Genomic DNA, 288,358 nt, shown 5'->3' on the forward strand with positions numbered 1-288,358 from the left:
ACTCACTCCATCATTGACACTGAAGGGCGTTATGAGATACTCGCAGGCACCCTGTACAACCATGTCGTCTGGCAAAACTGTCAATACGGACTATAAAAGTCATGAGGTGCCTAAGTCACCAAAGGATAGCCCATGAGGAAAAAAGAGCAACACCCAATAATCCAACAACCCCAGACACCTATACATACACCAAAGGCCATTCACAAAATGGTTGACAAAATCCAAACCATCAAATAATGGGTTACCATCAAAATTACTTAGTGATCAGTCATATCATCTGGCTCTCCCCGGTGTGAGTTGGCTAGTCCCCTGATCATTGGGACCGAAATGCCACACCGTTAGTTGCTGGTCTTGGATGTGGTCCACCAACAATTCCGAACCGCCAACTGATAGCTGATCATTGATGGTTGTACAGAAAGTGCAGTGCAACAAAACAACAAAAGTGGTGAATTAAAATAGGATGATGTGTCCTCCATACATGAACCTTTATTCCTTAGCCGAACAACATCCCCTATTTAAAACCAGAACAGTGCAAAGATGACAGTAACTAATTCCTGTCTAATAAAGGGCCCTTTATTTGGGGGGGGCGATTTTAATGTTGCGCCCTCACCATCATTAGACCGCTCTGGGGATTGCACACACCACCTGCAGGCCACCACCACCCTTCAGTCCCTCCTAGAGGAAAACTCCCTGTTAGATGCCTGGCAACACACACACCCGGTTGCGCGTCAACCTATGGCTTACCACTTGAGAAGTTGCCTTCTGGACCACTTGGCCCATACACTGTCCGATCACGCCACAGTGAGACTGCCTGCGCTTCCCACTCACCTTGTGCTGTATGTTCGCATGGCGCTTGCCTCCCTCAACTCACTTTGCGATGCTGCGTTCAGGGAGGATATCCGGACCGCCACAATAGATTACTTTGAATGGAACGCCGGGTCTGTTGAGTCCCCTTCCACGCTCTGGGAGGCCTTTAAGGTCATCATCAGGGGGGGATGCATTGCAAAGCAATCCGGGGTGCTAAAATCCATTAGGGGCTCCCTTAAACTGCTGGAAAAAGACATCAAACCCCTGGACATTCAACAATCCCAAGACCCCAATCCAGCCACTCTTGCATCCATCAGAACCAAGCTTACAGAGTATCATGAAGAAGTGGACAGGGAGGTGTCATTCCTCGGCAAAGAGGTCTGCGCCCACCGCTACAGAGAGGGCGACCAGCCAGGCAAGACCTTGGCGAATCTTCATAGGCAGCTGCATGCGTCCTTTTACATCACAGCACTCGGTGATGAGACCGCTGGTCGAACAACCTCTCCCTCGGAGATCATCACACACATCTCAATCTTTTATTCACTTCTGTACTCCGCAGGAGAAGCCCCATCCAGGGATTCTCTGGATCAATATTTCGATTCCATAGAGCTGCTATGGCTCAGTAACATTCATCGGGAATACTTAGACTAACCTTTTACGCAAGAAGAGATCTCCAGGGTCATCGCGGGTCTTCTGGGCGATAAGGCCCCTGGCTCAGATGGGCTCACCCCCGCATTCTACAAGGAGTACACACCCCTTCTTGTCCCACACATGGCAGAAATGTACAATGAATCTCTAGTACAGGGCAGCTTCCCCCCTTCCCTTCGAGAAGCCATGATCACCCTTTTATTTAAAGCCAGACAAGTCCCCTGAGAGCTGCGACTCTTATCGCTCATTATCATTAATTAACATATAAATATATGCTAAACTTTTGGCGAATCGCCATCTCCCGCTGATGCCATTGATTGCCCGCCCAGATCAATCAGGGTTTATCCAGGGGCGCCCCACCTCTCACAAATGGCGCACCATATTCTCCGTCCTACAGCAAATCACCCCCTTCTGGATGCCACCAAGGTATTCAACACTCTTGAGTGGCCCTTTCTCTTCTATCTCCTTCCTCGCCTGGGCTTCAGTGTGGGCTTTGTGCAGAAAATACAGCTTTTATATACGCACCTGACGGCACGCATCAGAGTAATCAAGCAGGTCACTGACCCCATAAGCATTGCGAGGGGCACCCGTCAGGGCTGCCCACTGTTGCCTATGTTATTTGCCATTGCTATGGAGCCTCTGTCGGCGCACCTGCAACAGCACCACACTCAGCGGGGCATCGTTTTTTCGTTCCACGCCCTGGTCACGTCCAAGTATGCTGATGATGTCACGCTTTACATATGTGACCCACAAGAGAATTTGGCCCCCATGACCAGGGAAGTTGTCTTTTTGGCTGCTTATCCAGTGTTCGGGTTAACTAGGGCAAGTCGGTTCTTTTCCCCCTTACAGACACCACAAAAACATTCCCACTGACTACCTTTTTGTTTGGGCGACCGGCCCTACGAGGTACCTGGGCATCTGGTTATCCAGAGATTTGGATGAGTTATGAAGAGGAAATTTTAGTAAAGCAATAGACTGGCTGGAGGGTAAAATACAAGCGTGGCAAAAACTCCCACTCTCACTGGTGGGGGCATAGCCATCACAAAAATTATTGCCCTTCCAAAATGTCTGTACTTATTCACAAACATCTCAATCACACTTACCTTACAATTTTAAAAAAAACTGAAATCTAATGTTATTGCCTTGATCTAGGCGGGGCACCAACCACGCATCGCCTATGATATCTTAACATTACCCTAACGAGTGGCGGAATGGGAGCCCTGATACCCGGCTCTATGCACTGTGTGCCCAAGCCAGCTTTCTCCATTTCTGTATTCACCCTACGCTTTTCCAGCCACACGTCGTGGTCGAAACTGATCTGGATTACCCCAGGCCCCTACAAACGGCACTATTTATACCGCACAAAATTACCAGGGGAGAGGTAGACACTGTGGAATGTGTGCGCTGGTCTTGGGATGGGCAACACAGGTACATTTGCTCGATCACACTTTTCGCACCCTTCGCCGCTTGCACGCAACCCTTCATTCCCCCCGCTGCAAACAGCTTGCACGCTCTGCCGAGTCACAGCTTTAGATAGTCGCACCAATGCCGACATATATCCCAATAACACTTTTTTTACATTGCCGGAAGACGCTGCATCACTAGATAAACTGCTTTAGAGCCACCTGCAAAGACGCCAACCCGACCTTTCCATTGGCCCCCCACACCAGCGCAGGACTAGAATATATACACTCCTCCACCTCTCCGTGCAAATTAGTCACCAGATTATACGCACTCACCCTGGCTGCATCATCAATTAACAACGATCATGCTCTGGCCACAGATCTGGCCGGCGCCCTCATTCCCGCACAATGGCAGTATTGCTGTAACCAAACCAACCGCCTCTCTCCCAACTACCTTCTACGGCTTATCCATTTGAAATATTTGCATCGTTTGTACTGAACCCCTGCCTCACTCCACAAGATGGGACTGATAGATAATAATAGATGCATGAGATGTTCTGCTTCTGACGCAGATTTTGCTCACCTCGCTTGGACATTCCCTAAGGTCTCCAACTTTTGGCTTGAGGTGTGCTCCACGATCAGCGACATCACTCAGGAGCTCATCGCACCAGATCCCCTGCTATGCCTCTTGGGTCATGTAAAAGACATTTCCGACGTCAATCGTAAGCTTGTAGCAATGCTGCTAGTGCTCGCCAAGAGGCAGGTGGCGATTCACTGGGGGCGTAAACTTGCACCTCAGGGTAAACATTAGCTTGAGGACTCAACGCACTGCCAGACACTCCTGGGGGAATTCTGGTACCTGATGCCAGCCGCAAATAGAAACCCAGACATATGGGGCCCCCCTCATATCCTACCTTCATCACCTTGCTAACCCAGACACACCTCCTGTAGGTTCCCCCCTGGCTATCGATCACAACAATTCCGCTGATCCCGACACTTGCAGCCCCGGACACATCCCAGTCCTCTCGCAAACCCCATACGCACACATGCCTCTTGTGACGCCCTCCCCTCTTCACCTGCTAGGCTGGGCGATAGCGTGCACTACTGTCACTCTATATATAACTGCTGGGCTATATGTTCATTGCAGAGAACATGCCAACTGTTCAATAAAGGTTTTTGAAGAAAAGAAAAATGTAAACATTAAGAAAGAGATGGGCCTGTATGACCCACAGAGGGCTGGGCTTTACCTGGTTTCGGAATTACCAAAATTACGGCCTCCAACATCGAGTTTGTAAAAGAGCCAGATTTGGCAAAAGAGTCATATAACCAGATAAGTAAAGGGCTAATTCCTGACAGAAGGTTTTGTAGAATTGTGGGCTAAAGCCATCGGGTCCTGGGGACTTCTGTGGTTTCAAACGTGCTATGGGCAAGATCACTTCTTTATATCAATAGGCTGTTCCAGGGCCACAGCCTCCATCTTGGAAAGCGAGGTGAGAGTAATAGTTTGGAGGTAATCTGAGGAGTTTCAAGATTCAAAGAAGTGTCATATGGGAGCCATAAAAAGCTTGAAAAGACAACGCTATTCCCTCATCAGTGTTGGTCTCTATAGAGGCCTCGGTGCGAATGCCTTTAAACAATACAGAAAAGACCTTGCTGTGCAGGCGATGTGCCAACATAGAACCGCTGTGGTTGCTCTCCAAGTAAAATCTATATTTCAGATGGAACATAGCATATTCCACCCTGTCTAAATCTAAGCGCTTAAGGTGGAGCCGGGCTTTCTCTCTCACCCTCCATATTCTAGGTATCTTCTCAGTAATATGGTCAGAAAGCAAGCATGGAGCAATAGATGTATTAGAGACATGAGCCAATAGGGTCGGATGGCTAAGAAAATATCATTGCACGCATACGTTTTATGAGCAGCCCCATAATAAGGGTAATCTCTGGTAGATGGATGGAGTTGGCGCCATTTGTCCTGTAGGCACAGTCTGCAAGACAGGTGAGGCCAGCTGTAGTGAAGGCACCTGCTTGAGGGGAGTGTTGACCAGAATGATCTAAGTCCGAGTCCATAACTTAATTCATGTCTCTCCTAATCACTATAGCTGCGGAATGGAGCACAGAAGATAGAGAGCTCATATGGAAGGATTCTTATCAATCATTAGGGGCATAAACATTTGCTTAAGTGAAGTGAAACACACCCACCTTCATTTAAAGTGCAAGGAAGTACCCTTTAACCTCTGTTATAGTTTATAGGTTTTCCCCTTAGAAGCCTGGTGAAAAGAGAACAGCCACTCCACCCCTCTTTGTGGGGCCGTAGGACCATAGTTGGCATGGGGATGGGTGAGATTGCATTCTAAGAATATCTTTAGGGAGCAGGTGAGTCTCCTAAATTAGACAGATGCCACTGCCAGAGTTTTTAGAAAGGGAGAGGAAGGCAGATCTTTCAGTGGGATCATTAAGGCCCATAATGTTAAGGCTAAGGACTTTAAGTTCCATGAACGTGCAGAGAAAAAGAGTGCTGAGAGATCACCCAGAGAAGTTTGAAAAGCCATAGAGCAAAGAAACAACATTCCCCACTGTCATCATGTAACAAATAGGATAATGAAGGCTTGACTCTGCTAAATGAAGGAGTAGAAATAACCAAAAATTCCCCAAAAATACAAGGAGGAAAATAACAAATAGTTGCAACAGTGCAACGTTCGTGGAAAGAGTAGTTAGTGCATAATCCCGGTGGACATGGTCAATTCCATAAGGAGTCACTGGGGAGAAGAGACAGCTCATCTAGATAGAGATTAATAGGTCCGAGCAATCCAATCTCCGCCGCTTATGCTCCAATCCGCTAGAGAAGGGGTGAAAGGCGAGACTGTTTTGTCAATGTAGCTAGAGAGAGTCTCTACAACAGTTTTCCATTCCATTGCAAAAAGCGCTGGGTCTGGGCGGAGGCTTTCAGACATGACCTTTGTCTCGACTTCTGAGGTAGTGGGATAAAGATTGCCTCTCAGGTAAGGAGTCTGGATGCCCAACACTTTGCAGGCCTTTCAAGAGGGATTACAGCTGATGAAGTCGGACTCAAGATTTAAGATAATCCAAAAAGGATAGCCCCAGGAGTAAGGTATGCCTGTGTTTCTCAGATGAGCCTTGATTGGATGAAAGTCTTGCCGCTTCTGGAGGGTGATGGCTACCTGGTCCTGGAACAACTGAGGGGTGTAAAAGATGAAAAATAAGTTGGCCCTTTGTTGAATGAAAATATTAAATTGAACCGTAGTTTATATTAATTTCTGTCTTTAACCTGCTTGCTAATAAAATAAGCCCACTAGTCATAATGAAATGCTGCTCCATGATGCACAGCTGGTACACAGAGAGTTAAATTAAGTTGTCTGAAATTCAGCTAAAACCAGAAAAGGATAGATGGTGAACGTGTGCGTGCTCATTCTACTGTAGCTCCTACTTGTTTAATGTATTACTAGCTTTCACCCATGTACAGAGTCAGTTCAGCGAGACCTTTCTAAGAATCGCTCGCTGACCTAGGACGTGCCAAGTTTGTTCTGCCCCTCGCCCGGTTAAGTGAAAGGGCAGTGTTTGCTCAGCATAGATAACATAGATAGCAAGTGCGTCATCTGTATGGAAAAGCAGAAAACACGGGCCTCTGCTGACATCAGATCAACATTGCACATTGACATTTCCAGATAACCGGTCAAGGCAAGGTTGAAAGTCAGGAGGCGGCGGTAGTTTAAAGATTAACCTATAGCTGCATGGTCAGATGTATTGCAACTAATGTAAACTGTGAACGTAGACATATTTTTGAAATGCACCTTGATACTGTAATGTACACGTGGACCTAATTCTAGCATGGTCACACCATGATGTCATTGTTAATAATTAATGTATGCAGGTTCTGAAAACTGTATATAAGAACTGGCTTGCTTACTGAAAAACCAGATCACTTTGCACTCCTGCAAATTATCTCAAGCTGCAGCTTTTATTGGCAATAAAGCCACTTTCTTTGAAACCTTGTATGTGCCCTTCTTCTTGTCCCTATTAATGAATTTGTTTGCTTTGACAGAATGGTGCCGTGATCCAAGGGGAACTGATGGTCTCTGCAGGGGATAAAGAACTGCTGTCTTTGGAATCTTCAGGGGCCTTCCAGTCTCGGTGTAATCTGCGCAGCTACTGAGGAGAGGACTTGTTTCCTGACACGCCCAGAAGGCAAGGCTCCCGCTGATCATCCTTTGACAAAAGACACCACCAGCTTCCTTTGAACCATCAGGTTTTTTTGCTGCCACAACAAAGAGGGACGCATACAACGGCATCATACTGTCTGGTCTGATGATCAGGTAGGCAGTGCTTAAATGCACTGAACTCAAGTTTATTAAATGAATAGTGTTTTTCTAAAAATACATTAGAAGGTATATACTGAGATTCATTAGGGGTCTCTAGGGGAGGTCTGAGGGTGCCTTTAAGAAAGATACCTGAGGAAGACTGTCCAACCTGTGAAAGATCTTGAGGATCTCAAGGACAGGAGAAGGACCGTGGGTGGTCGCTTTTAGAAGAGGGACCGTGGGTGGTCGCCTTTAGACAGAGCATGCTTCTGAAAGACGTCTAGAAAAATATGCATATTACTGAAATAGGTTGTACAACAGTGTTTAAATAAAGTGTAGAACAGTGTATATCTAGAAAATAAATTGATAAATACATACATACATAACTAAAAAATGCTTAGTAAATTATTTCTGAGCACAGCTAAAGGCCGCAGGGCAGCATTAGATGTCACTCAGCCGACAGCACCTCGCGGTACCCCAGCATGGTACGTGTCAAGGAAAAAGGGATACTCTGCAATTGTCCATCTACATCAATGGACTCATTACACAAGGAAAAATACTGAATTGCAATGGCCAGAATATGGCACGTTTGATAAAGATAAAATGCTTTATTTAGAAGATTGTTTAAGAGAACGTGAAAAGAAAGGGAAGAAGGTACGTTTGTTGCAGTGGGATGCTTTCCATGCATGGAGGTCATATGTAGCTTCAAGATTCTCATGCGAACCTAAAAGTATGAAAGGAAAAGCAATGGTACATGATAGGCAGAAATGGGAAGAAAGACATGTAAGTAATTGTAGGGAAAAGGAAATGGAAGTAGACAAATGCTTCACAGTTCACGAGCCAATACCAGATATTTACCCAACTCTACCTAATGCTCCCTTAGAACAGGAAGATACCGAAGATCCTGTAATAGAAGCATTACTAACAACTCCACCACCATACAGCCCACAAACAATGCAAACTCCATCAGCAGCACAGACACACACACCACAACATACATCACCACCTAGCAAGACAGTACCTATACCACTACATGACACGCCTCTCTCTCACTCTGGTAGACAGGGGTTACGACAAAAAATATCAGAAAAAGAACAGAAAATGATACACGAATGGGTGATGGACGTTATGAAATATGGTACCGCTGCATGGCGTACTGCAAAATGTCGCTTCCCCCCAGATTTCACGCCTGCACTTCAACGCAGTGCTTTGCATAAATTGGACAAAAAAAGTTACAACTGGTTTAAAGATTGGGCCAAATTTTGGCCAGAGGAACACAGCTACCCCCAACCTGACAGATTGTCCCGTGCTCATAGCAACACGATCTCAGCAGCAATAGATGATGTAGGGGCATTAAGCACAGAGATACTAGAGGCTGTCCAGATATTAGCCGAATGGATAGATACTCTTCTGATACAACAACAAAAATGTATACAAAAGAAAAAAAGTAAAGAAGAAGAAGATAGTACTCTTTCTAAAAAAGAAGAAGATAGTACTCTTTCCACTTCTAGAGCCCTGCCATTAAGAGAAGTACCAGGAAGTCAGGAAGGGAAGCCCACTATTAAAGTTCACACACCATGGTCAAATGTTGAATTACATAGATTTGCGCTTCAGTTTCCAGACATTAGACAAAATAGAGAAGAATGGTACAGGCAAACAGAAATAATACTAAGAGTTGGCACTCTGACATTGGATGACATTGAACAAATGTTTTCTATAATATTACCACCAGACATTTGGGGAAAAATAAGGAGAGAAGATGATGAACTTTTCAAAATAAAATGGGACGATATAACTTCAGAAACTAGAAAAGGAGGAGATGATATATCAGATGAGATTAGAGCCTTACCAGCAAAAATAATGGCTAAAGTAAATACACTGATCCCCAGAAAACAAATAGACTGGTCAAAATTAAATGCATGCATTCAAGACACTGAAGAAACAGTATCTGGGTTTTTCGCTAGAATACAGAAAGTCTTCACAGCTTCAAGTGGTTTAGATACTGAAAAGGAAGCAACAGAGTGCACTTGTCTCTTGTTTTGTAAATAATTTAAAACCATCTATTAAAAAAGGGATTCTAGAATACAACCCTACTTGGTCATGCAAACCACTAACAGAAGTTTTACAATTGGCACAGTATTACGAAATGCTAGGTAAAAAGGACTTGGAAAGTAAAAATAACAAATTAAAAGAGTTAAAAACTAAAGTTTTGATTCAGCAGGCAAACCAGTATAGCGGCAGAGGAGAAATAAGAAGGGGTAGAGGAAGAGGCCGTGGGGGTCCACAAAGGTCGTTTTCTACTCCCCCTGCACAGCATACCACCACAAATGAACAAGGACACACACAAGGATGCTTTAATTGTGGGGGTCATGATCATTGGAGAGCTCAATGCCCACACCCCCTTAAACAGTCACAGAGAGGGGGTGGGTTGGGGAGATCAAGAGGTCGGGGTAGGAGCATGGGAAGAGCTGGTTATCAACAGCAAGGACGTGACTCACAACCTGCCCCTACAGACTATCCCCCCAACACAAATTTCTTTGATAATGCACAAATACCAAAAATGCAGGTGCATCACCCTTACGATGGAATATATCAGGAAGGGCCCCAAGGGGAATGGGACTATTATGCACGATAGGGAGGCCCGAGAGAGTTAATACAGAGGATGGTAATCCCTGTAGATCCCACTGGACCATATGTCAGGGGTAAGATTGAAGGTACACCTGTGGAATTACTAATAGATACAGGGGCCACCAATTCCTCCTTAACAAAGAAAAAGTTTCCAGATGTCCCCGAAATTAGATCGCTTGTACCTCTGTGGCCTTGCGAAGAACAGATTATTTCATTTGAAAGTCATGGACACACACCAATATGTCAGCAGGGGGCTATTTGCTGCTCTAGGTAGGTCCACACAGTGGAGCCGATACTGTTTCACCTGGAGCAATTTTCCAGGGCTTTAGTATGTGCCTGAACATTGATTTGTTGTTTTTGGAAGCCATAGGATCCCCACGGGTGTGAATATTATTTTGCCTGGAGCGATTTTCTAGGTCTTTGGTGTGTGTCTGAACAAGGGGGAGGTCCTCAATATTAGAGGCCAAAGCAGGCTAATCAGGCCATATTCATCTCTAGGAACCCCAAGTAAAATTTCACAAGTATGTGTATGAGGGACACTCAGCAGCCAGGGCCATTGGTGTAAGGTGCTCAGCACATATCCGGGGCCCGCCCGCCCGCCCCCCCCCCTGAGCCCACCTTCAAGAGAGCATGGGCCTAAGGTCACATTAAGATGAAAGCAGATGGGGGCGTGGCCTGAAGGGTCAAGATGGCGGTCGCACTCTAAGAGTGTTCCAGACCCCTCCGTCATCCGCTTCTATCCTTTCGCCCGCGGCTGTCATCTGCACCCTCTGCTAGACTCTCGTGAGCCTCCGGAGAGGGATCGCTCCCATGGTGTCCTTAGCCCGCTGATTCCTCCCGTCTGGGACCCGCATTGGCACCGGACCCGGTAGGGCCTTCCAGGCCGCATTGTGGTGGTCTCCTGCGGGACCCTCGGCTGCGTCTGACCACCCCTTGGCGCAGCTCCTGCCGGCGGGGTGGCTTCTCCCCAGCTGGGGATCCCGTGCTGTGGATCACTGGCCTTTGAGGGTGCCGACCTGGCCAGCTGAGGGCCCGACTGACACTCAGGCGTCTCTGGTCTCCGGCTGCGTAAGATGGCGGCCCACGGCGCCTGTGGCCTCTAGGCTTGGTGGCATCGGCAGCGGAGGGAGGTGCCTACACCTCCGGGCCTTGTGGACCGTGGCTGGGCCCTCAGAGGGCCGGCGTCTATCCTGGTGGGAGTGCCGATGGAGCGAGAAGCCATTTACCCGGTGGGCTGACTGCAGCGGCTGCAACAAACGTAGCGCTCCAGACGACGGTGACGCACATTGAGTGGGGACGGGGCCTGGGGTTCGGCTGTCAGGTCGGGCAGCAGAGCAAGCGGGAGGTCCTCCTTCGGGCTCCCCCGTTTCCCTCTCTCAGGATAGCAGCACTCTGACCGCAGGGGATGAAGCATCCTATTACACCTGGGGTCTGGCTGATCTGGCGGGGCGGTGAGGGCCCGATTGGCTGCTTCCCTTGCGCAGCGGGCGTCCCGTCTCGTGCCTCCAACCTGAGCCTGCGTTGGGAGTTCCCGTGGCTCCAGTGACTGTGTGAAGCGGTGGCAGGTGGTGTTCCTCCGGGCACCTGCCAGGTGTTGTCGTCCCGGGCTAGCTGCCCCCCCCTGCCTCTGTGGTCCTCTGGGACGCGCCAACACCAGGCCCGAGTGGTCTGCATCGCTGGTATCTGCACCCAGGGAGGCCCGGTTCCGTGGCACCTGTCCCGGCCAGGCGGCGGTGGAGTGACCCATTTTCCTCTCTTTGCTGCGATTTGAAGGCAGTGTGCCGGACGGCACCTCCTCTCCCTGAAGCTGGATTCCCCCTAGACGCCCACTGTGAGTAGCCCGATCTGCCCTTCTCTGACTCCCTACCGGTGGGCAGGACTGCAGTCGCTCTATGAGCGCGGAGTGGATTCAACAGCGGGGGCCCCCCACGCACTGCACTGTCTCTCCCAGCATCCATCTATGGTCATTTGTAGCTGAACGGCCTGGAGGTGTTCCCGTAACCTCGTTGAGGTGCCTGACCACCCTGGGCTGTTGTGGCCTTGTTTCCTCCCTTACTAGACTCTGAGCTCTCGCTAACGGGGAAAGATCGGACCTCTGAATCCGAAACTGCCCCCACGTAAACTAAAATGGACCGGTGCACTACCTCCGATCACGACCCACCTGGTCACGCGGATAGGTGCCCCCCCTCCCGGGCAAAGATTTGTCAGCCATCCTGCAAGCTACTAGTGCCTCGCAAGCCTCGTGGAGGGGAAGATCAGGGAAGTTAAGGTGGATGTGTCCCTTCTTCGACAAGACGTCCGCAACGCCACCGCACAAATTGCAGAGGCTGAATCTCACATCTCCACTGCAGAAGACGATATCCACCAGTTGAAAGAACAAGTGGCCATTCTCCGCTCGCACACCACGGAATTACACCGGCGTGCAGAAGATGTGGAAAACAGAGCGCACCGCAACAACCTCCGCCTGGTGGGGTTCCCTGAGGGGGTCGAGACAAATCAGGTATCCACCTTCATCGAATCCTGGTTCTCATCATGGATGCCTAAAGACGCCCTTTCTGCGTGGTACGTGGTGGAGAGAGCTCATCAGTTCCTCGCGCCGAGGCCATCACCCGGTGCCTGACCTCATCCCATCATACTGAAAATCCTCAATTTCAGGAACTGGGATGCCATCTTGCGCAAGGCGTGCTCACACGGACCTTTAACGTTTCAGAACCACACCATCATGGTGTTCCCTGATTACACCAAGGAGGTGCAGGACCAGCGCTGCTCCTATATAGAGGTTAAGAAGAAACTGCAGACTCTGGGATTGCAATACCACTCCCGCAGGGGGCACCCGCACAGAACTACCTAGATTGTTGAGCATGGCCGCTCGCAGACTTCGTGACTCCTCCAGCCACTCAGACTCTCCTCCCCAGGGAGGGGGTTGGGAATGTTTTTCCTTGATTGTTGTTCTTTGTTGTTTTTTCCACACCAGCTTCTCTAAGGCATACAGCGTTATCACCTCACAACACACTCACGGTCCTTCTCGCCAATGCGCTCCTGCGCCTGCTCCAGGCCCCACATTTACCAGCGGCTCTCCATGGTCCGACAGGCCACTATATTAACCTCTAACCCCATGACCGACATTCCCTCTCCGAGAGCTGCCCGCCACATTTTATCCTGGAACGTTAATGGTCTTTTAGACCGTCATAAACCAACGGCTGCCCTGTGTTATACACAATGCCTCAGTATAGAGGTGCTTCTGCTTCAGGAGATGCACCTGTTGGGTAACCATTGTCCCTTTCTAGTGCGCTATGGCTACGATAGAGTTTGGCACTCGTGCTTGACTCAAGGCTCTCATCCAGTCGCCATAATATTGAAGTGCACCCTTCCCTTTGTGCTCTTGCAAGTTATTCATGATCCACAGGGCACGTCCGTGACCCTCTGCGGGACACTGTGTGGCACTCCCCTCAATCTTGAGTCCCTATATTCACCCCCCTCGATGCTTGCGATGACCCTGAAACACTTCACCTCTCTGCTGTCCACCCTCCCCCTGGGGTCCACTGTTATCGAGGGCGACTTTAACGAGGATTCCTCTCCAATGCTCAACACAACACAAAACAACTACCTCCAGGTTGGCGCAAGCAAAACAATTAGCGAATTGGGCTGAATCCCTGGGCCTTTGCGATGCATGGTGAATCTGGCACCCGTACACTAAACAGTTCACTCATACCTCCGCAGCACACCACACACAGGCGTGCATTGATGCCATCTTCATCCCGTCCACCGATTGCATCATGATCCAAGACGTCCGAATACTTCCCAGGGGTATCTCCGACCATTCCCCATTGCTCCTCAGCATGGAGGACCTCCCCTCCACACATCCAACATGGCAGATGAACGCTTGGTTCCTTCAAGACAGGGACTTCAAGAAGGCTGTGGGTTCGGAGCTCAATTAATATTTTTTAACCAATGCGGGATCGGTTCCTTCTCTGGGTACCCTGTGGGAAGAGGGCAAGGCCACTATACGTGGCTTTGCCAAAGGCCAAATCAAGCGTCAGCGACAGGCCCAGCAGCTACCGATCACATCACTAGAGGCGCAAGCGCTGTGCCTTGAGCAATCCCCTTCCATTGATGGCAACGCTTCTCCAGAGCGGCAACTAGCCTGCATTCAACCCAAAATCAAACAACTCTCTCTGGAGGGTGCTAAGCTCCTTTGGAGATCTACTGTTGCCGAGTTTATGGCTGGGATGATAAAAACGGCACAATTCTTTATAGGCGCGCCACGTATCCTAGGGCGAACCGCATTAGCCCGGAAATAATGGACCAGGACAGGTTGACATATCGATCCCTGTTGGCAATGGCTAGCATCTTTGCCTCCTTCTATCGTCAACTCTATGAAGAAAGAACCCCAGTAATGTCACTCCTCGAGTTGCTGGACACCGGCGGTACTCTCCTCCCTCAGCTGGACTCTGCCGCTCAAGCTGACCTGGACAGCCTGATCCCTCATGATGAGATTAACTAAGCTATTGCTCACACGGATGGATGGCCTCCCCCGGGAATATTACGCAGCATACCGCAAGTCCCTCATGCCCTGCCTCACTGACCTCTACGATGAGGCTTTGGAGATGGGTTCCTTCCCGCCTGAGACGGACATGGCCACCATCGTGGTACTCCCGAAGTCACAACCACCATCTCAGCATTGTGCTGACTATCGTCCCATTTCCCTCATAAAGACAGACGTTAAACTATATGCTGCAATTCTTGCCCAGGAGCTGAAGCCCTACCTTACCACACTGGTTTACCCGAACCAGTACGGATTCATGCCCCAGCAACTAGCCACTGTCTCTGGAGGCTGCATCTGGCCCTGGCTCACTGCCAGGTGCTTACTCCCTATTTGGCACTTCTTCTTTTCGATTTTGAGAAGCCTTTTGTCTCCGTGGATTGGAAGTACCTGGGAGATGTGCTGGCCGCGATGGTTTTCGGTCCTCGCTTCCGTCAGCTGGTCGGGGTTCTGTACGCCCAGCCCCAGGCACGGGTCTTAGTCAATGGGGTTCTATCTGATGCTTTCCCCATTCAAAGGGGAATGAGACAGGGATGCCCCCTCTCGCGCCCTTCTATTCGCCTTAGCGATGGAGCCCCTAGCGACCTTGATTCGGTCCGAGGGTCGCGTCTGGGGATGGGAATGGCCCAACTCAGAAGTGGACAAGATCGCACTCTACGCAGATGATATCCTGCTCTTTGTTGCTGAATCCTCCCAATCGGGCCCCCTTTGTCTCCAGATTCTGCGATCCATCAGTCAAGCCTCCGACAGAACTCTGGCAACTCGGTTCTGGCCCCTTACATTTATCTAGAGATTGCTACAATTGGCAATCTATGATACCACTTAGGCACCAGTCCTTTAACTACCTAGGGATCTGGGTTGTCCTCATTCTGCAATTGGGCCGGTCCCTCAATGTTACCCCACTTGTGAAGAAAGCTAGGGTGGACCTCCACAAGTGACAGACGCTACCCCTGAATCCCTTGGGGAGAGTCACCTTGTTTAAAATGATGATTCTTCCCAGATTTCTTTACGTTCGCCAGAACACCCCCTTCTATTTTCCATGGGCTTGGTTTCGGGAATTAGATACTATGGCTACCAAGTTCCTTTGGGGGAGGGAGGGCCCGATTGGCTTTAAATCTCTGCTAGATTCCTTCGTTCGACGGGGGCATGGGGATGACACACTTATATCTATACTATTTGGTACTCGCCTACTGACCATACATGACTGGTTTAATGGGGGTTGGTCTGACCCGGCCTACAGGCTTGAACTAAGTGAGCTTGGTCTGCCCAAAATCCAGTTCCTAATGTATGGGGAATCCATCCCGTCTTCCTTGCCTGAGGTCAAGCGCACTGCGCTCTTGGCCTGGCGGGCAGCGTTGCGTCACACACGGTGGACACACAAACTCATCCAACATACGCCTCTATGGCACGTTACGTGGCTCCGGGAGGTCAGTGGGCTCCAGGGGTTCCGAACGTGCGATCTTATAGGGATCTCACAACTCGGAGATGTATGATGGAGCGGCCATATGCGCTCTTTTCAGGACCTCCAGTCCAGATACACCCTGCACCCAACCCAATTTTACAAATATTTGCAACTGCGACAAGCCCTCCACGTACACATATCAGATGACACCAGGATCCCTTAATACAGACCTCCTGAGGCACAGACTTAGGGGCCTATTACGAGTGCGAATTTTTCGCATCATCTGGGCCAGCGTATGCCACCGCCGGCCGGATGATGCGGAAAAACCGCAGCGGACCCACCAAAGACCCACCGCCACATTAGGATGGCTGGTGGGTCCTGGTTTCCGTCCGCAGCTTTTCCGGCGCGGTTGGCTTACAACCGCGGTGGAAAAGCTCTAATATGGTGGCGGTGTCTCTCAGACACCGTCAGCCATATTAGGATGGGCTTTAAAAAATGCTTTTCCGCGGTGGGTTTTCCGCCGTGGAAAAGCATGTGAAACTTCACTGCGGGGGCCCGTTGCGGGCCCCCTGGGTGAAGTGGGGGTGGGGGGTGCACATGGGGGGTACCTCTGGTACCCTCCTGCATTTGTATGCAGAAATCGTCAGGCACCGCACGGTGCCTGCCGCTTTCTGCATACAAATGCAATATATGCATTTTTACCATTGCGGCGGGTGCAGCTTGAAGCCGCACCCGCCGCAATGGTAAAAATAGAGGATGTGACTGCCAGGGTGGCGTCACATCCTAATTGGACAGGAGGGAACTCCGCAGGCCATGCGGAGGTTCCCTCCTCCTCTATGGTCGCGGACGGACTCAAGTCCGTCCGCGATCATAATGGGCTCCTATGTTAGGAGACTTGGGGAAAGGGGGTATTTCTCGCATTTATCAGAAATTGGTCAACACCCCGACCTCACCGGACCGACTCAGAGGCCAATGGGAGGAGTGGGTGGGTCCCCTGGATGAGAAAGACTGATGGGACGCCCCCATGGCACCCAAGACGGTCACTGCATCTGCTAAACTCCACCTGAGCCAATTATATTTTCTGCATGCTGCATATTTAACCCCGAAGCGTGTCCCTCAGGCCAGTTTTTATCCGACCGCCTCGTGCACGAGGTGCGGCCACGATCTGGCAGACTTTTCCCATATGGTGTGGGCATGCCCTCGATTGGCACGGTTCTGGGGCGATATCGAGGGGGAGCCTACCAGAAGTCCTGGGGTGGGAGGTTCCCCCTGATCCACGACGCTCACTTCTCTGGATTACAGATGGGCTTGACGGGTCCAGAAATTAGAAATTACTTTTCAGCACAGCTATGGTTGTGGCCAAGCGGGACATAGCTGCTTCTTGGAAGCTTCCAGCTCCGCCCTGCTTTGAGAAATGGCGGAAGGGGGTCAATTGGTGCGCGGCGCAGGAAAAACCTATGTATGAGGCGCTGGGTTGTCCTAAGAAATATCGTAGAGTGAGTGGCAAATGGCTGGGTGCTGTAGAATAACCTGAATTCCGTACATAATGTTTGTATTCAATGCTACTTTGGGGGGTCAAATGAAATGTTTTTGCTCTTACAGTTGGCTGTGAGTCAATACCATTACTATGCAATGCCGTATTGCTGGTGTTTGTTTTTTATCAAAAACAATAAAATTGTTTATCAAAAAAATAAAAAAGAAGAAAGCAGATGTGGAATGTAAGTAGTGACATGGAAGGCTCACTAAACAACTCTGGGTTCCCAGGGGAAGTTGCATAAGTCACCCAGCAGGGGTGTGTATGTGGCCAGAATCTGCTATGTGGGCCTTGGGAGTGGTACAAACTGCTCGTCGGTCCCATATGGGCCTGCTATATGTCCCAAATCAGCATGTGCCCTCTGGGGCCAGGCCGCGAGAAGTGACCTTTCCAGGTACATGGAGCGGGAGCGAAAAGTCAGTCAGGCAATCAGGCCCAGTAGCCTCTACTGCGTCTCCACATGGGCCAGCTCCAGTGTCGGTTGAGGGGGCGTCCTGTGAGCCTTGAAGAGACCATTGTTCTCAGCTTCTGGCTAGGGCATTAGCACTTTCAGTTGTTTCGCGTCAGATTACAGTTGCAGGAGCGGTTAGATTTGGCATTCCTGGCATGGTTTCCCCAGACTTTTTTGCTTCTACCTCCTGTATTTTTGACGGTATGCTCGTTTTCGTTTTTGCTGGCTTAGATGCTTTGGGCATTTTGTCACTGCTGATCAGTGTCAAAGTGCAGGTGATCCCCGTGTAAATTGTAACTCTACTTGATTATCCATAATTAGCATATTTGATTTACTGGTAAGTTCCTAGTAAAGAGTACTGCATGTGCCAGTGCCTGTTAATCAAATGCTCGTAGTGGACTTGTAGCGCTGGTTGTGCCACCCACAGGAGTAGCCCTGCAAATGTTTCTGCAGAGCTACCTCTGTAGTGTCTGTGCATGCAGTTTGAAACTGCAGTGTCGATCTGGCAAGTGCACCCACTTGCAAGGCACTAACCTTCCCTTTTCTTACATGTAAGACATCTCAATGGTAGGCCCAAGGTACTCCACCATGGACAGGGTGTGGTGTATGTGAAAGGTAGGACATGTAGTGGTGTGTTTAACATGTCCTGATAGTGAAATACTGCATTTTTTCACTATTGAAAGGCTATCTGTCCCAGAGGGTAACATGGGAGTTGCTTTGTAACATCTTACAAGTATAAATTTCCATTGGGAAAAGATAGAGGCATGAAGTTTAGGCTCTCTGAACTCAGATTTTAATAACACATCTTTTAGTAAAGACTGTTTTTAAATTGTGTGTTTGAAAATGCCACATTGACAAAGTAGGCATTTTCTTATTTAACCATTCTGTGTGCCTCTGCTGTTTGTGTATTCACTATCTGGTTTTGGAGTGACAGGGGCTAGGGATGTGCTTTCATTATAGAAAACTACAAGGGGGGTTGAGGTGTGTCCTGCCTTTCCTGGGTGACTCATAGCTGGGCTGAATAGACCCTGGCTGCATTTGGAGTGGTGGGAGGAGTTTCACTCGTACCTGAATAGGCTATGTCTCCTTTCCACAATGCTGTCTCCGCCTCCTGTGGTCATGCTGTACCTGAGAGTACAGAACTGGTTTTAACTGGACTCAGAAACCCTTGCAACAAAGAGAACAAAGAGAAAATGGGGTATAAGTATTGGACCTTAAACCCCAGAGAATTAGATCACTTCTGGACTCAAGAGGAACGAACCTATGCCAAGGAGAAGAGTTGCAGAGCTGTAAGGAGGAGTACTGCCCCTTTGCTGTGTGTGCTTCGAATCTCCAAGGGCATGTGTGTGCTTGCCTCCTGTTCGGAAGTCCAGGGACACAAATACTTCACCTGCACCCAATGACCAGCACCTGGACTCCTCTTTGAACTCCTGTATTCAAAAGTGCGCCAATTCTAGTTCCTCTGCCCTGAGAATTATGTGGTTGGTGCTGCTAAGCAAGAAAGACAACTCAGGCACTGTCAGCACCGCCGCCAGTGATGCCGCAAGTTGCACTGAGGCCGGGGGCACCACTCGTGAAGTGCATGATGGACTGCCCGACCTGCACCGCAGCCCATCGACGCCTGCCAACACATGCAGTTATTGTTCTTCCTGACGCCAGCACCAGTATCCCATTATCGCGGAGCTGATAATCAACTAGGGTGACTTCACGAACTCTTCGACGTCGAATCGCCTCACCAAAACCGAACCTCACCGCCGACGCCCCCTAACTTCCCTGTCCTGAACTGGACGCCTCACCTCCCCCATGGCAGAAGGGTACCGACTTCACCTTGGCACAGATGCCTCACCGCCACGATGCACAGCATCACCAGTTGACTTTGTTTTCCAAAGTACCGCTGTTTGGGGGTCGGTGTGACTCCGTGCTCGGCCCACCCACCTCGGGGTCAGTGCCGTACGTTGGATTTATGCCTGTCAGGACGTCATTATAGCCCGAGGTGGAGTTATTTTGTTTCTACAAGTTCTATTTTTGAGGTAACTATTTTGAAGTGATATCTTGATACATGTATGTTGGATTTTTTGTCATTTTGGTCTTGTTTGGTTTAGATAAAGATACTTTTTTTTCTAAACTGGTGTGGTGCCCATTTGTGGTGTTTTCACTGTGTTACTGTGTGTTTGGGTACAAATACTTTACAAATTACCTTTGGGATAAACCTGTCTGCTCTTGCCAAGCTACCAAGGGGGTGAGCAGGTGTTATCATGAGTGTGTAACTCCCTTACCCAGAATAGAAGGGAGGGACCGTACTTGGACAAAGGTGCATACCTCTGCCAGTTAGAGTCCCCTGTTTCTAACAGGAAGCATTGGACATCCTGTGTGTTCCGATGCAGGGCAGCTATCGGCAGAGCGGCTGTAGACAGGCAGCCGTTGCTCCGCGTAGAGCACCAGCAACACAGTTTAGGAAGTCAAAGCGTCTCTACTCGCTGGTACTCACCTCTAGGAGTTGGTAAGCTCAGCAGGCTGTGTGCTGTGTGAAGCTATGGCAGTGGTGGGGACGGAGAGATGAGAGTGTGTCTTAGTCGTCAGCCATCTTGGCCAAGCCGCGTGACTGCTTATTTAGTAGTACAATACGGCAATAATTAGTGCTCAGTGTGTTTCCGAGACCTTTTGGCGCCTGTGCCACTGCGCCTGCTGCACCATTCAAATCATGACCCAAGTGTCTGCAAGGTAACTGCACTTGTGACTGCTTGTTTATTAGTAAAATACAGGAAACATCTGTGCTCAGTGTGTGTAGGAAACTGGGGTTTTGTTGCAGTTGTCCCTCCACTTTTTGCCCCCTTTTTAGCTACTAGAAGCTGATTTTCGAGTCTGACAATGCACAGAGACCTGCTATCCAGACCTCAGGGCTCCTTCCTTAAAACAAGGTGATGTCTACTTGTAACCAAAGGGCAAAGAACGTTAGTACCCTTAATGGTACTTAGTAAATGGTACCCCAGGAACCTAGAGAATGGGTACTAAAGAGGGTCCCTAAGGGTTGCAGCATATCTTATGCCACACTAATGGACCCACACACAAATTCCACCCAGACTGTCAATGCAGGCTGCGTGACACGGTGCAAGTCATGTCCGTAAACATGACATCGAGGTAATCAGGCATCTGTAACAAGGGTTTATGGGACTTGTAGTATTTAAGGTTGGGAGACGAACAGAGTGTTTAGATTGGTTCATGTTCGAAGTGGGGTGGAGTCACAGGATATAAGGTGAAAGGTAATGAGGTGCAATGTGTTGAACTCGACGAGTTAAGTTTGAGGGGAGAAGGAGATTCATGCTGTGACAAGTGGAAGGTACGGGGTCGCTTTTGTAAAGGAACCTGTTGCATGAGGATGGTTTGGTATAAAGGTTGCTTTTAACGAGTAGAAGGGAAAATATCGGGGTAGGATACTGAGAGGGGCAATGAAGTTGAATATGAGAGTGGACCGGGGGTTGGGGAAGGTTGATCCAAGTACATTTTTTGGCACGTTTCCAGCGCATATAGAGGGGAAAACGTTGGTTATTTAAATGCAGACATAAATGGTTAGAAACATCAGTAAGATTGTTCCACAGAGTTCTGAATATATTAAACTAATGTCATTATTTTAAATTTAAAGGCAAACCCCTGCAGAAGGGCTATTATGAGCCCGAAATGCATTGGGTAAAATTAAGATCTTCTGGATGTCTATTGATTCATCATGCGCTAGAAAAGGGCCCGGATCGGCATATCTGCGCATGAGAAAATATTGAATACATTAAGGTTGCACACGTAAAAAGTTGAAATATGAAATGAAGTATTGGTCGAAAATTCATTGGATTACATGCAAATAAAAATGTTGAAAAGTGGACAAAATTGTTGGTGTAGTGAATAAAAATCACGTTAAAAGCTGTGCAACCGGCGGCGGAGTGTAACTTCGCTCCATCTTCTCTTTGTGCGAAAACATGACATGCCACACTCCTGTGTGCCTTGCCCATGACACTGCTCGGGCAATATGTAAGTCACCCCTACAGCAGGCCTAGGAACCCTAAGGCAGGGTGCATTATAGCCCATGTGCGGAACGTATTTTCATGAGCAGATATGCCCCTGTATTGTCTAGTCTCACTGCTGGATTTCACAAGTGAGCAGGGTAACCATCTAAAGGTATGTACAGGGCAATGGTCATAATGAGTTTCCCAGACACATAATGGCTTCACCAAAACGTATGGTGTTTGATATCAAACACCTTGTATTAATAAACCTGCAGTTATTCAAGTGTTGGATTTATTAATACCTGCACCCAGAGGGTATGTTAGAAGTACCCCCTGAAGCCTAGAAGCCTCCTAGTGTGCTGGCTGACTGGTTGTGTCCAGCCCGCCACCACAGATGAGTTTCTGACCCCATAGGAGGGGAGAGCCCCGCTCTCAGAAATCAGAAACAGTGCCTGCCCTGGCAAGAAGTAGTTCCACCTCCTCCAGAAGAATGACTAATAAATTAGAGAATGACTTCCTCCAGACCTTTTGGATGCAACCCCTACTCTGAGGCCTGTTTGATAGCAGGACAGGTGGGACATTAGCTATGCAAGGAGGCGAGTTGCACCTCCAGGCTAGTCATACCCCTAGGGTGGGCTAACTGGAGAGAACACGAGAAATAGGATTCCATCATCTTGTGTGTGGTAGAATAGGGTGATGCCCACTCTCTGCAAGCAGTCATCTTCTAGGGGATGTAGGGATCCCAGGGGTAAGAAGCCCATTGTCTACTACCCTTCACTTCCTTTAACACCCCTAATTTGCCTAATTTGAGTAGTTAGGTGCCCCTCTGACACCAGGAAACCAGATTTGTCTACATGAAGAAGAAAGAAGGACAAACAAGAGCCCCCAATGCGAGAACTGAGGAGCAGCAACTGACTTGGCACCAACACTGCAGGCCTGCCTGCGATCCCAGACAATTGCATGGATCTGGCTTGTACAAAAAGTAATGTCACCTCCAAACGCTGTGGAAGAGTGACCCACAACTTCACCTGGCCAGCAGCATCTCCCTTGGAGCAGAGGAGCTACTTCCTTGTATGTTTGCAGGCACAAAAAAGACCAAACCGAGAACCTCTGCCAGTGTGACCCCACCAGGCCAAACAGCACTGCATAAAAGCCCCCTGGTCCGAGTTGCTGTGAACTAACAGTGCCCCTAAGACACAGTAGAGCCCCCACATTGGGCTCCACCAGACTGGCTCTCCCAGTCCCCACCTGCAACCTCTCTTGCCAGACAGCAGGAACCGCGAGAGCCTCTAACCGCAACAACCTGACACCAAGAAGCACCACTGTACCCGAGCTTCACAGCTCAGGGAGAAGTGGACCAACAGTGCCAATGGAGTCCTGAGACCCTCAAAACCTGAGCCCACCTTTGGAGTTGGCCGGCCTGGTCTCCCAGTCCCTGCCTGCTGCCTGTTTTGCAGGCCCCCCTTTAACCCTGAGTGCATACCACAGTGGGACACTGCCGAAGAAACCACCATTGCAGCTGAGCCCACCAGCCAGACTTCCAGTGGACACGCGGCGTCTATGTGCCCGCGCATCTCAAGGACTGAACAACCGGTAGTTTTATTGGACTGAACCCCCAGTCCCTACTTGCAGCCTTTTTGTGACTGCACCATTCCCCATTGACTTCAATGGGGCACCTGACGCTATATTGCACCTCTGCACTCGGATGGCCAGAGCCAGAGCCTGAGGTGATCTGTTAGTGTTGCCTTGGACCTTGCCCCATACTTACCTTAAGACCTGAATAACAGTCTCCTGTAAGTTGCTGCTAAGTGCCTGAATACAGTATATGTATCCTTCTTATAGGAATATATTACCGCTTTAAAAGATACAAGTGCCAGTGTACTGCTGTACACTAAAAAATGTGATACCTCACCCAATGAAAATGCATGTCTGTGTATTTACAAAACAGTAATATCTTAAAAAACAAAGCACTTACCCAATTAAGTAGTTCTTGGTGTTAAAAAAATATGTATATATCATAAGTATTCGTTTTACTAAATTGTTGTGGATTTACTTTTTGAGTGTGTGCATCATTTATTGACTATGTGTGCAGTGTTTCCTAAACCTTTTGGAACCTGAGCCACTGCACCTTTTGTACCATTCAAATCACGACCCTAGTACCTTCAAGGTAACTACACTTGTGACTATTTGTTTAGTAGTAAAATACTGCAATACTCAGTGGGTTTCCTAAACCTTTTGGTCCCTGTGCCACTGCACCAGCTCTACCACTGAAATCATGGCCCTGGTGCCTACATGGACAAATGAGGAAATCATTTATATCCAGAAATATATGTGTTCTGAAAAAGGCACAAGTACAGATGGAATAAATATTGTGTAGCTAAATAAACACAAAAGCTTTCATAAAAATGACCTTTAAATGTATTCAACTCTCTAAAACGAGCTGCCACTGATGTAAAAAATAAAGCATATTCTTTACACATCAAAATGGAAACCAAGCATTGTTGAATTGTGTTACAATGTGGCTGGCTCTTTCCTGTGAAAAGATTGTATCCTGTGCTTGACAGCGAATGGGCCATGAACAGTGTAAATTTCCCAAGATCGCCATATATAGGCTGATGCTAAGACGAAAATGCTGTTTTGTATTTTTTCTTGAACAAGCAGTTTCACAAATTATGTGGACTCGCCAAAGAAGTGGAATTTTGCACAAAAAAAAGTGCAGCTGTTTGTGCAGCTGAAGAAAGAGATACCTTTTGAGATGGCTATGTCCAAAATAACATTTTAAAAAAGGCCACAAGCAGACTCCATGGAGAAAGTAAGCTGCATTTCTCTTTCCTATAAACACCCTTACTTTGAAGTCAACTGAAAGCAAAATAAACACCATGCTCTGCCCAGCAATTGTGATGAGATAACAAGATTTAAAGGCTTGTTTGTTACAGAAAACGAGTTTGTGGATGAATACTGTAAACACGGCAAACGGGAGGAACGAACTCAAGCTCCACAGCCTAAAGCAAATAAAGCCAGCAAATGGAAAGATAGAAAACGTGAGTTACAATCCATAAAGCCAATAGCAAGCAACAGGAGGAATGCATTCCCAAGTTAGCTGTCTGAAAGTATCCAAGATGTATTTTGCTCCGCTGTCTGGTAGGTGGCGACCTAATGAGATAACTAGTCCGGGCATAGTGCCTGAACGAAAATAAAACAGACGCATGCTACCGCTGTTCTCTGTCGCTTCAATAATATCTACCAGTAGACAAACAGCAGACAAGAACAAATGCTATGTCCGATATTTTAGCTTTCGTCATCTTTATAAACAACACCGTTGGCTGTTGGGTTACACTTCACATTGGGAGATAAATGTATTTTATTTTTTTTATTCTTGCCAGATGTGGTTTGCTTGAGGCTACGCATGGATCATTATCTGTGTTTCTGCAGAAAATAGTTTTGTTCTTTGTTTTCAATAAACTTCTCTGCCTGCTGCATACACATGCATGCCAACCCTCATGATTCAGACGAGAGACTACCAATTTCAAGGCTAGACTCCAGACTCCTGCATGCAAAAACCAGATTCTTCGATGAGCTTCTACCAACAGGGACTGGTCTTGTGTCACTCTGACTATACACTGGCAGTAACCTGCTCTCGCAGGCCAGTGCACAAAATTTTTGTCGCGCTCTCCTCGCCTGGTATAGTGCTTTCTCCATTCTCCGGACAGGTAAGAAAAAAATATATTTTAGCTGTTCTGATATCCGACCTAGCATGAGCACACTGGCAAGTCCCATACAAGCCAATAGACCTTCAATAAAAGCCAATGTGAGAAATACATGTTTCCGATTGTTTTTCTAAAATCTCCCACTTTCCTCTTCGAACATGTTGCCATGTATGCTGCTGGAAACACAATAGGAGTATTGGGGCCAGATTCAAGACGTGCCAGCCTGCAAATGGCAGACGTATCAGCTTTCACAATATTCTTTTCTTGTTGGCACTCTACGTTGCATTACCTAAAAGCGCGTTTACGGTTCACCATGACCTCCCTGAAATCCTTTAAAAGTCGACTCTATCCTTGTGCCATTACCATCTCCATGCGCTTTAAGTTATTTCTATACTCTACACCGCATCATAAAAAACACCAACCATGTTGGGTGTGGGCAAAGGGAACAGCACTATCCTCTGTGCAAGGGAAATTCCTTGGTCTGCGCTCGACAACACGGTCACAGCTAAATTAAATAGCGACGGTCTAGTGTTTAGAATGGCTTTTTGACAGATAGTTTACGACATCAAGTCGTCATGTCGTAGCCCCGCCCACACGTCGTGAAGTCTTGCCGGTGGGTCAGATTGGAGACTCGTGATCGCCGGTAGCTCGAGGCCTTCCAGTAACATCCCGCGTGCCTTCCCTTGAGACGCCGCGGCTGTGATCAACCGGCGGCGGGTAGAAACGCTTGGACAGGGCAGAAAGGCTGTCCCGCCGCGCTGGCTGCTGCGTCTATAGACGACTCTCCTAGTCTTTTAAGCGAACGTGGGCCGAGGATGCCGAACATTAAGATATTCAGCGGCAGTTCTCACCAAGACCTATCCCAGAAGATCTGTGACCGTCTGGGACAGGAGTTGGGCAAGGTGGTGACCAAGAAGTTCAGCAATCAGGAGACCTGGTGAGTGCGAGAGCAAAAGTGCGCCAGCTGAAGCCGCCAAGAGAGAGGCACCTGTTGTGTTTATGGGAAATGTAGTCTTTTTTTATTCTCGCCTGTACTGTCTGGAAGGTGGTGGCTGCAGCGGGGCACTACATGTCCCATCAATGGCGGGAGCAGCCTGCGAGGCGCGTAACGCGATAGGTGCTGATAAACGTGCGCTGTGGGCGTTTCAATCTAGTGTACAGGAAAGGCATTGCTTCTGTGGGAGCTAAAAGAGCACGTGGTTTGGTTTGCTATTTACTAGCAATGACCGTTAGTGCAAATTATATATTTCTCACTAGTCGTTTCTTTTGTCAAGTAGCAGTCTAATTAATGTTGGGTTGCATGCTCTTGAGTAAATTTGACGGTGTATTCTAATTGCATTTTAAATCTTTTGAGTTCCGTTACTTGGCATAAAATGACCCGCTCGTTATGAAATGTCAGGTTTTGATTTAAATTTACCGGAGACTGATATAAATGGTCCTGAGCAGACCCTTACGGACAATTACGATTTCACTTATATTTTTCGTTCCCTGCTTCTTAACATTTTCACCTCCGGGATTAATATCTAATAACACCAGTATGTAGGTCAGACCATCCTCATCCAGAGCACCACATCTTCATTATCTGTTAATGCCATTTGGACCTGAGACCAAAAAAACACAGAATAAAATAATTCCTCAACGTGTGGCGCGGGCCGTTTCTCGTTGTTCTTCTAATCTACACTGCTTGTCCTGCAATCTTTCACATGTTTCTTGTCACGCATGGTTTTGAAACTGAACTCTGGTCTGGCAGGATGGTGAATTTCGGATTCTTATTCATGAATACAGGGTACATCTAAAGGAAACAGCACGTCAGTCGGTATATTCGGTTTGAAAACCACTATAAAAGCATACAAATGACAGCAAAAATCCATTTAATTACACAAAGCTGCGAAAAACCCATCTTGAAATATGTATCAAGTCAAAATGCTACAATGCAAAGTTCAGATCATCACTGAAAAGGATTCAATGCAAAATTTAAAACTGTTTAAGATAATTGGCACTAATACAGCTCCTCATTTCCTTATTCAGTTTCTATATTCACATGAGTAATATATCTAAAAACATAATGCCCACGTTGTCTGTAGCAACTGTAAATGCTCGAAACCCTCCTTACATTTCTGTATATTTAAGATTCTTAAAAGTGACTTTAGAAACATATATGTATATGTTTATAAATATATATTTTTTTGTTCTTTATAAAGATCACAGAGGAAAAACGGATGCAATTTGGATTTTGGGGCAGTTCCATTACATGGGCATAATTCCTTTTCTACAAAAACATTGAAAGGAAAGGACATCAATAAATGGGTCAGGCCAAGTCTAAACCTCAGCGATAGAAATCTTTGGTGGCGAGACATGGTTTAATATTGGGCGTAGTACATAACGCTAAATACAGCACCACCCTACTCTTCTAATGCTGTGCTCTATCATATGCTCCAATAATTCATTTTTGACCAAAAGCCTGGCCTGGCCATTAATAGGTATCTGATTAGTGGACAGCCCTGTCCTACCAATTAACTGAAGTTGATTTTTGACCTGTCAGCCACCTAATCTTATGGCCTGGGAAAGTTGTAAACAGTCATTTATGTTAGACTGATAGTAGTGCATCAGGCCTTGATCAGATTGGGGGCAAAAGTAAAACGGGGGCAAGTTTGAAGGAATCTCCAATATACTGCACACCTAATTCCATATGTGCGATTAAAGCAGGTGTGCTCCTGGGAAGTGATGATAATCTTCTGACAAATTTATTTAAAGTATCTTGTAAAACTGCTTGATCAGAATAGCTCCATATGCCAGCACAATAGGTTGGATGCTGCTCTTAATATTTACAAAGTGAGACCTATTTCTATTGCTACTTAAGGGACCTTAATTTGGAACCAAATTTAAAAATTCCCTCAATAGCCTGCTCCAGCTAGGTATCCCTTACAGTTTTAAAATGTAGACTTTTCAAAAGTACTCTGATTATCGAATGGGATCCCTAAATATGTGAACGTGGCAACAGCTTTAAGGGCAGTGTCACCAATGTGAAATATAGGCGTTCTACTGTGTGGGCAACCACAGATCATACTGTGTGATTTAGTATTATTGTAAACCCTAGGTCAGACATGAATCCCACAAAGCGATCCAGTAGTTTTTGGAGCCCTCTTCTTATCTGGTCCATAAGTACACAATCATCTGCGTACATTAGGACTGGTATCCTACGAGTCCCTATCCTAGGAAGATCTACATCCTTGGAGAATAAATAATTTTCCAGCTCATTTATATAAAAAGGAAAGGGGTTGGCACACAGCCTTGTCTGACCCCTTTTTTGATCTTAGTACATTCCCAGTGTGGCCCAAACCTAATCCTAGCTGCCACATCAAAATGAAGTTGAGAGAGGAGATGAACAATTTGTGGATTAGCCCTGTTAGACAGTAACATTGACCACAACTTCCCTCCTGGAACGTTCTCAAACGCTGCGCTTAAGTCCATGAACGCCAGGAAGAGACCACCCTTACTGGCGTTCATGTAACCACTTCTGTACAATGCCTAATGCATGTCTGAACTCATATTGAACAGATAATAAAATCTGATGCCCACTTGCCCAAGTAGGTCTCCAACCTTTTGTGTAGAAAGAGCCACTTCTGTTTAATAAAAATTGTCATTTAGCTACTATTATTGCTAGTGATGTAATAGTGACCACATCAGACATGTTTACATTAGTGCCCATCATATGCAAGATTCCCAGCAGTAATCGCCTCCATACATTAGGCTGGGTTGCCAGCAGTAATTAAAAAAATGCTTTATCCATTTGGTATGCCTCTATGTAGGTAACAAATGCCAGCCACTGCTGCAATGCCCCTGGCATGAAAGTAAACATATTAGTAAAAAGTCTTCCCTTATGACCCATAATTAAAAAATCACCTTTAACACGTTGAATGCTATGGGAATTCCCCTGCTGTGCTGGGATTCCTGGATCTTCATGCTTTCATGACGAGCTGGGCTCGGCATCAGTGTAGCAGCAGGCTACTTCATGACGAGCCCAGCTCGTCATGAGCGTGGAAGGGGTTAAATATAATTGGACTATTCCACAATTTTTCTTCAAAATCAGCTTGTGTGCTGCAAAAACACAACTTTTCACCTTGAACACACAATTTTGGCATACAGATATTAATTTAACCAAGCAAAAGGTTTTGATTTATTAAGCTGGGATGCTTACAGGAGAGCTACTTGCAGATAGCTGGAGAGCTAGCAGTAGCTCACGAGCTACTCATTGGAGAACCCTGCTCTATATGTTCCAACAAGATCCTTCTACCCAATAACTGTGCGGTCCAATCTAGCAAAGATATTGGGCGATAACAACTAGGGTCACTCCTATCCCCCTTTTTAGGTCTCGCTGAGCCAGTGCATGCGCTGCTCTGCGAGACATTTAGTGTGTGGCTCCAGAAAATGCTACCACACTGTAATAAGATAGGTTGTAGCCGAGCTGTGATGATTTGAGTAGGTTGATTGATTTAATTATAAGCTTGAATCATAGGTTCATTAAAGCCCCTCCAGGAGCAGCTCGCTTGCTGCTCAGCCCAATCTCCCAACTTTCATACATTCACCAGGCATACACCGCATTCTATCATTACATCACACTTTCCAACATTCCACCATTCATCCACACAGGCTGAGCAGCAAGACAGGTAAGCGGGGGAGGTACATGGCATCCAAACCAGATTACCACACCATCTTCCCCCTTAAAGGGACGCAAACAAATGAATAATGCAAACATAGAGCACAGTCATTGTAAAATTAAGACTTACAATAACTTCAAAAAATGAATCCATTAATAAACAAGGAATGAAATAACATATGACCACCTCTTCCCCCTTTTCAAATAAAGAAATGTGATTGTTAAACAATTGCTTCAATACATAAAACTTGTACTAAAATCCTTTTAAAGAGAATACAAGAAATAGATTTCTATGCCACCAACAGGACACAATAGTTGGCCAGACCAGTATGTTGATGGTGACAGAGATGTGTACTATTTCAAAAGTAATGGTAAGAATGAAAAGCACAAGGACTCGTTAAAATAAACCCATAGGTAGTAAGTCACTCACAGGTACCATGTAAAAGTGAAAACCCCATAGAAAATAATAGCTAATAGCTACTGTAAAACATACTTAACTTAGTAACAATTCCTACGAGCAGGGATGTGGAATTCCTGTAGCCCGACGCCCAGGACATATTGTTTGGGGTCAAGTGCAACAAGTTTTAATGTGTATTTTGTCCTTGGGACAAGTAGGGCCAACCCCCTGTAGCACAAACCCTTTGGCTGCCAGTTTCTAGTACCAGATGAAGAATCAGGGAAGGGTACTGCCTGTAGTTAAGCTAATATTTGTGTGCATGTGTTAATGGCTCTTCAAACTTGTATTCATGGTTCGTTATTTGAAAGCCTTTATTATTATGGTGAGCGCGCTAAGTAAATGTACTTTCTGACTACATTACTGACAGTGGTTCCAGTATGAAAATGTGTACACACAGTTTCAAAGTTTAGCAACATGAGGCTATGCATGATGCTCACAGAATGTGCTCTGATTAGATGAAAATATTTGCAGAAGCTTGAAAGCAAGATTAATGTTTCTTTGCTTTCAATATGAAATGCTTCTTAAAAATGAAAGAAGGGAAAAAAACATTTTGCTAAACTACTGTAAAATTTCAGGTACCATTTCTTTGTAGCATCATTTAGTAAAATATGTTGATGCATTCTAGTTTTTCCCCAAAATATTCATATTGGAAAATTTGTGTAACAAGTTTAAATAAGATTATGGGAAACAAAAATAAACAAGCCTTGGCGAAGCCAGTAGGTCTGACATTGGTAGTCAGCTTTTTAGTTTGGCAATGCGTGACTTGTTTTGGCATGGCTTTTGTAAAACCTTATTGATGTGAGAGCTGCTGGGCCCTCACCATTATAAGAAACATTGGCAAACGCAAAAATTGTTTTTGGTCTCAAAAAAGCACACACTGCCACATTAGTTACTGGCACTGAACAAAACTACTTTGTGTACCGATATGCTCCTTGTGTAAGAGCAAAATGCTGTCACTCACAGTGAAGCCAGCCGATTCTGAGAGAGAGAGAATTTTAATAAACACAAAAGGTCATAGTTGACTCCAGACCAAATTAGGGGCCCAATTATTAATGAAAGTCTCAAAAGTGCACCTTTGGTATATGGCTTTCTTGAATTCAGAAGAATTTACATTAGTAGGGCAAGAAATTGTACTTCTACAAAATATTTGTGAACTGCATTTCAGCATGAGCAAATATGCATGTGTAGATTTGCTCATGTGAAAACCTTGATGTTTGAAAGTTCATTCTCCCTCCAACTACTTGTTTCCCAAACTCTGAAAGAAGGTTTACGTCTGCCACTCTCAGGAGTAAATTTCCAACATTCTCAGTATGGAAAAGATTAGAGAAGATTTGTTGAAAACCCTTAAAACGTGCAAGTTAGTAGGTTTGCACAGACTCAAAAGGGCATTCCAACCCTGGAACTACTGCTTACCACCATCATCAGTCCTAGTATGTAGATCTCCGGAAACGTGGCAACATAAAATGATTACTAGTTTTTAAACACTACTATGGCGTATGCCCTGGTAATATCAGAGAGGCTATATAAGAGCTCTTTTATAATGAGATTGCTGCCATAATTTGTGGCAGCACTACATGGCACCAAAGGGACAAGTAGATTTATGAAGCAACCTGCCCCATGGACAAGTAGATATTTTAATAAATTCCACACCCCTGTACGAGGAAACATGAACACAGTACTGTAAATTGAATAACATGTCGCGATCATGTAGGTGACTAATCCATGGCAGAAATTGAAGTAAAATGGAAAATCACATGCAAAGTACAAAAGTAAAAATTCAATTGGTAGGAAACCAATTGGTGACAGATTCACAGCACTAAATTGAAGAAAATGTGAATGTTGTGGAAAAGTAAATTTTGCCATGTTCTGTGTCCCTACGCGTCATCCATCATATGTTATCTGTGCATGATTAATATGCATATGTATTCCCTATGTTCGATTAATGACGCAATTACAGTTGTGTCCACCTCTAGTATGTCAGTTTCCAGTTCTCGTGAATACTACGAATATCAGGCCTATGTAAAGCTACGTTGCCACGTTTTTCAGTGTACACGTTATTTCATTGTAAAGCCCCCGTTCCTAGGCCTCAAAAGGGCCCGGACACCAGATTTCAGCTCCTGTCTCCTGAAGCCCTCGCTGAGGAGCGATACAGCCCCCACCTGTATCCTCGACCCTTCACTTACTTCCTGCCTCACAGTGCCCGGTTCAGCCTGGCTCTGCCTCTGAGTCTGCCAAGAGTATGTTATGATTCCAGTTATCAGTTAGTCCTCCTTCTCTGCATTCCTAAAGCTACTGAATCGCATCAATAGTTTCCGTCATTGTCTAGCCTTTACGTCTCCACGTTAGAGAAATACTGCATTTAATGGTCATTTAATATTCTTCATCACGCACTACATGTAGAGTAATGCACGCTCCAGTCTTAGAGTCTGTTCGCCTTTACCCCGATAACTTTTGGATTCCATCAACATGTTCTCTAAACATCAGATACTAGATACTGCTTAGGTACATGTCGCCCTGACTCTCCAGACTTCAGTCTCTGCTCCTAGCACAGAGTTCGAAGCCCCCAGCTTCTCCTAGTAACACGTCATTGCCAGTTTGCGCGCACCATTAGGTCAGAGGTCCCGGCTCCTTAGGTAGCCCCCTCCATGTTCCCGCCCCATTCATGACATATTCTGTTACGTTTGCATCACATGTCTATGTATACGCCTCTGTTACACCTACTTCCACCCTTATCTTTCGCGACTGCTATTGATCACACCCACTGCTCCGCCTATCGTATGTATTGTAATGCAACTGTTTTAGTATATATGATCGTGTATTGTTATTAAATGTTAGCGCGCTCATCCCAGATCCAGCCCCAGCAGCTGCTGGGCCCTGCCATCCTATTCCTATGCAGGTTGTCCTGTTCCTGTCCTTATGCTGTATTAAACCTGCAAAACTCCTACTACCTCGAATCTTGACTCTTATTTATTGAGCTATCTGTTATTCATTTATTCATCCAAAAATAGAGGTATTATTTATTTATTTACCACATAATGGCGCCCGAATAGGGACTTGCCCTTTCCCCACGCGTCGGTGAAGCCACGCCGACCCCCTGACCCTCTGCAGTCGTGACGGAACTCTTCTGCGCACCGGCAGATATTTCTGCTTCAAGTATCCCTCAGGCCCACGGAGGAGACGGAGGTAGCGGTCCAGCATCCAGACGAGACGGTGGAGGAACGCGGCGAGTCCCGACCAGAGCCCAAGCCGAGAGTCCAAGGTCCGAGGTATCCGGAGGCCCACCCGTAACAGAAGTCCGAAGTTCGTCCGTCCGGCGTCGAAGCAGTCCAGTCCAGTCTGAGGCCTTCCGTTCTTGCTGCCCGGTGAGTACCGTTGCTGGGGTAGTATCTAGACAGGGTCAATCTAATTGACTCTGGTCCGTGGGTTGGTGGTACACAGACCCACAAACGAAGTGTCCACTTCGGTGGATGCGGGTCCTGACGTGTCTCTGTATGAGACCGGTAAGTTTCGTACTGTTTCAGCAGTGCATCTAGTTCCTGTTCTAGTCAGTTCTGTTCTCGAGAAAATTCATGTATTCTGTTTCCCGTATTCCAGGTAGTATTCTGTTCGAACTGTTATTCTGAATGATCTTCATGTATTTTAATGTCGTGGTATGAGTGCGAAGTGATTATCGTGTTTATTGTGTATTGTATTGTGTCCAGATTATAGTTCAGTCATGCCGCTATTTTCAAAACTGCGTCAGTTAAAAACTAGAAAAGGTCTGCTAGAGGCAGCAGTTCCTGTCCCGCCTAGGGACAGTCCAGGTCATTTTATGTATCAGAAGCATGGCATAAGCGCCATATTGTATCTAGATTTATGGGTCGGGTATACCAAACAGTTAGAGGAAAAGTATAGATGGCCCGTATCAGGCACATGGGATGCCGAGTGCATCATGCGAGTAGAAGAAGCATTATGGAAAAAGAAAGCCAGACAGTCACAGAAAGATGCCATCGAGTTATGGCGCAAAGAATCTCATAAAAGAACCGAAAAAGAAATCAGAAAGTCAGAATTAAGTAGAGAATCCTTAGAACGAGCCCAAGAAAAAGAATTAATCGAGATTGGTGAACGAGTTAAAGCCGAACAGTCAGACAGACAGAGGCATGCTCTTATTAAGGGTATGTATCCTCTTCTTGCCGAGGGCTTGCCAAAAGCGACCCCGGAGGCATCCAGTAACTTTCCGCCACCATTAGTTCCGACCAAGCTACGTCACAAACCGACCGCAGCTGACATTTTCATCTCGTCCTATTTGGACGACACAGTCCCAGAATATGCGAATCCCGCTCCGCCAGTCCCTGTAAATCAGGCACTTCCTGCTCCTCCAGACACCGGAGTACCTGTTACGGTACCCCCGGTCCAGCCCGCCATACAAGTCCAGCCTGCATTTCCATTTCCCACTCTGCCAGGACGAAGAGCATCAGTAGACAACTCTAGTTTAGGGGCCGCAGGGGGAGGTCCTCCTCAAACCCCGCCGCCACACAAGCGTTTAACGTTAGCCGAATTACATGCACAAGCGTCACAGCGTACGCCCAGGTATCAGTCTGTTGCAGAAATAAGAAAAGCCCTTAACGAATGTGGCTATGATCCAGTCCCAGGCGAGGATAATATGGTATTATATTCATTACGCGTGAGAAAGGTGACCGAGTATCTAGTCACCCTACCAGACATGAAAGAAGATCTAGACAGAATATATCGTTTCATCCGTACAGGGAATGATCCAGAAAGTATTAGTGACGTCATGTGCCAAAGAAAAGTTGAAGTCCAGCTCATGATATTAAAGTTTCTGATTAATTGTCTAGTAAGGGAACAAGATTATCCGACCAAAGATCGAGCCGAAATGAAAGTCCTGACAAGGTGGAGTGATAATATAGCCGAGGGTAAGCATAAGACTATCGGTAGTATAGAGAGTATGTACAAGAAGATTCGTAAAGAAATAATAAGGATACACGAACAACGTAAAGAAGCACAAGTAAGCGAAAAAGAAAATGACTCTGCGGAAGAGGTAGAGGACGAGAATCCCGACAGAATAGCGTATGTAGGAAAATCTAGATTTCCAGATCGCCATTTGTGCCTAGAACACAAGTCAATTTTTCATCATCCAGCACCAGAACAAGGTTCTCTGGAACAAGTATTTCAAGCTACCGATCACATTCTGAAATCACGAATCGGTTATAGCGAGTTAAGTTCTATGCATGAACAAGAACTAGTCCGATCAGCAGTCCGATGGATTACTGATTCTACTACTTTTCCAGACGAAATAGTGGCACAAATGTTTCTAAAAATGCCCCCAGCCGAGCAACGACTGGCGGGTATGTATATGATCCAGCACCTCATTACATTGTATGAGGGTCAACATTCTGATCCAGGTCCGTTACACGATGTCCTGAACGAGTTACTCCAGTATAAATGGAAAGGTTTAAGTACCGATTTGATTAGTGTCATTCTAGAACAGCGCCACAAATACAGAACGTTTCTGAACCCGCATTTTGTTCATGTCTCACCCCCAGAAAGTAAACCCTTTTACATAGACAGACAGAATCCGTTACGAGAAGTGCATCCAGTTAAGACAGACGGTGGTGAAATGCAACGAGTGTTTGTTTACACCCCTATCACAAAGATGGAACTCTTAGAGATGAAAAAGTTAATTCCCTGTCATGATAAAGATCCAGCAGGGTTCCACCGAGAATTAAAAGACATGCTCGTATGGGAGAATACACGTATCCAGATATTATTAAAATGTTAAAAGTCCTGTTGCCCGCAGGGGTATATGAGAAACTCAAAGAAAAAGAATGGGAGGTGGGAGAGAAAAAGATCGATTGGGCAGTTCTAGAAGCCGAAGATAAGGCACGAGTACCAGGTACCGGTCTTGGAGATAAATGTAAAGAATTACCAGAATTATTAATACAAGTTTTGCCTAGGTTATTGACAACTAGAAAAGAAGACTGGGATGCAATCTGAGCCTGTAAACAGAAACAAGACGAAGATATTAGTGATTACTATTCCAGATTTGAGAAATGTTTTACCATAAACAGTGGCCTCAAGACGAGTAGCGAGTCATACCCCCATCTTTTTGTTACTAAACTAGTCGAGAATTCAAGTCCACAAATTAAAAATCGAGTTTTGAAAGTCGAAAGTACCTGGCAAGCTAATACCCCGTCCCAGATGTTACAGATGCTCCAATATCACCAGAATAGAATCAGAGAAGAACAAGATCACGAGAGAAAACGTATGAAAGACACGAAAATGAAAGTACTAGTTGCACAATCTGTTCCACAAGACAGTCAGAAGAGGGGTCCGAATCAAGCCAGTCATCCTGCAGCTCCCGTTAAAGGAAACTGCAATTATTGTAAACAGCCAGGTCATTTTATAAACGAGTGTGCAGTTCTGAAACACAACATAGCTACCGGTAAGACTAAAGAAAGACCACGTCCGCCTAGACAAGAACAAGTTTCACAGACTCCTCAGTCACAGAATGCACCACAGACAGTTACCGCTCCGCAGCCTATCGCTGCAACACAGCATGTTACACAGCAGATGTACCAGTATGCACAGTCTGAGTATCCAGAGTATCAGCCATATTCATGAAACAGCCTAGAGAGGGAGGTAGGCTTGCCTCTCATCGAGATACCTGTAGATCAAGAAGGTCCCTATGTTCACAGTCAAGTATTAGGGAAAGACAGAAAGTTTCTGATTGATACAGGGGCAAGTAGGACCACTATAAGTCACGCCGAAGTTCCAGGGGCTCCGCTCTCAGGCTCTAGAAATGTTTCCCTTGGATTTTCAGGAAAACCTATCGTAAATGAAATATCAAAGCCAGTTACTCTAGAAGTAGGTCCACTGTCCCGCACTACTGATCTGTTACTTACTAAGTCATGTCCAGAGAATCTATTAGGCATTAAAACACTGAAAGAATTAGGTGCAGTCATATGCTGTTCCCCAGAGGGAATACGATTGTTCCTACGTGACTTCAAGGGTCACTATGTATTACGAGATTTTGATCCGAGATTGTCCAATGTTCCGCAGCATCTATGGGCGCAAGGTCCAACTGATGTTGGCTTTATGCAAATCACACCCCATCGTGTGACTCTCAAGCCAGGTGTAGTGTTACCACGAATCAGACAGTACAGATTGCCACCTGAGGCTGTAGCAGCCTTATCCAAAATTATTGACGAGCTCATGGCTCAAGGAGTAGTTGTAGAAACTGACTCCAATGTATGTAATTCTCCGATCATTCCTGTCATGAAACGTACTGATCCAAATGCACCTCCAGTATATCGATTAGTGATCGATCTCCGAGAACTTAATAAATGTATTATTCCCCAGTATCCAGTTGTCCCAGATATCTCTTCCCTATTGACAGCCATTGATTCCGAAGCTTCATTTTTCACTGTCATAGACCTCAAGAACGCATTCTTCAGTGTCCCCATTCATCCAGACAGCCAGTTTCTTTTCGGATTTTGTTTAAATGGAAGGAGCTATATGTTCACACGAGCTCCTCAAGGTTTCACAGAAAGTCCTAGTATTTACAGTCAAGCACTCAAGAGACAACTAGACAACATTCACATGCCAACTGACACTGCCCTGCTCCAGTATGTCGATGATCTACTGATCACAGCCCGTTCTGAACATGCTTGCGAGCGAGCATCACTTACAGTCTTGTATTTCCTAGCCGAGATGGGGCACAAGGTGTCCCCTTCGAAGCTTCAATTCTGTGTACAGCAAGTGGTCTACTTAGGACACTTACTGTCCAAGAGGGGTAGGCAGTTGACACCAGACCGTATCCAGTTAATAGCGAGTCTTCCTCAGCCAAAGACCCAGAAGGAGGTACGTGCTTTTATTGGCCTCACTTCTTACTGCAGACAATGGATTCCTCAGTATGCATTTCTAGCCAAGCCACTGATACAGTTAACGACACAGGAGGCAGCCGTATCAACTGTTCTCCCTTGGACATCTGAACATACGCTTAGTTTCAATGAGTTAAAGAAAGCCCTATGCCAAGCTCCAGTTCTAGCTACACCGAACTACAGTAAGCCTTTTACACTTTTCGTCACTGAACGTGAAGGTACAGCATTATCTGTCCTCACACAAGATCAAGCAGGACAATACAAGCCCTGTGCTTATTTTTCGAGCACATTAGATCCTGTAGCCCAGGCTCTGCCTGCGTGCCTCAAGTCAGTTGCAGCCACAGCACTAGCTATCAGACAAAGTGATTCCATAGTATTAGGACACTCCCTGACAGTACAGGTTCCACACTCCGTGGAAGTTCTTTTAAACCGAACACAAACTCAGCACTTGACAATTGCACGTTTAACAGGTTATGAATTGACACTGTTTCAGCCACACATAGAAATCAGACGCTGCAACGTCCTAAATCCTGCTACACTGTTACCGTCAGTTAATTCAAATCCTGTCACACACGACTGTGTGGAAGTAATTAACATCATGACAAAGCCAAGACAAGATCTGACAGATATTCCATTACCAGATCCCGACCTGACACTTTATGTGGATGGTTCATGCATGAGAACAAGTACAGGAGAACTAGTAGCCGCGTATGCAGTGACTACTGACACTGAAGTTATTGAAACACACCGTATTGACACCCTGTCTGCTCAAGCAGCAGAGCTAGTTGCTCTGACACAAGCCTGCATACACGCCAAGAACTTGAAAGTTAATGTTTACACCGATTCACGTTACGCATTTGGAGTCGTACACGACTTTGGAGTGCTCTGGCAGGAGAGAGGTTTCATGACTTCTCATGGAACCAAGATTCAGCATGGTCTCCTTATTCAAGCTCTGTTAGATGCAATACATTTACCGACATCCATTGCTATCATGAAGTGCAAAGCACATACGAAAGTTACTGACACCATTTCCCAAGGTAATGATCTAGCAGATCGCACAGCTAAGCTTACAGCTCAGACTCCAGACACTTCAGTTAATCCGACACAGACACACACTCCAGATCCGACTACCTGTATGACAGTTAAGGACCCTACTCAAGATGTCATAGATATCCAGTTACATGCTACTCCCGATGAAATCAAGAAATGGTCCGAACAAGGAGGGGTCCAGACAGATCAGGGATGGGTAACAAAGGGAAAAGCCACATGGTTTCTCCCCGATTCTATGGTTCAAGTCATTATTAATACCGCGCATAGTCCAGCACATTTAGGAGAAAAAGCCATGTTAGACAGTATCCAGAACATTTGGTTCAACAAGCATTTACGAGCTGCAGCCAAGCAGAAAGTCTGTACCTGTATGATATGTTGTCAGTTTAATCCAGGTAAAAGTGTCCCGGTGGAACAAGGTGGATTCCAGCCCCCTGACCACCCTTTTGAAGTCCTCCAGATGGATTACATTCAGATGGAGCGATGTCGAGGTTTCAAGTATGTCCTTGTAGTTGTATGCGCTTTGTCCAGGTGGACAGAAGCATATCCAGTTCCAGATTACACAGCCGCGACCACTGCCAAACAGTTGGTTCGTGAGTTCTTCCCCCGTTATGGACTCCCTAGAGTCGTATATTCTGACAACGGCCAGCCATTTTCATCTGAACTCATGAAGCATGTGTCCCTTTTGTTAGGGTACCAGTGGAAGTTCCATTGTGTACGCCATCCTGAAGCAGCCGGTCTCGTAGAGAGACATAATCAGACCCTGAAAATCCGAATTGCAAAGGTTTGTCAAGAGAAAGGTGTGGACTGGCTCGTAGCTCTGCCAGTCGCTTTGTTTTATATGCGCATGGTCGCACATTCCAGATCAGGTCTGTCCCCGTATGAGGTCGTTTTCGGCCGCCCCCCTAACATGTGGGGTACTCCTAGACCCCGAAGTATTACCGATGTTTCAAGTAATATGCTGACAGATTACCTAGCTTCCTTGATGTCTGCCCTCAACTCTTGTCGTTCACAGGTTGCCGCCGCATTTCCAGACAATACCGAGGTGGCACCGCATGAAATCGTTCCAGGATCCATGGTCCTAGTGCGAAATTTCGACCGTTCAAGTCCGCTGGAGCCTCGCTGGAAGGAGCCCCGACAGGTCCTCCTGGCCACCCGTACAGCCGTGAAGTTGGAGGGACGCAAAGGCTGGGTGCATCTTTCGCATATAAAGAAATTTTATGGATTGAAGCCAGTCTCAAAGAACATTGCCCAGGATTCAAAGGACTGCCAAAGTACTATTCTTAAGGACTGTCCCGCAAAGAACAATGATACTGAACCCTCCCTGTTAGAGAAAACTCCGCAACAGGAGTATAAACTCAAGTTAAGGTCTAGTAAAATAAGTCAGCCAGTTTGATTGTCTAAGTCCTCCCCTAGGTGAAACGGTTAGACCGGTTTCTGACATGTATAAAATAGACCCCCATAGTGAGAGAGTTAGTCAAAACTCAATCCGATGTATCGTTTTCCTATGTTTCGTTTTATTTCTCAGTGTTATGATTTCCTGCACCAGTTATGCATTTTACCTGTATTTTCCAGTTTCTCATGTAAATAAGTCTGCCAATGCTACAGTAGAGCACACGTTTAGTGATCTGCCTCCTCATGAACTCTCTTACCGCCTCGCTATGCGTAATAATTCTTTCATCCGCATGTTACATTATTCACACCAGACCAGCAATGCCACTAATTGTTGGGTGTGTGGTCGACTCCCCCCTTTCCAGACACCGAAGGGAGTTCTGCCACTCTTTCCTTATCCATTTTCACATAATGGTTCGTGTGGAGCATGGTCCACGTTAACGTCATCCTCAACAGATATGTCTTTTCTTAACAGTACATGCTTTCCAGACAAGCAAGGTCTTCCCCACAGAACAGGGTTAGATCTAGAAAACGAAGTTTACAATTTAGGTAATTATTCTTCGAATTTCATGGTCCTGAATGTTCAGTCTGATTCCACTCCAGATTTACCTGCTATTTCAGTACTACCAGTCAAAGGCGAATTATGTGTTAGAAATAATGGTTCCGTACATGTAGGACATAGTGATTGTACTACTATTGTCAAATATAGTGACAGTGGGAAATCTATTTTCAAAGCTTCACGTCATTCTTATTTTATTTGTGGTCAGACCGCATATGTTCGTCTGCCCCTCGATTGGGAGGGAACCTGTTACATTGCCTTCCTACTGCCACCAGTTTTCCTAGCCCCACCCGACTACCATAGGAATTCCCACCTAGTACATACTAGACACAAGAGAAACCTTCCGATTGTCGATTATACTGAAACTGCTCTAGAACAATATATAGATATCAATAAAGGTGTCTTCCCTTATTTAGGTACAGTTGTGAATAGTAAACTGATACGTAGATTAACCAGAACACTCGAAGCAGTAGTAACTGAGACTACTTCTGCTCTAAGTAATTTAACCGAAGAACAATCCTTTATGAGAATTGTCGTGCTCCAGAATCGTCTCGTCCTTGACGTCATATTGGCCGATAGGGGCGGGGCCTGTAGAGTCATCGGATCTAGTTGCTGCATTTTCATTCCAAATAACGCGCCGTCTGTTTATTCAGCTATAACCAGACTCCATAAAATTGCCCATCTGTTACACCAAGATCCAGGCACCTGGACATGGTCCGGTTGGTTCTGGAATATAATTTCCGCTTGGGGATGGAAAGTCTTGTCCTTTCTAGGTATTGCAGTAGCGATCATATTCAGCTGCTGCCTCTGTATACAATGTGGCCCTGCGATTTGCGGCATTCGTGCTACCTCTTGTATTCCTAGTCCCAAGCCCCGTTCTAAAACACGTTCCCAGAAAATTCGAGACGAGCAAATGATACTGTATGAAATGATAGATGGTATCATGAATATTGATGTTTCCTGATGGAAACGTAGTGACAAGGAGGGAATGTGGAAAAGTAAATTTTGCCATGTTCTGTGTCCCTACGCGTCATCCATCATATGTTATCTGTGCATGATTAATATGCATATGTATTCCCTATGTTCGATTAATGACGCAATTACAGTTGTGTCCACCTCTAGTATGTCAGTTTCCAGTTCTCGTGAATACTACGAATATCAGGCCTATGTAAAGCTACGTTGCCACGTTTTTCAGTGTACACGTTATTTCATTGTAAAGCCCCCGTTCCTAGGCCTCAAAAGGGCCCGGACACCAGATTTCAGCTCCTGTCTCCTGAAGCCCTCGCTGAGGAGCGATACAGCCCCCACCTGTATCCTCGACCCTTCACTTACTTCCTGCCTCACAGTGCCCGGTTCAGCCTGGCTCTGCCTCTGAGTCTGCCAAGAGTATGTTATGATTCCAGTTATCAGTTAGTCCTCCTTCTCTGCATTCCTAAAGCTACTGAATCGCATCAATAGTTTCCGTCATTGTCTAGCCTTTACGTCTCCACGTTAGAGAAATACTGCATTTAAAGGTCATTTAATATTCTTCATCACGCACTACATGTAGAGTAATGCACGCTCCAGTCTTAGAGTCTGTTCGCCTTTACCCCGATAACTTTTGGATTCCATCAACATGTTCTCTAAACATCAGATACTAGATACTGCTTAGGTACATGTCGCCCTGACTCTCCAGACTTCAGTCTCTGCTCCTAGCACAGAGTTCGAAGCCCCCAGCTTCTCCTAGTAACACGTCATTGCCAGTTTGCGCGCACCATTAGGTCAGAGGTCCCGGCTCCTTAGGTAGCCCCCTCCATGTTCCCGCCCCATTCATGACATATTCTGTTACGTTTGCATCACATGTCTATGTATACGCCTCTGTTACACCTACTTCCACCCTTATCTTTCGCGACTGCTATTGATCACACCCACTGCTCCGCCTATCGTATGTATTGTAATGCAACTGTTTTAGTATATATGATCGTGTATTGTTATTAAATGTTAGCGCGCTCATCCCAGATCCAGCCCCAGCAGCTGCTGGGCCCTGCCATCCTATTCCTATGCAGGTTGTCCTGTTCCTGTCCTTATGCTGTATTAAACCTGCAAAACTCCTACTACCTCGAATCTTGACTCTTATTTATTGAGCTATCTGTTATTCATTTATTCATCCAAAAATAGAGGTATTATTTATTTACCACAATGTCACAAGCTCATATGCTAAAGTATAGCATGTAACTTAAATTAAATGATGTACTAGAGGGCAGAAAGCCAGCAAGCATCTTACTTAATACAAGTTCACCTACTGAAACTTATAAGAAACCAGTGTGAACAACCATATCACGCAATTAAGTAACCTACAGTAGTAATGTAGGTGGTGTATCCACGTCTAAGTGGAACACAGATCACAGGCTACCAAATGAATATTTTAAAATAGTAAAACAATTACCTTTAGCACACATTTTTTTTTTTAACTGGAAGTATTAAATATGCAAAGAAGTAAAAACTCCCTAACTTCCTATAATTGATTAACCTCATGTACAATTAGGCATAAATGAACTAGGTGGGGACGCACAACTCGTTTAGTAAAGTTTGTAGTTCTAGAAGACAGTGCTCCACCTTCAAATACACTGTGTCTTCTAGAACTACAAACTTTACTAAACGAGTTGTGCGTCCCCACCTAGTTCATTTAGTCATTTCCTTTTCCGCCCACAGGAGGACAGCACGCCATACTTAGAACATTACAATTAAATAATGCAGTACGAAGAAATTGCCAGATCTACTGAAGCCAGAGCCGACATTCTGGCTTTTGATGAAGGAGAAACAGCCCGCATATATGATTTGATTAATGAAGATATAGCCACCAGTACCTCCAGCCGCACGAAGGAACAATGTATCCGACAGCTACTATACTTATCTAAACGAGAAGTAAACCAAAAACTCCACGCTAGTACTCAAGTCAAGTACCATCGCTCAATGCGAATTCCCAGAGGGTTACGGATAGCGTTGAAACCGTCACTATGTAAAAATTCTAAAGCTTTCCAGGAGAAATGGAATGCAGTCCTCAATACGTGTAGTCTGGATTTAATTTTGCTCATAGTACAAGAGTTGTCTAACATTCTCTTGGAACTGAATAAAGAGATCAAGGAAGTAGAATCAGAATTAGCAAATATGGCTACAACTGAGGAGTTATCCAAAATTTTGGAAGACACAAAAGTGCAAATTGAGAAACACTCCAGAGAAATTAACGACTGCAAAATCAGGAAATTTAGGAGAGACACGCAAGATTACAAACTCGGAGAGGTATACACATGGGCAGACGTGAATGCCCAACGAAGACGTAATAAACCATTCAATCCACAGACCGACACTTCATCTTCGGGGAGCGACATGTCGAATCGCCAACTCAGGAAAGTAAACATACAAGATCAATCTCGCACTGATGATACTATAACAGCTACAAACAACAAGACCAATCAACCAACACGATCATCATCTGCGGTACCTTTTTTAGACGAACGCCAAGATATTCGCGACGACCCAGGAGGGGTCTCAGAAAAAACAAAAGAGAAAGAAACCACTCATTCAAATACCCGAAGTATGAAAAAGAACAAGAAGAAAAACACTTGATTATCAATATTTCCCCTATGAAATGAAATTACTATCCAGAGGAACATCTTTCATACCCACTACCAAAACCAATCACCTAGACATTTCTTTGATCATGTAACTCCCCCAACTACCAAGAAACCTGACCAACTCATGGGACTCAGACCAGTCAGCACGTTTGAAGCTCCCATAAGTCACAAGAGCATAGATCTTTTTGAGGCCTTGGTTAAACAAGACATCTCGAAGCTGAACTACAACAAATCTTCTCATAAGAACATGACACAGAAAGATTACGATACCCTAAAGAGGATTGCAGGAAATGAACATATCAAATGTATCAAGGCTGATAAAGGAGGCACACTGGTGGTAATGAATTCCACCATGTACAACCAAAAAGTGGATGAACACATTCATGATGAACAGATTTACATGAAGCTTACAAATAATCCAACCAACCAATTCAAAATGAGACTCAATATGATTGTGAATAAGGCACATGAAGTGGCAACTATCGACGACAGGACTAAGAAATACCTGATTAAACCATTCCCAAGAAGTCCAGTGATTCACATGACTCCTAAGATTTTAAAAGCCTCCCAGACCCCCCCCCCCCCCCCGTTCAGACCAATTGTCTCGACAAAGGGCTCTCTACATGAACCAGTCGGAAAGTTTTTAGACCGATACCTGCAACCCATTGTAAGACGAATGAAAAGCTACATTCAAGACACCACTGACAAAACTTGCCCAAATTGAGATTTCTGATGATGAACAACTGATATTATGCACAGCGGATGTACGATCCCTGTATACCTCAATCCCCCACGAAGGAGGAATAGAAGCAATAGAAAAAGCCATCCTTGAAAGTGACATAGAAACAGACATGCAAACGTTTTTAATGGAGTTAATGATTTTCACACTTTACCACAGCTATTTCCAACATGATGACAATTGGTATCTTCAACTATCCGGGACATCGATGGGCAATTGCGCCGCACCGACCTACGTCAATATCTACATGAAATATTTTGAAGAAGAAAATATTTGCGACATCCCCACCTGGACTGAAAATATCAAAATGTACGCAAGATACATTGACGATGTATTCATCGTATGGAAGAACTCAGATGAAACCCTGATAGAATCATTAAATGCCTTGAACTGTGCAAATGAACGTATACAATTCACATTGGAGACCAACAACAAAACCATAACTTTCTTGGATGTAAACATTACTATTACTGATCATGGTGTCGAAACGGATCTTTTCCGTAAGAACACAGACAGGAGCAACACATTGCATTATGCAAGTTTCCACCAAGGGTCACTTAAACAGCATTTACCAGTATCACAAATGTTACGAGTCAAAAGGATTACTTCCAATCCCACACAAATCGAAATGCGACTGGATGAAATGGGAAGAAGATTTCATAACCGAGGATATCCAGAATGTGTGATTCAGAATGCAAAAAAAAGAGCTCTAGAAACCCCAAGAGAGAAACTCTTGTCTAAATCCATCAAAAATAAGGAATCCAGAATGGTCTTAGTATCTAAATTGTCTACGCTCAGTGTAGCTTATAAAAAAATCATCATGCGACACTGGCCCATACTGACTGCAGAACCAGACTTTGGAACCACTTTTGAAAATCCTCCAATCTTCGCATACACTCGTAGTGCTAACTTTAAAGAGATTCTTAGTAAAAAGACACACACTGGAATGGATTACAAAGGCACCAGACCCTGCATGAATTGCGGAAATTGCAACAATATCATCCAAGGCAATTTCATAAATCACCCAATGAAAGGGAACGAAATGAAACTGAGAGTTAACGCCACATGTGATACGCCGAACGTTGTATACCTCATCAAATGCCCATGTGGTATGATTTACATAGGCAAGACTGAAAGAAAGATCAAGACTCGAATCAATGAACATAAGTCAAACATCAGGATGCAGAATCAAAAGTCGAATGTAGCTGTACATTTCACTGAATCCAGACATATCTCCCAACTCAAGTTTTTGATACTTGAGGTGGTTGCAAAACATGAAGGCATTGACAACAGAAAACAGCTGTTGAGAAGAGAAATTGAGTGGATCTTCAAAATGCAGTCCATGAAACCAATAGGACTGAATGATCGTTTGGAATTTTCTTGCTATTTATAAACACCTTATATTGGGTGTAATATGTCGTATACTTAATTTCCTATAGTGCTGCTTATGATTTTATTTTAAATATTGTTTATTATATTTTTTGTTAATACATTTTTGCAAGCATGATGTCTATTACCTATATTCACATGATAAATCTTTTAACTTTAACTCGAACTTCACCCACCCAATATGGCCGCCATTCGCTAGTCCTATTTCACTACCCATCACACCTTCCCCCTTTAACATCCCCTTCCGGGACAACACGGTGATCACAGACGCCGAATAGAAGTTTTTCGAGCCACGAAGCAGACTCACAAGCGAGTAAGTTAGCAGTATTTCGCCGCCACTCGTTGTTACAAAGAACCTGTGTTGCCAAACGGCTACGGACAGGTTTTGACTCATTTCCCCTTTATTAGGCTAAGATTATTCGAACGTCGGATGACACGCGAGTGTTCAGGACTTCTTTCTAATCTTTCTAATCTTTCTAATCTTTCTAATCTTTCTAATCTTTCTAATCTTTCTAATCTTTCTAATCTCTCTAATCTCTCTAATCTCTCTAATCTCTCTAATCTCTCTAATCTCTCTAATCTCTCTAATCTCTCTAATCTCTCTAATCTCTCTAATCTCTCTAATCTCTCTAATCTCTCTAATCTCTCTAATCTCTCTAATCTCTCTAATCTCTCTAATCTCTTAAATATCGCTGAGCACACTATATTTTAATTAATCACGTCACTTTATTAGCACTTTCAATAACAAGTCATAGATATCGGTCACCCTGATAACACACCTCACGGGCCCCTACCTGCTTGCTACGTTTAACTATTTTTGCCGCATGGATTCAACACTTAGTGCTATATCTTTTATTATAGAGCTCCGGGACGAAGGGCTTACTACCCGAAATGCATTGGAGCAGTTTGGAATATGAAATATGAAATGTGATGAAACATAAAACATGAATGAATGGAAAAGTTTACATTGGAAGTTATCATGAAGATTAATGATGATACTTAAATAAACCGTGAAAACTTATTTTCTTGTGGAATCTTGCTTGGTCAAGAACCAAAGGTGCCCCCACAGCACAGGGATGTCACCAATGTGATATGGTGACATTGAATCCAATTAGGCATAAAAACATTTAGGCTTCTTATAGACTGATGTGCAAAACAGGAAAGACAAAATATAGTCCCCCAGAAAACAATAAATTAAAATAAACAAAGTAGACACCGTTGTCAGGGAACAGATGAAGGACTGTGTTGATAAACAAGAGGCAGGCTTAACTACTTGTAAAATGCAGCTGTTTAATTGTAGCATAAATGATCCATGACCTGCAGCAATAAGAGGTACATCAATACATAGAAGTACTTACAGGGAAAAGGCTGCCAAACCTAATGCCTCGAACTGCCGAACAAAATAAGCATATAATTATAGTGTGCACATCACTGAACTTCGATGCGCGGGGCTAAATAAAGAGTTTGTTTAGCGTGCACGTCGCTGAAAAGTTGAGCGTGCTGTATTTGAATGCCACTGGCCGCAATAAGTCAATAGCGTGCGTGTCGCTGAAGAACTGTAGAGCTTCATGCGCTGGATTATATGACGTATTAGGCAGGTTGAGAAGGAGGCACGCAGAAGAAAATAAGATGAAAGACGATTCCATAACTTTAATGCAAAGATCAAAACGTGGTTGTCGGCAGGCGTTTGGCACCAGAGCAGAGTTGCGATGGAAACCAAAGATGGCGGCACGTTATTCACGTTATGCCGGGTGGTTCAAGGTTCGTAGATGCCCCCCAAACATCGTGAATCAGCCCACAGACTTGTGAAGAAGAAGTCACAGAAGCATCGGAGGACCGATGGGAAGAACAATGACCTGAAGGTGAGGCTGCGCGCTCTCGGTGGTGCAGTTCGTGCTGAGTTTTAAAACGAAAAGCGGCAGTTCAACTGCCAACATGTAGAAAATGTTAAAACATGTCAAAGTATATAAAAAAATAAGTTGAGGCAGAATACCCATGCACATTTGTTCAAGTACTTACAGTACAAATCCATGCGCCATCCATACAGTGTATCAGACTTTCCAAATAAGCACAGCGTTGCAATAACTCAAGACCTTTTTGCCCAGGTATCCCTTTTTAAACACTGGTTGATTAAACCAAAGGATGATTAGGTACAGATGTCTTCTGATAACCGACAGGCACTTTAAATGTCACTCCTGGCAATGTTTTATGCTTGATTTTTTTTTTTTTATAATAATGGAAAACAGTTCCCAAACCAGCAGAAGAAACGAGTGACAAGACAGGGAAATTAAAAATTGGAAATTCCTCAACTAGATGGCAGCTGTAACCCTTAACTCCCGTCGTTATAGATAATAAAACGACGCAACTTCAACTTCCTCTTGAGCTTGGGTCTCTTTCTCTGGTATAATCTTTCTGAAACAAATCCGTGATGACTGACCTGGTAAACCTTTCTTGACCCAGTTCTGTTTTCCTTCTTCCGTTCTTACTCTCTGAAGGAAGAAGGGAGTCAGCGAAGCAGGAACTGTGGACAGAGTGAAAATTGCAGTAGTCCCTGACGCTTTTCTGTATTGACCAGGTAAAGCCCTCAGTGACGAGTAGAGACAGGCAGGAAGAAGCGTGGCACTTTAAACAGGCAGGGAATGGCATACTTAAAGTGTATGCAGGCAGTAACTGGCACTTTCCGAGTAATGGGTGACCGGTGGTAGGTCACTGGTGGGGCTTAGTTGTTGTGCCAGTAAGATTGAGTAGCTATTAATAAATACTTTTCTCTTACTTGTTAATCTTGATCACGAAGTTTCTTGATGTATTTTGCAGTGTAGGTTCAGTCCAAACATCCATTTTCAAGTAGGTCTGTCCAAAAGTTTCTATTGATCATATTTTTTCCGGTTTGGCGTGCATGCATTCTTTTAGCGCTCCGTTCCTTTAGCGCAATATCAGTCCAAACATTGCCAAATGTAATAAGATAGGTTGCAGCCGAGATGTGATTATTTAAGTAGGTTTATTGATTAATTATGAGCTTGAATCATAGGATCATTAAAGCCCCACCAGGAGCAGCTCTCTTGCTGCTCAGCCCAATCTCCCGACTGTCATACTTTCACCAGGCATACACCACATTCTATCATTACATCACACATTCCAACATTCCATCATTCATCCACACAGGCTGAACAGCAAGACAGGTAAGCGGGGAAGGTACATGGCATCCAAACTAGAATACCACACACACGCTTTTGCTTGTGGCAGCCAAGACTTGAGGTTACGCGCTTGTGCTCGCCTCGCTCCGCCTCTCCAATGCTCGCTATGCCTCTCCTTCTTCCTCTTTTCTTAAGGCTGTAACGCAATGAGGCTTGAGAATACTTATGAGGGGGGCAGGAGGTAACGTGTGAGCGTGGTTGCTTTTGCGGACGATCGGGGATGGGTGGCAAAGGAAAAGGACTCTGTCTCTTCCTTACTGCCCAGAGAAGACACGGACAATGTCCTCTTCTTTTCTGTGCTGGCAGCTGACCCCCTGCCCCCCTCTTTCTGTCTTGCTCCTCACTTACTGAAAACCGTGACTTGAAGAAACGGTTCACAACCTCTCTTTCGTTCTTTCATTTAGCTGCTTCCCTGTGAAATGGATCCAAAAAAAACCCCCACTCTTGTGGGAAATGCGCTTTTTCTGACATTTTTCTATTCCAAAGTGCAGCCTCGGGATGGAGAGAAATAAAAGATTTTAAATATGAAAAATAAATACATAACTAAATGAAGCAAGACAGAGTGGTTGCAAAGTGGCCAGATTGGGTTAACTGAAAAATTGATTTCTTGGCATGTGTATATTGCTTCAATTCATACAAAATTTATTTTATGTTTGCTTGTGTATATTAATTCATTTTAACTAAACTAGGGGCCACCTAGCTCTATTTTGGGGCCACCTATTTTAACAATTCAACTGTGTTTTTGGTGTATGAAATATTTCTGAATAAATATATATTTTTAAATAACTTGTGGTTAAGTCAGTGCATTGAGGTTTCAATATATGTACTATTGAACTGGTTACCTGAGCACGCTCAGGACATTTGTTGCCTAGGAAAATATTTTTCAAAATCAGATTGGTTTTATTCACATCCGCCTCACTTAATAGACTTTGCAGTGAAGCGCTACTTTTCTTTTCTCGTCTTTTTTTGAACAGCATTATTGTCCCTAGGTGGGGAAGTGCACCATTCCTGGATGCATTGGCATCAAAGGCCAATGCATCCAGGGGAGAGGAGTTGCCAATGGGAGAGGAGCCAATGGGGAGAGGAGTTGGCCTAACGGCTAAGGCGCTCGACCTCGGACCTGGGGATCTGGGTTCGAGCCTCGGTAACGACGCCAAAAAACCTCCTGTGATTCTGGGCAAATCACTTAATCTCCCCATGCCTAAAAATGAAAGTGTGTCCTCATGTAACGTAACTGGTGCTATGTAAAGCGCTCTGATACCTGATTCGGTTCGGGTCTAGTTCGCGCTATATAAAACTCTGCAAAAAAAAAAAAAGGCATATTCACAGGATAAGCCCCCAGTCCTATTTTGATTTCATCATATTTGTGTGGCTAAATTGGGCTGAGAGATAACAACCACCCGGTCCGCCAGTGTCTCCTACTAAAGAAAACAGCATAACAGGTGGCAGAATATCACACTTGATGAAATTGCTGGTAGCCAGCAGGCTAACCAGTCCCACGACGCGCATCCAAGATGAGTCCACAGGCTTTTGAATGTTTAGAAGAATAAACGCAACTTTGTAAAACCACAAAAGATGTGAAGGATTTCTATGAAAAATGTGATCTTACAGCAATAAAGTCACTATTGTGTGCTGAAAATTGCAAATGTTCACAAAAACAAAGAAAATAACTTTCCCATAAAAATATAATGAAAACGCTTGCTGCACAGAACCGAAGGACATGCGTCCTGTGTTGGCAACCAGTGTGGATTGGCCACTGCCAAAGGTGTTGCCTAGCGGGTGTTTGAAATTAAGCAGCAGGGACTTGCTGCCCACAGGGGCCAACCATTGTTGTGCTTGGCCAATGGTTGTGAGTAGCCAGTGTTAGCTGCCTGCAATGGATTGGACGAAGGCCTGCCTGAAAGCTATGCCACACAGCAGTTTCCCCGCTGTGCACTGTAGAAGACCGTCTGAAAGTGTTACCCATGGTGTGATGGGCCATGTTCTGCTGCCAACCCCGCTGTGCACAGCTGAAGGCCTTGCGTTGTGAGAATTGAAAATTTAAGTTAAAAAAACAAACATTTGAAAAGTGAGTTATTTCCAGGCGCAAAATCACTGATTCTCTAGTTTTCTTTAGCAATACACACAACATACACATAATACTCACCATTTAGCATGCTCAAAACACAAAACTGCATATAAACAAAAACAAGCACTGGCATAGCCAATAGGTCTCGCTTTTGGGACCTTATAAGTATTTAGTTATGCAGCATAATATCTTTCGTGCAACAACATCAACTGTTTGATCGATTGATTGAACTGTTGCGTGGCTAAACACTTATAACGTCCCAAAGGTGAGACCTATTGGCCATGCCAATGTTTGTTAAAGATGGGGACAATTGTTGCCTGTGACCACGATTTGGAGGGGCATCCTCAATCGCACAATTATGCACATTCAGAAGGATTGGAGCCCACAGTGCCAAATTATCCTTGAAAAAGATCAACTGGGATTCTGTCATGGCCCAGCGCTTTGTGATTTTAGGATCAATTCTGTGCGGAGAGTACTCCCCCCCCCCCCCCCCCCCCCGCCAAAGAAATTGTAAGATCTTTTGGACCAAATAGGGTCCCCTCCTCAATCATTATGCTTCCTTCATCAGATACTTGCTCATTAGAATCCTACTACAGCTTATTAAATTGAGCAACCCAATCGTGTTTAGGAATAGTTACCTCACTGCCAGCTGTAGAAATAGATGAAAAGTAAGGAGCATTAACTATCTTCCAAGTTGCACAGTGTCTTATCTGGCAGAGGCACTAACCAGCTGCTGGCAAGCTTCCTCAATACCATTTTTCCAGAGCTTGAGGGCTGCTTTATACATCACCCTACAATTTCTAATAAGTGATGGATTTATGGGGGTAGCTTTCAAAACCTTTAGTAGCTCTCCATGTGCTCTTGCACACAACTTATGAAGCCATCTAGTTTGAATCTGAAAAATGGGGCGGTTTGGTGTCACCAGTTGAACCTGGACATGTGCGCAGATCCCAGAAAAAGCCTCCAGTATTGCCTCAGGTTCAGAAGTCTCATTTAGACCGGTCTCAAACTTGGTCGTACAACTACCCACCAGGTGTGCCAAAAAAGTATTAGTTTCAATGTCCTTCCATTTCTGCTGAACCCCTCTATTTCTAGAGTAGTTAATGGGGCAGATTATATTCTCAGAAGGCGCTTGATTCAATTCCAGCTTTAAGACGAGAATTAGCGGGTAGTGATCACTTGAGGCACACTTTAGATATGAAAATTACACACCATAGGTGACCATAATTTAGATAATATATTAATATGACATCTGTAGGGTAACTTGAACTGGGACCAAATCATCTTAAAAAATTAGATCATGCAGACCCAGCAGCCTATACAGCTTTCCACCACATAACAAATTTGGAATGGCCATCCCCAGAGCTACCACAAACATTAGCATCATTAATAGGACAGAGTCTAAGATTACAATCTCTCCCCTCCCCCAAACAATTACATAATCCTCCATTAGTATTGCGGTAACCAGCTCTAGATCTTGGGCCAGGGAGTCTGTAATTCAAGTGCCACTAGAATTAAAATTGTTATGGTAAAAAATTAATACGTTTTACCAACCCTGCCCCAGATAAAGTGAGACCAATCTGAAAAAAGGTGAATTTGTCCAAGACACAACCATCTTTGCTGCCAGGATGGTGCTTATGAGGGGGTTTAACAATCCTCCACAGTAGTTCCCTGAGGGGGATATAATAACCGGTGAGAATACTGGAAAAAATATTTACATGTTTGTAGAACAGGACCAAGTCTCCTGAAGGCATACAGTATGATAGGCCGATATAACGTTGAGCCAACTAATGTAATTAAATATGTTGTGATCTCCTGCAATGTTACAAAAAAGCACTAGAACATCAGGTGAGAACCCCCCCCCCATCTAATTTTGGCCATAGTACTCTGCCCTCTCAAGTGTTCAGACAGAATTATCTGGTCCATTTGGGCTTAAATAGGAGGAGCCGCCAAAATCCATCGCAGTGTGCTATCGAATTAACCTGGGACAGTCGCAAAGTATTAGGAACCAAACCGTGAAACCCAGTTTCGCTGAGCATACATCGCAGTGTGGAAGATAAAATAACATTTAGCGAACTAAGTATTCTAAGAACACAGTTCTCTTTAGGGTCCCTCCAGAACCTTCCTATCCACACTAGCAGCTTGGGGTATATTCCTTAAAGCTACTCAATCTCCTCCCAAACATAAAACCGTACTAAGTTGGAAGAGATAAACCTTCTCGGTGTTCAGTATGACACACCTCACTGGGAATATAAAAGTAACCCGGAGGGACCAAACCAATTCTGCCAGCCGGCCCTCATAAAATTTTGCCACGCTGCAAAATATACTTCACAAGATTAGGGTCTCAAAAATTGATAACAATGCAATCACTAGAATCCACTTTGAGCGCTTTACCCACCCATTGCTCTCTGCGGACACCGTTTATTCCTCTTGTAAACACATTGCTACTTATATGCTTAAAGGAACTATTCAACCAATTGACCAACTTATTTTTTAGTTGATATTGTGACTCAAGTTCAACAGGGGTGAAAGGGGGGGCCATTCTTTAAGACAATTACAAACTGACTGCATTCGGGTGGGAGGTGGAGATTGGATATTTCCAGAGTTGCATATTACAAAGGGAACCATGTTAGATGCAGCCAAGGGACATTACTTGCTCCCGTGTTTCAAAGCCCTAGATATAAAAGGCTGAGTTACTGGTGCCATAACTGAAATTGGCCGTGCCTCATCCCTTATTGGCCCCAAATTTTCTGCAGTCTATATTGTAACTTGTTTCCTGGTACTGTTTTCTATTGTACACGGTACTCCGCCACGGGGCTTCACAGGGTATTTTTAGTGGACTTAACATGTATAATCTGCTCCTTCAGGGATGCATCAATACTTTGGAGTGCAAGCGTCACAGTAGTCAACAACTTAGTAAGAATGTCTTTCAAAATGCGAGGGTCTCCCCACGGGCTAGCTATCACTCGCTCAGCCTCTAATCCCTTCACTTTTTGACTACTGACTGGAGGACCTCCACCTACCAACCGCTAGGACGGGGCATTTCCTCTTACTCTTGTTGGCCTCTTCCCTCTTGATTATACTGTTTGTTCTTTTTATTGTTTGGGGGTGATTTTAAAGAATTTGAGATGGGGTTCTTCCCCTGTGCTGACAATTGCCATGTTGTTGCTACAGAGACCTCGAACTATCCCGTAAAAACGCAACAGTTCTCAGGAGCCTTGGCATTCAGTTTATCCGGTCTCCCATCAATCAATTTAGTGGGACTCTTTTCAGTTTCAGAATTCTCCTGGGGCACAGTCTGCTCTGTAGCTGAGAGTAAGGTTAAGGATTTCATAGTAGCTCCTAATCTCTCCTCCACAGATTCGAATTCCAAATTAATCGCAGACATGGCGGGAAATAATTAGTATTTGTGCCCACCCCATGTCTACCCTTCTGGCTTCTGCTAGTAGCATTAGCTTCTCTCTTACCCATAATGTAGAAAGGTCAGTGCTCAGATGCAGAGTCTTTGAACCAAGACGGGTGGCCTATCCTCCTCCGGACTTTGATGACTTGCCAGCGCATGTCTTGCACTGCGGGAGTCTCCATGTGCTCTTGTAACGTCGGGGGAAGATGACTCTCTGAGTCAGGGAATGCTAGAGGAACGAGTCCCACCCCAGCACAGCAGTCCGCAACCAGTGCGGACCTCGATCTGCACGTTTAAGTTATAACTTAGATATGCTGCAGCCCTGGAAGCACACGTTTTTGTTCAGTTAAAAAAAAAATCAAAGTGTTAACATGTAGCCCTGTATTGCAACACTTTTTTATGCATATTATTATACTTTAGGAGTTGGAAAGGGCACTCTATTTAAAGTGCAGTCCTGCAAGGAATGCAGGATTCTTGCAAATGCTATCATGCAAGTGAAGAAGAGCCCACAACTGTAACTTTACGAAGACTTAAGTCTCTGCATGCACCCTAGAACCCAAACTATTCTTGGGAAAAGTTGTTGGGTTACTCTGTATGCTTTGAGTTCAATCAATCAATCAATCAGGGGGTTGTTAAATCGTAACTACTCAGCAGTAAGGGTCTCAAGCTGCTAATGGTGGGGAGGTGCAGGTTCCATTCCATCAAGGAGGGGGTCTGTCGAAGAGCCAGGTTTTGAGGTTTCTTGCAAAGATGGGGAGTGATGTTCTCTATCTGAGGTGGAGCAGAAGGGTGTTCCATGCTTTGGCCGCGAGGAAGGAGAAGGAGCGGCCTCCCGATCTAGTCTTTCTGGTGCGGGGGACCACTGCGTGGTAGAGCTGGGCTGATTGTAGGGTCCTTTGGGGTGTTTGGAATTTGAATCGGCTGTCCAGGTTTGCCGGTCCGGTGCCGAAGAGGGCCCTGTGTGCGTGGGTGAGTATCTTGAAGGTGATTCTCGCCTCAGCGGGGACCCAGTGGAGTGTGCGCAGGTACTGGGAGATGTGGCAGTGTTTTGGCCGGTTGAGGACCAGTCTTGCGGCGGCGTTCTGGATGTACTGTAGCTTGCGGGTGGCGTTTTTGTTTGTTACGGCGTAGAGTGCGTTGCCGTAGTAGTCTGCTGGTGACCAGGGCGTGAGTGACGGTCTTTCGGTGTTCGAGGGGGATCCATTTGAAGGTCTAACAAAGGAGGTGGAGGGTGTGGAAGCAGGAAGACGAGACTGAGTTGATCTGGCGGTCCATTTTGAGCTCGGAGTCCAGGATGATTCCCAGGTTGCATGCTTGGTCCGTGGGGGTTGATGGGTTTCCGAGATCAAGGGGCCACCAAGTGTCGCTCCAGGCGTCTGGGTTTGGGCCCATGATGAGTACTTCTTTTTTGTTGGTGTTTAGTTGTAGGCAGGTGTTTTTCATCCATTTGGCGACTGCTTCCATGCCTTCTCGAAAGTTGTGTCTGACTGAGTTGGGCTAGTTGGATAGGTAAAGGATGAGTTGGGTGTCTGCGTATGACACAATGTTGAGTCCGTAGGTTCTGACGATGGGGCCGAGTGGAGCCATGTAGATGTTGAAGAGCTTCAGGCTGATGTAGGAGCCCTGGGGGACTCCGCAGGTGGTAGTTGTAGGGTCCAAAAGGAAAGGGGGGAGTCTGACCCACTGCGTTCTGCTGGAAAGGCTGGAGCGAAACCAGTCGAGGGCCTTGTCCTAGATTTTTGCGTTGTAGAGTCTGTGTATTAGGGTGCAGTTAGAGACTGTCTTGAACACAGCTGAGAGGTCGAGTAGGATGAGGGCTAATGTTTCTCCTTTGTCCAGTAGGGTGCGCATCTAGTCTGTAGCAGTGGAGGAGGGCAGTTTCCATACTGTTTTTTTTTTTTTTTTTCTTTTTCTGAAGCCGGATTGGGAGGTGTCGAGTATGCTGTGTTCAATGAATGTGGAGAGTTGGCTGTTGATGGCTTTCTCGATGACTTCCCCTAGTAGTAGTTTTTGAGGTCGATGGAGTCCGCTGAGGGTTTCTTTAGGAGGGGGTTGACCTCAGCGTGTTTACAGTCGTTGGGGAACAAGGTGGTCGCCATGGAGTGGTTGATGGTGTGGCGGAGCATGGGTGCGGTGGTGTCAGCGGCTCTGTTGAAGATGTGGTGGGGGCAGGGGTCAGTGGAGGCCCCTGAGTTGATTGACTTCATTGTCTTCAGTATGTCTTTGGTAGTGAGGGCTGTCCAGTTGTCAAACGCTGGTTTCCAGGTGTCGGGGTGGTTGGTGAGGGTTCAGTGTGTTGGTTGTCTTCGTCGAAGTTGTCGTAGATGCTCTTGATTTTGTGGTGGGAAAAGGAGCTGAGTTTGTCGCAGAGGTCTTGCGAGGGAGGGATGTCAGTAGACTCGCTGGAGGGTTGGGCGAACTCCTTGATGATTCTGAAGAGTTCCTTTCTGTTGTGCACGTGGTTGGAGATTCTGTCTTCAATCGCTTTTTTCCTAATTTTTCTGGTGAGTTGATGGTGGGCGTTGGTGGCGGCTCTGAAGTTGTTGTGGGCTTCTGTGGATTTGGTGTTCCTCCAGGCGTTTGAGGCGGCAGCAAGTGCGTCTGGACTCTTGAAGTTCGGTGGTAAACAATCTGGCTTTCTTGGCACGGGTATTGTTTTTTTTCTTTCTTGAGGGGGGGGCTATGGTGTTGGCGCTGTCCGAGATCCATCTATGCAGGGTTCGGGCTGCGGTGTTGGGGTCGTCGTTTTCTGCGATGGTTGGGGTGGAATTGTTGAGTGAGGAGGTGAGCAGGTCGTCGGTGATTTTGGTAAAGTTTCTTCGCGGGAGCAGGTGCTGGTGTCTGGATGGTGGGTGTTCTGAAGGTGAAGTGGACGCAACAATGGTCGGTCCATGGGAGTTCGGTCTTGTGAGTTAAGGTGATGGAGTTCCTGTAGTGAAGAGGGGGTCGAGGGTACGTCCTGCTGAGTACATGGACTCTGTCACGATCTGGCGGAGTGGAGGTTGTCCAGGAGGGATGTGGTGTTGGGGTCCAGTTGGTTGTCGAGGTGGAAGTTGAGGTCTCCCAGCAAGGTGTAGTTGGTGGATGCGATGGCCTGCGGGGAGATGTCTGTGATGGAGTTAGCGAATAGTCCCCTGGGTCCAGGGGGTCGGTAAATGAGGGTGGCAGTGGGGCTGGCCAGTATTTTGAAGGGAAGATGTTCCATCAGTTCTGTGGGCTCTTCAGGGAGTGTGCTTAGACGGAGGCTAGATTTTGTGGATGATGGGGATTCCGCCTCTGGGGCGGTCCTTCCTGGAGATCTTGTATCCTTGGGGGATGGCGATGAGGGGAGCTGGATTGGGCCAGTCGCCCTGGGGGGAGGGGTCGCGGGGGCAGCAGCAGCGGGAGAGGTAAATGGAGGAAATAAGGGATAAGGGAAAAATAAGCAGAAATAAGGCAGAAAAGAGCAGAGAGGGGGTAGAAAAACGAGTGAAAGAGCAGAGCGAGAGGAAGGAGACCGGTCCACTGGACCACCAGGGATGAGGTGCAGGGAAACCTGCGGTTGGAGGAGGGCCTTGATCACCAGCACACGAGAGTGATGGGGCAGGCCTCACTTAATGGTGGAGCTGCAAGGATGGGAGATCAATTGACTGACAATGAGTCAGTGGCCTTGCTCGCCTGTCCCCGCAGCGCTGCCATTAAGTAGGAGTCTGGGATGGCTGGACAGCTGGGAGGGGGGAGCGGGGAGGGGAGCTGGATTGGGCCAGTTGTGTGTGTGTGTGTGGGGGGGGGGGATGCTGGGGCAGCAGCAGCGGGAGAGGTAAATGGAGAAAATAAAGGAAAAGGGAAAATGAACAGAGATGCAGAAAGGTGAAAAATAAAAAAATTCTGTCATTGGCAGAATAGACCACAGACCTATATTTATTGTTTCTTGCAGAAACCAGAACAGCTCTAATCTACTGGTTTACATCATCCGTTTGTCATGCCGTGCGGCTCGGCAAGTGTGACTATAGATCAACATACCAGTATGGTTGTACACTGATTTCCTTTGTATTTAAAAACCGTGTGTATAGGGTTTACATCATCCGTTTGTCATGCCGTGCGGCTCTGCAAGTGTGACTATAGATCAACATACCAGTATGGTTGTACACTGACTTCCTTTGTATTTAAAAACCCTGTGTATAGAGGCCCAGGTGTATTTCTTAAGTCTACATTTGGGTTGCTGGATGTTTAAAATTTGTTTACGTTTTTGTACATAATGTCAATTGAGTTTTTTTTTTTTCTTTTTTTCTTTCCCTCAGTGTGGAGATTGGGGAAAGCGTCCGAGGCGAGGATGTCTACATCGTACAGAGTGGCTGTGGGGAAATAAATGACAATCTGATGGAGCTCCTCATCATGATCAATGCCTGCAAGATTGCATCTGCCTGCCGCGTTACTGCTGTTATTCCCTGTTTCCCCTATGCTCGGCAGGACAAAAAGGACAAGGTAGGACAGTGTCCAGAATTATTGTAATGCTGGAGTTGTTGAAATTGTTCAATAGGACTTTTGTGACAGTACCTGTCTTTCCCCTAGCTAAGTTGTTGAAAGAAACCTATGCACTGTCGAAACTGACTTTCCATACAAAATGAGTACCCAAATTGCAGGTTTTAGGCCTTTCTTGCGTGAGTGTAGAAGAGTCACAGCTGTTTTGTTTTAATAATATGATCCTTGACCTGTATTTTGGATAATTTATAAAAACAGTAATCACTCCTGACCTACTGAACTTAAACTAACATTATGGAAGTAGGCAGAGTATGCAGCCTTACATATTCTATAATGTGTGCTTATTAATACCACTGTTATGTGACCGCTCCTCATTCCTCGGTGCTTTGCCAAAATTGACCGCTACAGTAAATAACCAGTTTTAAAAAATAAATTAAATCTTGATCTCACTTCATCTGCTTCTATGTTCGTGGATTGCGGTCTTCTATCTATTTATTTAAACATGGTGTCTACTTATCAGTTCTCCAAGTGTTACTAGATGTTAGTTGTGTGAGGTTGGATTTGGATTCTAAGAAGTATGTTGGTGTACTGTAAAGGAAGCCAGGTGATCTGACTACCAAATCCTCTTCACCTCCTGTTTTGTCACAGGAGCTGCCATAAGTAAGTAAACCTTATCCCTGGTAGTTGCTCAAGTGGTGTATGAGGAATCTCAAGGGGACATCTTAAATGGTGGGTGCTCCTTGTGGACCTCTGTAACTTAATTAGTTCGTAATCAAACACAAAATATCTGATTAGTTTTGGGAACTCCTGATCCATTTGAGTGAAATTCACTGCAGCGATCAGAAAATACCCAAAATATAATGGTTCTCATATTTTCTCACTCTCCCCTGTCCTCTAAAAAGCAAACGCGGAAGACCGCACACTTAAGTTTTTAACTGTATTTCTAATATCGATCAGTTGTGCTGTTTTTTGCAACAAGAGTTCATCTTTCAAAATTTACAAATTACTGTTTTCTGCATTCAGTTGTTGTAGTTCATTTTTGCATAATAAATTAAACCGCTTGTTGATGTACCTGATACAACAGCAGACATTTCTCATGCATTCTGCCTTTCATACCCAATACATCTTTAATTAAGAGGAGGCATTACCCCATCATGTAGCTAGCTCAGTTCAATTTGCAGTTGTCTTCTCTGTGACGTTTGCATTCAAGAGGCAGACTCCAATATCTCACATTCATCTATGCTTCTTTCATCCACTGTACTCTCGGTGGTGCTCTGCTATGCTTTGCCTTTCGGTGTCTACTCTTATAAAGAATCGGGGTTTGCCCTGATACTCCTACCGCATCCGGGCAAGAAATCGAATGGTGAAACAGACAATGATGCAGAGGAACAAATTTCTAAAGGAGGAAAAAATAAATTGATCCCTATCACTAAGCATTAAATCTCTACACTTTTTCTTTTTTTTCCATGTAACTCTGACATCAACTCCAAGAGTAATATTAAAAAATATGTTTTTTTATTACAAAAAACACACAAAACATATGCACAGGTAAATATATACATGTACAAATCCTTCCTGCCCATTCTTACTTTATATGGATGCTAATGATAAACAAGAGGCCTAATTCAACAAGCATTAAAAATGCAATAGGTCGCGCCTTTGATTAAGTTAAAGCCATTTACTTTGCTATACAATACCATTAGCAAATCAAATGGCTTCAACTTATTCAAAGGCGAGACCTATTGCATTTTCAATGCTTGTTCAATATTATATACAACAAGCCATAGTTGCTGCTTATTACCTTATGCAACTACCAACCATTGACAAAGCCAGTAGTCCAGATTTGTTGCAGGTATGAGGTTACTTGTTGTATCATATATCTAGGTGCAATGACAAACAACAAAATAAGTCTGGTGGCACAGTATGCTAAGCACAGATTTTTAGCTTTCGTGTTTTTAGGCATCGCCCTTACATTAGCCATGAGAGACCCTCCAGTTTTTTCATCCCACTAATAAAGGCCTGGCTACAGTACAGTGTGATCTTTGTTGTATGCCGCCCAACCCAAATTCTCTTTGTGTTACCAATAACTATTTTTTGCAGTCAGGGTCTTTTCTCAGTACTTGCTTCCCGCGCGCCTTTGGTGCTTGTGTCCTTGACCGTACCAAACTGTAAGGAGGTCGGATGGGGGGGGGTTGTTTGGGGGAGGGTATTAACACCTTATTGCCTGCTGCTTAGCTCACAGCACTAACCACCGCCCCCTTTTGCTGCTGTGCTGTGCTGAATAAAGTCTTGCTTGAGTGGTGAAAAGTGCTGCATTGCCTGCTCATGAGTGACTAGATTAGATATTCGTATATTAGCCTCTAATCCGAACGGTGTTTAACATTTTACAGCAAATCTCCGGCCTCACTCCACGCACAGCTATGGACACCTGCCCTCTTCCAACAACTGCAGTGGCGTGGCCGGCAGTGCCTCCAAAATAGCTCCCGCGGCTCCAGGGTTTTAACAAACTTCGGTGCTGGGCCAACAGCCACTTGTCCTGTTCTCTCCCAGTCTTGGGAGAGGGCTGTGGGAGGCGCCCAACCACTTGCTTGCTTTCCCAGCTTTGTAGATGAACTCAGCCAGTCTCACCAGACCTGAAGAGCTCGCACACGGGCAGTGTAGAGTATGGCGATGCAATATCTGCTCCAGCCCTTCCTAGATCCCAGCTTCATGCCTTCTTCCAAGGAAAGTGCTGCACGTGTCCGGTCCAGCGTAAACAGAGAGCATAAGTTTCAAGCGCTTCCCAGCCCTCCATAGTTCCCAGCTCCAGGCCGGTCACATGCGACGTGAAGGGCACTACGCAAGGACAGTGCCTGTTAACAGAGTTGCACCTCCAGTCTCGGGAGATGGCTGTGTGAGGCGCCCAGCCACTTGCTTGCTCCGAGCTCTGTAGATAACTTGACCCCGTCCTGTCTGACCAGACGTGAAGAGCGATACGCACAGGCAGTGTTAATAGAGAGCAGCATCTCCAGGATCTGCCCTGGCCCTCCATCGTTCCCTTAGCTTAATATCTCCTCAAAAAGGAGGTATCAAATGCTAGCGAGAGTATGGTGAAATAAATTGCAAATAAACAAATCTTCTACGCCAACATAACCGTGCCGAAATCAAAGGCAACGCAGAACAAGGAAAGAACGCACACCAAAAAAAGCGCTCGCCAGTCAGCCACTGTTTATTTCTGCATTGTGCTTTCACTTTAAAGTGCAATGCAAAAATAAACATGCAGCCTTCTTTTCTTCTGTCGTAAGCGATTTCTTGTGTTTATGGGGCCATGTGTTTGAAACACATGGCCCCATAAAGATAAGATACCTTTTACTTCAGAAGGAAAGCAGATGAGCCCGACCAAGTGGGCCGTCTCAAAAAAAGAGAAACGTTCACGTCATGAAAAGCTCTTTTCCAATGGCTGTCCACCGTTTAGCATAAACGGTGGTGCCGGCCAATGGGAAAAAGGGGCGGGGCTTAATGCCCTTTACAGAAGTTCTTCTAAATCATAAAATCTCGCTGCGCAGCCATGTCAGCCGAGATCTAAAAAGCAATCGGAGAAAAAGTAGTCCAATACACACTTGAGGGGATAAATCAACCCTCCACTTAGTACAAGGGGTGTGTTATCAATTTTTTCATGTCAATCCTGGTTCGGGGGACTCTTCCATGTTGTGTGGTCGACGCGTTTTGGCCCATTCGGGCCTCATCAGGACAGTTGCAAAAGGAATACAACGCTGTTTAATTCAGGGAGATTCAATGCTTCGTATAGATGCTACAAGAGAAGACTCCTCTCAAACTTCTGAGTATTAGCGCTAAAGCTGTATTTGAAGTATGACAAACCCTAGTCAACAAATGATTGAAGTCGGCTTCTGTGGAGCTGTGGTCCCGTGTAAGGAAGCCGAACACTCTGGGAATAGATTACACTGCTGTTCTCCTTCTACCGCGGTATCACTATTTCGAACCATTGGCGGCTCAAATGACCATAATCTTCCGGCGGCGTTCTCCGTGTCCGAATTCTGATCAAGTGGTCTACTCGACGACACTTCACTCATTCATCAAGCCTTACTTCCTATGCTGCCTTCAACCACTTGGGGTACTCTTAATTGAGGGAGAGGTCATAGTCGTCTGGGCAAGACACCTCTCTGCAATTGAATCCACGTCTAGCCTTCCTCTTTACTGTGAATGTCTGAGTAGCAAGATGATGCCACACTTCACAACTTCAGCTTCCAACTCTGTACCAAAGGTCCTCTTTCTTCCCCTAGATTGTCTAAATGTCTCCCCACATAACTATATACATTTCAGCATTTCCTAAATCGGAGCACATCTTTTTTTAGTTAACCTCATCAACAGTAGTGCAGAATTATACCCTTTCACAGATGCATGACTGCCTCGCCCACTGTCATCCTTTAAGAAGATCGGGCCCAAGCTAATGGAAGAACCTGGGGCTGAGTGAATCCTTGCACAGACAACACAGGTGAACAGACCATGTTCTCCCAGTCCAACCCTGCCCTACAACATGCCCCCCTTCTCCCACCAGCCTTCTCACGGATATTGTCTGCATTTTCAGAGCAGGTGGAAAATAGCAGCATATTTCTCCCTAGAATTTCTTTTTTGGGTGAAGGGCACGTTATCCAGTATTATGGGTGTCTTTCATAGATTCACATGCCTGAATCATTCCCCGTCGACGGGAGCCTCCGGTACATAGAAAAGTAATGTCCTATAGACATACATAGAGAAAAGTAGGCTTAAGTGCCCAAGCTTAGTAGCTTATCTATGTCCTTTTGTAAAAAGGACCAAACTCCAGAAGGTAGCCAATCAGCTACCACCTCCCTCTAGAACCTTCCTGTCAGGAGCCTCAGTCTCTCAGATTTTCTACCGCACGTTGTGCTAGGGAGTCTCCACTAGAGTTCTCCTCGGGTTTGACTCGTTTTCTCTCTTTTCCTCACAGAATTTGGATATTTTCTTCAAAAACCAACTATGGCTGACCAGCAGAAGAAGGGTATCTTCAGGGCATGCTCTTCTTGTGGTAAGAAGAGGCTCCACGTAGATGACAAGCATGAAACCTGCCTGTACTGTCTTTATCCTGACCATTCTCCTAAGGAGTGTAGAATTTTTAGAACTTTTTCTACAAAAACACTGAAAGACAGAGGTCGACTGCTGCTCTGGTTGAACAGACTTAAATCCAGAAACACTTTGGAGTCTTCAGAGGACGGTGAGATGGCTTCTGTTTCCTCTAAATTATCCTTGAAGAGGCCAAGGGTTACTTCCCCTAGCCCTACAGACGTTCCTCCTAAAAAGACTGCAAGAAAGTCTTCAGAGGAAACATCTACAATGTCTGACAAGGAGGTTCCTGCTTTCAGGAAGCCTGCGCAGTCGTCGACTGGCTCGTCGACGCTACCATCAGCGCTGAAGAAAACCGTCTCTACTGTCTGTCTCCACATCAAAGGGATTTTATTCCCGCTTCTTTCTCATACAAAAGAAGGTGAAGAAATGGAGGCCCATCCTAGACCTCAGGGCACTCAATACATTCTTGAAGAGTCAATCGTTCCGCATGGTGACTATACAAGAGATCCTAGGGTCACTAGAGGAGGGAGACTTCATGACGTCTTTAGACCTGCAAGACGCGGATTACCACATCTCTATCCACAAACGCCACAGGAAATTCCTCAGATTCGCAGTAGCAGGTCAGCACTACCAATTCTGCGTCTTCCCATTTGGCCTCAAGTCGGCACCACGAATTTTCACAAAGTGCCTCTCCTCTGTGGCAGCTTTCCTACGACAACATGGACACCAGGTCTTCCCTTACCTGGACGACTGGCTGGTGAAAGCACCATCTTTGACAGGCGCAGCCGAGTCCTCCAACGCCTGTCTCAATCTTTTCCAGCACCTGGGTTTGACACTCTATTACCAAAAATCTGCCTTACAACCTTCCCGAGTTCTCACCTTTCTCGGGGCAACCTTGAATACGGAATGCTCAAAAGCATTCCCATCTCAAGAAAGGACACACAAACTTATCTCGCTGGCTACCGCAGTGGCCTCGAAGACATCCCTTCGGGTCCGCACTTTCAAGTCCCTCCTAGGGATGATGTCCTCGTGTATCCTGCTTGTCCCACACTGCCGGCTCAAAATGCGCCCTCTGCAGGAGGCCTTGACCAGACAGTGGACGCAGAGCACAGGCTCTTTCGGGGATCACATCGTCATCACTCAGCAAATCACAAAAGCCTTGCACTGGTAGACGTCGCCCAGGAACCTCTCGCAAGGTCTACCATTCCTGCTGCCTGCAACTCAGCACGTCATAACTACGGATGCCTCCCTAGAGGGATGGGGAGCGGTCCTTCAAGAATTGCAGATCAGCGGCAAATGGACGGACCAGGAACGACAGCTCCACATCAACCTCCTCGAACTAAGAGCAGTCTTTCTGTCTCTACAAGCCTTCCTCCCGCGCATCAGGAACTCCACAGTGCTTGTCAGAACCGACAACACCACAACAATGCACTACCTGAACAAGCAGGGAGGAACGCGTTCGCTAACACTATCTCGCGAATCGCAGAAAATTTGGAACTGGCTTGCGCTCCAGAATATCACTCGAACAGCGGAGTATGTCCCAGGCAAGGACAACCTCATAGCAGACGCTCTGAGCAGACAGAGATCGCTGTCCCACGAGTGGGAACTCGAACCGAAGTGCTGAACCACATCTTTTCAGAATGGGGAAGACCGCAGATAGACCTCTTTGCCACCAGGGAGAACGCCAAATGCCGCAACTTCGCAAGTTGGCATCCCCAATCGCGGTCCCTCGGAAATGCATTTTCCATCGCCTGGCGCAACGTGTTTGCGTACGCGTTTCCGCCATTTCCCCTGATCCCAAGAGTCCTTCGGAAAATGAAAACGGAACACTGCACCCTAATTCTGATTGCACCGTTCTGGCCGAGGCAGCACTGGTTCACAGACCTCCATCGCCTCTCAGTCCAACCCTCAATCCATCTACGCCAACATCCATCTCTTCTCACGATGTCCAAAGGCCAAGTACTTCATCCGAACCTGAAATCACTCAAATTATCGGCATGGCTCCAGAGTACAGAGAGTTCTACCAACTAGACATTCCGCAGGAGTGCAAGGATGTCCTCGCAAAAGCAAGAGCAGATAGCACAAATAAGACCTATTCCTTAAAATGGAAACGCTTTTGCATCTGGTGTAAGGACAAAGGTCTCCATCCTTTTCGAGTTACCCCAGAACAGTTGCTTCCATACCTCTTACAACTGGCACAATCAGGACTTGCACGTGCTTCTATCAGAGTGCACTTAGCAGCAATCTCCCGGTTTACCAGAACTTCAAAAGGACCCTCTCTCTGGTCCCACAGGTTAATAAACAATTCCTTAAGGGGCTCTACAGATCCTTTCCTCGTCCACGGAGAGTTCCACCATCATGGCATCTCAACGTGGTGCTCAACCAGCTGATGAAGCACCCCTTTGAGCCCATCCACAGGGCGGATGTCAAATACATCTCCTGGAAAACAGCCCTCCTACTGGCTCTGACCTCAGCCAGGAGAGTCAGCGAACTACAGGCTCTTTCCATACAAAATCCCTTCATGCAGTTCAAGGAAGATAGAGTGATTTTAAGAACTAATCCTCGATTTATTCCTAAGGTCCCGTCGGACTTCCATCTTAATGAACCTCTGGTCCTCCGTTCATTTTTCCCAAATCCCAGCACGGCAGCGGAAAAATCCCTGCACTCTCTGGATCTAAAGAGGTGTCTTAAGTTTTACCTAGCCAAAACGAAGCACTTCAGGAAAACTAATCAGCTTTTCATCGCCTTCAACAGACCAAGAAAAGGCATGCCACTTTCCAAACAAAGCATCTCACGATGGATATCTTCTGCAATTGCCTTTTGCCACGACAAGGCCGGACGGCCATTACATTCCAAAGTGAGAGCTCACTCTACAAGAGCTGTGTCCACATCAGCAGCGCTATTTGCTGGAGTGCCGATACTGGACATTTGCAGAGCGGCGACCTGGAAATTGCTGCATACCTTCACCAGGCACTACTGCCTGGATACAGAGCTAATGCAGGATGCGGCGGTGGGCCAGGCTGTACTTCGACATCTATTCCAGTGAGGTGAGCCTTCCTCCTTCCCGCCATCCTTCGCTGGTATGCACATTTATTTACTTACTCCTTCTTACTTGTTGATGGGGTTTCTTAGTCGCATGATATGTTTTATATCAGACTACTTATACTGTTCCATCAGAAATGTGCATAATGTATTACTTGCTACTCTGATTCAGGCATGTGAATCTATGAAAGACACCCATAATACTGGATAAGAAATGCGTTACTTACCTGTAACTGCAGTTATCCAGTATTGGTGTCTTTCATAGATTCACATGCAACCCTCCCGCCTCCCCTGGAAGGACTCACCTCTCTCTCTAACATATATTACGCCTACCTAGCTTAGTGCGTACGAAAATCTGAGAGACTGAGGCTCCTGACAGGAAGGTTCTAGAGGGAGGTGGTAGCTGATTGGCTACCTTCTGGAGTTTGGTCCTTTTTACAAAAGGACATAGATAGGCTACTAAGCTTGGGCACTTAGGCCTACTTTTCTCTATGTATGTCTATAGGACCTTACTTTTCTATGTACCGGAGGCTCCCGTCTTGACGGCGGGGAATGATTCAGGCATGTGAATCTATGAAAGACACCAATACTGGATAACTGCAGTTACAGGTAAGTAACGCATTTCTTGTTTTCAGTCATCATTGTGCCCCACATTCCTCACTTTTCCAGGGAGGTTCCTTGTTATCAACACATTTTAAATATGTTGAGGTTTCCCTCAAACCTGTAATTTAACATGGTGACTTTTAATGTCAATAAATTGATTTTCATTGAGTCTCTCTGCGAGTGGTTCCATCACATAGTAAACAGCAGAAGTTAGAGGAAGTAACCCTGCCATGTACATGGTGACAGGAATGCCACTGATTCAATAACTACTTGATCAGTAGTTTCAACAAACTTCTGGCCAGAACGGAAAACTGATTTTAGTAACACCCAGGGAAAATGGGATTTGGTCCGTCGGTAGAATCCTTAGCATATACTCGAGGTCTGTATCTTTATGCGATACATCCTCTTTTTTTTTTTATCGCACTAAAGATGCCTTGCTTTTAGAGTTTGGTATACATCCATTAAGTGCAGTCTCCACAGTTTGAGAGCTCACACCAATGTTCTAGAGCTCACAGCATTCAGGTTCCCTCTAGGATCCTTACTACCATGAATAGCTAATCAGGATGAACAACATGACCCTCTTCACTATATCCTAAAACAAGACCGCACAGACCTGCAGTACTGTCAAGGGAAGCTCATCCGTTAAGGTTTTGGGTTCCTCACACTCAGTGGATGTGCAGTGGATGCTCTAAACGGGCACTACTTGATTTGGAAGCAGGAACTTGGTACAAGAAAGCTTTGTCTCATGTTTCAGATGGAAGGGTGAATCTTCTCGATTTTCAGGAAACCCCAATCTATTGCCAGCTGGTGGGCGTATAGTGGGATATGCAGGGAAGCACTTTCTATTCCTCTGTCAGGAATTTATGCCTTTCTGCCAATTTCAATCATTACTAGGCAATGTTCAGACACGAGCAGTGGCAGCTAATTTTGATAGCTCCTGTTTGGTACAGACGGGTATGGTTTACAGACCTATGAAATCTTTCCGTCAACTACTCGTGTTTAAAGCAAATGGCTGTACTCTTATGATTTGGGGACAAGCTATTCTCAGTGAACAGACATCTCTTCACTTAACTGCTTTAATGATTCAGACAAAGCATGTAAATCCCGAGATATCCTTTATGCCTGCAAAGAGTCTGCAGTCACCAAGAGCAACTTTCACAACTAAGAACTATTTGCATCTGGGCAGCTAACCACTAAATAGATTCACTGAAGTTCTTTTACTTTATCTTGTGGAATGTGGCATTCAATATTTTTCAATTTAAGTTAATCTGACTGTTCTCCTGGTCCTTTTTATTTTCTACAAGGGTGACAAAAGAATTTCACTAGGATTTTTTTGCTCCTGACTTAGTAGGGTAAAATCTCTCCATCCTGACGGCCCATCTCTGTCGTTCGTGTCCTCTGAAAACTACTTTTGAAACTATTTAACAACCCACCTCGTGCTATCTTTGAAGGCAGTTTTTCTTTTACGCAGTTAGCATAGCCATAGGAATTGGAGAAAGGTAAGTGCTTTTCATTTGTCTTTCTTGCATTACTTGTTGAAGTGAACCAGGTAACTATCCAGCAATTGTTCTTTCATTTCCAAGGTGCCTTCAACTTTCCACTTAAACAAGGCAAATCGACTACCAACTTTTTCCTCAACCCTTTTTAGGTCTCGCCTGTCAATGCGCTTGCGCATTGAGCTTGCGAGAGATATTGGAGCTTAACCAGAGCTTAACCATCGGGCGATTTCATGCAGTGCCCGTAAAAAGCGCGTGCACATCAAAGCCATCTGCCTCCCTCCCACAGGCATCCCCCAGCGTGCGCTCTGCCTCAGGCATTTCTCCTCCCCATATTATTCACTGCCCACGGCCGGCCAGCCGTACTTTCACTGCCCACGGCCGCCAGGCCGTGCGACAGACGCTCTTATCAAAATGTAACTTAAGTTCGGCATCCTGCTGCTACTGCGGTCCTTCATTCCCGCAGCATTCCAGCAGGGTTCGACAAATCTGAAAAATTTTACTAGTCCTGCAGGTCTAGTAACTTGGAAAATCCCGTCGACCCAACTGCAACCTACTTGACCCCTGTCTCTGAAAACGGAGCAAAAGTGACAAGTTAACAAGATTTAATGGCATCTTTATTGCTCAATCCTTTGGTGAGCTATAAAAGTGCCTTTAAATCTTATCTTGTCACTTTTGCTCCGTTTTCAAAGACAGAGGAAAAAAGTTAGTTTGTCTTCCTACTCGCCAGAAAGGGCGAGTAGGACCTAAAAATAGCTCGTCCTTATCCATTCTCCCTCGCAAATGCGAGCGGGCGAGTGGATTTGTCGAGCCCTGTCCAGGCTTGTTTAATAGGAGTCCTTTTGTTTCTAACCATCCCCATTTTTTCACCGGAGTTTAATTAGACATTGTTCGGCTTTTTATAGTACGTTGTTCCTGGTTTCCGTGGACCCATGAGGCATCTCAGCTCCTCCCACTCCCCCTTGAGCCCTCCCGCCACATTACTTGCTTGGTTGGAGCCCCCCAAGCTGGATTCAGGAGTGTGCAGCCACTCGCATGCGTACAATAAACATAAAGCAAACATGTTTGCTCATTTTTACAGCGTGCAGCACAGTAGTACTTCTGCTAGTGAACAGACACACAAAGCAAACTCGTGCTGTCTTGGCGCCTTACACAATTCCCCACGGCAGCGCTTGCAGCCATGTCTGCTTCATGGGTTACAACCAGCGGCCTGCAGGTTTACTACAGATCTCTGCAGTAATGCCCGCTTCCTGAGAGCGTCCCATGCAGCTTCAGTGCAGCCAAGTAGTTTATTTCTGTGTGCCTCTGTGTTTTGCATGTGTCGAAACTGTGAGCCTGCCGCTTTTGTCCCCAAGTACTTGCGTGACTATCTGTGACAACTCACAAGAACTTTTCGCTATACAAACGTCAGGCCTGTACATCTTCCTCCCGGGTGATGATCTGACACGTCAGCAGCATAGATGTCTAATCCTTAATGGAGTTTCCTAACGGAAGAGGTGAGAGTTCCTGCGGCCAGTTCCTGTGGTGAAGCCAGCGCAAGAGCCTGCTACAACAGCAGTGATGGGTTTTCTGGGCTTCGGTTTAAGCTATCTTGGTGACGTCTTAGGATTTGATGACGTTGAAGCTACACTGATTATAGGTCACTTAGATATTTCAGAATAGAGGTCAATCGAGACTTCATCTGTCATGTTAGTCGAAGGCACATTTTATGGTTTGGTCTGATGGCTGAGTTTTTTTAAAATCAAAGACTCTGTTTTTGTGCCTTTCTGCCCTCTGTTAGACTCGTTTTTTGTAGATAATTAATTTTTTTTTTTTCTTCCCTTTTCCCCCTATGATTTGTATTTTGCATTCCCCAACTCTACCTTCATTAAGCATAGTCTCCCCCCCCTACTCAAGGCGAGTAAGAGTGCATTGCTTACGTTTTCTGAAGTTCCTTTTGGTTTTTTTTTATGTGTTTTTTTTTTAATTTTTTTGTGTCCTCCCCCAATTGTTTTTTTTTTTTTTCTCTTTTCCTCTTTCCTTTTCATTCTGCTTTTGAAGATGCCTTATCCTTTTTTTTTTTTTTTTTTTTTTTTTTCTTCCCCCAAAGGGCTTAAGCCAAAGGGTCATTTGCTGTTTCCTAAGCTATCAAGGAAAAGAAAAAAGTACTATGCTATATGTCAGTTATCTTATTTCTCTAGTAGTGGGTACATGCCTGACTTACGGGGGCTAATGGGGGCTATCTCGCAATAGAGCGAGAAATGCATCTACATCTTGGGGTGAAGTAAAATTGTGTGTTTTGTTCCTCCACACCACTCTCAAAAAAGCTGGGAACTTCATCTGCACCTGTGCACCCAGACTCTTTAGTTCTGGCATCCGATTCCCCAGTTCCCATTGCCGCTGTGCCGTAACTTTCCCCACGTCCGAACGTATGAGATAAGGAGCAGAGCCAATTTGAAGAGTTTTATCTTGCAGTGCCCTGCTTAGAATCATTTCTTTTACTGTGAAAGTAAGAAAGTTTCCCAGGATTTTTCTCGGGCCTGTCCGCCCCGCACGCAGTCTGAAGGGATCTCTGTGGGCTCGCTGAATTTCAGTCTCTAAATTAACCTCCGAACAATCTTTCAGAACTCCCTCCCTCAGGAGTTTACAGATAAAACCCTTAACATCACCATTCTCCACTCCCTCTGGGATCTTTAAGAATTTCAAGTTGTTTCTTCTGGAGTGAATTTCCAGTCTTTCAACATCCATCTGCAGCGCTCTATTCTGTACTCTGAGGGTCTCAATGTCTCTGTCGTGCCTTTTAGAAGCCCCTGTGAGCAGGCTGACTTCCTCCTCCAAGGCGTCCGTACGTTTGCAAACCTCATCTAGCTTGACTTCCAAGTTGGAGCACTGCTCGTGGATGCTTCTTTGATTCGCTTCAGATGTATCGAACTTCTCATCTAGTTTTGACACAAGATCTTCTCTAAGACTGAGAAGAAGTGCCTCTACCTGTGATATGCCACCATCTAAAATGGGTGATGTATTTTTACCAGTCTTTTCAGTCTTGTCAGGCCCAGGGCTAGCTACAGTCTTGGCAACAGTTTTGGTCACAGTTTTGATTGCTAGGTTTGGAGGGTCGACTTGATCCACCTGTGGGGAATTTTGATCTAGTGACACTGTTTCTGTCTCTATCCGGTCCTCTGAATCCTCTGTGCCCACAATCTCTGCTAAGACCGAGTATCTGTTCTCGAGAGACACTGGCAAAGATGTGCTGGGTACACTGGACACTCCAGGCGTATTAATTGTGTTTAAAGCAACCGCCGGCTGAGGATTTATAGTGCCTGTATTAGACATGGGGGTTGAGGTAGGAAGACTCCCCACCTTCGGCTCTACAATTTTCTCCATAATTTTAAAGTATGATTTCAGGGAGGGTGCGGGCCTTGGCAGAGATGGGCACAACTTCTGCTTCTTAATGTCACCTGATGTTAGAGCTTTTTCCCTCCTCTCTCTCCTTTCCCTCCTCTTTTCTTTAGGGGTAAGTGGGGTTACCTCTGCCCTAGGGGCACTCAAGCTCAAGCACCCGGTCCCGGCCTTTTGTAGCTCTAAATTAGACCGGAGCTGATACCTGTTCCTGGCCGGGGGTACGGGGATTGTATGTAGGGGAGCCTTAACCTTATCCCTGGAATTACCTTTCACCCCTCCCTGACTACAGCGTGAGACACAGGTCAAAGAAGCTATGTCGACTTCTGGGGGGACATCAACGCCGTGCCAAGAGTTGCACCTGAGTCCATCCCCTCACACTGTGTAGAATCCAGAGTTGGTGGGGGAAAGATTATGTGACCCAAAGCAGTACTTCTAAAAGTCCGAGACACACCATACACGCCGGAGATAGACTTTGCTCCAAACACAACCCCCACAGCCTGGCAATCCTCCTCCCAGGCAGGCTCCCGTGTCCCCTCTACTAACCGGATGGGGCAAAAATAATTGCGGCGAAGCGTGAGCAGAGGCTAACTCTTGCCAGCAGCTGCCGTGACCACCGCCAGATACTCGCCCGGTGTCCTTCGCGTCTTCCGAGTTCTGCAGTGCGCCACACCTCCGCACTGGCAAACACTTTTTTCCGCCTCACCTGCTTCCCGATCTGCTGCTCCAGACCAGAGATTACGTCTACTCTGGCCATAGCATGGATTCTCTCGGCCAAGGCTCCCGCAGGGTCCTGTTGCGAGCCGGTTGCAGGGGTGCTCGAGACGCCGTAGATTGCAGTAAACTCACCGAAAAGAAAAAGTGTAAAAAAAAAAAGAAGAAAAAGTTTTCAGAGTGGGGTCGCGAGTGAGAACAGGATCTCATGTATCTCCTCACCGTTTCAGCGCCACAGACTCAGCATTGCTTTTCGGGGAAAGAGACCTCCCGGTCCGGAGCTCTCACGGCAGACGTCAGCCTGCCGCCATGTCCCTCCATGTATATATACACATATGAACACATGCACCTAGTTGACCTCTGAATTAGACTATGATTTAGAAAGTCGCATTTTGGTGCCTATATACACATCTGGGGAATCACCGACCAGAGTTCCGGCGCGCTCTCAACCGGCGATAAGATCGCCAAAAGAGGTTTGGGGGGGGGGTTCCTCATGGGAGGTGGGTAGGTGGGTGGGGGGGTAGGGGGGGAAAAATCGGAAAAAATAATCCTCATATATACCAAAATTTGCATCATATTTTTTTTGGGGAATGGGCCAAGGAATTATTCTTTAGATAGATCACCCATCTGGCCAACATGACGTATAAGATAAAATGTATTTGTTGGAATGTTAATGGGCTGAGGGATAATAGGAAAGCACGCAGGATTACTGATTTTTTATATAACTCTGGAGCAAATATTTGTCTACTTGTAGAGACCCATCTAGAGAAAGAGGAATGTAAGTTAATATTCAATAAATGCAGGTGGATTCAGGATGTAGTCTGTTTAGAGCAGAGTGGCAGTACGAGAGGGGTGGCCTTAGTGATGAGAGCGAATACAGGGGTTAGACTCACGAAATTTGAGACGGACCATTCTGGGAGATGGTTGGTGGCATCTCTAATAGTTGGGCAAACTCCTATTACGTGTGCTGTATATTACGGCCCCAATCAGGATGCCCCAGCGGCATTGACTAAACTCAAAAATGCCTTAGTAGAGACAGATGGTCCCATAATCCTCGGGGGTGATTTTAATCTCATTTTTGATAAAAATTTAGATTGCACCTCTAAAGTCAGATTCACTCCACCACAAAAATCTAGATTAGAATTTAAGAATATAATGCGGGATTTTAACTTAACAGATATATGGAGATTTAAAAACCCAGGGAAAAGGGACTACTCTTTTTACAGTAGAAGGTATGGCCACCACTCACGAATCGATTTTTTCCTGCTAGACAAAACTCTCACCTCAGCAGTGGACTCGATAATGTATATCCCTGCAGTTCTATCTGACCACTCAGCTGTGGAGTTGGTGATTCAGCTAAAGCAAAAAACTCAGCAAAGGAGGTGGACTTTAGATCGGACACTATTACTTGAAGAGGGGGTCAGACAAGATTTTGTGACTCAGTCCGAGGAATTTTTTAAGGTTAATAATGGGTCAGCCAGCCAACAAATAGCCTGGGATACATATAAAGCATTTACCAGAGGTGTGCTGACCACCTTGATGATCACGAGGTATAAATTGAGGAAGGAGAAGGGGGAAGCACATCTCCTGAAAATCAAAGAGAAAGAAGTGGAGCTTCAGAGAGCCTCAACGGAGCAGTCACTGAGCAGGCTCCCCATCCAAAGAGAACTTGACATCCTGCAAGCAGAATATCAAGCAGTACTTGACAAGGACCTAAAGGACAAATGGGATGTGAGTAAGTTACAACACTTTGCGTATGGGGAGAAGTGTGGCCGCCTCCTTGCGTGGAAAGCTCGAGCTGATAGAATCAGTAATCAGATTGACAGTTTACTTCTGGCAAGCACGGGAGTGACAACGCAGGATGATGATCTCATCAGAGAAGAGGCCAAAAGGTATATGCAGTCCCTGTATGGACCAAATGCATCTCAGGGCAGGCAGCATGCGGAAAACTGGCTGAATAGTATACAGCTTCCCGAACTATCAGAATCAGAAAGATCTTTCCTCAGCTCTGAGATAAGGGAGGGTGAGGTGAGGATCCAAATTTCAAAGATGGTTAAAGGCAAGGCGGCAGGCCCAGACGGGCTTCCGGTGGCGCTTTATAAGTTAGCAATGGATCAAATAGTTGTAGATATGACATCGTTATTTAATGAAATCCTACTTCGAGGGGGGCAGGCTCCAGGATCATGGGCTGAGGCAGTAGTTACATTGATATTAAAGCCGAATAAAGATCCAGGTCAGATAGAGTCATATAGACCTATCTCATTATTAAATGCCGACTATAAGGTCTTTGCGGGGGTATTGGCGACGAGACTGGCTGAAGTGGTCAAATCCATTGTGCACCGTGACCAAAGAGGTTTTATCCCAGATAGACAATTGAACGAACTAACTTTTCAAGTGGTTGCGGCAATGGACGTCGCTATAGAGAGAAAGCTGCCGCTGACCATTGTGGCGGTCGATGCCGCTAAGGCATTCGACCAGGTAGAATGGGAGTACCTCTGGATGGCCTTGGCCAAATTTGGCCTTCCATATAACTTCATAACAGCCATAAAGGCCTTATATTTTGCACCACAGCTAAAATTCTAGTAAACGGTTCCCTCACTGACCAGATATCTATTGTCCGAGGCACTAGGCAGGGCTGCCCTCTATCTCCCGTTTTGTTTGACCTATATATTGAGCCTCTGGTCTGCGTGCTTAGATCAGATCCTTTAATTAAACCATTTAAAATCGCAGACCTTGAGCTGAAATTCGCGCTATACGCAGATGATTTGTTGATGTATACCTCGAACCCGGAATTGGCCTTACCTAGATTAATACAGCATGCAGAAAGTTTCGGTGAGATTTCGGGGTATACAATCAACAAAGACAAAACAGAAATCATGGAATGGAACCAGCAGACAGACGCTGGGGAGGAAAAATAAAATCCGGTATTTAGGAGTTCATTTAGTAAAAAAATTAGATGACATCCCAAAAATTAATTTGGATAGAGTTATCAAGGATATTAGCGCTCTACTTCACCGATGGTCCTCTCTCCCTTTAAACATCTATGGGAGGGTGAACCTACTTAAAATGATTATTCTTTCCAAATTTACGTTTCTATTTAACTCAATTCCTCTGTCATTCCCGTTGCCGTTAATTAAAAAACTGCAGGGGAAATTGGGATCCTTTATTTGGAACGCTAGAGCCCCACGAATTACCTGGAAAAAACTCAGGAGAAGCCTAAAAACAGGTGGGCTGGCTTTCCCAGACTTACTTCTTTATTGCCAGGCGTTCCACTTCAAACACTTTAGATTAATGGCCGGGCAATTAGACCAATCATTTATGGGCCTACTATTCTTTGCCTTACTACAGGATGTCCCTCACGGATCAGACCATTTCCTTTTTAAGTTCGGAGACCCAAAATTAAAAAAAAAAGTAAGGCTGAAGATTTTGGGGACAGCCCTGAAAAATTGGGTATTTATAAGGAATAAGCTGAATATTCCCTACTATGCAACACAGGCCCCGATATGGGACTCACCAGGGTTACCAGCATGCCTAAACGATCAATTGTCCATTCCCTTGAAGCAGGCTGGGTTGCACTGTTGGGGGGACCTGCAGGAGGGCGGACAGCTTCTAAGTTGGGACACGTTAGCCAATCTGACAAGGGGTACACTTACCAGGTTCAAATTTTACCAGCTTTCGGGGTGGTGGTCAGGTAGACCCGTAGACAGTAAAAACCCAAACCCTAAATTTGACCTAGTTACGAGAAGCGGCAGGTGGAAAAGCCAAATTGCTTTTTGGTATTCAGCTATGCTTGAGGCTGAGGAAGTGACTGAAGCTGAGCTAACTAAACTTTGGTGCAACGTGTTCACACTAGACAACGGAACCCTCAGTGATCTCTGGCTTGATTCTTTTAGCACCCTACAATCTGTAGTTAAGCCAGCAGCACTAAAAAGGAACCACCTGTTCACTATGTATAGGGTTTACATAACTCCGAAGAAACTGGCCAAATTCTCTAACCTAGCCTATTATTGCCCGAGGTGCGGCCAGCCTAATGCGGACGATGTCCACATATTTGCAGTCTGCCCCGAATTAAAAGATTATTGGGGCAAGATCAGTGATTTTCTGGACGAGGTCCTTTCAGTACCTATTATAATCTCTACTATTACTATAATTTCAGGGCTATATACAGGCTATAGAGCTAATGATCTCCCCACTAGATTTGTCTTTTATGTTATTCTTCTCGCAAGGCGTGAGATTTGCAGAGCCTGGAAGGATCTAAACCCCCCCCACGTTTCCGAGCTGTCTACGGCAAATTATGATCACCAGTAAGTCTGATATGGCATGCGATCCCTCGAGTCTGGTTAAAGTTGAGGCAGCCTTGGTGGCATGGCAACTTCGATGATTGGTTATCCAATGATTTATCTGGAGCCCTGCTGGTTCCCTAGACTCCCAAGTAGCCTGGGAGCCCATAAGTTGGCGAAACGGAGTATGGATGGGAAGGCAGAGGCCACTTGAGGGTTCAGGCGTACCACCCTGCTATTGGCTGTTTCCAACAAGGGCCGGATTAGGATGACCAACCTGCATTGAGGTGCCTGTATCCCATCAAGAGTTCTAACTACGGTATATGAGGATTACCCAAAAAAAAAAAAAAGACTCGTTTTTTGTGCCTTTCTGCCCTCTGTTAGACTAGTTTTTTGTGCCCTTCTGCCCTCTGCATCACCACATCATCACTCCGCGCTACCCCAGCATCACTCAGCGCCACCACATTATCACTCAGCGCCACCCCATTATCACTCTGCGCCACCCCGGCATCACTCTGCGCCACCCCGGCATCACTCTGCGCCACCCCGGCATCACTCGGCGCCACCCCGGCATCACTCGGCGCCACCCCGGCATCACTCGGCGCCACCCCGGCACCAAACCCAGCATCACTCCGCACCACCACATTATCACTCCGCACCACCACATTATCACTCCGCACCACCACATTATCACTCCGCACCACCACATTATCACTCCGCACCACCACACAGCACCACCACAGTACCATTCAGCACCACCACAGCACCTCTCAGCACCACCACATTATCACTCAGCACCACCACAGCACCACTCGGCGCAACCCCAGGTTATAGATGTCACATTTGCGAAAGTTATAACTATCTGCATTTGTAAATGACAAAGCTATTAATTTAGCTATTTTCAAAACCAACACATAAATAAAAAAATTGTCATTTACAACAACAATAGCACAAACTTTCCTAATGCAAGACCTATTGCATTGCAAATGCTTGTTGTAACGATCAGCTCTTGACCATTTCTGGCAAGTCATATTAAAGCTGTCCTCTTTCGAAGCTTGGCATACATCTTCTGCCAGGATAAGATGGGGTTACTCTGAGAGTAAGGTCCCACTCCACCAGAGGCATGGCACCCACTGCTGTGCTTTTTTTCAAGTACCCCTTAAGGATGTCTGTTAGACAGCAATGAGTGCTGCCCTCCACCCTTTCTACAAAGCACCACCGCCTCCACTTTCATTCAAAATTCATAAAAAGTGCCCTCCAGTTCTCTTTATGGTATTAGCCAATCAGAAATGCCATTTGGGCTATTCTTTTGCGATATTGACCCATCAGAAGTCTTTCAAGGTATACCCCTTTGAGCATTGTTATTGGTGATCATGTGTGCTGGGAGAGGAGGAAATGATTTGATGATTACAGCTTCTTCTCCTTTAACAGTACAAAAGGGGGTGGTGATGGACGGAGCATCTGAACCAATCAAACACTCACACCCAGTCAAAAGATCTGGGTTTAATCCATCACCGTTATTTAGCCCACTCCGCCACCCCAGTTCAGACATGGCCATATGCAAATCAGTCTGACCCTGTGCCTCATGGGAACAGTCCAGCCCGAACTGCCAAGCCATGCCTTCCCTGGACCGCTAACAAGCTTCCTAGGACCGTTTTTTTGGCATTACAGCCGTCTTCAGCCAGGCTTGCTTGAATCCAGTGGCAAAGGGAGTAAGGGACTCAAGTCTGAGCATACCCTGCCAACTTATGGCGAATAAAGCAGTATAAAAGGGGGTGGTGATGGACGGAGCATCTGAACCAATCAAACACTCAAACCCAGTCAAAAGATCTGGGTTTAATCCATCACTGTTCTTTAGCCAACTCCGCCACCCCAGTTCAGACATGGCCATATGCAGATCAGTCTGACCCTGTGCCTCATGGGAACAGTCCAGCCCGAACTGCCAAGCCATGTCTTCCCTGGACCGGAATCAAACTTCCCAGGACCGGTTTCTGGCATTACAGCCGTCTTCAGCCGGCTTGCTTGACTCCAGTGGAGTATGTCTTCTCCTTTAACAGCATTTACTTTAGGGTAAGGCTTTATCGAAAACGCAGATAAAGTGCTGACTATGTTTACCTACCTTATTTTTATCCTCTATTTTTTCTGTCAAAGGATGAAAGGTTGTGGGCCACTGAAGAGCTATAACAGTTGTTGGGACATGGCACCCTTGCGGGGGTTTCCTCTGACTTTTTTTGCCTTCTGACCTCGTGTTATGATAACTTCGTTTTTTGCTGGTTGTAGGACTCTGAGCATTTAACCACTGCTAACCAGTGCTAGAGTGCATTTTCTCTGTACCCCACACATTGTAGCATTGACCAAGCCACAGTTGGCATTTTTAATTTACTTAAAGTGCACTGTACTAGGGATTTATATGTGCCCAGGGCCTGTAAATTAAATTCTACTAGTGGAACTGCAGGACTGATTGTACCACCCACATCAGTAGCCCTTTAAACATGGCTCATGCCTGTCATTGCTGTACCTGTGTGCAGTTTAAACTGCCATTTCGACCAGGCAAGCTAACCTACTTGCCAGGCCCAAACCTTCCCTTTTTTTCCATATGTCATACTTGGTGACCCCACGGACAGGGTGTTGTGTATTTAGAAGGTAGGACATGTACTTAAGAGTTTTGCATGTCCTGTAGCTAAATTCGTTTTCACTACTGTAAGGCTCATTTCTCCCATACGTTACATTGGGATTGCCTTAAAACGTTTTTTTAAGGATAATTTCCAGTTAGGAAAAGATAGAGATTTGGAGTGTGGTGTCTTCGGACTCACAATTTAAAATCACAACTGATGGCGAAGAGAATGCAACTTTTAGAAAGTTTCCAAAAAAGGGAGCTGACATTGCACACGCAACCGTCGCACTGCTAAATAAAGGCATTTTTCCTCACGATAGATTCATATAGAGCAGGCTCATAACATTCCACCCTTTGCATTTTAAGCCCAAAGACCCTTCGTCAGGCGTTACTGAAACCAATAAGAAAGATGACTGAACCGACTGTACATTGCAAGTTTCACTAAATACTGTCAAAAGAAATATTTTATTACATGACCCTCATCAACCCCACCTCACACTCAACCACAGGATTGCAAAAAAAACAACAACCTGTGTTTAAAAACAGAGCAAAGTTAAATCCCTCCCGACGGTGCAATAGCCCACCCCGAAAAAAATCAACATAATCCACTATATCTTCATGAATAACGCCAAACTCATGAGAGAACTAACGCACAGCATAAAATATTTTTTACAGTATTCAGTGAAACTTGCAATGTACAGTCAGTTCAGTCATCTTATTTGTTTCAGTAACCCCTGAAAAAGGGCCTTTGGGCTTCAAATGTCTTGGGTGGAACGTTATGAGCCTGCTCTTTATGAATGTTTTGCATACACATGCCGTTGTTGAAAGTCTGGATGGACAGCAAGAGGCATTTGAAAATGTTGAATGAAGCATCAATGTGGAACTACGAGGTCTCTGCAGTGATTAAAAAGCATGGATTAATCTTTGAAGGAAGAATGGATATAATTACTGGTTTACTTTTATATAAATTTGATTGCGTACAGAGAATGACCTATCGTGAGGAAAAATTCCTTTATTTAGCAGTGCGACGGTTGGGTGTGCAATGTCACATACCTTTTTTGGATACTTTCATATTACTGTGACTTGGAACAGTTCACAGAACCTGTTCGCATGCATTAAGTTGATTTCGTCATCACCACTACATAATTGACAAAGGGAAGGAGTGCATTCTTACACCTCTCACTTTTATAAAGTTGGCATTTTCGTACTTTAACCATTCTATGCCTCTGTCTGTCTCTCAATACACATCTGGGTTGGGTGACAGATGGTCTTTGTGCATTCCTCTAGTCTAGACAGTCACACACAGTGAGCTGGTGTGACATTTGCACCCTTATGGATCATCACCAGGCTGATGGGCCTTCCTGAAGTAGAATGGGAGTGAGGAGCTGACACTGCACCTGAATAGGGCTGTACCGCTACCCACACAAACAGCTGCGTACCTCCATGTCGTGAGTCTGGAGCCAGGGCAGGAAAGGTAGGGACCTTGTGATCTTCAAAGGCATCTTTGAAATCTCCCTTACTTCAAAGTACTGGACCCCTAAAATCACCAAATGTGAACTTCCTTGAACCCAAGTTCTCCAAGGCTTGCCTTATGTTTTCGGAAAGTCTCAGTGTCATAAAAGACTTCTTGCAGTGCTGCTGGACTCCGCCATCTGTGAGTTCTACATTTGCCTGAGGTGACCCCTCAAGTCATGTGCCTCAAATGTACCATGTAACGCCTGATGCTGTGCAGACTACACAACAGCGCGGGCACCAACTGTGAGGTTCGTGTTCGTAAGTCTCTCTCTCGACCTCTGTCTCTCCTTCGACGTCGACACTTTCCTCGACGTCGACACACCATCCTTCGACGTCGACACACCATCCTTCGACGTCGACACACCATCCTTCGACGTCGACACCTTCGTCGTCGGACGCCTCTCTTCTCTCGACGTCGACTTCTCACGAGCCTTCGACGTCGGACATGGCACCCCCGACGTCGTCTTTACAGCAATCTACACCAGATGTCTCGACGTCGAAAAAGATTTCGACGGCGACCTCGACGCTGAACCTTGTCTCGCCGGCGAAGTCCTCGACGTCGACGGAGCCCTCTTCGACGTCGACAATGTCTTTTTTGACGGCGACGCTCCCTGGAGTCAAGTTTTCTTAGATCTACCTTCTGGAGACGCTGATCTTCGACGTTTAGGATGAGAAGATGGCTTGGAAGAGGAGAATAAGCCCTTGGAACTCTTCTCACCACGGTTTTCTCTCTCCAGGAGGCCCAGCAACCTCATTTTCTCCCTTTCTCTTAAAGTTCTACTAGAAAGGTTGAGGCAGTGGTAACAATCCTCCACCTTATGAGAAGCTGGAAGACACACCACACAAACAGAGTGTGGATCCGTTTTTGACATCTTCTTCCCACAGGAAGGACATTTGTAAAATAAAGGTGGCATTCTGACTAAAAAATACCAACAGTTAGTCAGAACAAGATAGAAAACACCACCAAAATATTCTTTTGTCAAAAAAAGGTAAGAAAAAACCAACTTCTGACAGAAAATACTACAAATGAGCAGAGCTCAAGTTCCAGGTTCCTCACAGAACAAGCCGGAAAAAAGAACTGACCTGTCACCTGTGGTGCATGATGGGAACAGAGTTCTCCTAGAGGCCTTAAAGGCAAAGTGTGCAGATTCTCTGGGGCCTTAAAGGCAGGGTGCCAGTCTGATTTTCTGTACACAGACAATTTTTCATATGCAGCCTTTTAGGCTAATAACTGTTTACAACAGGTTCTTTGATGAAAATAAAAGTTTTTCATGGTTATGAAATGCATTTTGGGCTCATGCCTGTTTATTGCATTTATATTTAGCATATTTTCATGCTTCAGAACGTGTGTAAGGTTGGCTTTATTAGCCTATGTGTATATGTTAGGCTGCATATTATGGTTGTTATACATGTATATGTGTATAATTATTTTAGTACAATGTACTTTTTGATATATTTACACATATATATGTATATTGTTATGTGTTCCGGGTTCCCGCTCATGGGCGGAGATAATTCAGTGCTTATGACTTTAATGAGTATACCCCTGAAAGAGAACTAGGATTACAGGTAAGTAACTAATCCTTCTCTTCCATGGGATCCTCATCAATAGTCATAAGCATTAGAATATTCCCTCCCATGCGCGGGACCCCGGAAACACTGTATCATATGTGCCCCATATATATTACCTACTGGCGATAGCCAGTAGGTATATATAGTTAGGATTTTTTTCCTATGGGATTTTTGAAAATTCTATGTCGAATAACTTTGGCGTTTGAGGACAGAATTGGCTGAAACTTTCAGGAAAATGGAACATTTTGTTTCTGAGCAGCCCCTGAAAATTTGGGGGGGTTTCGTCAAGGGGGGGCCGAGAAAAAAGGGGGATCCCAAAACGTGTTTTTCCCATGCAATTTTCCATAGGGCGGTTGGCCTCACTTTTAGCCTGAACGGCTGAATGGATTTACACCAAACTTGGCAAAATTGTAGGGACTGGTAGCCCGATGTGCCTTTGCTATGTCTCAAGATATAGGCTCCAGTGGTTTTTACGAAAATTAACTTTGAAAAATATATATTGGGCTACATTGGGCTATATATATGTTGGAGCCCAAATGTAGCCCAATGTAGCCCAATGTAGCCCAAAGATGGCCACCAGAGACAAAAAAAACAAATGTAGCCCAAATATCAGCCAGATGTAGCCCAACTATAGCCCAATGACAGAATGTCCCAGAGTGTTCTAAAGAACAACTAGAGTGCTAACAGTCCTACTTATTACAAAGGTATGGCACACCTGAAGCCATCTTGATTGGAATAAAGTGGTAACTCTGAAAACATTTAATTTAAAAAGGAACAAAATGAGGGGGTTCATTTTGCCATAGAAAGTATGATTAGCGAATATATGACGAAATCCCGCATACCATCAGTCCGCAAAAAAAATCCTGCATGTACTATTAGGCCGCAAATTAAAATAACGAAAACTTTTAGAACGAATATGCCTTTAGCATACACTAAACAACTAAACTACCCTAAAACACTACCCCTAGCATGACCCTACACTACACAAACAGTACAACACTACCCTAAACCCTAAAACACTACCCCCAGCATGACCCTACACTACACAAACACTACAACACTACCCTAAACCCTAAAACACTACCCCCAGCATCACCCTACACTATGCAAACACTACAACACTACTCAAAACCCTAAAACACTACACCCCAGCATGACCCTACACTACCCAAACACTACAACACTACCCTAAACCCAAAAACACTACCCCCAGCATGACCCTACACTACGCAAACACTACAACACTACCCTAAACCCTAAACCACTACCCCCAGCATGACCCTACACTACGCAAACACTACAACACTACCCTAAACCCTAAAACACTACCCCCAGCATGACCCTACACTACGCAATCACTACAACACTACCCTAAACCCTAAAACACTACCCCCAGCATGACCCTACACTACGCAAACACTACAACACTACCCTAAACCCTAAAACACTACCCCCAGCATGACCCTACACTACGCAATCACTACAACACTACCCTAAACCCTAAAACACTACCCCCAGCATGACCCTACACTACGCAAACACTACAACACTACCCTAAACCCTAACACACTACCCCCAGCATGACCCTACACTACGCAAACACTACAACACTACCCAAAACCCTAAAACACTACCCCCAGCATGACCCTACACTACGCAAACACTACAACACTACCCAAAACCCTAAAACACTACCCCCCAGCATGACCATACACTACGCAAACACTACAACACTACCCAAAACCCTAAAACACTACCCCCAGCATGACCCTACACTACGCAAACACTACAACACTACCCAAAACCCTAAAACACTAGCCCCAGCATGACCGTACACTACGCAAACACTACAACACTACCCAAAACCCTAAAACACTACACCCCAGCATGACCCTACACTACGCAAACACTACAACACAACCCTAAACCCTAAAACACTACCCCCAGCATGACCCTACACTAAACAACCACCACAACTCTACACTACACGATCACTAACCCACGAAAAAATTAACACAAACCCACTTACCTCTCTCGTCATCGTGGTTTTCACAACGCAAATGCATTTACCATACATGCCTTTAAAACGTAATTCTTTGTAAAGGCATGCGCGATAAATGCACATGCGTTTTGAAAAAATGCGGGATAATGGTATGCGAGGTCAATGACCTTGCGGGATAATGGTATGCGGACTGAAAGTCTGCGGGATAAAAAATGCGGGAAAATGGCTGCAAACCATGATTAGCAGCAGACTTCCCTGGTGAGCACTAGCTTTACTACAGTGATCTAATGAGCAACTAGAGTGCTAACATTCAGAATTTATGGCAAATGTGTGACACATCTGAATGCCTTCTTGATAGAACCAAAGTAAACAAGCATTGAAAATGCAATAGATCTCGCCCTCGTTTAAGTTAAAGCCATTCTGTTTGTAATGAGGTGGCTTTTTAGCTTTGCTTTTATTAGTGTTTTTAAAACTTTCATGTAAATAACATGCATATGTATGCATATATGTATATGTATGCATGCATTTATATTTATATAGATATGCAGATTATATATGTTTATATATGTATATTACCTACTGGCGATAGCCAGTGGGTATATATAGTTAGGATTTTTTCTCTATGGGATTTCTGAAAATTCTATGTCTGATAACTTTGGCGTTTGTGGAAGGAATTGGCTGAAATTTTCAGGAAAAGGGCACATTTTGTTTCTGAGCAGCCCCTGAAAATTTGGGGGGGGTTTCGTCAAGGGGGGCCGAGAAAAAAGGGGGGTCCCAAAACGCGTTTTTCCCATTCATTTTTCCATAGGGCGGTTGGACTCACTTTTAGCTCGAACGGCTGAATAGATTTACATGAAACTTGGCAAAATTGTAGATATGGTTTGCCCGACGTGCCTTTGCTATGTCTCAATATATGTGCTCCAGTGGATTTTGAGAAATTAACGTTTAAAAAAATATATATATCTGTGACAGCGCTCCGGTTAGCGCCCCGGTTCGCGTACCTGACGCGTAACGGAACTTCGCGAAGCGAAGCTGATTGGCTCTCCGGTGTCTGTCAACATTCTAAGCAGTCCGGAGCGGCCGCCATCTTGTCTCTCGGTACGATCGAGAGACAAGATGTGGTGAAAAACGAAGGGGGAAATGAAGGAAAGGGGGCAAGGTAGACCACTCCTGACCCCCTAGGATTGATGAGGGGGATATTAAAGTCCCCCGCGATTTTTCGCGGTAGAGGCGCTTCCCGGTACGCGAACCGGGCAGCTAACCGGCAGCGTAACGGGAGTCCGCCATCTTGTGTTTTTGGAGCGTCCGGTTCGCGTACCGGGTAGCGTCCCGGTAAGCGTAACAAGGGGAAAACCAAGAGAAACAGTAAAAAAAAAAGTAAGGGAATAGATTTCCAGCAAACTTGGCAAAATTGTAGGGACTGTTTGTTTGATGTGCCTTTGCAAGGCCTCAAGATATGTGCACGTGTGGATTTTGTCTAATTAAGGTTAAAAAAAATATATATATCTTTAAGCGTGCTCCGGCACGCTTACGTTACGGGTTTTGTTTGCGCTGCAGAGCCGATACGTCACGGTTATGCGACGCGTCATGAGGCGTCTCACGTGGCTACGTGATACGTCACGTAATAAAGAATATATTTTACAGCTATAGATATTAGCTTTTAAAAAACCAATGAAATTCACTGAAAAAACCATAGGTTATAGACCATATATAGTTAGGAATTTGCATTTACAAAACCTTGAAAATTCACTGAAAAAACCATAGGTTAGAGACCATATATAGTTAGCTGGACATTTTATTGACATAAAACCAATGAAATTCCATATGTAGTTAGTTGCACTAACTATATATCGCGCACCCGCAATCCACTGCTGATGATGTCACATATTACATAATTCATGACATGGTCAGTGACATCACTGATGACATCACTGATGACATCTCAAATGACATCTCAAATGACATCTCAAATGACATCACTGATGACATCATGACACACCAATACCAGTTACTACATACGCACTCACTGATTCCTACGTCTACACACACTCACTCATTCACCCATACAATCACTCATACATACAGTCACTCATTATTACAACACTATCATATGCACTCGTACACCTAGTCAGTCCTGTGAAGAATCAATCACACTTCGATTTCCTCATCTATACAGTTAAACACAGAACACCATACTTTTCACACATATACTAACACATACTTACTCTCTTATACAATCACTGATACAAGTACACATTGATATGCAGTCACACACCTCCCAGCCAGCCACACACACACTCAGTCTTCCATACATCCACTCATTCTTCAATATGTAAAACATATTTAAACTTTACAAAAACACACAGAGACTAGATGATGTCATCAGTGATGTCATCAGTGATGTCATCAGTGATGTCATCAGTGATGTCATCAGTGATGTCATCAGTGATGTCATTTGAGATGTCATCAGTGATGTCACTGACCATGTCATGAATGATGTAATATGTGACATCAGCAGTGGATTGCGGGTGCGCGATATATAGTTAGTGCAACTAACTATATATGGAATTTCATTGGTTTTATGTCAATAAAATGTCCAGCTAACTATATATGGTCTCTAACCTATGGTTTTTTCAGTGAATATATATATATATATATATGCAATTGCAGCCAAATTCACAATAGAGCTGGATTATGCTGTAAAGAGTTGCCATGGGGGCCTGTTTCTCTCCCAGCTACGCGTGTTTACACGTGGGCTGGTGGGAGGAGCAGGTCCTCAGGCGTCAACACGCCAAAGTTTTCTCTGATCATGTTTTGCTTTGGCTCCGTTATATTGATGACGTTTTTGTGTTATGGCAGGGAGATCATGACAGTGCAGAAATGTTTATTAATTCTATCAATATCAACAATGAAAATCTTAAATTCACGAGTTCAATCAGTGACAGTGAAGCTGACTTTTTAGATGTGAAAGTCTTCATCGATAATGGTCAAATAGCCACGAAACTACACCGGAAAAGCACTGCTGGCAACAGTATTCTTCATGCCAGCAGTGCGCATCCACGACATGTGGTTGATAATATCCCTTTGGGTGAGCTCCTAAGAATTAAGAGAATCTGCAGTACAGAATCTGATCTTAAAATCTGTACTGATGAAGCATTGAACAGGTTTCGAGAAAGAGGTTATCGTGAATCAGTGTTAAAAGCAGCAGTGGAAAAACCAAATGCAGATCCCGTGCTTCTTTAATGGAGACAAAAAACACTGGGGAGCCTTCGGAAACGTTGGATGAAAATATCACGACCAGGTTCATAACCTCATACAGCAGGCAGGCCAGACAAATAAGATCTATTGTAACCAAGAGATGGCCAGTCCTTAAAACTGATCCAGTACTCAAACCTCAACTCTCAGATGCACCTGTTGTGACCTTCAGGAAGGGTCCCTCACTCAAGTCCCATATCTGCCATGACTTCCCAGAACTCAGGAAAAAACAGGAATGGATGAAATCTAGATCAGGTTTTAAACGCTGCACCTCCTGCAGGGCCTGCAAATTTGGTAAAAGTACACGGCAGTATTATACGCCATTTAGTCCCGACCCAATTCAGATCATGGGTCAATACAATTGCAAAACGGAATTTGCTATCTATGTTCTAACTTGCACATGCGCGTTGAGATATGTCGGAAGTACACGACAGCCGGTGCATGTTAGAATCCTTCAGCACTTACGAGCCATCGTAAATAATGACTCAGCTTACCCGGTGGCCAGGCACTTCAGGGCTGTTCATAACAATAATTTGGAGTGCCTGTTTTATTATGTTATCTCTGCAATAGAAAAACCAAAAAGGGGCGGAGATAGGGATAAGATGCTAAGAAGGATGGAATCCCAATATATTCTTGAGCTGGATAGCAGATCCCCTAATGGACTAAACAATACAGAGGATTTACATGTGTTTCTGTAATTAAGTCCTGTACTGGCCGTTCGTAAAACTGCTTTGACAATAGAGTCTTGGTGGGCTGCCGCCCATCCCCACACATGATTAATTTTAAAATCTCCTTGTTTGGTTTATGCACTTAAATCTTTTTTCTGATATTGATAGTGATTCAAGGTGGTTTGCAATTATATCATTTTAGATTATTATTCCTTTTGGGGCAACACTAGTTTTTTGAGGACATAGACAAGAGGCATTTGATGTTTTTCCCTAAAATATATTCCGGATTTGTGATATTAATAATGTGTGACTTTCTATATTATATAGTCCTTGCCCTATCAATATGCTGCTATGAGTCATATGTTTACAAACAGCGTGGATTTGCACATATTATGAATAGATGCAATACGAGATGTTTACAATATTGCGTATTTTGCACAAACATTTGCCATTTGATTGCATCTATATAGACATAGATTTTAAACTACGCACTATGCACTTTATTGCGTATTTTTGCACTGTGATATTGATCTTTATATGCTGGGGCATTGACTGTTAATATTTGATATAATGGAATGCAAGCATTTTATGCATTGATTTCTTTTCCATTATTATTTTTATGAACTATATATATATATAAAATAGTTTTTTTCATTGTCACATTATGCTTGGATTTCAACCATGAACTGTACTTTATTTCCGGTATATGAATTTGTAAATGGTCGGAAAACAGACTACAAGATGCAGTATTGGTAGTTTGTCCTCTCTTTCAGTTATCACGTGGTACTGAGTAAAAAAACGAAAAAAAATGCACTTTCACTGTGATGCACAGGATATTTAAATGTGGCCATATCCAACACTGACTATCTGTGAGCAAGGGCGGATGCCCGAAACGCGTCAGATTTTTTGGTTCAGCTCGTAAATAAATTTGTGCCTGTACAAAAAGCTGCATTGGATCTGCGTGATTTCCTGGGTCGCTACGGTTGGAGCCTGGGAGGTTGCACTTGTTGGATATATATATATTGCTGGGAGACGATTGCTGCCATGTTTCCCGTGGTGAAAAGTGGGCGAACTCAATTGCTGGTGTATGCTGGGGCATTATCGTATGCCCGGACCGGTCACTGTACCAGAGTCCGCAAGATGGAGAACGTCAGCTTTTACAAACAGCGGGAAGTGTACGGAGGACTTGCTAGCGTGGGAATTTCAACTACCAGAAAGCAACAGCAAACACTGCAACTGAGGTGGCAAGAGCAGCGCCTCTAAATCGGAACGACCAAGCTCCAATGGGAGTTTTTTTAGGCAGTGAACAGCCCACGCAAAATACAACGCAAAAACATAATGCTGGCAATGAATAAGGCAAACGCCGAAACGCGTCTGCCAGGTGTTTTTTAATTTTTTGGGCCCTCCAACTTGGCAGCAATAAATCTTACCTGGTAAAGCCTCAATGCATGTGTCGGACCCTTCTTTTAGGAAGAGGCGGTGACTGGTGGTATATATATGTATATATGTATATATGTATGTATATGTATGTGTATATATATATAGCGGATTGTGTATAACGGGACCCGTTTACAACAGTGGGTCCATTACAGTGAATATTTGTGCAAGTATTAGCAGTAGTGCCCAAGTATGGAGGAAATATTTGCCATCAGGGACAGAACGGCAGAGGATTTATTTTTAAATCTCCCAACAGTGGATGAACGCCCGACTCGTGGCGAGGAGTCAACAAACGTCCAAGAGGATGTAAGGAGTGTAATGAAACAACTTGAAAAACACCATAGGAGCGAAATGATGAAATGGTGGGAGATTAAATCGCTCGACAAGTATCGCGAAGCAGGGCGAGTACCGAGAGGACTACGGATTTTGCTGGCGCCTAATTTTGAAAATCCGAATCCGGAACTGTTAAAACAGTGGGCGGAGAACAATCTGGATGCGTCTATGCGCAATGTCTGCCTACTCATTAAGTTTGCTAAGATAGATCGGGAGGTGGATTTAGAAGCAATCAAAAAGCTAACAGAGGATTTGGATAAGCTCACCACAAAAGATAATAAAACTATGGTGGACAAATTAATGAAGGAAATGCGCGACCGCATTGATAAACAGGAAGATACCATCAAAACACGTAAAATCTGGAAGTTTGCAAGAGACAAAAACGACTACGAGAGAGGTCAAGTGTTCACCTTCTCTCGTAAGTATGACAGCGTTAAAAAACAAAAAGCACTCACACGCTCCATGGGACAGACAACGGGAGCCCAAGTTAACACACTACCCTCTACAAGTGTGGAAGGAGGTTCAATGTCGAATGTAATGACAGGCAGTACAAGTCAAAACATAGACTGTGATTCAGATGGCAGTTCTGGGGGGTCAACTTCATCCTTCACTCTGTTGGGGCCGGTGAGCTTTGCAGAAGAGCTGGATTTTATCAGGGAACAACGTCTCCAGACTCTTCGACCGAGAGCAGGACAATCCACAGGCAAACCAAAAACAGACGGCGGAAACAAAGGCGCAAATGCGCAAAACGTCGGGGGAAGAGGGCGCCAGAAGAAGAAAACATGGCACAATTAGAAGTACCCACAAGTACACCAACTGTCATCAATTTAACAGACATTGAACTTAACGCTGCTGAGACCCAGCTTTTATCATTAGGCCTCAGTTTTTGTCCGGAAAGCAACTTTAATTATGTCCAGACACGGGTGGACATATATAAATTTATCAGGAAGTTGAAACTACAAAAGTTTTACCTAATCAAGAACCAAGGGCGCATACCTACAAGCGCCACGCAACCAGTCCCAAGTGCCAACATCCAGTTAACAGCAGGAACAATGCCGGTCCTGGCAACTCTCCTAGCGCTTAGAAATGATCAGGACACTACTATGTGCTCTCAAAGTGTGGCGCAAGAAGAGGAAATCAATATCGCAATGCCCGGAAAAAGCCCATTTAGAGCACCATCATCATTTGTTCCTATCATGCCTCGTGACGCCTTGGATATTTTCCATGAGAGGGTAAATGACGAATTAAAAACTCTGTACAGAAATTCGTGCAAATCTAAAACAAGAGCCAGTAAAACATCAAGGGAGTATTTTCAACTAATGAAGAAATTAAAAGATCAGAAAAATGTTGTTATCAACCATGCTGACAAGGGGGGTAACATTGTCTTGTGGGACAAAGCAAAATATCGAGCTGAGGCCTTTAGACAATTGGAGGACACGATATGCTATGAACGCAGCGATGGAATATCAGTGCGCAGAATTAGCAATGATTATAAAATCTCGCTGTTACAATGGCAAAGAGAAGGGCTTATCACAAAAGAGGAGTTTAAAATTTTTACACAATGAGCATCCGGTGTTGCCCTTATTCTACCTCATCCCCAAAGTTCATAAAGGCCTGGACCCCCTACATGGCAGACCCATCATCTCTGCCATAAACAGTTGTTTTGAAAATACTTCCAAATATGTTGATTATTATTTGCAGGAATTCGTTACAAGTTTGCCCACTTACTTACAGGACTCAAGAGACTTCTTACGAAAGATCAATGCCATTGAATGGACCCAGGATATGATTCTTATGACTCTAGATATCACTGCACTTTATACGTGCATAGATCATAAAGACGGTATGCATGCGGTGCAGTATTATCTTAACCAAAGGAACATGGGCATGTACCAGCACAACAAAATGTTGATTGATATGATTGGTCGATGTCTGAATAATAATGTGTTTTTATTTGACAACAAAGTTTACAGACAAAAACGTGGAGTGGCAATGGGGGCATGCTTCTCCCCCAGCTACGCATGTCTTCATGTGGGCTGGTGGGAGGAGCATGTCCTCAGGAGCCAACACAGGGCCCTTTATGAAACACATGTAGCCCATATGTGGCGATATATCGATGATATTTTTGTCGTGTGGAGAGGGAGCATAGAACAGGCCTTGAATTTTGTCAAAACTATCAATGACAACGAGCTCAATCTGGCCTTTACCAGTGATATCAGCACACACACGGCCAATTTTCTCGATATTAAAATCACTATACAGGAAGGGGCCATTACCACCAATCTATATCAAAAGCCAACTGCTGGCAACACGCTTCTACATGCGACAAGTTTTCATCCGCGCCATACAATAGATAGTCTGCCCTATGGCGAATTCTTAAGAATCAAACGCGCATGTAGTACTGAGCAGGCTTGGATAGAGTCACGAGAAATTGCTAGAAATAGACTGTTAGCCAGGGGCTACAAAAAACATAATCTGGAGGTAGCAATATCCAAAGTTAACACAATAGACAGAATAAGTTTGCTACAACCAAAGATTCCGGTTGCAAGTGAACAGACTGTCAGGATATTGGACACACCTGTGTCAACGGACAGTCTCCCACCAGTAGCCTCCTGTAGATTCATTACTACTTACAGCAAACAGTCACAAGCAATCAGAAGAATTCTAAATTCCCAATGGCCCATAGCTCTAACTGATGGTGTATTAAGAAGTACTCTACCCGTTAAACCTGACATCACATATCGCAAAGCTTATTCAATGAGATGTGATTTAGTTCACAATAGCCCAGAGGTTATGAACAAAGAGTACTGGGTGTCCTCCAAGTATGGTTTCTTCAAATGCAGCAGCTGCAGAGCCTGCAAGTTTGGTGTTAACACCAAAACATACCGAGGTGCCTTTGATGATCAGGAAATAAGAATCAAAGGCAACTTTAATTGCAAGACAGAGTTCGCAGTCTATGTTTTATCCTGTACATGCGGACTCCGGTATGTTGGTAGTACGAAGTTACCAGTTCAGGCTCGGATTCTCCAACACCTCAGAGCGACTGTCAATTCTGACCAGTCATATCCAGTGGCAAGACATGTGAAGTCAGCACATGGGGGCAATTTAAATGTCTTGTCTTATTTTGTAATTGACAGTGTGCCGATAAACAGAAGGGGTGGTGATAGGGACAAGTCCCTTAGAAGGTTGGAGTCCAAATATATATTGGAGTTAGACACTAAGAGCCCGAATGGCCTCAATATTTGCGAAGATCTGTACCATTACCTGTGAGACTATTTGTGTAATCCATGATATGATCTGTTTTGAAAGCTTTGCATTTTATGAAATACTTATGTATATACATGAAATGAATTTTATACAGGTACACTTTGATAACATCAGAAAATTGGGATTTTTTGCTGTTGGTAGAGCATGGGGAGATCTGATGTTATCGTGACTCCTTTTTTAGGGTTATGCTTCTATCGGATCTTACCAGGCACTCATCAGCAACCTTGATATATTGTACTGTGTATTGAGATATTGGTTTTATTGTGTATATATATAGATGTAGATATGTATTTCGTCAAAATTACTATTATGCATTTTGATCTTAAGGATCAAACGTGATGTCAGGTTGCGGATAAGCATTAGCCACTTTAGTACGTTGAATCATGAAATGATGAATATATAAGCTTTGATGGTTATGCTGTCCCGTATTGCTGCTAGTTCTGTCCCGTATTAGACTCCCCGGCTGGGGATTCTATTGTATTTTAGATTTGCACTTTACACTTTGCACTTTTTGACACTTTAGCACTTTTTGGATGTTTTAACCAGTGACAATGTGTATATATAATCATCTTTTTTTAAAATATGTAGATGGACTGTTATTTAGTGTATATAGCTCAGAGAAGCCACGATTTCCATGACTGTATTTATGGAGTATTTGTACGGATAAAATGTATATTGTTGTAATATCGTCACAGTATACAAAAGTCGGAATCGGTTGGTATATCTATGAGAGAAATAATGTGAGCATATACTAAACTGTATTTGAACAGTAAGAATGTGTGGCCTGCAGCAATATGCTGAGAGGTCGAAAACACTACGTTTTAAAATTAGTCTGTCTACTATGTTTATCAAACATACAATATGGTCACATGGTATAGAATTCAGTGCTTCAATTGGTGAATTGCCATTTTTTAAACTTGTGTTGTGTGTAATGGCAAACACTCGTTATTTCCGGTGAACAAGGCGACAGGGTCGCCGAAACGCGTCCGGTCTAGGGCACTACTGCTGCACTTTATGCAAAATAAATAAAGAAAAAAAGATATCAATCTGCTACCTGAGACTGTTGTCCGTTCTTTCTCCGTAAGGGTGCGGCATCTGCGGTGTCCTTTGGAGCGGTGGATTATATATATATATATATATATATATATATATAAGCAATTGCAGCCAAATTCACAATAGAGCTGGATTATGCGGTAAAGAATTTCCACCATACATGAAACATATGCATTAGAAACATGAAAAACAACACCAAACATTGTTTTGAAACGGTTTTAATGCTGAAAAACCAGTACAAATTCTTATTCTATCCTGAAAGCATAGAACGCTCCCAGGCTGCATTGCAAACACACAGTCTAAAAAGACTGAAAAGCTAACCTGTAGCTGCATGCTGCAAAAAACTGACACCGTGCCTTTAAGGCACTCATGACCCCCAGTATCCCATCTTGATATGCCTTCTCTTTTTGACAAGTGCCCTTCTTGTGGCAAGAAGAAGGCAAAGACTGACAGCCATGAGGTATGCATCCTATGCCTACCTGAAGATCATGACCCAAGGACCTGCCCTCACTGTGAGTCCCTGTCATCAAGAACTTTGAAAGACAGGGAGAGAATTCGAGTCTATGGCCTAGCCCATAGGTCTTCTAGAGGGAGGTCCCCAGCCAAGAAGAGCTCCAAAAGGTCCAGAGAACCTTCAAAGGGTGAGTCTTCTCGTCCTGCAGCTTCAGCGTCGGGCTCGGCGCTGAGAAAGGAGCAACTGGTGGGTCATTCTTAGAAAAAACTACATTTATCACCGTCAACGGCGGGCTCGCCGCCAAGAAGATCAGGTATGCCGTCGTCGAGATGTCAAGACCCTCCGCCATCGTCAACCAGGCGACGATCGGCGTCGAGGGGCGTTACACCTCCGCCGTCGTTAACCAGGCGACGACCGGCGTTGAAGTGACTCCTCCGCTGACGTCAACCAGGCGACGTTCGGCGTCGAGGGGTAAGGAGCCTTCGTCGTCGTCAAGACGTTCGGCGTCGAGAGCTGGCTCACCTCCGTCGTCGCAGGCTAAGCGACAGACGTCGAGCGACCCAAGTCCTCCGCCGTCGATAGGCATCGAGGAGGAGATCTTCGTCGACGTCACGTTGACGTTCGGCGTCGAGGGCAACCAATACCCCTCCGCGATGTCACGTAGACATTCGAAGTCAAGAGAGGAAGCTCCGTCGTCAGCCACACAACGCCGCTCGACGTCGAGCGACCATCATTCCTCACGCCGTTCGCCGTCGAGGCATACGACGTCGAGATCGCCTGATCCACCGGCGCCACAGAGAGAGTTGGCGTCGAAGGAAAGGACTCAGTCGACGGTGGGGCAGCACCGGTCAACGTCATCTTCGCTCGGAGTCTAGGCATGCGCCTTCAGAGCATTCGACGTCGAGGCGCCATGAACGGTCCAGGTCGACGTCGAGACACCATGAACGGGCTAGGTCGAGATCCAGGGATGGTTCAGTGATCCTAGTGACTGAATCAGCCTCCCGTCGCTCTTCTGGTTCTTCCAGATCCCCGTCAAGATCCAGAAGTCCTGCCCGCAGATCTAGAAGTCCTGCCCGCAGACCTCCCACTGATGGTGTACAGTTGTCTCCTAGATGGAATATGCCTCTGCCCAGTTGGCGAGACTCGGGGGCTACAAGAAGGCTGCAGGAATATGTCGGCCCAGTACACAGATCTCCTCTGCAAAGACTGGTCGAGGAAGTAGACAGTCGCAGCCCTCCCAGGCGCAGAGAAAGATCGCCTGTGAGGCGAGCTGCATCTCGTTCCCTTGCACGCGAAGAGCGCTCAGGGAGGTCTCACGAGAGGAGGCGCAATCGTTCCCCTAGACTGGAGGTACCTGCCAGAAGATCTCGCGAAAGGAGAGCTCTGCCACCAGCTACTTCTCCTACCACCTCTACCCGCTCTTCCATAAGGGATTACTCCCCCACTTTGGTTGATAGCCCTGTCTCAAGGGTTTCCCCGGTGGACGATATCAACACCTATCATGATGTCCTACAGAGGGGTGCACTGAAATTAAAGATCGAGCTGTCTGTGCCACAGGTCTCCACGACAGTGATCTTTGAGACTCTTCACCAAAAGTCGGGGTCTCGTCCAGTGCTACCGTTGGTCCCAGGGATCATGGATCCTGTCAATGATGTGTTCCTGGCTCCTGGATGGGGCAGTGAGCTAAATAACGGTGATGGATCAAGCCCTGATCTTTGGACTGGGTAAGAGTGGTCTGCTTAATTCAGACACTCTGTTCATCACCACCCCCTATCCTGAATCATTTTGTCCACCATAAGCGTGGAAGGGTATACTCAGACATGAGTCCCTTGCTCACTGCTCCATCAGGATTCAAGCAAGCCGGGCCGACGACGCCTGGAATGGCAGAAACCAGTCCCCGGAAGCTTGTCTCCTTTCTGGTCAAGAATTGGCTTGGTAGTTTGGTCTGCCCTGTTCCCATGATGCACTGGGCCAGGGACAGACTAATTTCCATATAGCCAGGTTCTGAGCTGGGATGGGGCAGTAAGCTAAATAACGGTGATGGATCAAGCCCTGATCTTTGGACTGGGTAAGAGTGGTCTGCTTAATTCAGACACTCTGTTCATCACCACCCCCTTTTCTGAATCGTGTTCCTGGCTCCAGCATCGGCAAAAGCGGTGCCGGCGCGCATCCAAAAGAAGTATAAGGCCGCACCCTCTGACCCGATCTTTGTGAAAGCGGACCCGCCTGCCGACTCAGTAGTCGTGGAGGCGGCACAAAAAACCCACTCTGTCTCTCCCGCCTCCTCAGCTCCTCCTGATAAGGACAGCAAGTTGCAAGACTCGTGGGGCCGCAAGGTCTGCAGTTCTGCCGCTTCGACGCTGAAGGTTTCTAGCGCGGCTGCGCTTTTAGGCAGGTACGATAGAGCCTTATGGGACTCAATGGAGCGTTTTAAATCAAAATTGCCTAAGGAGGACCAACAAGACTTCGAGGAGACCCTGACGGAAGGAAGTCTGGTGGCTAACCAGATAATTAGCACTGCTGCACATGGAGCAATACTGGCGGGACATACATATGCCCATGGGGTATGTGCCAGATGTTCATCGTGGCTGCGCCTGACCGGCCTCAAGCCCGATGCGCAACAGCGCATTCTGAACCTCCCGTTTACCGGAACATCTCTTTGGCCAGCACACGGACGACGAGATGAGTCGGATGAAAGCCGAGCTCGACACCGTCAAGGCAGTCGGCTTAGAAAAAAAGAGTTTAAACGCCGTTTCAATACCAACAGAGGCAGAGGGGCTCAACAGAGGGTTCAAACCCCTCAGTGGTCCTAAAACAAGACCCAGGGCAAAACCCAGTTTCGGGGTGGTAAAGCCAGCCGAGGTAGAGGAGGTCACCAGCAGTCCTCTACCTCGACGAGAGGAGGAATACAATGAGAACTGGCTTCCTCTAGCGCCGTTGTCCACTCCAGTGGGAGGAAGGGTTTCAAAACATCTGGCAGAGTGGGGCAGCATCACGAACGATCGGTGGGTGCTGAATACACTGCGCAATGGATATGCTCTTCGTTTCCATGCGCCTCAACAGGACATTCCTTCAAAGAAATCTCGTCCGCACCAACTCGATCTGCTCAGAAAAGAGGTGAAGGCTCTTCTCCAAAAACGAGCTATAGAAGAGGTGCCTCCCTCACAAAGGGGAAAAGGAGTCTACTCCAGATACTTTATTGTCCCCAAAAAGGATCAGGAAAACAAGTTCCGTCCTATCCTGGATCTTCGTGTTCTGAACAAGAACATAGTAAAGGAGAAGTTATGCATGCTTGCTCTTCACCAAATATGTCCACATCTGCAAGTAGGAGATTGGATGTGTTCGATGGACTTGCAAGATGCCTACTTCCACATTCCAATTGCCATGCGACATCGGAAGTTCTTAAGGTTTCTGGTGGGCAGCACACACTACCAGTACAGGGTCCTGCCTTTCGGGCTAAAGTCAGCGCCGAGAGTCTTCACCAAATGCATGGCAGTGGTGGCAGCCTTCCTGCACAAAAAATGACTTTTCGTCTATCCCTACCTAGACGACTGGCCCCTAAAAGGCCCATCTCCTCAACGGGTAGAGAAGGACTTCCACCTTTGCCTGCTACAATTGCACAGGCTCGGCCTCCACGTCAACATGGAGAAGTCAGTACAGCTACCGACCCAATCCATTCACTACCTGGGCTCCGTTCTGGATACAAAATTGGGAACAGTTTATCCTTCAGAGGAGAGACTATTTTCTATGCAGCAGAAGTGCAGACTTCTACTACAGTCCCAGAATCCAACAGCACGTCAAGTAGCGTCTCTGCTGGGTTCCATGGCGTCCTGCATCTTCCGGATTCCTCACGACAGGCTGAGGATGCGACCTTTGCAGCAGGCTCTGGAGGATCAATGGGATCAGTCGACGGGGCTCTGGGAAGACCGGATCTATCTTTCCCAGGTGACGACGACCTCCATCAAATGGTGGACTCACCCTCGCAACCTTCTGGTGGGAACATCTTAAGTGGAAGAGGTTTTTTCTTTGGTGCAGAGAACGTCACTTTGATGCCTCATCAGCACAGGAGGATGTGATTCTGCCTTACCTGTTGTACCTAGCAAGATCTGGTCTTAAATATGCTTCGATCAGGGTGCACCTCTCGGCCCTTACGGCTTATAGGAAGTCTCCTACTCAGCCCTCCTCCTTCCAGATGGAGGTGGTCAAGGACTTCTTATAGGGGTTGAAGAAAGTGTACCCCCCTGTTAGAAACCCTTCTCCGTGGGAATTAAACCTAGTGTTGTCTAAGTTGATGCCACCCCCCCTTTGAAACCATCCACAGAGCTTCCTTGCAACACCTATCGTGGAAGGCCGCTTTTCTAGTTGCAATTACATCAGCGCGCGGAGTAAGTGAGATACAAGCGCTATGTACAAACGAACCCTACATTGTTTTCCATCACAACAGAGTAGTCTTAAGGGCACATCCATCCTTTTTACCTAAGGTTGTCTCTGATTTTCATATAAGTCAGTCTATTTCTCTTCCTTCCTTTTTTCCAAACCCTACGACCCCGGCTGAGCCTTCGCTGCACTCTTTAGATCTCAAAAGAGTCCTTAAATTTTATTTGAAAAGACCAAAGAGAGTAGGAAGACAGACCAATTGTTTATCAACTACGGTCCACTGAGAACGGGCTTCCCAGCTGCCAAGAGATCCATCTCCAGATGGATCGTCTCCTGTATTAAATTGGCTTATCAGCTTGCAGGCAAGCCCTTACTTTTGTCACCTAAAGCACACTCTACTAGGGGGAAAGCGGCCACAGTAGCTTTCCTGCATGATGTCCCTATGTCAGAGATTTGCAAGGCTGCAACCTGGAGATCAGTTCATACCTTTACAAGGCATTACTGTCTAGAATCTGATTCCAGGACTGATAGTCAAGTTGGGCAAGCTTCTTTGAGGAATCTATTTGGGTAGCCTTTCTAGGCTTAGTAATGTTATTACTGTATTGTTACTCCTTTGCCCGCAGGGAGATGAGGTGAGGCTCGCTATTCTATTCTAATGCTTATGACTATTGATAAGTGTAGGAGAGTAGGGTCTGCAATCCTATGATCACCCAGATTTTTGCTTTTTGCTTCACTGGTTTACGACTTTCCCTGGCTGTGGGCCTGCTAATCAGACCCACAGCCTAGCTGTTCTCTCTATTCCAAATTGTACCCAGGTACTGAATTGGCACTGGGCCCTCTCTAAGTCCCTGTACCCAGGGCTGAGGTGCACCCAGAAGTCTCCCAGGGGCTGCAGCATGTATTATGCCACCCCTGGACTGACTAACCAAACAGACACAACTGGCTGCTTGACAGCTGGGGGCAAGGTGGTGTACTCACCCTTTGCTTTAGATATAGTATTCCTATATCTAAACCTAAAATGGACACACAGATCTCCTATCAGTCACTCCTATGGCAGGCCTTGACAATCCTGAAGGCAGAGTGCTTGGAATCGTGTGAGATAGTGCTCTGGCATGAGCTGAGCCTGTCTGCGGCTTTCGGGATCCATCCCTTAGCCGTTTCCATGATATCGCATACCATATACTCTTAAGTGCATTATAATCCTCGCGGTTATATGCCAACTCTGGTATCGCTTTATCAAAACATGTCGAGTAAGGTGTCATACGAATTGGAATACTAACCCCTTGCCAATTCTGGCGACGGGGTTAGCATTCCACCCTTCTAGAGGGACACGACACGACATGTATGTAACCTGTAACCCGGGTTAAAGTCAGACATAGCCTTAGCTCCACAAAATGGATGCTGCCACCGAGACACAAGTCTGCCCTCCTGCTGCTGGGAGTCCACACAGAGCAGGAGGCAAGGACAAAGGGTTTCCTGTCAGGGGCGGTGCCAGCACCGTCCCAGACAGGATTTTGTGTATCCTAGGTAGGCAGGGCTTTAGAGGAAGGTGACTGCAAGTGGCACCCCGGTGCTCACTGTGCATAGGCCGGCTTGAACCAGTTCCAGGGGCACTCCAGCCCATGATCTGGGGAAAGCCCGCCAAAGGAGAGGGGTGTAACCACCCCCCTCCTGGTCCCACCCATAGGGCAGGACCTAGTTGCTTGCCAGCCCCCTTTTTCAGGATAAAGGTAGGAACTGGCCCCCTTCCAAATCAGATCATCTTTGAATCCTGAAACTACTTTCTGCAAGAAGGAACTCAAGACTCTTCTCAAGATTTCTCCCTTGTGACTAAGGAGTAGTCACCCTGCAGCAGCAGGCACCAACCAAGTATCGCGGTTTGTTGCCAGTCTCTCTTTCGGATCAAGACTGCTCCAGCACGACGAGAACCGGCTTCCCTGGCACCTCTGACCTCAACCTACATCATCAGCCCAGCTGTGATCCGTGGGTGCGACGAGACCTCGAGGGACCGGCCATCTTCAGAACTGCACGACGCTTGTCCAGCACGACTCCCGAGTGACCCTCGACTGAGTGCTTTGGGGTAAGAGAAGCCCCGACCCTGAGCAGCTCCAGCACCGAAGTTCAGCCCCCCTGCATCCACGAGATCTGCGTGGGGCCCTTCTGCTCTTTGCTGCCCACCGCGTTGTCCAGGTCACTTGCCCGTTGGCTAGTGGCCCCTTCACGACGCTCCACGACGACAACTACTGCTGGTCTGGTTGCTCCAGACTAGCCCTTGCTCCCCTCCAACAGAGGAGCACCCTGGACCCTCCTGGTCCACCCAAGACGCCATCTTAGGTCCACCGCGTGGGCCTTGCATTTACCAAGACTTGTTGCCCAATCCTGGGTCCAGCGACGTCAGCAGCAGATACCTTCGTGGGACAGCTCGCACCTCCATCCTGGTCGCCGACAACGCCTCCTGGTCCGAGAGACTGCAGAGCCCAGCAGCGCCCACTCACCTGGTCGAGGTGACTTCGTCCGGTGCCACTCTGGTGCCCACCTAAATCACTGGCTAGTGATTCAGAACTTGGTCCCCTCTGCTTTCAGGTCTTCTTCTTCCCTGATCCAGGCTTGGATCACCACGAACTCTCTTCACTGGCCGCCTGCCAGCAACTCTTTCTTCAGGCTCCTGGTTCTTCAACGTGGGTTTCCGACGCAACTTCAACCCTATGCAGCCGCAGCCCCTGGGCTAGGTAAACCAAGTACTCCGGTGCTTCAGCATAGTCCAACACCCTAAGTGTTCGGATCCACCCCCGTTTTCGACCCACCTAGTCGGGTTCGCCCGAGAACAGTAACTTTGTGACTACTAGCTTCCATAGACTTTTTCCCGCCTTACGCGTGAGAGTTCCCACTCTGCACACGACGTCCACAGGCCTCCTGCAACTAATCTAAGTGTCTAGCATTGTAGGACTAGCGTTTCTAAAGTCTATGAGAATAGTTACTTACCTGCTAGTAGTTCGCATTCCACTTTTGTAATATATGGTTTTTCGTGCCCCTAGGGCATTTGTGTAAATTGTGCGACTTAAAGTATTTTCTTAAGAGTTTTGTTATGTGCTTAGCTCCCTGACTCGTAAAGAGTTCAGGGTAGTCTTGTTATAAATAAATATCTGTTTATTTTCATAACAACTTGTGTGGTGTCCTTTCACTTGGTGTTCAAGGGGTAATGTGATGGTAAAACAGCTGGCTTAACACGCCCTCTAGAGTCTTAGCCTTAGACTGCTCGTATCCATGCTACTAGGATAGCTGGTCTATAAGGTTGACTTACAACCAATCATCAATAAGGGTTGTTTGGACTGATACATAGTGATCACTAGAATAGTGAGCACTGCATATCAGGCCAACTTCTCACAATGAGGATCCCCTGGAAGAGAAGGATTAGTTACTTACCTGTAATCCTAATTCTCTTCCATTGGTATCCTCATCAAAGTCATAAGCAACCCTCCCGCCTCCCCGGGCAAAGGATCTTTATTAATTTGGAGATATTGTTAACCTATTTGTTTCCATGGTTTTTCAGTCTCCGAAAAGAACAACTGACCCAACTGTCACCCCTGAGGCATGATGGGATACTGGGGGTGATGAGTGCCTTAAAGGCACGGTGTCAGTTTTTTGTAGCATGCAGCTACAGGTTAGCTTTTCAGTCTTTTTAGACTGTTTGTTTGCAATGCAGCCTGGGAGCTTCCTATGCTTTCAGGATATAATAAGAATTTCTACTGTTTTTTCAGCATTAAAACAGTTTCAAAACAATCTTTGGTGTTGTTTTTCATGTTTCTAATGCATATGTTTCATGTATGATGGAAATTCTTTACAGCATAATCCAGCTCTATTGTGAATTTGGCTGCAATTGCTTGTGTATATATATATATATATATATATATATATATCTCCACAACTTGGCTCAGCTTAGGTGACCCCTGGCGCTCTCTCACCGGTGCGTTTTCCTCGGCAGAGCCCTGCCGAAATCACATTCCACCACTACCTTCACAGGTAAATGAAAACGCACTCGAAGAATTTCTCCTTTCACAGTTGTTTATTGCACCCTCGCTCTTGCAGTTACCAACGCGTTTCACCGCCAACAGACGGCTTGATCACGGTCAATCCTACTTCTCTCCCAACCACCTATAAGGTGTCATTGTGCAAAGTCCCGTGATTATCATTTTTGCATGTCAATGTTAGGGAATTCTGGGTGATGTAGTTTGCATCCTATATATATGTTAACAAAAACAATATATTTTCGCACACATTGCAGTGTATTTCTTTTGGTTTCAAATATGCCACACATAATTAAACCCCGCTCGCCCTCTAGTGGGCTAACGTTTACTATTTCAACCTATTTCATGCCCTCCAGTGGGCTTGAGGCCAATTTCATGTTATGCATGACTCTCCCATGTGTATAACCAATAAATGATTGCAATCTACCGTTGTCAACCCATTCCCCTGTGTGTTATAGGCTGTTACTGAGTTCCATTGACATTACCTGGAAATCTAACGAATTATTTTACATATATACAAATATACAAATGAAGTCTCCCCTTGCGATACTGCAGTTACACAGATTCTTATTTACAAAATTGTTTATAAATGAACATAAAGTTCTTTGCTCTGATTAAGACCTTCCGGATGCAATGTTCTGAAGTTTAGTATTTGTCGAGATTCCCTGCATCTCAATTTGCGTTCCCTGTCCCCACCTCTCACATGAGGAACAATGGTTTCTAGTGCATAGAATTTTAGAAGCTTCCGGTCCCCGTTGTGTGATGCTTCCATATGCTTTGCTACGGCGTTGGCTCTGTCTTTATTCGCCGTTGCTCTTATGTGCTCCAAAATTCGCAGCTTTAGCTCCTTCTTTGTGCTGCCAATGTATTTTAATGCGCATGGGCATTCGATCACATACACAACGAATTCTGTTTTGCAATTGATTAGTTGTTTGATCACCCAAGTTTTCTTGTTGGGTAAAGTCACTTCTTTTTTATTCACCGCAATTTGACATGCCTTGCATTGCTGACATTTTTGAAAGCCTTTTGTTTTTAGCCATTGGATGCCCTTTTTCTTAGTTTCTGGGTTTTGGTGGTGGCTGTGCACTAATTTATCTTTCAAACTCGTAGCTCTTCTGTATGTTACCTCCGGATGTTTTCCCATAATTTTTCCTACGGTCTCATCTAGATGCAAAGTTCTCCAATTTTTCCTAAGGATAGTCACAATTTGTTTTGATTCCTTTGAATGGTCCATGATGAGTCTCACTTTTTGATTTTCGGGTTTCTTAGGTTTGATTTGCAAAGTGTCCTCCCTTTTTGTCTCATTTGCTCTTGTCCAGCATTTTTTGATGACACCTTTTTTGTACCCTCGTCGGGCGAATCTTCTCGCCATCTCGCCACTGTTCGTGGTCCACTCTTTTTCTTCTGAGCATATCCGACGGAGTCTCAAGAATTCCCCATAGGGGATATTGTTTTTTACTGAGACTTGGTGAAAGCTGTCCGCATGTAGGGTTGCGTTTGTTGAGGTTTCCTTCCTATAGAGCGTAGTCTCTACTTTGTTTCCATGGATATAGATTTTAGTGTCCAAGAAGGTTACTTCCTCCTGACTGATTACATAGGTAAATCTTAAGTTCGTATCCGTGGAGTTCAGTATTTTAAAATAGGTCTCGAATTCCTCTGCTGTTCCGTCCCATACTATCAAAAGATCATCAATGTATCTTAGCCATTTCGCTATTTTCGTTACATGATGGTCATTGTCCGGATGCCAGGCCACTTGTTGCTCCCACCATCCCATTGTGAGACATGCAAAGGCTGGACTAAAGGAGAACCCCATCGCACATCCTTTGACTTGCTGGTACACTTCTTCCCCGAAGAGAAAGATATTTTGAGTGAGGCATAACTCAATCATGTCCAAAAGCATTTCATTATGACTGTTGAATTGTATATTTCTTTCTTTAAGAAAGAACGCACATGCCTTTATTCCAATGCTATGCTCAATGTTAGAATACAAGGCGACTACGTCCATTGTTATTAACATGTAGGTGGGTTGCCATGATAGATCTTGAAGGTTTTTCAGGAGATCACCAGTATCCCTTAGGTATGAACTCAAATTCAGAACGAATGGCATGAGGAAGTAATCGATGTAGTTCGCCACAGGTTCCATGAGCGAGCCCTTTGCCGAAACAATCGGTCTCCCTGGTGGTTTTAGTGGGTTCTTATGAACTTTGGGTAGGAAATAAATGGTTGCTGTTACCGGATGTTTTGTTGTTAAAAATGTACTTTCATCCGCGTCAATTAGATTTTCCCTGGACCAATCCATTATTTTCTTATCCAAATTTGATTTGAAAATTAGAGTAGGGTTTTGTTCTAGTTTTCTGTAGTATAGTTTGTTTCTCAACTGAGAGTGGGCTTCGGTAATGTAATCTTTTGTGTCTAAAATAACGATGTTTCCACCCTTATCGGCCATTTTTATTGTTATTTTGTGATCCTCCATGAGGTTTTTTAGGGCAGCCCTTTCTTCCATTTTCAGATTGTCACGATATTTCTTGCCCTTAATTTTGTAGATGTCCTGGATTACCGCCTCCTGAAAGAGGTCAATCTTATTGCCTTGAGGTAATTGTGGATAAAATTTAGACTGTGTTTTTTTTCCACTGAGGCCGGCTCCTATTTGAGGGCAGGCAACTTCTTCAGGGATCGCGTCACTGTCATCCATGTTATCAAGATTTACAAGTGTCATAAGTGCCGGTAAGTTACTTGTTGTAAGTCCTTGTGCTTCCATATTCATTTCCGGTTGCTTTTCCTTTCTCCTCTTAGCATAGTTCGACATTTCTTGGTTTTCCTCAAAAATCTTCGCCAGTTTGATTTTCCGGATATATTATATTTATATATATCTATGCGTGTCTGTGCCACTAGTCATAGGTGGTTGGGAGAGAAGTAGGATTGACCGTGATCAAGCCGTCTGTTGGCGGTGAAACACGTTGGTAACTGCAAGAGCGAGGGTGCAATAAACAACTGTGAAAGGAGAAATTCTTCGAGTGCGTTTTCATTTACCTGTGAAGGTAGTGGTGGAATATATATATATATATATATATATATATATAATATAGAGTTTCCGGGGTCCCGCGCATGGGCGGGAATATTCTAATGCTTATGACTTTGATGAGGATACCCCTGGAAGAGAACTAGGATTACAGGTAAGTAACTAAGCCTTCTAACAGTAATGATCTCTTTATGACTAACCAATTTAGAGTGGGATATAACCTCATTTCTGGTTATGAAGGTGAAACATGCAGGGTCCATTCGAGTACAAACCATTTAAAGATGGCCTATTTTTAACAACCATGGAAACCTATCAATTTGTAGATAAATAATCTACCATTGGGTTTTAGAACTGTCTTGTTAGCACTTAAGTTTGAGAAATTATGCATGTGTCTGGAACATTCTGTCAGTTGGTTTCAATCTGGAAAATCGTTTTCTTCTCCTCATTTAGCAAATCAAATGGCTTCCATAGTATGAGTTCTGTTGCACACTTAAGTTGTGTTCTGCATTATGCACCTAGCACTCCTCATTAGCAATAATACACACATACTTGCTATCTGTTATTGATGTTCAAATGGCTTAGTGCAAAAACAAAACGTAGCACCAATGTCACAATTGAGTTTCTTTTTTAAAAAAGTATTTTTTTTGTGTGTAGAGTCGTGCTCCAATTTCTGCTAAGCTGGTGGCTAACATGCTCTCTGTGGCAGGCGCAGATCACATAATCACCATGGACCTCCATGCTTCCCAAATACAGGCAAGTGTGATGAAGTGTATGAAGCAAAAATGTGATGTTTAGATATCATTACGTTCTAAAAATTTGTCAGGGTCTGCATTGATGTGGTTCAAGTGCATAATATTTTAAAACATTATTTTAGTGCTTTTTATAAGGTATTTGTTAATGCAGTCTTCAAATTCATGAGGAATATGACAGTCATGAGCAGAGAGTGGGACTTCAGATTTCCAGCATGTGTTGTTGCAGATCACTTTCTCTGCACACTCCTGCTATCCTCTTGGTGTTAGTTTGTGCAAGTTGTTTTACTTCTATGTCGTGGCTCCTTCCTTAGCCCCAAGGCACCGGGACACCCTGTCCCCAAATCATCTTTTTTTTTTTTTACTCCCGGCACAGTGTTCAGACGTTTTAGTTAGCACACTGGGACTATCCTCCACTTTTCTGTTCCTTTCAGTTCCAGTAGTTGAGTATCCTGAGCCATTGTTGAAGATTTATCAGAGACCTTGTCGCTTCTATTGCCAACTGCAATGGAACAGTTTTTGACACTGGCCATATGAGATATATTATTGGGAATGGAGGAATTTGGAGACTTCGCCTTTCTGCCCAAAGTGTAATGCAAAGCTGTTGTGGTCCAATGCACAACTGATCTGAGGCTTCTGCCTCCCCAACTGCAATGTGGAGTTGACCTGCCCTGTCTGCCAGGCATTCAGGAACAAGACATTTATTTAGTATTGTACAACGTCCCTGGTCACCATTGTCATGCTGACTGCTTTCTGCCCTGAGAAGACTAAAAGAGCTGACGTCCCGTGTTAGAGGTCATCTGCCATTCCGGTGGCCTAAGATGCGCTCTCTGCCAAAAGCGCAGACATTAATCTGAGGTCAAAAAATACACAGAGCCACCATTCCTCCACCTGCACCTAGTCACTTACCCTATGGAGGATCAGCCTCAAACAGTGTCTGAGCCGATGGCCAAGTACAACAACTGAGAATCTGGCATTGAGCCCCAAGACTGACCAAAAGAGTCATCCTCCATTCATTTCAGTTCTCAAAACGACTCTAAACTTAGAGCCTCCCTCGGCTTCGGAGAAGCCTTGAACCAAAAATTTCTAAGACTAAGATCAGCCACCTCCAGAGAAGAAATCTCCATCCAAGCCAATCTCGAAGCATACTCCATTGCAGCCTCTTAAAGAGCTCAACTCTAAGGTCAGAGGTGAGTGCGCCCCTTCCACTCATCAAATTTCCAGAGGTGTCTGATGCCTAACAGTGAAAAATCTGTATCCATGCCGCTGGGAAGTTAGTTTCTTGCTCATTTCCCTCACCAGTCCCCCATAGGTAGGGCTGTGCTGGCTGTGGTGAGTGTCTCACCAACGCCACAGCCAGCACGCTGGGGATAAAAAGGAAGCTGAACGTTTGGAGAGAATATCTGTGGAGCACGAGGTTTGATAACTTCAAATAAAGCAGGGACCAGCCCTGTGTCACACAGGCCTCCTGACATTCCCCATCCTCCACCACTGCCTCATACACCTCCATCACCTCAGTCACAACACTGATCACCTTCACCTCATGAGTCTCCTCATTCCTACCACACAGATTCTGACCATTATAATCCTCAGGACCCCTACTGTGATCCTGTACCATTTAGGATGCGTATAATTAAGACGAGGTTTATAATGTCCACCAACAAGTCTACACTAACCTTGAGCCATATCCTTACAAGGTGTCATCTGTGCAGTATCATGGCCTGTAGTTCTGTAATACTGAGATGCTGACCACCACAAAGTCAAAGTACATGTGGGGGTAGAGGAAGACTGTTTCCTTGTGGAAATGTTTTCCAAAACTAAGATCTGTGAAATACTAATCAGTGCTAGAAAGGATGACAAAGTTTGCCCTAGAACATTTTTAAGGAACTCTTCAAGGTTCTGGTTTTGACCCTCTCCCCCAGGATGAGAAAAAATATATTAACCTGTCCCATATGACACTCTGTATATCAAAGGGCATGTACCATCAGACTCCCTGATCTAATGGCCAGGAGGAGAGCATGTGCCCATGCTACTGGGGATGCCGCTGCTCCTGCCCGCGAGAGCAAAAACATACTGCTGTCAAGGGTGTTGCTCTAAAGCAGCAACTCAGTGGAGAATCGCCAGCTCTGTTGGACTCTTTTTCTGCTCTGATCGTTATCAGAAAGAGAAAATGGAGCTGCTGGTGAAATGACTGTTAGAGGGGGAAAAACAAGTGTAGGAAGGCAAAATAATCTTAAGTGCTAATATTCTGTGCGTCCTGGATGTTGGCTGACACAGCCTCCAAAAAGTCAACGCAAGCATTTTCCTCCGACACCACACATGGCTTAGTGTCCGGATTTTACCCTGAGGTCCAATCATATGTGGCTTAAATATGTTAAATAGCTTTCAAGAGTAGGGATTGAGTAGTGTTTTGAGAAAATCTGGGTAATATTAATGCACACTATAATGTTCAGGTCAAGAAAAAGTTCTTTATAAAGAGGATGCTAGGATTATGAAATCGCCCAATTTAGTAACCATTCAATCCTACGTGCCGCTTTCAACCACCCAAGACTTGGAGCCATACTTTACACTGATGAAGGCACCGGAACTAGATCTCATCTTAAACGGTTAAGAGTGAATTTGGATCATTACCTAGTGGCTTTCCCTATTGCGGGCACCTGGTTCACGTCCCTATCGTGCTGCCCATGTGATGGGCGGTCACTCCAATCAGCTAAGCACTCTGCTATTTTTCACCTTGTATACTTCTTTTAGAATATGGTTCCTTCGCCCTAAACTTAATAGAAAACGTTTTTAACAGTCATCAAGAGGGCTGCCACTATTTACAGCGTCTTGAGTCTCCTTGGATATGGTTTTCAGTCCTAAAATGTTTTACTCAAAAGCTGAGTTTAAGGAACAAATGTGCACTGTGATCTGTGCTTTTGGCCTTGATGCAGTATAGATTTGGTTAGCATTAAGGGATTCCAGTAGGCAATGTGAAATTTGGGTGTGAACCATCTCGTAGGACCATTTTTATAATTTATTTCAAAGAGGGCAAAATATTTTAGCTTAATCGCAATATTTTATTATGATTTTATTGAAGTGTGAAATTTTTGTATGCAATTTCATTTTTATTGTCCATACTGACTGAATAAAGATTTAAAACAACGGTGGTGTGGCCAGGAACATGGCAGCTTTTGCCTCAGCCCCGGCAGCCCACACTGAATCATGACGCAGCGCCTACCCTCCGACTCGCCACCGAAAACCATCCCCCCCACCCCCTACCAATCGGGCAGGTTCTGTGCCGTCCTAAAGCAGCCAGAGACAGGAGGAGACTCGGCTATTGTCGACTAATGGGAGCGGTTGTGGGACGGCCCAAGTTAGCGGATGAGGAGGCCTAATACGCAGGGAGTAGAGCCGACTCCACTGGAAGGAGTAGTTTCCCACCGAACGGACACATAGACATAGCGGAGGAGGAAAGTCGGACTAGCGCGCAAGTTGCCCCGGCTGGCACACAGCACAGAGAACGCAACACACTGCATGCTCAAGCGAGAGGGGCTGCGCGTGTATGGGTGCGAACGACGGGGGAAACCTCCGGACCCACCCCGAAGGCCTGCGTGTAGAGAAGGACCACTCACAGGAGTGACTAAAAAAATCTGCACGTTAGTGGGGGGTACTGGGCTGCGGCATTAGGAAGTAAGCCCCATGGCCTCTCAGACCCCCTCCCCCCCCCAGTGAGGTATGAGACTCTGGTGGTTCCGCCGGAAAGAAAAGCCCGGAGTGAGAGTGATGCAGACCCTGCCAGAGAACAGACGGCAGATGGGCGTGGGGGGGGGGGGGAGGGTAGGCTGAAGGGCTTGGTGGAGCAGCGGGAGGCCCCAAGCATGAGCAGCAGGAGATAAGTGCTCTGGGCATTGCAGGTATGTTGTGTTATGTTAATGGAACTTGTATAGCGTGGTTACCCTAGGGTGTTCTGGCGTTGCGCATGCCCGCTGTAAGTCTGTGATGAAATATTACTGTGTGAAGAGCCAGGTTTTCAGCCCCCTTCTGAATAAAAGGAGATCTGAAGAGTTCCTCGGGTGGAATGGGAGATCATTCCAAGCTTTGGAGGCACATGTACCAAAGCATCTGCCACCCCAGGCGGGAGAGCCAGCGAAAATGCGAGTCACTCCCAGATGGGTGGGAGAACCAGCATCCAGATAGGTGGCAGGAGGCCCCAAGGGACACACGTTGAATAAAGAGCGACCAGTATTTTATTTATTTATTTATTTATTTAGAGGTTTTATATAGCGCTGGCTGGACCCAGGGGTATCAGAGCGCGTTACATTTTTGCGACAAGAAGGTCAGTAAGACATGGGTCATACATAGCATAAATGAGTATAAACAACATATAAGTCTCCGCCAGACATATTTCAAAATGATAAATATGGGAAATAAGAACACCGAAAAGTGGGAGATGTGATAATCAAAAATAACCAGGCATACATTGAAAATTGCAGAGGAGGATAGGGAGGTTGGTGGTCAGAATTGGGTTTGTAAGGACGAGAGCAGGAGGGGCAGAAATGAGGGCAGACGGAGGACAAGGGAAGGGGGGGTGCAGGGAGGAGTGAAGGTGGTAAACGGGGAGGTGTGAAGGTGGTAAACAGGGAGGTGGATGTGACGAGGAGGAAGGGCGAAGTAAGGCTGAAAAGAAGGGAGGCAGGTGTATCTGAGGTCAGACAGAAGTGGCCAGTGGAAGATAGCAGATATGGATTATGGTCCCCAATATTTATTGAGGAGATGTAGTTTGAGTTCTTTTTTGAAGCAAGGGTAGGAAGGGTTGCAACGAAGGTCAGTTGGAAGGGCATTCCAAATGCATGGAGCGTTGCCGGAAAAGGACCGAGACTGGGTGTTTTTCTTTTTTTGAAGGGGGGGGATAAGAAGGAAGGTGTTTGTGCTTCTCAAGGAACGGGAGCAACTGGCTTTTGTGAGTTTGTTAGCGAGGTAGGTCGGTGTATTCTGATGGAGAATTTTGTGTGTAATGCAGGCTGTTTTGTACGTGGATCTACCTTCAATGGGGAGCCATTTAAGGATTTTAAGGGTAGGGGAGATGTGGTCGAATCGCTTGCAGTCAGCGGTAAGCATAGCTGCAAGGTACAGCACAGATTTAAGCGGTGAGAGGTGGATCTTGGGAATTCCGGAGAGAATGGCATTGCCATAGTCGATGCGAGAAAGAACAAGGGATTGGACTGCTAGTTTGAAATCATCGATAGGGATGAAGTGCTTGATTTTCTTAAGGTGGCGGAGAGTGAAGAGGGCTCCTTTGGCAGAATTATTGATGTGTGTCTTGAGGGTTAGGAGGTCGTCAAGTGATAGGGAGCTGGTTGTTTTTAGGGGGGAAAAAGCATATTTCAGTTTTTTTAGGGTTGTTTGAGGTGGTTAGTGTGGAACCAGGCTTGAATCTTGATGAGTGTTGTTGAGGTGAAGGATGTCAGCATGGGTTTTAATCTTATAATAGAGTTGGGTGTCATCGGCATAGAGATGGTAGTTGATCCCGGCTTGTTTAAGAATGAGTGTGAGGGGTTCCATGAAAAGGTTAAAGAGAGGGAGAGAGGATGGATCCTTGCGGAACTCCTAAGGAGATGGAGGTAGGGTTAGATAGGCAATTTTGGATTTTGATTTGTTGAGAACGGTGTTGTAGGTATGAGACGAACCATTTGTGTGTCATACCATTTAGGCCGAATCGATCTCTAAGAACATTGAGTAGAGTAGAGTGGTTAACAGTATCAAACGCTGCAGAGAGATCAAGGAGGATCAGAAGGCTAGATTCACCATTGTCGAGTGAGTGGTGGATGTCATCAACAATGTTTAGCATGGCGGTTTCAGTGCTGCATCCTTTCCTAAAGCCAGATTGGAAGGGGTCTAGTAAGTTAAAGTGTTCAATGTGTCTCTCTAGTTGGAGAAGAACACATTTTTCCAGGGCTTTAGAAAGAAGGGGAAGGTTGGAGATGGGACGAAGGTTATTGAGGTTGTTTGGGTCTGCCAAAGGATTTTTGATAATGGGGGTGATTTGGCCTAGTTGCAATGAGTTGGGGACACAACCGGTGGCAAGGGAGCTGTTGATAATAGAGGTCCAGGTAGGGGTGATGATATGTTTGAGGTTTTGGACAAGTTTGGATGGAAGAGGGTCTTTGGTGTGGGAGGAAGGCTTGAGTTTGGGAATGATGTTAAAGACGTCTCTTTCCGTGACTGGCTGGAAGTTAAGCCAAGCGGCATTATTTTTAGTAAGAGAGTTAGGTTGATTGGAGTCCAGGAAATTGGGGGGCAAGGAGGGGTAAGGGAGATCAGAGTTATGATGGGCCGTAGAGGGTGTAGGGGGAGTTCTGATGGAGGGTGGGATATTAAGAGAGGTGTTCGGATTGGTGGTAGGGATCGCAGTAGAGAGGAAGGATTGCTCAATTAGTTTAATTTTGTCTGAAAAAAAGAGGGCTATTTCTTCACATCTAGTCTTCAAGGCCAGTGGGACAGGGGGAGCGGAAGCAGTTTGATTGCGCACAATGTTGAATAGTTCTCTTGGCCTATTCTGAGCTCGATCTAGTTGTGATCTGAGGAAGGAAGTTTTTTGTCTAAAGATGTGTTTTTTGTAGGACGATCTAGCAAGTCTGAGGTTGGACAGGTTAGAAGGAGAGGGGTGCTGTCTCCATAATCTTTCAGTCAGTCTGAGTCTACGTCTTTCAATGTTTAGGTCTGTGTTAAACCATGATTTGGAGGGGATATTTCTTTGTTTTTTGAGTTTGAGTGGTGCTAGAAGGTCAAGGGTAGCAGTGACAGCTCTGTTATATTGTTCGGTTAGTTTGTTCGTGTTGAGGGAAGGAGGGATAGCGAGAAGCTGGGCCTGAAGTTTGGATTCAAGTAAGTCGGGAGGGATATGACTGAGATTTCTGATCAGTTTCATGGGTTTAATAGTTTTGGACGGAGGGGTGGAGGCAGAGTTGTTTATGGAGAACAGGATATGGTGATGGTCGGACCAGTCAATCGGAATGATGTTAGATAGGAGGGCTAGATCTTTACTGGTAATGATAGCGTCAAGGGTGGCTCCTTTGGAATGGGTTGGTGACTGACAGATTTGTTTGAGGTCATTAATTTCGAGAAGGTCATACAGGAGGGAGATTGAGGGATCTTTAGTATCATTCCAATGGAGGTTAAAGTCTCCCAGGAAGATGTTTTTAGATTTGGAAATTGAGGATTGCGTAAGAAGGTTAGATAGCTCGTCGATGAATGGGTAGTGATTTCCAGGTGGATTATATATATTGTGAAGGCGGATGGGGGGGGGGGAATCCTGTATTTTGAGTTCGGCTACAAGGTATTCAAAGGAGGCATATTCTGTGTTATTGATAAGGGATAGCTGTAGTTCGTCTTTGAAGATGATAGCTACACCACCGCCTTTTCGGATGGGTCTATCTTTCCTAATGATGGAGTAGCCCGGGGGTGAGAGTAGGTCAAGAATGCTAGTAGAGTGTTCATTAAGCCAGGATTCTGTAAGGAACGCGATGTCGATGGATTCGCTAAGGATGGTTTCAGAGATTTCTATGGCATGTCGGGCAGCGGAGCGGCAGTTAACAAGCATGCAGGTGAGGGGTTTGGGAGATGGGAGGGTATGAATGGAGGTGAGATGAGGAGGGGGTCTAGGTGAGACAGGTGAAGGGGGAGTACGACTGGTTCCCAATATGACGGGGATGCTTGAGAAGGTGGGAGGCGTGTACATGGTTGGTGAGTAAGGAGGGTAGGAATTTTGAAGGTCGGAAATCTCCTGGTGAAAGAGGGTGCAAGTGGTGCGGAGTGGTCTTTGAGTCCGGCAAAGCAAGGGATTTGTTTTCCACGTTTTAGATGCGGTGGGGTTTATTAGACTAGGGCTGGCTGTGTTTTTTTGGGGAGGGAGGTCGCTGGATTTGAGGTTGAGGACATCGTTTCTGAGACGAGAGAGATCTCTGGTAAGGGTGGTGAGGTTACGTTCGATGTTGCGAAGGGAGTTTGAGATAAGAGTGAGGGATATGGTGTGGGGGGGAGGAGGACAAATGGGGTTCAGAGTTAGCTGCGGAGTGGGGTCTGCTCTGAGGAGGCAGTGAGCAAATGCAGGCAGGAGGCCTGATCTGAGGAGGAGAAGAGCCGAAGCAGGTAGGAGAGCAGGGAGGGCTGTAGTTGTATGGGAGAAGGAGTGGCATGTCGGGGTAGGGGGAGAAGGGACATCTGTGGATGAGAAGTTTTGAGATAGCAAGGAGGTATAGTTGTGGATTGGTGTGGGAGTGAGAGGGGGATAATGGGAAGAATATGGTTCAGCGAGGGAGAGGATGAGTTGGGAGAAGAGGTGTGGGGGGAAGTGAGATTCAGAAGGTGTGAGGCTGAATTGGGAGGGGAGGAATGAAGGGGTGGAGGAGGAAAGGAAGGGGAATCTGGGTGAGGAGTGTTGTGATTCGGTGGGTGTGAGGATGAGTTGGGATAGGAGGAGTGAGGGGGGTTGGAGGAGGAAAGGAAGGGGAATCTGAGTGGGGAGTATTGTGATACGGTGTGAGAGAGGATGAGTTGGGAGAGGAGTGAGGGGGTGTTGGAGGAGGAATGGAAGGGGAGACAGTGAAAGAGGGCACAGAGGGAGGAGTCATAGGGAGGGGAATGGGTGGGCTGATTGGGTGCAAGGGGGATTGGGAGTGAGGGGGTACGGAGAGGATCAATGGGAGAGGGGGGGTTATGGTGAGAAAAGAGGGGATAGGTGTCAACGTTTGCATAGTGTCATTAGATGTTGTAAGGTCAGGGGCGGGAGAAGTGGGCTGGTGGGGCGGGGTCGGAGGGGAGAGAGGAGGTGGGAGGCTGTTGGTGGAATTGGAAAGTTGGATGGTCAAGGATCTGAAATGGAGTTCGAAGGTGTTAAGATGGGGTACGGCCGCTTGGATGAGGATGTTACCAGTTTTAAATATGGAGATGTTGATTTCCCCACGAAAAGTTGGAGAGGGAGTGGTGGAAAGTTTGTCGCCATGGGGTATTTTGGAGGTTTTAGTGACTGGGAGATGTGTGAAAATGCTTTTCCATTTAGAGGGGCGTTTGGAGTAGAAGATGTAATTCGTTTTAATGGGGGCGGTAGGGCTGTAGTAGTTGTCAACAATAAGTGTTTCAGGATTTCGAATGAGGAGGTTGTGTTTGAGTTTTTTTCTAGCGTTTTTAGAAAGATTGGGGGGGTTCGGAATGGACCAGGAGTTGGGACCATGTTTAGATAAAGAAAAGTCCTGGGAGGGGGAGGGGATATTGAGAGGAGGCATATTGGGCAAAGGAAAAAGTAGGGGAGAGGAGAATCGGATAATCACGTGAGCAGTGGGTTGAGGATGTGGAGGGAGAGACTTGGAAAGGGAGAAGCGGAAGGACGCGGTGTTGGGAAAGGGTAAGGGGAGGATTCGGAAAAGGAAGAGCAAGGAAAGGGAATGAGAGAATGATATGAGAGAAAGGGGCCAGAGTCAAGAGAATATGAGTTAAGTAAGATACGAAGGGAGTGAGCAGAACAAAGTCCAGCGAAACAAACAAATCACATCACCGTTGCATATGGTGGAAGTAATATTAAGCCAATGTTAAAATATCCCCAAAAACAGCAAACAATTAATCCCCGCAAAGCTATACAGGGTGAGGATCGCTCGGATTTAGGACCAAGAGTACTGGGTCATTAGACTGCACATATTCACAAGTTGGGAGCATTGTTAAAACAGTCCAGCGAATCAAAACAATCATATCAGAGATACATAAAAGGAGGTTATGGGCCATATAGCAGTGGAAGATAATTAAGACATATAATAACTGGCGCTAGTTAGAAACATCAAAAGTCAAAACCATAAAAAAGCATATGAGGGGCAGATCGAAAAATTAACAGGACATGTAGGATACATCAACAAAGGGGGACGAAGTTCAGGATAAGGCCACAAGGTGGAGCTCCAGGCTAAGGAAGGGAGCAATTTAAAATTCCAAGGAAAAATAGCTCAGGAGTGTTTCAGTTGAAAAAGTGGCTCTCAGCCGCTCAGCCCTCCACAGGGCTTGGTCGCCCCACTCACTGCTGCCGCTCCTGCCTGCCTTTGCCGCCTCCTGCCTGCAGATTCCTTCGCTCGCTGCTCCTGGGAATTTCCCGCTGCTCCTGGGAATTTCCCGCTGCTCCTGGGAATTTCCCGCTGCCCACTGCTTCTTGGAATTTCCCGCCGCTGCCTCCCTGCCGCCCGCCCCCCTGTGATTCCATTCGCCGCCCCGCTCCCGCCACCCAGCTGCTCCTCCCTCCCGGCTCCTTACTTATGACACCCCCAGAGCGACCGCGCGCAGCGGGAGCACCGATTGAGCGTGGAAGGTGCGCCAAAGGTAAGCCCGCCTGGCCCGCGCCCAGTGCCAGGACCCCTGGCCCTCCCCGCCGAGGCAAGACGACCCGACTGACCTACGACGCCGCCACTCTCAACGCACTCAATGCCGGCCGGACCCACGCCTGCTGCCGAGCCACCCCGAGACGCACCCACGGACCCTTCACCTGCTGCACCTGCAAGTTCACCTGCCTCCGAACCTGCCCCGCACCCGCCAAGACAAACACCAGCAGCAACCACCTCAAGTGCATCCTGATCAACACCCGCTCCGTCCACAGACACGCCGTGGAACTCTGGAACCTCCTCGACGCTACATCACCGGACGTCGCCTTCCTCACGGAAACCTGGATGAACGCCTCCTCTGCACCCGACATCGCCATCCCGGACGGGTACAAGATCATCAGGAGGGACCGCATCAACCAGACCGGAGGTGGCATCGTCATCGTCCACAGGAACACCATCCGTATCACGACCGACGCCAACGACTCCTTCGCCGCAGCCGAACATCTCCACTTCCAGATTCACACCGACCCTAAGACGACCCTCAGAGACACCCTCGTCTACAGACCCCCGGGACCACGCACACAATTCAGCGAAGACATCACAGACTTCATCAGCCCGCACGCCCTCCCCTCCACCGACTACATCCTCCTCGGGGACCTCAACTTCCACCTGGAGAACAACAAGGACCGCAACACCACCGCCCTGCTGGAAAACCTCGCCAACCTCGGACTCGAGCAACTGGTCAACACCCCCACCCACTACGCCGGCCACACGCTTGATCCCGTCTTCTCTTCCAGCAAGTACATCACCTTCAGCCACGCCACCGGACTCCACTGGACCGACCACAGCTGCGTCCACTTCAGCTTCAAAAGATCCACGACCCACCACCACCCGCAACAGGTACCTCACAGGAATTGGAGCAAGATCACCGCAGACCAGCTCACCACCTCCCTCAGCCAGAGCCCACCCGCCAACACAACAGACCCCAACGAAGCAGCCTGCAACTTCACACAGTGGCTGACCGCCTGCGCCGACGACCTCGCGCCACTAAAGAACCCTCCCAGCAGACCCAGAAGAAAGAAGGCATCCTGGTTCACCGACGACCTCAAGGACTCCAAGAAGACCTGCCGCACCCTCGAGAAAGCCTGGCTCCTCGACCGGACCACCGACATGACCGCCCTCAAACACACTACCCGCAAGCACCACCAGCTCATCCGCACCACCAAGAAGAAATCCCTGAAGGAACGACTGGACAACAACGCCCACGACAGCAAAGAGCTCTTCACTATCGTCAAGGAGTTCTCCAACCCCAGCACCGGCACCAACGACATCACTCCGTCACAAGACCTCTGCGACTCCCTCGCCTCGTTCTTCCACCGCAAGATCGCCGACATCCACAACAGCTTCGGCGCCCCACCCACGCACCCAACCGTCGAACCAACGCCCCCCACCGCCACCCTTCGCACCTGGACCACGGTGACCACCGAAGACACAGCCCGCACGATGAACACCATCCACTCCGGATCACCGACCGACCCCTGCCCACACCACGTCTTCAACAAGGCCGACTCCAACATTGCACCCCAACTCCGGAACATCAACGCCTCCTTCAACACCGCCACCTTCCCGGAGAGCTGGAAGCACGCCGAGATCAGCGCCCTCCTGAAGAAACCTACAGCGGACCCCACCGATCTCAAAAACTTCCGCCCCATCTCGCTCCTCCCTTTTCCTGCTAAAGTCATCGAGAAGATCGTCAACAGACAGCTGACCGCCTTCCTCGAGACGAACGGATCCCTCGACCCCTCGCAGTCCGGCTTCAGAGACAACCACAGCACCGTGACCGCCCTCATCGCAGCCACCGACGACATCCGGACCCTGCTCGACAAGGGGGAAACAGTGGCCCTCATCCTCCTGGACCTCTCCGCTGCGTTCGACACGGTCTGCCACCGCACCCTAGTCCAGCGCCTCAGCAACATCGGTATCCAAGAGAAGGCACTGGAGTGGATCATCTCGTTCCTCGCCGGAAGAACACAAAGAGTCCGCCTCCCCCGTTTCGCTCCGAGGCCACCGAAGTCATCTGCGTCGTCCCGCAAGGATCTTCACTCAGCCCCACCCTCTTCAACATCTACATGAAACCTCTCGCAGCCATCGCACGCCAGCACAACCTCAACATCATCTCTTACGCCGACGACACCCAGCTGATCCTCTCCCTCACCAGAGACCCCGACACCGCCAGAACCTGCCTACACGAAGGGATGAACGACGTCGCCGAGTGGATGAAGGACAGCCGCCTGAAACTGAACTCTGACAAAACGGAAGTCCTCATCCTGGGATCTTCGCCCTCCGCCTGGGACGACTCCTGTTGGCCCCCAGCCCTGGGCACCGCACCCAAGCCAACCGACCACGCACGCAACCTGGGCTTCATCCTGGACCCCTCCCTCTCGATGACCAGACAAGTCAACGCCGTCTCCTCATCGTGCTTCAACACCCTGCGTATGCTTCGCAAGATCTTCCGCTTTGATCCCGACCGAGACCAGGAAGACTGTCACCCAGGCACTCGTCACCAGCCGACTGGACTACGGAAACGCCCTCTATGCCGGAACCACAGCCAAGCTACAGAAAAGACTCCAGCGCATCCAGAACGCCTCCGCCCGACTCATCCTGGATGTCCCCCGACGCATCCACATCTCCAGCCACCTGAGGAACCTGCACTGGCTCCCCGTCGACAAGAGGATCACGTTCCGGCTCCTCACCCACGCACACAAGTCTCTCCACGACCTGGGCCCCAAATACCTCAACGACCGCCTGACCTTCTACACGCCCACCCGCCAGCTACGGTCCACCAGCCTCGCAGCCGTACCACGCATCCAAAGAGCCACCGCCGGAGGAAGATCCTTCTCTTACCTGGCTGCCAAGACTTGGAACTACCTCCCCATCCACCTTCGGCTGACCCAGGACCATCTCGCCTTCAGGAAACAACTCAAGACCTGGCTGTTCGAGCAGTAGCATACCCCTCCCCCCAAGCGCCTTGAGACCCTCCCGGGTGAGTAGTGCGCTATACAAATGGCATGATTGATTGATTGATTGGTTTTGTTCTAGTGACAACGCGTCCATCTTGAGGGGCCTCGAAGTCGTCAGATCTTGGCTTGGCACCATTTTGTAAGGCTAGATTAGATCACGCAATATTGTTGCAGCTGTTATTACTCCATTGATGTCAGCACTGCTTAGCTCCTGAATTTCACTTAAATACTACTCAAAAGTGCGAGACGCCTTGGGCAGAGACATATCCTGCCAGACCCACTCGCAAAGATCACCAAGCGAGATGTGGGGGGGAAACTCTGGGTCCGGATAAACAGACACTGAGTAGGGGGTGATGAGCAGAGGCCGGGGCCCTGAAGGCACGGTCCAAAAGACTGCACAGGAAGCAACTCTCAGGGTCAGCAGATGAAATCTCTTACAATGCCTGAAAACCACCACTAGGATAGAACGCCCACACTCTCCCACCTCCCACCCCTCTACTAGTTTCAATAATCCCAGAACTTGAGAGACAGAGGGAACCGCAAAAGACTCCAGCATTGAATATAAATACACAAACAGCACACTCAGGATACCAACCCACAGCAAGAAGCGGCCACACACTAGGGCCGATAGACAGCAGGGTTGCAATGGAGCCTCAGACCACATCGCTTCCACAGGCTGAAGATTGCAAAAGACAAGGACCCCAAAACTATACAACTATACAAAAGTACTGCTCCATCCACCCGAGACGGAGGTGAAGCTCCCGTCTCCACCCGACAACGCAACCCTTGTATAAGTGAGGCAATTGAGGGGAAGATGGCAGAAATCCACTCGGAAGTGACCCTCCTGCGCCAGGATATGCACAACATGTCTGAGAGTTACCCAGGCCGAGAATCATATATCCGTAGTGGAAGACACATTGTATACTTTAAATTCAGAAGTCTCCGCCCTAAGACAACCCTTAATTAGGTTTCCTGAAGGGTGCACGACGCTGACAATAGGGCACGCAAGAACAACTTGCGCTTTAATGGATTCCAGGAGGGTGCAGAGGGACCAGACCATGGAACTTTCCCGAGGACTTGGTGCAGCCTCCCTCCCAGCTGCGTAGTTCTCACCCTGCTTCCTAATCAAGCGCGCTCATAGCATGTCTAATGATCGCCCGATTCCTCAACTTCCAGGACCCAGACCAAATCCTTTGAGAGCTGAGATAACTAGAAGAAATGAAATACACCAATGCAAAAATAGTTGTCTTCCCTGACTACTCGCGAGAGGTACAGAAGATGAGACCAACATTTGACTCCATTAAATTGAAATTGTGCCCTTCAATTTCAGTACATGTTGCTGTTTACGGCTAAACTAAAGGTCCTCTTTCAGGGCAGCACAATCTTTTTCCAGACCCTAGAGGATGCATGGATGTGGATTAAAAATGACTCCCCCCGCCCTCTCCTCCAGGGTTGGGGATTAAGGGCCACAGTCAACACACATGCACCCTCTGAAAATCCCAGACCTTAAGCAGCAGAGAGAGAAAAGGAGACGCGCATATCACCGATGGGGACACCTTTTGAAAGGAACACCTCGCATGCTGGAAAGAACACAACCACCAGACTCCAATGAAGACTCCACACAAGTTAAAAACCTTAAGATGCTGCCCCACCAAAAAGACAGTAATACCACTGAGCCTTCTGACAAGGATTACTCAGCCGATTCGGAGTGATCACTCTCTCCTTCAAAGCATAAATCTTATGGAGAAAATCAGACCCTACAACTGAAATCTGGGAAGAGTGGCTAAGAATGCAAAGAGTGTCCCGTGCACACGATAGTCTAAAAGGTTCCCAACTGAGCGCCACATCTTCCTTACATCCATTCAAACCCATTCTCCCCCTCTGTAAGAGTGGCTAAGAAGGCTGAGATGCGGAACAAGCTGGTGGCAGAGGGGAAAATAAAACTGCTAAGAAGCCCCCCAGACAGTATCTCATTAAGCCCAGCTGGGCTAAAAGACTTGTTTTGAATCCATATCCTTATGTTTTATAGTGGGTGCTATTCCTTGCTAGAAACCGAGGAGTAAGGGACAAACGGATCCCACCTTCATATGCAGGATTAGGGGATAGTCGATGGACGTCGTCCCCTTTCACCGCGGTCACACCACCAGGAGGGATTTGTCTTGAAACTGGGCTTGAGGGGATGGGGGCGGGAGGGGGGGGAATTGGATACTGCCAAAGACATGAGGGCACTCAAAATCCATTCACCCAAAACTGGGTTCGTAAACCGCAGAGGAGGAGCCGCAAAGGCTGCCACCACAACACAGCGTGCATGATTCTAGCAGCATCAGTCCTTAAGGAAAGCCGCACATCCAAGTCCTACCATTGAGGGAGTTAGAGGCAAAGCTCGAGGTAGCTCCAGAAAGGATGCGCCAACCTCGAAACAATAAAGTCCCCTCTATCCTTACAAATGGCACAACACCTGTCTGCGTGGGGAGTAGACGGGCTTAGTTTAACAGGTTACTTCAGCAGTGGGAGGGAATAGGGTGTCCTGTCCATTGTTCAAAAGAGACACTGCTTGGAGTTTTACACCACACCACCAAACATACCACCTCAACAACATGCAGTCAGTTAGGAAGCCCTGCAAATGTTGCGAAATGAAGTACAGGCTCTTTTAAACAACAATGCTATTAAACAGGTGCTTCCACACCAATGAAGCTACGAAGCATACTCCATACTTACTCATTTCCTAGGAGGATGCTACATAGCTACATCTTGTTAGAGGACTACAAAATGACAACTCCGCAGGATGTCATCCCTCTGCTTTCACATGAGGTCACAAGGTGACCCTCCGCCTCAAGGACGCCTACTTCCACATCCCCATACATCTCACACATCTCCACTACCTGTGCTTTGTTGTAAGTGGACAGTACTGTCAATTCATTCAGTATTCTACCCTTTGACGGTCAAAACAGCCCCCAGGATATTTATGAAATCTCGAGCAGTAGTAGCAGCACATATGCACCTCCAGGCATTCATGTAGTGCGATATCTAAACAATTGGCTGAAAAGACCAGCAACCGACCACAATTCCCAGCACATATGCAAGTGTTTTGTGTCAGTGCTGCACATGCTAGGGTTTAATGTGCATGTGAAAAAGTTGCATCTCAACCCACCGCATGTCCAAGTTTTTCTTGGTGCTGTTTATCACAGGCAAAGCTTATCTGAATCAAAATGTGGTGATGGCATTCCAAAGGCAGCCACCTCTTTCTCAGACACCATGTCTTTTAACTATGAGCACCGTAATGAGGACTGTTTGGGATGATGGCGTTATGGATAGGTTGTACTGCATGGAAGATTGCACATGTGCGTTTCTAGCATGGCCGTGGTCCCAAGCGGAGGGTCAGTGGTAAGATCTACTGTTAGGGGGGTCCCATAGTGCAGCACTGTTTCAAATGTTAGAACTACAAGAACGTATTGCTCAGCAGGCCATTTTTAGACCCTCCACCACAGATGACCATCACAACTGGTACCTCACTATAAGGGGGTGAACACATCTCATCTATATGACTGTTGAGGGTACTTGGACGCCAACTCAACGATGGTGTCACATGAGTTACCTGCAACTGACTGTAATTAAGTTGGTGTTCAGAAGAGGCTTTCTGAGTTTGTTGGAGATACTGGTCTCTATGCGAGAATTAAAGTGCTCTAGCCAGAAATAACCTTGCATCTTGAAATGGGAAATGCATACTATAGCTGTACAAAATCTTATGTCCTGTGTTCTTCAGTGAATATTTCCTTTCAACTCCAATCACTAGAGCACAATTCACACACTCTCTAAAACTCTGCATTGATTGTTAAAAACATTTTTTTTTAAGAAAGTCTTTTACATGTGATGTAGTATTTTATTTAGTTATTTTAGTTTCTAAAAATGTGCTTCTTTTTTGGACATAGGGTTTTTTTGATATTCCTGTGGATAATTTATATGCGGAGCCTGCAGTCTTGAAATGGATTCGTGAAAATATTCCTGAGTGGAAGACTTGTACTATTGTCTCGCCTGATGCCGGTGGAGCAAAGAGGTGAGAAAGGTGTTAGGATGATATATACTAACAGGAGATCTGCTGTCATCTAGTCTTATCTAATACTCTGTGACTTTTGTGTGTTGCTACCCTGAGATTAAGTTTAATGTTTTCATTTCTAAACGCTTTTGTGAGTGATTTGTTTTATTTTATTTCCTTTTTTGGGATCTGTAATGGTTTTTAAACCACATTAAGCACCTACACTCCTACCAGTAGTGCTAGACTCCTCCTCAAAGTGTGTCTATGCTCCCCACCATTTCTAGCCCTTCTTGAAACAATATATTTAAGAATTCATTCTAGTCTCCTGTCTATTAGAGGTGAGAATGCACAACAAGAGATTTCTGCCACGTTCAAGTTGAAGGAGCACTCTACATCCCTGCTAAGTACCACACATCCGAGGTTAGACTGATAGTTTTGTGCTGGTGATAGAATCGGGCTTCTTTGCAGATGCCCCCTCCCCACTTTTCTGCCCCATTTTAGACTGCTAGATGCTGTGTTTTTACTCCGATAATGTACTGAAACCTGCTAACCAGGCGCCAGTGCCTGTGTTCTGTCCCAAAAAAGTGATATTAATTGGTACACCCAGTTGGCAAGGTACTTTGCCCCCTGATAAGTCCCTAGTATATGGTACCAGTCGTACCTAGGGCAAAGGTCATACAGGGGTCCCCAGGGTTGCAGCACTGTATTGTGCAGCCTTGTGAGACCAAAGTAAAATTATGTCTGCAGGTCTGCCATTGTAGCTTGGCACAAGCGGTCTGTCTGCTCAAGAGTGATTCTGCACACACCAAGTGCTGCAGAGCCTCACACTGCCTTCATATGAGTAAGTCACTCGTAAGGGTGTCCTCCTAGGCCCATCATGTAGAGTCCATTATACTAAAGGTGTGGATATAGAGATGAACATTTATTGTGTATGTTCAAGGCATGTGTGCTGTAGATACATGCTTTGCATACTCCTGCCATCTAGTGTTGGGTCCAGATGTTTGTACGTTGTTTTTCTTTAAAGAAGCCTTCTGCAGTCAGAAAGTAAGGTAAGACTGCCTGTCTGTCTTAGTGCGCATGGGCATCAACTTCATTGTTGGATTGTTTTCTTACCGCCATCGGGTTCGGACATTGGTTGTAGTGCTCTGATTCGAAACCGTTGTTTGAGATCCCTTCAGTGTGCAACCCACTGTACCCTCGTCGGTATTGTTTCAAATGCATTTCCCATCCTCTGTTTGTCGAAAACTGGAAAACTTCCCTGGTTGGATTGCGTAAACTCCAACTGCGGCCTTCGTGCCGTGCTCGTTTCCATTAACTTCCACTCGAACAAAACCTAATTTGGTGATGGAACAGACGTTATTCCAATTCTGCCCTCGGCACGCTCTAAATATCCATGACTTCACAAGGACTGTAACCTGTGCTTGTGTCTGTAGCACAAGGAAGACAACTGTGACGCCGGTCGCGCATTTTGATAGAAAAAAAATAACCCGCGGGACTATCTGGCTCGGCGAAGAGAAATGCAGCGACAGAGTATCGAAGACGCACCCAATATCTTTGGAGAAGATATCGAACACAAAGAAATGGAAGCGTCCGAAGAGGAATGGGCCTTCTCCATCAAGGAAGAGGAATGGGCCTTCTCCATCAAGGTCTCCGATTCTGAACTGGAGATCCAACTGGAGTCCCAGGATGTCCTCCCAGCTGGTCAAGGGGCTGCAGGGGTGTGGAATTTATTAAAATATCTACTTGTCCATGGGGCAGGTTGCTTCATAAATGTACTTGTCCTGTAACAAAATCCACTTGTCCCTTTGGTGCCATGTAGTGCTGCCACAATTTATGGCAGCAATCTCATAATACAAGAGCTCTTATATAGCCTCTCTGATATTACCAGGGCATATGCCATAGTAGTGTTTGAATACTAGTAATCATTTTATGTTGCCACGTTTCCGGAGATCTACATACTAGGACTGATGATGGTGGTAAGCGGTAGTTCCAGGGTTGGAATGCCCTTTTGAGTCTGTACAAACCTACTAACTTGCACAATTTAAGGGTTTTCAACAAATCTTCTCTAATCTTTTCCATACTGAGAAATGTTGGAAATTTACTCCTGAGAGTGGCAGACGTAAACCTTCTTTCAGAGTTTGGGAAACAAGTAGTTGGAGGGAGAATGAACTTTCAAACATCAAGGTTTTCACATGAGCAAATCTACACCTGCATATTTGCTCATGCTGAAATGCAGTTCACAAATATTTTGTAGTAGTACAATTTCTTGCCCTACTAATGTAAATTCTTGTGAATTCACGAAAGCCATATACCAAAGGTGCACTTTTGAGACTTTCATTAATAATTGGGCCCCTAATTTGGTCTGGAGTTAACTATGACCTTTTGTGTTTATTAAAATTCTCTCTCTCTCAGAATCGGCTGGCTTCACTGTGAGTGACAGCATTTTGCTCTTACACAAGGAGCATATCGGTACACAAAGTAGTTTTGTTCAGTGCCGGTAACTAATGTGGCAGTGTGTGCTTTTTTGAGACCAAAAACAATTTTTGCGTTTGCCAATGTTTCTTATAATGGTGAGGGCCCAGCAGCTCTCACATCAATAAGGTTTTACAAAAGCCATGCCAAAACAAGTCACGCATTGCCAAACTAAAAAGCTGACCACCAATGTCAGACCTACTGGCTTTGCCAAGGCTTGTTTATTTTTGTTTCCCATAATCTTATTTAAACTTGTTACACAAATTTTCCAATATGAAAATTTTAGGGAAAAACTAGCATGCATCAACACATTTTACTAAATGATGCTGCAAAGAAATGGTACCTGAAATTTTACAGTAGTTTAGCAAAATGTTTTTTTCCCTACTTTCATTTTTAAGAAGCTTTTCATATTGAAAGCAAATAAACATTAATCTTGCTTTCAAGCTTCTGCAAATATTTTCATCTAATCAGAGCGCATTCTGTGAGCATCATGCATAGCCTCATGTTGCTAAACTTTGAAACTGTGTGTACACATTTTCATACTGGAACCACTGTCAGTAATGCAGTCAGAAAGTACATTTACTTAGCGCGCTCACCATAATAATAAAGGCTTTCAAATAATGAACCATGAATACAAGTTTGAAGAGCATTAACACATGCACACAAATATTAGCTTAACTACAGGCAGTACCCTTCCCTGATTCTTCATCTGGTACTGGAAACTGGCAGCCAAAGGGTTTGTGCTGCAGGGGGTTGGCCCTACTTTTCCCAAGGACAAAATACACATTAAAACTTGTTGCACTTGACCCCAAACAATATGTCCTGGGCGTCGGGCTATAGGAATTACGCATCCTGGGGCTGTGAGTACCAAAACCCCTTTGCCCACAAAACCTGCTCTCACCAAACAAAAGGCTTCCGGGCCACTACTGCCATTTGGCTATGGTAGGCACAGAGACTCTGCTTTGAAAGCCCCGCCCTCCAGCTCGGCACCAAAAGTGCAAGTCAAGCTTTCCTGTTCAAGTTGAGGCACCACACCTCCGACCCATACAATTTCGGTTCCGAAGGACAAAAAGGAAAAATTCCGGCTCCGCACTGAAAAGCCTCTGGAGCCAAGTCTGGAAACTATGCATGAAAAGCTGAATCCAAACGAAAATAAATATTAATCCAGAAACTGGACATATTTCTACAAAACCTGTGATACTATCATCCTCCAAAAGGAAGATTCCTAGCTGACAGGATATAAAATACCTTTTAAAAAGGACATGGTTATTAGCCCTCTTCACCCCATTCCTTATACTCCTCCAGTACCTTTAGTACTAAGTTTAGACCCTCTAGACATTACACCACAGGGCTCTCCTCATACGGATCATGACACATGGGTTTGAGATCACAGTTATGGCCAACCACCACCAGATCCATGGGTAATTATAATATAGATCCTCCCACAGACACAGATCTATACTCCTGCAAAACCTTCCCCTCCCGATTACAACACCTCATATCGGGAGTTAATTGCCAGGGCCACCACATAGCATTGAGTCACTTTACATAAAGAATCTTTAGAATAAGGTTTTTTTATTTGAAAACTTGGGACTACAATTAGAACAACACTGCCGTCAGCAATATAAAAGGCATGATGCGCCATACAGAAGACATTTTTTAAAGACCCTGTATGTGCACATATTAGAACACCCAGGGTTTATTAAATAAATTAAAAAAACACAAACCCCAACCATCTGACCCAATTTTTTATTAAGGGCCGACTTCCATTAGACTCTTTGGTTGTGCTTCACAGGCTGCCACAAGGAGAGTATGTGCTATTAGAAGGGAAGGGAAGGGCAGGGCTGGGGCCAGGGCACTTAGTCACTAGTGCATGTTGTCACTGTAGCATGGTATCCCGTCACCCTAATTGCTTGATTTTACTGGCGAAAAAAGCGTCTCTCTAAGTGTCAAACATTTGGCAATAGAATGTCACTCCTAAATACACTGAAACCATGGAAGTGTCGCAGATAAATCATTGAAATATCCCTGATAAACAATGTGAGAACTTGGCAGCTACGACTCTGGAATATCAAGGTCTCCCGAGTGCATATGTGCAGGCATAGTTGCTAGTAACAGACCACATGTTGTTGGATTGTTCTCCCTCTTCACCAGTTTGCTCTAAAGCTCTTCAGGTGTATACTCAGTCCTTATGTCCGATCCTCTGCTCATTCAGTAAATACGGTAGCTGCCTAATCTCCTAGTCTGGTGTGGAGACATCCTGACAGAAACTGTTTTTGCAGCGTGAATCTTTTCTGGATTCATTTGCTGTGCATTATTCCGCCATCTAGTGGTTCGGTCCGGAATGCTCCTTTCTATTAGCAATCCTTCTCTATTTATTTTGTATTCTTAGCCTTTTTCTCTATTTTATTTGGTTATTTTGGTGTTGAACGTCCTGTCCCACCATTTGATGTCTAATCCAGCCTCTTCTGAAGTCTTATGCCTTCCCAGGGAACTCCCATGCAGTGTCTCCATTTTCAGATATTTTTTTTTGTCCCCTGTTTGGTCTAGAAGCATTGCAAAGGGCCTTCTAACCAAGAAAGAGTTCACAAATTTGCCGTAAGAAGGGGGAGAACGACCTTAGATGTAAGATTTCGAGATTTACCAAGACTACCCGTTGGGGGGGGGGGGGGGGGGGGGAGTCCTGGAGAATGACTGGATGTGGGGGGGGGGGCTCCCTGCGCTCTGTACAATGGAGAATACACCCCTCCAATTCTGTGCCGACTTCAAACCGAAGACTTTAGTGACAAGAGACAATCGAAGTCAGGCACACTAGGACCTGCAGGGACAAAAGGACACTTTGTCTCAGAGACCTGTAGTTGTCGTGCAAGACCACATCACTGAAGTTGCCGAAGGAGAGTGCTCAAGACGGCAAAATGAGGATCGAGCAAGAACAGCGAAAACAGAAATATAGACTCGTTCTGGTAACATTAAAAAAACTGAGTAGGGGTGAGTCTCAAAGAACGGACCGAACGACAAAAAGCTGCCTCTGTGTCTTAAGATCTTGCCTACCTAACGCAAACTGAGCCTGACTCTCTGGTCGCACAGCAAAGACACAGCAGGCAGGCAAACAACTGAAAAGACTGCGATGCCGAAAAATGATTGAAGTCGAGATAAGCCAAAAAGAGGTTGGGATACCAGAATGTTGGAAGCCTCAACTCTGAAGAGAAAATCTATTCCTTCACTCGACGGCGAAGACCGTGCAGCTGAGATGAAGAGCAAGAAAGGAAGTCTTAAAGCCAAAAAAATATAAAGGTTGATGCCTCTCTACAGGAATTCAGGGTTCTGCCAAAACCTTTGACGAGGAAGCCACAAACCAAGAAGGAACCAGAGGACCTGGAGCCCAAATGACTCCGGAACCACAAGACTATGAGTCACAGGTCAAAGAGGACGACCCCGAAGCTCAGGATATGTTCCAATGGACCGAGGGTGTCAGAATATTTTGATATGCAGTAGCAGGACCTGCATTTCGTTCTGAAGAAGATAAAAAAGACATGTATCCATTGAGGCCTTTGCCTCCTGATGATGTAGCGGTGTACAATCAATAGGGCTGCAGACAAACATGAGGCACAATTTGGAAGATGAAAAGTCACAATCATGCTTCCTCCTAAAGACCTGAATGCCTTCCCCAAAGTAAAAGTCCACATCTTCCCATGCTCTCGAGTATATTGAAAATAAGCCTTTAAGGAGCCAGCAACATGCAGGTCTGTAATGCCATGGGCAGAGAAGAAATACCCCCGTCCCAAACCAATATATCAGAGGAACTGCACCTGCAGACTCTATCATGGCTGCCACGGCCAGAAAGGGGGCAGATGTCCCAACAGCATCGGGGCCACCACCGGATTAAAAAAGTAAGACAATGGACATGGTGGGGTGAAAATTTGAAAGAGTAGTAGTAACATAGAGGCTCATAGCCAATTCAAATGCTCTGCTCATCAGGTGTGCACATCAGCACTGGGAATAAATGGCAGAGTTGATGAAACCTCTGTCAAAACAATACCAAAGACAAGCAGCATCCGAGGAAGAAGGGAAAAACAATGCGAACACCTGCCTAAAATCAGCCCAATATGCGGCAGATGCAGCAAGAAGGCAGATGATGGTGGGTACCACCCTGATACAATATGCCTCGCTAGGATGTCAGTTTTTAAAAAATGAGTACATGCAAACTTCATCCGCATTATTCAATGGAGAACAATTGTTTGGGAGTGTAGTAGATGAAACGCTACAAGAAATAAAACAAGCATTGGCATAGCCAATAGGTCTCGCCTTTGGGACCTTATAAGTGTTTAGCCATGCAACAGTTGATGTTGATGCACCAAGGATATTGTGCTGCATAACTAAATACTTATACGGTCCCAAAAGCGAGACCTATTTGCTATGCCAGTGCTTGTTTCCAAGGCCCTTTAGACCTCCATTTGTGCAGTAGAAGTTGCCTGGCTCGATCTCATTGCAGGCAGTGGGTCAGATGTCTCCATTTGGAGTAACAAGAGAACAAGTTGCAGCTTTTAAATTAATCCAGGATTGTCAGAAGTTCGTGCAAGGGCTAGGGCAAAAACATACTGCGGTGTCCTTTGGATGCTTGTTTTATTTTGCCTAAGTACGATGGTTTTGAAGTATTGAAAAGAAATACTTAATGGAAAGAGAAAGTATGGTGCCATCTAGTGGCATGGCCACACACGCGCTCTGTTTAATAATGGCCACGACAGGCTTGCTTGCAAATACTATCTATAAAAGTGTCTGGAGGAGAGCGTGGGCTTGAAAAGCATTGGAGCTGATACATATCCCCTATACATTCCTTGTGAGGGTCCTGGATTCCTCCAAACTAATATCCTAAACATCTGAAAGCTGATTCATATCAATTTACTCCAGGGCAGAGAGAGCTACGTTCTCGGTCGAGTAATGGCCATGAAATAACAGTAGCTGCTGAGAAATGACACGATTGATTGTAGTGACAAACTTGTCAGCATCACTCACACCTTGGTGAGCAACCTTTATGGGGCAGGAGGCCTGTCATTGCACGGTGAGTAGGAGCCTTTTTCGGTCTCACGCCGATCTTAGCAACATGTCATGATGTATTCACTGCAAAGGCTTCTTTCTCTGAGTCTGTGATGTCTGGTCATGAAAATGCCAGAAGTAGCGAACTGACATGAGACACTTTTTGAACCGCTCATGTTAGAGGAAGTGACATCACATGATGCTTGAACAAGTGCATCCTGTACTAAACATTCTGGAAGGCAAAGGAGGTATGTTCATCATTCCAATATAATGTATTAGCATGGATTTAATTAAGAGGGGCGGAAAACGATAATAGATGGAATGTTTAGAATGTCCATCGTTTCTCTAAACATGTGGACAGAATCTCCCAAAGAGATGATTTTTAAGGGCGTTTCAAGCATTAGTATCTACATTTCGGTCCTGTCCTGGTATGCCTCAATACGTTAAAGTAACAAGGAAGGTCTGCCGGGCTGGCGCGCAGTGCACGCGCGTGCGCATGGTGCCGTGCTTTCACTTAAAGCTGCTTTTAAAATGAAAGCACGCATGTTTATCAAGATGGCGGCGGGCTGTCCACTGTCCTTACATGCACGTGAATGCTGTTTAGGTTTGGACAAATGGCGAGAGCAGCCCTCTTTGTCCATCCCTGCGTGTGCATGTAAGGCTTTGGGAGAATCCATTCCAAAAGTTCCTCTCTGGCGAGCGCAGCTCCTGGCGAAACCTAAAAAGGACAGTCACACCGCCAAATCAATGGGTGCTCTGCAATCCAGCGGCTGGAACCACACCTACAAGAAGACTAGTAGAAAAGGGACTTTTCAAATGCGCAACCTCACACCAAAACTTTCAGAGTGCTGGATCGACGCAATCACCAATGCAACAATGGCAGTACCAGACTCCTCTTCATCAACCCTTTCGGGAATGGGCGAGGGGGATGATCGCAGCCACAAAACAAGCATTGGAAATGCAATAGGTCTCGCACCATTAGAGTTAGTGCTTTTAGAATTGTTTATGGGTTTTTTTTGTAAATGTTTAGCATTTTTGTTTCCTGTAGCCAATGCTAAAGTATTACAAATAAAAAAAGCCATAAACATTTCTAAAAGCTCTAACTGAAATGGTCTGAGAACTATTGCACTGTGTGAGGGTGAGGGGTTGAGGGTGAGTGAGGATGAGTGAGAGTGAGGGTGAGTGAGGGGTTGAGGGTGAGTGAGGGGTTGAGGGTGAGTGATGGTCAGGGTGAGTGAGGGTGAGGGTGGGTGAGGGGTTGAGGGTGAGTGAGGGTGAGTTTGAGGGGTTGAGGGTGAGGGTGAGTGAGGGTGAGGGTGAGGGGTTGAGGGTGAGTGAGGTTGAGGGTGAGGGGTTGAGGGTGAGGGGTTGAGGGTGAGTGAGTGAGGGTGAGGGGTTGAGGGTGAGTGAGGGTGAGGGGTTGAGGGTGGGTGAGGGGTTGAGGGGGAGGGGCTGAGGGTGAGTGAGGGTGAGGGGTTGAGGGTGAGTGAGGGGTTGAGGGTGAGTGAGGGTGAGGGCGAGTGAGGGTGAGGGGTTGAGGGTGAGGGGTTGAGGGTGAGTGAGTGAGGGTGAGTGAGGGTGAGGGGTTGAGGGGGAGGGGTTGAGGGTGAGTGAGGGTGAGGGGTTGAGGGTGAGTGAGGGTGAGGGGTTGAGGGTGAGTGAGGGTGAGGGGTTGAGGGTGAGTGAGGGTGAGGGGTTGAGGGTGGGTGAGGGTGAGGGGTTGAGGGTGAGTGAGGGTGAGGGTGAGGGGTTGAGGGTGAGTGAGGGTGAGGCTGAGGGGTTGAGGGTGAGTGAGAGTGAGTGTTGTGAGAGAGGGGTGATGAGGCCTGGTTGTTGTGAGAGAGGGGTGATGAGTCCTGGTTGTTTTGAGGTACAGCTGATGAGGCCTGGTTGTTGTGAAGTATCTGACTTTCTTGTGAAGACAAGTGCGTCATAAGCTTAAACGAGAGCCTTGCATTCTCTGTTCCCGATCCTTGCACCCATGCATGGCTCGGGTCTCAGGGCAGCTACCAGGAGTTCTAACAGCTCTCATCAGGTTTCTACAGCTAGTTCCCCGGTTTTGTGGGCTGGGCATGAATAGTGGGCAAGAAACAGCTAATTATAGAAGGGCCGCTTTTGAATGAATTAATTAATAAACCTTTACACCGCAGATATTCAAAGGTCAAGCCACTGATGAGTTGTGATGTTTTGTTTTGTAAGAGGTGTTAAGCTGACTTGCAGGCGCCGGAGAGAATTCACACGGCAATTTGCCCGCCTCCGTTTCAGTTGCAGACTGTTTATGAGCTCAGCAGCAAGGTTTTGGTTGGTTAATCACAGGAACCCTCAAGAGGTGTAGAATTAAATGTTAAACCTGAGGTAGGATGGGGCCTTCCCACGGCTGCATTTATCCACAGTCCGGCTTCCAGGAAGAGGTGAGGTGAGTGGCACACGTCTGTCTCGTACAGCTTTTCCTTGGGTTGGTGAGCCTGCGGGGGCTCTCGTAAGTCAGGCTGCCCTGTTTGCCTCTGGAGAAAGACAAGCCCTAGCTCGTCTGCAGCGAAAGTGGGGGTGCTGGCTTGTGGCCATGACAGACGGTACACTGAAAAGCAGAGTGGAGGGCGGCCTCTGAATTCCAGCATGCCCTGACGTGTCGGCGGGGACAGAAGTGTATGCAGCCCCTCCTCCCCCCACGCTCAAGGCTGGCAGCCTGAAGGAAGAGACAGCTGGAGCGGTGGGTTATGTGAGGAATCTTTCACTCGAGTGTGCCGGGTCAGAGGCCTACCTCTAGGGTCAGTGAGCAGAGCCTTGTGTAATGTGTGCACCTGCAAACAAACCAGGACAAGCACAAGCGCTAATACACACAGCCCTGTACACACAACGAGTAACGGCTTGAGGAGGTGAGGGAAGGGCTAAAGGCAACAATGTCACCGGGTGAAAAGAAAGAGAAAGCAGGGTAACCTGACCCAGGAGGGGGGAGGAGGGAGGAGAAATGCGTCTCGGCTGGAGCAGGGGGCGGAGCAGGGAGAGCGGGCTTAGAAATGTACTTCACACGGCCGGCCGGTCGTGAAACTGAAAGCATGGCCGGCCGGCCGTGAAAGCCTTTGATGCCGCAGGGGGTGGAGCGGCACCAGCTGGGAGAGTAGGCAAGGCAGGCGGCTGGGGGCATGTGCACGCGCTTTTAAGCTCAATGCGCATGCGCATTGAGCTTAAATTTCTCGTGCACTGCAAGGAATCGCCACGATTCCTTGCAAGTTGGATAAAGAGTGGATAAGCCACCATAGTCTCGCTTGCTCGATGCGCATGCGCATCGACAGGCGAGACCTAAAAAAGGGGCGACTGCACCAACTAGCAAGTGACTTCTTACAACCGCATCCCTTGTCTCTCACACACACAACCTATGGGGTAAGGCTAAAATACTTTTTTTATTTATTTTGTTGGAGTGTACGAAGGTAACTTCAAACTAATGGATACTCAACATCATACTGTTTGGCTATTGCAAATAACGAATCGAACAACCACCACTAAAAGGACCCACCAGAGTGGTTCATACAAAAGAAGAAATAACTGACTACTACAAGAAGCAGGAGAATTGCTACAAAAAGAAGGCAATAGGTAAAGTGCCCAAAACAAGATAACCCTGGGCAATGACTTGACATACTTCTAATACCAAATCAAGACTGATCACTGTCCGATAAAGACCAAGAAATTCAAACTGATAACTCTGCAGGACTACATGGCAACAATAGATCTGAAGGATGCATGTTTACACACTCCAATGAGTCAGAGACACAGGAAATACTTATGTTTTGTGGTAGACTAAATGCATTATCAATTCAAAGTACTGACTTTTTAAAATAAAATAATCACCAATAGTGTTTACAAAGTGCCTAGCAGCAATGGCGCCTCACTTAAGACCATGTGTACATAAATCTTTACCTGGACGACTGGCAAAAGCAAACTCTCTAAACAAGTGCAAAGATCACATAAACACGGTGATATCAACACTCCACAATGTGTTTTTTTATTTTTATAAACCAAGAAAAATCATCGCCCAACCCAGAACAAGAAATGCTGTTCCTAAGAGCGAGGATCATATCAGCAGTGGTGAAAGCGTATCCTTGCGAGAAGAAGAAATAATTGCTTTTACACAAAGCTCACTAATGCCAGAAGGGTCAATCTGACAGTGAGGACTGTGTGGAAAATCCTGGGAAATCGGCCTCCTGCATACATCTCATAACCTAAGCAAGGTAACACATGAGACCAATTCGAGAATGGGTACCAAGTCAATGGTCACAAGCCATAGGGAGTTAGAAAGATCTGGTGGTTGTCACACAGAGTACAAGAGGATATGATGTGTTGCAGCAGGACAAAAATAGCAACCGGAGACCATTCGTACCGCCAGCTCCGACTGTAACCTTTACCACAGCACATGGGTTGGGGAGCTCCTATGGGAAAACTCAAAATCGGAGGAATTTGGAAAGAGCAGGAAGCAGTGCAACATATCAATGTACTGGAACTAAAAACAATGTTCCTAGCCGTAAAAGCCTTTCAGAAATTGCTGTCGGTAAAATAATTACTGATTTGATTTTATGATTTCTATAGCGCCCGAATCACCCCCATCTGGGTATCTCAGCACTGTGACAGCTAGTTACCAACCAGGGAGAGTTTAGAACAGTGTTGTTTAGAGCAGTTTTCAGAAAGTTAGGAAATTGGGGCATTGGCGCAACTGGGGGGGGGGGAGGGGGGGAGAGACTGATTCCAGTAATTCAAATGAGTAGTACAGCAGCGATGCATCTTCCAGGAAAAGACACCCTAGAAGCATTCAAGCTGGGAAGACAAGCATCCTCCTTGCAGGAGTGGGAACACAAATCAAACTGGGTTCAAACAGATATTCAGGCAATGGGGATCACCAGAAATACACCTGTACGCTGCAACTCTAAAAGCCAATATTTTGCATCCAGACACCCACACTTCCTAGGGAATGCTCTGGCGATAGACTGATCAGGGACATGTGTCTACTCTCATCCCTGACCCACGCCGCCACCCCCCCTGGCCTCACCCCTCGATCCCACTGTTACCCTGTGAGATCAACAAATGCAGATAGTCTCTGAAGACACGAATAATTTTTTAACACAATTTTATTAGAGCTCTGAGACACGTATCAAATTACAGTATATAGCTTCATTTTTGTTTACATTTAAGCGTTCAAATCCTTTGCATATGTTGTCGAGCGTCCTTATGACAATGCATTGCTGATTACAGTCGCTTGGTATGTAAACTAGAATTCTACAACACCATTCTTAATCTCAGTAATTTGTTTAGAACAATATATCTTACACCTCTGTGTATCATCAGTTTCTTCCCTCAACACCCACCCTCGTCATCCCACCCACAACTCTTCCCTCCCTACTAACTGTTAACTGTAAACTTAGCCGCTTTATCCCAATCGTCTCCGCCGGGACAGGCTCCTGAGGACCAATCATGCAAATTTTAAGCCAATGTTCCCGCGAGGGGGGGGGAGGGGGGAGGGAGAGAGGAAAGGTCGCTGAACAATATCTAAGAATTTAGCCGAGTTGTGGGGGGGGGGGGGGCGAAGAAGGGAGAAGAAAAGGGGAGGGGGGGACCCTCACTATCCAAACCTCCTTCCAGGCAGGGATCTGGTAGTTGTATCTAAGCTATCAGAGAGTCTAGGGCCTCTACTGTGTCTTCGTCTGCTTGTGCTTTAAACTGCTCTATTACTTGAGCCCATTCCAGGGAAACGGTCTTTTCCAAAATCCCCTATATTCCTCGCATTGGAGCGCCTCCCCTTATGCAACTGCCCATTTAATTACCTCCTCCCTTCATTTGCCCTCTAGTGGCGCCATGCGAGATTTCCAGCGCTGTTATTTAATTGTTTTGCGAGCATCTGAGCCAACCCTGTAAATCGACGTAGTAGTTTCGCCTTCCTTGGGAGTGGAAGGAGACCTAACAGGCACACCTCCATGGTGTCCCAAGGGGCGCATTCTGTGAGTTTAGATAGTCCTTGTGTAACCTCCGACCAAAACCTCCCTAGGGTAGAGCATGACCAGAACATGAGTGAAATCAGCAGGTTGGTGGGTGCATCTGGGACATAGTGCAGTGGGGGATTCATTTTGTGAATAGCCTGAGGTGTAAGATAGGCCCTGTGTAGTATTAGTAACTGCATTGTCTTCAGCCAAAAATTACGGGACACCCGTCGGGGATTTTCTAGGTCAGTGATTCCATTCCCCATCTTCTAACTCCCTCGCAAGTGCCAGTTCCCACTTCTGTCTGAGAGGCAATAGTGATATATGTAGGTGTTCTCGCAGTCCGCGGTACAACCAGCGCACAAGGTGGCGCCCATGTCCCATGATGTGGAGAGACCACAGTAATTGAAATGAAGGGGGTTCTTTCTGTGCCACTAACCAGTACCTGCATATAGTGCACAACCAATTTATGCATGAGAAACAGAGCCTCCGGCACCGCATTAGTGTGGACAAATTTGCCATGGGGCATCAAAGTACCATCTAAGAAGAAATCCCCAACTTTGGACGTGCCCACCTGTATCCAGTCTCGCACCTGAACAGTAGGTAAAACACCGCGTCGGGTAGGCAAACCACAAAGGGGGATGTTGGGAGCATATGGAATCAGGACTTTCACATATTTAGGAGCTTGCTTCCAATAGTGTAAAGCAATAGACAACCGAAAGGGAGGGTCTCATCTTGTTGCCCCCGGGACACAGCAGTGCCTGCAACTTCCCTCGCTGTAATTGTACAGGGGTATAACCTATTTCAAATAAGTTATGTCTCGCCAACCAATACGCCAGCCACTGTAGTTGCCCAACAATACAGAATGTTTTAAAATCAGGTGCCCCCATGCCGCCTGCAGTGTTTGGCAGCTGCATCTTGGATAACGCTAGTCTACGTCTTCCCTTTCCCCATAACTAGGACGTTAGCAAAATATTTAGTGTCCTAAAAAGCCAGGCCCGTAGGACTACAGGGATATTCACGAAATGGTATAAGAGACTGGGTAGCATGACCATTTTGGACACTGCTGAACGGCCCACCATTGACAACGGCAGGGTGTTCCAAAAGGACATTTGTGATCAGAGCATATAGTCCTCAACACATTTCCGTCACTAGTGTCAGCGGATGTCCTATATATCCGTATCCCAAGATATTTGAATGTTGTAGGTTCTACCCTGAATTGCAATGGACCAAACTGCAAATGGGTTCACTTGTATGCGTCGGAGAAGAAGTATGCCACTGACTTCGTGGCATTAAGATGCAGTCCAGAGATGGCTCCAAAGTGCAAGAACACAGTAGCTATGAGCTGCAAGTCCACGCCAAGGTCTTTAAAAAATAACAGAATATCATCCCCGTAAAGTGTAACTGAGTGTATTGCTGTGTGTAACGTGATGCCATATGGGGCTATCGCGCATCGCAGTCGCTGGGCCATTGGCTTCAATGCCAACACAAATAGGGGTGACAAGGGGCAACCCTGGCAAGTCCCCCTATAAATACGATATGCAGGTGATATGATCGTTCCAGACTTGGCGCGGGCCGTGGGGTTAGTATAGAGTAATTGAAACCATTTGCAATATTTGGGGGATATTCTAAACTTTACTAATACTGCAAGCATGTATGACCAGCTTAATGTATCGAACGCGTGCTGTATATCTAGGGACAAGCATCCGGCCAACGGCAATGTCCCCTTCACTGCATGTATCAGGGTGTGCACCTGACGAATATTGAGAGAAGTGCTACGCTTGGGAAGAAAACCACACTGGTCCGTGTGTATTAATTTAGGCAACAGGCGAAGTAATCTGGACGCTAAAATTTTACATAGGATTTTATATTCTGTATTTAGTATCGATAACCTTTGGTACGACGCCAAGTCAGAGGGGAGCCTTATCTGGTTTCAAGAGGGATGTGATTATTGCCTCCTTAGTAGTGGGGTCAGTGTACATTCCTCATGTAAGGTGACATATAACTGTAACAGCTTCGGGGCCAGTGCGTCCACATATGTGGAATCAAATTCTACAGCCAGACCATCTGAGCCTGGGGTCTTATTGCATGCCAGCCCTTTTATTGCAACCCGGATCTCTGCTATGGTAATCGGGGCTGCCAGCAACTCAGCAGATGCGTCCGTTACAGTGGGAAGGTCTATTTCCGCAAGGAATTGCACCGTCGATTCCGACCTCTCAGATGGTTGTGCCATATAAAGATTTGTATAATGTTCTTGGAAAGTCTTATTTATTTCGCTCTGGTAAGTTACCAGCATGCGGTTTGCATTATAGATCGCTAAAGTGGGAGTTAATGGGGGATCAACCAGTCACGCTAGCAGCGCACCAGCCCTATCCGCATCGGCTTGGGTACGCAGCGTGCAAGCATGGAGATCCACTGTCCAGGGCCGCTTCAATAGCTCAGCGTACCTGATTCTAGCCTCCTGCAACTGCTCTGCTCCCGTTACATGTTCCTGAGCTGCCACTTCCAGTGCCTGCAGTTTGTCTTCTAACTCCACCAAGTCCATCGTCATCTCTCTTCTGAGCCCCACCAAACTTCCCATAGAAACCCCCCGTATTGTGATTTTAAAAGCCTCCCAATCAACCGATCTAGTCGAGGTTGTTCCTTCGTTTTCAGCAAAATATGTAGTAATAGTGTCCGCTGATTTTGCATGAAATACCTAATCTTTTAAGACCAAAGGTTACAGCCGCTATGTTGGTATAGGCGTAGGGACCCGTCCCAAATGCAATGTCAGTTCTATAGGGTCATGGTCAGAGACGGTTTTACCTAGGAAAGTACTCTGATGTATGCCGGGGATAAATCTGTGGTACAGAGAAAATGGTCCAATAGGGTCTCCCCTCCCGATTTGCCTGCCGGGGAGAGAGGGAAATCAATTCAGACGGCTGTCCCGGCATAATCCTCGCCCTTTTGCCTGCTCTGGCGCAGTCCAGTGCTTGCTGTGTCTCTTGGGGGGGTCCCCAGGCGGTCCCCAGGTGGTCCCCAGGTGGGGGCAGCGCACCTTGTCCTGCGATGCACGTTCCCCAGCCGATCTGCTGCGGAGTCCCTGGTTGCAGGCCCTGGGTGCGTCCTTTCTGGCCCAAAGCCCGGAACCCGCCCAGCAGAGCTCTCCGCTCCCGTGTTGACACCAGCCGGCCTGCCCCTAGGAGAGTCCACTGCGTCAAGGTGTCGCTCGCCGCTTACAGGCCTGTTACTTCACCAACTCCTGCCGCGTGCCATATCTGGGCCAGGGATTGCCACCGCAGTCCAGCACGTCACCGGCAGGTAGGCACCTTAATCTGCTGTGCCTATCGGTTCGGCCATTCACTCCAGCACGTCTGGGGCACTAGTTATTTGTACCGTTTTGGCGGCCCGACCTGGAGCTCGTCGCTTATGCGACCACCATCTTAGGCTGTCAGCCACGCCCCGTAAATTTAGCAGCGATCGTGGCCCACATAAGATGTCACATAGGAAGGAGTTTCTTCAAAACTCCTGTATTCAAAAGATACTTAGAGGGAGCAAAACTTACAGCTCCACCAAGAAGGATGCCAAAAACCAACATGGAACTAAACCCTTTGAACCACTTCATAAGGCCTCTTTAAAACTGGTCACACTGAAGACAAATTTCCTTATTGCAATGACATCTCTTTGAAGGGTAAGTGATTTGCAAGCGCTCACAATCCAAGAAACCATACATGCAAATACCAAAGACAGGATACTCATGAGGACTGACCCACACTTCCTTCCAAAAGTTATCACATTTCCATATAAATCAATCCATTCAAATACCAGGAACTATAAACTCAAGCGGAAAGAGCGCTGCGCACGCTAAACACCAGAAGAGCGATAATGTACTATATGGAGAAGAGAAGACCAAATTAGAGAGTGAAAACAACTTTGTGTCTTCTGCAGACAATAGCAAGGGGAAACCAGTTACAAAAATTACCATCTGAAAATGGATCTCACAAACAATCCAAATGTGCCATACGACAGCAGGAATGCAACTGCAAACTAAAAGCACTCAAGAAAGGAGCAACAATAGCCTTTCTGGCAAATGCGCCATTGTAGGATATTTGCTTGGCAGCTACTTGGTCATCAGTGCACACATTCACAGAGTGCTGTTGCACAGACATACAAATAGATAAGGAGGCACAAGTAGGACATAGTATTAAAACATTTATTTACAAGTTCAAACTCCTGTCCTACTTGATCACCATAAGGATAAAACACCTCTAGAAAATTAACGCACAGCATGTGAATCCGAAAGATTCACCCTGTCAAACAAAACAGTTTCTTACCTGTAGGAGTAGTTTTGCAGCTTGAAGAATTTTCTGTATTGACGTATGACCCATCCACCTCCCCAGACGGTGGGTGGGGCTGGTTGAAGATGGCGACCACTCATGGGAGCTTCCCGGGAGGACGTATAACATCAGGAGAATATGGATTAGACCCCAAATGGTGGGACAGTTGACACCCGACAAAAATAAATGACTAAATTGAGAAGGACTGCTAATACAAATAAATTCTGGACCCAACCACTAGATGGCTGAATAATGCACAACATGTGAATCCAGAACATCCTTCAAGCTGCAAAACTAGTCCTACAGGTAAGAAACCATTTTGTTATTACATGCTTAAAATTAACTAATTGGTGCCTCCAGTGTTATTGTCATTTCATTATGAGCCCAGGCAATCTGGGGCGATCAACGACTCCAGATGTAGCTTCCACAATGAACTAAATACACTACTTTCTTATCAGTATGACTTAATGATTTTCAAATTTGTTTTCTTCAGGGTGACCTCCATCGCTGATCGCCTGAATGTGGACTTTGCTCTTATCCATAAAGAGCGAAAAAAGGCTAACGAAGTAGACCGTATGGTATTAGTGGGCGATGTGAAGGACCGGGTGGCCATTCTGGTTGATGACATGGCAGACACTTGTGGCACAATCTGCCATGCAGCAGAAAAGTGAGTTATTGCTAGAGCTCGGAGTCCACAGGGCATAGCTGGGTAACTGTCTGTTTTAATAGTTTTGTATTTTGCAGCCTCTGTCTCTTTCATCTATTTTGTTATGTGGTCTTTAGATCCTTTCATTTATTGCAGAAGAACAGCTGTAAAGATTTTGTATGCTCACTGCGTTATTGAATTGAGTTATTTTATTGGTTGGTGCCTTTTGTTTAAGTTTACCATAGGATCTTTTGTAGATTTAGACTCTTAATAGAGTAGCTCTTTTGTCATGGTCTAAATCTCTAAGTTCTTTCAAGAAAACCTTGTATAGTCTAGCAATAAAGCTTGGTTTAGATGTAACAGTCCACATATACTGCTACTCCAGAGCATCATGTTAAGTATTTTACTGTTGCCAGTGGTGCACAAGATACATTCAGTCTTAGGTTTTGTGAATGGTTCTACTTGCACATACTATTAGTAAATCTATGCACCCCCCCCCCTTTCCCACAAGCCATACCAGCATATCTAAGATTAACATAGTTGACTGGCTTCTTATTTGCAAGCCTAGTCTGTAACACGATCCGGTTTGCTCATTGAATCCTGGTTCAAGAGTAATTGTCCTTTTTCTTTTGGTTCCTTGTTTTTTCTATCCCCTTCTGCTTCAGAATACACAGGGCTACTCAGATTGCTTCCACCTAAAGGACTGATGCCATCTGTTGGGATCGTTGTTTGGAAACTCTTTAAGTAGTGAAAGCATAGTTTTTTTTCCTGTTAATTGTAGTCTGTTTTCATAGTCCTTGTTTTGCAGCATGAAGCTTTTTTGGATTCACATGCTGCGCGTTATTCCGCTATCTAGTGGTTGGGTTAGAAATTTTCTATATACACTTTTGTCCTTCTACTCTTTTTGTTTTTGTTGGTGGATGTCGACGGACCTCCATTTGGTGTCCCCTTGTGACGTCGCCAGATTTGTATTTTTTTTGCCTTTTGGTTTCGATGCATGCTGAAGGCGCTTTAATTGAAAGAACATTTTTTTTTTCTTCTGAAAATCGTGAGTTCACCTCAAGTTGACTGGAGTGACGGAAACACTAAAAGAAGGTACCGGAGAAGTTGGTTTGTGAGAAAAGTGAAGTTTCTCATCAAGTGATCCAGAGAATGCAAATGCAGGGGGCTCCCTGTACGTGGTGATGGATAAGACACTGTACTAATTTTGCAAAAACTGCCATCACAAATTTGCTCAGAAGGCCCATCATCCGGTCTGCAACATCTGCCTGCTGGAAGATCACTGAAGTGGGGACTACAACACCTGTTCAGTGTTCACCTGACAGACCTTGTGGGTAAGTGAGCGGCAAAAAAGAGCCCACTATAATATGCTGTGCCAACATCCCCCTCCATCCCTCACTACGAGACTTGGATCTCTAATACGAGAAAGAGGAGACTGTCGCTGAAGAACCAGGAGATGAAACGGAGGTCGACATCCAGATGGCTGGCGTCCACACACAAGGGGGGCATGAACACATCTCGAAACAAGGTCAGAGAACCATTGTCCTCGAAGATCTTACCCGAGTTGCGAAAATCTAACTCAAAATCCTCGAAGGGAGCCTCAGCGTTGAAGCACTCGATGACTGCAAGCGCGACCATAGAGCCAAATACCCTTGGATCATTCGAAAGGGACACTGCAGCTTTTAAGACCCCTGAAAAATCCAAGACGTGAAAGGATGGTCAAGGAAAAGAAACTTCAACGTTCAAGTAGGAGAGGTCATAAAAAGACATGGTTCTCCAACCGATTTGTGTTCTTATGACTCTTCGACATTGGAGAGGAAGACGACCAACAGTCTCGACACAGAACAGGTGACCAATATAGAGAAAGACAAAAGATGGCTCGATCCCGAAATGACGATTCTGCTACAAAAGAAAAAGACTTTGACGAAACTCTGAATCTATATTGGATCCCAACGAAGTGTTGCTCGCCAAAGGATCGAGGGGACAAAAGTTTCTAAGAAATCGAGCCAGCATTAACTCCTGAACCTCAAGATGAATTTGAGGGAAAAATCCTTGAGGAATATTAGCAGATTTATCTAGGTTCTGAAGCTTAAGAATGCAAGGTAACACAACGACAGGACCTCAACAGATTCACCAGAGGAGTGGGTAGATACTTTCCCCTCAAGGCCATCCCCACCTGACGATTTTGGAATTCATGAAGATAGATATGGGGTCCATTTAGAGTAAGAGAAACCTCAGTCTTGTTTTTTATTGGAGACTTTCCTGCACACATCAGTTCATGTCTATGCTTTCAAGTGTCTTGGACCAAAGAAAGGAGACTTTTAAAGAGCCTACTACATGTAGAGCAGTTACACGTAGGGCAGAGAAGAAATAATCTTCCAAAGATCCTACACACATAAAAGGTACGGTTCCAGCCGATTCCAAAATTGCATCAACTGCAAGGAAGAGAGCTAACTTTCCAAGCACATCAGGACCTCCTCATGACTAGGAGAGTAAAATGGTGGACCTTATGGGTTGGAAAGTGGAGAGAAGTGCTGCAAATCAGTGGCATATTCCTATCTCCAATGCACTACTCAATCGCCATGCATACCAACATTGGGCGCAAATAGGAGACCCCTTCAGGAGCAGTATCAAGTGGGCAATTCACCTGGTAGAGGATGGCAAACACATCGCCAATATATGTTTAAAATCAGCGCTGGATGTAGCAGATGATGATGGGCATTACAGAGCGTTGCAATGCCTGGTTGAGGATTTCAGGGTTCAAACCTGAAGTACAAAACAAACATTCTGAATTTGCCACTCAATGGCGAACAACTTTCGGGAGCGTTGTTGATGAAACTTTGACTCGGTTGAAAAAGGATGAGACCGCAAAGTCAATGGGGGCTCTGCTTTCAGAGGCTACATGCAGAGGGGATCAGTACCCTCATGAAGTCCCAGAGGAAGGAGCACCTTCCATCCTGGAACATTCCACCAGACATGCTAACAAATATATCTGGGAGGTAGTCAAAATATATCTGGGAGGTAAGTCAGTCAAGTCAACAACCAGGTTGGCAGTACAACCGGGAAGACGGTCCTTTTGCAGAGGGCCCACGAGAAAAAGGTCAGCCACAAAGGGGAGGGGCACCCCACCCCTGCCAATTGGTGACTTGCCAACATTCAGCAAGCTCACACTGCGAACATCCAAGTATGTAAAAATGGAACATCAAGATCTTCTACATACAACACCAATAGGAGGCGGAGTTAAAAAAAACTTCCTTCATTAGTAGGTAAGATCACTTCAGACAAATGGACTTTAAACATAATGCAGTACGGATGTTGCATAGAATTAGGCAAAGAGATACAAAAGGGGATGATGGACGGAGCGTTTGAGCAAATCAAACACTCACCCCCAGTCAACTGATCTGGGTTTAATCCATCACCATTCTTTAGCCCACTCAGCCACCCCATTTCAGACATGGCTATATGCAAATCAGTCTGACCCTGTGCCTCGTGGGAACAGTCCAGCCCAAACTGCCAAGCCATGTCTTCCATGGACCGGAAACAAGCATCCTGGGACCGGTTTCGGATTCATAATCCTCATCAGCCAGGCTATCTTGAATCCAGTGGCCAAGTGAGCAAGGGACTCACGTCTGAGCATACCCTGCCACACTTTCACCCCGAGTGTGCTGGGGATGCTCAGACGTGAGTCCCAGGCTCTCCACACCACTGGAGTCAAGCTATCCAGGCTGATGAAGGCTGATAGCCAGAAACCGGTCCTTGGATGCTTGATTCCGGTCTGGGAAAGACATGGCTTGGTAGTTCGGACTGGACTGTTCCCATGAGGCACAGGGTCGGAGCTGATTTGCATATAGCCAGTGTCTAACCCAGGGTGGTGTGGAGTGCAAAAAAACGATGGATTTAGGCCCAGATCCTTGTACTGGGGTGAATGTATGACATTGTTCTACATTCTGTCCATCAACTGTGTTTTTTGCAATTTTCACCCCGAGTGTGCTGGGGATGCTCAGACGTGAGTCCCAGGCTCTCCACACCACTGGAGTCAAGCTATCCAGGCTGATGAAGGCTGATAGCCAGAAACCGGTCCTTGGATGCTTGATTCCGGTCTGGGAAAGACATGGCTTGGTAGTTCGGACTGGACTATTCCCATGAGGCACAGGGTCAGAGCTGATTTGCATATAGCCTTTGTCTAACCCAGGGTGGTGTGGAGTGCAAAAAAACGATGGATTTAGGCCCAGATCCTTGTACTGGGGTGAATGTATGACATTGTTCTACATTCTGTCCATCAACTGTGTTTTTAGAATTAGGCAAGGCACCTCCATTCACGGGGCTTAAGAGAAAGGTGCATTCAAAAGAGATAACATCTCATTTACTCAAGGAAGTAGAAGAAATGTTAGCAACAGATACAGTAGAACTAGTGCCAAATATAGCAATCAATAAAGGAAACTTCTCCACATATTTCCTTATTCCAAAGGTAGATGGAACACTACGGCCAATTCTGGACCTGAGGTTTCTGAACAAATGTATTAAAAGCACAGAAATTCAATATGACGACCCTAAAGAGGTAATATCATAATTGCAAGTAGGGATTACATGGAAACATTCGATTTGAAAGATGCTTATTTACACATTCCAATGAATGCAGGCCACAAAAGATTCCTCATATATGTGGTAGACAAAAGACACTACCAGTTCAAGGTGCCGGCATTTGGGATATATTCACAAGGTGACTAGCAGCAGTGGCAGCACACGTACTGAAACAGGGAATGCACGTTTATCTCTACCTAGATGACTGGCTTCTAAGGGCAAACTCACACAAGAAATGCAGAGAATGCATTCTGCAAGTAATGAGAACTCAATACAGGCTGGGGTTCTCAATAAACATGGAGAAGTCATCTCCCAAACCAGAACAAGTGATGTTCCTAGGGGCAAGGATCAATTCAATCCAAGGGAAGGTGTTTCCACGAGAGAAAAGAACAGGCACTGTTGAAAGAAACTCGGATGTACCGGAAGGGGCAAGCTCTGACAATGAGAAAAGTGGGGAAGTTATTGGGAATGATGGCTTCCTGCGCCCCTTTGATACCAAACATCAGACTTCACATGAGGCCAGTTCAGGAATGGCTGCAAAACCAATGGTCTCAATCAACAGAGAGTTGGGAAGATCTAGTGTTTGTCACGCAAAGAATAGAAGAGGAGATAGCGTGGTGGAACAGGACACATAGCACAAGAACAACGTTTGCACAACCAACTCCTACAGTGACCATTATGACAGACTCCTCACAGATGGGATGGTGAGCACATGTGAACATTTTCAAGGTACAGAAAAAACAGGATTCAGTACAACATATAAACATCCTGGATCTAAAGGCCGTATTCCTAGCCTTAAAAGCCTTTTAGAAAGAGCCAAGGGAAAATACAATATTGATACAAACGGTGAATTCAACCACCATGTTTTATGTCTACAGACAGGGAGAGAGACACACTCTACCACTGTCAAGATTAGCACAAGAACTATGAAAATAGGCAATTCAACAGAAGATGGAAAAGCTAGTAGTTCATCTACCGATAAAAGACCATGTTTAGGTGAACAACTAAGCAGGCAAGCGTCATGTTCCACGAATGGGAGCTGAACTAAACTGTATTGAAGAGGATCAACTAAGCAGGCAAGCGTCATGTTCCACGAATGGGAGCTGAACTAAACTGTATTGAAGAGGATCTTTCAAAAATGAAGAGCACCAGAAATCTGTTTGCAACACCACTGAACTCCAAATGCCAAAGCTTTGCCTCCAGGCAAAGTTTTTTGTCTTTGAATCTGGCAGCATGACTGAACACTTAGAATTTGAACACCAAAAGCTACCAGAGAATACAGTGGCTGTCCTAGGAGAGGCAAGGAATTCAACAATTAGAAAGTGTTTCATAGTAAAATGGAAAATATACTAATTTAGTGTCTTAAGGAAGGATTATTAATAAAGAACACCAGAGACAAAACAGTGCTATAATACGTAACACATTATCTTGACTGTAAACTGACAAATGCATCCTTAAAGGCTCACTTAGCAGCAATAGGGGTGTACACAAGGGGCCACACTGGGAGAAGTTTCTTAACAGCGCCAATCATTATGCGGTTCCTGGAAGGAACAAAAACAATTGTTGCAGTTCCAAAGAAGGTACCTCCACCCATGTGGAATTTAAATGTAATGCTCACACAACTGTTGAAGCTCCAGTCAAACCTTTACACAAAACTACATTGCAGATGCTCAAGCTAAAGCCTGCCTTTTTACTGACCATTACCTCACTATGCAGAGTTAGTGAATTACAAGACTCCTGGTACAACAACAATCTTTCCAAGCACTCAAGTACAGGATTGTCATGAGAACCGACCCACAGTTCATACCAAAGGTTATCTCTCGCTTCCACTTGAATCAAAGTATGCAGATACTAAGTTTCTTTCAGAAACCAAAGATGCAGGCAGAAAAGACATTACATTACTGCACTTTTTGCATCTAAGGTATGTATTACATTGAAAAGACAAGGGCAGGCAGGAAGTCAAAACATTGCTTTGTGTCATTTGCAAAGAGTTTTCTAGGGAGATCAGTTGCCAAAAACACAATCACAAAATGGATCGCACAAACTATTCAGTTGTATTACACCAGAATGCAGGGGAAACATTGCAATGGATTCCTGGAGAACATTCAACCAGAAAGAAGCTACAATTACTTTCCTGTCAAATACTCCATTACAATACATTTGTATGGCAGCAACATGGTCATCAGGGCACACGTTCGCAAGATATTTAGTTGATTTTCAAATGAAAAAGGAAGCACAAGAGGGACAAAAGTTCTTACAACTGTTTACAAATCAGTGCTCCTCTTCAACCATCCACCACTCTAGTAACAAACCGCTACCAAGTCCTTACACAGCACGTTAATCCAGAAAAGATTCTCGCTGCAAAGTGTATAGTTTCTTACCTGTCTGTGTAGTTTTGCAACTTGAAGAATTTTCCGGATTCACGAGCAAACGCACCCACCTCCACCAAGGAGATGAAAGGAGCGAACCGGGAAAATATAAGAATCTGAAGACTGCGACCAAAGCTAGGAGTTTCCGGACGAAGCACGATAACGTCACAAGGGGGACACCAAATGGAGATCCATCGACACCCACCCACCCACAACAAAACCAAGAGTAGGTATACAAACGTTTTTTTAGAGCGTTTCGGACCCAACCCCTGGATGGCAGAATCATGCAACTGCACATGAATTTACAGAAAATTCCACAAGCTGCAAAACTACACCAACCGGTAAGAAACTATTCGTTCCTGCGCTTGCTGTACTAATTCCTACTTTTTGTTTTTCCCATGAGCTTGGACCCTTAACTTGACTCATTCCATACCTTCTCCATCGATAATGACGAAGACCATTTGGGCCATACAATTTTAGAATCTAGCTCTTGCCCTGTCCTTGTCTAGTTATAGAAATTATCCTGAATTACTTGATATTCTTGTCCAGCACTTTGATGCTCACTGCTTGGTTTAGAGAACTTGGCTTCTGCCTCTAGCTAACCCTGCTTTGTGTGGGTTGTGGCTAGGCGTTTTTGTATTTCTTTGAGAATTCTGGTGGCGTTTTTTCAGTGATCTCCAAAAGTTTCAAAAATTGTAAAAATCTGTGGTCATCTGTTTATCTTTTCCTGCATACATAATCAAAAGCCATTGTGTTTTTCCAGTGCTTAGAAAAAAATATGCTTTCATTTCTTTTCGTCATATATTCTTATTGTCCGTTATTACTCAATTCTTTCCTGCTGCTCTCTCCCTCGTTTGTACCCTTGAATTGAATTTTCTCTTTGAGGTAACCTTTCTATATATTCCTCAATTCCCTGCCTATCTACTTTCCAAGTACTCAAATTCCTGTTTTCAACAGTCCAGTCCCATCTGGTTCAAGGATGTGCATAAATGGAGATGTGTATGTACCAAATTAAGATTTGATTGTATTGGATCACGGATTAATGGTGGGCATTTAGCACACATTACTGCTGCTCTGTTCAGCCAAATGGCAAAGATTTTGCGAATCAAGATTGTTTTACTTTGAACATGATCTATAGAATAAGTGCTCCGTTATTGCAAGCCAGTGTCACTCGGTCCTGTTCTTTGCCTTCAGATACCAATAAAGGGTCCGGACTAATAAATACATTTTTAGATGGAACCTAGACCGTGCTTGCGCTGTCAGGATGATCTGTTGTATGTACTTTGTGGGCTTTCACTCCTTCCATCGCTAGTCATCTATTTAGTCAGTTGTCTTGCAAAAAAAAATCCCTGCTTGCAAATGAGCAATTTGGCTTCCTTTTCCTTTCGTTTTACAAGTTGTTCACTCCCCTGCAATATTGCCCCAGGACATGTAGGCCTCCTCTTGTCCCACTGTAACATCTATTTAGAGACTACTTATCCCTTTCTCCTAGAGCACTTGACCAGAGAGCTGGATGTTTTCAGTGCTCTGAGGTTTGTTTCTGTGAACAGGGCTGTAAATCATGTTCTCCTCTCCTTACATTTGCTGTGTATTCAAAGACCGAGGTCAAATGTTGAAGGCTGTGCGTAAAATGTGCAGCATAGCAACTTGGAAGACTTTTGAGATGAGAACGCTTCTTTGTGTTACCTTCCCTCAGCCCTCTTCTTTGTTAATTTCTGTCCTACGTACTGTTGCTGGCTTTTCAACGTGCACTACCATCAGAGTAAACTTCGCTGCAGGCACACAAACCGCCTCGTCTGAAGGGGCGCATGTGACACCATTTGTTTTATTTGTGACTTATTACCAGTATACTGGTTTGTTTATACATGAGACACTGGTATTTTATGAGTATTCATTAGCAATATATGCCATTGTTTTGGCGAGACGGTATAACAATATGGTTTACCCTCGCTCATTGCCAGTACAAAAAAAAAACCTATGTGACTTTATTTTTCGTCATCAGTCTTGGAGGCAAGGCCATATGAAGAATGGTGGAGGAGTTGTTGGCACTGCTGTCAGTGCACATGTCTATTTGGCCGGCAGTCTTATGATGGCCAAACCAACATGCGCACTGACATCTCTCCAACCCAGCTGGCATAGGTGGGTGGAGAACAGCAGTAGGCACAGGCTGCCAGTCCCGATGGAGCTCAAAACCAGCCTGCTCCACCCAATCCCGGCATGAGAGTAAATTCATGGCCATAGGGGAGTCTGGGAGCTTCAGCCTGTGCAGGTAAGTTCTTTTTAAAAATGTTTCAAATTATTATTATTGGCCCACTGCGCTGCCCTACTACTTTTCCATGACACCAGCCGCTACAAAGCCACATGGCAGTGATGAGCGGTGAGTGGCATTCCAGCCTGGGTCCCGGGGGAGGGGCGAGCAATGCACAAATTCCTGTGACATCGTGGGTGAACTCTGACCTTGGGGCTGGAGGCAGAAAGCAATGATACTGTGGCTAGGAATGGTGAGGGGATAAAAGCAGTGCTCACAATTGAGTTACAGCTGTTCCTCACATTAGCATGAAAGCCTTCTTAATGTCCGCATGGGAAAGTTTTGTCTTAACTTTGTTGGATGGAATTTCTTTAAGATCGAGATAGAAACCCATCTCTTCCAAACCACCTGTGTCAGAGCTGCTAGGGCCCATGTTGGAAGTCTCCGGTAAAGAAAGTCACATGTGAAGCAGTGTCGCAGCTTGACACCTGGGTGACTGCATAGACCATAATAACTGTCAAACTAGGGAAACTACTCTAAATTCAAGTAAGGGCGAGGCTTTGTGTGACGTAACTGACTCCACTTCAACCCTTCAGTTTCCAGCTTGCTAGGGAGTGTCTTCTTTGCTCCACGGTCATTTGGCCTCCGAGTCAATCTCCCACAGCAAGTTTTTTTTTACTACAGGAAAGTTTTGGGTTTATGGTGTAAGTATGACATGCACTTTGCACCTAAAGGATGCAAAAGGTGGTCACATACAAACCTCAAAAGCGCCTCACTGCTGCAAAAAAGGGTGGTCCTGTCCTAGTCTAGAGGGTAAACAAACCAACCGTGTACCAGGACCCAGCCTTTGTGTGCCAAGCTGCCCCCTTCCCAAGAGAAAAAATAAAGGCCATTTGTTTGTGCTGCAAGGTTCTGCAAAGCCCCGAGTGTTTTACTTAAATAGGACTTGATCTCAAATCGTCCTTTTCAATTTTTGGGTTGAGCCTGGGCAGCGCATGCCCTGCTTTTTGAGGCATGCTGTAGTAGAGTATGCACTTGAAGCTCCGCCCATATATTTCATTGGCTTGTGTCTTTGACCTTTGTAAATGCTGGCTTCTGATTTGGTAGTCGGCTTGTTAGTCCCTCCTTAGTACAGCCTGGTTTTTATTTGTAACCTCCCCTGAGGACTGGCCCTTGTACTTCTTACACCATCTGTGATATTTAGCCTGTAAGCACTATTTCTTGAGTGAGTTTTGTCTTACTGCAGGCACAACGTGCCTTGCAGCAACATTCAGCACGCCATGCGTGCTTTCACTTTCCAAGCAGATGGTGGCTGCTTCTTTCGAATGCCCTATGCATTTAGGGGGGTCTGAGCTATTGGCATTGAGATTGACAATAGCTTAAACTTTTGCAAATGCAACACCTATTGCTTTACAAATATTTAGTGGTGTTTTTTTTCCAAGTGCCCCATTTCGTGCTTGAACTTGGAGGCCACGCCCCTTTCTTTATACGCGGCGTGTCTAAAGAAATGGGGGTGGCCTCTAAGTGCAAGTACGGCATGGGGCGCTTGGAAACTAACCATATTTGCAATTCAATAGGTCTCGCATTTGCGAGAATTTAAGCTATTGACATTTGCAGTACCATAAGCTCAAAGTTTTGTAAATGCAAGACCTATTGCATTGCAAATGCTTGTTAACACAGCTTCGCTGTCCTTGTTTACTTCAGTATGACTTCAGTCATGGATCATTAAGGCAGCTATGGTACACATTTTAAGCTTTCTTCTTATAGTTCCTTTTTTTTAAATTATGTGCTAATTATGTACCGACCACGACATAAAACAAAGCATTGGCATTGCCAATAGGTCTCGCCTTTGGGACCTTGTCAGTATTTAGGCATGCAGCACATTATCCTGGGTGCTGCATAATGTACTGTTCTCTTCCAGGGGATCCTCATCAATAGTCATAAGCATTAGAATATTCCCACCCATGCGCGGGACCCCGGAAACCATATATTATATGTGCCCCACATATATATATAAATATATATATATATATATATATATATATATATATATATATATATATATATATATATATATATATATATATATATATATATATATATATAAAAATAAGCAATTGCAGCCAAATAAAACAATAGAGCTGGAATATGCCGTGAAGAATTTCCACCATACAGTGTATTTTGCATTAGAAACATGAGAAACAACACCAATGCTTGTTTAGAAACTGTTTTAATGCTTAGAAAACAGTAGAAATTCTCATAACACACTGTAAGCATATACAGCTCCCAGGCTGCATTGCAAAATCCCATTCTAAAAAGACTGAAAAGCTAACCTGTAGCTGAATGTACTAAAACTGACGCTGTGCCTTTAAGGCACCTCTGCCCCTAGCTTCCCACCATGCCTCAGGGGTTACAGTTAGGTCAGTTGTTCTTTCCGGCTCCTTCAGGAAGGACCCTGGATAACACAGCTCCACACTTTTCTGCCTTTTTCAGTCAGAAAATCTTCTATAGAACAATTTTTTGATTTACTTTGACTTTTAACATCAGGGTCAAGTAAATAGCTGCTTAGCAGTCGATTTTTTGTGAGGTTTTCCTGTCAGGATGCCCTCATTATTTGATGATTGCCCTGCTTGTGGCCACAAGAAGGCAAGAACAGACTCTCATGAGGTCTGTGTTTTATGTTTGCCAGAGGATCATGATCCTAAAGACTGTTCACATTGTAAAAATCTGTCTGACAGGACTCTTAAAGACAGAGAGAGGAACAGGCTCTTTGGTCTGGCCCAGAGATCCATGAGAGGAAGATCTACAGAGAGGAAGAGTTCAAAGAGACCCAGAACTCCCTCCAAAGGCAAGTCAGAGCGTCCATCAACCTCAGCGCCGGGCTCGGCGCTGAAAAAACGGCATCTGATAGACAGTTCGAGAGAAAAAGCTCCGTCGACGTCGGGACCGGCGTCGATGAGGGAGTCGTCGTCGAAAAGTTCACTGACGACGAAGAAAGCTCCGCCGTCGTCAACTAGGCGACGATCGGCGTTGAGAGAAGCCACGAGATCGCCGTCGACGAGAAGATCGGCGTCAAGATTTAAATCACCTCCGCCGTCGTCAACCAGGCGACGATCGGCGTCGAGGCACAGATCACACCCGCCGTCGTCTCAACGTCGACAGGCTTCTAAGAGTGTGACACCTCCGCCGACGTCTCCACGGAGGCGCTCGGCGTCGGAGTAGGAGCCCCCTCGGACGCTCACCGTCGAGGAAGGGATCGTCATCGACAGCACGTCGGCGCTCGACGTCGCATGTCAGGTCAACGTCGAGGGCATCGTCGTCGACAGGACAACGTCGATTGACTTCTCCGTCGCCGACAGACAAAGGTCGGTCGACGTCGAGACCTCCGTCGACGGCAGGGCGACGTCGAGACCTCCGTCGACGGCAGGGCAACTCCAGTCGACGTCGAGACCTCCGTCGACGGCAGAACGACGCCGTTCGACGTCGAGGGACCACAGGTCAGCGTCGAAGCATTCAACGTCGAAGGTGATCACTCCGTCGACTCCGCAGAGGCGTTCGACGTTGAGGGAAAGGCTTTTGAGGCGTCCTCCAACACCAGTGAGACGGAGATCTCCTTCAGTACCTTCAACAGTCCTAGTGACACAATCTGCTTCGCTCCATTTCTCCTTAAGTGCCTCTGGTTCATCGAGGTCCTCTTCTAGGAGTAGGAGTCCTGTGCAAAAGAGTCCCCAGCGGCGGTACATCACACAGGCAAGACTCTCGCCAAGATGGTATGGTCCGTTGAGTAAATGGAAGGATTCTGGAGCAACGGAGACTACAAAGGTACTTGAGTCCAGTCCACAGGTCCCCTCTTCAGCAGCTGGCAGAAGAGGCAGATGGACAGAGTCCTGCCATTCACCGATCACGCTCACGAGAGAGAAGAGCGGACAGATCGCATACCCCCAGGGTCTCCCGATCACCAAGGAGGGAACAACCCAGATCTCGAACACCGAGAAAGGAGGTACGGACTGAGAGATCGAGACGTTCTCCTCGAAGGGAGGAACGACCTAGGACACCAGTGAGGAAGGGGAATTCTCACCACAGGAGAAGAAGAACTCCATCATCCTCCTCTTCTTCTTCATCTAGATCTTCTAAAGGGGATTACTCTCCAACGCTGGCAGACAGTCCTCGCTCAAGAGCTTCCCCGCTTGACGACGTCAACACGTATCTGGACGTCTTGCAAAGGGGTGCTCACAAACTTAATATAGAGATGGCTATTCCAGAGGTGTCCACTACTGTGATTTTTGAGACCCTTCATCACAAATCATATACACGGCCTTTGCTCCCATTGGTTCCAGGGATAATGGACCCAATCAAAGAGGTTTTCCTCACGCCAGCAACGATCAGGGCAGTACCGGCACGTATCCAGAAGAAATATAGGCCGGCCGACTCAGATCCTATCTTTGTTAAAGGAGAGCCTGCGGCGGACTCAGTTATAGTAGCCTCAGCTAGGAAGAATCACACAGTCGCTCCTTCTTCGTCAGTTCCTCCTTACAAAGACAGCAAGACGCAAGATTCTTGGGGTCGCAAGGTATGCAGCAAAGCAGCTTCATCCCTGAAAGTCTCTAGTGCATCAGCCCTTCTGGGAAGGTACGATAGAGCCCTATGGGACTCCATGGAACGATTCAAAGGGAAATTGCCCAAGGAGGACCAGAAGGACTTTGAGGAGACGATGACGGAGGGCTGTTTGGTGGCAAACCAAATGATTAGTTCATCAGCGGATAACGCCCTTCTAGCAGGACATGCCTACTCACATGGGATATGTGCGAGGAGATCCTCTTGGCTACGTTTAACTGGACTTAAACCAGATGCCCAGCAGCGCATCCTCAATCTACCTTTTTCCGGATCTTCACTTTTCGGGGAGCATGCCGATCAGGAAATGACCCGTATGAAAACTGAGTTAGACACAGTGAAGGCAGTTGGTCTGGAAAAACAGAAAGGGCCGTTCAAACGACGCTTCAAGACCAACAAGAACCGGGGAGGCCAACAGAGGGTTCAAACCCCTCAATGGTCTCAAAACAAGCCACAAGGAAAGCCGCAATATAGAGGAGGAAGGTCGAGCAGAGGCGGACATCATCAGTCCTCTACCACGCCTAGAGGAGGCAAGGCCTGAGCAGTGGCTTCCTCTGGCGCCGTTACCCACTCCAGTGGGAGGAAGTGCTGCACAACACCTGGCAGAGTGGGTCAGCATCACAAAAGATCGGTGGGTGCTGAATATACTGCGCAATGGATATGCGCTACGTTTCCGGAAGAAACCACAACCGATTCCTCCAAAAAAGTCTCGCTCGTACCAACTAGAGCTCCTCAAAAGGGAAGTGAGCATCCTCTTAAAGAAAAACGCAATCGAAGAGGTACCCCTATCCCAAAGGGGGAAAGGAGTGTACTCAAGATATTTCCTTGTCCCCAAAAAAGATCAAAAAGGCAAATTCAGACCGATTTTGGATCTTCGACTCCTCAACAAAGTGGTGGTCAAAGAGAAGTTTCGCATGTTGGCACTCCACCAAATATGTCCTCATCTACAAATCGGAGATTGGATGTGTTCGGTGGATTTACAAGACGCGTACTTCCACATTCCTATTACACCAGGTCATCGAAAGTACTTGAGGTCCCTGGTAGGGACCAAGCATTACCAGTTCAAAGTGCTTCCTTTCGGACTCAAATCCGCACCAAGGGTCTTCACCAAGTGCATGGCAGTGGTAGCGGCGTGTCTACACAAAAAAGGTCTCTTTGTGTACCCATATCTAGACGACTGGCTCCTGAAGAGTCCGTCCCCTCGTCAAGCCACCAAAGACTGTCACCTGTGTCTCCAACAACTACACAGGCTCGGCCTCCACGTGAACATAGAAAAATCGGTCCTGCAGCCCACGCAAACTATCCACTATCTGGGAGCAGTTCTAGACACAAAGTTAGGAAGAGCGTTTCCTTCGCAGGAGAGACTGTCTTCCATGGGGCAAAAATAAAAAAAGTTACTTCAGTTTCCTCGTCCAAAGGTGCGAGAAGTAGCGTCTCTATTGGGCTCCATGGCGTCCTGCATCTTCCTAATACCGAACGCCAGGTTGAGGATGCGGCCTCTACAAGAGTCTGTGGAGGATCAGTGGGACCAAGCGTCTGGAGATTGGGAGGATCGAATCATCCTATCTCAAGCAGCACTGACCTCAATACAGTGGTGGACTCGCCCTCGGAATGTCCTGCAGGGAGTCCCTTTTCAGCAACCTCTTCCTTCGCTGTCTGTGGTAACGGACGCATCTCTAGAAGGCTGGGGTGCGCACATGGGTCATCTTCAGATTCAGGGTCGCTGGTCGACCAAACTTCAGACATGCCACATCAACATGCTGGAGCTTCGAGCAGTTCATCTGGCGCTCAAAGCGTTCTTTCCAGCAATAACAACGGACAAAATCCTGGTTCAGACGGACAACACTACAACTATGTTCTATCTGAACAAGCAGGGAGGAACTCGATCTCGCCCTCTGTCTCTGGAGGCCCAGACAATCTGGCACTGGCTTCTGGCTCGGGGGCTGTCGGTCGTGGCAGTACACCTTCCAGGCGAGCTAAACACAAAAGCGGACGCACTCAGCAGGCACTTCGAAGATCAGCCAGACTGGGTGCTAAACGACGAAGTAGTCGAAGAACTCTTCCGTTGCTGGGGTCGTCCAGACATAGACTTATTTGCGGACGACGAAAACGCCAAATGCCACGCCTTCGCATCCAGGTTCCACCGGCCAGGGACACAAGGGAACGCTCTCCTGCTGGAGTGGACAGGAATGTTCGCTTATGCGTTTCCCCCTCTGGCACTGATTCCGTAGGTGGTGGCCAAGCTCATCAGATCGAGCATGGACATGATCCTAATTGCTCCGGATTGGCCGCGACAATGGTGGTATCCAGACCTGTTACATCTGTCGCTGTGTCCACACAGACGTCTGCCGTGCAGGCCAGACCTGCTGAGCAAAATGAACGGGAGGATCCTGCATCCCAACCTCCCGTCGCTGAACCTGACTGCATGGCTCCTGAGGTCTTGCAATATGGACACTTAAATCTGCCTCCAGAATGTATGAATATTTTAAGAGAGGCAAAGAGACCTTCCACAAGGGCGTCTTGTGCGTTCAAGTGGAAAAGATTTTTCATTTGGTGTAAGGACCATGGCTTGGATCCCACCAAAGGACAAGAAGAGGTAGTCCTTCCATACCTCCTATACTTAGCGACATCAGGGTTGAAATACGCTTCTATTAGGGTTCATCTATCCGCCATAGTAGCGTACAGAAAATCTCCTGCACAAACATCGTTTTTTCAAGTCCCAGTGGTGAAAGATTTCCTTCAGGGATTAAAGAAGGTCTATCCCCCTGTGAGAAATCCTTCTCCTCCCTGGGAGTTGAACCTGGTTCTCTCCAGACTGATGTCTACACCGTTTGAGCCTATACACAAGGCCTCCTTGCAGCATCTCACTTGGAAGGCGGCCTTCTTGGTGGCAATAACCTCTGCGCGCAGGGTTAGCGAGATACAAGCACTCTGCACCAAGGAACCTTACACTGTTTTTCACCACAACAGAGTAGTAATGAGGGCTCACCCATCTTTTCTTCCGAAGGTGGTATCGGATTTTCATATAAATCAAACGATTACCCTTCCTTCGTTCTTTCCTAACCCATCGACCCCAGCTGAGAGGTCGCTGCACTCGTTAGATCTTAAACGGGTGCTAAAGTTTTACATAGAAAGAACGAAGGACTCCAGAAAGACAGACCAACTCTTTGTCAATTATGGTGCTATGAGGACCGGGTTTGCAGCAGCCAAAAGATCCATCTCCAGATGGATTGTCTCTTGTATCAAACTAGCATACCAGCTGGCTGGCAAACCTTTGTTGCAATCACCCAAAGCTCATTCCACTAGAGGGAAAGCAGCCACAATAGCTTTTTTGCATGACATTCCTATGTCAGAAATATGCAAGGCTGCGACATGGAAATCAGTCCATACCTTTACAAGGCATTATTGCCTAGAGTCTGATTCCAGAGCGGATTCTCAAGTAGGGCAAGCCTCCTTGAGAAACCTATTTGGGTAGAATAAGGCCTATTTTTGGGCCTACGGATATGAATGTTATCTGTTGATTCCTTTGCCCGCAGGGATGAGGTGAGGCTCGCTACTCTATTCTAATGCTTATGACTATTGATGAGGATCCCCTGGAAGAGAAGGATTAGTTACTTACCTGTAATCCTAGTTCTCTTCCAGGGGTATCCTCATCAAAGTCATAAGCAACCCTCCCGCCTCCCCGGGCAAAGGACTTTGTTTATTACATAGGAGATGGTTTTTAACCTGTTATTACCATGGTTTGGTTTTCAGTCTCCGAAAAGAACAACTGACCTAACTGTAACCCCTGAGGCATGATGGGAAGCTAGGGGCAGAGGTGCCTTAAAGGCACAGCGTCAGTTTTAGTACATTCAGCTACAGGTTAGCTTTTCAGTCTTTTTAGACTGGGATTTTGCAATGCAGCCTGGGAGCTGTATATGCTTACAGTGTGTTATGAGAATTTCTACTGTTTTCTAAGCATTAAAACAGTTTCTAAACAAGCATTGGTGTTGTTTCTCATGTTTCTAATGCAAAATACACTGTATGGTGGAAATTCTTCACGGCATATTCCAGCTCTATTGTTTTATTTGGCTGCAATTGCTTATTTTTATATATATATATATATATATATATATATATATATATATATATATATATATATATATATATATATATATATATATTTATATATATATATATGTGGGGCACATATAATATATTGTTTCCGGGGTCCCGCGCATGGGCGGGAATATTCTAATGCTTATGACTTTGATGAGGATACCCCTCGAAGAGAACTAGGATTACAGGTAAGTAACTAATCCTTATTTCACATGCCACTAGTAACAGCCACACACGTGGGTAATTTTTGGAAATACAGGCTTCTGAGGCTCAGTTGCCAAGATTCTGCGGCACAAAGTAATGCCGCCACCACAACCTTAGGAGCACGCGAGGTTCATAACAAAGTTTTTAGGTTATCATTTCTGTAGGCAGCTTTTTGCAGGGGGAAAAAAATGTAAAGTAAAAAAAATATAATCGTTCCTTTCCCTCCTGTCCTACATAAGTCCCAGCATCTTCATTGCACACTCTGCATTCGATACGAACATCCTACAGAGTTAATTAAGTACAGCGTTATAACCTTGCACAACCATGAGGCAGTTTGCGACCATATACCTGTGTGAGTTACTGGACTTTTAAGACTTCTTGAATTTTTGTGCAGCCGTTAACTTTCAAAATGGAAAAAACACCATGGCAATATAAAACAAAGTTGCAACTAAGGAGCCTGCATGTTTATCCACTTTGAAGTATTTTGATTTCCGCTTGTTCCAGGTCGGAAAAAACATTACAGTTTCAGTTTTGAACTTTCGCTTGACATCTTGATGCTTTCTGGGAACTGTAGTCTTTCTGTGCTTTAATTGAGCCGTTTTTTTTTCAAAGTGCGAAGGATGAGTCAAGGAGTATGCAGTCCCGAATGAAGGTTGAATAGTTTGTCGTTCGTGTTAAAAAAGCAAAAGCTACGTTATATTAAAAATGACATTAGCATAACTGTTAGGATCACTATCAAGACTGGCATATGTGTGTTTTGTTGGCATGTAGACATTTTTTGAATTTCACTGGCTGTAAAGCCTTCCACAGCACTGGAACTTAGTTATCAAGATGCGCCCTTCTTTCATTTGAGTTATTCTTGACACAGCCATGAAGTTTGTTAATGCTGGATTTGGTTTACATGTTCTGTTCTTCCAAATTGTAAATTATCTCCTAACAAAATATACTTTTCTGTTAATTTGCTTTTGTTTTAACAATTACATGTATGTTGTTTTGTTATAAGTACCCCATGGGCATGCCCCATAGTCTCTGTAGCTTTAAGGGAAGGAGCAGGTTGATGTTCCCAAGTCATTGTGGAGCATGGCATTTTTTTGGGGTGCACTCTGAATGGCTGCAGAGCCCCACTGGGACTGCCTAGACCACACACGGGGTCGACCTAGAAACCCCACCTTGTACTCAATATACAGTCCAATGCGTGAGCAGCGATAACCAGCGTGTAGGGAACACCCAAAAGAAAAAAATCCCGGTTACCACTTGCGTCAAAAAATAAAAACGTATTAAAAGCACCCCTATTGTGGACTCTTAATCCGCAGATTGCAGGTTACTCTTCTGTTTAACTTGTTAAATCAATTTGACTGCATTTTCAGTGGTAGTTTAGATTGATAGTTTAAGAAAGTTCTAAAACTTTTCCTGGTTTAAAATTTAAATTATGCTTCTGTTGGTCTATAGCGCTTGGTTACCTCCGATTTATTTTGCGCTGTTGAAGTGCTCATGATCAATTTTCTAATGCCAAGCTAGTCCAGGCAGTCACATTTTTAGATTTCTTTTTTTCTTGTTTTTTTAAACTGCGGAGGGGCTCGGATCAAACTAGTGGGGCCACTTCCTAATAGCAACTATTTTGAGTGTGTACGTGTTTATACACTCACTCGCGGTAAAAAATGTTTACATGTGACTGTGTAGATATATCCAGATCTATATGTATTTAAACACCTAGCAATCCAGTTTAACACATTTCAAGTAAATATATAGATTCCTTTACTGCCTTCAAACAACTCCGTTTTGCAGTGCAGGAATGTGGAATTCCTGTAGACCAACGCCCAGGACATATTGTTTGGGGTCAAGAGCAACAAGTTTTCATGTGTACTTTGTCCTTGGGACAAGTAGGCCCAACCCCCTGCAGCACAAACCCTTTGGCTGCCAGTTTGCAATACCACATTATGGATCAGGAAAGGGCACAGTGCAGAAAAGGTAATATTTATGCCCATATGTTAATGCTGTTCAAACTTATATTTATGGTTCAATAATTGCAAGCCTCAATTATTAGGGCGAGCGCTCGAAGTAAATGTTGTAAGCTCCGCCTGCCCTATTGACAGTGGTGCCAGTATAAAAATGTGTACACGCGTTTTCAAAGTTTAGCAATATGAGTCTATGTATAATGCTCCCAAAATGCTCTTTGATTTGGTGCAAATATTTACAGAAGCTTGAAAATAAGATTGATTCTTTGCTTTCAAAATAAAATGTTAATAAAAAATTAACATTTTGCTAAACTACTACTAAATTTCAGGAACCATTTCTTTGCAGCATCATGTAGTAACGTGTTTATGCATGCTGGTATTTCCCAAAAATATTCATAATGGAAAATCAGTCTAACCAGTTTAAATAATATCTACTTGTCCATGGGGCAGGTTGCTTCATAAATCTACTTGTCCTATAACAAAATCCATTTGCCCCTTTGGTGCCATGTAGTGCAGCAACATATTATGGCATCAATCTCATTAAATAAGAGCTCTGATATAGCCTCTGCAAAGTAACTCATCAGTCGGTCTCCGCCACCAGGGACATAACGGTATCTTGATCGGCAGACGAGAAAGAAAGGGAGGAAGGGTGGGACGGAGGAGTTTTTATATTGGGAGGTATTTTTATGTATGGGTAGGTGGTGTCTTGAATAGAGTCAGGGAAGCCTAAATCCTTCTGAATGAAGGCTAGGTAGGGACGTGGAGACAATGAGTTTACAAGCAACAGTTTGCTGGAGAGATTAGTAATTAAGAAGTCTAACTCCAACAGAGCTAGCATATGTGCTTGTTTCAGCCTATTGGCAATTGGAATTTTACTGGAGACCCTCCGGCCACACCAATCTTCACTCTCATCATGGTGTTGTGGTATAAAACTGGATCGCTTTAATTTGCTTTGCAGGAACAACGCGATTATTCATTTTCTTTTATAGTCTATATTCCTCAGTACACGGTCGAATATGGATTGGAAGACTAAGATCAGTTAGTGAGTTACAAGCCTTAACAGTAAGAGAACCCTTCATCCATGTACACAGCAATTACTTTGCAAACTGTCCTTAAGCTTCCAGAAAAACTGTTTTCCCCTTTTTATTTTAAACGAACAATCCATTTTCTTCCCACTCCTATGGTCAGAGGCTGAAGTAGTATTGCAGAAGTTAGATGTCAAAATATCAATGTTTTACAGAAGTAATTAATCTTTCCCCTTGTACAGTTTGGCTGTTTCTTCCTACCACCACCGCAACAGAGCTACAAAATTATCCTCAAAATAAAAATAAAAACTCAGACGAAATATGCGGATTACAACTGCAGTTTGGTCATTGTTTTTTTTCCTTTGTTGAAATGTATCCCTATCTTAGCGGTAGGGGTATGGGAAGAAGTGGTCTGTAAGGTGGAATGAGGAAGTGTTTAACAACATGGTAGCTCAGATGATAGCTCCGAAAGATAGGTAGCAGGCAGCACATGCAATCTGTTGTATTCAACCACATGCGGTTACATGTTGATAAAAGTACAATTTAATTAAAAAAACAACTGCAATAGCAAAAGATGCATACATTTATGTTAAACTCGGTTGCTTGAAACGCATAACATTTTGAACTTGCCTTTCTTTGGCAGTCTTGCAGAATACCTTGTATAGTGTCCTGCTGGGAGACCGTTTCTTCCTGTTAATAATGGGAAGTTGCATGTAAACTTGGTGTACGTTGCTGTGGGTGCTTAATTTTGCATGTATTTCTAGGTTGATTATGCCTTTATCTAAACCCCATTAAGCTTTATCGTTTACATTTTTTTTTCTATGAAAGGCTTTTATCAGCTGGTGCAACAAAGGTTTATGCCATTCTGACTCATGGTATCTTTTCTGGGCCAGCCATTTCACGGATCAACAATGCTTGTTTTGAAGCTGTGGTAGTCACAAATACGATTCCTCAGGAAGACAAGATAAAGCACTGCTCTAAAATCCAGGTAAGCCTATCACCCTGCTCGTTGAAGTATTTTTGTCTGCTGTAGAATATATTGCAAATCCAGTCCACTTTCAGAAAAATCCAAGAAAGGACCGGCTGCAGACACCATCTGAATGCTCATTTACTTATTCAATCATTGCACTAACTTTGCCATAACGCGTTTCAACCTAGACACTCAGCCTTGATTATAAGCAGTTGTAGCACCATTTTATTTCCCACAAGTACTGTGCACCAAATGAATAAATAGAGAAAAACACTATTATAGGAGCATGTCAGTAGGCAGACTATCACAAAAAATGTACCCTTTCCATATACAAGTCATGAACAATAAATCTACTTTTTCTACAGTTCACCTTTCTAAATACTTTAATATCTCAATTCATTATTGAAATGAGAATTACCACATATTAGTGCCTACTTCTTTCCCTCAATTCTGCCCAAGTGGGCTTATATAACCAGCCCTACATGAAACATTTTTATCCATGAAGTAAAAACTGCATTTCATTGTAGATGAATTTTCACCAATGTGGAGCAGGTAGGATGTGTGTGTGTGTGTGTGTTTATGCATGTATTTATGCAGTGGTGTAACTAGCCACTCTGCTGCCCGTGGCGGTCTCTGCCTTTCCTGCGCTGCGGTGGCCATAGAGCAGGGGGGAGGTGCTGGTGCAATATTCTCGATCGCACCCCGTGGCAAACACATGGAAGTGTCGGGGAGGGGACACCGCCCTAGACTTATGCCGCCCAGGGTGGACAGCCCCCCCCCCCCTTCCCCTTGCTACGCCACTGTATTTATGTATAAGGTAAAACAATGTTACTTACTTGCAGTTGCCAGTAGGTAGTTATAGTTAGGACCATGTTTCCATTGGAAATTTATTTTTTGATTTGCCTACAAGTTTGGCACTCTTTGACGAATCTTCACAAAATTTTCCCAGAAAAAGTGCACCGCTAATTCTGGTTGTGAATGGAAAGTTTCAGGCTGATCCGTCAAGAGGAAAAAAAAGGGGGGGAGGCATCAAAGTGCATTCCTATGTTAATTACCATGGAATATTTAGACATTCCTGTAGCCCGAACTGTTGGACGGAATTACACTAAATTGAGCAGAAAGATTGATTTTGGTCCAGAGATCACACTTTTTGTTGTTTGGTGTAAATCCTTATGTAGTTTTGGAGCAAGTATTGGAAAAACCTATTTGTACATCTGGCTGAGCCTAAACACAGATCTCATGGTGGGATCTGTTTGGCTTGTAAGGAAAAACCTAGCTTCCCTTGGAAATCATAACATCGCCAAAGTCTCATTCATACGTTCATACACCACTTTCACTTGAGACTATTAACCTCGCTCTCTGGACTTTAGGCACTTAAAATGTCTTAACCAATAAACCCAAAATTGGATGTAGCATGTACAGATTATTTTATTTCACATAAAATATATTAAAAATAATCTTTCTGAAACTCGGGAATGATTGTGAAAGTGCTCTCATTTAAAAACACATTAAAAATACATGAGAAACATACAATTTGCTAAACACAATTTATCTATAGAATGTTTCACTTGATATTGTATATGAAACATGCGGAAAACATCTCCAAAATAGAAACCCAAAGAGCACAATGATTTACACTGTTGCTTTACTTGATCCAACACAATAAATTCAAACAGAAAAACAGGTTAGATGCTTGATCTTATCCACCTGATTCAGGTAAGTTGGATTCTCAACAACAAACTAGCGTTGACGCGTTTCGATGGTATTACACATTCAATAATAGAACCACCTTCTTCAGGACTCAATGTTAATATGGGGTTTATTCTTGCCAATGGTTGATTATTATCTGCATAAGTAGGGAGAAAAATTATATTTTACAACTATCCTCAGGAGGTTTTTACAGGGTTATTGGTCTTACCCACTAATATTTTAATCGATATGCAGTTCTAATGATTATAATAATTCACAATTTTACCTTCACTCTTTGGTTTCTACAGTCAATCCTATACATTAGAGCTTAAAAAGATAAATTCCTTTGCGGTATATCTTGTAGCATACACAGTATACATATTATCCCCTCCTCATATGCTTTTTTACACAACATTTTGTATGATTAAATGCTCTATTACAATAGTGCCCTACATCTCAATTTTGTTTTTCACCTGAAAGACCAGACTAGGACAGAATTGGGGCAATTTTCACTAAAATCCAAGCACACAATACTTTCACATCATCTTAACACACAAAAACTAGACGCTCACCGTAGCAAGTAGGACTTCACCATGTGTTGTCCCAAGTGTACTGCTGGCCTTGTTTATTCTGCCCGTGCATAGATTCATAGGTGTATATTCGTGACCCGGTACTATATAACATAAAAAAGAGAAGAGAAAAACTCAGAGGGCGTTACCCTTACTAGCTCATTTTTTTTTATTAAACACAGTTGTTTTCCTCTAGGGCTAAAACCCAAGGTTACCTCTTAAAATATGTTGTCTTATTCTTTTTAGTTGTTAGCATCACTCTATTTTTCGAAGTGGTCGATGCAGTTCCTCCAATATCTAATCTGGCCAATGGATTCTTGGGTCATGGAGCTAAGCTGCTTGATTCCTAACAAGATAAATAAAGGATACATCCACTGTTAATATATCTTACCATGGTATAACCATTTCTATTAGGTTTTTGGTCTCTTAATTTTGTATGTTAGAATCTTACCTTGCCCTATGGAGTATTTTAGCACACCCCCGACATTTGGTATCTTAAGATCAATGATTCAGATTTATCACCATACAAAATGTTTGTCCTTGTTTAATGGTGTGTCAAACCGCCATACACAGTCGGCTGTTAGTGTCTCCGAAGGGGTGTAATGGGAAACTTTAAGTCATACAAACCGTATTGGGGTCCCTTAGTATTTTTTATCGTATTTTCAACTCCTTTATTTTGATATTGTGCCGTGTCCCCGAATTCTATTGCCCATTTTATTGATTTCGGGGCTCTATCGCACTTCAATATTCACGGACCTCTTGTCCCCATTCGATCAAGGAGCGGGACATACTAATCTCAGATTTATTAATTTTTTTAGTATCTGGACTCTATTTCCCTTCATGTTTTTAGGTCCTCTTTTGCCTATTCAATGTAAAAACGGGACTTTCTAGTTTCTGTGCCCCTGCTTTTTTTTTTTTTTTCTTTTTTTTAAAGGCAGTTTCCTCATTCGCAGATTAATCGTCACAAGTGAAGAAAGTTGCTTATTCTATTTCCCTATATTCGCTAGTCTATTTGCCCCCATAAATCAAATTTTACACATAGACAACCCTGAGACCGATAGTCTAGTTTGCTCTCACCTTATCGTGACCGCGGTTTCTGTTCAATAGCTGCATCAAAAGTCTGTACATTCAGAACTCCCTTTTAAAGGACGTTTGTACGCAAAAAGGCGCACGTTGCATAGTTTACCCAGCAAGCACTCCTATTACTTTACGCATGTCTGGCGGCCATCTTATAATGATGGGTAACGTAAGAATATTTAAAACCGACTACCCTAATAGACCGATTAAAATAATATGGTGATGGCTTGGGGAGTATGGATCCTTGCTGTCTAAATTCCTTTATTTGCGGGCCGGATGGCGCACATTGCATGGTTTACCCGGAAAACATCCTTACTACACTGCGCATGTCTGGCAGCCAGCTTGTAGTGTAAACACACATCGATGTAATATGTACTGACTCCCTATTCGGACCTTTTTGAATAATCTAGTAGTAGCTAGTGGGAATGTAAATCCTCGCTATAGTTTAGTTCACTTATTTGAATTTTAGTGTCCAAATACATCTACCACTGTCATATTTCATAAATCCTATCATACACTGCCCTGGTTCCTCACATTTATTACATTTATTCCTGCCATATCGACTTGCATGCTGTGCAGATGGAAACCCAAAATGTATTTTTAGTGGTGGCAATACTGGCATAGGTAGATATGTTGGAGATCACCGCACATTGGTCTACATAGACAGATACTGCATTGAAATAGCCTCACTGGTAGTTACTTGTCTAGTGCGTGTTAAGGGAGTCTCCCTTCTATTTTCTTCCAGTCCTCTCTGTTTAGCCCTTTTTTTACTGTATCCAATTAAATCCTGTACCACTGTTCCTGATGTTTTCTCTTTAGTGCCTCCTCTCTTTGATTCTCTTATTTTTTCCAGCACTACCCACCTCAAATCTGATGATACATGTTTTTTCTCCACCCAGTGACCAACTAGTGGTGCAGTCTCTTTTGTGTTAACGGCAGATCTATGTTCGCACACTCGTCTTAGTTTTCTCACGGTTTCACCAATGTATCCTATGCTGCAAGGGCACAGCATCAAATACACACAATTTTTACTCCTAAAATTGTTCAGAGTTTTTATTTTATGTTTAGTCCCATTTAGGGTCACTGTATAGCATAGATCGCATATACTAAAGGAGCCACAGCTGTAATTTCCTTTGGCCTTTTCTCCGTACAGGGTGCTTTGATCTTCTACCTGATCTTCCCTATAGATGTGTACCAGGGTAATTAATTTTCCTGAAGGCATAAAGTGGTTTGGGTAAGGCAGTATTTTCCCCATCATTGAGGGTCTTCCAATTGCGATTAATTAAATTTTTCAATTGATTACTGATTTCAGAAAACTGAATTACCATCACAATTTATTTCCTGTTTCGCTTTCTTGCCATTTCCTTGAAGGAGGCTTTCCCTATTCTAGAACCTAGCCCGCTTGAAGGAGTGATTGATTAGTTTCTTAGGATTGCCAATTGAAGAACACTTTTAGAGAAAGGCTGGGTGTGAATAAGTCTTGTAGGGATGTGCAGTTTCTTAGGGGTATATTATCTTAACATTTTGGATGGTAGCTATTATTGTGGAGCACAGTGTTTTTGTCCATTGGTTTAGAAAACAATTCAACTGCTAACTAAGTGTCCTTCTACGTGTTTTATTTTAATATCTAGAAAATTCACGCTACTATTGCTGTAGTTCGCAGTGAATTAAAGATTCTTGTCCGCTAGATTTAGCCATTCTAAAAACTAGTTGACCTGTGGGACCATGCCATATGAAGAAAATGTCTATAAACCTGACCCAACTACTGATGTTCTCGTAGAATGGGGAGACTTCATTGTGTATGTGTTTTTCCTCAAAGACCCCCACATATATGCAGGCTAGACTTGGGGCGCATGTCGCCCCAATGCTGGTCCCTTTCAATTGTGTAGATTTAGGTCATCCTTGAATAAAAAAATATTATTCAACAAGACCGTAGATATGCAGGTTATGATAAAATCTTTATTGGCTCCTTCAATTACCGTATTTTCTAAAAGTTCTTTCACTACCTCAACAGTGTCTCTTTGTGGGATATTCATATATAGTGCCTCGATATCGAGGGTCACCATATATTCTACTGTACTGTTGAAGTCAATGCCTTCTATCTTAGCAATCATATCGGATGTGTCCTTAATAAAGGTCTTCTGTTTCTGAACCAGAGGTTTTAGAAAAACGTCTGCATACTTAACGGTTCTAGAAGTGAGTTTATGGACCCCAAAATCGGTCTAAGTGGGGGATTGGAAAGATCTTTGTTGACTTTCGGAAGGCCATAAAATGCAGGGATTTTCGGATTCTTATTACTTAAAAACTGGTATTCTTCTAAACTAATCCATTCCTAATTTCTAGCATTTTCCAACAGTAGACTCTCGTCCATTATGAGTTCCAATCTTGCCCAAGACGCTCACTGATAGTGGTCTTCATTGGATAAAAGATTTAGGGTTCGTCTCTCATAGTCACCCATGTCGAAAATGAATCTCTCCCCCTCCCCCCCCCCCCGCGCCCCCCCTTTTATCTGCTGGTTTTATTGTTATATTGCTATAGTGAGACAGCGATTCCATGGCTTGTCTTTCATCTTTTGACATATTAAAAGTGTGGTAGTGTTTGGTTTTCAGGAGGTTTCCCACCTCCATTCTAACCACTGCCTCAAAAGTTTCTATGTTTTTACTAACCATAACTAGAATATCGGTAAAGGTGGATTTCGGACGCAGACCGGAACCCTTAGGGGGTTCCCTTATTGGTCTGTCTTCAAAGAAGCTCCTTAATCTTACTTTTCTGAAGAATGCTCTAAGGTCCTTTCTATCTGGAATTTGTTAACCCCTACTGTAGGGACAAAGCTAAAACCCTTCCTTAAATCCTCCTCTTCTGTCCTGATTAATGTTCTTTTAGAGAGGTTAATAATGGGTGTTGAGTCTACCGCCAGTATCTCGGACTCCTTGTTCTGATGTATTCTTGTGGTGGTTGATTTCTTGGATATTCCTGAGGTGGCTGGGTCCTCGTTCCCTGGTTTCTCAAAGGTGTCCCTCTCCCTGAGTATCCCCATTGGGATCTTTGTGGTCTGGAGCCTAAAAAAACACCCTTGTATTCCTTATCCTGTCCAGATCTGGCTCCCTCCTCTCTCCTTTGTACCTCATCATCCCCACTGCTTTCTGATGTATCTGTAAAGTTAACGTGTTTGGGGCGTCTGTAGTTGAATAATCTTGATCTTTGTGGTTTTTCCCAGTTTTGCTCTGGTTTCTTTGTATAATAATCCTTTCTCAAATAGGGATACACATTCTCCAGATTAAAACTACTCATATCTTTTTTCAGTTCATCGTTACAGCTATCCCCCTGCAAGAGCGATGAATCCCTCGTAACTGTGGTAGGTTCTTCTTCGTCATTTAGTGGGTTAGTTAGCCCAGCTTGTAATCTAACATGTTGGGGTGTGCTGGAATTAGCTAAAGCCCCCAAAGATGAGCGCCTTATAAGTAATATTTCAGTTGACGGGCGTTTCTCGGTTATAGCAATTTCCTTTTCGAGCACAGAGGCAGCTCGAATCAGGAAATTGTCGAGCGTACCCACGATACCACCCCCTAATCCCCCCTTTCTCCAAGTGTCTATTTTGGTGGTCATTTTCTCAATACTAGTAACAATAGCAATAGTGGATAGTCCAATGAATATACATATATGGTTACAGTATGTAACTGCTTACGGTATGTCCAATGTTAGTAACTTGGCCCAGCCCGGCCTTGTACGGTCCCGCCCTTGTCCCGGGCTTATCCCGGCGCCGCGCGCGTGCCACGACGCGGAGGAAGCGCCGTTGATTTAAGTGCCTCCGGGCGCGGAAGTGGGTGGGCAGGTGAAGGACCCGCAGAGGCTGCTGGGGGCTGTGGTTCCCCCGCTCGGCGGCCGCTGTTGGTCTTGAGGGCGGCAGCGGGGGGGACGAGCCAAAGAAGACAAAGGTCCCGCAAGGGCAACTAGGCAGCTGGTTTCCAGAATCGTGGGCTCCTGTGGCAAGTGTTACGGCAAGTGTTTAAAATTCTCTTCCAGGGGATCCTCATCAATAGTCATAAGCACTGAATATTCCCGCCCATGTGCGGGACCCCGGAAACAATATAAAAATATATATGCAAAAAACACATATATCTCGCTCCACATATATGTATGTACATATATCATTTTTCTCATACCAATGCAGCTCCATAACTGAGGCTAAAACAATGTAAGCACATATACACACAATGCAATTAGTAAGGAAGCAAAATAAAAACACATTAGGTCAAATAACCTTTGAACTTTGTATTTTAATGAGTAGACTACTCATAAATCCTGAAAATTGCTTGCAAATAGACATTGTTAGCCCTCGGGCTGCATTGCAAAACAATAGCATAGAAAATGAAACCATTTTCAACAAAAACTGGCACCGTGCCTTTAAGGCAGCCATGACCCCAGGCTTCCCATCATGCCTCAGGGGTGACAGGTCAGTTGTTCTTTCCGGCTCCTTCAGTCAGGACCCTGGTGAAACAGCTCCCTTTCTTTTTGACTTTTTGTCAAAAAATATTCTTGTTATCTACAAATTTTTGCTTTCACTCGACGTCTTTTTGACTTAGGGTGTTACTTCTACCTTTTTTAGGCTTAAAAAAGGTAATTTTTCTGTCAGAGATGCCTTCACTCTTTGACAAGTGCCCTTCATGTGGAAGGAAGATGGCCAAGACTGACACTCATTCAGTGTGTATCCTGTGCCTACCAGACTCTCACTCATCGAAAACCTGTGAACACTGCCAGGTTTTATCATCCAGAACTCTGAAAGAACGTCAGAGAATTCGTGTTTATGGGCTTTCTGAGAGAGGAAGATCTCCCAAGAAGCAGAAAAGTCGGAAGACACGGTCGACGTCGAAAGAAGCCCCGACTGGTTCACATTCGGCGTCGAGATCGGCGTTGGAGAAGCAGTCGGCGACGAAGAAGATGTCTTCAGCGTCAACATCGAAGGTACCTCCGCTACAGACAGCGTCGAGGGATAGGTCACCGTCGAAGCGGAAGAGTTCGACGGCGAGCCACCTGACGTCGAAGCAGCATCGTCATGCTCTGACGTCGAGGCATTCTCCGTCGACGCCTGGCCACCGGCGTTCGGCGTCGAGCCATCCTCCGTCGGCGACTAGTCATGGTCGTTCGACGTCGAGGGAGCCTCTATCGACACATAGTCGATCGACGTCGAAGCAGCCTACGTCGACGCCCGATCAATGGCGTTCGACGTCGAGGCAGCCTCCGTCACATTCGGCCTCAAGGCACACCCCGTCGCCGACAGAGCACCGGCGATCGGCGTCGAAGCAGCCTCAGTCGTCGTCGAGTAGACAACCTTCGACGGCGAGGGGCTCTATGCCGAAGGACATTCATCGTCACCCGAGGTCGGCATCGAGGAAACCACGGTCGACGTCGAGGGAGCGCCTACCTGCTCGGCGCTCGGCGTCGATACAGCCACCGTCGATGGATCAGCGGAGATCCAGAGAACCGAGTGTTTCGCAGACCCTGAACATCTCTACCGCAAGATCACAGGAGAGGTCGCCTCTGCAGCAGGTTCTGCAGGAAAAGGAGGGTGAACCATTGGACCAGTCTCAATTATTGAGGTCTCAGTTAGGTTCTCCAGGATCTGCATCAGCTGCGGAGGTGGGACAATCTCCACTACAGGAGCCTCCGGCCAAGAGAAGGAGGGTCACAGAGGAGAGATCTCGTTCCAGGTCTTCCTCTAGACCTATAGTGAGCCTATCCTCATCTTCCTCAGCATCTCGCAGTGGCGGATCCTCGGATGGAAGAAACAGTGTTTCGGATAGGGAGAGATCCAAGTCCCCTGCAAGATCGCAACAGGCTCAAGCGGATCAACCTCCAAGATCACGTTCACCAGTGAAGGATTCCGCACACAAATCTCCTCCTGTTCGTCTGTCCCCAGGGTGGTATAGGCCTCTTCACCACTGGGCCAAGGACAAGGAGACAGCTGATCGGCTGAAAGCATATCGAGACCAAGCTCATCGCCGTAAGGAACGGTCACGTTCTCGGCACTCAAGTAAGAGAGGATCTCGTCGTAGAGACCGATCGCACTCTAGAACGCGCTCAAGTAGAAGATCTAGGTCCAGGAGGACCCGTAGCTCTAAGTTCTTCGAGGACCCGCTCTCACAGGGATTACTCCGACCTTGACAAACAGCCCACGCTCAAGGATATCTCCAACTGAGGATATTTTTTCATTCCAGGATATCTTGGGCAGGGGAGCCCTAAAGCTAGGAGTGCCTATGACTGCTCCACAGATCAAGACGACAGTCATATTTGAAACCCTACAGCACAGAACGACACCCAAACCCTTGTTGCCGATGGTCCCGGGTATAATGGACCCAGTAAATGAAGTCTTCCTGACGCCGGCAACGGTGAAGTCCGTCCCAGCGAGGATTCTCAAGAAGTATCGTCCTCCTGATGAGGATCCTCTGTTCCTGAAATCTGATCCCCCGCCTGATTCAGTAATCATTGCGGCGGCTAGAAAATCCAATGCGGTAGCTTCCTCATCCACGGTGCCTCCGGATAAGGACAGCAAGGTGCAAGATTCCTGGGGGAGAAGAGTCTGTAACACCTCCGCTTCTTTCCTCAAAGTCTCCAATGCGGGAGCGCTGCTCGGCAGGTATGATAGATCTCTGTGGGACTCACTACAGAGATTTTCTGAGAAACTTCCTCAGGAAGATAGAAAGGACTTTGAGTAGGTTCTGATGGAGGGCAGTCAAGTCTCCAATCAGATTATAGAAGCGGCGGCAGATGGGGCAACGCTGGCTGCGCATGGTTATGCGCATGGAATCACAGCGAGGAGATCCTCATGGTTGCGCCTTACGGCATTAAAACCCGAGGCTCAAGCCAAGATTCTAAACCTTCCTTTTTCGGGCAAGTCTCTATTTGGTGCGAGTGCTGATGAGGAGATGCAGCGTATGAAGACTTAGTTGGACACCCTCAAAGCCGTGGGGCTTGAAAAGAAAAAAGAATTCAGGAAGAAGTTCCGTTCGGACAACAAGGGAACTTCGAAGCAGAGGGTTCAAACCCCTCAATGGCAGAAGGGCCAGAACCAACAAGGCCAACAGAAATCGCAGTACAAAGGCAAACGCAATTCCAAAGGAAATGGGAATCAGCGCCAAGGCAACAACTTCAATAAGTCTCAGCAATGAGTCTTCACTTCCCCCAGCGCCGTTGCCCACTCCAGTGGGGGGAAGCATTGCGCATCACAGGACAGAGTGGCAGGCCATTACAAAAGATCAATGGGTGTTGTCTTCGCTGCAGAATGGGTACTGTTTTCGTTTCCACTGTCTACCTCCTCCAGTTCCTCCGATGTCAACGTCAAGCCACCAGCTACAAATGTTGAAGAAAGAAGTAGCGACACTCCTCGAGAAATCAGCCATCGAGAGGGTTCCGGTGGCTCAAAGGGGGAAGGGAGTATACTTGAGGTATTTTCTGGTCAGAAAAAGGGCCAGAAGGCAGAATACAGACCTATTCTGGACTTGAGAACACTCAATCTACATGTACGAAAAGAAAAATTCCGCATGTTGGCGCTCCATCAAATATATCCACATCTCAGGAAGGGGGATTGGATGTGTTCGGTGGACCTTCAAGACGCATATTTTCATGTCCAGATACGACCAGATCACAGAAGATTCCTTCGGTTCCGGGTGGGGACCTCTCACTACCAGTTCAAAGTCCTTCCTTTTGGGTTGAAGTCGGCCCCCAGAGTGTTCACAAAGTGTGTCGCAGTGGTGGCGGCAGCTCTGCGCCGCAGGGGAGTCTTCGTATACCCATACTTAGACGATTGGCTGTTGAAAGGTCCAACTACAGACAATGTACGGAGTCAATTCCAGACATGCATAGAACTTTGTCAACGTCTAGGCCTGCATGTCAACTACAAGAAGTCGGTCTCCCATCCCACTCAGAAGATTCACTTCCTAGGAGCTCTGCTAGACTCCGAGGTAGGAAAAGTGTTTCCTTCGGAGGAGAGACAGTTTTCAATAGCGCTCAATTGCCAGCAAGTTCTTCGCAACAGAACTCAAAGTGCGAAAGATAGCCTCCCTCTTGGGGTTGATGGCTTCCTGCACATTCTTGGTACCGAACGCCAGACTTCGGATGCGTCCTCTTCAGCAGGATCTGGAGGACAAATGGGACCAGCAATCAGATCGATGGGACGATCAGATCACTCTGTCAGAGGTAGCACAAGCTTCCATTCCGTGGTGGGCGAAGAAGGAAAACATGCAAGTGGGAGTTCTCTTCCATCAATCTCCTCCTGCGCAAACGATCATCACAGACGCATCATTGCAAGGCTGGGGGGCGCACATGGGCCCTCTTCAGGTGCAGGGTCTGTGGTCGTCAAAAGAAAGCACCTACCACATCAACTTGCTGGAGTTGAGAGCAGTCCACCTTGCTCTCAAAGCGTTCCTTCCCTCGATTCAGACAGAGGTGGTGCTAGTACAAACGGACAACACCACCACTATGTACTATTTAAACAAGCAGGGAGGAACCCGTTCAAGGACTCTGTCACTGGAAGCTCAGGGCATCTGGCATTGGCTTCTGGCTCGCAAGTTGTCTGTTCAAGCAGTCCACCTCCCAGGAGAGCAGAACGTGAGGGCGGACGCACTAAGCCGGCACTTCGAGGACAGAGAAGACTGGGTTCTCAACGACGAAGTACTAGACGACGTTTTCCAGGCTTGGGGTCGTCCTTCCATAGATCTCTTCGCGGACGACGTAAACAGCAAATGCCCAAGCTTCGCCTCGAGGTTCTATCGACCTGGAACGAGGGGGAATGCTCTTTTGATCGATTGGTCAGGGGAATTTGTGTACGCCTTTCCACCCCTTCCTCTGATCCCGAAGGTGGTGAGCAAGCTGAATCACTCGTGCACAACAATGATCCTGATTGCCCCCGACTGGCCGAGACAATGGTGGTACACGGACCTCCTTCACCTGTCAGTGTCTCCTCACAAGAGGCTTCCGTGCAGGCCGGACCTGTTATCGAAGATGAACGGGAGGATTCACCATCCCAACCTTCCGTCACTGAACTTGGCAGCATGGCTCCTGAGGTCATTCAGTACGGCCATCTAGGACTGTCACAAGACTGCATGTCCATTCTGAGAGAAGCACGACGTCCTTCCACGAGACATTCTTACGCATGCAAGTGGAAGAGGTTCTATATGTGGTGCGTGCAGAATGGTCATAATCCGGTGAAGAGTCAGGAATAGGCAGTTCTTCCATACTTATTGTATCTTGCTAAAGCAGGTTTGAAGTTTAACTCCATTAAGGTGCATTTAGCCGCTATAACTGCTTATAGGCGATCACCTTCACAAACTTCCTTTTTTCAGTTGCCAGCAGTAAAAGATTTCCTGCAAGGTCTGAAAAAGGTGTACCCTCCTGTACGGCCTCCTTCTCCTCCCTGGGAGCTGAACTTAGTACTATCAAAGTTGATGGGCCCACCTTTTGAGCCCATTCATAAAGCTACTTTGCAGCATATCTCCTGGAAAGCGGCTTTTTTGGTAGCGATTACGTCAGCCCGTAGGGTGAGCGAAATTCAGGCCCTGTGTACTAAAGAACCGTATACAGTCTTTCATTTGAACAGAGTGGTGCTCAGAACGCACCCTTCCTTCCTGCCGAAAGTGGTGTCAGATTTTCATGTCAATCAGTCTATCTCTTTACCCACTTTCTTTCCTAATCCCTCTACTCCAGCTGAGAGGGCGTTACACTCTTTGGACCTGAAAAGGGTTTTAAAGTTCTATCTGGACAGGTCCAAGTCTATTCGACATTCTGATCAATTGTTTATTAACTATGGTTCGATCAGAACTGGCCATGCAGCATCGAAACGTTCCATTTCCAGGTGGATCGTTTCGTGTATCAAGCTTGCTTACCAATTGGCGCAAAAACCTCTGGGGTTTACTCCTAAAGCACATTCCACCAGAGGTAGAGCGGCCACTACGGCTTATCTACATGATGTGCCCATGTCTGAGATTTGTAAAGCGGCGACCTGGAGGTCTGTCCATACATTTACCAGACATTACTGTCTTGATTCTGACACTAGAGCAGATACCCAGGTGGGCCAGGCCTCACTGAGGAATCTGTTTAACTGCTGAATTATTTGGCTGTCATGACTTGGTTGGGTCATATACTTCTCATTTACCTGCAGGTGGTTGTTGGGCTTGCTATTCTATTCAGTGCTTATGACTATTGATGAGGATCCCCTGGAAGAGAAGGATAAGTTATTTACCTGTAATCCTAGTTCTCTTCCAGGGGTATCCTCATCAAAGTCATAAGCAACCCACCCGCCTCCCCAGGTAAATGAGATTTTGTACTATTTCAATCTTGTGGTTGAGCCCTGTCTTCAGGGTTATGCAAAGAACAACTGACCTAACTGTCACCCCTGAGGCATGATGGGAAGCCTGGGGTCATGGCTGCCTTAAAGGCACGGTGCCAGTTTTTGTTGAAAATGGTTTCATTTTCTATGCTATTGTTTTGCAATGCAGCCTGAGGGCTAACAATGTCTATTTGCAAGCAATTTTCAGGATTTATGAGTAGTCTACTCTTTAAAACACAAAGTTCAAAGGTTATTTGACCTAATGTGTTTTTATTTTGCTTCCTTACTAATTGCATTGTGTGTATATGTGCTTACATTGTTCTTAGCCTCAGTTATGGAGCTGCATTGGTATGAGAAAAATGATATATGTACATACATATATGTGGAGCGAGATATATGTGTTTTTTACATATATATTTTTATATTGTTTCCGGGGTCCCGCACATGGGCGGGAATATTCAGTGCTTATGACTTTGATGAGGATACCCCTGGAAGAGAACTAGGATTACAGGTAAGTAACTTATCCTTCTGTGCCATGCAGGGGTCTGCCTGAAGTGAAACTTCTGTCACGCAGACCGCACCAGTAGCACCTCCAGATCAGAAGTGGCCCCTCCAGTACAAGTCTCAAGATCCTGTCATTATCCAGTATTAGGGGTGTCTTTCATAGATTCACATGCCTGAATCATTCCCCGTCGTCGAGACGGGAGCCTCCGGTACATAAAAAAGTAATGTCCTATAGACATACATAGAGAAAATAGGCCTAAGGGTCTCACCTTAGTAGCCTATCTTTGTCCTTATGCAAAAAGGACCAAACTCTCACAGTCAGCCAATCAGCTCCGACCTCCCTCTAGAACCTTCCTGGGAGGAGCCTCAGTCCCTCAGATTTTCTACCGCACGTTGTGCTAGGGAGTCTCCAGCCTGAGCTCTTCTCAGGATTCCTTATAAATCATCTACTTTCCTTTGAAAAGTGAATCTTCATTCTACAATCTTCAAGGACTACTTCAGTAACACTTGAGGCAGTAAGTGTTTGCTTTCCACTGCTTCTTCGATGTCTGAATCCCAGAAGAAAGCCCTTTTCAGGGCCTGCTCTTCATGTGGGAAGAAAAGGCTCCATGTGGATGATAAGCATACCTTATGCTTATATTGCCTTTATCCGGACCACGTCCCTGCAGACTGCAAAATATGTAGGTCTTTCCCTAGAAAGACCGTGAGAGACAGGGAAGGCCGCCTTCTCATCTGGCTCGACAGACTCAAGGACAGAGACACTCTGGAATCTTCCGAAGGTAGTGTCTCTAAAACCTCAGCAGTCTCTCAAAAGAGGCCATGGGTAACTTCCCCTGGCCCCTCAGACACCCCTCCTAGGAAGACTGCCAAGAAGTCTTCAGAGGCAAGATCTAAGACATCTTCTGTGTCTGTTAAGGATACTCAGACTTTTAAAAAGCCTGCTCAGGCTTCTAGCAGACCTGCCCAGAGGACTACCTCAGTAACTACCACGGTGTCGACGACGTCAGCGTTGTCTCCTTCACCGTCGACGATAACATCTCCATCATCGTCATCGACAGGTAGACCTATTTCCTCCGTTTTACTACTGAAATCGTCGACGACAAAAACCCTGTCGACGTCGAAAACTACTCCGTCGACGAAAACTACGCCGTCGACGACGAACCCACCAACGACCGCATCGACTAGGGCATCGACGACGAAGACGTTGACGACGAAAACGTCGACGAGAACGACATCGACGACGGGCTCGCTGTCGACGAGTGCACCGACGACGTCACGGTCGTCGACGACCAAATTGCCGTCTACGGAGATTCCGTCGACGAGGACCCTACCGTCGACGAAGGACTCGTCGTCGTCGACGAAGTTAAAGACGCCGTCGACGGAGGACTCGTCGTCGTCGTCGACGAAGTTACAGCGGCCGTCGACGGAGGACTCGTCGTCGACGAAGACGCTTCCGGACACATGGAAGAAAACCAAGCTCGTGGAGGTGTCATCCCTCACGCTACCACCGTCAACGACGCCTTCGACGGCTTCCACCTCCAGTCCTGCGTTGGGCAGGTCTACTAAGCCGCATATTACGCCGGAGACCACGTCTCCAAGCAAAGTGGAGATGCACCCGCCTAACGAAATCTTCCAGAGTGAAGACTCAGAAGAGGATGACCACCTGGGCCCCGCTACTTCCATCTCGGACCTACATGTCAAATGCCAAAGCACTGACGAGGAGGTAGAGGAATTCTCTTACCAGGAGCACTCCGTCCACACTAAAGTCAGCACGGAGGTTACCCCCATGATATGCCTACCTGCTGCTCTGGTGAACGACCTGAAATTCCTTGTACAGGATTACAAACAACGCTTCCCGGACGCTGACAGTAGAGATCAGCCGCCTATCGTTCCTAACCCAGCGGCAGCCCCAAAACCGTCTCGACCTCCCCCTCAGGCCCACCATGAGAAGATTCAACCTCAGGAGGTAGTGTCGTCAGACGAGGATGAGGAGGAGGAAGAATTGGAGGAAGGAGAGGTCCAGGAGGCCCACTCTTCCCATGATGAGGAGGATGAATATGTGGCGTCCTCACCAGCATCGCCCCAACCGCGCCATGTGGACTCGCCGCCGGTAGACATAGGCGGCTTCCATAAAATTGTGGAAAGAGCGGCGAAGAGATTCCATATGGCTATCGAATCCACAGAAACTGAATGCTTCCTGCACGATTTTAAGGAGCAGACTCAAGACGACTAAATCTATTCCAATAATAGAATTTCTATGGGAACAAGGCAAGAAGATAATGCTGACGCCCGCTTCTGTGTCTGCGGTTGTCCCGCGCCTAGACAAAAAATACAAAGCCCCACTGTCTGCAGCGGTCTGCCTAAACGGGCACCCTAAACCGGATTCAGTGGTCACACAAGCGGCCCAGAAACACTCACGCAACCCTTCCTCCCCGCTGTCCGCTCCTCCGGACAAAGAAGGAAGAAAACTGGACACAATCGGCAAAAAGTTCACCACGACTTCGGCCATGACCATCAAGGTAGCCAACTCCATTGCCTTGTTGGGGCGTTATAATCGCCAACTCTGGGAAGACATAGCCCCATATTTGTCAGACCTGCCGGACTCAGTCCATGGGGAAGTCCAGGCTCTACTAGTGGAGGGTCGATCTTCGGCAGCCGAATTAATAGACTGTGCTATCGATGCAGCCATGACTGGCTTTCGTCAACTTGCTGGAGCTGCGGTCCTACGCCGTCAAGGATGGCTTAAAGCGACGTCGTTCCGCCAGGAGGTGCAATCCAAGGTCTTGGACATGCCCTTCGATGGCCAGCACCTTTTTGGGTCCAAAATCGATGAGGCATTGCAAACCATGAAGAAGGACACGGATACGGCAAGGGCTCTGGGTACCTTACAGTCCCGGAACCAGTCCTTTCGAGGCAACAGATCCAGAGGACAGTCCTCGTATCGAGGTTCCTATCAGAATAGGTCCTCGTACTCCTATACTAACAAAGGTCAATACCAACATAAGCAACCTCAAGGCCGTCAATCATCCTATGGACGATCTAACTTCAGAGGCAAGAATACAAAGAGGGGCACTGGCGGCCGCCAGTGACGAGCTACTCCAGCCAGTCCAGCCACCCTATCCATCCTTACAAATTGGAGGAAAGTTGACCCATTTCCTCAACAATTGGCAACTCATAACCACGGACAGGTGGGTTCTCCAAATTATAAGTTTTGGCCATTCCCTCGAATTCTCCACCATCCCTCCCAGGACTCCTCCTCGCAGGCGGGCGCACAAAAACTTACGCCTGCTTCTCCAGGAAATTTCTGTAATGCTGAAGAAAGGAGCTATCGAGCGCGTTCCGGCACCCCTGAAGGGGAAGGGCTTTTACTCCCACTTCTTTCTTGTACACCAGAAAGAGGACAAGTGGCGGCCCATTCTGGACCTCCGAGCGCTCAACGTCTTCCTCCGAAGCCAATCGTTCAGGATGGTGACGATTCAAGAAATACTAGGCATTCTAGAAAAAGGAGATTTCATGACATCCTTGGATCTCCAGGATGCCTACTACCACATTCCCATCCTCAAGTGTCACAGAAAATTCCTGAGGTTCGAGGTGGCAGGGCAACATTATCAATTCAAGGTACTACCATTCGGCCTCAAATCCGTGCCGCGGATTTTCACGAAGTGCCTTGCACCAGTGGCACTTTCCTGCGTCAAATGGGTCACCAGGTCTTCCCCTACCTAGACGACTGGCTGGTGAAAGCACCCTCGGAGGAAGACGCAGCCAAATCCTCCAACGCCTGCACAAATCTTTTTCAGAGGCTGGGATTAACCCTCAATCTCAAGAAGTCCTGTGTCGTACCTACGACAAAAATTACCTTCCTCGGAGCAACCTTGGACACAGAGTGTGCAAGAGCCTTTCCCTCGAAAGAAAGGACAGACAAGATATTGTCCCTGGCCACGGCTGTGGCGAACAGGACACACCTGAAGGTCAGGACCTATACATCCCTCCTGGGCATGATGTCCTCCTGTATACTTCTCGTCCCTCACTGCAGACTCAGAATGCGCCCGTTGCAGGAGGCGCTCGCGAGCCAATGGACTCAAAGTACTGGCTCTTTCGAGGACACTGTCTGGATAACACCCAAAATGTCCAAGAGTCTAACCTGGTGGAGGCGTCGCAAAAATCTGACCGTAGGACTGTCATTTCTCCTTCCGGCAACACCTCTGGTGATCACCACGGACGCTTCCCTGGAGGGATGGGGAGCTGTTCTTCAAGACCTTCGGATCAGGGGCAAATGGGACACTCAGGAAAAACAGCTTCATATAAATCTCTTGGAGCTGAGAGCCGTGTATCTGGCACTACAGGCCTTTCTACCACGCATCCGGCACTCCCCAGTGCTCGTCAAAACGGACAACACCACGACGATGCACTATCTCAACAAACAGGGAGGAACGCGTTCGCTCTCTCTATCACGCGAATCGCAGAAGATCTGGAACTGGCTGGTGCTGCAGGGAATCGCACTCAAGGCCGACTATGTGCCGGGCAAGGACAATACCATCGCCGACGCTCTAAGCAGGCAACGATCACTCTCCCACGAGTGGGAACTGAGCGACAGCGCGCTGACGCACATCTTCTCTCAATGGGGAGTCCCAAGAATCGACCTGTTTGCCACCAAGGGGAACGCCAAATGCCCAAGCTACGCAAGCTGGCATCCCCAACAGGGATCACTGGGGAATGCCTTTTCCATCGGTTGGTTCAGCGTGTTTGCGTACGCTTTTCCTCCGTTTCCCATGATCCCGAGGCTCCTCAGGAAGATGAAGGCGGAGCCCTGTACCGTGATCCTGATTGCCCTGTACTGGCCGAGACAACACTGGTTCTCGGATCTACTTCGGCTCTCTATCAAGACACCGATTCGTCTGCGACAGCACCCGAACCTCCTAACGATGTCCAAGGGGCAGGTGCAACACCCGAACCTGCAATCGCTCAGCTTATCGGCCTGGCTCCTGAGCACAGAGAGTTCGGTGGCCTAAATATCCCGCAGGACTGCAGAGATATACTGGCAAAAGCGAGAGCAGACAGTACCAACAAAACCTACTCTCTCAAATGGAAAAGATTCTGCATTTGGTGTTCGGACCAGGGCCTGCAACCGCTGTTCGTCACTCCTGAACAGCTATTGCCATACCTGCTGCACTTGGCACGATCAGGACTGGCACATGCATCCATAAAAGTCCACCTAGCAGCTATATCGAGGTTCTCCAGAACTTTCACGGGACCTTCCCTGTGGTCCAATAGACTTGTCAAACAATTCCTGAAGGGGCTTTATAGATCCTTTCCGAGGCCTCGGAAAGTCCCCCCAATGTGGCATCTGAACCTAGTTCTCAACCAACTTATGAGGCATCCCTTTGAACCCATTCATCGGGCATCCATCAAATACGTCTCATGGAAAACTGCGATCTTGCTCGCTCTAACATCGGCCAGGAGAGTGAGCGAACTTCAAGCCCTGTCCATTCAGGATCCATACCTGCAATTCAGACAGGACAGAGTGATGTTAAGACCGAACCCAAAGTTCATACCGAAAGTGCCTTCGGCCTTTCATCTCAATGAACCAATAGTCCTTAGGTCTTTCTTTGCAAACCCTTCCACCGCAGCCGAAAGAGCACTCCATTCTTTAGATCTCAAGAGATGTCTAAAGTTCTATCTGGATAAAACCAAAGCCTTCAGAACATCTTCACAACTATTCGTGGCATACAGCAATCCAAGAATGGGCCTGCCTCTCACGAAGCAAAGCATCTCGAGATGGATTTCCTCAGCGATTGCATTCTGTCATAACAAGGCCGGACGGCCTTTGACTGATCGTGTCACTGCACATTCCACCAGGGCGATGTCCACGTCAGCAGCACTTTTCGCTGGAGTGCCGATCCTGGACATATGCAGAGCGGCGACCTGGAAGTCACCGCACACCTTCTCCAGACACTACTGCCTGGATCTCGAACTTCAGAAGGATGCAGCAGTGGGACAGGCGGTGCTACGCCATCTCTTTCAGTGAGGTGAGCCTTCCCTCATCCCGCCATCCAGGTATGCACATTCTCTGCTATTGTGATGCTCTGCTTATGCTGTCTATTTACATGCTATAGTACAATGTGTGCATTGTCTAACATGCCTGCAGGGCACCTTTCCATCACGAATGTGCCTTTCTAATTGCTAGCTACTCTGATTCAGGCATGTGAATCTATGAAAGACACCCCTAATACTGGATAAGAACTGCGTTACTTACCTGTAACAGCAGTTATCCAGTATTGGTGTCTTTCATAGATTCACATGCAACCCTCCCGCCTCCCCTGGGAAGTCTCACATCCCTCTCTCACAATATTACGCCTAACTAGCTGAGTGCGTACGAAAATCTGAGGGACTGAGGCTCCTCCCAGGAAGGTTCTAGAGGGAGGTCGGAGCTGATTGGCTGACTGTGAGAGTTTGGTCCTTTTTGCATAAGGACAAAGATAGGCTACTAAGGTGAGACCCTTAGACCTATTTTCTCTATGTATGTCTATAGGACATTACTTTTTTATGTACCGGAGGCTCCCGTCTCGACGACGGGGAATGATTCAGGCATGTGAATCTATGAAAGACACCAATACTGGATAACTGCTGTTACAGGTAAGTAACGCAGTTCTTTTATAGTACGTGACCCAGACGTATTCACCCCTGCAGGCTGCTCTGCCTTCTACCCTTCCTTCACTTTCCTCTTGGGGTCTTGAACCTACTGGAAAAAAGGCTCCCATGACTAGTAGAGTCTCTCCTCGCCAACAACACCTTATCCATTGTAGGTAGTCTTTGATTATGGTGTCTGAATTGCGTTTTAATTAGTCAATGAGTACAAAAAGTTAATCAACAACACTAGGAAACTTAATACAAAAGAAAAGCTGAGCATTTGTTTCTTTAGCATTGTGCTCTGAAGCAGATTATTTCTTACATCAATAATCAGTTTGCCAAGATGATTTAAACACCTCTGGTCTATTTTTCTTTTCTGCTGGTCTACTATTTCTACATCGGTGCATGCCAAGCTTTTCTGCCTTCATTTGAGCCAAGCTCTTGCCGTTACTTGTCCGCTTGGGTCATATAGGTGGTTGGTTGGACTCCAACAACACAGTTCCTGCAGATGAGCAAGGATTGGGGTGTTATTGTTCGCTACAATAAGTAGTTAGCTGGTTGTTCATAAGCAAAAACACAATCTACAAATAGAGCATTATTTGCCACAAACCACGTGCTACCGGACAACACCTGATGATAAATGTAAGTACATATTTTAAATCCATTCATGTACATAGCCTACATATTAAGTTCATGTTGCATTATGAACTTTAAAGTATTCCATTTGCTAATGCGTTCTATTAAACATTGTGTTCATGAAGTTTGCATTTACTGATGCATTTATACACCTCTTTCTTACGCAATTAAACCTAATTATGTACTAAAACAAAATATTTAGACCTATCAAATAAGCCTCCATGAATATAAATTAAATTAATTTTTTGGGGTCTACAAAAGGGGAAAGCAGTGAGGTGGGAAAAGCCAAGTCCTATCTTAACCTATGGATCCGTATACACTGTTTGTCCTTGAAGTAGTCTTAAGGCTCGCACTCCTGGACCACGATTACAACTGGAAATTAACTGCCTATGATTCAGCCTACTGACAGACTACTTTCCTCAGGCAGTAACATCCCTCCTATTCCAATGTCAATGGGAGGGCATGCTATATACATACACTCTGGCTACCACAGGTCTTGCAGCTCAAGTACTGTGCAAGAGAATCACGGCTTTCCATCACCAGTCTGTCTGCGAAAAATATCCCACAGTGTGGTCACAGGGTTGTACTCACTGATTCTTCCGGAAAGTAAGGGTACCCAAAAGGGTTGGCAAACAGTCTACACTTCTTCGGCCCACCTTCCAATTAATGAGACCTCCACTCCATCCCTTTTGAAAAACGTCCTACTTTCAGCTCTGAACTGGTCACCCTAAAGGATTGTGTACCAGTTGGGGGCTTCCTGGTGTAAGATGGGGCCCCTTGTTTGCAACAAGTGCACAATCAGCAAAGCACAGCCCCTTAGCTTTATGGCATCCCTTTTCTTCCCTGAGTGACGGAACATGGATCTTTTCTACCTTGGTCCACATGTGGGACTGTTGGCTGACATGCCAAATACAGGTATAAATCGGGAAAGCATTTGGCAAAACTTGATTCATCATTGAAACATTCACATCCCACTACTGCCTTCTAGTTAGCCATTTACTGCATCGCAGAAAGCATCCTTTGAATCTCATTACTGGGGGAATGACGTCACTCCGTTTATTATAGTAGGTTACTGGGATTCCAGGTTTCTAAATATTGACAGGTCAATTTCTTAGGAGTGTCTGCTCATAATTTAAAGTTTTTCATTTTCGAAACTTTGTAGTCTGAAGGTTGCTCTAGGCCCCTAGTGCTGGAATCGTAGAAAGCCTCCATTCGGGGTTATCTCGCAGCCTCCACAAAACCCTGCAGTGTAATATCAGAAACCGAAATTTTAACCAAGACCCTTTCTCAAAAGGAAACTTCAACCTCAGACTGTGAAAGGATCAGTAGCTTAGTAGAAGTTGTGTTACCCATTATTTGTCCATCGTTCTTTATAAAAAAATCCAGTAACCTCATGGTCTCCTTAAGGAAAAAAGGTTTGCACTTCTTTACACACATCGTTTAGGGCTGCAGTCCTTATTTGTCTAATTTCCTGCTCCTTTTCCCAGTGACAAGAAGCAGGGGTTTCGAGGAAGGAATAAAAAAAAAAATGGTTTTATTGCTATTAGTTTGAGATCAGTGAGGTGCATTTTTAACAGGGGAGATATGTGGCTTCGTGCATAGAGAAGGTAGCGAGTCAAAACAATTTTAATGTAAATACGGATTATAGCTGGTGTAGCCATCACATAACAGATGTCCGTATTAAGTAGACATATTAGATATTGGCCAAGGATAGGAAGCTCCCCCGACCTCATCTGGCACCTATATAGTAGTTTGTGACTGACTCATCTACATCCCCTCTCATTTCCAACCCCTAATTTCTCATCCAGGGGCTCCAGATCCTATTGACTTTCTTAGGGCACCCTCTTGTTTTGTCATCTTGACCATCTATAGGTCCATGCTTATCCTCCACTCAGTGATTGTTGGGAGGTTCGGGATGCCCCAGTTTCTGGCTGTGTATCTTTTGGCAACTTCTAGCCCTGAATTACATAATAAAAATTTTGGGCGAGGGAGGTCTACTTTAGAGGGAATTCCCAATAGGATATGTTTGGGGTTTATAGACCACTGCATCTCCAGAACTTTATTCAGTTCTTCTATTATCCGAGACCAATATAGTTTGATGTGGTGACATTTCCATAATGTGTGTGTGTATGTATATATATGTATGTATGTGTATATATATATAGATATATAGATATATATATATCTATATATATATCTATATATCTATATATATATATAGATATATAGATATATATATATATATATATATAGATATATATATATATATATTGTGCCTCTCACCATCTTGCATCGTAGGCAAGTCTGTGTCTCAGCCCTTCCCATTGCGTGTAAGTGTGGCCTATCAAAATACACCCTGTGTAAAAAAAAAAAAAAGATATTGAATCAATCTTCCTCTTAGCTTGATAGCCACCTTTCTGGGGTGCATGAGCGCAGCTTCCCAGTAAATGACTTTTAGTGTACCAGTTGTGGCTTCCCATTTTCTTTAAGGGCTGTTAGCCTATCAGGAATATTGTTAATTAAGGTTTTGTATGTCCGCGAAACTCCTCTTTCGGGTATTCCCCCCCCCTGCAGTAACCTTCCCTCTTGGGTTGCAAATTCAGGGACATCGGAGGTATCTAGCTTCTCGGCCCTCCATGCGTGTCTTGGCTGTAGGTATTTAAATCTTTGGATATCACTCAGTTGGTATTCCTATTGAAGAGCTGAATGAAATCAGGGTGCCCTTCTCCAGTCTAGAAATCCCTATCATATTCCACTGTCTGAAGCCTACTAATTTCCAGCAATCTCATTCCCTCCCACAGTGGGGTTTCCCTGTTGTATCTCTTGTCTAATTGCATTTGTCAATCTGAAAGAAACAGGTTAGTATTAGATTCCTTACCTTAGAATATCCCCAGGCGTCAGTCTGGATCCGGAAACTTTTGCGTAGCAGTACCCCTGCGCGTCGGTAGGCGTCGTCTGCAGGCGTCCCCTGCGGCTCCGCGTCCGTCGTTGGCGCCGTGATGACGTCGCTGGAGTATATAGACGCCGCCTCCGCGCGCTGACGTCAGTTCTTCTTTTTTCCGCGCCAGTTAGCGCAGATCCGAAGAGCAGTACTCCGGTCTTTGACCAAAGTTTTTGAATCTTTCCTGTTACTCTTAAGGTGCCGGTAGGATGCCCGGTTTTAAGAATTGTGACGGCTGTGACCGCACGATGTCGGTCACGGACCATCACCGCCTCTGCCTCCGGTGCCTGGGCCCGGACCACGACGTGGAAGCCTGTGTCGATTGCTGGGCCTTGACGAATAAAGCTAGGCGGGAGCGGTCCCGCAAGCTACTCGAGCTCCGGGTGTCGGCCCCGCGTCGAGCAGTCCCGGTCCGGACGGAGGTCTAGGGAGCGATCGAGGGAGCGGTCGCGGAGCCGTCACGAGCGCTCCGGGAGTCGTCACCATTCATCTGGTTCCTCAGGTAGGAAGCACAAGAAGTCGGGGCGTCGTCATCGTACCCCCTACGCTCGCGCGATGCGGCCGGGGGTTCGGGTGGCCCCACCCCCGCGGCTCCGCGTGAGTCGCCGACGCGGCCTGTTCCATACCCTGCGGTCCCTGGGCAGGGCGCGTCGCCTGAGGAGATAGAGGCGTTCCTCATGGCCATGAGGGCACTGTCTCCTCAGACGGGGCCTACGGCGCCTGCGGGCCCGGTGGTCCCGTCCGGGGGTCCTAGCGGTTCGGGTGCTCCTGCCTCGACGCGGTCGGGTGCTCCGGCCCCAACGTCGCCGACGGCTCCGGCCCCGGCGCCGCAGGGACCTTCAGGGTCGACGCCGGCTGGTCAGCCGGCCTCTCCGGCGCCGATTCCATCGGGGCAACCCACGGCGCCGCCCCCGCGCGGCGCCGGGGCACCGGCTCCGGCCGGCGCCGCCCCCATTCCCTCTCCGACTCCGGCCGCGGAGTCGAACCGGCGTCGCCCGACGCCGATGGGGCCTGTTGACCCCGGGGAGCCGGTCTACATTGTTGACTCTGAATATGGTGAGGATGTAGATTGCGGAGAGGAGTGGGAGGGGTCTGAGGACCCTCTGACCCGCGAGTGTCAGTACGATGTGGACTGGACAGGTGACTTGGGTGACGCCAGTGGTCTGGATGACTCCCCCAACCCTGGCTTTGTCTCGCCTCCTACCGTGGCTACGGAGGAGGGGGCAGCTTATTCAGTGGTGTTGATGAGGGCTGCCAAGGCCTTACACCTTGAGCTCCCCGTCGCGGCCGTGAGGACTAACATCTTCACTGAGGTACTCAAACCGCAGTCATGCCCACAGGAGCCACTGCTGCCGTTCAATGAGGCCTTAACTGACGTTCTTTTGGGCACGTGGTCCAGGCCCGCTTCAGGTTCGCCTGTTGATAGGAACGTGGCCAGACACCACTGTCCGTGTACGGATGACCCAAAGTTCTTGTCCACCCATCCCACCCCTGAGAGCCTGGTGATCCAGGCCTCGACTTCCCAGACCGCATTCCCGTCGGCCCCGCCCGACCGGGAATCTAAGAGGTACGACCAGTATGGTAAGAAGGTCTTTTCGTCCCTGAGTCTGGGACTGCGGTCTTGCAACACCGCGTGCCTCTTAGGCCGCTACACCCACTCTCTGTGGGATACGGTCGCGGAACTGCTGCCTGAATGCCCGCAGGAGGTACGGGCTAAGCTCGGCAAGGCTATGATTGAAGGCCGAGACGCAGCAAGATACTCCATATGGTGTGGTCTTGATACGACCGACTCACTGGGCAGGGCGATGTCCACGACGGTAGCGATTCGTCGCCACGCCTGGCTGAGATCCGCCAATTTCTCGGCAGATGTCCAGACTGCATTGATGGACATGCCGTTTGATGGCAGTCGCCTGTTCGGCGACAAAGCGGACCACGCGCTGGAACGCTTCAAGGACTCCAGGGTCACGGCCAAGTCCTTGGGTCTCTCGACCCAGCGCCAGCAAACGGGTTCGTTTCGGTCTTTTCGTGGCCACGGAAGGGGCGGTCCCACACGTGCTGCCAGCCACGCGCCGCAACAGACTTCTCAACGCGGCGGCGGCCGTGGGAACCGCCGTGGTGGCGGTCGGGGACAGCGGCGAGGTCTGACCACACCTCCCCCCGCAGCATCCGCCTCTAAATCCTCCTAGTCCGTGCTTTCAGGCCCATGTGACGCCGGTGGGCGGCAGGGTTCGCCATCACCTCTCCCACTGGCGCACGATAACATCGGACAGGTGGGTGCTGCAGCTCGTCCGAAGGGGCTACTCCCTCCCCTTCGAGTCCATTCCTCCAGCCATGCCACCGCAGAACCACCGTGTGTCGGGGGACCACTTGACACTTCTGCAGGAGGAAGTTACGGCCCTCTTGGCCAAGGGGGCCATCGAGCGCGTTCCTGGGCCAGAAGTAGGGTGTGGTTGCTATTCCCACTTCTTTCTGGTACCCAAGAAGGACAAAGGGGGCCTACGTCCTATCTTGGATCTACGGAACGTCAACGGCTTCCTCCGGAAGGAGAAGTTCAAGATGTTGACTTTGGCTCAGGTCTTGGCTGCTCTAGACCCGCTAGACTGGATGGTAGCGTTGGACTTGCAGGATGCGTATTTTCACATCCCCGTCCTGCCGGCCCACCGGCGTTACCTGCGGTTCACGGTAGGCCACGAGCACTTTCAGTTTATCGTGCTCCCATTCGGCCTTACCAGCGCCCCACGGGTGTTCACAAAGGTGATGGCGGTGGTCGCAGCCCATCTGCGCCGGTTGGGGGTTTCAGTCTTCCCCTACCTGGACGACTGGTTGTTGAAGGCGGGCTCGCCCCAGACAGTCGTCCACCACCTTCAGTTGACGGCAGACCTCCTGCACGAGCTGGGGTTTTCCATCAACGTGCCGAAATCACACCTGTGTCCCTCTCAAAAGCTCCTTTTCATCGGAGCGGTTCTCGACTCGGCGCAGTTTCGGGTTTATCCTCCGGAACGGCGAGTCCGGGATATACAGGCTTTGATTCCCATCTTTCAGCCGTTATCCCGGTTTCGGTCAGGTTGACGCTGCGGCTGCTGGGGCTGATGGCTTCCTGCATCCTTCTGGTGCATCACGCCCGGTGGCGGATGCGGGCTCTGCAGTGGGACCTGAAGTTTCAGTGGGCCCAGCATCAGGGCAACTTGTCCGACCATGTCTTGATCTCGGAGGGCACTGCGAGACAACTGCAGTGGTGGCTTACAGACCGCGATTGGGTCAGAGGCAGATCCCTCTCCCTTCCCCAACCGGAGCACGTGGTTGTGATGGACGCGTCCCTCCAGGGCTGGGGAGGCCACTTGGGAGAGGCGGAGATCAGAGGCATCTGGTCTCCGGAGGAGTCTCGGCTCCATATAAACCTGTTGGAGCTGCGGGCAATCCGTCTAGCACTGAAGGCATTCCTCCCCTTTGTCAACGGGAGTGTAGTGCAGGTGTTCAGGGACAACACCACCGCCATGTGGTACTGCAACAAGCAGGGCGGAGTGGGGTCGTGGACCCTTTGCCAGGAGGCTCTGCGTCTCTGGCAATGGCTGGAACGTCAGAGCGTGACTCTGACGGTTCAACACCTGGCAGGTTCTCAGAATGCCAGGGCGGACGAACTCAGCCGTCGGTGCTCGGTGGATCACGAATGGCGTCTGAACTCGGACGTGGCGCAAGGCCTCTTTCTGAAATGGGGAGACCCTTGGTTAGATCTATTCGCCACAGAAGAGAACGCGCAATGTCATCAGTTCTGCGCGTTGGAGTTTCCAAGACGGCACTCGCACGGCGACGCCTTTCGGCGCGCGTGGAGTTGCGGTCTGTTGTACGCCTTTCCGCCTATACCACTTCTGCCCAGAGTGCTGAAGAAGATCAGGCGCGACCGGGCCAAAGTTATCCTTGTGGCTCCGGACTGGGCTCGAAGGTACTGGTATCCCGAGCTACTCAGCATGTCAGTCGGTCCCTCGATCCGCCTGCCCCTTCGGGAGGACCTTCTGTCGCAGCAGCAGGGGACGGTCCTCCACCCGAACCTGTCCAGTCTCCACCTCCATGCGTGGAGATTGAGCGGCGACAGTTGAGGCCATTTGACTTGCCTCCTGAAGTTTGTGATGTGATTCTGGCAGCCAGGCGTCCCTCCACAAAGTCGGTATACGCCTGCCGGTGGAACAGATTTGTGGCATGGTGCACAGCAAAGGCTGTGGACCCTCTTTCTGCCCCTCTCTCCGAGGTTCTCCTCTTTCTTCTCTCTCTTGCCCAGCAGGGCTCTGCTCTGGGCACTATCAAGGGCTACCTTTCTGCCCTTTCGGCCTTTCTAAGGCTGCCTGATCAACCTTCTTTGTTCAAGTCCCCTATTGTAACGAGATTCTTGAAAGGCATCACGCACATGTATCCACCTGTTCCGTTTGTGATGCCTCAGTGGGACTTGAACCTGGTTCTGACCTTCTTGATGTGTGCTCCCTTTGAGCCACTTCATTCCTGTCCTCTCCGTCTCCTGACTTTAAAGACGGCCTTCCTGGTTGCCATCACCTCTGCCAGGAGAGTGAGTGAGCTCCAGGCTCTTTCTGTCAAACCTCCTTTCATGTCCATTCATCCAGACAAGGTGGTTCTGAGAACTAGACCTTCTTTCCTGCCCAAAGTAGTCTCTGCTTTTCTCATCGGGCAGTCCATCACCTTACCCTCCTTCTTCCCGCCTCCGCATCCTTCAAAGGATGAAGAGCGGCTCCATCGTCTGGACCCAAAATTTTATATGGATCGCACTCGCCAGTTCCGGGTGGATCACCAACTGTTTGTTGGCTACGTGGGTGCGAAGAAGGGACGGGCGGTGCATAAGCGGACCATCTCTCGGTGGGTCGTCCTGTGCATCAAAGCGTGCTACTCTTTGGCTCGGAAGGAGCCTCCTGTTGGGCTGAGGGCCCATTCCACTCGGGCCACGGCGGCTACTACTGCTCTGGGCCGGGGAGTCCCCTTGCAGGACATTTGTCAGGCGGCTACGTGGGCCTCGCTGCACACGTTTGCAAGGCACTACTGCCTGGGCAGTCCAGTCCGGAGGGATGGCTTTTTTGGCCGTTCTGTCCTCCAGGACTTTCTGGTGTAAGCTGTATTGGTTCGCAGACCCACCACCGGGGTTGGTATTGCTGGGGTATCTATTCTAAGGTAAGGAATCTAATACTAACCTGTTTCTTTCAGATAAACAAGTTACTTACCTTCGGTAACGATATATCTGTAAGAAACAGTAGTTAGTATTAGATTCCTTACCGCCCCACCCATCCTCCCCGTTCTGCGAACTGATACATAGGGTTAAGGTCATCCCCTTCAGGGCCCTAGTGTTCGAGGCATGTGGGCTGCTAAATTCATATCTTAGCATTAGATCGCCGCCTAGTGTTGGGTCCGGATGATTGCACATTGTTGTCCTGGAAGAGTCTTCGAAGTATCCTGAGATAGGTGGCTCCTCCCCTGGACTACAGTGCGCATGGGCATCGGCTCCATCCCCAGATTGTTTTTTTCCGCCATTGGGTTCGGATGTGGTCTCGACGTCTCTCTGTCGAAACCGAGAAAAACTAACTTTTAGCGGCCAAAAGGCCTCGCTTTTTTGCGTCGGTATTGTCTGCGCACGGTCTCGAGTCTTCCGTCTCTTGGAGCCGGAATAAGCGGAGTCTTGTTTCGCTTTTCGAACTTTGAGGCCTTCTCATCGCGACACGACTGCAAAACTTTTCGGACATGGAGCGGAGCCCGTTTAAGTACTGCCCGCTTTGTGGGTCCAAGTACCCACACATCGATCTACACCCCGTCTGTAACAAATGCCTTTCGCCTGACCACGACGACGGCAAGTGCAAGGCCTGTGCACAGTTCCGCTCTAAGAAGACTCTCAAGCTTCGGCGCGCGGTGCGCATGGAAGCTAGACAAGCGGCCCCGGATCCGGAAAACATCTTCGGCGACCAAGATGAAGAGGACCAGGGTCATCCTCTTCAGATCTCCCCACCCGAGACGGAGGTCGAGGCGGATCCGGTAGACGACGACGGAGTCGTGGGTCAAGGCCTTGAATACGTCGACGAGGTAGGAGACGACGAAGAGATTTATGGGGCCGCGGCAGATAGCTCAGGGGACGAGCTCTGCCCCGAAGGTTTCGAGGATACCGACCGGGTCACGGGATCGCCTGTAGGCCTTACCCAAGACCCAATGCCGCAAGCCACAGCCCCGCCTTCTGGCCCGGCCACGGACTTACTTGCTGAGCAGACTGTATCGAAACCGAAAGCATCTGGATCGACTCCATCTAAAATGGCCGACCCGAAAACGAAACCGAAACTTAAGGACTCGAGTGTCCCTAAGATGGCTGCCGTGCCAGCGAAAACGACTGTACCCGCTACTCCATCGACTCCGTCGACCTCCGGTCCGCAGAAGTCGAAGAAGTCCGTCGATTCCGCTGCTGCACATTCAAAATCGACGCCAGAGGAGGGGTCCTCTAAGAAAGATGGTCGGCACGGGTCAACATCGGCGCCGCCGTCCAAGCACGCCAAGGCCGGCTCCACGGAGTCTACGCAGGCGCACGGATCGAAGACTGGCACGTCTGCGCACCGGTCCCAGGACTCGGGGTCGGTGACAGCGGGATCCGCGTCGAAAGCCCACAAGGCCCACAAAGACGTCGGATCCGAGGGAAAGGTCAAAACATCCTCGTCGGCTCCAAAGCCAACTGAGAGTGAGACGTCCCTCATCGCCGCATCACTACAGCGAATCAGGGAGAAGGCCTCTGCTCCGTCGGCTCCGATTTCATCGCCGCAGGCGCAAACGGACAATCCAGCAAAGCCTTCTGGCAAACTTCTCTTTGTTTTGCCGCCAAAGGAGGCGCCGAAAGCCTTTTCCACCAAATCGGCACCGAAGAAGACGGTTTCTTCAACGGCTGGCCCACTTCCACGTCGGGTACTCGAATCAGAGGATGATTCAGAGCATTTCATCGACGCTGAAACCGGCAAATTGACCCTCTATAATAGAAAAATATCTTCAGAGTCAGTGGACTCATATGTCATCCCACTGAAAAAGAAAAGGGTGCCCCTTGATGCTTCAGGCCTCATGGAACCAATCCAGCCTCCTCCGAGACGGAGCCCTACTCCCTCACCGGAACACTCTGCGGGTGAGGGGTATGATGAGGATGAGCAATACAATTTCCCTATCAATGAACCAGATGCACAACCGGATTCATATGATGACACTGGTGACCAGGGCACCCAAAATGTGGGGCAGGACCCGCAGCTTTTTAATGCACGTGCATCCCCAACTGAGGATTCAGCAGGTTTTCATGCGCTACTTGAGAGGGCAGCGGCCAATCATGATGTGGACATGCATGCTGACCCGATAGAAGAAGACTTCCTTTTCGACACATTTTCAGTCTCTGAAAGGACAGTAAAGACGCTGCCTATGCTTAAAGGAGTCCTCAAGCATGCTGGGGATATCTTTAAGGAGCCTACCAGAGCACGAGTGGTCAATCCACGCATTGAAAAGAAGTACAGACCTGCACCTGCGGACCCCGCATACATTCGGGGACAGTTGCCACTGGACTCTCTTGTGGTCGCCAATGCCAGGAAACGTGCCAACTCCCAGACAACGGGTGAAGCTCCTCCCCCGGATAAGGAGTCCAAAGTGCTAGAGGCAGGGGGCAAAAGAGTAGCTGCGCAGGCCGCAAACTTTTGGCGCATTGCCAATACACAAGCACTCTTAGCACGTTACGATAGGGCGCATTACGACACCCTAGAACAGGTTATACAACACCTGCCTCCAAAGTTCCAAGAAGGCACCAAACTGCTTATTGAGGAGGGGAAGCTAATCTCAAACGCAGCCATCAAGTGTGCACTTGACGCCGCAGACACAGCTGCTAGAGCTATCAACACTAGCGTTATGCTGAGACGACAGGCGTGGCTCCGCATCTCGGGGTTTAAACCAGATATTCAGACAACCATTCTTAATCAGCCAGTCAATCCTGATAGTCTGTTTGGTCCAGATGTTGACACCACCCTAGAAAAAATAAAAAAAGACACAGAAACTGCTAAGTCCATGGGGGCCCTACAGTCGCAACAGTTTCGTGGCAACAATTTTCGTCGCTCAGGTGCATGTGGAGTCACCAGAGGACAAATGGGTCAACAATCTCAGTTCTCAAAAGGTGGAGCACAATCCTCGTTCCAAAAACAGAACAAGGGAGGTTACAGAAATAACAGCAACAGAGGTCGCGGCAGAGGAAACAACAGCTCCCGCTCCTCTACCCCAAGCAAACAGTGACTCTCTGTCACTGCCCCCCGACCACTTAACACCTGTCGGGGGGAGACTGCAGCAGTTCCTGCCCGTCTGGAGAAACATCACCACAGACAGGTGGGTGCGACAACTAGTCCAGTATGGTTATTGCCTAGAGTTGAAATCCACTCCACCCAACATCCCGCCAAGGCAAAGGCCTATGTCCGCAGAGCACTTGCTCTTATTGCAGCAGGAAGTAGTGGTGATGCTGCAAAAAGGAGCAATCGAGCTCGTGCCGGTGGGAGAGGAAGGCACAGGGGTGTATTCCCTGTACTTCCTTATTCCAAAGAAGGACGGATCTCTCAGACCCATTCTAGATCTACGCCCCCTCAACCTGTACATACTGTCAGAACATTTCCACATGCTTACACTGCAGCAGATTCTTCCCTTGCTAAACCAAGGGGACTTCTTAGCAACCTTAGATCTCAAGGATGCTTATTTCCACATTCCACTACACCCGTCCCACAGGAAATACCTCAGGTTCACTATTCAAGGCAAGCATTACCAGTTCAAGGTCTTACCCTTCGGAGTCACCACAGCCCCAAGGGTGTTTACCAAGTGTCTGGCGACAGTAGCAGCGCACCCCAGGAGGCAGAACATCCATGTCTACCCCTACCTCGACGACTGGCTCGTGCAAGCCAAGTCGGAACAACAGTGCGCCGCGGACATTTCGACTACAATTCACCTTCTTCACGATCTGGGTTTCTCGCTGAACTACCCAAAGTCGCATCTACAACCAGCACATGTCCGGCAGTTCCTAGGTGCGACGATCAACACCCTGACGGCCATGGCTCAGCCAAACCAAGTCAGGATAGACAGCATGCAGTCTCTGATCCAAAAGTTCAGACCACAACACTCGCTTCCAGCGAGAGTGTTCATGCAGTTGATAGGCATGATGGCCTCCTGCATCTTCATAGTCCCTCACGCACGGTTACATATGCGCCCGCTCCAGGAGTGCTTAGCGAATCAGTGGACACAGGCTCAGGGGCAATTGACAGACCTAGTGTTGGTTACCAGTCGGGCATACGACTCTCTGCATTGGTGGACTCCACACAACCTTTGCAAGGGCCGACTGTTCCAAGAGCCTGTGCCGCAGATTATCCTGACAACGGACGCATCTCTCCAGGGATGGGGAGCTCATCTGCTCACTTACACAGTGCAGGGACTATGGACGACGCAGCAGCAGAAGATGCACATCAACTATCTGGAACTGATGGCAATCTTCATGGCGATCAAGTCCTTCATTGTACATCTGTGCAACAAGGTAGTGTTAGTCCGGACGGACAACATGACTGCGATGTACTACATTCAAAAGCAGGGAGGCACCCACTCGCCACAGCTGTCTCATCTGGCTCAGAGCATGTGGAAGTGGGCCATTCAGAGGAACATTTTCCTCATGGCAGAACACCTCCCAGGGAAGGACAACCAGATGGCGGATCTGCTCAGCAGGTACAGCCATCAAATGCACGAGTGGGAGATACACCCATCTGTCCTCCACCCGTACTTCCAGCAGTGGGGTCATCCGGAGATAGACCTGTTTGCCACAAAAGAAAACGCAAAATGCCAACACTTTGCCGCCAGGTTCCCTCACCCACAGTCGCAGGGGAATGCGATATGGATGAACTGGTCAGGCAAATTTGCGTACGCTTTTCCGCCAGCCCCTCTGATACCGCTGGTCGCAAGAAAGCTAAGGCAGCACGCGATGACTCTCATCCTAGTTGCTCCAACGTGGGCGCGCCAGGCTTGGTACACCACGTTCCTCGAACTCTCAGTGGTGCCGCATCAAAGACTGCGCCTCACGCCCAGTCTTTTGACGCAGAACCATGGAGAAATTCAGCATCCAGATCCGCAACAGCTCAACCTGGCGATCTGGCTCCTGAAGTCCTAGAGTTTGGATACCTTAACCTACCTCCGGAATGCATGAACATCATCAAGGAGGCAAGGAAGCCAACTACCAGAGCATGCTATGCTGCAAAATGGAAGCGTTTTGTCATTTACTGTACAGCCAATGACATCAACCCGCTAGATGCATCTATCCCCAACATCATTTGCTATCTGTTGCATCTTTACAAGTGCAATCTAGCGTACACTTCCATTCGGATACATCTATCCGCCATAGCGGCTTATCTTCAAAACAGGCAGCATCTCTCTGTCTTCAGAGTGCCCGCCATTAAAGCCTTCCTTGAAGGTCTGAAACGAGTCATTCCCCCAAGAACACCGCCAGCTCCGGTGTGGAACCTCAATGTCGTTCTCACCAGACTGATGGGACCACCATTTGAGCCACTGCACTCGTGTGAACTCCAGTTCCTTACGTGGAAAGTAGCTTTCCTAGTAGCTATTACGTCTCTGAGGCGTGTCAGTGAGCTGCAAGCGCTCACAATCCAAGAGCCATTCATTCAAATTCATCCAAATAGGGTAGTGCTACGCACTAACCCCAAATTCCTTCCGAAGGTGGTGTCACAGTTTCATCTCAACCAAACTATTGACTTGCCAGCATTCTTTCAAAACCCGCAAACGGTGGCAGAAAGAATGCTCCATACCTTAGATGTACGGAGGGCGTTGATGTACTACATAGACAGAACACAACCCTTTAGAAAGACAAAACAACTTTTTGTTGCCTTCGCACCACAACACAAAGGCAACCCTATTTCCAAAGCAGGGATAGCCAGATGGATTGTTAAGTGCATCCAGATATGTTATCAAAAGGCCAAGCGCACTTTAACAATACCCCCAAGGGCGCACTCCACACGCAAACTGGGGGCATCCATGGCTTTCCTAGGGAACATTCCTTTGGAGGATATTTGCAGAGCAGCCACGTGGGTTACACCACATACCTTTACAAAACACTACTGTGTTGATGTGCATTCCAAGCAGCAAGCTGCTGTAGGACAGGCTGTTCTCAAAACACTTTTTCAGGTTTCTGCAGCTGGCACGGGCAACCGCCGCTGATGGAGGGACTGCTATGTATTCTATGCTAAGATATGAATTTAGCAGCCCACATGCCTCGAACTGAATATGCTACTTACCAGTATGCATCTGTTCTTGGCATGTAGGGCTGCTAACATTCATATCGCCCGCCCTCCTCCCCGGTGCCTGTCGCAGCTGCAGATATACTATTGTATTTATTCATTAGCATGGACATCCTTTACACTTTTCACTCCATCTTCTGCCACAATGGCGAAAAACAATCTGGGGATGGAGCCGATGCCCATGCGCACTGTAGTCCAGGGGAGGAGCCACCTATCTCAGGATACTTCGAAGACTCTTCCAGGACAACAATGTGCGATCATCCGGACCCAACACTAGGCGGCGATCTAATGCTAAGATATGAATGTTAGCAGCCCTACATGCCAAGAACAGATGCATACTGGTAAGTAGCATATTCATTCGCATGGCACCAGTGTTGGTTCTTACATGGCTCTGCGTGTTCTGGCGCGGAAAAGCTGTGTGCAATGAACTGACGTCAGCGCGCGGAGGCGGCGTCTATATACTCCAGCGACGTCATCACGGCGCACGACGCCAACGACGGACGCGGAGCCGCAGGGGACGCCTGCAGACGACGCCTACCGACGCGCAGGGGTACTGCTACGCAAAAGTTTCCGGATCCAGACTGACGCCTGGGGATATTCTAAGGTAAGGAATCTAATACTAACTACTGTTTCTTACAGATATATCGTTACCGAAGGTAAGTAACTTGTTCTTCTGCGCCTTTCCAAGCCTCTATCGATCTTTCGGTTGCCTGTAGTAGTCTGATTCCCTTGCCCCTGTAAATGTGGACATATGTGTGTGTCTGAAATTGGAGTCTTTCTAGGGCATAGGTGGGGGGGAGTCTCCTGGCATATTCCCCCATGTTTTAATCACAACTAAATGTGCTGCCCTGTAGTATGATCGTCTGTCTTGGAGAGCAGTCCCTCCATTGTATTGGCCACTCTCAGATGACCCCCATCCCATAGGAGCGTGCGAAGTTCCTCGTCTATTGTTTTAAAAATTGCCTCCGGCAGTTTACTAAATGTATTTTGTATGATGTGGAGTAGTTTTTGAAGTATAATCATTTTATACATGGCGGCTCCACCCATCAATGTTGAAGGAAGTCGTAATACTCTTTCAGCGTCGTCGTGGAATTCTCTCGGAACCCGCCTAATGTGTTTAAGACTAGCTATGTCATTAGTTGTTATGTACAGGCTTAGGTATCGGAGCCCCTCTGTGACTACATGGAGTTTCCCCGAACGGTCTTGTGTATCCAGGGTCCCTCCTACTGAGTTAAAACTAGATTTGTCCCAATTTATATTGTATCCTCCGTGGTTGTCTTATTTTTTTAAATGTCTTGCAGTATTACATCTAGCGTCCTATTTGGGTTGGTTTGCTTTTAGAAAGAATATCATTGGCGTAGAGGGAAATCCGTTCTTCTCTCAGCAGCACCCGTTTGTCTCTGAAATTCCCAATGTCCGGGTGTGTTTGGACTTACATGCCATTGGTTCCACTTCAGGGGGAAAAGTAGGGGCATAGCGAGCAGCCTAGTTAACTGTTATTCCAGTGTTTATTTCTTTCACGCATTCACATGCGACTCTCCTTGGTCAGAGCTGTATTTATGATACTCTTCTCACACTTGATGTTATGACATCTGAACTATGATGGCCTCTAGGGGGAGTAGGAGAGCTAGCACTTCCACCTCCGTTGACTGAAGTTTGAGTTGCTTCAGATTAGGTGCTTATGCTTCTAAACACTGCTTTTCAGACCTATAACGGTTTTAAAATTGTTTACTGCTAGTTAAGGATAACGGGGATTCCCGCCGGAATATATGAAGGATACCAGTGCTGGAAAACTGGAGTTATAATCAACTTATTTCTTGTGCTGTCTGTGTACCCTCCCACCGTAGAAGTGCAACTAATATTGCAATATCTAAGGACTCATCATCAGCCACAGATGAACTGAAGTCTTCTTGACTTGTGATATTCAGTGAACCCCTTGCATTATTTTTTCAGCTACATGTTTTTATTATTTTAAGTTATTCATAATTTTCTAGCACTTCTATCCATTTATTAGTAATTGCAGTTCTAACATATGCTTGGTTGTCAATGCATTTTGGGACCTGTGTAGATGGCTTAAGCACAAAGCAATTACACAAGATTATTGTGCAATAAAATGGAAGCGTTTTGTCCTGTACTGCATACACTTACTAACCAACCCCATGAAAACGTCAGTTCAGGGCATAATATGCTATTTGTTAAACCTTCAAAAGGTAGGAGTACTATGCAAATCATGCCCCCCTCCCACCCCCAATATGGCCTACCTGCAACCTTATTTAAAATTCCAGTCATTAAAGCTTTCTTAGAAAGACTTGAGTCATTCCCTTATGTATACCACTGGTCTCAATGTGGTTCCTCTGATGTAGTCCTCCCTCAACTCGGGCACCCTCTTTTGATCCATTGCTTTCTTGTGAATCGCTATATATTTCTTGAAAGGTTGCGTTCTTGGTGTCAGTCGCCTCCTTGTAAGTAAGTGGCATGCTTAAACAGCGGAGGAGCCTTTCATCCAGGGTCATAAGGATAGTCCTCCTCTGGCCAAATTATCCCTTTCTGCCAAAGGTGTTCTTCCCATTTAAACCATTGATTGACCGTTTTTTATTTTTTTATTTTTACCACAACCTCGGCGGCAGATGAGAGTATTGCACACATCCGCTGTTAAGAGGGCTCTCTTGATCAGAAATGTATTCTCTAAAAGAAGCAACTTTGTTGCATCCGCCAAACCTCATTTGGGAAATCCAAAATCTAGTCTTGCGAGATGGATTGTCAAGTGCAAGCAAGTCTTTTATGCGAAAGCAAGACATTCTCTGCCCAGAGCACATTCAACAAGGCAAACTGCCACTAGCAGGCATATGTAAGGCTTCTTTATATTCAACACCGCGCACATTCAGTAAGCAATATTGTGTGGACATTCCAGCCTGGCTGGTAGCGCAAATCAGGCAAACGATAAAATAGAATCTTATTCCAAGCATGTACCTAATTTGCTAGCTAGCCAGCACTTAATGTGGAGTGCACTGCTATATAGTCTGTTTAAAGGATGTGATCTGCAACAGCACATGCTACACACAGAAAATGGTATTTACACTGCAACTATCGGTTTGTAGCTTGTGATGCTGTAGGTTCACGTGCACCATTCCACTTCCCCAGAAGCGAGTACATGCTTTTTAAGTTTTATACATTACATATATTATATTTAAATTCTTAAAATTCCTGTAAATTGTTTATCCTACACTGAGCCACATACCTCGCTCACCCACTAGGGAGAAAACAGTCCAAAATGGTGTCTTTGATCTGGTGCACTGTGAGTTTTAAGCCGTGATCACAAGTTATCTTGAAACCCCAAACTATACTTTGAAGACAAAATTACAAATGTTTGCTCTACAAGCTACACATTATCAGTTACAGTGCAAGTTGCATCTTCCATTCTTGCTCTTCATCCCTGATTTCCTTAGTTTCAGCTGTTTAATTCTAGAATCCCTTCATAACAGTGCATTCATCTCTGAAAAATCCAGTATTGGAGCTGTATGTTATCAGTATGTTTCCACTTGGTCTAAGGAGATATGTAATAATGATATGCAACTTAAAACAATGTCCCATCTGTTTTGACCTTTATTTGGATTAGATGGGCGTTGACAGGTCTTATGATTTGTTTAATGCTAATTGGTTGCATTACTTGAAGGATATTTAATTTATTGTTGTTTAATTCCACAGGTTATTGACATCTCGATGATCCTAGCCGAGGCAATCCGAAGGACACACAATGGGGAATCTGTCTCTTATTTATTCAGCCATGTTCCTTTATAACGTTTTCAAAACCTGCTTCCCGAAGCCACTTTGAGACACCAAAAAGGTTACTGCGTATTATGAAGTTAAGAAGATCCTGCTTGTTGCAGTTGCTGCGCTACATATTTCAGTTGCATACTGCCATTTTATTGTAACCGTTCTTGGCTCTTTTGGTGAAGGACAAATTTGTGAGGAAGTGGGAGCAGAAGATGTTGCTGCACTAGCCTTCAGATATCCACTATGAGACTGTAATAATTTGGTTTGATACTTTTTGTGAGAAACTATTTTAACGTAAGTGGTGATTTACAAAATGTTAATTTGCAAACAATTGGTGCTACAAAGGGCCTCAATCGTTGAGTACAACAATGGAAAGTGTTCTTTCAGTGTTCAGAGGAATGCAAGAAACTTTATTTGTAATATGATGTTGAAAGCCCTTCGTATCGCTGTGCTGGCACAACAAAAATACTGGCCCATCAAGTGCAAAATTATAAAACTGTAGACATTATTTTAATCATAATCTTCATATTTTCTTTATAAAATGATACACAAGCAATAGTGTTCGTTTCAGACAGGTACGGGTTCTGCTGAAAGCTGAGTGCAGCATATTCTGTCTTTTGTACGGTCATAGAAGAAACTAATGGCAAAGAATGTGAAATATAGCTATGCTCCACTTATGCAATTGTTCAGGTGGGCTACAGCTGTAAGAAAGTAAGCCTGGATGGGCGTATTGCTTTATAGATCGGAACTTGATTTTAGAACTCGCCGTCCTTCGTACTATATTTCGGCCTTGTCTCTTTTTTTTTAATCTAAGTTACAGAGGAGTATCTTCTGAGTTAGTACTATTTAATTTAAAACTTTTTTCTCTTTTACAAATACGTCCAAAGTCAGGTAGAGTTTTAAAGCTAAGTGTACTTTTTCCGTTAGATATATATTGACAATTTACTTTCTTAATGCTTAATTGCAGATTCGCAGCTTGGTATGTATTTATTCTTACAGCTCAGTTTATCAGAGGCATAGATTCAGCACTTTATGTTTCCTGAATTCTAAAAATATAAACTATTCTTTCTAGATGCTGCTTTTAGTTCACTAGCAAATGAAATGAACACTGCAACAAAAGACATTGTTGGGTGTCTGCCCCTCATGCACATATGCCGTTCCTGCTCATCCTGTGCTCCGGAATATCAAACTGAATACCGGAACCTCCTCTGCAGATTTAGTTTCCCTTCAGTGTGCAACTGATCAGTTGTTTATCATTTTGGTGATTCGATTCATATGGTGACCATCAAAGTTCGGATCAGAAACTGCTCAGTTCCACAGCTTTAAGGCTACTTTATATATATTTTTTTATACATTTACCTCTTTGCTTTGTAGTTTTTTTTATGTTGAATGTAAAACCAGTGCCTGCGCCTTTAATGATGACGCTATGCATGTCTAAAAGAATTGACTAAATTCTGAAGGCTTAAGATGTAGATAGTGAAATGTGAAGGTAAAACTCGTATCTCTTATGCTTTGAGGCAATTGCAAAATAATCTTGCGGGAGCGATATTGGATATGACACAGGACAGTGAGTAGGGATGTATCAGCCTTCTATTAAAAAAATCTGTATCACATTTGATTCCTCAAATCATTTTTATCATTTAATTAACTGATCATATGTTTCTCTTTTGATTGTTGGTCGTGTTACTAGGATCTGCTTGTTGCAGCATAACGCTTCATATTTCAGATTCAGTCGTGTTTTATTGGATATTTCAAGCTCATTTATGGAGGACAAATTTTGGAGGAGGTGATTTAAAAGATGTTTATGGGTTCATCTACCCACTTGTGGACTCTAATGTATTTTCCTACTTTTTTTTCAAGCGAAGGAATTTCAGCATAAGCTTTATTTTGGAAACTGTTAAGTTGGCTAAAAATTTAAATTGCAAAGGTTCTCAGTGTTCTTGTGATGTTCGTGAAATATAAATCAATCTAGGCACCAAGTTTAGAAATGAAGGAGAGGAATACTTTGGTTAGTTTGGATGTTATGTTGGAAGTGAGAAGACAACACCCCAGGCTGTAAAGTTGATTAAAGCAAGTCCGTTTTAAAGGCGAACTAGTACAACGTTTTAGCTTGCTTGTATTTGTCAACTTATGCTACCCGAGCATTGCAAAGGTGTTTTTTCTTTTCTTCATATAGGAAGAAGATCGCTGATATTATGGGTCCAATTTTTCTAGATGAATCTGCCCAGTTATTCTCTGAACTTGCACCCCCTGCATGTACATTTTCTGATATCTGCATTTGTGTACAGGGCCAGAAGTGGCTTCACGTTCACACTACGTGCATACTTCCAGCCTTAAAAAGTAATCTAAGGGCAATGAAGTACTAAACTGTCAATTATGATTTTTAATTACCCCCTTAGCTCTATTCGAATAATGTGATTCCATTATACCCAAGATGTTGCAAGCCCTTTGTGTTAACGTGTTTACATATGTGCATGGTTTCAACACAGTTGCATATTTCGACATTTTCTGTAAAATTGTGGCTATCAAATCTCTGTATCCATCTTTAGATTCCATCCTAATGTTTTCCCCAAGTTGTTCAAGCTGATACTTAGTCAAGCCTCTTGTTTAATCCTCCGTGGGAGCAGAATGGATTTTTTGTTTTATACATTTGAGTACATTGCATCATGTTTGAGGTCAAGACCTTGCATCTGTATAGAGAAATCGTCCTATTTGAGGCATAGTAGAAATCCAAGGCTGGGGTGTTTTTTGCCACAAGTTCCATATTAAGATTATATAAAAAGTAAACTCTCCATGAAATACAAATCTCCTTGCTCAGCATTCACTCTGCGCTCTTATTGGTTTTGTTAATTCCATTGAAGTTGATAAAATGGGTCTAAAATTTAGAAATTTGTAGATTGGGAGAAGAGCATATGGGGATACATAAACAAAAAAAATGGCTTATGTTGGGAAATCTACAGGTGCCCGACCACTCATCTCTCCCTTTTCGTTTCCTCAATTTTTCATTCTTTTTCTATTGATTTTGCCCTCGGCTGGCTGACTAGGATTTTTGGCAAACAATGTTTTTTGCAGGTTTTCATAGCAATTATCACTAGTTAGTAGTATTTAAGTCCCCTCCTTTGCAGGTAAGGGAACTGTACTCGGAGTTCTGTTCAAAGTACAGGGATGTAGTAGCCTGTTCTGTTTACAAGTTATCTATGGGCATCTAAATTTACGTTCATGTAGTCCGAAGGAATGTGAATGCACCTTTTGCCTCCTATTGTAAAACATATTGTGTGTAAATGCAATTTCTGTCATTACAATAAAAAAGTAATGTTTTTTTTATATGCACTTTGTGTGTGTGTCTTACTGAGAAGTCTGCATACTTCACGTTTTTCCTGCGCTGCTTTTTTACAATTTTCCTGGCAAGTGAGTTTACTAACGTCGTAAGGGATTGGAAAAGATGATGATGTATTTTCTTGTGAATGCGTGCTGGTTGTTTTCCGATCGCTTCACAGTCTGTACAAACTGCAGAAGGTCTGTCCTCCGTCATTGGACTGAAGTATTGAGTTGCGGAGCTTATATTCACTGGTCAGTGAATTCTTGTAATAGAACTCAGACTTATGCGTATCTCCTGATCTTACTAATGTTCTTGATCCTACTGCTTTAGATTCTAATAGAACACCTAAGTCTCCTCCCTGTAATCGTACCATTTTTGGTCGAGTGGAAGAGTGTCCCTACCTAATAATGGGAAGTTAAGCTGCTGTATAGATCTTTTTCAATAAAATAGTCAAGATGGTATAACACTTGTCCTTGTAAGTTTCCTGTTCCTTGTTTTTCCTGCATCTTTGTGGCTGTCCTCTTTTCCCCTGACAGAAGTCAGGAATCTGCTTCTACCTTGATGACTTATTTTGCGCTTCAGTTTTAATTTTTGTTATTTACTCGGGGGGGGGGGTAATTTTGGCTCTTGGCAAGATAGCTTTAGTTGACTCAGATAATGTAAAAGGGAGCCTTGACTTCGTTCATTTTTTTTTTTGTTTAAAAAAAAAATGTGCTGCCTTTGGCTTGTGGCGCCCATCCTTTTATTTTTTTTTTTATTTTTTTGGAAGAAATGGCGCCCATCCTTTGATGAATAGAGGTTTGTCATAGCAGAATAGCATATTGACATTTCATTGGGATGAGTCAATACAAATCTTTTTTCAGCATGCAACACCGCAATTAAGAACAGTACACTTTTAAAATGGTTTTCCGTGTCGCAGAGAACGTCCAAATGCATTGATTTGACTCAGCCTTGCGTACTCTAATCTATTTCCTGATGAGTAGTGTAGTAGTTGTAATAACTGTCGAACATGCAGTTTTTACTGAGCATCTATGAATGTTCTATAGTGATGAGCTTTCAGCATGTTAGTAACTTGTCTCATTTAACTTGCATTTTTATGTGGTATGTCCTCTTAGACACACAACAACTGCAGCAGATATTCAGGAAGTGTAATCCACCTTGATCAGTCACAATTTAATAACACCCTCTTTCCTGAACTGTGCAATTCATTCAGACCCAAGTTAAAGCTCATGATGAGAGAAGGAAGTTACAGAACTTTCAAATACAATTCTCCAGAGTTGGCATCGTCAATAGATTCAAATGCTTGAATTCTTTCCAACCATCAGGCTTGGAAACCTCCTTTATGTTTTTGTTTCTGCATTTTGTTAGATCTCATTCATGCATAGTGAAACGTACAATAAGCAGGTTCCATTCCTTGTGAATTTCCCCAGACTGGAAACCTTTGATAGCAATTTTACTGCGTGTCAGCTGGGTTGGGACGGATCCAACGCTGACCTGCACGACTCCACTTACTAAGCCGTCAGGGCCACTATAATTTGTGCCACCTTCCTACACTGACAGTTTATTTCTTTGTATCCTTCCGATGGTGATCCGGAGCTCCATTGCATTTTGTCAACTGACAGAAATTCTTTTGTATCCTAAAATCTTAAAGCGTCGCCACAAAAGCTGCACACACCCAAAGTGGCCATGGGTAAAATATTCGGTATTTAACCGTCCCTGCCCCAGATCCCTCTAGAGCACCTTTGGGCTCGAAGGATCGGAGGTGGTATGTGGTCAGATTTTTGCGAGCACCCTCCCCCAGCCTAAACTTCTCCAGTTCCAGCACAAACTTCAACACCGAATTCGGTACTTGGACTGATAGGCAACCCCAAGCTTTAATGTTTGCTGTGACTTCACTGACACCAAAAGAGGAGTTGGTAGGTTTGTCAGACTCAAACTCAATTTCAACCCCAAGGTCGTAAATTAAAATGAGCCTGTACTCCCATTGAGACCCCGAGATCACACAACTCCATGCTGACTAGGATAATGGCACTGAGAACGTTCTTTACAGTGATGGAAATGTATTCATGGACTACAGGCCAGTGGATTGGGTACCTCCTCAGACATTCCCCTCTCCCCAGCTAACCCTACTATGTCCACAGAGGATACTGCCTCCTTTGCAACTGGTATCAGAAGGGCAGTAGAAGCTTTAGACCTCACCCTTCCCACAACTGAGTTAAAAAACAAATGGTTTAATTGAAGTATTCAACCTTGGTCAAACCAAGAACCTCTTTTGCCCTTCAATATGGTTGACTTACAGATGGGCAACTGTGAGAAAACCAGATCTTAATCTTAATGAGCAAGTGACAAGGAGGCATAGATTTGCTTCTATTACAGCATCTTACTCCGGAGTGCTTGGTAGTGGAGGCATCTACAAGTAGCCTAAACCCTAACACGTTTCCAATGACGCCACCAGAGAAATCAAGTGCATGGAAACTGCCCAAATGTATTTTTTCCTTTTGTCAGTGTTGCTCTCCAAACTGTCAGTACTAGTTGCTTCCTGGGTATGTACTCATGCTTTGTGGGACAAAGTGTCTAACATCTTGCCAGCTGTCAGGCAAACCCTACAATGCCTCCTCATGGGTGTGGCCAGGGCGCAGTAATTTGCTCTATGCATTCAGGGTTGGACACAACTGACTGGGTATGCAGTCATGACCAACATGGTGCTTCGGCTCAATGCATGGATTCACTCCAAGGGCTTCTGCAATGACGTCCAGCCATCATTAATGGACATGCAATTTGAGGGCTCTCTGGAACGAAGGCAGGCTCTGCCTTTGCAACATTTAAAGATTAAAGAAAGCAAAGCCGCTGTTCACTCCCTAGACCTATTTCTGCCTGTTTGACAGTTCCCACCCCCTTTCGAGGCTTCGGCAGGGAGACTAGCGCAGACCGCGCTAAAACGCACCTCAATATTTAGCCTCCTAATCCTTTTGTGGTAGAGGCTGTAGAAGAGGCCAACAAACACGTTCTTAGGAGCAATGTACTACTCAAAACCCAGTCCTTCCCCTGCTGCAGAACTTCTTTAATTTGTCCTCAGCGGCACACGATTGCCTGGTAGGAGGTCACATCATATCTCGCCCTCCCCGGTGCAGAATCTCTTCTGACCAAAGAGTGCTTCAAATAATGGAACTCAGTTACTCTTTTCCTCACTGCCTTAGCCTCCAGATATGGCACCCACACCACTCGAAGGACCACTTGTTCTCACTCATGAGAAATTCAGGCTCTTATCCAAAGGAGCAACAGAGTGAATACCTGAATCAGAGTTCGGGACTGGCAGTTACTCCTATTTATTTCTTGGTGCCAAAGAAGGATGGAGGTCTTCTTCCCACCCCCTATCTTTGTCCTCTGAGTTTCTCCATTCAGAAAGACAAAAACAAAATGTTCACTCGGGCCCAAATTTTGTCTGCCCTGAAAACAAGAGACTGGATAGTTGCGTTGAATCTGCAGGATGCCTGTTTCCACGTTGTCACAGACTTTACTGTAGGCCAAGAGCACTTTCAATTCTCTGTGCTCTCCTTTGGCCTTACTATTTCACCTCAGGTGTTCACTAAGGTGATTTTGATGGTCGCAGCAACTCTGCGGCTGTTGGGAATACCAGACTACCCATACCTCAGCAACTGGCTCCTGAAGGGCTCACCTCAAACAGTTGTCAACCACCTCCATACGTATGCTGACGTATTGACATCATTGGGCTTTTTCATCTATGTGCCAAAGCCACTCCTGACGTCTTCACAAAGGCTCCCTTTCATCAGACTCATCCTGGAAAATATGCCCTTTCGAGTGTTACCTCTGCTGCAACAAATCCAGAACATCCGGGCTATGATTTCTGTGTTTAAACCTCTGACCTGGGTCTCAAAGAGAAGCTCTGAGGCTTCTGGGCATTTTGGCCTCTGGCCTCCTGCAGGTCAGATAGCACGCAGGGGCTCTGTGGTAGGGATCTGAAGTCTGAGCCGAGCACCAAGGGACACTATCAGATTCCATCTAGGTGTCCGAAGAGAATGCATCAAGACCTGCATTGGAGCCTGCTTGACTGCAAGTGGACCAGTGGCATACACCTCTTCCTACTCCATCTAGAGTTACCAGTCTATATTTGTTGATGGATTGGGGTGGAGATCAAGAGGACTCTGGTGGAGACTCTCCTCCAGAATAACTTGTTGGAGTTGAGTGGTTCGCTTGTCACTGAAAGCAATCCTCCTGAAACATTAAGGAGAACGGGTACCAATGACTGCCATGTGTTACTGCAACAAACTGGGCAGTGTGGGGTAGTTAATCCTGTAGCTCTACTTCTCTGGAAATGGCTGAAAGCTGAGAGCATCTCATAATTGCCTAACACCTAGTAGGATTTTTAAATGCCAGGGTGGACTAACTCTCCAATGTTGCCTAGCAAGTAAAGAAGGGCAGTTTCACTCTTGAGGTGATGCAGGGCATCTTCGAGCAATGGAAAGAAACCTGTCTTTATCTGTTGACCACTGTAGAGCATGCTCAGTGTTCAAACTATCATGCGTTGGAGTTTCCTATGCAGCTCTCCTTTAGAGACTCCCTTCCCCCGGACTGGGTTGTTGGAACTCCTACCCGAGACGAGGACAACCCCTTGAAAGCTCTAGTCAGATACTTGACTCTAGTTCTGCTCGTGTTCCTCATGGACTCTGGAGCCAACACAATATGAGCCCAACTGCTTCCTCTTAATAAGGAACTGAGGCTCTGAAAACCAACCTTGTTAAACACAAACATGGGTGGCATCTTCGACCACTAGGCAATAGACCTGTATGTGTTTCTCACAGTTTCAATACCATGTTGGTTTTTACAGGCTGTGTAAACTAGCATTGCTTTAAATTTCTAAAAAAAAAGTCAACACAAACTCATTGCCTTTTGCCACTTCTGACCAATAAAGCATGCATCCATGTTGGTGTTTTTAGAGTTTTAGCTTAATGTTACTTTTTATAGGCTGTGAAAAGCATTGTTCTAAAACCCCCCAAAAAACACAGCACGGAGGGTGCAGGAATGGCTTGGGTAGCACTCCAACCCATCATTATTTTGCTCAACATGCCACCTCGGTATAGACCCAGTCATCAACAAATCGGTCTTGACCCTTTCCTCATATGCACCGTCCAGCCTGAACTCAAGCTAGGTCCTCCCTGAACCCCAATAACCGCAACCCAAGACCAGTTTTGCTGTAGTTATGAGGTTATCAGCCAGGTCCAGCTTGGTTCCAGTACCATAGTGAGCTTGGGGGCACTTAAGGCTTTACATGAAACACACAAGGTGATGGGAGGCTGCTTGCAATAAGTCTAACCATTTGCAATAGCTCATGGTAGCACCCCAACCGATTGTTCTTTTGCTCATCGTGTCATCTCCGTTTGGACCCAGCCATGTGCAAATCAGTCTTCAGCATGTACCTAATTGAACTGGAAGACTAGCAACCCAGAAATGGTCTTGCATTGTTTGTGTTACAATTGAGGGAAGACCTGGCTTGGCAGTTTGGGTGAAACCGGTCTTGGGTTGCTTTTGCTCTGGTTCAGGGAGGACCTGACTTGCAGTTCGGGTTGGACTGTTCCATGAGGAACAGGCTGAAGGCTGATTTGCATAAGGCTGGGATCAAACTGAGGTCACTTGGTGAGCAAAAGAATGATGAGCGGGGGTTTGCCAGTGGTTGGACTTATTGCAGGTAGCCTCCCATCACTTTGCTTGTTTCACGCTTATCATAAGCGCCCCAATATCGTTTAATCGAGTTTTCGTTCTATACAGCTGCAAAAAAGAAATGGGTGAGGGGGGAAAAACCACATAGACCTAAAGGCTCTTGCAGACAAAAGAAATGCTGGCTTTTTCAGAGACCTTTACTCGGCAGGAAACTTGAAGATGGTGTAACATGCTTACCTCTCCCTTGGTTCCCCCACCATCACCAATACATTCATAGCTGCTAGAATTAAGCATTAGATAACCTTTGCTTTTCAATGGAGCACCTGAAATGGAAGTGGGGGAGATGGAGGATGAGGAGCTGTTGGCTTTGAGATGCAAAGACAACAGGGAACTAAGTGTTATGATGACGGCTCTGATTCATGAAGGACAACCTGGAGAGTCACTCACAAGAAGCACAATTTTCTCTTTGTCCACTTTTAAAATAAAGACTGACATTAAAAGCATTGTTTACAGTCTATATCGGGGACAAAAGCAGTAGAAGCTGATAACTAGGATCCTTAATTATGATAGAGCAGCCAAGTGACCTTTTAAAAGCTGCATAGGGATCCCCGTCCCTGAAATCTGCAGAGAAATGCGCTGACGATGCTATCAAAGATCATTCTATAGTCAGTAAAGCAAGTGAATAGCCTCGTCTGTGTTTAGGAGGTGGGTTTGTTCTACCTAACAGATTGCCAAGACATTATCCATCATGTTAACCGTCTGAAAAATTCAAACTAAGATATTAACATACAACCGATTTTCTAGTTTGGTTAACCGGACAAAAGGGAAATACATAAAAAAAAAAAGATTTAGTAAGGCTCAACTTCGTTCATGAAACCAAATGGGATACATTTAGCTAAGCAACATTCATAAGTGGCCATGATTGCTAATAAACAGTATTGTTAGATTTCAAGTTAGTGAGGCCTTTACCTGCAGAGGTCCAAAGTGTGGGTTGAGCCTCTCTGTCTCCTAGGAGATTTTGAACAGGAGAAGCAGCTCCCCAGGCCAGCAGACCATTGGCTATTCAGCTACCAGGCAACTCTGAGCTCTCCCCTCACTCCTGACCAGGCCCCTTAAGGCTTTGCTGGGTGCACCCCAAATCATTCTCCTCCATTTTGTGAGTTGCAGCCTACCTGTGCCCCAGATTGCAGTGAGCAGAGTCCAGGAAGTGGTAAGGGGACAGACTAGCGCTGTCTCTTCCCAAAACAAAAGTTGTTTAAAAAAAGATTTTCCCTTTCTGTGGTTACTCTTTGCCTGTAGTTGTAACAGTTTAAAATTGTAGTTTTAACTTGCCTGTGATTGCATATTTTATCACCTGTTTTGTCTTTTAAACTTGTGGTTTTCCCTGCCCATGATTGCTTCCATTTCACTTTTTGAATTGTCTGATTTGCAGGCCAAACTCTGTAGTTTATCCCTCTCATTCCTGGTGACAATTCAGTTTTCCCTCCAAATTTCTCATTTGCTCTGTGCTAAGACCTGTATGTTAAAACAGTGCACCTCCAGCCACCATTTTTTTAAAATTTATTTATGTAAGAAGTTTTGTATAGCGCTAGCCAGACCCTAGGGTATCGGAGCGCTTTCCATCAAATAAATTGCATCACAAAAAACAAAAGACAAAGGAGTGACAAGGTGACAGTGCTGGACAGTCTTTAACTACGGAGTCCTTCGTAGTCTCGGGGTTGCAGCAGTGCAGATTGTCCGCTTTCTTGTTCCGATTGGTCCTATGGATTTCCTAGGGAGCGGTTGAGGAATAGGATTTTGAGTTGGCTTTTGAATGCTACAAAAGAGGTAGTGGTTCTGATGTGTGGGGGATAGAGTTCAGATTTTTGGAGTGCTTCCTACGAAGGATCGATCCGCGTTTATTTTGTTTTCGACTTTTTGGTGAGATGAGTATGAGGGAGTTTGAGGTTCCTGGCCCGACTGGCTTTTTTGAGTTTTTTTTTTTGCCAGATATTCAGGTTTGGCGGTATGTAGGGCTTTATGCGTGAGGCAGGCAGTTCTGAAGCTGTTCCGCATTTCGACTGGAAGCCATTTGAGTTCCCTAAGTGCAGGGGAAATGTGGTTGAATTTCTTGATGCCGCATGCAGCGTTGTTTTGATGGGAGCCAGATGGCATTTTGGTATTCCTGAGAGGACTGCGTTCCCATAGTCCAGTCTTGACAGTACCAGGGTTTGGGTGGCCTGTTTGAGGTCATTTGGCAGAATAAAAGGTTTTATCTTGTTCAGAAGTTTGAGATTAAGGAAGGCGCTCTTGGCTGAGTTTTTGATGTGACCAGTCATGCTCACCTTCGGGTCTAGAGTGATGCCTAATGATTTGTCAGTCTACCAGTGTGAGATTCCCTTTGAGCGCATAGACGGCAATTTGTGGGGTTTCTTCTTTATTCGAAATGAGGAGAGGCTCGGTCTTGCCAGGGTTTAGTTTGTGGTGGTTGCATGACAGCCAGTGTTGAACATCTCTCAGTACTTCATTGAGTCTTTGAATGTCTCTGAGGAAAGTGGTTTCCAGATATATCTGAGTGTCGTCAGCACAGAGATGGAAACAAATGTTGGCTGTAGTTTAGTGAGAGGTTCCATGTAGCTGTTAAAGAGTTGCGGGGATAGAACTGAGCCTTGTTGACTGGGTGGAGGTCTGAGGCGAAGGTTTTGATTTTGATTTTTTGAGTGCGATTGTGCAGGAAGGAGGAGAACAATTGGAGGACCGCTTCTCCAAGACCGGCTTTCTTGGAGCGCCCTGAGGAGAAGATTATGATCTACCGTATCGAATGCTGCCGAGAGGTCGAGGAGAATGAGGAGGCAGCATTGTTTGGAGTCAAGTGATTTATGAATATCGTCAATGATGTTGAGGATAGCTGTTTCAGTGCTACAGCCTTTTCTGAAGCCAGATTGAAGGGAGTCCAGGAGGTTGATGTTGTCCAGGTGTTGGGTTAGTTGTTGGATTACGCATTTTTCTAAGACTTTGGACAGAAGGGGGAGGTTAGAGACAGGTCTGTAATTATTCAGCTCCGTAGTGTCAAGGCTGGGGGTTTTCAGCAATGGAGTGACTTGTCCCACTTTAAGGCAGTCTGGAACTACTCCATTTTCCAAGGAACTATTTATGATCACACACCAAAGCGGTGCTAGGGAGCGCTTCAGTTTTTTAGTCAGTATGGGGTTGAATGGGATCTAGGATATGGGCTGAGGGTTTGGAGGTGGCGATCAGTGTGATTATCTCCGATTCTTGCATGGGGCGGAAGCTTAGCCATGAGTTGGTCAAGGGATAGGGAGCGATATCGAGCGTCCCAGACGTGAAGCTCTTAGTAGGGTGCGTATTGCTGATGTCAAGTGAGCGTTTGATTTTCGTAATCTTATCATTGAAGACGTTGGCGAATTTGTCGCACAGCTCTTTGGATGCCTGTATAGAAGAGGTCACGGTCTTGGAGGTTTGTTGCCTTATGATGTTCTAGAGCTCTTTGGGTCTATTTTTTGCGCTGTCCAACGCAGAGCGGATGAAGGAGGATATCTTGTTCTTGATGTGGTTATTGTACCGTATTTCATGCAAGCTGATTTGAGTTGTTCGGAGGATGGAGGTAGGGTTATTCCTCCAGCTTCTTTCTTTGGCTCTTAGTTTTCTCCTTTAAGTATTAAGGTCAGAGTTGAACCGTGACCTGGACAGGATTTCTGCTTTAGAGGCGCTAGCTGATCAAGCATAACCACTAGCTTTGTATTGTTCGGTGAGTTCGCTTGTGGAGAGGTGGTCATAGGAGCTGGGCAGAAGAAAATGTATCCTTTCTTCAAGGACTGCTATGGGAACCTGGGAGAGGTTTCTGGGCCATTTGGGGGGTTTTGTGTAGGTTAGAATTTGTTGGTTGATATTAAATAAGATCATGTGGTGGTCTGACCAGTCCACAGGGAGTATGTGATTTATTGTAATTGCGTCTATTTGAGCGTTGGTAGCACCCAGGATCGCTCCTTTTGTAGTGCGTCTCCTCCGTGCAATGTTTGGTTACGTTGTTTTCACAGAGGAGATTGGATAGCGTTTGAATAAGCGGGTTGTTAGTTTAATTCCACCGTAGGTTAAGGTCCCCAAGAATTAGATTGTTGGCATCTCCCAAGTGCACAGTGAGCGATCAGGTATAATAAGTGTTCCATAAATGCGGAGGATAAAGAAGGTGACCGAGCAGAATTCTATTAACTTTGGTCTTCATGTTGGCTGTAAGACATTCAAAGGAGATGTATTTGCAAGATTCTTTTTCCTTGATGGCAATGTTGTCTTTATGAATGGTAGCTACCCCTCCCCCTCATCAGTCTTTTCTGTCTTAGTTAATAATGGAAAAGCCTTGTGGCACAAGCATGTCTAGGCAAGGGGAGGAGAGTTCGTTGAGCCAGGTCTCCGTGATGAACGCAATGGCAATGTTTTGCGAAAGTATGGCTTCTGCTAATTCAGTTGCATGCATAGACGCCGACCTGCAATTGATGAGCAAGCAGTTTGTGGAGAGCTCTTTGGTGTTTGGGTTCTTTATTTCCTTGGTCGCCCTAGGTAGGGAGGTGAGGAAGGGCGGTCTAGGGGGTTTTGTGCAGGGAAGGTCTTCCCGGAAGCCAGCGATAACTTGGATCTTGGATATAGGGGAGTCAGTGGGAGGTGTATCATATGAAGAGACAAGATCAGCCGCTTCTTTGTCAGACATCGCCGCTATGTGTCTGGTGGGTCTTGAGGACAGAGGCTTGATATTGGAATTTGAGCATCTCTGGGCTCTAGTGGGTAGGTCTGTGTTTTCTTGGGAATTTAGAGGCCAGGCTTCCATATCCATTCTTGTGTCTCTGTACCTGGGTTACGGGGGATGCTATGGGCCTGGTAGGGCACTTATGGTGGTTAGTGTTGGGGGGGGGGGGGATAGGGTGGGGGGTGATCAGGTCGGGTAATGTTGATGCCTGCGGGTCTTATCTAGATTGGAGAGGATTTCGGTCAAGCCTTGGGCAATCGAGTCTATCTGTCTTTCTAGAAAAAAGCGCTGTGCAGTCCAGAGTATGGGTTGAGGCATTATGGGAGGAGTCACCCTGAGTGGTACGGGTCGAGTTTGACATGTCTATTGCTCCGTGAGAGGGACCTATGGTCATCTTTGGAGAACTTGGGGGGGGGGGGGGTGTATTGGGAGACGAAGTGAGTTCGAATTTCTGAGATCTGGGTGAGAGCTAGTGTGAATAAATGTCGGCAGAGCGTGGTTGTGGTAATGGGGTGAGTGGTTCCTAGTAGGACGAGGATTTAAGTTGTCCTTCTAGAGATGGAGGGCTCGCTTTGTGGAGGTGCTGTATTGAGAGGTAGCTTCTGGGAGGGAGGAGGCGGGGCGAGGGGTGGGATGTAGGTAGTTTGTTTCCTGTTGGGGCCGGTTGGTATTGAGTGGGAGGTTGGATGGGTCAGGCCGAGGCAGGTGGGGGAGAGCAGAGCGGAGTGTGGGGAAGTAGGTGTCTATAAAGCCTCAAGGTTATCGTTGTTAGCTTGAATAAGGATAGTGCCATTTGTGTAGATGGTAACGGACGTGACCCCTCTCGTTGACAAACGATTAGGGAGCGAGGAGGTTAGTTTGCAGCTATGTGGGTGGTTGAGGTTTTGGAGATGTAGAGGTGTGATCTGAGAGTGGTGATCCAGTCTTCTGGTCTCTTGGTGTGAAAGATTAAGTCCATCTTAAACAGACCTTTGGAGGAGCAATGGTATATGTCAGTAAATAGGGTTTCTCTGTACTGTCTGATCAGTTTCTGCTTGAAATTTCGTTTCGCTTTGGGAGAGAGGTTGGGGGGAAGTTGATAGTGTATGCGTTCGCACTGTGAGGTTTCATGTGGGTCGGTAGAGTTTGGTTGGGTGGAGCTGGCATGTCTGGAGCCATTGTGTGAGTTCAGTAGGTAGGTGGGCTGTGCGACTGGGGAATGTTAAGGAAGTTGGTATTCTCTGGGGACAACCGTGACGCTGATCCTGTAGTGCTTGCTGGGTTCCTTCTTGGTGAGAGTCCTAAAGTACCAGACGAGGGACGTTATCTGCAAGCACTGCGATCGGCATCTATTTCCCTGTCTGGCCAATTCACTAGGTCTAGTGCATGGAGGTGCTCCACCCTGGTCCCCCTGGAGAGACTCCTTCCTTACCTCTGTCACCTGGGGTAGTCGTATGGAGTTCAGATCATCGCACTCCTGCTTCTCAAGCACAGATGGGAGCCTCTTCTCTGTGGTTCGTTGTTGGATCTAGAGGAGTCTCTCCAAGTTATCCTTTTTCCATATGATCGCTTATTTTGCAGCCATGAAGATTTAGTCTGGGAAGATGTCAGAGGTTCTTGGGAGCAAACCTCTTAAACAGCCGGAACTGATGTGTGATGTCAACAGTCTTGTAAAGTGTTCCTCTACTTTGTTGTTTCTCTTCTTTTCTAGGTCCAACCTGGTGGAAACGATATATATAGTGCAGGTCAGGCCGCCATTTATATTTCAGGCATCAATGTCGTGACTGGGTGCTCCCAATATTGGAGACAGCTTGCATGTTGAACTTTGGATCCGGCTCTGCTTGTCTTTTTTCTTTTTTTTTGTTTTTCTTTTTTTTTTTTTTTAAGGATGGAGGCACAAAAGCAGCACACTCAATGATGGGCATTAAGACATTTAGTCTTGAATTGAGGCTTTATAGTCAAAACCCTGAGGACGCTCTGAGTGGCTGTAAATGGAGCCTCCGTGCACACAGACCAACTAGGGACTGTGCACTTCGTTTTTTGGTCAGGAGAGGGAGTAAAGTTTTATTCAAACAGTATTATTAGATTTCAAGTTAGTGAGGCCTTTACCTGCAGAAGTCCAAAGTGTGGATTGAGCCTGTCTCTCTCCTAGGAGATTCTGAACAGGAGAAGCAGCTTCCAACTCCCTGGCCAGCAAACCTGTCTGAGGTCACTGGGACCTTACATGGTCTGCTAGTATTTGGTACATGTGTACACTTATTGGTGGTTTTATCTGGTGTTGCTATTGGATTAGGGGTTGTGTCCTCATTGGTTGGGTATTTGAAGGTTCTGATTGGTTTCAGGGTCTGTAACTCAATCAATGTAGAGCTGGGACTAGGGTTAGGATTTGTATTGGAAGTAGGGACTAGGGCTTCCTATGTTATTGGGAGACGGGTGGGACTAGGGCGAGGGTTAGACCTTTAATTGGAAGTAGCGATTAGGCCTTCTTGTGTAATTGGTTCCTGGACTAGTTGTGGGACTAAGAGTAGGGTTAGGCTTTCTATTGTAAGTAGGGACTAGTGCTTCCTGTGCCATTGGTTGCTTAGACTTGGGTTGGGACTACTGGTAGGGGTAGGGCCTCTATTGGACGTAGAGATCAGGGTTTTTGAACTGATTGGGTACTTGGACTAGGGCTAAGATTGGCTGTAATGCCCTGGTATCCTATTGGTTCTATATTTTAGGGCTAGTGTTGATTGGATCGTGTTAGGGCAAGGGTTCCCATTGGCTGAAGGGGTCACCTTATTACTAGGGCTATAAAAGGCCAGGGTTAGGGCGTCTCAGCCCGGGCGTCGAGGCTAAGGGCAGAGAGGACAAGGGCAGTTGCCTGTTCGGGGCAGGGCCAGAAATGCTGCCCATTTTCCCATGTAGCAATACCCAGCCCTCACCATCCACAAACTTATGGTACTTATGGATCTATATACTTATCACCTTCTTCTAATTTAGCATTTCCAATGCACTACCCTATTTCTCAGCCTATACTTCGCTCAACATATCTTCTAGCCCAACCTTCTGACTCATTTCAAACTTCTTTCTACTACTCTTTCCAATGCACTACCCTATCTCTTATCCTATACAACTATTAATATATTCTCTACATCCACTCCTCATTTTTCCCAAACCCCATACCACTACTATGATCCCCAAAATAACCCTTTCTAGACTCTCTCCTACTCTACCCCTCTTTGCATCTTCAGATACCTCTTTTACTATACGATCCCCTAAAACAAACCTTTCTAAACACTTCCCTATGACTCCTCCCCTCCAAAACTCCTTTTTACTCATCCAAAAGCCTCCTCCTACTGCTAAAAACAAACAAAAAAACACATTTCACTCTTTTATCCCTCCACTATCCTTTTCAATCAAAATTAAGACTAACATGTTCACTTCTCAAATTCCATATTCAACTGTACTAATTCACCACTAATCCTTTATGGGTTCCGGAGTGGCGTGCTACTCGCCAGAAAAGCGCTTCAACACCCATCAGGGGTAACAAGTGCTATATGAATGAAAACCTTTCTTCCCCTTTTATCCCTCCGCTATCCTTCTCACTCCAAATAATTGACTAATAACCACTGAAATTACTTCATATTTCACCATATTAATTCACCACTAATCCTTTATGGGCTTCCTGAATAGCGTGCGTCAACACCCCATCAGGGGTAACAAGCACTATATAAATACAAACCTTTTTCCTCCTCTATCCTTCTGCTATCATTCCAAATAACTGACTAACCTATCCACCACTTAAAATGTACTTGCATGTTTCACAATACTGATTCAACATTAACCCTCTATGGGTCCCAGAGCGTGCTACTCGCCGAAAAGCGCTTCAACGCCTCGTCAGTGGTAGTAAGCGCTATATAAATGCAATTACAATATATTGCTGTGATGCATTTAATTAGACAAAGGTACATGGAATGTAATCTATGAAAAGACCATATCAATGTCACGGTTAGAAAAGTGTAATGCTCACAGTGCCTCAACGGGTAAAACAGAGAAGTATTCTTAATTGTGTTAGTGATTCATGTGCTAGCATTTAGGAAGAAAGGGTCCAAGTAATCTTTAGGTCGTGATTTAGGACGGAGTCCCTCCAAGGAAATTTCTAGCTGTTTTCTGCAATATAGTTCTGCTCAGTAAAAATACTGCCACCCTCATTTTTGACAAAGTATCTAATGTGTTTGGGCACGTTAGTGTGTATTTCTAAGCAGTGCCAACCCTGGGTCTAAATAGAGGGAGTCTACATAGTGGGTCTATATCCTTGGACAGGGTCATGCCATGTGCGTAAAACCATGTCTCAACGGGTAATATTCATGGACCAGTACATAGAACTAAAAAAAAAACAATTGTGATGCAAAGAATCTGAAAAAAACAGGTTAGTATTAGATTCCTTACCTTAGAATATCCCCAGGTGTCAGACTGAATCCGGAAACTTTTGCGTAGCAGTACCCTTGCGCGTCGGTAGGCGTTGTCTGCGGCTCCGCGTCCGTCGTGGGTGCAGGAATGACGTCGCCGGAGTACTTAGACGCCGCCCTCGCGCGCTGACGTCAGTTCTTCTTTTTTCCGCGCCAGCAAGCGCCGATCCGGAAAAAGTGGTACCCTTAGTCAATTTCTGACTAAACTTTTTTGATCATTTTTGATCTACTTCGAAGTCTGTACGACTCCGACGGTGCCGGTAGGGATGCCTGGGTTCAAACCCTGCGCCGACTGCGACCGACTGATGTCAGTTACCGACCCCCATCGCCGGTGTCTTCATTGCCTAGGCCTCGACCACGACGACAAGGCCTGCTGCAACTGTCGAGCCCTGACGTCTAAGGCTAGGCGGGAGCGGTCCCGCAAACTGCTCGAGCTCCGGCAGTCGGCCCGCGCCGCTCGAGGTCCCGGTCCGCGAGGAGGTCGAGGGACCGGTCGCGGGGTCGGAGCCACCATGGCTCCGGGAGTCGTCCACGGTCTTCAGGCTCTTCAGGTAAGCACAAGAAGTCGAAGAGACGTAATCGCTCTTCCGACTCTCCCGATGCTCTCCAGACGCAGCCGGGGGTTCGGGCGACACCGCCTGCGCGGCTCCGCCGGAGCCGCGGCTGTCGCGGCCTGCTCCATACCCGACGGTCCCTGGGCAGCACGCGACGTCAGAGGAGATAGAGGCCTTCCTCACGGCCATGAGGTCGCTCACTCCTCCCTCGGGCTCCGCGGCACCTTCGGGCTCTGCGGCCTCGACTGGGAGTCCCAGCGGGTCGGGTGCTTCGGCCCTGACACAGTCGGGTGCTTCGGTCCCGGCGCCGCAGGATCCGGTTCTGGATCCGGGTCGCCACCGGTCGACCTCACTACCTTGCCGGCGCCAGCCCCTAGGTTGTCGCCCCCGATCCCTCCCTCGATTCGGCGCCAACGTCGATGGGAGATTTCTACTTCTATGACCCGGCCCCATCCTTTGGTTCTGAGTCTCAGGAGATGGGTGGTGAGGGGGATTGGGAGGGGTCCGAAGGCCCTCTGGCACGGGAGTGCCAGTCTTATCAGGACTGGTCAGGTGAGCTAGGGGACGCCAGTCTGGATACTTCGCCAGACACTGGTTTTGTCTCCCCTCTTACCGTGGCTATGGAGGAGGGGGCTGCTTATAGTGTGGTGTTGACGCGGGCAGCCAAGGCCTTGCACCTTGAGCTCCCCGTCGCGGCCGTGAGGACTAACCTCCTCACTGAGGTCCTTAAACCGCAGGCAAGCTCGGCCGAGCCTCTGCTGCCATTTAATGAGGCCTTGTCTGACGTTCTTCTGGGCACATGGTCCTGGCCCGCCAAAGGACAGCCTGTAGATAGGAACGTGGCCAGACGCCACCGCCCTGCTCTGGGCGACCCTGCTTTCCTGTCCACCCACCCCACCCCCGAGAGCTTGGTCATCCAGGCCTCTAACTCCCAGACCGCATTCTCGACGGCTTCCCCCGATCGGGAATCCAAGAGGTATGAGCAGTACGGGAAGAAAGTATTCTCATCCCCGAGTTTGGGATTGCGGTCAGTCAACACCGCATGCCTCTTGGGCCGCTACACCCACTCTGTGGGACACGGTTGCGGACGTGCTGCCACAATGTCCGGAGGAGGTCCGTGCTAAACTCACCCAAGCCCTTGCGGAGGGTCGAGATGCGGCACGGTACTCCATCCAGTGTGGGCTGGATACCACGGACTCACTGGGCAGAGCGATGGCAAAGACGGTGGCGATTCGTTGCCACGCCTGGTTGAGGTCCGCCAACTTCTCGGCTGATGTCCAGAACACTCTTATGGACATGCCGTTTGATGGCCGTCGCCTCTTTGGCGACAAGGCAGACCATGCACTTGAGCGCTTTAAGGACTCCAGGGCTACGGCCAAGTCCTTGGGCCTCTCTGCCCCACGCCAGCAAACGGGTGCCTTTCACTCCTTTCGTGGCCAAGGAAGGGGCGCCCCCACACATGCTGCCAGCCACGCACCGCAGCCTAACATCCAGTGGCGGCCTTGGAAACCGCCGTGGCAGCGGTCGGGGACAACGGCGCGGCCAGTCCACACCTGCCCCTGCAGCATCCGCCTCGAAACCTTCCTAGTCTGAGCTTTCAGGCCCATGTGACGCCAGTGGGAGGCAGGGTTCGCCATCACCACCTCCACTGGCGCACTGTTACATCGGACAGGTGGGTGCTGCAAATCGTCCGAAGGGGCTACTCCCTCCACTTCAAGGCGACCCCTCCAGCCATGCCACCGCAGTATCACCGCGTGTCGGGGGATCACTTGGCACTTCTCCGAGAGGAAGGTAAGGGGCCAAGGGGGCCATCGAGCGCGTTCCTGTGCCAGAAGTAGGGTGTGGTTGTTACTCCCACTACTTTCTTGTACCCAAGAAGGGGAAAGGGGGCCTACGCCCTATCTTGGACCTACGGAACGTCAACGGCTTCCTCCGGCAGGAGAAGTTCAAGATGCTGACGCTAGCTCAGGTCCTAGCTGCCCTGGACCCGGGAGACTGGATTGTAGCGTTGGACTGGCAGGACGCTTATTTTCATATCCCCGTCCTGCCGGCCCACCGGCGTTACCTGCGGTTCACGGTAGGCCACGAGCACTTTCAGTGTACCGTGCTCCCCTTCGGCCTTACCAGCGCCCCACGGGTGTTCACGAAAGTGATGGCGGTGGTCGCAGCTCATCTGCGCAGGTTAGGGGTTTCAGTCTTCCCCTACCTCGACAACTGGTTGTTGAAGGCGGGCTCGCCCCAGACAGTCGTCAGCCACCTCCAGACTACGGCCGACCTCCTGCACCTGCTGGGGTTCTCTATCAATGTGCCGAAGTCACTCCTGTGTCCCTCTCAGAAGCTCCTGTTCATCGGAGGGGTTCTAGATTCAGCGCAGTTTCTGGCTTATCCTCCCGAACAGCGGGTTCGGGATATTCAGGCTATGATTCCCGATCTTTCAGCCGTTATCCCGAGTCTCAGTCAGGTTGGGGCTGATGGCCTCCCTCAACCTTCTGATGCATCACGCTAGGTGTCGGATGCGGGCTCTGCAGTGGGACCTGAAGTTTCAGTGGGCCCAGCATCAGGGCAACTTGTCCAACCATGTCTTGATCACGGAGGGCACTGCAAAACAGTTGCAGTGGTGGCTCACGGACCGCAATTGGGTCAGCGGCAGATCCCTCTCCCTACCCCAACCGGAGCACGTAGTTATGAGGGACGCATCCCTCCAGGGCTGGGGGGGGCCATTGGGAGAGGCGAAGATCAGAGGACTCTGGTCTCCGGCGGAGTCCCGGATCCATATCAACCTTCTGGAGCTGCGAGCGATCCGACGTGCACTGAAGGCATTCCTCCCCTCTGTCCGGGGGAGTGTAGTGCAGGTGTTCATGGACAACACCACCGCCATGTGGTACTGCAACAAACAGGGCGGGGTGAGGTCGTGGACCCTATGCCAGGAGGCCCTGCGCCTCTGGCAGTGGCTGGAACATCAGGGCGTGACCCTGGTGGTTCAACACCTGGCAGGTTCTCTGAACGGCAGGGCGGACAAACTCAGCCGTCGGTGCATGATGGATCACGAATGGCGTCTGAACTCGGACGTGGCGTAAGGCCTCTTTCAGCAGTGGGGAGAGCCTTGGTTAGATCTATTCGCCACCGAAGAGAACGCGCAATGTCATCAGTTCTGCGTGTTGGAATTTCCAAGGCGGCACTCGCTCGGCGACGCTTTTCTGCCCAGAGTGCTGAAGATCAGGCGCGACCGGGCCCAAGTTATCCTTGTGGCTCCGGACTGGGAACGAAGATACTGGTATCCCGAGCTACTCAGTATGTCTGTCGATCCCCCGATTCGCCTGCCTCTTCAGGAGGACCTTCTGTCGCAGCAGCAGGGGACGGTCCTCCACCCAAACCTGTCCAGTCTCCACCTCCATGCTTGGAGATAGAGCGGCGACAGTTGAGGCCATTTGACTTGCCTCCTGAAGTTTGTACTGTGATTCTGGTAGCCAGGCGTCCCTCCAAAAAAGTCGGTATACGCCTGCAGGTGGAACAAATTTGTGGCATGGTGCACAGCAAAGGCTGTGGATCCTCTCTCTGCACCCCTTTCTGAGGTTCTCCTCTTACTTCTTTCTCTTGCCCAGCAGGGCTCTGCTCTGGGCACTATCAAGGGCTACCTTTCTGCCCTTTCAGCCTTCTTGAGGCTACCTGATCAGCCATCTTTGTTCAAGTCCCCCATTGTAAATAGGTTTTTGAAGGGCATCACACACATGTTTCCTCCTGTTTCATTTGTGATGCCTCAGTGGGACTTGAACCTTGTACTTACTTTTTTGACGTGCGCTCCCTTTGAGCCACTTCATAACTGTCCTCTCCGCCTTCTTACTCTGAAGACTGCTTTCCTGGTTGCCATCACCTCTGCCAGGAGGGTGAGTGAGCTCCAGGCTCTTTCCTCTAAACCTCCTTTCCTTTCTGTCCATCCGGACAAAGTTGTGTTGCGGACAAGACCCTCTTTCCTGCCCAAGGTATTCACAGCCTTCCACATCGGGGAGTCCATCACTTTGCCCACCTTCCTTCCACCTCTGCATCCCTCGAAAGAGGAAGAAAGGCTCCACCGTCTGGACCCAAAACGTGCGCTCTCCTTCTATCTGGATCGCACTCGCCAGTTCCGGGTGGATGACCAACTCTTTGTTGGTTACGTCTGCGCTAAGAAAGGTCGGGCGGTGCACAAGCGGGCCATCTCTCGGTGGGTCGTCTTGTGCATCAAAGTATGCTACTCCTTGGCTAAGAAGGAGCCTCCTGTTGGGCTGAGGATCTATTCCACTCGGGCCACGGCGGCTACTACTGCCCTGGGCCGAGGAGTCCTCTTGCAGGACATATGTCAGGCAGCTACGTGGGCCTCGCTGCACACGTTTGCAAGACACTACTGCCTGGACAGCCAAGTCCGGAGGGATGGCTTCTTTGCCGTTCCGTCCTCCAGGACTTTCTGGTGTGATTGTTGGTTCGCAGACCCACCCCCGGGGTTGGTATTGCTGGGGTATCTATTCTAAGGTAAGGAATCTAATACTAACCTGGTTCTTTCAGATGCACAAGTTACTTACCTTTGGTAACGATATATCTGTAAGAAACAGTAGTTAGTATTAGATTCCTTACCGACCCACCCATCCTCCCCGTTCTGCGAACCGATATCTAGGGTTAAGGTCATCCCCTTTCAGGGCCCTAGTTTCATGGCACCAGTGTTGGTTTTTATCATGGCTCTGTGTTTCTGGCGCGGAAAAGCTGTGTATAAGAACTGGCGTCAGCGTGCGAGGGCGGCGTCTAAGTACTCCGGCCATGTCATTCCGGCGCTGACGACGGACGCAGAGCCGCAGACGACACCTACCGATGCGCAAGGGTACTGCTACGCAAAAGTTTCCGGATCCAGTCTGATGCCTGGGGATAATCTATGGGAAGGAAACTAATACCAACCACTGTTTCTTACAGATATATCGTTACCGAAGGTAAGTAATTTGTGCTACAGGGAGACAAAAATTATTATGTTAGGAAAAAAGCTGTTGTGTACTTTTTATCAGCACCATAGGAATACTTATAAATGTAATCCAAGAAATTGGTGTGCACCAAGTGCTCGCGCAGAAATTGAATGTGCAGGTGCACGTGACAAAGTGCAAGTAACAGTGAGAGGCGACACAACAAATAATGATTTTAGAAAATGGTTACAGAACATGTAAATCAGTAACCCAATATTCTTTCCGTGCAGAAGCAAAAATATGTCGCCTTGATATGTAGGACTATCATCGAATAGTTGGAAACGGGCCATGGGATCCAATTTATTAAAAAGTTAGAGATGGATGGTGTAAGAAAGTCCACAGTCCCCAGAGGTATGGCAGAGGCTTAAGTTCAATATAACCTTACTCTCTAAAGTGGTAGCTTGGTCGAGCAGTAAGGCCTTCTCTGGTCACAGTGCCCTGGGTACCTAAGGTACCATTTACCAGGGGCTGACCTGTGGCCAGATATGCCAATTGGGTTAGTTTTTGGGGAAAGAACACAGGCAGTGGGAACCTGATTGGCAAGGATCCAGGCACACCAATGAAAAGTGCGTCCGGTATCAGGCAAAAAGTGGGGGGGTTACTGCAACAAAAACCCACTTCCCTACAGATGGAGCCTCTGCAGTATAGTGAAATGATCGAAAAAGAGCCAAAGAGTGGAAAAACCCAAGACCTAAAAACAGTATTGCCTTTAAAGAGTCTTCCTGAGAAACCATGAAGTCCTGTGGCACTATCTTCATTAAAAACCTAAATTAAGTTGATAATGGCTCTCTGGATGATTTTTAGATCTCCTGTAACAGTTCTAAAATCTTTAGTGGCAGCTGCCTGTACCGTTACATAAAGATGTGAGCATTTGTTTTCGTACACTGAATTGCCCCGCTGACTAGCACAACAAACCGATGGTCTCAAAGTTGACAAGTTTCTAGATGTCCCTTTCTTTGTGACTCCCTGGTTTTTTTTTTTTTTAGTCAGGCTGAGCATTTATAATTAGATTACAGTAATGCTACTCCACTGAGCACTTCTCACTAGGGGTGGAATATAATATACTTCAATTACCTGTTCGTTGATTTCCTTTCTTCTCCTATTCAGACAAGTGGCAACCATTTCTCTTTCTGAGAGCGCCACCTGTTTCCTGCCGAGGAGCAAATTATTAAATGAAAGATATAGTAATGCAGTGTCAACAACACCTCAACTTGGTCATGCTTACACTCTAGGTAGATCAAATACAGAGTAGATGTAACAGTCCACAGGGCAGGCAGGGGCCACTGGGATCAATCATGGGGATAGAGACCTTTTACTCCTGCTGTCCCTGGGCCCGACCTACTATGCATCATGAACAGTTGGTCCAGGATCTACCCCTTTAGCACTTGAATCTCCGTGGTAGCTCAGGTTGAGCAATTCATGACTTCTCGGGGAACATAGGCTACTGCATAGGTAAGCAAAGACACAAGACTCCATAAAATCAGTGACTCCAATAATCTGAGTGTCCAATCTTGTATTTTTGGTAAGAAAATAAGAATTGCACCCAAAGTATAATATAATGCACTAAATAATGCACACTAAAGTCTCTTGTTGGTGAGCGCTCTAGGGTTTTCGTAGGCAGTGTTCTTGTGTGCCCCCCTGCGTCCCCCCCATGCTAACAAATGTGTTCCTGGGGCTTTAAATCTAAATAAATACTTGAGGCAAACTAGCAGTGCGCCCACACTGTCAGTGTGCACTGAAGTCGCACTTTGGCCCTGAAATTCAGTAGAGTTTATGCAAATCTCAGACGACCTGCCAGTCCTGCTCCAGTGTTACCTAGCTGCAGCCTGAAGAAATGTTCGGGAGCCAGGGTGTGTTGCCGAGCTTTGGCAATGAGTGTGATGCACAGAGCCCTCCCATGGTCCCTGTGAATGGTGCGCTGATGCTGTTGGAGTCAGTGACTGCTTCTGGGTGCAGCAGTCTGCTTCACCTTTTGTGGTTCATACAGGTAAGTTGATGGGGCAGAGGCAATGATGCAAGGTGGCTTTTGCTGTTCTTGAGTTTGTTTGATGGAGGGACTCCTGAGATAGGTGATGGCCTCAACAGTCCTTGTGGCTTCCTCCTGGCATATGGGGTTTACAGAGAAGGGCAACAGCTTTACTTCAACTGGTGATTACCCAAAACTTAACAGTGGCCCCTGTCCGCAAGTGGGCAGACTCAACAACTATCCTGATTGGACCAGGTGCCTTCACTTTGTTCAACAAGATCCCCTTGCCAGGATCCCCATTGGGCCTTGTTCCCTTCAGGCTCCTCCTCACAAAGCATGCTGGCCTGGGTGATGTCCCTCACCCAGCTTGGAAACTAGCAGACCTTAGTCCCCAGTCCTAGGTGTAGCAGCTTGAAGTCGTAGTGGTGATGTCTATGCTGATTAACAATTTCTAGCTCCCATTTCTAACTTTTATACTATTCTCTAGATGCTAGAAGTTATTTAATGTCTTTTTTTTAATGTTGTTTGTGGTGTTGGTGTGGAGTGCTTTGAAGTGCCCACTCCTCTCTCCTGATCTTTGTCAGAGGGGAGAGAATTAATGGTTCCAGAGCTCTGGCCGCGGATACAAGTTCAGGGTTATACCTAGATATGTGCCTCGCTGATGTATTCTTCACAAATGTTCAAAGGCCTGCGCCGTCCCTCTTTTGTGATTCTGTATTCCTGTAGTTTGTACCCTATCAGAACCACCATCTACTCTACACAGCACACTGTGCCCAGGCCCCACTGACCGGCATAATTCCTGAATTATAAAAGTCTTTGATGTGCACAGTGAGTATGCCCTGCACCTCTCCCTTCACTGTGTTCTTTTCCCAGTCCCAGGAATATCCGCAATGCACATCTGTCTGGGTCTGCAGTAAACACCTTTGTTCTAGCTCTCCTAGGCACTGCACTTCCCAAAATGGAATCAAAAGGCACCCACACATGCAGTCACGGGCTGTAAGGAGCTACTTACATTGACTGTGTAGGCCAAGGCGTGTTAAAAGCACACCAGCAGAACTTTACATAAGTGGGCCTGTAGGCACCACAGGTAAAAATGCCTTTTCACACTACTGATTACTAGAACGCACACAATGCCACCATTACACTCTTGCCAGTTAACGCCTGGGAAGGGTAGTAGCTCTTGCCACCATGAGGGTAGCTCTTGGTGCTCCCCTCTCAGTCTAACCAGACTAAAAATCGTAAGACAAGCCTAGGTCATGGATCACACCTATTATCGGTTTTGGCGTATGGCCAAATATCAGGACCAGGGTTCCAGATATCCAAGCAGCTGGGGCACTCTGAACAGGGGTGCACACCAGTCACCTTGCAGGAGACTTTTCTGTCCCAACTGGTGCCCCGCCCACATTCAACTAATCCAAACTAACTCCTGACCTGGAGAGTTTAGGTCATGAGATCGGAATAACAGCACAGAATGCCCATCTGCGTTTCCGTGGCTTAATCTGGCTCTGTGGTGCACTACAAAATCTAACCCTTGCAGTTAAATAGACCCTCTCTACAACTTCGAGTTCTCTTCCTCCATAGTCCTTTACCACATTATTTGGCTTATGATCAATTTGTACTACAAACCTATGCCAAATTAATAAGGGTGTGGCAAACGCAAGACACACACTGTCGCAAAGCACTCCTTATGGCCTTTCCTGGGTGTCAAAGTGAATTATTAGTGGAAGTGGAAGTGGCCAGAGCTCTGTACATCCATCATTCTTTTGCTCACCATTTCACCCCAGTTTAGACCTGGCCATATGCAAATCAGTTTTGACCCTGTGCCTCATGGCAACAGTCCAGCCCGCACTGCCAAGCCATGTCTTCCCTGGACCGGAAACAAGCATCCTGGGACAGGTTTCTGGCTAATCAGCCATCATCAGCCAGGCTAGCTTGAATCCAGTGGCAAAGTTAGCAAGGGACCCACATCTGGGCATACCCTGCCAACTTGGGGCGAACAAAGCGATACCAAAGGGGATGATGGACGGAGCGCCTGAGCAAATCAAACACTCACTCCCAGTCTACTGATCGGGTTTAATCCATCATTCTTTAGCTCACTCCACCACCCCAGTTCAGACATGGCCATATGCAAATCAGTCTGACTCTGTGCCTTATGCGAACAGTCCAGCCCGAACTGCCAAGCCAGGTCTTCCCTGGACCGGAAACAAGCATCCTGGACCGGTTTCTGGCTAATCAGCCATCATCAGCCAGGCTAGCTTGAATCCAGTGGCAAAGTGAGCAGGGGACCGACGGCTGGGCATATCCTGCCAACTTAGGCCAAACAAAGCGATACCAAAGGGGTCTGTGGGTGTGTGCTTGCAATATTCAACACTCGTTCATCATCCCCTTTGGTATCGCTTTGTTCGCCCTAAGTTGGCAGAGTATGCCCAGACGTGGGTCCTTTGCTCACTTTGCCACTGGATTCAAGATAGCCTGGCTGATGAGGGTTATGAACCCGAAACCGGTCCCATGGCTTGGCAGGTCGGGCTGGACTGTTCCCATGAGTCACAGGGTCAGACTGAACTGGGGTGGTGGAGTGAGCTAAAGTATGATGATGGATTAAACTCAGATCAGTTGACTGGGGGTGAGTGTTTGATGTGCTCAAACGCACCGTCCATCATCCCCTTTGGTATAACTTTCTAAAAGTGGCATTTTCAGAATTGTGATTTAAATCCAACTTTACCATTAAATAGGATTTTTAATTACAATTCCTCCGATGCTAAACACGACTTTTCTACCTGCTACCAATAAAAATGTAACACTTATTAAATGCAGTAAGGTAACCAAAAGTGGTCGAATGTTTTTTTTTTTTTATCAGGACATGGAAAGCTTAAAAGTACACAACATTTTGACTAAAATGTGCCCTGCCCTATGGGCTGTTTAGGGACTAGCTCAGAAGTGACTTATAACTGTTGAAAAGAAAGTTTTAGGCCTGGCAAAAGATTTATCTTGCCAAGTCGAAATGATAGTTTAAACCTGCGCACTCAGGCCGCAATGACAAGCCATTATATTTGAAAAGGGTACTAAAGTGTGTGTTTAATCGTTGCCAATTTGGTGTAAGCCAATTTTATGATGTTTAAAAGAGAGCACAGCCACTTTAGCACAGTCTCAAAAGTCAACCAAAATTGTCTTGGTAAACAGGAGGGTTATGGCAAAACGTTTCGGGATGACCCTGCAGAGAGGGCCAAGTCCAACATAAATAGACACCAAATTAAAAAAACATATTATGTAGTGAACTGGACTCATGATTTTTCAAAGATGTTTCTAGTGCCAAAAATTGCAAAGCGTCAACTGCAGGTATCTGGTCGTGCCACACCAGGTCAAAGTTAAGACATGCTGCAAGAGCACGAGTTAGAACCCACACGGACCACGCACACAACCCGGGAATCATCCTGGACTCTGAGCTCAAAATGGACCACCAAATCAGGTCCGTCTCGTCTTCCTGCTTCCACACCCACCGCCTCCTTCGTAAGACCTTCAAATGGATCCCCCTCGAACACTGAAAGACCGTCACTCAAGCCCTGGTCAGCAGCAGACTCGGCAACGGGCTCTATGCCGGAATACACAAAAACCTCACCCGCAAGCTACAGAACATCCCGAAAGCTGCCGCAAGACTGGTCCTCAACCTGCCCAAACACGGTCACATCTCCCAGCAGCTGCGCACACTCCACTGGCTCCCCGTCGAGGCAAGAATCACCTTCACTTTTCATGTAGTGGTGCAATTATCCTGCCTGCTGTTTTCTTTAACCCCTTCGATGCTCATGACGGAACGGTTCCGTCATGAGCGTCGGTTGACCACACCCATTAACATTGGGGTCCAGCACAGGGTTGTAAATCTGTGCCGCATGGAAGGTGTTCAGAACTCTGCAGGGAGGCAGTTTGGGCTCTGGGCTTTCCTAGACTGCAGTGGTGTAAGTACTAAATGTACTTCCTTGTTCATTAAAACACCTTAAAGCTCTGGGAACCTGGCATGGGCAATCTTTTTTTTTTTAATGTTTTAAAAAAAAAAGTTTTTATTGAAAAAGAAAAGTCAATAAATCAGTCACATATAAAATGACACAGTTTAATCAAGATACAAACTGAATAGAAGGATATATCAACATACAATTCGAGATAAGGGTCCAGCTCTGTCTATGGCTAATTCCTTCGACGGAGATTCACAAAGTTCTCCACGGTATTTATTCCAGTGTCCCCATTTCCTGTCCCACTTTGCAGGGCAGCCTCTTAGTTTGTATACTGTTTTTTCGGCAAGCATACAGCGGTCCATCTCAGCCATCCAACCCACCACCAGTGGCCTCTCCACAGAGCCCCATTTCATAGCAATTGAGCGTTTAGTAAGCAGGAAACCCAACGCTGCCCACTGTAATTCAAGTTTGTTCAGGTCCGTGGCCCCCCATATATTAAGGACACATTCCTACGGTGATAGTGGGACTGGCTTACCCAGGGAGTCTCATCTTTCGAACCGTTCCCCTCAAGAATTGTTGTATCACCGGACAGTCCCACAGTACATGATAGAAGGTGCCAGTCAAGCCGCAGCCCCTTAAACACAGGTCGTCAGGGCGCCGACCAATTCTAGCCAGTAATGTAGCTGACATGTAGGCCCTATGCAGTACTTTCAATTGGATTAGTCGGAACCGATGATTGATTGCTGTCTCTCTAGGGGACATTAGGGCCGCCCGCCAGTCTTCTTCTAGGGGACCTAAATCTGCCTGCCATTTGTCTCATAGGGGCTGGAAGGTATCAGGGAGATTGTTATAAAGTTTATGGTAGGTGTAGGAAATGGCCTTTGCAGGGAGAGGTTCCGAAAGCAGTCTATCCTCCAAGGGGGAAGTCTCAGGCAGGGAGGAGAGATCAGGGATGGCAGCAAGGATAGCATGCCTGATTTGGAGGTAGCGGAACTGTTTGGTTCGTCCGAGGGAATGCTTGATTTGCAGCTCCTCAAATTTCAGTAGCTTGCCTTTGTGTATTAAGTCTCCCTATCTTGTCCCACCGGTCTAATCCCAAGTGGAAGCAAAGGGAACCTAGCCGTTGCGACAACCATAATGGGGTCGCTTTGGTGAGTTTATCCGACCAGCCCATACACTTGTTGGCCCTGTGCCAGATTGCAACTGTTTGTGCCATGGGTCCAACGTACCTGTTCCTGGTCGGTTTGCTGTAGAGGGCCCCTAGGTAACCCTCCCTCCCAGTCTGATATCTGTCTAGGTGGAAGGCTGGATTCAGGGGTGAGCCATGGATCCAGTGGTTGGTGGCCACCAGCTGCGATGACCAATAATAAAGGCGCAGGTTAGGCAAGGCGATACCTCCCTCATACCAACTCTGGGTGAGGTTGTTGAGGGCGATGCGGGCCGCTCCGCCATCCCACAGCAGAAGTCGTATATCACTTTCCACAGCGTTGAAATAGGAGTCAGGAATCGGGAAAGGGCCATTCTGCAGGGCGTACAAGAAGTGCGGGAGCGCTAACATTTTAAATTAGGCCACTCTGCCAGGGAGGGATAGTGGTAGAGATTGCCAATGAGCTACGTCACTGTGTAGCCGACATAGAGGGCCCATTAAGTTCCGGTCGTGGAAAATTGTGGGATCCGGGGTAACAAAGATACCTAGATATTTAAAGCCATCTTGAGCTATCGTAATAGAAAACCCTCGGGGTAGTCTGGGTGGGGGACCGTGTAGCATGTATAGTGTCGATTTAGACCAATTGATCGAGTAATCCGAATATTTCCCGAAATTGGTGAGGACATGGAATAGACTATTAATCAAGGACCGGGGGAAGAAACATACACCAGGATGTCGTCGGCATAGAGGGAGATTTTATCAGTCGTTTCGTCATTCCATTGGAGGCCTCTGATGGAAACGTCCGTGCGGACCCAGTGGGCCAGGGATTCCAGGGTAAGGGCAAAGAGTAGTGGTCAATCAACAACAAGATCCCTATACCTGGGGCGATTATTACATTTCAGAGACATGAGTACACATCACTCAGGTTGTATTCTTTGTTTACATACCGAGGTAGACCCCTGCTATCTATCGCAGTGCGGTATCAATCCTCTAATGTCTGATTGTCCCCACCCATTTTATTGTTCCAAACAATTAATTAAATACTGCAGTCTCAATTCAAAAAATGTCCAGCAGTGATGTCCAACATTTGTCTGCCTTCTACACTGAAAGCACATCTATCCACACTTCACCACATGTGTACACACCTTCAAAGGAAAAAATGTGTGGTGGAAAGGAAGGCACCTCACGGGCGAACACCCTCGGGGATGTTGGCAGATGTTACCAACTCAATGCCCCTTTCTCATCATCGGTTGCCTTCCAATCCGGAAAAGAAAACAGAATAGATACAGCACATAAACTGAAATGCGTGTAAAGGTGCAACATAAAGAGTAACAACATTAACTCATAAAGGACAGAGTGACATAAAATCAACAGCCACACCCACTCAATCACTTTATTCTTCGTTTCAGTGTGAGCTGAAGAATTAAAACAAAGGTTGGTAGCTTAGTATCGCCTACCAGTACCTGATACCGACATGTTTCACTGCCCCATTATTTTCAGCAGATTCATCAGGGTATAGAACACTCGGTCACTGCACCAATATTTTGAACATCCTTTCTGGACACTATTGCATTGAGACAAGAATAAAAACCAGAGGCATGCCCAGTAGTCAATATCAATTCATAGGTTTCCACATCGGAGTAATGGTTGAAAGCATATAATTATACACTTTTAATTATAATTACCCCTGACCAGCATGGACAACTCATACCGGCTGGCCAAATCACGCTTTGACTTGTTTAAAAACGATTGAAGTAGCAATCTGTAAGGAATGTAAAAGACATTCTAGAGCCACCACGCCTTAGACACCAACAGTGAACATCAGCGTCAGCTTCTATCGTTTGAGTGCAGGAGAGCCATGGCAACCCTACTCGCAAATTTAAGCAACTAAGCAATAGCGCGTGTCAGCTGAGCACATGAAAAAACTACCAAGCTTATAATACACACTTGCGCCTCAATATTGATTTTTGTCATTTAAAGGGTATATGAGCCATGGTAGTGCATTTAGACAAAAATGCGGGGGCAGTGCACCCCCCCGTCCGCATCTATCATAATGCCTGGTTCCCCATTATCAGTACACGGGGACCAGGACCTCCACAGCATGGTATACATCATTATTTCTACTTGCCCCTCGCTTAATAATAGCGTGTTGCTTGAACTGACTGTTCGTTACTAAAGCTAAAAGCTTAATGCGGCCGCCTACTCAAACCCACTCCTCACCGTACGGTTGGAAACCAGGGCGGTGTCTCATCCCAGGAACGCAGCACTCAAGCCGGCGTTTGTTTTTCAAACCCGGCGGAGTCCAGTCAGGTGATGTAGCGCGCATGCGCATATGCTGGCGCTCCAATGGAGAACGGTGGTGCCATATTAGAACAGCAGAAACCCAGTGCCTGATGCTAGAATTCAATTGACCTGGTGTCTGGAAATACCTCCCAAAGGCCGGGGATTACTTGTACGCAATCGCTGTGCTGACTGGCATATTTATACATGTTGGAAATATATTTTTCGTGTTGAAAATATATTTTGTATTTTATTAGTTTATTTTTGCTTTTCACCCAAGATACCTCAAAGAGGTCATCTATGGAACCATTAACAAATGATAATGGCACAGCCATCCGAATGCAGACAATTATTATTTTGTATTTTGTGTATCAACTAGCATGTTACACTCTCTCAACAACATGTCTAATGGATAGCCCTAGTTACATCCGCATCCGCGGTAAACACTGGCGCTAGACATATAACACACACCATCAAGCAACTGGTCAAACGATTGAAGTCTATGGAGAGAATGTACCAAGTGACGCACCTATCCACCGTAGGTGTCTACAAGCCCATCAAGGCACATATATTAACCGATCAGCTTGGATTTAGGTGTTCTAAATGATCATATGAGGGGTATCATGAGGAAAGGTCTAGATGGTATCTTACTGTCTATCATTACCCCTTGACATGGTCAAATGCCGTGCCAGTTCACCCATAGAAGGGCAACAAAGGCACACTATTTGGGCAACCTCAAGTGACAGCCAGGGTGTCAGTAGATCAACAAGGAGCACTTACCAAAAAGATGGGAATCGTTTACAGCTAGCTCACCCTTAAGTGTCTATTTCACTCGGTTCCACTCCAGGATTTCGTTCAGGCCTACACTGTCACTACGTTCTCTGTATATCCATCTGGCTTCTTTACTGAGCAACGCTGTTTCCATGTTCTGTGGATTGCCTTTTATTACTTCCACCACAGTCCACGTGAAATCATGTTTTTCTTTGTGGCAATGTTGTACCAACTTTGTGGTTAGTTTTCCCGCCTTGATGGTACTCAGGTGTTCCTGAATGCGCACCTTGATTTTTCGTGTGGTCAGGCCGAAGTATTGGAGGCCACAGCAGCACAGCAGTCTATATACCACATGCGTGGTGTTGCAGTTGCTAAAGTGGTTAAAAAACCAGACTCTCCCTGTACTCAAAGTCACACTGTTGCTTTTTTTAGTGAGGGAGCAAACCGAACATGTCCCACAGGGATAATGTCCTTTGGGCAAAATGGACAGATCTCTTTTGTGTGGTACCGGGGTGCGGGTATGGACTAGTTTGTCTTTCAGGTTGGTTGCTCTCTTAAAGGCAAACATTGGTGGTGGCATCCGGAAGTCTTTGGTGGATAGTAAGTCCCAGTGTTTTCTGATAGACTGCCTGATTTTTGTAGCCATGGGGTCGAATGTCATAACCACCGGGATGCAGTCTCTTTTTTCTTTCCTTGTGGGTTCCAGCAGGGCACTCCTAGGTGTATTCAGTGCCCTTTTTCCAGCGTTCTTCACGACTCTACTCGGGTAACTGCGCTGCACGAGTTTTTTAGTAAGTTCTTGTGATTGCTCCAGGAAACCACTCGTACTGGAGCAGTTCCTCCTGTACCTCAAGAATTGGCCCACAGGGAGGTTGTCACGAAGGGCTCTGGGATGATACGAATTGTACAATAGGAGTGAATTCCTATCGGTTGGCTTCTGATGTACTCTGGTGCTCAGGCCACCATCCAGTCCGGCCTCAATGTCAAGGTCCAAATAGACCGCATTGGTGCGACTGTAGGTCCACGTAAATTTTAGGCTCTCATCTTGCTGATTAAGCCATTCCAGGAACTCCCCCAGGGATTCTTCAGTGCCCGCCCAGATGCAGAGCACATCGTCTATATATCGCTTCCAGAGGCAAATGTGCCGCTGGAAGGGGTTGGTATCCGGATAGACGATGTGCTCCTCAAATCTACCCACATAGATGCATGCCAAGCTGGGGGCCATTGTGGCCCCCATCGATGTTCCAGACGTTTGTAGGTAGATCTGGTCCTTGTATCCAAAGTAGTTCCTTGTGAGTGCGAGCTCAATGCATTCCATGATGAATGATTGGGGCGCATCGTAGGGTTACTCGAGGTCCCCCAGTGCGCGTGCTGCTGCCACCAGCGTTGCGTCCTGGGGGATACTCGTGTACAAGGACTCAATATCGATGGTGACGAGGAACTGGTTGTTTGAGTCATACCGGGTGTTTTCTAGAATATTCAGCACGTCGGTGGTGTCCTTAACAAAGGACTGTTGGTTGATCACCGACTCCCGCAGGAAGTAGTCAGCAAATTGTGAAAGCGGCTCAAGCACCGATTGAATCCCCGACACGATGGGCCTACCGGGCGGGGGGCGGGTCGGCTTATGAATCTTTGGTAAGATATAGAATGCTGGAGTCCTGGGGGTGTTATTCACCAGGAACTCAGCTTCTTTCACCGAGATCCATTTGTTGATTTTGGCTTTATTGACCATTTCTCTTATAATATCAAGCAGTTGATCTCCCGGGTCTTTACTCAGGGGTTTGTAATTAGTGCGGACACTCAGCAGGCGGAGCACCTCTGTCTCGTAGTCCAGGGTATTAAGTACAACCACCGCGCCCCCTTTGTCAGCTGACTTGATTGTCAACGCAGGATTTTTTTCTAGACCTCTTATTGCCTCCCAATCCTCTTTGGTCATGTTTGAATGTTGGGAATGTTCCTGGGATTTCTCAAAGTTCTCAATGTCGTTAAGGACTCTTTCCTCAAAGACAGACACCTCAGGGCCCACAGCGGATCCTACCGGACAAAAAGTGGATGGTCTCTTTAGATTGGTACCACGGAACGAATTGGTATCTTGTTCGTTCTCCTTGTGAGCGAAGAATTTCTTGAGCTTAATTTTCTTCAGCGTTTCGTGAAATTCCACGCGACATTTAAACGAGTCATGTTTAGGGGTGGGTACGAACCCTAATCCTTTATTTAGTACCCTTTCTTCACTTGGTGTCAGGATATGGTCCGATAGATTGACTACAATACTCTCGTTTAATTGTCCGTTCGTCCCCGGCTGCGGGTCACTCTGGGTGAGAATGTCTGCCATTGGGGCGTCGAGCTGCCTCTCCCTCGGCCTCGCCCTGTGGCACCCCTCCCCCTGTTGTGGTTGGATCTCTGGCCCTGCTCTAAAAAAGCACGCAATAATGCACCCAAATCTCCTGTCTGGCGGTTTTGCTGGTTAAAACGCACCCTACTATTTTGCTGGGGTTCTTCCTCTTCCTCACTCGAGGTGTTATCAAAGGTCCAATTGTTTGGTGTGCGTCTCTGCTGTTGTCTCCCTCCCCTACCTCTGAATCGGCTGTTGGTGTTCTGTGGGGCAGGTGTTTGTTGATAGTATTCTTCCTTCCCTGCTGGAACCCACAAGGAAAGAAAAAAGAGACTGCATCCCGGTGGTTATGACATTCGACCCCATGGCTACAAAAATCAGGCAGTCTATCAGAAAACACTGGGACTTACTATCCACCAAAGACTTCCGGATGCCACCACCAATGTTTGCCTTTAAGAGAGCAACCAACCTGAAAGACAAACTAGTCCATACCCGCACCCCGGTACCACACAAAAGAGATCTGTCCATTTTGCCCAAAGGACATTATCCCTGTGGGACATGTTCGGTTTGCTCCCTCACTAAAAAAAGCAACAGTGTGACTTTGAGTACAGGGAGAGTCTGGTTTTTTAACCACTTTAGCAACTGCAACACCACGCATGTGGTATATAGACTGCTGTGCTGCTGTGGCCTCCAATACTTCGGCCTGACCACACGAAAAATCAAGGTGCGCATTCAGGAACACCTGAGTACCATCAAGGCGGGAAAACTAACCACAAAGTTGGTACAACATTGCCACAAAGAAAAACATGATTTCACGTGGACTGTGGTGGAAGTAATAAAAGGCAATCCACAGAACATGGAAACAGCGTTGCTCAGTAAAGAAGCCAGATGGATATACAGAGAACGTAGTGACAGTGTAGGCCTGAACGAAATCCTGGAGTGGAACCGAGTGAAATAGACACTTAAGGGTGAGCTAGCTGTAAACGATTCCCATCTTTTTGGTAAGTAAGTGCTCCTTGTTGATCTACTGACACCCTGGCTGTCACTTGAGGTTGCCCAAATAGTGTGCCTTTGTTGCCCTTCTATGGGTGAACTGGCACGGCATTTGACCATGTCAAGGGGTAATGATAGACAGTAAGATACCATCTAGACCTTTCCTCATGATACCCCTCATATGATCATTTAGAACACCTAAATCCAAGCTGATCGGTTAATATATGTGCCTTGATGGGCTTGTAGACACCTACGGTGGATAGGTGCGTCACTTGGTACATTCTCTCCATAGACTTCAATCGTTTGACCAGTTGCTTGATGGTGTGTGTTATATGTCTAGCGCCAGTGTTTACCGCGGATGCGGATGTAACTAGGGCTATCCATTAGACATGTTGTTGAGAGAGTGTAACATGCTAGTTGATACACAAAATACAAAATAATAATTGTCTGCATTCGGATGGCTGTGCCATTATCATTTGTTAATGGTTCCATAGATGACCTCTTTGAGGTATCTTGGGTGAAAAGCAAAAATAAACTAATAAAATACAAAATATATTTTCAACACGAAAAATATATTTCCAACATGTATAAATATGCCAGTCAGCACAGCGATTGCGTACAAGTAATCCCCGGCCTTTGGGAGGTATTTCCAGACACCAGGTCAATTGAATTCTAGCATCAGGCACTGGGTTTCTGCTGTTCTAATATGGCGCCACCGTTCTCCATTGGAGCGCCAGCATATGCGCATGCACGCTACATCACCTGACTGGACTCCGCCGGGTTTGAAAAACAAACGCCGGCTTGAGTGCTGCGTTCCTGGGATGAGACACCGCCCTGGTTTCCAACCGTACGGTGAGGAGTGGGTTTGAGTAGGCGGCCGCATTAAGCTTTTAGCTTTAGTAACGAACAGTCAGTTTAAGCAACACGCTATTATTAAGCGAGGGGCAAGTAGAAATAATGATGTATACCATGCTGTGGAGGTCCTGGTCCCCGTGTACTGATAATGGGGAACCAGGCATTATGATAGATGCGGACGGGGGGGTGCACTGCCCCCGCATTTTTGGCTAAATGCACTACCATGGCTCATATACCCTTTAAATGACAAAAATCAATATTGAGGCGCAAGTGTGTATTATAAGCTTGGTAGTTTTTTCATGTGCTCAGCTGACACGCGCTATTGCTTAGTTGCTTAAATTTGCGAGTAGGGTTGCCATGGCTCTCCTGCACTCAAACGATAGAAGCTGACGCTGATGTTCACTGTTGGTGTCTAAGGCGTGGTGGCTCTAGAATGTCTCTTTTACATTCCTTACAGATTGCTACTTCAATCGTTTTTAAACAAGTCAAAGCGTGATTTGGCCAGCCGGTATGAGTTGTCCATGCGGGTCAGGGGTAATTATAATTAAAAGTGTATAATTATATGCTTTCAACCATTACTCCGATGTGGAAACCTATGAATTGATATTGACTACTGGGCATGCCTCTGGTTTTTATTCTTGTCTCAATGCAATAGTGTCCAGAAAGGATGTTCAAAATATTGGTGCAGTGACCGAGTGTTCTATACCCTGATGAATCTGCCGAAAATAATGGGGCAGTGAAACATGTCGGTATCAGGTACTGGTAGGCGATACTAAGCTACCAACCTTTGTTTTAATTCTTCAGCTCACACTGAAACGAAGAATAAAGTGATTGAGTGGGTGTGGCTGTTGATTTTATGTCACTCTGTCCTTTATGAGTTAATGTTGTTACTCTTTATGTTGCACCTTTACACGCATTTCAGTTTATGTGCTGTATCTATTCTGTTTTCTTTTCCGGATTGGAAGGCAACCGATGATGAGAAAGGGGCATTGAGTTGGTAACATCTGCCAACATCCCCGAGGGTGTTCGCCCGTGAGGTGCCTTCCTTTCCACCACACATTTTTTCCTTTGAAGGTGTGTACACATGTGGTGAAGTGTGGATAGATGTGCTTTCAGTGTAGAAGGCAGACATCTGTTGGACATCACTGCTGGACATTTTTTGAATTGAGACTGCAGTATTTAATTAATTGTTTGGAACAATAAAATGGGTGGGGACAATCAGACATTAGAGGATTGATACCGCACTGCGATAGATAGCAGGGGTCTACCTCGGTATGTAAACAAAGAATACAACCTGAGTGATGTGTACTCATGTCTCTGAAATGTAATAATCGCCCCAGGTATAGGGATCTTGTTGTTGATTGACTGTCTAGAGTGGAGGGCGATCCCTCATATACCTTTCCAAATCCCTCTTGGCTCCTTCTTGTTAGTGCAAAGAGTAGTGGTGACAGGGGGCTGCCTTGTAGGGTCCCCCTGTGGAGTCTAAATTGTCGAGACGTGTGGTTATTAACCCGCACTTGGCCCAATAAGTCTGTATACAGGAGCCGTACCCATTGGATGAACTTGGATCCGAAGCCAAATCTGAGCAGGACCTCAAAGAGGTAGGACCACTCGATCGAGTCGAACGCCATCGTGGCATCGAGAGACAGGATGGCAGCGTCTTGCAGTATAAAAGGTTGTCGACTCAGAACATTATTGACAGCAAATTTAGGGCCGTATTTCGTCCCGGGAGGAAACCCGACTGGTCGTCATGGATAAGGGAGGGAAGCACGACGAGGAGCCTATTGGCTAGAAGCTTGGCCAGAATCTTGGCCTCCGCGCTAATCAGAGAGATAGGTCTATAGGAACCGCAGTCGGTGGCTGGTTTGTTCGGCTTGAGGATGACCGCTATGGAGGCCAGTCTTTGATCAAGTGGCTGAGTGCCTTTGTCCAGACTGTCCTCAAACATATTTTTGAGATGTGGGACGATTCCGGGAGACATGCCTTTCAGGAATTCAATGGGCACTCCATTGGGACCCATAGCTTTGCTAGAGTTAACAGCAAAGAGCGCCGTCGTAAGCTCTTCCGCCGTGATGTTCGCGTCTAGCGTCTCTCTTTCAGTCTCTGAGAGGGTAGGCAGGCGCATTTCCTCTAGGAGTTGTCTGGATTCCTCCGAGGTGTATCGCACCCCAGCGGTATAAATATGTGCCAGGTGGTCGGCGAAAGCCTCCGCTATTTCCTGCGGATCTACGGTTGTCGACCCATCTGGTCTTACAATAGACCTCGCCGCTCCAACCACGCAAGCATCTTCCCTGCGCGGTCACCAAATTCATACACACGTTGGCGTGTGTGAAGTAATCGAGCCTGTGCCTTTTCCTGCGCTAGAGCTTTATAGTCAAGTCGCTGGGCTCTGAGTCGGCGGGCTGTCTCGCCCAAGGGGGCAGTGTTGTGGGACATTTCAAGACGCAGGTTAGACTCTTCCTGATAGATCTGGTCATTATATTTCCGTAGATAGCCGAGTTTGAGCTCCAGTGCTTTACCTTTAATAACCGCCAGGTGCGCTTCCCAGATTGTGACTGCTGAACGTACAGATCCAACATTCTCTGTGAAATAGAAGTCCGTATGTTCAATTAGGCAGTCTTTGATGTCTGGGATCTGCAGAAGCCAGGGATTGATAATTATGGGGCCTCGGGTGCACTGGAGGTGGTACGTTAAGTCCACACTAAGAGGAGAGTGGTCAGAGATGCCTTGGGGAAGGCCCTTAGGTCGTACGAAGAAGCCAACGTCTGTTGTGGGGCAGAAAAAATAGTCAATTCGGGACATGCTGTTGTGTGCATTAGAATAGTGAGTGAAATAAGGCGTATCCGGGTAATGGGTTCTCCAAACATCCTCAAGCCCCATAGCTTGTACAAACTCTGAAAGGTCAGAACTATGCCTGTGTGAAGTGCGTCTAGGATGTCGGTCAAGTTCATCATTCATAGTCATGTTAAAGTCTCCCCCAATGAGAAGCGTACCGGTAGCGAGGCCTGTCAGTCGGGTGCCCAAGTCTCTGAGGCAATCTCGGCCCAAGGTCGGTGGGAGGTATGCCGATATGATGTTCAGAGGATGTCCCTCCCAGGCAGCCTCAACGAGTGCAAAGCGGCCAAGGGGGTCAGCCCATGTCTTCGTGTAAGTGAGTGCTAGATTCTTTTTGACCAGAATCCCTGTGCCCCGTGACCCAGAGGTGAACCCCGCATATACCAACAGTTTATAGCTGCCTCTCTGGAGTGCTTGACAAGTGTTGCCTACCAAATGTGTCTCCTGCAACAGTACTATGTCGGGGGAGTGGCGTCGTAGGTATTGGAGGACTATACCGCATTTGATTTTATGCCCTAACCCATTGACATTCCACGACATGATCGTGATGGTTCTAGTAAGGGGCTGCGACATAGTGATGGATGTTGTGGGATCTATGAAGGAGTGACAAGAGGAGGACCAGCCAGAACAATTGAGTGTCCGTGGCAAGGAGGAACACGGGATCAGGAGATCTCGGGACCTCTTGGGGACTAAATAACACCAGATGGAGGCAATACGCCAAGGTTGGACCCTGCAAAAGATTTGGAACGTGCCAAGAAAAGCCTCTGCTGTAAACAAAAAATGCAATAACCAATACAAAACTCCCTAGAACCCCCTCCCTCTCAGTCCAACCCCCCACCCTGCTCCCCTGCCCGCAGACTTGAAACTATCCACTCCCCAACTAGGCAGAGTGCCTGTCGCCCTCCCAAACATAAACTGGGTGTGTGGAGAGGCATGAGTGCCCTCGCCCAGAATCCACAAGATGGTGGAGCCTAGTGCTTCTTAAGTCAACTTATGTCAGCAGTGGCATTTGCATATTACGATAAACAATGAGAAAACTGGACGGACCATAGTGATCGGATCAAAGAGTGGAGTACATGGAAACCATGAGTGAATACAAACCAGTCGATACATGGCCGGTCAAGGGCAGATGAGCTCGACAATATGAGGCAGGTCTCGGGACAACAACTTGACCGACCAGTGGAGAAGGTCCAGGCAATTGAGAACGTCACTGGTCCCCTTGAGTACCATCGGTGAACAAATCCTGGCTTTCTGGGAGCACGACCGGGCCGGAGTGATCGGCCGACCCCCGGCGACGGTTCTGAGTGGTACCTGACTGACGCCATCCCTCGAGCCAATCCCAGACCTCTGCAGGGGACACAAAGAACAAAGTCTTGCCCTCCGACTCCACGCGCAGTTTGGTGGGAAACATCATTGCGTACTTTATGTTCTTAGCACGGAGTGCCTTTTTGACTTCAAGAAAACTGTGCCGACGAGCCTGAACTTTCACTGTGAAGTCGGGGAAGATCGTGATCAGAGCGTTCTCCAGGCGTAGGGGTGGCCTCGTGCGTGCTGTCTGAAGGATAACATCACGGTCTCGGAAGTTAAACACCCGGGCAATGATGGGGCGGGGGGAGCGCCCGGCTTCGGCCTACCCCACGGGACCCTGTGCGCCCGCTCGATGGAGAAGTAATTTTACAGCTGCTTTGGCTGAAGATGTTGCAGGATCAAGTTCTCGACAAAGAGATCAGTGGCCGGCCTCTCCAGTCGTTCCGGAACCCCTAGGATGCGGAGGTTGTTGCGCCTTGCGCGCCCTTCGTAGTCATCAAGGAGCTCTCCAATTTGCAGCTGTTGTTTTTGAAGTTGGGCCACCTGCTGTTGGAGGGTGGAGGTGTCATCTATAAGCGCCTTGGTTTTAGTTTCTATGTCCTTTACTTTGGAATCCATTTTGCGGAGGTCTGCCCGCAGCAGTGTAACCTCTATGTTCAGATTCTATGCGGGTCTCCAGCGATGAGCGGACACCAGCTATCGATTCATCACATCTTCTAGAGTGGGGGGGTCGCGCTGCAGGGGGAGGGGTTGCGGTTTTAGGTACATTCTCGGTGTTTCCCTCTTTGTTCTCTCCTTTAAGGCCCCACAAGAGTTTATTGATCTGTGTCTGGTTGGAGGGCCTGTTGCCTTTAGAAGAAGCCATCATGGAGTCCAATGCGTACGGTGTGTGCCAGTGGCGTGGGCCAAAACGCGAGTAATCCGGAGGGGTCCTCCGCCACCCTCGTTCTGGCAGTACGTGACCATGCCTACCGGGACGCCGCCACTAGACAGCCCCGGGCCCAGGCGCGAGCAGGGAAAGAGGAGCAGGTCAACCGTAGTGTGTAGGGGGGTGAAAGCTTGCTACTCACGGTTGTGCAGGTCACAGGTCGTGCACATAAGCGTCCAGCACAGGAGGGGGTCCAGCCAGTTAGTCCAGGAAAAGTGGGGGGACGCCCCGGGACCATGCCACGCCGCGGAGATCCACAATCTGTGGTAGAGCTCACATTGTCACTGCGCCGTGTCGCGGAATGCCGAGGCGAGCCTCTAGTGGGTCCCAGGGCCAGGTCTGAGGCAACGTCCAGCAGTCACCTGGCTACATCGTCCGGTCTGCACTCACGGGGCAGAAAAGGCAAGGTCCCCCTCAACGTGAGCCACTCCAGCCCCAGCAGGCTCCAGAAGCCGGGGCGGGTACAGGCAGCACACGCAAGTCCATAGTTTTAGGCCGCAGACACCTCCTCCCGGGCCGCAGAACCGGGCCCCAGTCCGTGCCGGCCCCATACGAACGATGCAGCCCCACAGAGCGCCAGAGTGCTATGTATGGCCCCAACCACAGACCAGGGGCAGTCCACCCAGGCGGCGCAGCAGGCGGCGACCAGCGCAGGCAGGTAGGACAGTCCTGGGCAATGTTTAAGCGGTCCCCGGCAGCAGGCCCAAAGCCGAGGACTCGCGTAGTCACTCGCCCCGAGCACCACGGGGCCCGATTCTAGCTGCTGTAGTCGGCACTCGCGGGGGTCAGCAGGACGGGACCGGCATGAAACAGCAGGCTGCCATCTCTCGAAGCTCCGCCAAGGCTGGGTCGTCCCCGCAACGGCACTCAGGCTCCCGCAGCAGCCCCGGAGTCAGGCGACACACCGGCCGTCGGTCATGGCTGCCATTTTAAGGCCGAGAGATAGCGGAGCCTCGGGGACCAGTCGCGGTCACAGGAGTCCGGAGGCGGACGGTGAGCAGAAGATTGCGTCCAGGTGGTCAGTAGAACATCACCCCCAATTATAGGAGGAATAAGAAGCACAGGCTGAGGATTAGTGCTGGAAATACCGGCGAGGAGCCGCTTCAGAACGCGGCCATCCCTCTCGGCTGAAACCACGCCCCCCGGCAGGGGCAATCTTTGATAAACTGCTGCAGTTTTGCCACTGGTGGTGTTTTTCTGCAAAGAATCCCGCCAAGTAATCTGCCATCACGGTCGCTATTTTCTCACTACCTGTGACTTTTATGCCGGCTGGGGCTAGGATGTCCTTGATTTGATTGCTGTCAAATTTCCTATTACTGGTCCAAGCTAGGAGCTTTCCTGCTTTTGCTTTGTTTAGTGTTTAGCTATATGTTGTTTTGACTTAATTGGTGGCCAGTGCATAATATTATTCTACTTTTAGGTTTATGAGTTTCTTTGTCATCTGAATGCATTTGGGCATACTATTCGAAATCAACCAACTCCGTTTCTAGATCTAGGCATTGTCTGGGTCTCATAATTTTCTCTCCCATTTCACCTTTCACCTTATGTCACACCCTGTATTGTGGCTTTGTAAGCTTCCCACAATATTGCGGCAATCTTTGCCGTGTCTAGGTTCTCTTTATAATAATGCTCTGTGACTTTATCTAGGTGCTAAACTTCCCCTGTTTGTTGAGCACCATGCGGCCATTCTTCACTCTCCGTTCCCCCATGTCTTTTGTGTGTCACTAATTTGATACTCCGAGGTGAGGGATCTGATATTCCCCTTGCATTATATTCATCTTCTGTGAATCTATGGAGTGTGGCTAATGGGGTGAGGAAGTAGTCTATTCTGGAGTGGGTGTTATTGGCTGCAGAGTAGTAGATGAAGCATTTGTGTGTCAATTTTCTCCATATATCCCTCAGCCCCATTGCTTGTTCGAAGCTCTATAATTTCTCTGCCAAGAGTTTGCATATCTGTTTGGTACTAGTTCTGTCTAGGTGTGGGTGGAAGGTCATATTGAAGTTCCATTTTAGAATTGTGACCTAATTGTTGCAGGGTGTCTGTCAATTTGAAGTCTCGGCGGGATGTATACATTAACTAATGGCAGTGTTTCCTCTTCCCAGTACTGCTGTGTATCTTCCCAGTTCATTTACCCATACCTGCGTGAGGAGAGAGACCATTGCTTTTTAATTAGGTTCGCTGCTCCCCTGGAGCCTGTGATGTACCCCAAATTACTGGCTACTTTACATTTCCCTCTCCTCAGGAGGTCACAGTTGGAGCTTTTCATGCGTCTTTTGAAGAAACTACATCTGCTACATATCGTGCCAGTGCTTTAGTCATCAGGCCTCTTTTGATTTTACTCCATAGCCCATTGACATTCCATGTCAACAACTTAAGGGCATGCACCTTTGTATTCCTTGTGCTTGGTCCATCCCCTTCTCCCGCCCCATGGCTCATCCACCCAGGGTAGTATGTCCCTTTTGTGTGGCCCTTGTGTCAGTGCCAGGAAGAGAACTTTGCCCCAACTCCCTTCCCTCCCTGTCTTACCATGCTGCAGTCTTTTAACAGGTCGCCACCCCAATGCATGGTATGTCTGTTGCCCAACTAGTAACATCTTTAGAACGCAATTTTGCCTTCTTTGCTAGTTTGCTGTGCCATCGTGTCTCCATTTGAGATGGTACTTGTGTAGTTTAGCGTGATATTCTTCTTTTTCATAGCGTAGCATCCCATAAGGTTGAGTTTCCATGCTTGGTTCCGGATATCTGTTGGCTTTGCAAAGTTCATGTTCGAGGGTGTGATCGCCCGGCATTGGGGTTACAACAGGCGCAGCTCTTGCCTTGCTCTCTTGTCCAAAGACTGAGTTCTTCATATCTCTGTAAAAATTTTTTGTCTTGAGCAATCTCCTTTTTTGGTGTCTAATACGCTGGTTCGCTTCTTGAGGGTCCCCTCAAAAACAGATCCTCCATGCTGAAAAACAATAAACAGTACTTATGAGGTTACCCTCCTTATTTTATTCTGGTCTTCTCCTGCTACGGTTAAAACACAGAAAATGTGAATTGAGGTATACCTGGGTGATTAGTTCCCTGTACCCCTGACTGCCTTTATCAATATATTTCAGCCTTTTAACTGCCTCGTAGTGTCGTCGCCCTATGTCAGGATAAAGATCCCTTGTGTTATTTCACTGCCAATTCCCCCCCGCCCCGTTTCTAACTTAATGAAGATGGAGAATCCCTGAATGGCCGTACCTTTCAATTCAGGACACACACTCAGTAACTTCCAGAGTTTCATTAAAATCCTTCCAAAACTGGGGTAGGAGTGGGAGTGTCACCCTGTAGTCACACTTTTGTCAAGGGACTGACGCTACCAATTGCGCCACTCTCTACCCTCCGATGTCCCTTGGTTGCATTTCAGGGTGGATTGTCCTTTGCTGATTTGTATGCTTCTTCAGCCCTCTGGTGTTATAGCTCTCAGGACTTCTGGGTTTATAGTTCCATAATGGAGGCGGGGGGAATTAGTGCCCCCTCTATCTGCTCGTTTTCACTCTCCTGCCTGCGCCCTTGTGGAGATTGGATCACAGCCTGCTGAGCTGCACAATATAATTCTGGCAGGTAACTCCTGCTCTTCTGTGTCAGGTTGTCGTCTTTACTGCAGTGACCAGAGTGATCCTCCACGTGCCTGCTCCTGAAACGGTTTTGCTGCTGCTCCAGGGCTTGTGGGGGTTGCCAGCTGGTGGTTGGTAAAGGGTTTTGTATGCCCCTTCTCGCGCTCGTTTTATTTTTTGCTGCTTGTGCCATAGGGGTGGGGTATCGGTTTGCATTCTGCTATGCACCTCAATAGAATTCCGGTGTGTCATGCCCTCGCTTCTAGGTCGGGTTATCTTCCTTGCCGCAAGGGGAGATAACCCGCACTCCCGCTCCCATTGCAGTGTTGCCCTGTTGCTGTGGCCTGCGCGATTTGCTGATGTGTAAGGGCCACATGGCTTCGCCACTCCCCACTCTTCTGAATTGGGACTATTTGGCTGCTCCTACTTTCTCTGCCTCTGTTGCGTCTCTGCACATTCCTTACCCTGTGCAGCATACAACCTCCACTCGGCCTGCCGCTCACCTTGCCTCAGCTGCAGTGTGTTGCTCCACCATCTTGGGTGCTCTCTCATGCTTTCTCCACGCGCTTGCTGCCCCTTGCTCGGTTTGATAATCAGAGCAGAGATAGTCTCATCAGTAGTAGTCTTTCTGTAAGATCAGTTCCACTACCTGTTTACTGGTTTACAATTTATATTTAATTCTGAAAGCTTGCTTTTATGAGCTGTGTGCAGGATTACGCGCCCTACTCTGTGTCTGTCCAGTCCACGCCCACACAGTGCCAATCTTAGGCGCCTATTAGGATGGCGGACGCCACCCCCGAGGTGGAGGGACCGTCCGCAGGGGCAGCGGCGGTCCCTCCGGTGGAATTATGATGTGACCGCCACCCTGGCGGTCACATCCCGTATATTTAACATTGCGGCGGGTGCTGCTTTAAGCAGCACCCGCCGCAAAGTTAAAAGTGCATGCTGTGCATTGTGCATGCAAATGCAGGGGGGTACCATAGGTACCCCCCCATGTGCACCCCCCACTCCCCCTTCACCCTGGGGGCCCCCAAAGAAAAGACTGTATGCCTTTCCGTGGCAGCATTGCCGCCACAGAAAGGCATGTCCTGAAGCTCATCCTAATATGGCTGGCGGTGTCTGCTAGACACCGCCACCATATTAGAGCTTTTCCACCACGGTCGGAAGGCGACCGCGGCGGAAAAGCGGCGGACGGTCTTCTCGTCCGCCGATGACCCCCCAGCCATCCTAATGTGGCGGGGGGTCTTTTCATTTACCGCAGCGGTGAATCCGCATCCTCCGGGCCGGCGGTGGCTTCCGCCGGCCCGGAGGTTGCGGATTCACCGCAATCCTAATCGACCCCTTAAAATCCATAGGCAGCAGGTCAGGTACAGATGTATTGTCTTCGTCAACCTCTTTTGCCTTAGCCAGGACAGCTACCTTTTAAGACACTCCGGAGACAAGTCTTTAGCCGGTTCTCATGACACACTGTCTTTGGCTCCCTTGTAGCACCTATGCCACAAGTAGTTAAATGTTCTGAACTACTTTCTATGGCACACACTATTTGTCCTCCATAGCCCGGGGCTTCATCAGCAACACCTACTGACCTTCTTGATAGCCGGTCAACTTTGCCTTCTGGTCACCCCACTTCTTCATAAGCACTTGGCTTGCCTGAATGTTTTTCTTGACACTTTTATTGCACCATCAGCTTTCTCAGGCCAATCACCTAGCTCACCACATCCTTCTCTGGAGACTGAGGTTCCTTCCCACTCTTCTCTGACTAATATGATGGGACACTGCACTGGGTGTCCAAACAGAAATTTAAAGGGGATTGAACCTCATGCCCTGCAGAATCTCTCAGCAAGTGAACAAGAGATATGGCATACGTTCCCATTTCCTCTGGTTCTCTGGCAGAGTTTCTATCATGTACTTGGATGTTTTTATAAACCACTCCATTAAGCCATTGGTTTGTGGGTGGTACACAGTAGTGAAGTTATAAGTTACACCAGCTTACTCCCATATGCCTCTAATATAAGAGGAGGTAAAGATGATTCCCAGGTCAGGTATCACCATTCTGGGATATCTAGAAAAGATCTACAGGAGAGCTCTTGCTACCACCTTTGCAGTCATACTCTTTAGAGTTACCGCTTCTGGATATCTTGAGACATGAACATCACAACCAGTATATACTGGTTGCCTGACTGTGATGGGTTGAATGGCCCAACACTGTCTATTCTCACCATCTTCAACTGGTAGGAGCACTAACGGCGCCTTAGTCCTCCCTCCTGACTTCCCAGTCAGTTGCAAGTAGGACAGGTTCTACAGAACCTTTCTGTGTCTTTGTGCATCCCTGGCCAATCGAACAGAGGTCTATCCTGTCCTGGGTCTTTTTAATGCCCAGATGTCCCACCAAAGGCATTTCGTGGGCTAATGACAATAAAAAAAGTCCTCTCAATCAGTGGAACTACTAGCCTCCTGCAAACACCTGGCTCTGGATACATCAGCTCACTATATAGTAGGCCATCCCCCAGCCAACCGTGTTTTTTGACCTCTGTTGTGCTGACTTGTTCCGGTCTTCCTGTTAAATTCCTACAAGTTTAGGGCACTCCTCCTGTACCTGGTAGAAATCATCCTGGTAGCCCCCACCCTTTCATTTCATTTTAAAATATTCGGCTGGGAACAATCTTAAAAGCACACAAACCACAAAAGCAGTACAATAAATGTTAATAAATACATTAATTCAATTTGCATAAAAAGATTACGCTCCTAATACAGAGCCAATTAATGGGCCTGAATGAGGCATGAGCAGCAATTTATGAAACCACCAGTCTGCATCGTGAGCTTAACGATGCAGCCAAATTATCTTAAAAGAGCATTGAGTCCCATGAGCGGACGGTTGCACGAAGAAAGCCCCACACACAGACGAGTCTCTTCATCCTTAATTTTTTTATGATTATAATAGGCTCTACTACAATGTCTAAAATGTCTTGCCTTCAGCAAGTTTACTAAAACGTTTGGGTAAACAGTTTATAAAAACCACAGAAGAATAAAAATACATCATTGATTGTTTCGAGGTACCATTGCATGGACATGTACTTAGTGTGAGATTTTTTTGGAACCCAGTTGAAAAACATTATCAAAGCTTCAGTATATCTGCCCTAAAACAAGAGTAGCGAGTGCTCCCAATTACTTCTGGGCTCCCATATATAACTAGTCTAAAACTGAGCTTTGGTGTTAAAGCTCAAAAAGATTACAACCGTTGGTTTCAGAGAATCTGCCTTAGTCCTGGCTTCCTTTAATTTGCCCATCAATAAGGATCTCACCCACTTTTTATTCTGTATGGGGCATGTGGTGGGATCCTAAAAGACATGGCCAATACAAATTTCCTCCAATGTTTTTTTTTTACGTAGGCCAACCAGGGGATTCATAGCCCCTAAGGGCAAGCCTGGGAATCAGCGATTATATCTCTTGTAAGTGATAGTTCCTCCAAATGCCATATAGATAACCACAACATGATGGGTCTCATGCAAATAAAGTCACCCCGGTATGCAAGTTCTAGCTATTTATGACAAATATAATGAGCGGTTGATATAGGAGCCGCCAGCATTATTCTACATAATCTTTTTTCCTCTTTGCAATGCATAGCAATCTAAGATGCTCCAAATTCCTGCCCAATATGATGCAATTGGTAAACATTGTGCAATATATTTCTGCACCAAAGGGGCCCGAGCCCTTCCCTTCACAGGACTAGGGAGGTTGCAGGGATCCTATTGCTCACATTTCCTTTAACCTATTTTTGGAGCTATGCGGATCCCAGGTTTCAGTAGCACTAATAGTGTACCTAAATGTGGGAAGTTATCAATATTTAACAAACTATTGGAGTCAACACTGATGCTAGTAATGCATCAATGCTTCATACCACAGGTCATAATATAAGATTTTGAAAAGCTGATCATCCGATCTAAGTCAGCCATAAAGTCCACAAATAAGTGTACAAATTTGCATAAAGCCTTCGGGATATGGGCCATTAAAACAGCATTGTCCGCATAAAATAGTGCTGGAAGAAGGATGTAGTTGAGTTTAGATACGTCCTGCGCGCTTCATATCCGATGGGAACTGTGGTTGTTGATATATATAATGAAAAGCAGGGGGACCAGCCCGCAACCTTGTCTTACCCCATGCCCAATGTTAAATTTGTCCATGACTTCAACCCCTTGCCAAACCTCACCCTGGCATTTGTATACAGTTCTAATATCATATTGACATGGTTACCATCTAGCCCCAAGTCTAATAGACTTTTCCCTAACTTTGATCTGTTAACGCAATTGAATGCCATGGTGATGTCCATGAAGGCTAGATAAAGCAGTACCCGCCTTGCCACTGTATATTTCCTAATTATTAACTTGGAAGTCAGACACTGCTCTATTGTGCTGATTCCAGCATGAAAGCCATACTGGCTAGCATGCAGGTTTTTGTTCGTAGTGGCCCAATCTTTGACTCTGTATATAAGACCCTCCCAAGAATCTTTTCAGGGTTGTCTATCAGTGAAATGGGTCAATAGCATGGTGGTTTAGAATGGTCCCCCTTCTTAAAGCCAACAAAACTGAAGTACTGATTTTCGAGAAGAACACCTCTGCATTGAACTTTAACTAGTGGTCTGCAGAACACTGACACACACCGACCGACCATGCAGGCAATCTTGGCATCATCCTTGACCGCCAACTGACCATGCAACAACACGTTAATGCAGTCTCCTCCTCCTGCTTTCACACACTTTGTATGCTCCGCAGAATCTTCAGATGGATCACAACCAACCCCAGAAATATAGTCACTCGGTCCCTCCTCACCAACCACCTCAACTACGGCAACACCCTCTATGCCGGCATCTCCACCCAGCTCCTCGGAAGACTCCAGACCATACAGAATGCTGAAGACAGACTCATCCTGACCTCCCCAAACAAACCAACATCATCCCCTGCCTGAGAGACCTCCACTGGCTCTCCAGCCAGAAAAGATGCCAGTTCAAGCTCCTCATGCACACCTACAAGGCCCTCCACAATGTAGGACCTGCCTATCTCAACTATCGACTGAACTACTAACCCTCTAAACACCTGCACTCCTCTTCACTTGACCTTGCCCACACCCCCTGCATCCGTCGCTGCAGCAATGATGGCCGCTCATTCTACATAGATACCAAGACCTAGAACGACCTTCCCCTCCATCTCCGCACAGCCACTTCACGGGCAGAATTCAGAAAGAGACTCAAGAACTGGCCCTTCGACAGAGGCATAGCGCCCAGATACCCCTAGGGGTGAAGTGCTGCGCTTTACAGATCTTGTTGATTGATAGAGATTGGTACTTTTGTCAATGTGTCCAGGAACCAGGAGCAGTAGGAAATGTGAGGTTATTATAAGCGTAAGCTAACAAATGAGCCCAAAAAATCATGTTTTGATTAAATCAATTGTGACCCTATCAGGTCCTGTGGCTTTACCCCCGGCACTCTGCGAAATAACCACGATCACTTCCTGTAAAGAAAATTGTACTAACTCAGAATGGGGCCCCTGCCTCACTATTTTATTCATAACATTTTCCTCAGGAACAAAGTAGATTTGTGAGAAATGGGTTATCCAGACCTCACTGTTTACCTGTCGGCTGATATGGGACAATCTCTGATCTAATGTACGTATGTTTGCTACTGCTCCCCAGAAGAACTAACTATTTTTAGTGCAGGCTGTATGCCTCAGTGTCTCCCATTGCTGCATTAGTATTTCATATCGTCTGTCGTATTACCAGCCTAAATTGTTACCACAAGGTGATCTAATCGGAGCCTGATCTCTGGGATTTATTACTAAGGCATTCTGCAGTGTACAGTTTGCCCTAGAGCATTCGTTATTAAACCATTGAGGGATCTGGGGGTGTTGGACCATCTGGCTTAGAAAGCAAATTTCTAATGGTATTAAACAGGGCTTCAAATGAATCGACCACCTACCCTTTATCGGCCTACTCAGATAGACATTTAAAAATTAAATCGGTATTCTCTGTTTTTGTTTTTCTCAAAAGTATGGTGGGATCTACCATTTTCAAGCATACTCTTGGATTGCCAGTATATATAGATACATCTATATGCGCAGGCACAGTCTTGAACTCTTTCCCAGATGGTACAGCGAGCTCAAGTTAATCTAGGTTAAGATCCCCCAAATTTGTGTCTATAATTTTACTTTATAATGGAAATGTCATAGGATTACCGGAAATGAAGATGTAGTCAATTTGAAAGTCAGTATGGCTACGTTATTAGACCCTGCTCAGTCCAATCCATAGCTATAAAACCTTCCAATTCCCTGCCTCTTATATCCCCATCTACAGCCCCGTCTGCCAGCGTATGGCTGTGCATCCATGGCAGTGTGCATTAAAATCCCATCCCATGCATAGATAGAAGTGGTGCCCATTTTCTGATGTGTGTTTCACAAGGGAGGTGATGTATTCAGAGAGCCTTGGGAATCTCTGGTTTGGCATGTTAAGAAAATCATTATTTTAAATAAAACGACCTTGAAATCATTCCTTGGTACTCTGCATTGCCTTAATTTAATATGGTAATCCAAATAGACCTACCGATGCTCTCCCTGCACGATCAAAATCTATGGGGTCCACGGCCCAGGTCTATTGCGTTAACAAGATATCACAACAGCTGATGAACTGTTACTATTCTGGTAAAGCCAACTTGTTCTGGAGCCCCGCAATATTCCAGCACATTACCCTTAAGGACCCTGATCATTTAGTAGAAGGATTTTTAGAGCTCGGTTATTTAGTAATCTAGGAGTAGCTACAATGGAGGTGCTCTCCATAGCTGCTGGCAAGGCTATGTCAGTGGTAGTAGAAACTAACTGCTCATCAATTACTAAATTCAGTGGGTGGTAGGCATTAAAAGCCACAAGGCTCTTTAATCGATCTATTCCAGTGTACCTGGGTAATTCCCCCATCAATCAACATCATTACAATGCTGCAGGGAGGCGTATCTGTTAGAACACAACAACCACTGTCGTGGCTTATTATGAAAGGTGGGTGAAACAAAGCGCTTCCTTACATTGGCAGGCTTATTAAAATACACCAGGGGTAACTTAACTATACTGGAATTTAAAAAAGCATCCCCGGATTCAACATTTAACATTCTGCATACAACACTAAGGTGTCTGAAGTTTAGAACCATACAATCACCTTGAATGTCCTTAGGATCATGCTTCAGCCAACTGACCCGCCTGCCCCTTATAATATCTTGTCCCTCGTTATCGGTAAGGTGCTTGTTTGCTTTTAACTAGTCTGGGACCTGGGAACTAGCCTGTTCCTCGGATTCAGTTTGAGAGGTCTTCAGAGGAGGTAGTCCCGCCAGTATTAAGACATACTGGCAACATTCCGGTGGTTACTTTAAAATTGTAGTATTGGGACTAGCGATTTCATGTCCAGCCTTCTATTGAATGGTGGCCCTGTTACCCTTGTCACTGGGCTCTAGAAATGGAGGTCGATGGGATATTCATGAGTCTACGTGCGCCTTGAAACGCGGCATAACGAAAGTTGCCCTCGCCCTGCTGTCCATTTCAGATTGTGAGACAATTAAGCTAGGGTGGTTTGGAGGAATGGCCGTGTGGGGCTGACCTTGATTTCCTTCTATGGACTGAAGTGGACAGCCATTTCTGTTTTTATCTCCTGGTGCTGAGCATCTATGATTGGTGCAGATAATGCAGAAAGATTATTTGGCCTTTAAATATCCCACAATTGCAGTCGGGCACTCTAATATGGGTGCAAAAAGAACAATTTTATCAACAGAATGCAGAACAATGTTTTACATTCACCCCAGTACAGAGATCTGGGCCTAAATCCGTTGTTTTTTGATCACCATGCCTTTCCAGTTTGGACCCAGCCATATGCAAATCAGTCTTGACCCTGCACCCAATAGGAACAGTCCAGCCCGAACTGCCAGGCCAGGGGACTGGAAACAAGCATCTTAGGACTGATTTCGGGGTTTCACCCCTCATCAGCCAGGATAGCTTGACTCCAGTAGCATTGATTTCCTTCTATGGACTTAAGTTGACAGCCATTTCTGTTTTTATCTCCTGGTGTTGTGCTTCTCTGATTGGCGCAGATAATGCAGGAAGATGATTCGGCCTTTAAAATTCCCTCAATTGCAGTTGGGCGTTCTAATATGGGTGCAAGTCTCTTCTCTTATGACTTAGCCAATAAGAACCTAATATGATCGACAGTGAGGGGGCCCAAAGGAGCCACAGCTTTTCCACTCCCCTGCTGCCACCTTTCCCAGTTGAGATTTTCCGTGCGGGATGCGAGGAGCTGTCTTTTTGCATTTCGCCACAGGTTTTAGGGAGCAATTCAGGCTAGAGATGCTTTTGGAAACCGATTGTTTATGAGTATCTGCTCTCGGCTCTCTGCCACAGTTCCTATCAGGTGGGCTTTTGCTTTTGCTGTTGGTGTCGTCTCCTGCAACTGTACTTGGTTCTCTGCAAATGGGCACGTGTGTATCATTACCGCTTGATCCTAGAGGTCCCACTGATTTGCCTAAACAAGTCCACTGCTCCAGAGGTAGCCCCCGTTCATGTAGTGCCCTGCTGGACACAGTCTAGTGTTCAGTTTTCTGCTGTACCCACTCTGAACACCCACCCATCACAGGCGTCACCAGTCAGGTGACCCTTCAAATATATGGGGCCGGGCATACGTGACCTGGGCCAGTTCCAGTACCACATACCGTGTGTCTGTGTGGTCATTTACCCAGCATGTAGGCCTAGGGCCCACAACACCACATTGGCGATGAGCTTATCTGACTCCGCTTCTTAACTGTTCCTCATGGGGAAGACGAGTGCCAGAATAGAAGGCACCCCGGCACCTGTGTGAGGGCGTTGGCGAGTTCATGCCCACGGCAGCAGCCTGCAACACTAACAGGCCCTGAGGTGGGAGAGAAGTGACTGGTTATCTCCCTCAATCCGGTGCTCCCCTTAGCCGTCTGCCTGGTTAGTCGCGGCTCAAACAGGAGGGATCCAAGGCAATGAGTGGACAAGCCCCCGAATGCCCCTGCAGTAAGGGTTGGAGCCCATTCCTGGCACATGATGTAGTGTAGTTCCTATATTCCCAATAGGCTCTGCGCATTGGAATAATATATTCAGCAGTGTAGACGTAGGACTGAGGTTATCTAGGTCTCTACTGACTATATTAGACTTAAGGTTTGCCAGCTAGCTCAGAGGTCACTAGAAACTTTCTCGAATAAACGAGGAGGAGTTTAACCTCCCTGGATAGACAAGAAGGGATTAGCTTCTGACAACCATAAAACATGACAACTTTGCTGTCCCTGAATAAGAGTGTATCTCTAGAGTCGTGTGAAAACAAAAGACAGCTATTTCACTCAGTCAAATATGCGTACTTAGTTTCACCAGAATGCAGAGAAAAAAGACGGGCGTTTTCAATAAAAGGTGTTATTTATTGAGCAGTGTTCTTCCTCATACAAGAGAAATGAATTGCCACGATTGTAATACTCATGGTAAAGTAAAGTGCGTACAGTAAAAGGAGGATTATAAAATAATACTGTAAAAGCATTGATATGGTTGCTTAGCCATATGATACTTTAAAATGAATAAAATATATACATACATATATACATTGACTAATCGTACTCAACTGGTGCTTCTAAATACGCCTACCCCGGTGTACCTGACCTAAGCCTAATACATGGGAGGGAGTAAGTAAGTAGCAGTTTAAGTTAAGTTTGTTTTGCCAAGAATCTGACTCAAGAATTCTCTGTAAGGGTTTAGTCAGTTCCGTACCTGGGTAATAGAAAGCAGGAGGTCTGGTATCTCTCTCTCAGGACTCGATATCCCAGCACCCCGCAAGGGTAGGCTGGAAACGCCGGAGCTGGATTTCTCGGCAGGAGAAAAGACAGGGTCTTTCCCAACGCGTCAAAGAGGAGGGGCAGCGTCCGTGGGCTCTCGCATCAGCTGGGCTTTCGGGCAAGTAGATAGCTGCTCTGCTCCAGATTCACCACTGTGTGTTTGCTTAAGGCAACGTTGGTAAATTTATACCTGAAAGGTGCCTGGGTTTGACGTAAGGTTGGACATAAGACGTCAATAAAGATGTCACTAAGAACTGGCCGTTCTTACAGTGCTTTACAGGAGTTCTAGGACGAAATCAAAACAAAAGCAAGGGGGATTTCCCAGGTTGCTGGAGGCTTGGTTTTGTTTAGAGAACTCGGTGTGCTTACTAGGGGGCTGGAGAAGTAGCCTTGCTTAATGTGACAGCATGTGCTACTATGGATATGATTATTATGCCGTTGTATGGATATTATTGATTATAACCGGACAAGGGCATAAAATAGGAATATCGATTCAGGTTTGCTAGATAAAACACTACACCCACTCCACGAATTAATGTCCATCATTACTAAAACTTAAGCAATAGTAAACATAAAAGGTGCATGTGTATACCAACCCACCCCAAAATACATTTTTGCATTTGAAATGGTGTATGCGAAATACATGAAAATAATTATAGGTACTGTACGCTTTTCAAGCAGTGTAATCATTCACTAAAAAGGATGCGTATATATATCAACATGAATGATTTGCGAAATTTACACATGAAATGGCTCTTAATACAGAAAAAAGGGTTGAGACCATTCCATCACATATAAATACAGTTGCTGTAAATGTGCTAGAGGCTGACGTGATATATTGTCTTTAGAGTTCCTAAAATAGAAGCTCTGTTCTCTAAGAATAGTTCTACTTCAAGAAGAATACATGTGCCAGAAAAAAGGTAAATATTTTGGAATCGGGAAAAAAATAATTTCGCTTTCAGGGGAGAGAAAAAAATATATAGTTCCAAATATGTTCAGTAGCTTTTGTTTATCAAAGCCGAAGGCCGAATTCAGAGTTCAGGGAACGCTGTGTACTAGTTTGCTTAAAAGTTATTCTTTTTGTTCGGGGGGAAAACATCATTTCAGACAGACTTTCGGAAAAGTGGTTTACCGCTTCAGGTGAAAGTTCGACCAAGTTGGAAAATGCCGCAACTGTGCAGTCGTGAGAATGATTGCTATCATCGATGTCAGGATCAGCAATGCTCACAGAAGGTCGTACCTGGGTGATGTTGCTCTCATCTAGTACTTCACTACCCTTTAATCGCAGTGATGAAGTCTCAACGAATGCCGTCATAAGGATCGGTAACCGCTGGGGACAACACGATGCATGAGCCGTTACGGGACTTAGCAAAGTATCTGTATCCAATGGTACTGCTGATTGTAGTGTAAGACAGACGTCCACCACACATTCTTCTCCGCATAGCATACATCGAAGCACAGGTAAGATACAATTCTGCCAGATGGGTCTGAATGAAAGAAACCAGGTCATATTCAGATCTCTTAGCCGGGCTAATCCAAGGACTTTAGTTATGCGGTCCCGATAGCGTATAGCTAGGATCGTTTCTTCCATTGTTGCTGGAGTCTTGTCTGCGTTTTGGTTTGCCATAACGAAGCAGAAGTATCAAAAATAAAATGCCTGCTACGAGTCCCAACAGGAGTGGTAGGCCGCCAAAGACAGAATGGACAAAATTAGGAAAAATGCCCAGAACTGTTGTGAAGGGTGTTAACAGTCCCGAAAAAATTGTCTTAAATACATGTGGGATACCGCCAGTATCGGACATATTTAGGATTTGGCTTAACATTTCTGCGAAATGTAGGGGGCAATTTGCTGATAAAAGGCTATGTATCTCTGCCGTTTCTTTTGATGACGTCAAGGGCACAGTTGTCTGCAAAAGGACAGACTTCATTCTGCTTAAAGTATCAATTTGAATAGAAGAGATATTCAAAAATGGCCAAATGTTTTCCTCCCTGTCTGGAGTGCTGTTTGGAAACAATACTTGCATACAGCAAGTGACCATGGAACTAACGCTAACTAGATAAGCTTTTCCTGGCACCATGCCACAACATATGTGGTCCACTATTAGAATATAACTCCCGTTAGAAAGCCGTCTAAAGAATGGCTCTATTCGAGTTGCAGGTGTCCCATGCTGGTGACATGAAAGGTTATTTGAAGTCCCCTCACAGTCCCCATGCAAGTTAATACCTTGACACAGAAGTATACCACTTAGTGATCTTTTACAATTATTACCACTAAGAAATACATTCTGTTCCTTTTCACTATAACGTGTGTGTGTAAGGTAATTTCCATGATGACTTAATGTACCCTTTACCCAACCTTTCATACTGGCCTGCTGGTATATATTCTTGACAGAATTTAAATTTGAAAGTTGTTATCGGAATAGTTATTATTCCGTGTATTATCCATTCAATGACAGGACGTTCTGACATTTTCAATGGTAATCTCCCAAGTTTTTCAATGCTTAGAATTGTATATTCCGCTCCTTTCTGTGCCAAGCTGATTTGTGTATCAGTAAGGTTAAAGATAGAGAATAATGACGTTGTGTTGATTAAACGCCAAGGCACGTAGCCTGAACGCAGATTTTGTAACGTCCAGCCAAGCTGTACAATAGAACGTAATTGGGACTGACCATGTTGTAATATTAGCAAGTCCTGCTCTATTATATCTATAGTAGATGATACAATACTGTCCAGTGAATATATTCTGGAAGACAGTCATTAACCCATTGTCCACAACAGAAAGTGATTTTTCCAAATTAATACGGTCAATTTCCCGTATTTTTTCTGCTGTTTCAATTTGCATTATTTTCCAAGCTTCGTTGTAAGCTGCATATATACCGGCCGCTATGAAACGTTTTTGACGTTGTTTGCGTGGTCCCATTATGAAATCACGCAAGTCAGCACCGTCTTTAAGTAAAGTCAAGTGTTGCTTAATTTCTGCCAGTGTGGATGTGTGTAGCCATTCGAGGCAGAGTTTTCCTACACTGTATGTTGTTACTATCCCTGGATGTTGTCTCTGGGAGTATCTAGGGTCTGGCCTGGTCAATTTGAACCCCTGTATTTCGTTCAGGAACCTATCTTGACAGTTATTTGTGTCTGTGGGCCAGATCAACCATTTCTTCCAATCAGGATGTGTTCTGTTTTGGTTAAAAATATGGGATACGTCTATCTCAACATTTGTAGTGCTATTACTGTCAGGTGTTGGCTTTGGAATAGACAGTTTGTTTAAGTCTTAAATTTTGGCTAGGCCAAGACAGGTTGTCTGTTGAATGGTGTCATTCAAGAATATAATTTGTTCTGGGATCATGCAGGCTCTAAATAATGATTCTATACCTTGTACCTGCCAATCTTTGGTACCCCAGATGGTTTTTGTTTCAATATTGTTTTTCCAAAAATCAAAACCAAATGTAGTCATTTGTTCATAAAATGCTTCTGAATAGATTAATTTGGTGTTTGTCAGCATTGTTTTCATTCCTGTCTTATTTAACATTTTGAAATAAAAGGCTTCTGCTTCACTTGTGTTAAACCCTGAGAAGTATGGGAATTTTTCATAAAATGTTTTTGAACTGCCTTTTGGTGGAGTTGCACAATGTTCCCACTGATTATAATTTAAAACATTTCTAGGTTGAGCAGATTTATGCAAATAGTGATGTGCAAAATGGTTGTAGCAGTACATTTCTTCATAATTAGATGAACCCTGCAAGTAATCATGTTCTGTAAATTTTGCTGACATTACTAAGTCTGACATCATATCATTAATACTTTCAAAGTCCCAATCATCAGAGAATGTGCTCGGTTTTACAAAGTCACTCAATGAAATCTTAAACTGGTGTGGATACTTCAGGAGCTCGACCGGGCCATAAATATCGTAATCTGTTTTGTCCCAAGCTACCCCACCGGGTATTGGATTGGCTGTGACATTCAGGGATGATAGTTCTCTTTTCTCGATGTGAGATGACTTGTGTGGCTTTAGGACCAAGTTGATGTTCTGACTTGCTGTGTCCATTGTACTATATTTTCCCTCAATTAATTTTCCCAAACAAAGAACCATGATGAGCCAAAGCAGGAGGAAAAGTACACCTAACGCAATCAAAAATTCAATCCATGGAGAAATCAGATAGGTTTCTTTGAGTTGATGAAAGAGTTCTGTTACTTTGTCTTTAAAAGATTTTGTTGTTGGCTGTTCTTCAGGCTCGCTTGGATCCTCAGAAAAGTCATTGAAATTGATGAAGTAGCCAGATGCATTTCTATCAATTGTTGGAATCGCTTCCGGATTTTTATTTGCTTTTGGAATTTTCTTTGTTTCATTAGCATAGTCTGTGGCTATATCGTTGTAGACAGGTGTTTCTTGATGAACTGTTTCAATTTGGGCTTCAAGAGGCACAAGTTCCATGGCATTATTGCATAGTCCCTTTTTAATCACTGGAGGTTTATCAAATGTGATTAGTCTCTCAGTTTGAACCTCTTGGATTGTAGCAAGATTTGGTCTTCTGCTATTTCTTGGGAGTCCACAGGGCCTACTACTTATTATCAGCCACATGATTGTGGTTTTACCAGGTCGATTGATACAACTCGGTTCTCCTTTTTACCAGCAAGGGGCGGTAGTACAACTGATCTTGTTCCATTGACAGCTAAGACAGGTACTGCTTTTCTGTAAGAAGGCCCAAATTCCTTCTTCACCGCGATCTTCTCTCTGACCAGATCCCCAATCTTTGGAATCCAGACAGGCCTTGCTGGGACAGGTGGTTTCTCTTCAGTGGCTGTTGGCTGCTGTTTTAGCTTTACGTTGCTCAGGTCTTTTCTTGTTTCATTTAAGTCCTGTAAAATAGCCAAACGATCTTTGATATCAAAGCATTTTTCTTCTACCACTGAAGTCTGACTATCTAAGTCCTGAATATGTATTCTAGTACCGAACAATAGTGCATACGGACTGAAACCTTTTAGAGAATTTCTTGGCAGATTGTTAAGACTACGTTGGACACTTGTTAAATGTTGGACTCACCCAGTACCCGTACCTAATACCCTCGCCGTTATAGATTGCTTTATGTCTCGGTTTTTTCTTTCCACAATCCCGTTTCCCTCAGGATGGAAGGGACAAGAGTACCGCAATGCAATGCCCATGCTGGTCATGGCCTCCTTATAAGCTCGAGAGCTAAAAGCAGGACCATGGTCAGAATGTAGCATGCCAATTGCGTATGTGCCGATATAGACTCACAAATCTTTTATAACAGTTCTGGTGTCAGCCGAGTGCTGGTGTCTACATTTTAAGTGAATCTAGTCTTAAATAATATACATAGGGACGCATGTTTCCTGTTTAATCATGCGTATAGATCGCCTTATGCTTTCTATTAGGTGTTCTGGCACTACTTCGGCCGGTTCGCCACTGCGATCTCTGTTGCAGTTTTGACCGCTCATTACAAATTTGTAATGTTGCAGGCTCATTCCCGGCCACCAGTATTCTGATTGTAATACCGTCAGAGATTCCTTGATCTTTCGGTGCCCTAGACCTTCACCCATGTGTGCGTCCGCTATTAGCAAGACTCTCCTGTTCGTGTTTGGAATCACTCTATCCCCCACTCCAGGGATTCGAGCAAAAGGAACGGAGTTTGCATCGATTATGTATGTATAATTGAGTGTATAGTTCATGGGTACTGCTGCACAGTCGCCTTTTGAAGACGTTTTTACCGCCAGCATGGTTTCCCCGTCTATGTATTTTTCTGAACGCTTTTTTGTGGCTACGGAAACCGGATTAGTTGCTTCCGCTGTGGCTGTCTTAGCCAATGAATTCCTTGCAGCGTGAACGCCATCACGCTGATGACTCAGTGTATGTATCACGTGAGTCTTTTGTAGTTCTTTCTTTACAATAACTACTTCTTCCCAAAGCGATTTTTGCTTAATTGTGGCACCTGTGTCATCTTTGTAACCGTTTTGAACCCATTTCTGCAAGTTTGTATTGTATGATTTGACGGAGGAATGCGAATCGCACACTATTAGTGTCGGGAATTCGCGATCGGCAATGTCGAGCGCCATTTTTAAAGCTATTAATTCAGTCTGTTGACCTGAATTGTTTTTTACAGATTGTGACATCGTTACCAGTGGTCTCAATTTACCTCTGCGCCACCGGCATTTGACAACCTCGCACGTAGCGTTATAAGCTTGTTTTCCCCAAACTGAGGGTTCTGCATAACTGTTTGTGTATATTACGCAGGCGTAAAGTTGTATGGAAAGAATGTCGTCAGGCAGAGGATATTCTTTTTCATATGTTAGATATTTCAATTTTTTCATTTCCGGGTCAAAATAGTATTTCACTTTTTCTGTAGCGAGAGAATTTTCCCATTGTATCCATTTTGGATCTAATGCCACGGTAGTTAAATTACATGAGCTTGTTAATGCCTCGAAGGCTGATTCTGCTGTTAAAACAGTAATCCGTCTGCCTTGGGCCTGGGCTCTTTCTTTTGCTACAGCTGTTTGAACCTCATTTACAACATTTTTCGCAAGACTGAATGTTTTTTCAGCTTGTGAGTACAAGTGTGATTTGTATGCCATTGGTACCTTTTCTCCCTCATTAGAGGTCAGGTACGTGAATCCGCATCTTCCTGGGATGACTCGGATTACAAGGTTGCGTGTATTGTCGCGAGTTTGCAATTTTGTTTTTGCTAACATGTCTGTTTGCAATGATCTCAATTTCTGTGTGTTTTTGAGTCCAATTGATTGGTTTAAAATCTGGTTTTATTAATTCATAGAGAGGTTTAACCCTCTCTGCATAATTTAGAATGTATGTTCTTCCGAAATTCAGGAAACCTAGTATTGATTGTAAGTTCCTCAGCGTTTTTGGTGCTTGGAGTACAGCACACTTCTCTAAGAAATTGTCTGCTAGGCTCTTGCCTTCACTTGATAATTTATATCCTAAAAACAGGACAGTTAGATGGGCAATTCGTGACTTTTTAAAGTTGAATTTGTAACCCTCTGCTGCGAACCCAAGTATTATGGTGTTCACTCTTTTCAAGTGAGTATCCAAGTCATCATCTGTTACATAGATGTCATCGACATAAGATAATGCCCCATCATCATACATTTGTAGTAACTCTGTTACTCTTGCTGAGAATAATCCTGGGCTATTCTTGAACCCCTGTGGGAGTCGACAGAAATTTTCTGGGAGCCCATTATTGAGAAAGCGGTCAAATACCTGCTTTCAGGTGCTATGTTTTAACAAAAGAATCCATTAGAGATGTCTAATGTTGTTTTGTATTTTTTGCGCACGATTTTATTCATTAGTACTGCACTGTGTGAGTTTTGTACTGCAAATGTCTTGCAACATGAGTTAAGGTGTCTGTAGTCCAAAACTAGACGATATGAATCGTCTGGCTTGGAGACAGGAAACAAAGGATTGTTCATTTGTGAGGTGCATGTTTCAATCACCCCCTGGTATTCAAGTTGATCTAAGATCTCCCTGACCTCTTTTTTTGCTTCATGCTTAATTGGGTACTGCCTTTGTGCAGTCGGTTGACATTTTAATTGGATTTTGTGAGGAGGAGAGTCCTCATCCCATCCTACATGATTTTTATATAATGCAGGAGCTTGGGCTACTGCCCATTTTCTTGCAAGTGTATATTTTTTATGAATTGGAATGTGATTTGAGAAGGCAGGCATAATCATTTCTTCGCCATGAGGGCACTCCCTGACAAACTCTGGTGGCCAGTCCTTTTCAGCTAAAAGGGTGTCATAGCCTTTGGAAAGGTTATCCCAAAATAGACCCCTTACTTTCCTAGTCTGATCTCCCTCTATACGTAATGTTATCTCGTATATTTTATGAGGTTTGCTAATTCTGCTGTCTGCAGTTTCCACTTGAATGTATTCATTCGTGTCCACTGTCTCCAGATGATTCATCAGGATCTTGCGAGCTATGGTCACTTCTGCTGCGCTGTCTAGCACTGTCTGGGCCCACTCTCCGTTTTTCAGCTGTGTCCTCAGTATCCTCGGGATGTTTGACTATTTTAATGCTGGCTACCTTCCTTCTTGGAAATTGTAATTTTTTACTTTGATGAGCAGGTTCTTTGTCTTTGGACTTCACGTGCTCTTCCCTTTGTTCTGACCGTCCTCTTCTTTCCGATTTCTGCGAGGAAGTCTGAAAAGATCGAGAGGGACGTGTATCAATATCTTTATCTATCAGGTTTCTTTAGATTATCCCTATTTCTAAGGTTGTATCTTTTCTCAGAGGGCTCCCTCTGGGGAGACTTGTGTCCTTGGTCCGGAGCTCTTTCTCTCCGCCGAGGAAACTTTCCTCTGGACTGGAATCTTTTTTCTTTGGGAGTGGATTGTTTATTTCCATCCCAGCTCTTTTTTGGAGTGTTTAGATTATTTTTAATAAATATTTTTTCAGGATTTTCAGTTAGTTGGGGTTTTACCGGTTTCCCACCCAAACTATCTCTTCCTAGTTCTTCATAGGATTTTTCTATGATTCTGGCAAGTTCAAATGGTTGTTCTGCTATATCTGTTTCTTTCAATTTCTGGCGGATCGCCACAGATGCTGCTTCTCCTTTTATGTTGGCTAATAATATAGCCGAGACCTGCTTGAAGTCTTTCAGTAATTTCATACCCAGAGTTAAAGCAGGTTCTGGACCGTATTCATTTTGAATCTGTCTTAGCACATCGGGTATTACCGCCATGGACGCAACACCAAGTTTTTGTGTAAATGGAAGCAAAGACTGTGCCCTAAGTGTCACAGTCCTCCACATGTGGTGCGATCCCCATTGGAAGGCAGATAGTCAGAATTCTGTGTTTCTCAGTAGGGGTAGTATCCGGAAATACCGCCTCTATTTGAGTGATTTTTTGTGCTAACCAGAATGGAATTTGTTCCCGTTTTATTGGTACTTTACCCAGACATGATTGTATGTTCTGTGGTGTAATTTTGTTTGTGTTCCCCTGATGAGGGGTCAGCTGTGGAATGTTAATAGCTGGTTGGACTGTTGAAGTCCGCATTACATATTGGACTAATTGTCTATGAATTTTAATCAGTTGTTTTAGCTGTGCTAAAAGTTCTGGTATTGACATTTTTTCAATGTCTGGATGTGGTGTGTAGCTGGCTAGAACCGGCCACGTTGCTCCTGGTCTACCTAGTGGACCGAGCCTGGTGATGTGATTATTATGTTTTAGGGCGCCTTTAAACCAGAGCAGGTGCTCATGGCATTTTAATGGGATTTCCACCTCCTCGAAAGGAGTGTATTCATCCGGAGGTTCCTCTATTTTGTAATAGTGGAATTCGTGTGTGACAGCGTTTGCTGCTGGAAAGTTTATCCATGAGTAGAATACCTCTGTCTGCCGATATTCATGTGCCTCAATTATGAATACGACTATACCACCTCTCGATGTTAGTCCATTCTCTATAAGTTTAAGAGTTATAGTTTTTCTTATGTTGACCGGAATGAGTATAGCATTCGGGTCGGTCTGTAGGAGACTATTGTCATCCTCTAGGAGTCGAGCTGCTATTCTAGCTGTCTCCCTTTCTTCTTCACTTTCTGTCATTTTTACTGACAGAAAGGTTTTTGTTGCAGATCAGGTTTCAAGGAAACAAAGATTAGGTGCACATTATTTTTGGAACACTGTATCCTTCAACGTTGACTAAACCAGAAACTATACATAGAAATCTCTTCCTACTAAGTTCCGGCAGATTGTTAACCTTTTACCCACTCCAGACGTCTTTTGGAGTATTTATGGGAAAAAGGGTCTGTGTGAAAAAGCACGACTGAGTTACTCTAACGTCTTGCGTTAGATTTATCGCCTTACCAAAACTTGGGCGCCATGTAGTGTAGTTCCTATATTCCCAATAGGCTCTGCGCATTGGAATAATATATTCAGCAGTGTAGACGTAGGACTGAGGTTATCTAGGTTTCTACTGACTATATTAGACTTAAGGTTTGCCAGCTAGCTCAGAGGTCACTAGAAACTTTCTCGAATAAACGAGGAGGAGTTTAACCTCCCTGGATAGACAAGAAGGGATTAGCTTCTGACAACCATAAAACATGACAACTTTGCTCTCCCTGAATAAGAGTGTATCTCTAGAGTCGTGTGAAAACAAAAGACAGCTATTTCACTCAATCAAATGTGCGTACTTAGTTTCACCAGAATGCAGAGAAAAGAGAGACTGGCATTTTCAATAAAAGGTGTTATTGAGCAGTCTTCTTCCTCATACAAGAGAAATGAATTGCCACGATTGTAATACTCATGGTAAAGTAAAGTGCGTACAGTAAAAGGAGGAATATAAAATAATACTGTAAAAGCATTGATATGGTTTCTTAGCCATATGATACTTTAAAATGGATAAAATATATACATACATATATACATTGACTAATCGTACTCAACTGGTGCTTCTAAATACGCCTACCCCGGTGTACCTGACCTAAGCCTAATACATGGGAGGGAGTAAGTAAGTAGCAGTTTAAGTTAAGTTTGTTTTGCCAAGAATCTGACTCAAGAATTCTCTGTAAGGGTTTAGTCAGTTCCGTACCTGGGTAATAGAAAGCAGGAGGTCTGGTATCTCTCTCTCAGGACTCGATATCCCAGCAACCCGCAAGGGTAGGCTGGAAACGCCGGAGCTGGATTTCTCTGCAGGAGAAAAGACAGCGTCTTTCTCAGCGCGTCAAAGAGGAGGGACAGCATCCGTGGGCTCTCGCCTCAGCTGGGCTTTCGGGCAAGTAGATAGCTGCTCTGCTCCAGATTCACCACCGTGTGTTTGCTTAAGGCAACGTTGGTATATTTATACCTGAAAGGTGCCTGGGTTTGACGTAAGGTTGGACATAAGACGTCAATAAAGATGTCACTAAGAACTGGCCGTTCTTACAGTGCTTTACAGGAGTTCTAGGACGAAATCAAAACAAAAGCAAGGGGGATTTCCCAGGTTGCTGGAGGCTTGGTTTGTTTAGAGAACTCGGTGTGCTTACTAGGGGACCGGAGAAGTAGCCTTGCTTAATGTGACAGCATGTGCTACGACTGAATTATGGATATGATTATTATGCCGTTGTATGGATATTATTGATTATAACCGGACAAGGGCATAACATAGGAATATCGATTCAGGTTTCCTAGATAAAACACTACAATGACACGTGTCACTCCATCATGTGGCATATGCCACAGCTCATGTGACATGTGTCACAGATTTTTAGTTCTCGCTGGCGTTGCAGCGCAAAGCGCTGCCGCCAACGAGACTTATAGTCACCGTGTTTGCCTCCAAGGGAGACAGACCTGGAGACAGACCTGTGCACGTGCCGATTGTAGTATGGGCACGAGCAGATTCAGGTCTGTGAACGCGCTTCACAGTGGAACAGCTTGTGCGCCGCAAGTAACAATTATCACAGCATGAGACCCCACTTATCACAGCATGTCAACAGGTGCCCTAGGCTGCTGGAGCACTCAACTATAATTAATGTGCAGTTGAGTGCTCCAGCAGCGTGGGGCGCCTCTCTGCATGCTGTGATAATTATCACTTTGGGGCCTCATGCTGTGATAATTAGGGCGGCATGCTCTATTTGCAGCACTGAACATTTTCAAAGAAGGCGAAGCAGCGACATTCATTGGAGACACTCATCCTCACGCCCTCACTCGCCCTCATCCCCCCGACCCCTCACACACCTCCTCACCCTCTCACCCTCACTCACCCTCTCACCCTCACACACCCTCTCACCCCCTCACCTTCACACACCCTCACCATCACTCACGCTCTCACCCTCACACCCCTCACCCTCACACTGCCTCACCCTCACACCCCTCACCCCCCTCACCCTCACTACCCCCTCACCCTCACACCCCCTCACCCTTACACACTCTCACCCTCACACCCCTCACACACCCTCACTCACCCTCACTCACCCTCACACACCCTCACACCCCCTCACCCTCTCACCCTCACATCCTCACACCCCTCACCCTCACACCCCCTCACCCCCTCACCTTCACACCCCCTCACCCCCTCTCACCCTCACACACCATCACTCACTCTCACACCCTCACCCTCACACACCCTCACCCTCACACACCCTCACCCTCACACACCCTCACCCTCACACCCCCTCACCCTCACACACCATCACCCTCAAAAACCCTCACCCTCACACCCCCCTCACCCTCACTCACCCTCACACACACACACCCTCACATACCCTCACCAGCATAGCATAATAAAACATAGCATAGCATAACGAAACACAGCATAGCATAGCATAACAAACAAAAGCATAGGATAGCAAAAGCACAGCATAACAAAACAAAGCATAGGATAGCAAAACAAAACATAGCATAACAAAACAAAACATAGCATAGCAAAACACAACACAACAAAGCATAGCATAACAAAACAATACATAGCATAGCATAACAAAACATAGCATAACAAAACAAAGCATAACATAACAAAGCATAGCAAAACAAAACATATCATAGTAAAACAACAAAACATAGCATAACATAACACAACAAAACATAGCAGAACAAAACATAGCATAACATAACATAAAACAAAGCATAGCATAACAAAACATAGCATAACAAAACATAGCAAAACATAGCAAAACACAGCAAAACATAGAATAGCATAACAAAACAAACCATAACATAACAAAGAATAGCAAAACATAGCATAGTAAAACAAAACATAGCGTAGCATAACATAACACAACAAAACAGCAGAACAAAACAGCATAGCATAACAAAACATAGCATAACAAAACATAGCAAAACACAACAAAATATAGCATAGCATAACTAATCACAACAAAACATAGCATACATAACAAAACACAGCATTGCAAAGCATAGCAAAACATAGCATATCATAAGAAAACACAACAAAGCATAGCATAGCATAACAAAACACAACATAGCATAGCATAACAAAACAAAGCTTAGCATAACAAAACATAGTATAACAAAGCATAGCATAGCATAACAAAACATAGCATAACAAAACATAGCATAGCAAAACAAAACATAGCATAATAAAACACAACAAAACATAGCATAGCATAACATAACAAATCATAGCAAAACACAACAAAGCATAGCAAAACAAAACAAAGCATAGGATAGCAAAACTAAACATAGCATAGCATAACATAACAAAACAAAGCATAGGATAGCAAAACAAAACATAGCATAGCAAAACATAGCATAACATAACAAAACATAGCATAACAAAACACAGCAACACATAGCAGAACAAAACATAGCATAACATAACTTAAAACAAAGCATAGCATAACAAAACACAACAAAACAGCATAGCATAACAACACACAACAAAACATAGCATACATAACAAAACATCGCATAGCAAAACCTAGCATAGCATAACAAAACACAACAAAACATACCATAACAAAATACAACATAGCATAGCATAACATAACATAACATAACATAGCATAGCCTAACAAAACAACGCTTGGCATAGCATAACAAAACATAGCATAACAAAGCATAGCATAACAAAACATAGCATAGCAAAACAAAGCATAGCATAATAAAACACAACAAAACGTAGCATAGCATAACAAAAAATAGCATAACAAAGCATAGCATATCAAAACACAACAAAACATAGCATAGCATAACAAAACACAACAAAAAATAGCATAGCATAAGAAAACAAAGCATAGGATAGCAAAACTAAACAGAGCATAGCATAACAAAGCATAGGATAGCAAAACAAAACATAGCATAGCATAACAAAACATTGCATAACATGACAAAACATAGCATAACAAAACACAACAACACATAGCATAACAAAACATATCAAAACACAACAAAACATAGCATAGCTTAACAAAACACAACAAAACATAGCACAGCAAAACAAAACCTATAATAGCATAGCAAAACATAGCATATCAAACACAACAAAACATAGCATAGCATAACAAAACATAGCATAGCAAAACAAAGCATAGCATAATAAAACACAACATATAGCATAGCATAACAAAACATCGCATAGCATAACATAGCATAGCAAAACATAGCATAGCATAACAAAGCATAGCATAACAAAACATAGCATAGCATAACAAAACATAGCATAACAAAACATAGCATAGCAAAACAAAGCATAGCATAGCAAAACACAACATAACATAGCATAACATAGCATAGCATAACAAAACAAAGCATAGGATAGCAAAACATAGCATAGCATAATAAAACAAAGCATAACAAAACATTGCATAGCATAACAAAACATAGCATAGCAAAACAAAACACATCAACACATAGCATAGTGGAGAAGCGTGGCTCAGTGGTTAGAGGCGGCAGACCCGGAAGCTGAGATCGACCGTGGACCAGGGTTCGATTCCCCGCCTCGGCGGGTCTCGGGCTCAAAATTCCACGGACTCAACAATTCTCGCTCCGGTGCCTACTCGAATCACGGGGTCACACTCTGCAACTCTGGGCAATAGCTTGCTTAATCTCCACTACGGCCCCTCGCGGCGGGATGCCTGGCTTTCACCTTGTGGACACCCTGCCGGGGTTTCTCACAGGGGAATACCAGGACGGGTTCCCTAAGCAAGCGCCAGGATGCCCTTTGGGTGACAGGTTTGCGCTATATAAGTACACCTACATTTACATTTACATTTACAACACATAGCATAACAAAACATAGCAAAACACAACAAAACATAGCATAGCTTAACAAAACACAACAAAGCATTGCATAGCAAAACAAAGCATAGGATATCAAAAAAACATAGCATAGCATAACAAAACAAAGCATAGAATAGCAAAACAAAACATTGCATAACAAAACATAGCATAACATAACAAAACATAGCATAGCATAACAACACACAACGCATAACAAAACATAGCAAAACACAACATAGCATAGCTTTACAAAACACAACAAAACATAGCATAACAAAACATATCATAGCCTAGCAAAAGATAGCATACCAAACACAACAAAACATAGCATAGCATAACAAAACATAGCATAGCAAAACAAAGCATAACGCACACAACCACACACACAACCATGCACACACAACCACAACCACACACAACCACAACCACACACAACCATGCACACAACTATCTATCTATCTATCTATCTATCTATCTATCTATCTATCTATTGCCCTCACTCTATCTGTCTGTCTGTCTATCTATCTATCTCCCTCACTCTATCTGTCTATCTATCTATCACCCTCACTCTATCTGTCTATCGATCTATCTCCCTCACTCTATCTGTCTATCTATCGCCCTCACTCTATCTATCGCCCTCACTCTATCTATCTATCTATCTATCTATCGCCTTCACTCTAACTATCGCCCTCACTCTATCTATCGCCCTAACTCTATCTATCTATCTATCGCCCTCACTCTATCTAATCGCCCTCACTCTATCTATCTATCTATCTATCGCCTTCACTCTATCTATCGCCTTTACTCTATCTATCGCCCTCACTCTATCTATCTATCTATTGCCCTCACGCTATCTATCGCCCTCACTCTAACTACCTATCGCCCTCACTCTAACTACCTATTGGCCTCACTCTATCTATCTATCACCCTCACTCTATCTGTCTATCTCCCTCACTCTATCTATCGGCCTCACTCTATCTATCTATCTAATCGCCCTCACTCTATCTATCTATCTATCTATAACCTTCACTCTATCTATCGCCCTAACTCTATCTATCTATCGCCCTCACTCTATCTAATCGCCCTCACTCTATCTATCTATCTATCTATCTATCTATCTATCTATCTATCTATCTATCGGCCTCACTCTATCTATCGCCCTCACTCTATCTTGCTATTGCCCTCACTCTATCTATCTATTGCCCTCACTATCTATCTATCGCCCTCACTCTATCTATCTATCTCCCTCGCTCTATCTATCTATCCATCTATCTATCCAGCTATCTATCTATCTATCTATCTATCGATCTATCTATCGCCCTCACTCTATCTATCGCCCTCACTCTATCTATCGCCCTCACTCTATCTATCGCCCTCACTCTATCTATCGCCCTCACTCTATCTATCGCCCTCACTCTATCTATCGCCCTCACTCTATCTATCGCCCTCACTCTATCTATCGCCCTCACTCTAACTACCTATTGGCCTCACTCTATCTATCTATCACCCTCACTCTATCTGTCTATCTCCCTCACTCTATCGGCCTCACTCTATCTATCTATCTAATCGCCCTCACTCTATCTATCTATCTATCTATCTATAGCCTTCACTCTATCTATCGCCCTAACTCTATCTATCTATCGCCCTCACTCTATCTAATCGCCCTCACTCTATCTATCTATCTATCTATCTATCTATCTATCTATCTATCTATCAGCCTCACTCTATCTATCGCCCTCACTCTATCTTGCTATTGCCCTCACTCTATCTATCTATTGCCCTCACTATCTATCTATCGCCCTCACTCTATCTATCTCCCTCGCTCTATCTATCTATCCATCTATCCAGCTATCTATCTATCTATCTATCTATCGGCCTCACTCTATCTATCTATCGGCCTCACTCTATCTATCTATCGCACTCACTCTATCTATCTATCTATTGCCCTCACTATCTATCTATCACCCTCACTCTATCTATCTATCTATCGCACTCACTCTATCGCCCTCACTCTATCTATTGTCCTCACTCTATCTATCTATCTGTCGCCCTCACTCTATCTCCCTCACTCTATCTATCTATCTATTGCCCTCACGCTATCTATCTATCGCCCTCACTCTAACTACCTATTGGCCTCACTCTATCTATCTATCACCCTCACTCTATCTGTCTATCTCCCTCACTCTATCTATCGGCCTCACTCTATCTATCTATCTAATCGCCCTCACTCTATCTATCTATCTATCTATCTATCTATAGCCTTCACTCTATCTATCGCCCTCACTCTATCTATCGCCCTCACTCTTGTAGTGTAGTTCCTATTTTCCCAATAGGCTCTGCGCATTGGAATAATATCTTCAATAGTATAGACGTAGGACTGTGGTTAACTAGGTCTTCTAATGACGATATTAGACTTAAAGTTATGTGTGCCAGCTAGCTCAGAGTTCACTAGAAACTTTCTCGAATAGGCAAGGAGGAGTTTAACCTCCCTGGATAGACAAGAAGGGATTTAGTTTCTGACAACCATAGAACATGACAACTTTGCTCTCCCCTAAACAAGAGTATATCTATAGAGTCGTGTGAAAACAAAAGACAACTTATTTTACTCAGTCAGTACGTGCATTCTTAGTTTCACCAGTTTGTAGAGAAATAAGACATGGGCGTGGTTCAATAAAAGATGTTAGTTATTGATCAGTCTCTTTTCTCATACAAGAGAAATGAATCGCTATTATTGCAATACTTATAGTTAAGTAAAGTGCATACAGTAAAAGCAGAATTATAAAATAATACTGTAACAGCATTTATATGGTTTCTTAGCCATATGATACTTAAAATGGATAAAAGATATACATACATATATACATTGACTAATCGTACTCAACTGGTGCTTCTAACTACGCCTACCCCGGTGTACCTGACCTAAGCCTAATACTTGGGAGGGAGTAAGTAAGTAGCAGTTTAAGTTAAGTTTGCTTTGCCAAGAATCTGACTCAAGAATTCTCTGTAAGGGGTTAGTCAGTTCAGTACCTGGGATTTAGAAGGCTGGAGGGTTGGTATCTCTGTCTCAGGACTCGATATCCCAGTTACCCACGAGGGCGGCTGGAAACGCCGGAGGCTGGATTTCTCGGCAGGAGAAAAGGCAGCGTCTCTCTCAGCGCGTCAAAAAGGGAGGGGCAGCGTCCGTGGGCTTTTCTGCATCAGCTGGGCTCTCCGGCAAGTAGCGCTGCTCCAAGCTCGTCACCACCGTGTCTTAGCTTAGGGCAACGTCGGTATATTTATACCTGAAAGGTGCCGTATTTGACGTAAGGATGGACATAAGACGTCAGCAAGAATGTCATAAGGACTGGTCGTTCTTACATTCTTTGCAGGAGTTCTTGAGCGAAATCAAAACAATGGTTGCGGGGATTTCCCAGGTCTGTTGGAGGTTTGATTTGTTTTGAGAACTCAGTGTGCTTCTCTAGGGGGCTGAAGGGATAGTGCTTGCTTAATGTGACAGCATGCGCTATGACCTAATCTGAAGACGGGTTTCTGTGCCGTTGTATGGACATTAGTGAATTAATAACCGGACAAGGGTCAGAAATAGGAGTATCAATATAGGTACCTAGATAAACACACTACACCCACTCCACAAAATTATGTACATATTTACCAACCTAAGCAATAGTAAACATAACTAACAGTGCATTTGTATACCGGACCACCCCAAAAACACATTATTTTTTTTATTTTTTTTTAAAATGGCGTATGCAAAATGCACGAAATGAGTATAGGTACTGTATGCATTCAAGCAGTATAATCATTCAAAAGGAGATGCACATTTTATTTCGGCATGAATGATTTGCGAAATTACACATGAAATGGCTCTTGATACAGAAAAAAAAATTGCGAGACCATCTCATCACATATAAACACAATGAATTGCATATAAACTAGAGGTTGAGGTAATGTAATTACTCTAGTATTCCTAAGAATAGAAGTTCTGTTCTATAAGAATAGTTTTACTTTAAGCAGAAGATAAGTGCCAAAAAGGTAAATATTTTGGAATTGGAAAAAAGTTTTCGCTATTCAGGGGAGAAGAGAAAAAATAGTTCACAGTCACTTTGTTTTCAAAAGACTGAAGGCCAAATTCAGAGTTCAGGGAACGCCGTGTGCAAGTTTGTTTAAAATCATTCTCTCTGTTCCGGTGAAAACATCATTTCAGATAGATTCTCGAAAAAACAGTCTACAGCTTCTGGTGAGAGTTCGACTAGGTTAGAAAATGTTGCTACCATGCAGTCACGCGCATGATTGCTTTCACTGATGGTTTGATCAGAACTGCTTACAGAAGGTCGTACCTGGTCGATGCCGCTTTCATCATGTACTTCACTACCCTTCAATCGCAGTGGTGAAGTTTCCACGAATGCCGTCATCAGGATAGGTAGCCGCTGGGGACAGCACAATGCATGAGCCTTTACCGGACCCAACAAAGTATCTGCATCCAATGGTACGTCTGATTGTAGTGTAAGACAGGTGTCTAACACGCATTCTTCGCCGCATAGCATGCACCTTAATACAGGCATAACATAATTCTGCCAGATGGGTCTGAATGAAAGAAACCAGGTCATATTCAGATCTCGTAGCCGGGCTAAGCCAAGGACTTTAGTTAAGCGGTCCCGGTAGCAGATAGCTAGGATCGTTTCTTCCATTGTAGCTGGAGTCTTGTCTGTGACATGGCTTGCCATAACGAAGCAAGAGTAGCAAGAATAAAATACCTGCTACAAGTCCCAACAGGAGTGGAAGTCCGCCAAAGATGGAATGGACGAAATTTGGAAAATTACCCAGGATCGCTTTGAATGGTGTTAAAGCGCCTGAAAAAACTGTGTTAAATACACTGGCGATACCACTTGTATCAGAAATATTTAAGATTTCGTTCAACATTTCTGCGAAGTGTAGGGGGCAATTTGTTGATAACATTGAATGAATCTCTGCCGTTGTCCTTGCAACTTGGAGATCATACGTTTCTTTTGATGACGTCAACTGGGTTGGCGTCTGTAGGAGCACAGTCTTCATTCTGCTTAAAGTATCAATTCGAATAGAAGAGATTTTTAAACTGGGCCATAACCTTCCCTCCCTGTCTGGAGCATCATTCGGGAACAATACTCTTTCACAGCACATGACCCTGGAAGTCACGCTTATGAGGTAAGGTTTTCCTGGCAGCAAGCCACAACATCTGTGATCTACAATTAGAATGTAACTCCCGTTCGAAAGTCTTCTAAAGAATGGTTCTATTTGTGTTGCAGGTGTGCCTAACTGGTGACATGAAAGGTTATTTGAAGTCCCTTCACAGGCCCCATGCAAACTAATACCCTGACACAGAAGTATGCCACTTAGTGATTTTTCACAATTATTACCACTAAGAAATACACTCTGTCCGTTATTACTGACACGTGTGTGTATAGGGCAAGTTCCATGTGGACTTAATGTATCCTTTACCCAACCTTTCATACTGGCCTGCCTGTATATATTTTTGGCAGTATTGAAACTGGAAAGTTGTTATCGGTATATTTATTATCCCATGTATTATCCATTCAATGACAGGTCGTTCTGACATGGTCAATGGTAATCTCTCAAGTTTTTCAATGCTCAGAATTGTATAGTCAGCACCCTTTTGTGCCAAACTGATTTGTTTATCAGTAAGGTTAAAGATATTAAATAGTGACGTTGTGTTGATTAAACGCCAAGGCACATAGCCTGAACACAGATTTTGTAACGTCCAGCCAAGTTGTACAATAGAACACAATTGAGACTGACCGTGTTGCAACATCAGTAAGTCTTGTTCTATTATATCGATTGCAAAAGATACAATACTGTCCAGTGAATATATTCTGGAAGACAGTCATTAACCCATTGTCCACAACAGAAAGTGATTTTTCCAAATTAACACGGTCAATTTCCCGTATTTTTTCTGCTGTCTCAATTTGAGTTACTTTCCAAGCTTCGTTGTAAGCTGCATATATAGAGGCCGCTATGAAACGTTTTTGACGCTGTTTGCGTGGTCCCATGATGAAATCACGCAAGTCAGCACCTTCTTTAAGTAAAGTTAAGTGTTGCTTAATTTCTGACAGTGTGGATGTATGTAGCCATTGAAGGCAGAGTTTCCCCACACTATAAGTAGTTACAATCCCTGGATGTTGTCTCTGGGAGTATCTTGGGTCTGGCCTGGTCAATGTGAACCCCTGTATTTTGTTCAGGAATCTGTCTTGACAGTTATTTGTGTCTGTGGGCCAGATCAACCATTTTTTCCAATCAGCATGTGTTCTGTTTTGGTTTAAAATATGGGATACGTCTATCTCAACATCCGTTCTGCTATTACTATTAGGTGTTGGTTTTGGAATAGACGGTTTATTTAAGTCTTTAATTTTGGCTAGGCCAAGACAGGATGTCTGTTGAATCGTATCATTCAAAAATATAATTTGTTCTGGGATCATGCAGGCTCTAAATAATGATTCTATACCTTGCACTTGCCAATCTTTTGTGCCCCAGATCGTTTTCGTTTCAATGTTATTGTTCCAGAAATCAAAAACCGAAGGTATTCATTTTTTCAAAGAATGAGTCTGAATATATTAATTTTGTGTTTGTAAGCATGGTTTTCACTCCTGTCTTATTTAACAATTTGAAATAAAATGATTCTGCATTACTTGTGTTGAACCCAGAAAAGTATGAATATTTATCAAAATATGTCTTTGAACTGCCTTTTGGTGGAGTTGCACAATGTTCCCATTGGTTAAATTTTAAAACATTTCTAGGTTGAGTAGTTTTATGCAGATAATGGTTACCATAATGGTTATAACAAAACATTTGATCGTAATTAGATGAACCTTGCAAATAATCATGTTCTGTAAATTTAGCTGACATTACTAGATCAGACATCATATCATTAATACTTTCAAAGTCCCAATCATCAGCGAATGTGCTTGGTTTTACAAAGTCACTTAATGAAATCTTAAATTGATGAGGATACTTCAGAAGCTCAACCGGACCATAGATTTCGTGATCAGTTTTGTCCCATGCTACCCCACCGGGTATAGGATTGGCTGTGAAGTTTACTGAAGAAAGATCTCTTTTCTCGATGTGTGAAGACTTGTGTGGTTTCAGGACCAAGTTGATGTTCTGACTTGCTGTGTCCATTGTAACATATTTTCCCTCAATGAAGTGTCCCAAGCATAGTACCATGATGAGCCAAAGTATGAGGATGAATACTCCTAGTCCCACCCAAAGTTCAATCCATGGAGAAATCAGATAGGTTTCTTTTAGTTGATGAAAGAGTTCCTTTGCTTTATCTTTAAAAGTTTTTGTTGTCTGCTGTTCCTCTGGTTCACTCAGATCTTCAGAAAAATCATCGAAGTTGATGAAGTAGCCTGATGCTGTTCTGTCAATTGTTTCAATTGCTTCTGGATTCCTTTTTGTTTTTGGAATTTTCTTTATTTCATTAGCATAGTCTGTGGTTACATCATTGTAGATTGGTGTTTCTTGATTTAAGATTTTAATTTGGGTTTCAAGAGGTTTAAGTTCCATGGATTTGTTGCATAATCCTTGTTGTTTTACTGTAGGTTTATCAATTGTGATTAGTCTTTCAGTTTGAACCTCTGTGTTTGTAGCAAACTTTGGTGTTCTACTACTTCTTGGGAGTCCACTTGGCCTACTACTTGTTATCAGCCACATGATTGTGGTTTAACCAGGTCGATGGATACAACTCGGTTCTCCTTTTTACCAGCAAGGGGCGGTAGTACTACTGATCTTGTCCCGTTGACAGACAAGACAGGAACTGCTTTTCTGTAAGAAGGCCCAAATTCCTTCTTTACCGCGATATTCTCTCTGACCAGATCCCCGATTTTTGGAATCCAGACAGGCCTTGCTGGGACAGGTGGTTTCTCTTCAGTGGCTGTTGGCTGTTGCTTCAACTTTATGTTGCTCAGGTCTTTTCTTGTTTCGTTTAAGTCCTGTAAAATAGCCAAACGATCTTTAACATCAAAGCATTTTTCTTTAACCACTGAAGTTTGACTATCAAGGTCCTGGATTAACATTCTAGTCCCAAACAATAGTTCGTACGGACTGAGACCTCTCAGAGAATTTCTTGGCAGATTATTAAGACTACGTTGGACACTTATTAAATGTTTGACCCACCCAGCTCCTGAACCTAATACCTTTGCTGTTATAGATTGCTCAATGCCCTGGTTTTTTCTTTACACCATCCCGTTTCCCTCAGGAAGGAGGTGACAAGAGTACCGCAATGCTATGCCCATGCCGGCCATGTCCGTCTCATAAGCTCGAGAGCTAAAAAGCAGGACCCTGGTCAGAATGTAGCATGCAAATTGCGTATATGCCATTATAGACTCGCAAATCTTCGTATAACAGTTCAGACGTCAGCCGAGAGCTGGGGTCTACATTTTAAGTGAAAATAGTCTCTACATGTTAATATGACGCATTATTCATACTGGGTATTTCATGTCGATAGCCCAATCCTTATTGGGAGAAACGCCATGGCAGTATACCGTCTCGGTCACCACTGCGATCTCTGTTGCAGTCTGGGCAGTTTTTTGCAAATATATGATGTTGCAGGCTCATTCCTGGCCACCAGTATGTTGATTGTAATTCTTCTAGAGAATCCTAAAGTGTAAGGTGTCTAAGACCCTCACCCATATGTGCGTCTGCTATTAACAAACCTCTCCTGTCCATGTTTGGAATCACTCTATCCCCCACTCCAGGGATTCGAGCAAAAGGAACGGAGTTTGCATCGATTATGTATGTATAATTGAGTGGATAGATGAGGCATAGCGCTGAGCAGTCGCCTTTTGGTGACGTTTTTACCGCCAGCATTGTTTCCCCGTCATCGTATTTTACTGAACGCTTTTTTGTAGCTACGGAAGCCGATTTAGTTGGTTCCGCTGTGGCTGTCTCAGCCAATGAATTCCCTGCAACGTGAACGCCATCACGCTGATGACTCAGTGAGTGTATCACGTGAGTCTTTGGTAGTTCTTTCTTTAAAAGAACTATTTGTTCCCAAAGCGATTTTTGCTTTATTGTGGCACCTGTGTCATCTTTGTACCCGTTTTCAACCCATTTCTGCAAGTCGTTATTGTATGATTTGACGCAGTAATACGAATCGCACACTATTAGTGTCGGGAATTCGCGATCGGCATTATCTAGCGCCATTTTTAACGCTATTATTTCAATTTGTTGTTCTGAATTATTTTCAACCGAGTGTGTTTTTGAAAACAGAGGTCTTAATTTACCTCCGCGCCACACGTCTTTTGTAATCTCGCATGTGGCGTTATAAGCTTGTTCACCCCAAACTGAGGGCTGAGCATGTCTGTCTGTATGTATTACACAGGCGTACTGTCGTATGGGCAGAATGTCGATTGGCAGAGGATATTCTCTTTCATATTCTAGATTTTTTAATTTTGTCAACTCTGGATCAAAATAGTATTTCACTCGGTCTGTAGCAAGAGAATCTTCCCATTGTATCTATCTCGGATTTAGTGCCATAGTAGGTAAATTACAAGGGGTTGTTAATGCCTCAAAGGCTGATTCTGCTGTTCTGACTGTAAATTGTCTGCCGTCAGCTTGGTATCTTTCTCTTGCTACAGCTGTTTGAACTGCGTGAACAATGTTTTCCTTAATGCTGAATGTTTTTTCAGTTTCTGTGTACAAGTGTGATTTGTATGTTATTGGTACCTTTTCTCCCTCATTTGAGGTTAGGTATGTGAATCCGCATCTTCCTGGGATGACTCTAATCACAAGGTTGCGTGTGTTATCGCGTGTTTGCAGTTTTGTTTTAACTAACATGTCTGTTTGTAAAGATCTCAAAATTTCTGTGTGTTTTCGAGTCCAATTGATTCTTTTAAAATCTGGTTTTATTAGGTCATAGAGAGGTTTAACTCTCTCTGCATAGTTTATAATAAAAGTTCTTCCGAAATTCAGGAAACCTAGAATTGATTGCTGGTTTTTCAGTGTTCTAGGTGCTTGGATTACAGCACATTTCTCTAGGAAATTGTCAGCCAGGCTTTTGCCTTCACTTGATAATTCATATCCTAAGAATAGGACAGTCAGATGGGCAATTCTTGACTTCTTGAAGTTGAATTTGTAACCCTCTGCTGCGAACCCAAGTATTATGGTGTTCACTCTTTTCAAGTGAGTATCCAAGTCATCGTCTGTTAGATAGATGTCATCGACATAAGATAATGCCTCATCATCATACATTTGTAGTAATTCTGTTACTCTTGCTGAGAATAATCCTGGGCTGTTCTTGAACCCTTGGGGCAAACGACAGAAATTTTGCTGCGAGCCATTTATTGAGAAAGCGGTCAAATATCTGCTTTCAGGTGCTATATTTTGACAAAAGAATCCATTAGAGATGTCTAATGTTGTTTTGTATTTTTTGCGCACTATGCTATTCATTAGTGCGGCACTGTGTGAGTTTTGTACTGCAAACGTTTTGCAGCATGAGTTAAGGTGTCTGTAGTCCAAAACTAGACGATATGAATCATCTGGTTTGGAGACAGGAAACAAAGGATTGTTCATTTGTGAGGTGCATGTTTCAATCACCCCCTGGTATTCAAGTTGATCTAAGATCTCCCTGAC

The 288,358-nt window shown here is 45.9% G+C and overlaps 1 protein-coding gene across 1 annotated transcript; it reads left to right on the plus strand.

The window, feature by feature from the left end:
* Nucleotides 1-25,995: 25,995 nt before the first annotated feature.
* LOC144829340 (ribose-phosphate pyrophosphokinase 1) lies at nucleotides 25,996-209,890 on the plus strand. The gene is made up of 7 exons (XM_078688393.1): nucleotides 25,996-26,368; nucleotides 60,111-60,294; nucleotides 109,132-109,230; nucleotides 126,510-126,634; nucleotides 144,892-145,065; nucleotides 166,964-167,123; nucleotides 206,496-209,890. Exons 1-7 carry the CDS (start codon nucleotides 26,247-26,249, stop codon nucleotides 206,586-206,588), a joined length of 957 nt encoding a protein of 318 aa, XP_078544519.1. The 5' UTR covers nucleotides 25,996-26,246; the 3' UTR covers nucleotides 206,589-209,890.
* Nucleotides 209,891-288,358: the final 78,468 nt, after the last annotated feature.

This window comes from Lissotriton helveticus, chromosome 4_1 (assembly GCF_964261635.1).
Source record: "Lissotriton helveticus chromosome 4_1, aLisHel1.1, whole genome shotgun sequence".
Classification (NCBI taxonomy): Eukaryota; Metazoa; Chordata; class Amphibia; order Caudata; family Salamandridae; genus Lissotriton; species Lissotriton helveticus.

What these genes read in the sequence shown, in the direction of transcription:
- LOC144829340 (XM_078688393.1), top strand. Translation starts at nt 26,247, where the DNA reads ATGCCGAACATTAAGATATTCAGCGGCAGTTCTCACCAAGACCTATCC. An exon ending in TCCATGCTTCCCAAATACAG is followed by an intron (nt 109,231 to 126,509) that starts GCAAGTGTGATG and finishes TTTTGGACATAG; the next exon opens with GGTTTTTTTGATATTCCTGT. An exon ending in ATCTGCCATGCAGCAGAAAA is followed by an intron (nt 145,066 to 166,963) that starts GTGAGTTATTGC and finishes TTTCTATGAAAG; the next exon opens with GCTTTTATCAGCTGGTGCAA.